At 42.7% G+C, this 288,358-nt stretch overlaps 3 protein-coding genes, 1 long non-coding RNA gene and 1 pseudogene across 22 annotated transcripts; 4 read left to right on the forward strand and 1 right to left on the reverse strand.

The window, feature by feature from the left end:
- Window positions 1-2,698: 2,698 nt before the first annotated feature.
- On the forward strand, window positions 2,699-34,073 carry LOC109877938 (zinc finger and BTB domain-containing protein 7C). Of its 2 annotated transcripts, none has more exons than XM_031803171.1 (3): window positions 2,699-2,905; window positions 28,392-29,776; window positions 31,546-34,073. In XM_031803171.1, exons 2-3 carry the CDS (start codon window positions 28,413-28,415, stop codon window positions 32,225-32,227), a joined length of 2,046 nt encoding a protein of 681 aa, XP_031659031.1. In that variant the 5' UTR covers window positions 2,699-2,905; window positions 28,392-28,412; the 3' UTR covers window positions 32,228-34,073. The 2 variants fall into 2 exon arrangements, with proteins under 2 accessions (XP_031659031.1, XP_020325760.1); XM_020470171.2 differs by lacking the exon at window positions 2,699-2,905 and adding an exon at window positions 19,235-19,694.
- Window positions 34,074-58,624: 24,551 nt separating this feature from the next.
- Window positions 58,625-59,353, forward strand: LOC116352841 (uncharacterized). The gene is made up of 3 exons (XR_004205032.1): window positions 58,625-58,898; window positions 59,050-59,149; window positions 59,337-59,353. It is a non-coding gene; the product is annotated as an uncharacterized LOC116352841 (long non-coding RNA).
- A 1,765-nt stretch (window positions 59,354-61,118) lies between these two features.
- LOC116352915 (zona pellucida sperm-binding protein 2-like) lies at window positions 61,119-67,904 on the forward strand (annotated as a pseudogene).
- Window positions 67,905-84,679: 16,775 nt separating this feature from the next.
- On the reverse strand, window positions 84,680-197,526 carry LOC109877945 (mitogen-activated protein kinase 10). 16 transcript variants are annotated; one of them, XM_031803008.1, is made up of 15 exons: window positions 197,374-197,526; window positions 197,222-197,263; window positions 170,800-170,898; window positions 157,463-157,632; window positions 132,834-132,963; window positions 132,381-132,439; window positions 130,650-130,788; window positions 130,077-130,242; window positions 128,055-128,126; window positions 118,538-118,720; window positions 107,607-107,731; window positions 97,308-97,334; window positions 96,067-96,130; window positions 95,519-95,625; window positions 84,680-87,960 (listed from the first exon to the last, which is right to left on the reverse strand). In XM_031803008.1, exons 4-14 carry the CDS (start codon window positions 157,582-157,584, stop codon window positions 95,531-95,533), a joined length of 1,182 nt encoding a protein of 393 aa, XP_031658868.1. In that variant the 5' UTR covers window positions 157,585-157,632; window positions 170,800-170,898; window positions 197,222-197,263; window positions 197,374-197,526; the 3' UTR covers window positions 84,680-87,960; window positions 95,519-95,530. The 16 variants fall into 16 exon arrangements, with proteins under 16 accessions (XP_031658868.1, XP_020325776.1, XP_020325775.1 ...); XM_031803005.1 differs by having other exon boundaries at window positions 87,488-87,960; window positions 95,548-95,625; XM_031803002.1 differs by having other exon boundaries at window positions 87,488-87,960; window positions 95,548-95,625; window positions 170,827-170,898; window positions 197,374-197,491.
- A 36,403-nt stretch (window positions 197,527-233,929) lies between these two features.
- Window positions 233,930-269,450, forward strand: LOC109877940 (kelch-like protein 8). Of its 3 annotated transcripts, none has more exons than XM_031802830.1 (10): window positions 233,930-234,044; window positions 242,051-242,279; window positions 242,636-243,184; window positions 243,435-243,621; window positions 243,882-244,025; window positions 258,555-258,666; window positions 258,786-258,954; window positions 261,488-261,647; window positions 264,026-264,227; window positions 264,477-269,450. In XM_031802830.1, exons 2-10 carry the CDS (start codon window positions 242,073-242,075, stop codon window positions 264,598-264,600), a joined length of 1,854 nt encoding a protein of 617 aa, XP_031658690.1. In that variant the 5' UTR covers window positions 233,930-234,044; window positions 242,051-242,072; the 3' UTR covers window positions 264,601-269,450. The 3 variants fall into 3 exon arrangements, with proteins under 3 accessions (XP_031658690.1, XP_020325764.1, XP_031658689.1); XM_020470175.2 differs by lacking the exon at window positions 233,930-234,044 and adding an exon at window positions 234,361-234,462; XM_031802829.1 differs by lacking the exon at window positions 233,930-234,044 and adding an exon at window positions 236,882-236,967.
- Window positions 269,451-288,358: the final 18,908 nt, after the last annotated feature.

Here is a 288,358-nt window from a genome sequence, read left to right on the forward strand (position 1 = left end):
CCACCATGTCCAACAAACAAATGATCTGTTGGCATTTATAAAATTGTACCGAAACTTCCTGTTTCCATCACAGCTGATTTTTTTTTTGTATAGGGTATGGCTCGCATAAAAACGTGATTTTCTTGTGTTTTATAAACAGTTTACAATATTTCCACACAATAAGGTTGGACTAATACATTTGAAAATGTGAGAATACTGATAATGCCCTTTTTCTCCCCAATTTTGTAATATCCAATTGCAATCTTGCCTCATCGCTGGAACACGGGAGCGGCAACAGTCGAGTTATGCGTCCTCTCAAACATGACCCGCCAAGCCGTGCTTCTTAACACCTGCCAGCTGCACCAATGTGTAGGAGGAAACACTGTTCAACTCACGACGGAAGTCAACCTGGTGGTGTTGGAGGGCCAGTAGGAGACACTCTTTCCTCTGGTCTAAAAAATATCCCAATGCCCCAGGGCAGTGACTGCCCTGTGTAGGGTGCCGTCTTTCGGATGGGACGTTAAACGGGTGTGCTGACTCTCTGAGGTCATTAAAGATCCCATGGCACTTATCGTAAGAGTAGGGGTGGAATCCCCAGTGTCCTGGCTAAATTCCCAATCTGGCCCTCAAACTATCAGGGTCACCTAATAATCCCCAGTTTACAATTGGCTCATTCATCCCCCTCCTCTCCCCTGTAACTATTCCCCAGGTCGTTGCTGCAAATGAGAACGTGTTCTCAGTCAACTTACCTGGTAAAATAACGGATAAATAAAATACAATAAATAAATAAAACCTGCAGGCACCCGGCCCGCCACAAGGAGTCGCTAGAGCGGACCCCCCTGGTCAAAACCTCTCCTAACCCGGATGATTCTGGGCCAATTGTGCACCGCCCAATGCGACTCCCGGTCGAGGCCAAACCACTCCGCCAATAAGTTCGTTTTCAGTTTTCTCCTCCCCACTAAGGCCAGGCTCAGACACATTCTTGCTTGAGAAATTTCTCTTTGCTAAAAGCTTGTATCTTTTTTTTTTACCATTTTAAATAAAAACAGTCACAGTAAGGTCTTAATTGATACTCAGAAATGATTTGATATTGAGATAAAAACGGCTGCATTGGACCTTTTAACAGGGCGTTGGTCACCACGAATCGCCAGAACAGCTTCAATACACCTTGCATAGATTCTACAAGTGTCTGTAACTCTATTGAGGGAAGCGACACCAGACTTCCACGAGAAATTCCATAATTTGGTGTTTTGTTGATGGTGGTGGAAAACAATGTTTCAGGCGCTGCTCCAGAATCTCCCATGAGTGGCCTCCCGAGTGGTGCAGCAGTCTAAGGTACTGCATCGCAGTGCTAGAGGCGGTACTACAGATCCGGGTTCGATCCCGTGCTGTGTCGCCATGAGGCGGCGTACAATTGGCCCAGCTTCGTCCTGGTTAGGGGAGGGTTTGGCGGACTAGGATGTCCTTGTCCAATCACACTCTGGGGTCCGGGTGCATGCACTTTGATCACCGGCTGTACTGTGTTTCCTCCGACACATTGGTGTATCTGGCTTCCAGCAGTGTGTCAAGAAGCAGTGAGGCTTGGCGGGGTTGTGTTTCGGAGGACCTTTACCTCTCCTGAGTCTGTACAGGAGTTGCAGCGATGGGACATGACTGTAACTACCAATTGGATATCAGGAAAAAGAGGTAAAAATATATATATATATATATATAAATAATATCTCCATGAGTGATTAATACGGTTGAGATCAGCTGACTGAAACACACACACACACACACACACACACACACCCTTTAAACCCCCTATACACTTTTGAGACCCTTAATTAACTCAGGAACTACACCTGTGTGGAATCACCTGGTTCAATATACTTTCTATCCCTCATTTACTCAAGAGTTTCCTTTATTTTGGCAGTTACCTGTATGTATACAATAGGTCTATAGTTGGCATTGACATCACTGATCACACATTATTATGTTCTCATTATGTTTCTATAGAGCCTTCACAATGACGTGTGTGTTCTTACGTGCTACCAGGCAGGTACCAACCCACACCCAACACACACACACACACACACACACACACACACACACACACACACACACACACACACACACACACACACACACACACACACACACACACACACACACACACACACACACACACACACACACACACACTCTCAGATAGCCCACCACACCACAGCACACACCTTGACCCAACACACTGAGGTAGATAGCCCACTTATCACATTCTCTGTTCTTTACTTTTGTAATTACATTACTTATTACCTGGTGGCAAAGGTATTGTCTTGAGGCCTTGCCATCTCTGTTAAGAGGTTAATGCCCCAGCCCCAGCATCAATTCCAACAGCCAAACCCAAGCTCAGTCCCAGTTCTAGACCCAGTCCAAGATGATACTGAATAAGGCCAATTCACAGTCCCAGTTCCATAGCCCAAATCCCAAACCAAAAACCAGTTATAGCCCCAGCCCCAGCCCAAGCCCCATGTAGGTAATGTGTGAGCCCTAGCTAAGGAGCAGGTTAGTTACCAAGTTTTGCCTGTGAGTGTGTCACTCCCCTCAGCACAGCACAGGTGGACATGTGGGGTATGCTGCCAAATACTTTTGCTTTAGAGGGAGGGAGGGGTGTTGGTTGTTGGGTGGGTGTGTACACTTTTGTTTTGTCTTTTTATGTAACAGTTTGGTGGTAAGGTTAATTTTCCTCTCCCTGCCGAAGCTGACACACCTTCAGTGCAAATTTGAGCTCTTCTGTTGTCTCTTACTCACTCTCTCTCGATATATATCTCTCTCTCACTTTTGCATGCCTGCCACAGAGGACAGAACTCTGCTTCCTGACAGACAGGGACCGAGAGTAGAGTGAGAAGAAGAAACTGAAATACAAAACACCTGTCTGTGTTAAAAGGTCAGTAACTCTATTTCTGTTTTTTTTCTTCTCATTTCAGTCTTGTGTTTTTTTTTAAATTAGTTCTCACAGAATCATTAGTAAAGATTTCTAGTGGAGAGATGGTAGGGCTATTCAATATTCATATATCATGCATGGTATACCCTCAGGGTTAGTTACATACTGTACATTATAGGGTCTGCAGTGCATACAGACTCATCTACTATGTGCTTTGCCTCAGTATCAAGTCACTAATCCTTTCCTACACACTGACAGAGTGAGTGCATTTCAATCAGTTCAACATGCTTTCAAATGTTTCCAAAGTGTGACTTTCTAGTAAAAGGAGAGGCTGGGAGAGACTTGGACAACTTTGCTAAAAAAGTCTCACTGTATTTAGGAAGTCATTCAAATGATGAGGACTTTTTGAATAGATTGCAATGCACTAAATCTGGCACTGTGTGTGTTATTTATGTAATGACTTAATAATTACACAATTGAATCATGCACATGAATGTCTTTTTGTGTAACATGATAACCCGGCACAACATTTCCTTATTGTCGTTACACTTCCCCAAGAGCATCAGCAACGTAATACTTGAATGGTTTTAAGAATATGTAACACACTGCGTTAAGACAATGACAGGATACCAATTTGGAATTATTTATTCAAAATGTTATTTCAAGAAAACATTCTATACAGTTGGAGTTTTGTGTCCATGACAGATTTGATATAAAAGAAAACTCTCATTGCCCAGAAACAGATAGAATCCAACCTGCTCACAATTGTCAAGGCCAGAGATATCTATCTATGTTTATATAAGGTGTGAATCAAAAGTGGACCATCACACTCTCCCAAAAGCAGCGAGTGGGTGGGTGGGTGCTTGCGTGCAGTCTTTTGTTATGGCATACTGGATACTTTTACACTGGCTTGTTCACAAACATTTTGGGAATAGCCTCCCTCCCTCTATTTGTACAGCTATAGTGTGGTGTGTGGGAATGCAACAGGCAGTACAACACAATGCCCAGGCATTCAGTATCTAGACTCTAGAGTGAGTGCGGTGCCAACATCACACATGGTAACGGCACTGCCTCTTTCTCTCATTCTCCCCTGGTGCTGTGACTCAAAATCACAATATTTTTACTATCATGTCAAGTCTCTTCATGTTCAGTCGGTTAGTGTTACTGCAGGACTCGACATTAATCCTTGTCCTATTGCCCGGGGCAAGTAAAAAACTATCACGCAGAAAATCACAATATCACACAATTAGGCTTCTCCGATCAGAATTGGATCAGAATTGGATCAAAGTGTCCTCCGGATGCAATGTTTTTGTCACTATCCTCCCAATCTCTGCACAGCACATCAGAGTATAATTATTGTAGGCCTGCATTGACAGGCACAAGGGATCTTTCAATCATGCAGTCGCAAGATGCGTTATTGGATCAAAGCGAGCCGCATTTGCACATTTGTTGATAACAATTTCTAGGACGTTGTTTGCCCAGTTATATAAAATGTTTGGTCAGCAATGAAAATCATGGAAAAGTAATGTACTCATGTATAACCGCAAATGGCCAACACTCAGTTGATACAGGTGCACAGTTGATGAAACCAATGCTGCATACTCCAGTTGTAAAACTGTCTTTCAAACACTCAAAATTGGCTAGGACACTCATCTATTCAATAGTTACAAAGTAAAAAAATATTCTTAAAGTAGCCTAATTTACAAGTAACACTTATGCTGTCATAACCTTACAAATAGATAAACATATTAGTTAGCTACTTCGTCCACCTTAGCCATTTGTTCCCTGGTTCATTGAATGAGGGAATTATTTCATAAAGACAATAAAAAAGTATTTGGTTGTAATTATAATGTTGCAGAGCAACCAACACTCATCCAGAAGATTCCAGGAGAGCTACTGGGTGTGCAGGCTTTTGCTCCAGACCTGCTCGAACACACCACATTGTAAAAAAAAATCTGCTGCACAAACAGGACCTTGAAAAGTTGACTCTGCTGTGTTTGAGCAGAGTTGTGTAACAAGCCTGCACACCCAGTAGCTGTCCAGATTAAGGTTTGACAGAACATACTGGTTTTTTAGAGTAGCCTATCAGTGCAGTATTTTACTTTATAGGGGGTTAAGTGCCTTGCTCAAGGTCAGAATGTCAGGAGATACAATACATGGGATCAGAGACCAGCAGCCTTCCATAGTCAATACCAGTGATAATAATGAAGGTTATTTTGTGAAGTTGTCCTTGCATCTTACAACACAATTTTCAGTCACAGTGACTTTAGCTTTCGGACAAGTAAACAATCTGTCCTACTTGTCTAAAGGACAAGTGGCTGAAACAGCTTGCGTCAAGCCCTGTACTGTAAATGGCACATAATAGTTGCATGGTAGAATACGAGTAATGCAGTATGGGAAGAGAGACGGGCTCCCGTAGGCCTACCACTGTCCCATCTCTGCACTGTGTGAGTGTGTGATCGTGAGCGTATGTGTGAGTACCATCCTCCTCCTCCACTATAGCGTGGACACAGATTGTGTGTGTGTGTGTGTGTGTGTGTGTGTGTGTGTGTGTGTGTGTGTGTGTGTGTGTGTGTGTGTGTGTGTGTGTGTGTGTGTGTGTGTGTGTGTGTGTGTGTGTGTGTGTGTGTGTGTGTGTGAGTAAACAGCCATCACAGAGCAGAGCAGCTGAATAGAGGGTGGGAGGAGGCTTGTAAGAGGGTATCGTGGGTGGGAGGCCTGATCCGTGCCAAAAAAGCAAGTTTGGGGGATTTGTGTACTTTGTGTTACTCACGAACAAACGCCTTTCTTAAACCTTCAGGTATGCACTCAGGTCTTCAGGTCTCTCCTTCTTTCTTTCTCTTTCCCTTCCCCCTCTCTCTCCTTCTTTCTTTCTCTTTCCCTTCCCCCTCTCTCTCCTTCTTTCTTTCTCTTTCATTTCCCTTTCTCTCCTTCTTTCTTTCTATTTCCTTTCCCCCCCTCTCTCTCTTTCTCTCTCTCTACTAATCAATAACTTGAGATTGTCCTCAACTAACCCTGTCTTTTCCCCAATGATAAATGTATCTAAGATTGTACTTGGTAATAGACAACTGTGAACCAAGACTGTCGTTATAGTATAGTAAAAATAATCGTATTGGCTTTAGATCGGTATTGACATATACAGTAAACTACTTATAATAATTTTAACTGCAGTAGAATTTCAAACTCCAAATATATATGACATGACATCTAAAGATCTTCTTAAATGTCTCCTTTATTGTCTTGAAACACAAAGCATTCTGTATCTGACGTGATAGTGATACTGTACGTCCTTGAGAGTTAGTTATGTAGGTGTTTCCTGTGAGGCCAACCGAGCTCATCAAAAATAGTCCTTGTAACCACTGGCAACCCCTTGAGCAGAGCTCACTTTCCACCTCTCCTAGCTTTCCTCCCTCCACTAAATTACACAAATACCTTCACAGGCACGACTCAGACGATCAAGCAAAATTAACTCAAAGTGAATTAACAAGACAACAACAGATGTAGAATGTTAAGATTAGAGACATTTATTTATTTATCTTTTTGTCCAGGGACAGAACAGAAACAGAAAATTAGACCACATTAATTTCGTAATGTCTTTCAAAGATCTGGGTTGAAGAAGTGGGTCCACCCACCTGTGTGATGCGGGTAGGGGATGGCAGTTTAAAGAATACATGAGTGTGTGGGTTAGCATTACTCTGTAGCGTGCTGTACTTCGGATGGCTGCATTGATCCACCCACCCAACCCAGACGCACAGCAGCTTGTGTGGTTCATGAAAGCACATTACTGTACATTCCCATGCTCAGAGAGGACATGGTCACAGTCTGAAGATAGATACAGTAATGTACAAGACGATCCAGTAGACTCACACCCAACATGTACAGTAACTGATAGACCAAAAGCAACTGAAGGCATACTGTATGTGTGAATGCTTGTTTTAGAGTGTATGTGTGTGTGCGGGGGGGGGGGGGGGCTATGTGCGTGTGTGTGTTCATGCTTGTACATGCATGGATGTCTGTGTGTATGTGTGTGTGTAAATCTGTGCAGCTGTGTATTCATATTCTTTTGTCCGTCTGTCTATGTCTTTCTTTCTGTATGTGTGTACCTGTCTCTGTGTGTATGTTCCGTTGTTGTGTGTGTGCCTTGGTGTGACAGCCATCTGTCTCCCTTGCCCTGCAGCCTGGCTGCTTTTAATTAGGAGGTGCCAGAGAGCCCGAGGGCAGACAGAGGTTCTCCCTACTCTCCTGTCCCTCCTCTCCTCTCCTCTCCTCTCCTCTCCTCTCCTCTCCTCTCCTCTCCTCTCCTCTCCTCTCCTCTCCTCTCCTCTCCTCTCCTCTCCTCTCCTCTCCTCTCCTCTCCTCTCCTCTCCTCTCCTCTCCCTCCATGCCTCAGCATTGCCTCCCCCACGTTATCTCTAACAGCGCCGGGAAATGTCCTCACAACACATACACACACGCATACACGCACCCAAGCTCACAGACACACACAGTGTAAACACACACACACACTTGTACATAAACGCTTTTATGCAACTGCGACCACCTGTGAAATAATCCAGCCAAGGTAGTGCCACCTCTTTCTGGCTGGCTATGCTTTATCATGGTTGTGAATAGATGCTGTCTTACAGAATGTCTCTCAAGAGCATGTACAGTCTGTATGTACGTGCCAGTGCCTCCCCTCTGGCAGAAGCCTCCGTCCAGATTAGGATGTTCAGAAACAGACAAAACAAGAGGAATTCAGAGCAGAAATAGATACATTATGTCAGCAGAAAAAGCTCTGAACCTCAACTCACCCTGAATAGTGGGCTGCTCGGAGGTGAGCTGTATATTGACCTTGTTGAAGTGTGTGTGTGTGTCTGTGTCCTTGGAGATGTTTTTTAAGGAGGTCTGCCTGGCTGGTGGAAGATGAGAGTGGGTCTATCTACAATGGGCATAATAGCTGGCAGAGCTGAAATGTGGGGGTACCTCCACTGCCTCGGCAACTGCCTGCAGCTTCTTTCCAACAGCAACCTTGTCCTTCAGACAACAAGAGGCATAGGGTGAAGAGTGGGGGTTGTGGCAGGTGGGTGGATTGGATGGGGAATGGTAAAATGACTAGACTCTGAGTTAGTCTACTCTTACCCACAAAACAGCACAGACCCCTACAAGTCAGCAGAAACATACCGTTTTTGAATTACCTTATTGGTCTAAAGGCCTTATCTCCCTTGAATTCAGTTAATGTTGTTGATGATCGAGATCGAGAAAGCCCTGTTTGCCTAACTAACTTTAGACTGTGCCTTTCTGCCAGCCCCTCCTCATGGGTAAGAGATATGGAGCGATGAGTGATGAGTTCTCTGGCTGAGCTGTCATGCTGTGAACTCAGCGGGTGGCAGCAAACAGGTACACCAGTGCCCAACACTTACTCAGACCCAGTCTCCTGCCTCCTGCTCCTGAGCTGAGTGAGAACAGACTGCACAACGAACCCTGTAAGACAAGTCAAACTGAGATAGACCAGTAGTTAATAACCCCTTACAGCATGGGAACTGTCTAGTGATAGAATTGCAGAGAAGTTGACATTTGATAACATTATGTATGTAATATGGAAATCCAACACTTCTGATGGTACAATGTTCAGTCTTTCCAGGATTCCGCAATTCTTTGATTGCAAATTGTCTTTTGCGAAATTGACAATTCCCCTCATATTATGCGAGGGCTTACAAATTTCACCAATCACTGCACTATTTCTACATAAAACAGTCAAATCATCGCAATATTATATTACAATGATCCATCACCGCAGTACAAAAAGAGGACTCACAATTTCAACCAATCACTGCACATTTACCCAATAATATGGTTCAATCAAGTCACATGCATACAACCTTTTTTCCCCTTCAGTGCATTTTTGCAATTTTTTACATATCTGTAAAATATTTAAGTTCTCAGATTTTAAATGAATAGATTTTAGATGTGTATTAAAATGGGGTTTGCCACGAAACACTATACACTGAGTGTACCAAACATTAAGAATACTTGCTCTTTCCATGACTGACCAGGTGAATCCAAGTGAAAGCTATGATCCCTTATTGATGTCACTTGTTAAATCCACTTCAATCAGTGTAGATGAAGGTTAAAGAAGGATTTTTAAGCCTTGAGACTATTGAGACATGGATTATGTACAGCATGTCTGCCATTCAGAGGGTGAATGGACAATACAAATATTTAAATGCCTTTGAACGGGCTATGGTAGTAGGTGCCAGGCTCACCAGTTGGTGTCAAGAACTGCAACGCCGCTGGGTTTTTCACACTCAACAGTTTCCCATGTGTATCAAGAATGGTCCATCACTCAAAGGACATCCAGCCAACTTGCCATAACTGTGGGAAGAGTCCATGCCCCGATGAATTGAGGCTGTTCTGAGGGCCTCAAAGCGTAGAAAGGTGTTCTTAACGTGGAAATTACAGCATTTTAACTACTTTGCAGATATGAAACGAACAGACAATCATAATATCAGTAAAAATTATCAAATTCTCAGTTTATGCTACAAAACCAACTTTTTGAAAAATAGGTTCCAATTGACTCATTCCATGACGTACACTAAGGAATTGATGGCAGAATAGATGGAGGCAGTTCAATGCATGATTAATATAATTCACCAATACATTTCACAGTAGTCCCAAAAATATTGCTATCAGGTTGTAAATCACAGCCGGCCTCGTATGTTGTTTGCTGACTCCATTCGGGATGCACTGTTTCAGTTTCCGTGACTCAATATTTTAGACAAAAACAGATGCATGTAACTAAGGATAGGAATGTAAATGCAATCAAATTTGCAAGGGCAATGATCACAAGTCAGTCATAATGTGGCTGCTAGGAGGAATCATGTCATGTCATTGGAGGAGTTGGTGAGTGAATTACTTTTTCCCCTCATATAGATTATCGGTGCACTGCTATAGATGTAGGTGTCATTTGGTTAGCTAGCGAGAACTTGAACATCTGCTATCCAGTTAACATATCGCAAATTCACTCTGACTATGTGTGCAAAGCGAAGGGTGGCTACTTTGAAAAATCTCAAATATATTTTGATTTGTTTAATGCCTTTTTGTTCACTACATGATTCCATATGTGTTATTTCATAGCATTGATGTCTTCACTATTATTCTACAATGTCGAAAATAATAAAAAATAATGAAAAACCCTTGAATGAGTAGGTGTGTCTAAACCTTTGACTTGTACTGTATATTGATGTCACAGATGATTCCTTTGAATAGTTCGTTATTATAAAATGTATTATTTGTCACATTTGTCTGTGTAAAATCTTGCAGTGCTACTTTTTTATCTGAGAGTGAGGCGGATATACACTACAGTTCAAAAGTCTGGGGTGACTTAGAAATGTCCTTGTTTTTGAAAGAAAAGCACATTTTTTGTCCATTAAAATAACATAAAATTGATCAGAAATACAGTGTAGACATGTTGTAAATGACTATTGTAGCTGGAAACAGCTGATATTTTATGGAATATTTACATAGGCGTACATTATCAGCAACCATCACTCCTGTCACACCTTGATCTGTTTCACCTGTCTTTGTGATTGTCTCCACCCCCCTTCAGGTGTCGCCCATCTTCTCCATAATCCCCTGTGTATATATACTTGTGTTCTCTGTTTGTCTGTTGCCAGTTCGTCTTGTTTGTCAAGCTTACCGGTGTTTGTCCTGTCAGCTCCTGGTTTTTCCCAGCCTGTCTTTTTCTTGCCCTCTAAACCCTCTTCAGCCCTCCTTCTACCCCTTGGATCACTCCAAGATAGCCTACCTCATCACTCTGATGTCCGGGAGGGCTCTCACCTGGGCCACCACTATGTGGGAACAACAGCCGGCCATATGCGCTAGTCTGGAGGGGTTTGTGGGAGAAGTGAGGAGGGTCTTTGAAGCCCCGTTCTCAGGGCGTGAGGCCGCCCGGAAGCTAATCCAGCATCGGCAGGACTCTCTCAGTGTAGCTGTGGTGGTGGAGAGTGCTTGGAATCAAGAGGCGCTGTTCGATATGTTCCTGCACAGCGCCTAAGAGGAGGTCAAGGACCAGCTTGCAGTCCGGGAGTTACCTACGTAGCTCGATCCCCTCATCGCTTTGGCCATCCGTATCGATGGACGAATACGGGAATGACGGAGGGAGAGGAAATTGGATTTCGCTCGCACACCCAGGGATCCCATCTTGCCTCCGAGTCAACGCAGAAGCTCCCGACGGTCTCATTGCCGAGAGGATCCGAGGCTTCCAGACCTCCCCCGAGGGCTGCCGAAGACTTCCGAGACACCGCTTCCTGAGCCTATGCCACTAGGCAGAGTTGGGCTGTCGCCAGCAGAATGGCAATACAGGATTGTCATGAAGAGTTGTCTGTATTGCGGGACTCTTGGTCATTTCATGTCCTCTTGTCCTTTAAAGAAGCCAGGCTCACCGGTAGGATCAAGGAATCTGGTGGGCCATATGGAGAACGTTCCTGCTTCCCCTGCTCGCACCCCTTTTCGTGCCATTCTGCTGTGGAGAGACCAGTCCAAATCTCTCCGGTTTCTCATTGAATCTGGTCCTGACGAGAGTTTTTTGGATGCCACCCTGGCATCCGAGCTGAACATCCACACTCACCCACTGCACCATTCCCATCCACCTACGGGTGTCAGGGAACCACAGCGAGGCTATCCAGTTCCTGCCCATCAAGTCCCCTCTGATTCCCATTGTATTGGGATTCTCCTGGCTCCAACGACACAATTCCCTCATTAACTGGTTTATTGGTGCCATTATGGGATGGAGCCCGTTCTGCCACGCCCATTGAATGAAGTCAGCACAACCTGACCCAGGATGTATTCCTGGAAGGTGCCCGTGACCTCTCCGCCATTCCTGCGGAGCACCAGAACCTCCGGGAGGTGTTCAGCAAGGCCCGGGCCGTGTCGCTTCCGCTACACCGACCCTATGACTGCAGGATTTACATTCTCCCTAGCTCCACGCCACCCCGGGTACGTCTGTACTCTCTATCGGGACTGGAGACCAAGGCTATGGAAACCTACATTGGGGACTCCCTAGCTACTGGATTCATCCATCCCTATTCCTCTCCCGCTGGCTTCTTCTTCATGGAGAAAAAGGACAAGACCCTGCGCCCGTGTATTGACTACCGGAGACTCAGCGAAATTACGGTTAAGAACGGTTAAGGAGTGTCCAGTGTACCCGCTACAACTCATCTCCTCGGCCTTCGAGCCGCTCCAGGGGGCCACTGTGTTTTCCAAGTTGGATCTACGGAATGCCTACCACCTGGTGCGGATACGAGAGGGGGACGAGTGGAAGACTGCCTTCAACACAGCCAGTGGCCACTACGAGTATCTGGTCATGCCCGTTGGCCTCACCATGCCCCTGCTATGTTAAAAGCTCTGGTGAAGGATGTTCTCTGTGACATGTTGAACCGGTTCGTCAGCTGTTTGTGAAGGCGGAGAAGTGTGAGTTCTATCGCTCCACCATCCTCTTTCTGGGTTACATCATCTCTGATGGGAGTGTCCAGATGGATCCCGGGAAGGTGAGAGCTGTGATGGATTAGCCTCAGCCTACGTCCAGGGTGCAGCTGTCCAGGGTGCAGCAGGGTGAAACTGGCGAACCCCAGGAAACTGGGGACCAGACAGTAACCCCGCTTATCCGGGGTTACTGTGCCCCTGTCAGCACTCACCTCACCCAAGGTTCCATTCACGTAGTCCCCAGTTGCTGACTGGGGATTCCAGGATCTCAAACATTGTTTCACCACAGCTCCCATCCTGGTTCATCCGGACCCATCTCATCAGTTCGTGATGGAGGCCGATGCGTCGGACTTCGGAGTGGGGGCTGTCCTGTTCCAGCATTCTGCCCTTGACCTCAAGCTACATCCCTGTGACTTCGCCTCTATGCCATGCCATGGAAAGGAACTACGACATGGGGAATCGGGAGCTTCTCGCGGTGAAGAAAGCGTTGAAGGAATGGAGGCACTGGCTGGAGAGGGCAGAACATCCATTCATCGTGTGGACTGACCACAAGAACCTGGAGTATTTCTGCACTGCCAAGCGCCTCAACTCAAGGCAAGCCAGATGGGACCCTGCTGTTCACATGGTTCAACTTCACCCTCTCGTACCGGCCGGGATCCAAGAATGTCAAACCAGATGCCCTGTCCCACTGTTATAGCCCCACATCTACTACCCCTAAACCCAAGACCATCCTTCACACCTCATGCCTCAGCTGGGGGATAGGGAAGCAGGTCCATGAGGTGCAGCATTGATAACCGCATGTTCATTCCTGACACTGACCGCTCCGACGTCCTGGAGTGGGCCCACTCTTCCAGGCTGGTCTGCCACCAGGGCACCCGTCAGACCCTGGCCTTTGTTCGACAACGCTTTTGGTGGCCTACCATAGTCCCGGATGTGTCCTCATTCGACGCCGCTTGCTCAGTTTGTGCACAGAACAAGACTCCTCAGCAAGCTCCGGCTGGTCTTCTCCAACCTGTCCCCCACCATACCTGGTCCCACATCTCCCTGGACTTTGTCACGGGTCTTCCCCCATCTGATGGCAACACTGCCATCTTGACCATGATGGATTGGTTCTCCAAAGCTGCCCACTTCATTCCTCCCCCCAAACTACCCTCTGTCAAGGAGACGGCCCACCTCAAGGTCTTCCGGATTCATAGACTGCCCATAGACCCTCATTGGGTCATCAGCTCTCCTCAAGACCACCTCCAGGTATTGATGACAAGCAGATCACCATCGGACCCCGGCTTCCCGGTATCGTCTCGGGCAGAATGTAAGGCTGTCCACCCGGGATCTGCTCCTCCGGGAGTAGTCTCGTAAACTGTCCCTTCGGTTAATCGGCCCTTTCCCCACCTCCAAGGTCATTAGCCCCTCTGCTGGCCTTCTAGGCAGAGTTGCAAAGAAAAATACATATCTCAGACTGGCCAATAAAAACAAAAGATTAAGAAAAAGAACACAGACACTGCACAGAGGAACTCTGTCTGGAAGGCCAGCATCCCGGAGTTGCCTCTTAACTGTTGACATTGAGACTGGTGTTTTGCGGGTACTATTTAATGAAGCTGCCAGTTGACGACTTGTGAGGCATCTGTTTCTCAAACAAGACACTCTAACATACTTGTCCCCTTCCTCAGTTGTGCACCGGGGCCTCCCATTCCTCTTTCTATTCTGGTTCAAGCCAGTTTGTGCTGTTCTGTGAAGGGAGTAGTACTCAGCGTTGTACGCGATCTTCACTTTCTTGGCAATTTCTCGCATGGAATAGCCTTCATTTCTCAGAACAAGAATAGACTGACAAGTTTCAGAAGAAACTACTTTGTTTCTGGACATTCTGGCCTGTAATCGAACCCACAAATGTTGATGCTCCAGATACTCAACTAGTCTAAAGAAGGCCAGTTTTATTAGAAAATGGTTTTCTAATGATCAATTAGCCTTTTAAAATGCTAAACTTGGATTAGCTAACACAACGTGCCTTGGTAGTTTTAAACAAAACTGCTTTGAAACAAAAGTATACACCTCACACATGGTTATGGGCTTAAAAAGAAGGAGACACCTGTACCATTTCAGGCATAGAGTTGAAATCTATTGCATCCCAATATTACACTTTATACACATCACAGAACACTGAAATCTAACAATACTGTCTGACATAGAAACACCGTATTTTCATCGTTAAATTTAAAAAATTATAATATTGAAATTATGAAAAATATTATTAACATTCCACCCATGATGTCAAATAGGGCGCTTTTGGTCATTGACTGCAAGAAAGGGTTACGACACAGGGGCCGGCCTGCGTTGGTGGAATCAGAAAAGTCTGGGCCTTTTGGGTAAAACACTGGGCTTACATCCTTTACGGAAATAAACCGTTTTAGTGTTAAAGGCCCAATGCAGTCAAAAACGGGATTTTTCTGTGTTTTATATATTTCCACACTATGAGTTTGGAATAATACTGTGAAATTGTTAAAATTAGGATAATGCACTTTTAATGTAAGAGCTGTTTGCAAAGACAGTCTGAAATGTCTGCCTGTTTTGCTGGAATGGAATTTTGGACTTTCCATCGTGACAGCACCATACAGTAAATTAGTTAATAGACCAATAAGAAGAGACATTATTTGATATTGAAATATAAACAGCTGCATTGGACCTTTTAACATTTTTCTAAAGTAAGTGATTAAGTATTGGAATTATTTGTCTTTAAAATCTACAGTTAACATCGGAAGTTTACATACACTTAGGTTGGAGTCATTAAAATGCATTTTTCAACCACTCCACAAATTTCTTGTTAACATACTATAGTTTTGGCAAGTCGGTTAGGACATCTACTTTGTGCATGAGACAAGTCATTTTTCCAACAATTGTTTACAGACAGATTATTTCACTTATAATTCATTGTATCACAATTCCAGGGGGCCAGATACACTAAGTTGACTGTGCAATTTAACAGCTTGGAAAATTCCAGAAAATGATGTCATGGCTTTAGAAGATTCTGATAGGCTAATTGACATAATTTTAGTCAATTGGAGGTGTACCTGTGGATGTATTTCAAGGCCTTTCAAGGCCTACTCAGTGCCTCTTTGCTTGACATCATGGTAAAATCAGAAGAAATCAGCCAAGACCTCAGAAAAATTCATTGTAGACCTCCACAGGTCTGGTTCATCCTTAGGAGCAATTTCCAAACGCCTGAAGGTCCCACAATCATCTTTACAAACAATAGTACACAAGTGTAAACACCATGGGACCACACAGCCGTCACACACTCAGGAAGGAGACATGTTCTGTCTCCTAGAGATTAACGTACTTTGGTGCAAAAAGTGCAAATCAATCCCAAACAACAGCAAAGGACCTTGTGAAGATGCTGATATACAAAAGTATATATATCTACAGTAAAACGAGTCCTATATCGACATGACCTGAAAGGCCGCTCAGCAAGGAAGAAGCCACTGCTCCAAAACCGCCATAATAAAGCCAGACTACGGTTCGCAACTGCACAAGGGGACAAAGATCGTACTTTTTGGAGAAATGTCCTTTGGGCTGATTAATAAAAAAAAATGTTTGGTAGAGAAAGGGGGAGGCTTGCAAGCCGAAGAACACCATCCCAAAAATGAAGCATGGGGTGGCAGCATCATGTTGTGGGGGTGCTTTGCTGCAGGAGGGACTGGTGCACTTCACAAAATAAATGGCTTCATGAGAAAGGAAAATTATGTGGATATATTGAAGCAACATCTCAAGACATCAATAAGGAAGTTAAAGATTGGTCGCAAATGGGTCTTTCAAATGGGCAATGACCCCAAGCATACTTCCAAAGTTGAGGCAAAATGTCAAGGTATTGGAGTGGTCATCACAAAGTCCTGACCTCAATCCTATAGAAATTGTGTGGGCAGAACTGAAAAAGTGTGTTCGAGCAAGGAGGCCTACAAACCTGACTCAGTTACACCAGCTCTGTCAGGAGGAATGGGCCAAAATACACCCAACTTATTGTGGGAAGCTTGTGGAAGGCTACCCAAAATGTTTGACCCAAGTTAAACCATTTAAAGGCAATGGTACCAAATACTAATTGAGTGTATGTAAACTTCTGACCCACTGGGAATGTGATGAAAGAAATAAAAGCTTAAATAAATAATTCTCTACTATTATGCTTACATTTCACATTCTTTAAATAAAGTGGTGATCCTAACTGACCTAAGACAGGGAATTTTTACTAGTATTAAATGTCAGGAATTGTGAAAAACTGAGTTTAAATGTATTTGCCTAGGGTGTATGTAAACTTCCGACTTCACCTGTACATACAGCATGATTATTGCACTTATACATTGTGCCTATATACCTATACATTTACAGTATATTACAGTGAAACCTGCATAGAGTTTCTATGACAACAGCAGACAAAGCATTTAGATAAGGATTGTAGCCAGTGTCTGAGTTTTAGGGATTATTCCCATTTTGCGTTATCATGGTGATGTGGCCAGTGACACTTTGCTTCTTGAAAGTCCAATATCTTAAAAACTTTACTGTTAACATGCAAAACGTATTGGAATTGAGTGGATTTTCTTCGTAACAAAAGGTAAACAAATAAGTTTCCTTTACAGAACTTCTACACATTTTGCCATGATTTATGCCATGTTATTATGTATCTGAGTGAGAGTGATTAACAAAATCAAATGGGGGCACTCTGGAGGTCAAGGTGTGCCAGGTCGGCAAGGTCAGGGAGTGATGGCTGCCGGGTCGAAGAGTTCGTGGTGCCGGGTCTGCGTGCCGGGTCGGTAATTCTGCCATGATTAGGTTACAACAAGTTTCGATAGCTGGCTAGACTAACTACACTAATTTACCAATCTAAAAATGTTTAGCCTACATGAGCTAATTGAGTGAATGTCAGCGAGTGTCATTTAACAAGAGTATGTTGCTGATGCACGACCAAGTTTCGAAATTACACCTTGTGTATTCTACTATTCTAACTCTCAACAATAAGTTGACTGAGTAGAAATACATGCAAAAATACAGAGGTCCGGACCTGTGTCATCATATGTAGCTACGGACCTGCCTGAATAGGTTGTGATTGTTGCTTGTCTAGCCGGCTGGCTGGCCTGCTAACATTTAGTGGCTTCCCTGTTTATATATACCAACCTCCATCTCAGTATACTTAAATTCTCGCCAACTACGAAACACTGCAACCACCAAGAATAATGCTGTGGTCTCGCTACATACTCCCTAGGGGATGTTGGCCTATAAGCATGAGTACAAGTCTATCATACTACAGAATGTGAAGAAACTTGTGAGCAGCCAAATACTAACATAACACATGCTTACTTCTACAATAACACAACCATTCACTTTAAACATGTCAGAACCATCTAGGTTTTGGCAAGAGCATTTTATAGAAGTTTATTTGATTTAACCAATACAGGCTTGTTTAATAAGATTTACTCTGCTATGCCAAATACCACATTTGAACATTTTCTGTGACTTCTAAGAACTGACCCAGTGCAAACTACTATTATGCTGAGCATTACAAAATAAGCAATAGTGTTGATGTCATGTAGGAAATCCGTAGTGTCCCAATGGGCCAGACTGTCAGTAACAGAAGCTATCCTGTGAAAGTGTCCTGTCATGTGAGTCGGGAAACATTGGGAGAGGATGAGAGATTTACATTGTTCTGTTAGTACTGGCTGTGATGCCATAGACACTGAGTTCATTATTATAAGACCTAGAAAAAACTGCTTTCATTGTCTTAAAGCTTAAAGTTCATAGGAGAGCCCACCCTTCTGAGCGAATGGTTGGTTTTTTCTCAGTGCCTCTAGCTCTCTCTCGCTCTCTCTCTCTCTCTCACCCGCCTATCAAAGTCCACATGCCAGACTGATCATTTCCTTTTCTAAATTGAAGAGGAGGGCGGCCACATCTTTTCTCTGTTTCTCCTTTCTGTTCTATGTAAACACCCTGGTCTAAAGAGGCTGTCTTCGACCTCTACAGACAGTGGGAGCTGTATAATATACTCCCACTGCTGTGATCACTGACTCAAACAGAAGAATCTGTCACCTCTCCTCTCTGATCCTTCAAACCTTCTAACTTCAGTTTGAATCACATACAGGAAGTCAAACAAGAGGTCAAATAATTGATTAGATATACAATTCAAATGGTTTGTTTTTATTTTGGATTTAGTCTTGTACAAATGTATCTCTATTTTTATAAAAATAAAATAGAATATTATTACAAATTGTAAAAACCATCCAAGACATTCAGGTGAAGGATGCAGCAACATTTGACTAGACATGAATCAACAGGAAACAGACAGGTTGTTAAAGAATAGAATGGAGAGCTGCTCCAGATTATAAACTCAGATTAGCAGTCTGTCTCCCAGCCCACACTGATCTCAGACTGAGTTTGTGGTAAAAACGGAGCTACAAGTAAGCAATATCCTTTAAGTGTGTGAAAGAATCGAATGGCAGACATTTGTCCGAGTTGAAATTTAGGCCATTGAAGGGCTACAATACTGTACTGTATCATGTCCAATTCGACCAAATAAAACATTTAGTTTTAATCTTAAATCTTAAAGTTTATCAACAGCAACGTTGTCGCTTCATCGCTGATCTCTCCTCGGTTGAATTCTTAAGTGGCTAGTTTGAAGTCTTTAAAAAAAATAATACATATTTTCGTTTTTTCTTCTTTCTTTTTGATCCTCTCTCTCCCTAAACAAGCCTTAGCAGCTTCACCCCACTCCCTCCATCCCTCCATACTGAAATGTACTGTAACAAAACAAAAATGTCATTTTGTCTGACCTAAATCAGAGGGTGTCTGAGCCATGAGCTTATTACATAGTGTGCTTAACTTGTGTTGTGGAGGAGGGCTGGGGTATTATTATCTTTTAGCTACCCACCCTGCTATAAAACCCGACATCTCCACATTGCAGTAGTGCTGCTCTGCTCTCCCTCCCTACTGTGAATCTGACAAGCCTGCCTTCTCTCGCTCAACTCCACTATTGCTTTGCTCACCAGCCTGTTTAAGCCTGACAGGGACACCCACACTTCTCTCCGCTCCGATGTTCTACCGTTCCACTCTACTAGCAGTTCCTTATCTTTGTATTGGTGTTGGAAGTGTGGATATTCCCTGTTTTTGTGAATGGGCATCCGATGCGAGGTAGTTGTGACTGTGAATGTACTGACTGACCAACCGACTGACTGACTGACTGAAGGACGGACTGACTGTCATCTCTGGGTACTCTACTCTGAAGAAACAATGTGGCAGGTCACTGGACATCACTGGTAGACTTGGAATAATAAACAAAAAAGGAAAGGAAGTAATTAAGAAGGTAGGCCATGATTATGAGGATTATAGTTTGGAATTCTGAAAATTCTTCATCTTTATATGTGTCATTTTATGTGAGTGTGTCTGCTTAGTGCTTGCAGTGTATCAGTCTAACTGTGCTACAGTACATGTGCACAGTGCACAGTGCACCTGTTCAGTGTGTATGTGTTTGTGTACTCTGACAGGGACTTAGCTCTGTGTGTGGATATGGTAATTTGATGACTCGGAATTATTTGGAAAGCACTATGAGACGCAGTCTCAAGAAAATGCAGTGCTCTTATTACTGATTCCGCAGTAATTCATGAAACATTACTAGTTCTCTTATTACTGATTCTGAAGTAATTCATGAAACAAAAATACATGTTTTTTGAACTAAAGTTAAAGTTGGGAGTGTTGACAGATTGAGAACCTGTGGTATAGAAGACTATTGTTTGTGACACTTGTTGTTTATTATCTCATGAAACTCTTGCCTCATCTGCTTACAAAATATAAGGATTAGGCTTGTTTGTTTCACAATGGTTGCTTGTTGTCTAGTTAAAACATTTTGGGGGTACGAATAGACGTTCGAGTAAAATTAGCTGTATAGATTCGTTTTACAGAGTAGCAAATATGAAAATGAAAATATATTTTGTAAGAAAAATGTCTCTATCCGCCTCATCTGCTATCTGGTTGACTTTTACTGATACTTATTATTATTATTATTAATTTGTCATAAATATCTAAAACTATGAGATGAGGAGAGGTGGTGAGCTTGATAAAAGTGGTTGTCAAGAAGACACCAACAATTCTCCCAAACTATAAAGTCTGCTGGGGATCATCAACAATTTAATTCAAAACATCAGTGGTCTAAATTAAACTCATGAATTAAAACAGAACAGCCCGTAATCATAAGAATATAAATTCATGTCTGTTTATTATAGATATATAATGTATCTATAAATTAATAATAGCCAGCCAATTAACTAATTATGAACCCTTTATAAAGATAACCTTATTGTAAAGTGTTATTGGAATGGAATCATAATGGAATGTTCCGAAATGGAATCAATAAACCAAAGGTTGACCTCTGAGACCTAATAAACCACAAAAACAATACCTGTACTGTCTAAGCTAGATAATGGTGTGAACCTTCAGGCTCCCCTGGAGACCCGATAATAAACTGCTGTACGATTGGCTTATAGGTAATAATTTGTCTCCCACAATAATTCACTACTTTTAAATCTTGGTCTATTAAATGTAATCACTCACTGTTACAGGTGTACTTTTCCCCTATTATAATGAACAAGACAGTAGTTAGAAATGATTTTCCTCTACATTCTGTGTAACAGATTGAAATGGCATGTGATCACAATTTAGGCTTGTATAAAGATACCAGGGCCATTTTCTTTAACATGTGGCAAAGTAATGGCATTCATCATTACCTTTAACAATCGATGGGTATACTGTATCATTAATTTAATGATGAAAAGATCTGTACATATCACAGTGTGGGTCTTTAGAGCCACGCTATGGGTGTTATGACAAGCATCTAATTCTAAACAACAGGCTGTAGAATAATAGCCAATTTTATAGTCAGTGTAGTTTTTTCTAAACTAGTGTTCCCCCCAGACAGTGGAGCTATTTCTATCCATAACGACTCATTTTAAATAACAGGCTGTACGTTTGGCTCTGAATGCCAATTGTATAGTGTAGCTTATAGTCCAGATCAGTATTTCCCCAGACAGTGGCCCTTGGTGGGCCTGGGTTCATTAATCAGAAGTGGTGGTGTGGGGGTTGGAGACAGAGAGAGAGAGAGCTGTGTTACTGTTAGCCCCCTAGTTAGCCACTGTCTGGCCCCTGGCAGCCTCTAAGGATGACACTGCCTACCACAGGACTGGAGGCAAGCAAGGACACAGTGTTGGTTGTGGTGACACAGAGTTGGGGTGGGCAAGTGGTAGTGGGCAATAGTCACTCACTGTGAGGGGTCGGAGAAGAGGAGCTGTGGACAGGCCAACCTGCTCTCTCATTGTGCCATTTATCCTTCTGCAGTGTATTAACCTCTAGGGTACGTAGGATGGTAACGTCACACCTGACCAACATCCAGTGAAATTGCAGAGCGCCAAATTCAAGAACAGAAATACTGATTATAAAAATTCAGTGTTACATACAAGTGTTACACATGGGTTTAAAGATGGACTTCTTGTGAATCCAACCACGGTGTTAGATTTTTTTTTAAACGAATGACTTACCTTTGCTGATCTTCATATGGTTACACTCAGAAGACATTCATTTACTCAATAAATGTTTGTTTTATTCGATAAAGTCTCTCTTTATATCCAAAAACCTCCGTTTTGTTCGCCCGTTATCTTCAGTAATCCACAGTCTCAAACGCAGTCACAACAGGCAGACAAAAAATCCTAATTGTATCCGTAAAGTTCAAAGAAACATGTCAATCGATGTTATTATTCAATCCTCAGGTTGTTTTTAGCCTAAATAATCAATAATATTTCAACCGGACAATAACGTTGTCAATATAAAAGGTAAACAAGAAAGGCGCGCTCTCGGGATTGCGCATGAAAAAGCTCTGTGACACTTTAGGGACTGCTCTTACTCCCTCATTTTTCAGAATACAAGCCTGAAACCATTTCTAAAGACTGTTGACATCTAGTGGAAGGCATAGGAACTGCAATTTGAGTCCTAAGTCAATGGATACTTTAATGGCATTGAATAGAAAACTGGACTTTTCTTAGGTTTTCGTCTGCCAAATCAGTTCTGTTATACTCACAGACATTATTTTAACAGTTTTGGAAACGTTAGAGTGTTTTCTATCCACATCTACCAATTATGCATATCCTAGCTTTTGGGCCTAGAGTAGCAGGCAGTTTACTTTGGGCACGCTTTTCATCCGGAGGGGAAAATAGTGCCCCCTACCCTAGAGAAGTTTTAAGGCTTGTTCTTCCTGCTCACTATCAAATATATACCGTACTATTAGGATATGAATTTAATAAAGTAAAAATAAATGTTTTAATCCAAAACAATAGTGACAGTCTTTTGTACATAATTGTTTCTAATAGGTGCATTATCTGGGACTCTTTAACAAAGCAAAGTGGAACAGCTTTGATGTGGTCTATGGGGTCTATTTAGCATTAACACAGGATCAAAGGTGTCTTTCCATGGGCTGACAGACAGAACAGGGAGAGACTGCCAGAGCAAATCACAAAAAATAAGGGGTTATCAGGCCCTTTGACAAAGGTTTACAAGTGGAGTCCCCACCCTGACTGTTTTGAGGGGAGGGGGAGAGGGAAAGGGTGATGAAACAGTGATCCATCCAGGACCTTGCTTTGGATAAGCAGTGCCCTCCTCCCCTCTCTGTCCATGTGGCACATCCTCCTCAGATCCTCTCCAGTACATAGTAATTAGCCCTGGTGTGAGAGAGAGAGAGAGAGAGAGAGAGAGAGAGAGAGAGAGAGAGAGAGAGAGAGAGAGAGAGAGAGAGAGAGAGAGAGAGAGAGAGAGAGAGAGAGAGAGAGAGAGAGAGAGACGTGCTGGCTGCTGCCTAGCCTGCAGCACATGATCCCAGGGTGTGGGAGATAGCTACATCCCAAATGGCATCCTATTCCTTAGCACTACTTTTGACCTGGGCCCATAGGGCTCTGGTCAAAAGCAGTGCACTATATAGGGAATAGGGGGCCATTTATGATACTTCTGGAGACCTAACATGGACTCCCTCCTGGCCCTCCCTGGCCCCTCTCTTGTTCTAAGCTCCGCACCAATTGTTTGACTTGGCTGGGTTTTCAGGGATGGGCTCCTAGTCCTTCACAGCGTTAATGTTTGTGCAACCTATTAGGGAACTTTTGGGCTCTCTATATCTCTTGCCCTCTCCTTCTCTGTCTCCACCCCCCCCCCTCTCTCTCTCTCTCTCGCTCTCTCTCATCAGGTATTTATTTAAATTATTTCTGAAAAGTAAAACTGACAAAAAAAACATTTTTATATGTACAAAACGGCATTTGGAGAATTTCTTTGAAGAATCAACAACAAGTGGGACACAATCATGAAGTGGAACGACATTTATTGGATATTTCAAACTTTTGTAACAAATCAAAAACTGAAAAATTGGGCGTGCAAAATTATTCAGCCCCCTTAAGTTAATACTTTGTAGCGCCACCTTTTGCTGCGATTACAGCTGTAAGTCGCTTGGGGTATTTCTCTATCAGTTTTGCACATCAGTTTTCCCATTCCTCCTTGCAAAACAGCTCGAGCTCAGTGAGGTTGGATGGAGAGCATTTGTGAACAGCAGTTTTCAGTTCTTTCCACAGATTCTCGATTGGATTCAGGTCTGGACTTTGACTTAGCCATTCTAACACCTGGATATGTTTATTTTTTAACCATTCCATTGTAGATTTTGCTTTATGTTTTGGATCATTGTCTTGTTGGAAGACAAATCTCCGTCCCAGTCTCAGGTCTTTTGCAGTCTCCATCAGGTTTTCTTCCAGAATGGTCCTGTATTTGGCTCCATCCATCTTCTCATCAATTTTAACCATCTTCCCTGTCCCTGCTGAAGAAAAGCAGGCCCAAACCATGATGCTGTCACCACCATGTTTGACAGTGGGGATGTTGTGTTCAGGGTGACGAGCTGTGTTGCTTTTACGCCAAACATAACGTTTTGCATTGTTGCCAAAAAGTTCAATTTTGGTTTCATCTGACCAGAGCACCTTCTTCCACATGTTTGGTGTGTCTCCCAGGTGGCTTGTGGTAAACTTTAAACGACACTTTTTATGGATATCTTTAAGAAATGGCTTTCTTCTTGCCACTCTTCCATAAAGGCCGGATTTGTGCAATATACGACTGATTGTTGTCCTATGGACAGAGTCTCCCACCTCAGCTGTAGATCTCTGCAGTTCATCCAGAGTGATCATGGGCCTCTTGGCTGCATCTCTGATCAGTCTTCTCCTTGTATGAGCTGAAAGTTTAGAGGGACGGCCAGGTCTTGGTAGATTTGCAGTGGTCTGATACTCCTTCCATTTCAATATTATCGCTTGCACAGTGCTCCTTGGGATGTTTAAAGCTTGGGAAATCTTTTTGTATCCAAATCCGGCTTTAAACTTCTTCACAACAGTATCTCAGACCTGCCTGGTGTGTTCCTTGTTCTTCATGATGCTCTCTGCGCTTTTAACGGACCTCTGAGACTATCACAGTGCAGGTACATTTATACGGAGACTTGATTACACACAGGTGGATTGTATTTATCATCATTAGTCATTTAGGTCAACATTGGATCATTCAGAGATCCTCACTGAACTTCTGGAGAGAGTTTGCTGCACTGAAAGTAAAGGGGCTGAATAATTTTGCACGCCCAATTTTTCAGTTTTTGATTTGTTAACTATTTGTTAACTTGCTCACTATCAAATATATACCGTACTATTAGGATATGAATTTAATAAAGTAAAAATAAATGTTTTAATCCAAAACAATAGTGACAGTCTTTTGTACATAATTGTTTCTAATAGGTGCATTATCTGGGACTCTTTAACAAAGCAAAGTGGAACAGCTTTGATGTGGTCTATGGGGTCTATTTAGCATTAACACAGGATCAAAGGTGTCTTTCCATGGGCTGACAGACAGAACAGGGAGAGACTGCCAGAGCAAATCACAAAAAATAAGGGGTTATCAGGCCCTTTGACAAAGGTTTACAAGTGGAGTCCCCACCCTGACTGTTTTGAGGGGAGGGGGAGAGGGAAAGGGTGATGAAACAGTGATCCATCCAGGACCTTGCTTTGGATAAGCAGTGCCCTCCTCCCCTCTCTGTCCATGTGGCACATCCTCCTCAGATCCTCTCCAGTACATAGTAATTAGCCCTGGTGTGAGAGAGAGAGAGAGAGAGAGAGAGAGAGAGAGAGAGAGAGAGAGAGAGAGAGAGAGAGAGAGAGAGAGAGAGAGAGAGAGAGAGAGAGAGAGAGAGAGAGACGTGCTGGCTGCTGCCTAGCCTGCAGCACATGATCCCAGGGTGTGGGAGATAGCTACATCCCAAATGGCATCCTATTCCTTAGCACTACTTTTGACCTGGGCCCATAGGGCTCTGGTCAAAAGCAGTGCACTATATAGGGAATAGGGGGCCATTTATGATACTTCTGGAGACCTAACATGGACTCCCTCCTGGCCCTCCCTGGCCCCTCTCTTGTTCTAAGCTCCGCACCAATTGTTTGACTTGGCTGGGTTTTCAGGGATGGGCTCCTAGTCCTTCACAGCGTTAATGTTTGTGCAACCTATTAGGGAACTTTTGGGCTCTCTATATCTCTTGCCCTCTCCTTCTCTGTCTCCACCCCCCCCCCTCTCTCTCTCTCTCTCGCTCTCTCTCATCAGGTATTTATTTAAATTATTTCTGAAAAGTAAAACTGACAAAAAAAACATTTTTATATGTACAAAACGGCATTTGGAGAATTTCTTTGAAGAATCAACAACAAGTGGGACACAATCATGAAGTGGAACGACATTTATTGGATATTTCAAACTTTTGTAACAAATCAAAAACTGAAAAATTGGGCGTGCAAAATTATTCAGCCCCCTTAAGTTAATACTTTGTAGCGCCACCTTTTGCTGCGATTACAGCTGTAAGTCGCTTGGGGTATTTCTCTATCAGTTTTGCACATCAGTTTTCCCATTCCTCCTTGCAAAACAGCTCGAGCTCAGTGAGGTTGGATGGAGAGCATTTGTGAACAGCAGTTTTCAGTTCTTTCCACAGATTCTCGATTGGATTCAGGTCTGGACTTTGACTTAGCCATTCTAACACCTGGATATGTTTATTTTTTAACCATTCCATTGTAGATTTTGCTTTATGTTTTGGATCATTGTCTTGTTGGAAGACAAATCTCCGTCCCAGTCTCAGGTCTTTTGCAGTCTCCATCAGGTTTTCTTCCAGAATGGTCCTGTATTTGGCTCCATCCATCTTCTCATCAATTTTAACCATCTTCCCTGTCCCTGCTGAAGAAAAGCAGGCCCAAACCATGATGCTGTCACCACCATGTTTGACAGTGGGGATGTTGTGTTCAGGGTGACGAGCTGTGTTGCTTTTACGCCAAACATAACGTTTTGCATTGTTGCCAAAAAGTTCAATTTTGGTTTCATCTGACCAGAGCACCTTCTTCCACATGTTTGGTGTGTCTCCCAGGTGGCTTGTGGTAAACTTTAAACGACACTTTTTATGGATATCTTTAAGAAATGGCTTTCTTCTTGCCACTCTTCCATAAAGGCCGGATTTGTGCAATATACGACTGATTGTTGTCCTATGGACAGAGTCTCCCACCTCAGCTGTAGATCTCTGCAGTTCATCCAGAGTGATCATGGGCCTCTTGGCTGCATCTCTGATCAGTCTTCTCCTTGTATGAGCTGAAAGTTTAGAGGGACGGCCAGGTCTTGGTAGATTTGCAGTGGTCTGATACTCCTTCCATTTCAATATTATCGCTTGCACAGTGCTCCTTGGGATGTTTAAAGCTTGGGAAATCTTTTTGTATCCAAATCCGGCTTTAAACTTCTTCACAACAGTATCTCAGACCTGCCTGGTGTGTTCCTTGTTCTTCATGATGCTCTCTGCGCTTTTAACGGACCTCTGAGACTATCACAGTGCAGGTACATTTATACGGAGACTTGATTACACACAGGTGGATTGTATTTATCATCATTAGTCATTTAGGTCAACATTGGATCATTCAGAGATCCTCACTGAACTTCTGGAGAGAGTTTGCTGCACTGAAAGTAAAGGGGCTGAATAATTTTGCACGCCCAATTTTTCAGTTTTTGATTTGTTAAAAAAGTTTGAAATATCCAATAATTGTCGTTCCACTTCATGATTGTGTCCCACTTGTTGTTGATTCTTCACAAAAAAATACAGTTTTATATCTTTATGTTTGAAGCCTGAAATGTGGCAAAAGGTCGCAAAGTTCAAGGGGGCCGAATACTTTCGCAAGGCACTGTATCTTCCACTGTGTATAGATACTGTTTCTGTATGATAATCATAGAAACTGTTCCCTAGCAACAAGATTGAGAATATTACATGTTTAATTGGTAACTGATCAGCACAATTAGCATAATAAAAAAAGATCTTCCCCCCGGCTTAGACAGGACTTAGACTGCAGATGGATATTATTAACTCATAGCTTATTTACTCTGGTTTTATACTGTAACGTAACAGAAGCTGTGGACGATTTGGATCCAGTCAACAATGTGGTTGTGGTAAGAAGCCATCTGAAAGTATCTATCCACATTCCGTGCAGAACCCGCTGAGGAGCGGACAGCTACAAGTTTTAACTCTATTCATAGACAGGACATGAATGGGCGAGAAAACGGCCCAAAACATTTTTAGCACTCACCGTAAACATCTTAGAGAATTAACACGTTTTCACAAGATCCTCCACAGGATAGCATTCAACACTTCACTCTAATCTAAAGAATATTCATCTTTCATCAACTATGGTCTGTGCAGCTCTGCAAAGTGATTTTGTTGTATCACTAATTTATAAATGAACTTGCCTGGTGAAGGAATGGTTTAATCAAATTAAATGTCTACCTCCATAGAAATAACACTTGCTTGGCACTGTGCTTCTGATTATTTTGGGATCTAGGCTGGGTAAAGCAGTTTGTGACAACTGTTTGATGTTAAAAGGGCTTAAGCAATTCATTTGATTGAAAATAAATGATATTGTGTTTCTCTCCATGTGTTGTAAATAAGTAAGCGAAGGAGAGGAGAGGGATGGCCCACACAGAGGATGACCTGATCGGGATTCCGTTCCCCAACCACAGCAGTGACGTTCTGTGCTGCCTCAACGAGCAGCGCCGCTCCGGGTTACTCTGTGATGTAGTCCTCGTTGTACAAGACCATGAGTACCGTACCCACCGCTCGGTCCTTGCCGCCTGCAGCCAGTACTTCAAAAAGCTCTTCACCGTGGCCTCTGACGGAAGGGACCAGCATGGGGTGTTTGAGATAGACTTTGTGGCCCCCGAGTCGCTGTCTGCAATCTTGGAGTTTGCTTACACATCCACGCTGACGGTGACGGCGTCCAACGTAAAGGAGATCCTTGGAGCGGCTCAGATGCTGGAAATTCCCTGCATCATCAACGTGTGTCTGGAGATTATGGACTCTGGTGAGGGAGGAGGTGGAGGTGGAGGAGGAGAGGAGGAAGAGGAGGAGGATGTAGAAGAAGAGGAGGAAGATGATGAAGAGGATGATAAAGACATGGAGGAGGATGATGAGTCAAGGAAGGACGAGCAGGAGGATAACGAAGAGGATAATGCCAGTGAGAGGTCAATGAGGTCGTCAGAGAGTCAGGACCAGGTCGGGTCAGAGAGAGGAGCAGCTCCCAGTCCACCCAATACCTCCCAGTACCAGCAGCAGTACGAGCTGCAGCAGAATGAGAGGAAGTGTCGGGACACAGACTCTCAGTGTGAGAAACCCCGGCAGGAGCATGAGAGCATGGAGAGCCGAGCCCTCAAAGACTTTTCCATTGAATCCCTGCTACAGGAAGGGCTATACCCTAAAATGCCATCAGTCCTGGACAGGAGGGCTAACTTTTCCCCTCTGCTCCCCGGCTTCTACCCTCCCATGTGGGCCGCAGATTTCCCAGGTTTCCCCCAAAAGGTTCTAGACCCCAACCACCATGCCCAGACTCCCCGCCCCTCCTACCCCCCCCAGCTGGACAACAGACCCCTAGACCTAGTTGTGAAAAGAGAGATCATCAAAGAGGAGCTAAAGGAGGAAGTCCCGCCCAGCATGCTGCATGGGGACTTCCTGAAAAACTTCCTGAATTCCGGCCTATCAGGGATGGGAGTTGAGATGGGGGTGGTACGGTCCGAGGGGTCTCACCTCCATCTGGGCCAGATAAAGGACGAGGCAGACTTCCGCTCCTACATGGGCTTCCTGAGCACGTCAAGCCACCTGGGGGCGCTGTTCCCTCCCTGGCAGCTGGAGGAAGAGCGGAAGATGAAGCCTAAAGCCTCCCAGCAGTGTCCTATATGTAACAAGGTGATCCAGGGGGCAGGGAAACTACCCAGACACATGAGGACCCACACAGGAGAGAAACCATACATGTGCACCATCTGTGAGGTGCGATTCACCAGGTATGACAAATTCTTATACACTGTGTCTAATTATCCATACTTGTGTTTGAAATTGTAGCTTTCTGGGTTAAGAAAATAAAACGATGTATAGTATACATACAGTGACTTCAGAAAGTATCCATACCCCTTGACTTTGTTCTTACAAACTCAACATTGATTACATTTATTTAATCTATCTACACAATAATGACAGTGAAACCATGTTTTTAGAAATGGTTGCATTTATTGATAATGAAATACAGAAATATATCATTTACATAAGTATTCACACCCATGAGTCAATACATGTTAGAATGATCAAAAGTCAAAACTGTAACTTAGCCACTTAGGAACATTCACTGTCTTCTTGTTAAGCAACTCCAATGTAGATTTGGCCTTGTGTTTAGGTTTAGTGCCTTGTTGCGAACAGGACCTTTTTGAATATTGTTTTTGCTGGAGAGAATTCCTTCTTTTCACGCTGTCAATTAGATTAGTATTGTGGAGTAACTACAACATTGTTGATCCATCCTCAGTTTTCTCCTATCACAGCCATTAACTTCACCATTGGCCTCATAGTGAAATCCTTGCGTGGTTTCCTTCCTCTCTGGCAACTGAGTTAGGAAGGACAAGTGTATCTTAAAAACTTCACCATGCTCAAAGGGATATTCAATGTCTGTTTTTATCATTATCTTTACCCATCTACCAATAGCGGCATTGGAAAACACTCCCTGGTCTTTGTGATTGAATCTGTGTTTGAAATGTACTGCTTGACTGAGGGATACAGAGATGAGGCAGTCATAAAACAATCATGTTAAACAATATTTTCTGAAGGCACTGTATGTGAATCTTTGAAAATTCAATATGCTTTAAATGCCAGGGTTTCATACTCATTTCGGATTTTCATCTAGTAGAATTCATTGCATGCGATTGAGGAAGAGAATCGTCTTTCAGACCCACGTGTTTGACTGCAGCTGATAATGAGATAAGAGGACGGGCTGTATCAAAATGAACGAATGGTGGGAAATTCCGCATCAGATGATGCATTCTCAGTATGAGTCTAGTATGTTGATACTTGTTGCTTACTGCTTAAGTATGAAGTGTGATTAATACACAGTATTATTTCAGTAGGTTGTAGGCAAGACAGATTTTGGACACTGCACTTTCCTTGCACAGTAATAGGTCTTATTAGTCCTATACAGAATGTGGATGTGTAAAACAAAGTGCTTCCCAATCATCTTTTAATCAATGTTACTTGTATATACACCCTTAGATAAAAGGCTTTCAAAAGTGTTCTTCGGGTGTCCCCATAGGAGCACCCTTTTTGGGTCCAGGTAGAACCCTTGTGGGTTCTACGTGGAACCCTCTATGGAAAGGGTTCTATAAGGAACCCCAAAAAGTTCTACCTAAAACCAAAAGGGTTCTACCTGGAACCAAAAATAGTTATTCAGCCAAAGGACCCTTTTTGTTTTAGATAGCACCTTTTTTATAAGAGTGTAGCAATCATGTTGACACCGGCGTTTGAGATCTTTTAAGGGCAATGTTATTATGGTAAGGGAACAATGTGTTTTTGTGGTTCAGGCTAATTATTTTCATCCTCTCATCTGAATACCACTTGAGATTCGAGACCTAAAAGGTGGAAACTGGAAACCCCCTTTAATGGTTTCTCATTTCCTGCCACTGTTATGGCACGATAGTTTCACCTTCCATCCAGTACCCCAAAGTATACCTATGCTTTCATCTCTCTTACATTTTTCAAAACACAGAATATAACTCATTTTTTGTCTTTCCAGGCAAGACAAACTGAAGATCCACATGCGAAAGCACACAGGCGAGCGCCCCTATATCTGTCTTCACTGTAACTCCAAGTTTGTCCATAACTATGACCTAAAGAACCACCTGCGTATCCACACAGGGGTGCGGCCCTACCAGTGTGAGCACTGCTACAAGAGCTTCACACGTTCAGACCACCTACACCGCCACATCAAGAGGCAGAGCTGCCGCATCTCACGCCCTCGACGGGGCCGCAAGCCGGCCTCTTGGCGCTCAGTCAACAACTTCCTGCAGGGCCCTCCGTGCTCGGCCAATCACCACGAGGGCGGCAAGACGCTGACTGAGAGGTCGGGCGGATGCCGGCTTCTGCCCTCCCATGGGGGAGTTAGAGGTCAAAGTCTGAGCCTTGGGGAGAGAGAAAGACGGGACCTGGGTCTGGGTGGTAAGAACCTGAGTTATAAGGACTTGGACAGTGACAGCAGAGAGAGCAGAGAGAGCAGGGAGAGTCGGGAGGCTCGGCACCGGTCAGACAGGAAGCAAGTGGTGGATGAGGTAGAGATGGAGAGACAGAGGGGCGTGTTCACCTTTGCCCTGGCAGGGCCTGGGGAGGAAGTCCTTACCCACCCTCCATTTTACATCCCTGACCCCTGGACCATGAGACTGGAGAACCACACCCCTAATATCCCTGAGCCGGCAAACTAAACATTTTCCAACTGACACTTCCAAATGATAGCTAAATGACACTTCATTTCAGAGTTCTAAGAATCACACAGAACAGAGAGAGTTCTCTGTCTGGTAGATTTCCCACCTGCTGTTTAGAGATTTAAGGGGAGTGATTTCTGGGAACATAGGTATATAGCAAACATGGTAAATACTTGGAAAACAGTTGATGTTAAACATCTCAGATCAAAATCTTTTGAGCTGCCATCTTTACAATCGCAAGGATTTTGATAAAAACTTTTAATTTGGAGAAGTAAAACGGGACGAATACATTTTATATGTTCCAAAAGTACTAAATTGAAAAACATTATACTCTCAGGACATGACATAACTGTTTATTTTTGGATTATTAATGTAAACGTGGAATTCATAGTGTAATTAATTAAACCTTTTTTTAACTAGGCAAGTCAGTTAAAAACAAATTCTTATTTTCAATGGTGGCCTAGGAACAGTGGGTTAACTGCCTGTTCAGGGGCAGAAAGACAGATTTGTACCTTGGGGGTTTGAACTTACAACCTTCTGGTTACTAGTCCAATGCTCTAACCACTAGGCTACCCTGCTACCCCACTAGGCTACCCTACCCTAACATATGGCAATACGTTGTTTCCTAAATTCCCAGTCTATAAATGAATAAACTGATAAGCTACAAACTACGGATTCCAAATGTACCCAAAGTTCCAGACTTTGGGTACAGTGCTAATTAACAGGGTAGTCTAAGCCACCGAAGAACATTCAAAACCAAGAGAGAAGAGAAATTATTCACTTGACAAAAAAAATCTACATTGAATACTTGTTTTTACCCTTGTAATGCATTGTTCTCAGATTTTGTCTGCACTATTGTAAATATATACAAATGTTTTAAAGAATTTGACCATAGTTATGTTGATTATTGTTGTATTATATTTGTTGTTGTTTTTTATAGTTGATAACCCCTCCAAAGATGTGGAGTTTGATATTGCACAAACTTGAATAAGCCTTGTGTTACATTGCATACAGTATGTTCTGTGTTTCTTCTAAAGACCATGTTGTGTAAATAATTTGTGAAACAGATAGATTATTGCTTTAGCTATGTCACCTGCTGGTGATTTGATTGCTGCAGTAAGACATTTAAAAAGGGTTTCTACCCTATTTTCATATACAGTTTGTTTTCTGATCTGTGTGTAAATGTTGTTATTCACAATTATTTGAATTGAAATGGGAAACTATTTTCTTGGTATTTATGCATATTTAAATTAGCCTTGGCTATATTTTGCAAATATGTTGTTTTATAAAGACACTAAATGTTGTACTCCTGTGGGTCTGGGAGTTTAAATTCTGGTTTTGTGTGTGTGTGTGTGTGTGTGTGTGTGTGTGTGTGTGTGTGTGTGTGTGTGTGTGTGTGTGTGTGTGTGTGTGTGTGTGTGTGTGTGTGTGTGTGTGTGTGTGTGTGTGCCCAGTGAGTGTGAGAGAGCGCGCTTTTGGTGCAAATCTTTTATAACTGGAATTATGGTTTGGATGCCATTTTAGAGAACGACACTCAACATCCTCAATCATCTATTGAGCTATAGCTTGTATTCAAACATCAATATTATAATCACTGTCTTCATAAAAGCATACACAACACCTCGACATTGCTATCACAATAAACTGGTGATGATAATATCACCATGAAACATCAAATAAATTGGATGCCTTGACATTGTAAAGATTTGACACAAATGTATACCTTTCCAAATAAATAGGGCTATGGAATTTTGACATATAAAGAATGTTATTTGATTGTTGGATACAAATATACTTGCATTAAACGTTTATAATGCTGTAAAACAGTATTATGTTGAACACTTTAGTTAATGTTCTTTACAGCTGGTCTTCTTCATCTGAATTTATTTGACTGTGCAAATAGAAGTTCATCCCTTATATTTATTTATTTTTTATTTCACCGTTATTTAACCAGGTAGGCTAGTTGAGAACAAGTTCTCATTTACAACTGCGACCTGGCCAAGATAAAGCAAAGCAGTGTGAACAGACAACAACACAGAGTTACACATGGAGTAAAACAATAAACAAGTCAATAACACAGAATAAAAAATAAATAACAAATAAATAAATAAAAATACCATCAAGATCTCATTGTCTCACTGCAAAATGAGATGTTTGTCCAAGTTTCTCCAAATGTTGATGTGTTCGTTGACACCGCACTGCCTGTCACTGTCCTAGAAAAACCCAAGCCTACTTGATGGTAATAGTGCTCACCATTGAGTTGGAAAGGCAAGTCTTAATAAATGCCTAAAGTGAACCTTGGAGTTTATATGTTTTAATCCTATCCCATCTTATCCTTAATTTAACCAATCGGAATGGATGCCTGACTTGTTAACCAATTAGAATGAATGCCTGAATTCTTAACCTATCGGAATTAATGCCTGAAGTTAATTAATCCTATCCCAAAACTGAATCCTTAATTTAACCAAACAGAATCAATGCCCGGGTTGTTAATCAATCAGAATGAATGCGTGAAGTTAACCCTAGAGTTGTTTCTGTAGCCCAACCCTTAACCCTTAAGCAGCAGAGTCCTGTTTTATAGACCTGGGTTCCATCCCAGCTTTTTGCCCCTAGTGGAAGGTTTTGCAGGGAGTTTCCTTATGTCTTGAGGATCTTCAAAAACATCACATTTCGACTTGAATCTGGAGTGATCTCACTGGATATGCATGTAACTTGCCTGTGACTCCCTATAGAGGTCTGTGCAGGACTGATTAAAAGCCAATTTATGATTGATCCAAAAATGTGGCCAGAGGCTTTGTGATGCAATTGTGGAGCCTCCGCCGGCATGCAGAACCAAATCAACCTCCATCCCTGTGCGCCTCTAACTTTATTAGAGGAGCTGCATGGTCAATCCAACATCTGCATTGGCAGTGCAGCATTTACGGTGATACGGGCTCTGCAGAAGTTATGGCATTCATACTTATTGCGCTTTGCAGAGCAGCGCAGAGCTGTTGATCTGAGCTGTTGTGAAGGAAGTGAGTTTGTGTTTATACAGGACCTCCCACCCCCACCTACATGTCAATGTGGGGGTTTACGGAGCCCTATGCATTGTTACAACATTTGGGAGGCTGTCACATATACTCCCTCTTCGGCCTCTCCGTCATCAGGCTGCTGATTATCCCGCGCACCTGCGCCTCATGATCCTCCCTGTATCTGTCACTCCCCTTGGTTCTTTCCTCAGGTGTTATTGACTCTGTTTTCAAGTCGCGCGTTGTTTGTATTTCGTGTTCATTGTTTCTTTTATTTATTAAAACAGTCACTCCCTGAACTTGCTTCCCGACTCTCAGCGCACTCATTACAGAAGCGCACCGCAATGCAGTACGGCGCTCAATTTGGCCTCTTCACTGACCACATTTGCGGATCAAGCATACATTGGCTTTAACAATGCAGAGGGCTCCATATAGCTCCATTATTGGTTTGAAAGTAGGTTGGGACTGTACCTCCTCTTCAAACACATCACTTCCTTGACAACTTCCTTCTCAATAGCTGTTCTGCTCATCTAAGGTCAAGAAGTATGAAAATCCTGATGTCTGTGGAGGCTGCTTTGCAGTAAATGCTGTATGGCCACTTCAGATTGACTTAATTCATCGCTCCGCCCACAACAGCAGCAGGCCCACACCCACTGGCTTTCTGTCCGACTCCTAACTGCTACCGCAAGGACTGGTCCAGGACCCAACCACAGTTCCGCAATGTTATTTTAGGCATATGTGACACAGCTCACTTGGCAGCCATTGTCGCAGCCATTTTGCGGCCTATAGGCAATATTAAAATGCGCAAAAATAACCTAAGAAACGGGTTACATTACCATAGATTCTCACGTGTCCCATTATAGACACAGTTTGAAGAGAGCTGAGTTGTAGACTTGCATTTTCTCTTTAGCTACCTTTTAGGAGTGGGCTGATTTTCATACGGAGACAAATATGGGTGATCAATATTTATTCATAGGCAATGTAGTAAACTAAACGCCTAATAATATTTATGAAGAAAAATGTGTTGGAAAGATAACTGCCCTGTTATCTTCATAGGCTATAGACTCTATTTAATTCAGACCTGATCTCACAGTATGGCCACATAGTGCAGGTACATTCGGGACACTTAAATTAGTATGATATGTTATGTTTGGTATAGTTACATATGACAGATGGTTACTTAAGGCAAAAACGAAAGTAGGGTGGTTGGTCAGGGTGAATTGGTGGGCTACTGAACTTGAAGCAACAAGAATGATGAGAGAGGACACTTGCACTTTCTTTTGAGCTACATTTTGCTCATAGGATATAGCCTACCGTTTAGGAGGATGATTTGCAGGCAGAGACAAATAAATGGGTAACCAATATTGAATGAAAATGAAAAGGGCCTTTTACTTTGCAACGTTTATCTTATTTTTGTGCACCTCGAATCACGTTGGTTGAGCGCCCTCCTTTTCTTTCCATTGTCAATATTCATTTACAGCCACTGTAGTAAACTATAGTCCAATTCAGTGTTGTATTGCTGCCTGGAGAAGTGGGAATACTAAAAAAAATCTGAAATATTTCCAAACTTCTGGCTAAGGAAATGTGCCGTGTGAGAAACAGTGACAAACACTCTGAATTACCAAAAATTGTAAATCCCATATTGGTCTTTCACATCAGGCCAACCCGAGCTATACTGTGCAAGTAGGCTAATAGTAGGCCTACCATTGAAACAGATACATGTGAAAATACTTTTCTAATTTTCTACAGATTTTCACTTTCAAAGTCACACTTTTTTCAAAATGTGATGTTCAAAAATCAGTGTTTCCCAATCTTGATCCTCGAGTACCCCCAACAGTACACATTTTTATTGTAACCCTGGACAAGCACACCTGAGTCAACTTGTCAACGAATCAACTAGCCTTCAATGAACTGAATGAGGTGTGGTTGTCCAGGGCTACAGTACATTCAGAAAGTATTCAGACCCCTTCACCTTTTCCACATTTTGTTACGTTACAGACTTATTCTACAATTGATTAAATAGATCAATCTACACACAAAACCCCATAATGACAAAGCAAAAACAGGCTTTTAAATTTTTTTCCCAAAAGATTATACATAAAAAACATAAATAGTTTATTTACATAAGCATTCAGACCCTCTGTAGCACATGCGTTGGTGTATGAAAATGAAATAGCAACTGTAGTGATGCAAATAATCATGTTATCATTCTGACAGGTAGGCATAGGCTACTTTATAGCTATTGTAGTTAACATTTAATAGAGAAGGTTTTTAGGAAAGCCTTTTCCATCTACCAGAAGAAGGTTAGGCCTATCATTGGTATTGCTAGATTTGTTCTATTCCTTAATTGTTTGAAACCTGGATGTTTTACTTCATATTATGGAGGCAAGTCTTACCTTACTTGAAACTAGTCTATAGCCAAAATCCTGTACCTCCACTAAACTACTTTGGTATGATCAGTGGGGATTAAGAAGTGAGTATACGCAATGCCCAGAAAAAAATAAGTGGATAGGCTATAGGCCTAGGTTGTATGCCTGCGTATACCCTCCACTACACCACTGGTCTAATCATATTTAATAACATTTCCTTATAAAGATAACTGCCAAGTGATTCTCTGCCCATGCATAGGCTATTTCATTGAGACCACACATATAGGCAACATAGCGCACGTGATCTCGCAAACCCAGTTGGAAGAGGAGAGGTAGGCTGAAGAAGCTAATTCTGAGAGTGTGTGAATAATGAGACAACGATGTGCATATAATACAATAGGTAGGCTAACACATAGAAATCAGAAAGATCTTTCCAAATAATCTCCAGGACAACAAAAATATGTTCATCCCAAAGTCGTCTGTTTGAACACCCACTCCCAACAGCAGCATGAGAAAAAATATATAAAATAAAGAATGGCCTTGGAGCTGGAGGTTCTGCATACTTCCCTGTCATGAAGCAGTGGGTCATAATTTATCTTTCCTCAATTCCTCACAGTCTCTCTCCTTGCCTCCTCAAAACGTATTGGAGAAGAAGGTCAGAGCGAGGGATCTTGGACCTTTTGGCAAAGAGATAGGGTGTGTGGAATCGAAATAGCCACATTGAAAAAGAGCAGGAAGAGCCACGTTTTTTATTAAAAAACCATTTTGGTTCAGGTGAAAATGTATGAAATAAAACTACTTTTGGCAATCAGTTACAGTCCACTGTCTGGTATTGTCTTCCTGGTGGACAAGCACGAAGTTGGGAGGCTAGCAATGTTTTTACAGACACAGACATTTTCCTCTCACTGTCTTGACTTTATTAATCTGTATCTCTCCACTGCCGTCTACTGGGTGAATGACTATACTACAGTTTCAATGCACAGGTTTGTCGCACATAACCTCTCCACTGTGATGCAGTTTTGCCCCTTTAGAGGGTGTTATAATATCACTCCCTGATTAGAGTTGAACAAATTCAGTGGAACTGGCTTCAAGGTCCAGAGTTGAGTTTGAGGGTCATAGTGATGCAAAGAAAAAGTCAAATGAAAAAAGTTGTCAATTGACTAACAATAATGTATGAATAAGCAATATCAGAACTTGAAGTTCATTTTCTGTTGTCCCACTGTTGTCCCACTAAAGACCCATGAAGACATGGGTCTTTACATTGACAGTCCCATCTTTAAAACATTTTATGGGGAACCACATGTATGTCAGTGTCTTATATTTAAGTTGCCGTTGCAGAAACGTGGTCCCAAAGGAGACTTCTGTATTTTCACTACGAAACTAAACAGGTACCATAGGAATGCCAGTACGGTACATGTTGCTGTGAGGCTGTCTGAACCTAGAGCACAAAAACCATATGTGCAGTAGATTGCTATTTTGAGCAGGGAGAGTCTGTGTTAGCCTTGAGGCCGGTTCCCAGTCATGATCATGGCACCTATTTCCTTATTATGATTTACAGTGAGAGAATAAAGATCCTAAAGTATACTGAACAAAATGTAAATGCAACATGTAAAGTGTTGGTCCCATGTTTCATGAGCTGAAATAAAAGATCCCCAAAAATGTCCATACAAACAATAAGCTTATTTCTCTCAAATTTGTTTACGTCACTGTTAGTGAGCATTTCTCCTTTTCCAAGATAATCCATCCATCTGACAGGTGTGGCATATCAAGAAGCTGATTAAACAGCAGGATTATAATCATCATTACACAGCTGCACCTTGTGCTGGGGACAATAAAAGGCCACTCTAAAATGTGCAGTTTTGTCACACACCTCAATGCCACAGATGTCTCAAGTTTTGAGGGAGCGTGCAATTGGCATGCTGACTGCAGGAATGTTGACCAAAGTTGTTGCCATAGAATTTAATGTTGATTTTTCTAACTTAAGCTGCCTCCAAAGTTGTTTTAGAGAATTTGGCAGTACATTCAGCCGGTCTCACAACCGCAGACCACGTGTAACCACACCACCCCAGGACCTCCACATCTGACTTCTTCACCTGCGAGATCGTCTGAGACCAGCCACCCAGACATTTGATGAATCTGTGGGTTTGCACAACCAAATAATTTCGGCACAAACTGTCAGAAACGGTCTCAGCGTGCTCATCGTCGTCACCAGGATCTTGACCTGACTGCAGTTCGGCATCATAACCAACTTCAGTGGGAAAATGCTCACATTCGATGGCCACTGGCACGCTGGAGAAGTGTGCTCTTTATGGATGAATCCCGGTTTCAACTGTACCAGGCAGATGGCAGACAGTGTGTATGGCGTTGTGTGTGCAAGCGGTTTGCTGATGTCAACATTGTGAACAGAGTGCCTCATTGTGGCAGCGGGGTTGTGGTATCTGCATTTTATCGATGGCAATTTGAATGCACAGAGATACCGTGACGAGATCCTGAAGCCCATTGTCGTGCCATTCTTCCACCACCATCGCTCATGTTTCAGCATGATAATGCACGGCCCCATGTCAAAAGGATTTGTACACAATTTCTGGAAGCTGAAAATGCCTCATTATTTCCATTGCCTGCATACTCAGATGTCACCCATCGAGCATGTTTGGAATGCTCTGGATCGACGTGTACGGCAGCGTTGTTCCAGTTCCTGCCAATATCCACACCAGATATTGACGGGTTTTCTAATCCATGCCCCTACTTTTTGTAAGGTATCTGGGACCAGCATATGCATATCTGTCTATTCCCAGTCATGTGAAATCGGTAGATTAGGGTCTAATGAATTTCCTTATATATGCATGTATATTTTTGTTCTGTGTAGCTGTGACAGGGGTGGGCTATCCTACACAGTGAATCTCAGAAAAATTAAAAAGTTATACTTTTTAGAGAAAACTATACTAAATATTTTCAAGTAATCAAATACCTGATTAAAGCACAGTGTTTTGCAATCCTCTAGGGTAGCATCATGGTGTAGCCAGAACACAGCTATTTTCTGTCCTACTCTGGCTACATTGACTTCAATACAAAACCTAGAAGGCTTGTGCTCCTCACTCGCTTCCATAATTATGACAACTTCCGGAGGACGTCTTCCAACCAATCAAAGCTTTTACAGTATGAACTGATATGTGGTTCAGCCAATCAAAGGATCAGAGAATTATCCTAGTACTATGCATGTGTGATTTAGAAGCTTGGTGAGTTTGTTGGATAGCTTGAGATTGAAATTGTGAATACTGACTGGGCACAAACTGGTTGAATAAACGTTGTTTCAAAGTAATTTTTCAACGAATTGTGACTTGGAATCTATGTGGAAAAGTCTTCAACTTTTGTTTTGAGGGTGAAATGTCAATTTGTACCTTTGAAACAATGTGAGATCTTCAACATTATAGCCACTTCAAGAGAAAATACCATAGGTTGGGCAGCACCTCCTAATGGAGAGTTAATATATCTACAGCTATCCATTTGGTCTCCTTTCCATGATTTTAACCATGCCCAGCTTTGATATTTGTCACTGACTACCACAAATGTTCTGTCATGAGAATGATTATTGATAGATCTCTTAAAAACTAAATATATTCAACGTTGCTATCGAAGTCATTCCAAAGGGTAGGTTTAACAGAGCAAATGAAATGTCATAAATCATCAATTATATTATTAAGGCCTATATAGCATTTATGAAGTCATCAACAGATATTGTTTTAAATTCAGCTAAAAATAGACAATACATATAGGTGTAGGGTTTCAAGTTTTGGTTGATTTCTATTTGAAGTTAGTGTTGGATGTTGGATTCACGTCTCCATCTCTCTAAAAAAAAATAAAAAAAATAGGATTACATAACGTTTGATTTGATTTAGTCCTATTCCTTAGATTTTTTTGGTTGAGATGGAGATGTGAATCCGACATATTAATAGTTAACTTGAAGATTAAATTCGAAATCAACCAAAGCTTGAAACTCTAGGCCCATGTGTATTGTCTATTTTTAGTTGAACCCTGGGTTGAATTAAAACAATAGCTGTTGATGACTTTGCAAATGCTATTTATGTAACGGCGTTCTTCGTTTGTCGAAAGAGAGTCGGACCGAAATGCAGCGTGGTGGTTACTCATGTCTTTAATGAAGAAAAGGTGACGATACATGAAATAACTAATAAATACGAAAATAACAAACGGAACGTGAAACCTAATTACAGCCTATCTGGTGAAACTACACAGAGACAGGAACAATCACCCACGAAATACAAAGTGAAACTCAGGCTACCTAAATACGGTTCCCAATCAGAGGCAACGAGAATCACCTGACTCCAGATTGAGAACCGCCTCAGGCAGCCAAGCCTAACTAGACACACCCCTAAACATAGCAATCCCAAATCCTATAAAACCCCAATACGAAACCAAACACATAAACCCATGTCACACCCTGGCCTGACCAAAATATAACGAACAACTCCCTGTAAGCCCCCCCCCAATACATTTTTGGGGCCGACTCTCAGGCTTCCATCCGCGTCGCCGTGCTGCCTCTTCATACCAGCGCCTCGCCGCTTTAGCCGCCTCTAGTTCTTCCTTGGGACGGCGATATTCTCCAGGCTGAGCCCAGGGTCCTTTTCCGTCCAGTTCCTCCTCCCATGTCCAATTCTCCAAGTGATGCAGCCTCTCCCACTGCAACTGCTCTTCACGATTAACAAGGAGAGTTGGCTCAGGTCTGACACCTGACTCATCCACTCTCCCTCTGAGCCCCCCCCCCAAAAAATTTGGGGGCTGCTTTTCGGGTTCCCTTGCCAACCGTGTTCCCTCGTATCGCCGGCTCTTATCTCCGGCTGCCTCTGCTCTCCTCAGTGCCTCCACCTGTTCCCATGGGAGGCGATCTCTTCCAACCAGTATCTCCTCCCAAGTGTAACAACCTTTGCCATCCAATACGTCTTCCCATGTCCATTCCTCCTTTCGCTTTTCCTGCCTGTTACCACGCTGCTCGGTCCGTGTGTGGTGGGTGATTCTGTAACGGCGTTCTTCGTTTGTCGAAAGAGAGTCGGACCGAAATGCAGCGTGGTGGTTACTCATGTCTTTAATGAAGAAAAGGTGACGATACATGAAATAACTAATAAATACGAAAACAACAAACGGAACGTGAAACCTAATTACAGCCTATCTTTTTTTTTTTATAAAAAATAATTTATTATCTTCAATACCATTCATTCTTTACAACTCATAATTTTCATACATACTCAAATAATGGTATTTTAATTTAACTAATTTAACTAAACATAAACCCCAAACAAAACCTCAGGGGAGCATCTTCCCTCCCGTCACCCTACAAAATACCTTTCCCTATCTCCCCATCCCTAATCTATCCCCTTACAAATCTAAATGACACCCAGCCCTAAACCCCCCTTCCACCTCTCCCGAGCAGCATGCTGCCCCCACTTCCTCTCCTCCCTCTTCATCCTCCCCCTCAAATCTCCTTCCACCCTCCTCACTATCCCTTCCACCCCCCAATCTCTCCCTGTCTTCACCATGTTCTGCCTGGCTTCCCACAGCCCCCGTTTAAAGAGACTCATGAGAAGCCAGAGCAGAAACCTGTCCCTATCCGTCCCTCTCGCTCTCCCTACACCTCTCTCTAACCTGGCCCACGTCAATACAAAATCCCCCCTTACCAAACCTAACAACACCCGTGCCCTAGACCATACTACTCCGGCAAAGGCACAGTCCCAAAAGACATGGCGCACAGTCTCCTCCCTGCCACAAGAGGATCTTGGACAGGTGGGGGATTGCACCAAACTATACCGGTACATGATGGAACGTACCGGCAAGCACCTATGGAGGCTCAACCAATTCAGGTCCTTGAGCCTGTTGTCCAGACCCCGCGTCTGCACTCCCTCCCAGACCACTTCCGAGATGCCCACTACAGGCACCGGACTCCCTGCCTTTCTGGCCTCCTCGTACAGGTGCCTGTGATCTAAACCTACTCGGGCAACTTCAACCTCAGGGTGCGCACGCAGCCACTTGGCCGCATGACCAAAGTGCCACGGCAGCTGTTCTGCCCGAGGACCCGTGTTAGACCACACCATTATGCTTCTCGCCTGATATGAGAAGAACACCCGCAGGAGGTAACCGGATGGGTGTATCACTGGATGAGCAAGCTCCGTTAACAAGAAAGAAACAAAAATTGTGTCCAGCTTGAGGGGGAAATGTGGTACCCCCCTACCTCCCTCCCCGATGGGACAGATCATGCGCGCCCTGGCGACCCACTCGCACCTGCCACTCCACATGAACTGAAACACAAGCCTCACTAGAGGCCTCCTCAGACAAGCCGGCAATGGGTAGATGTACGCCAAATACAAAAGAGACGGCAACACATCCACCTTTAGGACCAGGACTTTGCCCATAAAAGACAAATACCTAGCCTTCCACATTGCTAGCTTCCTCTGTACCACTGCGATACGCATGTTCCAGTTCAGCGTCGCTGAGCCGGAGGTCTCAAAATGGACCCCGAGAATCCTCAGGGCCCCCTCACAGAGAGATAACCCCCCGGGCACATCCGTTCTACCGCGCCATCTACCGAAAAACTTGACGGAAGACTTTGCATGGTTCAGAACCGCTCCCGACGCTCGGGTGAAATCCCCAAAGATGGCAAGGGACCTTGTCAGGCACGAGTCCTTGCACAGCAGCAAGGAAGTGTCGTCGGCGTACTGCGTCATCTTAACACGCAGCCCACCACTTCCAGGGATCAACAAGCCTTCCACCCCTGTGTCTGCCCTAATGGCAGCCCCCAGAGGCTCCATGTACAGAACGAAGAGGAGAGCCGAGAGTGGGCACCCCTGCCTGACCCCAGACGAGAGGTCAAAAACGTCACCCAAGTGACTATTTACACTAACTCGGCACCCCGCTCCGACATATAATGTACGAATCCATCCTATGAACTTCTCCCCAAATCCTAATCGACCTAACACTCTGAATAAAAAGGATCTATTCACGCGATCAAAGGCTTTCGCCTGATCTAGCGCTGCTACCATTAAAGGCAGTCCTCTATCTTCAACCCAAGCGATAGAGTCCCTGATTAACTGTAGGTTCCATCTAATAGAGCGGCCCTCTACCCCGCACGTCTGATCCTCATGAACGACGTAGGGAAGGGCTGTGCGCAACCGGTCTGCTAAAACCTTTACAAGTAGCTTGTAATCTACGCACAGCATGGTCAATGGCCGCCAGTTGCCAAGGTCTGTTACTTCCCCCTTCTTATATAAAAGTGACAGCACACCAACAGCCATTGATCCCCCCGGGACCCCCGTCTCAAGGATGGCCTTCAAGACTTCGAGGACCACTGGTCCAAGTATACCCCAAAACTTGAGATAAAACTCAGCCGGCAGCCCATCCATCCCAGGCACCTTCCCTTTTCCCATCCTCCTAAGAGCGCTCTCAACCTCTTCTAGTGAAATCTGGGCCTCCATCACTTCTCTAATGTCCTCCGGCAACCGCCTGGACAAGTGTTCTAAAAACACATTTCCCTGCTCTACATCTATTTCCCTTTCCTTAAATAAACCTTGGAAATGATCAGTTGTCACCCTGACCATATCCTCTGGTTCTCTAACTATACTACCATTTTCTTCCCTAATGCCATGCATTACCTTCCTACTCTGTCTGGCCCTAACCGACTTAAAGAACATAGCGGAACAAGTCTCATTGTGTTCTAGAAAGCCACTATGCGCACGCTCCAGGAAAGCTCGAGCCTTCCGCTCCTGCAACTCCCTGAGCTGCGCCTTTAGGGTAGCGGATCTCTCCCAGTCAAACGACCCGCCGAGGTTGCCTGCCTCATACTCGAGTTCAATTAACCTTTGGATACGATCCACCTCCCTCCTCTCCTCCCTTTTTTCCCTCTTGCAATACCCTATTATAAAAGCCCTAATCCTCACCTTAACTAATTCCCACCACTCTAACACCCCCTCGCACATGGACCGGAGGCCTTCAAGCCTCCAAAAGAAATCATAAAACCTGTCAACAAAAGCCTGCTCCTCCAGCACATCCCGATCTAACTTCCAGTACCCCCTACCAAAGAGGCAGACTGGAGACCCCACCTGCAGGAGCACCCCGTCGTGATCCGAAAAGAAAACAGGCAACAGCCGCCCAGACAACTTACCCAAAGACCTGGGTACAAAAATATAGTCGAGCCTCCGCTCAACCCCCCTGGAGTTGCGCCATGTAGGACCGGCCATTTTCGGAGTAGTGTGCAGACCACCATCAACCAGACCATGGCAAGCCATTAGCCTGGTAATGGCGCCTGCACTGCTATCCCCCCCTATTCCTAAATCTGTATTAAAATCCCCCCCTATCACTAATTTCCTATTTGTGACACACAGGGGCGTCAGACAGTCCACCATCTCCCTCCTGTCTGCCACCACCTGTGGCCCATACACCACCACTAATCTAAATTTACAATCCCTTATCGTGACATCCACCCCTATAACCCTCCCCTGCATTACCACAAAAGAATCCTCCACTTTTACCTCCCTGTGCCCACACAAAATCCCTACCCCCGATGAGTGCACCCCCCCAATACCCCAAACCGACTCCCCCTTGTCCCACTCCCTCTTAAACCTACTAACATCCCCTCCATCCCTCAGGTGAACCTCCTGTAAAAAACAAAAATCAAACCCCACACCCTCCAAATAACTAAAAACCGCCCTCCTCTTAACAAAATCCCTTAAACCCCTTACATTTAAAGTAACAAAAGTAAAATTAGACCCCATGAAAGAATCAAATAAAAACATGTAATACACTCAAATTCTAAACCCAGACAGAAAAAAACAAAAACAGGAGACTCACCCGATGCTCCCCTGCTCCATATCTACCGGTGAAAACACCATCCGTACTCCCGACATCCCCCCCACTTCCTCCATCTCACCAACCCAGGATGCAGGAATAGTGTTTGGCTCCGGGGTGCCCTGCACCCTGGGTCTACCCCCACAATCCTCCCCCTCCCCAGTGCTGCAGCTGGATTGGAAAAAAAATCGGGGAGGCTGAGTCCCCAAACAAAAAACTCCCCACCTCCTCCTGTACCCAGTCCTGAGTCTTGTTAGGTGTGTCCCCACCCAACAGAAGTTGAGGGCCTGGGGAAACCAGCAGCAACCCAGAGGTTTCTCCCACCCCCATCACTCTCTTGGCCATCCCCTCCCTCTCACTGTCGGCCAATCGCACCCTCCTCTTCATTCTCTTCTTTGGTGATGGCGGTAGTGGAGAGATACCACCCCCCCCCCCCCCACCAGCTCCTCCACCATACCCCTCATCTCTTCCACCAGGGCACTTTCCCCCCAGTCCACTTGCTCTTCCACCGTCTCCTTCTCCAACACTCCTCCCTCGCTTTCTTCTCTCTCATGCTCCTCCACTCGGTTGCCTTCTTCCGCCGCTTTTCCTGGTTCTCCTACTCCCGTGCCTTCCGTTTCCTTCTCTCTTCCATCCGCCGCTTCTTGCTCCTCCTCCTTCCTTGCGGCCTTCCCCTCTGGACCTGTACTCTGGTCATGAGGCTTGCTTCCTTCCCCCCCTCTTCTTCCCCCATCCCCCGCTCCTGCTCCCCCCCCAGCCGCAGACGCATATGACCTCTGACGAGCCGGGCACCCCCGCCACAGGTGTGCTGACGAGCCACACCCGTGGCACGCCTTAGGCTTGTCACAATCCTTCGCCTCGTGTTCCTCAGATCCACAAAATCTGCATTTTCTTGTGCTGCACGAGGCGAATATGTGGCCGTAGGCCATACAGCGCCTGCAAAATGGGGGCTGACGTGTATAAAACAACGTCCCCCTGTCAGCCCCTAGGGAGAACATAGCAGGAGGATGGAGGTAGCCACCATGTCCCTTTGGGTCCTCTCTGAGGAGGGCCTGGAAGCCTCTCCTCCCATTCCAAAACCCAAGGGAGTCTTTGAGGTGCCTTGCTGAGGAGACGTTATCCATGTATCTCCCCAGAAAGGCCCTCACCTCTTCATCCTTAACGTATGGGTTGTAAATGTTGACCGTTACAACCCTAAAGTTATTCTTCGCCAGGCTTGTTATTTCATAGTGGCTCATCGGCCTCTCGCCTCCCACTGCTCTTGCCCTTCTCAGGATATCATCGTGTTTCTCCTCTGTATATAGTGCCACGTCGTATGCTCCCTCCAACGAGTTGCCTTGGAAACAAAACACGTCCTTCACCGTCAGCTTTAGAATCCCCATCAATATTATCCTTCCAAAAGTTTCCCGTCCTAAAGGCTCCAACTCCTTTTCCTTCCAAGCAAAACGAATCGTATTGGCCAGCCCAATCCCAGGGACCGACCGTGTTGATGTATTTAGCACCATCTCCGCAAGGAGAATGGCGCTCGTTCTCTTCTCTTCCAAAACAATGAAAAAAGAAAATCCAAAGTGACTGAGGCTATCTGGTGCAAACTAACACAGAGACAGGAACAATCACCCACGAAATACAAAGTGAAACTCAGGCTACCTAAATACGGTTCCCAATCAGAGGCAACAAGAATCACCTGACTCCAGATTGAGAACCGCCTCAGGCAGCCAAGCCTAACTAGACACACCCCTAAACATAGCAATCCCAAATCCTATAAAACCCCAATACGAAACCAAACACATAAACCCATGTCACACCCTGGCCTGACCAAAATATATAACGAAAACACAAAACACTATGACCAAGGCGTGACAATTTAGGCTTAAATAGTATCATTGATGATATATGACTTAGAAAATATGGCTACATTTAATTTGCTCTGCTAAACCTAGCCTTTGGAATTATTTTGATAGCAACAGTGAATATATTTAGTTAGTAAGAGATCTCTCACGATACCACATTGGTAGTAGTCAGTGATAAATATCAGAGCTAGGCTTGCTTAAAACTCTGTAGATAGATCAACTATCCAGTAGGAGGTGTTGCCCAGCCTATTGTTTTAAACCCAGCCTTTTAAACCCAGCCTATTAAACCCTCAAAACAACAGTTTATGTTGATGGATTATTTTCAAATCCAATGTAATTCTCCTCGTAGATTCCATGTCACAGTACATTTAAACAATGTTGATGCAACCAGATTGTACCCAGTGGGATGTCTCACGTGCCCTCTCATGCACTGGCACATTGAATGTTTCCTTTCCAAGCACAGTGAATTTCTCTCTCATTAGTGCATGTAGAGGCAATCACATACAAAAACACAGTCACGTCACACATCAATGTGATTTTAAAACCCCTATAGGCCTGTAAGGTCCTGGGTGTCATGAGGGTGAAATCAGGCGCAGGAAAGCAGAGTTCAATAAAGTGCTTTTTTAATGCACACATGGTGAACTACGGTCCCCCCACTTACGGGTGCTCAAACCAAATGCCCCAGACACAGGGAAACGAAAACAGTCTAGCACTAAATACACGGACATGTACATCTAATGCAAACACCAGGGTTACAATAATAAACAATAATTTAACAAAGAACCAGGCGGGCCGGCTGACTAATAAAGCCTCACTAATTATAACCAACTCAAAACAGGTGTACTCAATAAACACATAAGGAGGGGGAGAAAATAATCAGTGGCAGCTAGTAGGCCGGCGATGACGACCGCCGAGTGCCACCCGAACAGGAAGGGGAGCCACCTTCTGTCTGAGTCGTGACAAGGCCTAAACATCAGACTGTTACCATGGTTGCTCTATGCATTTTCTGCCTGACCGAAGTCGCCCCAGAAAATATGCAATAGCCTCTGCAAGCCACAATGTTGAATACAATTATATTTACACTTACTTTGCCATACTGTTGGTCCTTTTGGCGATAGGAGACAGAGATAGGGTATCCACAGGAGAGGTAGGTTCTGTCACCTGTAATTTTCAATCTCTTGACGCATTGCATGTGATACAGAATATGTAAACAGTAACCGAATGTAAACTAAATGTAGTCGACCATGCTTCGTAGAACAACCTAACAAAATGCTGAAAAAGTCAAGGGGTCTGAATACTTTCCGAAAGTACTGTACTTACGAAGAAAGGATGTTATTATGATTGTTATGTTTTTAATGACGTTTTTCTAAAATAAGCATGCACCACATTACTACAACACAGCTCAATCAAGCCTGATGGTCTTGTAAGTATAAAAGCAAAGCTCGCACTCATTTACAAAAAAAAGCATGAAAAAGGTAGCATAATGTGTAATGGCTTTTTTTAGTAAATGAGTGTGAGCTTTGCTTTTATACTTACAAGACCAGTCTTACTATGCTTTGTGAAGAATCCAATACTTTACCTTGTATGCAATACAAATCACATTACTGTGGAAACATCCTCTAAGATTATGAATTAGGCTGTTTAAGAATGTTTGAATCCTAAGCAACCTGCCTACACATAGTTTGAAATACAATACCAACCTGTGGTAGGTCAAAGCTACAGTGGGGAGAAGAAGTATTTGATACACTGCCGATTTTGCAGCTTTTCCTACTTACAAAGCTTGTAGAGGTCTGTACTTTTATCAAAGGTGCACTTCAACTGTGAGGGACGGAATCTAAAACAAAAATCCAGAAAATCCCATTGTATGATTTTTAAGTAATTAATTTGCATTTTATTGCATGACATAAGTATTTGATCACCTACCATCCAGTAAGAATTCCGGCTCTCACAGACCTGTTCGTTTTTCTTTAAGAATCCCTCCATTACCTGTATTAACTGCACCTGTTTGAACTCATTACCTGTATAAAAGACACCTGTCCACACACTCAATCAAACAGACTCCAACCTCTCCACAATGGCCAAGACCAGAGAGCTGTGTAAGGACATCAGGGATAAAATTGTAGACCTGCACAAGGCTGGGATGGGCTAAAGGACAATAGGCAATCAGCTTGGTGAGAAGGCAACAACTGTTGGCGCAGTTATTAGAAAATGGAAGAAGTTCAAGATGACGGCCAATAACCCTTGGTCTGGGACTCCATGCAAGATCTCACCTCGTGGGGCATCAATGATCTTGAGGAAGGTGAGGGATCAGCCCAGAACTACATGGCAGGACCTGGTCAATGACCTGAAGAGAGCTGCGACCACAGTCTCAAAGAAAACCATTAGTAACACACTAGGCCGTCATGGATTAAAATCTTGCAGCGCACGCAAGGTCCCCCTGCTCAAGCCAGCGCATGTCCAGGCCCGTCTGAAGTTTGCCAATGGCCATCTGGATGATCCAGAGGAGGAATGGGAGAAGGTCATGTGGTCTGATGAGACAAAAATAGAGCTTTTTGGTCTAAACTCCACTCGCCGTGTTTGGAGGAAGAAGAAGGATGAGTACAACCCCAAGAACACCATCCCAACCGTGAAGCATGGAGAAAGGAAACATAATTCTTTGGGGATGCTTTTCTGCAAAGGGGACAGGACAACTGCACCGTTTTGAGGGGAGGATGGATGGGGCCATGTATCGCGAGATCTTGGCCAACAACCTCCTTCCCTCAGTAAGAGCATTGAAGATGGGTCGTGGCTGGGTCTTCCAGCATGACAACGACCCGAAACACACAGCCAGGGCAACTAAGGAGTGGCTCCGTAAGAAGCATCTCAAGATCCTGGAGTGGCCTAGGCAGTCTCCAGACCTGAACCCAATAGAAAATCTTTGGAGGGAGCTGAAAGTCCGTATTGCCCAGCAACAGCCCCGAAACCTGAAGGATCTGGAGAAGGTCTGTATGGAGGAGTGGGCCAAAATCCCTGCTGCAGTGTGTGCAAACCTGGTCAAGAACTACAGGAAACGTATGATCTCGGTAATTGCAAGGTTTCTGTACCAAATATTAAGTTCTGCTTTTCTAATGTATCAAATAAGTTCTGCTTTTCTAATGTATCAAATACTTATGTCATGCAATAATAAAATAATAAAATAATAATAAAAAAATGCAAATTAATTACTTAAAAATCATACAATGTGATATTCTGGATTTTTGTTTTAGATTCCGTCTCTCACAGTTGAATTGTACCTATGATAAAAAATTACAGACCTCTACATGCTTTGTAACCTTCCAGCAATGTGGTTCAAAAGGACAGCGTAGCTAACAAATTGTCAGCCAACATAACGTGTAAGGTAACTTATTTGAACAGTCATTACATTGGTCGTTATGGTAAATCTGGTCTGTGAGGGGGGTGGGTTTCACATGTTCCCCTCTCATTCCTTTCCATCTTCCTCGGGTCATCATTCTGCTACCGAGTGGCTCGCTTGTGGGCGTACTGGCAGGATAGGGCAGCGTCTTCAGTTGCGCGTCAAGAACTCTGCATACAGTAGCACTTTCGTATGAAGGTGTGGTTATTCACAGGCAAATTGTTAAATGCATCTTTTGGTCAAAATCAAAAAGAATTGTTCTGAAAGCAAGGAAGTCAAAGCGGACACGTATGAAGATGGCATCTCAGGTTAGCAGCACTGGGCTGTATTGACTTATCCTAAAAAAATAACTGTTCAATCTAAAGCAGCACGTGTTCAAAATAATTGTTCTGAAAGCAATTTTCTTCCCGACACAAGGAAGTCAAAGCGGACACGTATGAAGATGGCATCTCAGGTTAGCAGCACTGGGTTGTATTGACTTATCAAAAAAAAATGACAAGTGCTGCTTTAGATTGAACGGTCATATCTCAGTTATTGTTTTCTTTACTTTGAGAGCGAGCTGAGGGGGTCGAGGGGGTCGAAAATGTAGATATTGCCAGATGTTCACTGTGTGAGGACCAGGCCGTAGAAGCTTTATTGCTTGCAAAAAGTGTCCATAACCAGAGGTAATTAAACTGTTCTGTGTTCTTTTTCTCGGTGTAATCTGTCTCGTGTGCATTAATTTAAAAACCCTTAAGATGTCAGCTGCTAATTCAGATTTACACCACATAAACATTTCCACTGGACGATCTGTTGCTGCCAAGTCATGGGTTAGTCTTGCAATAACCAAGTGGTGAGAAACACAGCCCTCTATATTTAAATGTTTCAGGTACACTTTGAAATTAGATATTGTATGTGACGCAGACACCTATTGGCACATTATCTTTTATTGTTTCTCCTCACGGGTCTGTTTTTCAGCTTAAAGTACTCTGTAGCCACGTATTGTGTGTGTGGTGTCTACGTCATCCCTCTCCCCCTAAATCCTCTAGGTTATATCAGCTGTTTTGTTGAACCCCTCCCGCATCTGAACTGGCTGACAGAGGGCACGGCCTGATCATAGGTGAGATGTCACTTGGTTGAGTCAACAGGAAGTATTATTAGAGATGCTTTACATTGAAATCCCAGAGTTAATGATCCAAGGTCAGTTTTGCATTTCACCTCCTGATTTACGATGACTGACCGTGTTAAAATAAAAAGGCTTAAGCATGCTCTCTCATCTGCAGGTATGTTTTGATGTGAGAGGAATCCAGTCCCAACAGCGCAATTGGGATGAACTGAGAGAATATTAGGGTAGCACTGTCATTTCATGAATCACATGCTCTCTCTCCTCCCACCTCATCTTCTAATGCACACCATATGTGTATTGAAGTACAGATTTGCCTACCTTTTAACTACGCATGTCCAGTAAGAACGACGGCCTAGGAACTGCCTTGTTCAGAAGCAGAAGAACAGATGTTTACCTTTTCGGCTCAGGGATTTGATCTTGCAACCTTCTGGTTACTAGTCCAACGCTCTACCCACCTGCCCGCCCAAGATTGAACTCTTATAATATTACAATTAAAATGCACTTCTTTCAATAAAGCGTTTCACATTCTCCACTGGTTGAAATACTATCCTCAGATTAATGGAGTTAGATATGCATAGGTTTTTGTCCTGTATATATGAATTACAAATCAATCATGTTTAGTCTATTGTATAGTTATAATGTGTAATCATTGATATCCCAGGAGCAGCAAACGCTGTTGAAGTGTATAATTGTAATACATACATGCAGACACCGCATCGTTTGATATGACTGAAAAAGATTGTCTCAGTCATACCTGAACCACACCTTTATTTTTCAAGGAAGAGTACATGATTGGTGAATATATTCAATGTACAGGCTACAATATGGGAATCTCATGCATGGTAATAACTAAAATACATGTGTGTGTATATAGGTCTTGCATCCTTGGCACAATAAAGGTATATTCTACCCTAGGCTTCATTAATGCCATTGACTTGAGGTTCATAGATTGGTATGAATATTAGTTCAGAACATTACGTTTTAGGGTCCATACCCAGATCGGCAACAGTTATTTTTAATCCGACACAATAAGCAAGTAAATAGTCAGCTAGCCATGTTACTTCAGCTGCATTGCAAGGCAAGCTTACAATTGCGCAGTCAATGCTTTATCCAGCTAGATTCTTTACATCCACTGTTTCACAAGACAACAGCCTGGTTTGTTGGCTCTCAGTCCTTAAAAGATGAAATACAAATTCATTCTCCTAACACTAGATAGTCTGGTAACTTGCTAAATAGCAATTTTCGTAATTTTACTTTTACAAAAAAATATAGCCATGTCTCTACATTAACACATTCCTCTCAAATTGTACATTTGCTTGACTTGTTAAAAAAAACTTCCATCTGTTTTGTCAGCAATCTTCGTTGAGCGCCACAATGCAAGGGTGGCTCGCGTCAAAATTCGTCTTTGGTCATCAAAGACCCAAATGTATAATGAGTGCACAAACTCCCCCTTGTGTTGGTCTGGAGCAATGAAGCCGCCCCGCGGTGCAAGCTCGCAACTTTTAAAGGAGTGTCTCGTCAGTCCCCACTTTTCTTTACGGTGTGTGTTTAAATCTTATCCTGATGCGGAATAGATTGCAACGTATTCATGGCTCTGTACCTTCCGTAGTTCGGACTTGGAGATTGTGAAGAGATGTCTTGTGGGAAATGCATGGGTGTCCGAGCTGTGTGCTAGTAGTTTTAAAAAACAGACAGCTCGGTACATTCAGCTTGTCAACACTTCTTACACAAACAAGTAGTGATGAAGTCAAGCTCTTCCCATTTGAGCCATGAGAGATTGACATGCATATAATTAAAGAAGAAATGTCCATATTTGGATGGAAACCAAGCTAGTGAGAGGTATCAAGGAAAGTTGTAATTTTAGTTGAAAATGACCAACACTGCATCCAACCACAGCCCTGCTGGCCTCACTTTGGCAAAACACCATCTGCTATAACATTGAGTCAGTTCATCCTACTGGACATTGGAAAGCTTTTGTTTTGACACCCATTGTTTGTCCTAGATGGTAAATTGGTGTGCAACACTTATCTCCCTCCGGTGGATTGTTCAGAGTTCCATGCTTACTACATGCGCCTTGGTTTTAAATGCAAATCAGATACAATTAAGGTATCTCCAACAGTTAGGATTGTTTTATATAGAACACTTTATTTGACATGTTAGAACAAGACATTACACCCAAAGAATGTATCCAGAATAAACATGTAAATTGCACTCCTCAAAGAGCTCTTTGACATGTCGTTGACCTGTTGAGAGAGAGCGAGAGAGAGAGAGAGAGAGAGAGAACCTATTAGTTCAGTTATGGTCTGACAGGGTCTGAAAAGCATAAAACAAGACCTACCTTTTTTCGGGTTGTCCTGATTCACACATGTGCCACCAGAGGGACTACTGGCATCACAGATGACCAAATCAAATCAAATCCAATGTATTTATATAGCCCTTTGTACATCAGCTGATATCTCAAAGTGCTTTACAGAAACCCAGCCTAAAACCCCAAACAGCAAGCAATGCAGGTGTAGAAGCACGGTGGCTAGGAAAAACTCCCTAGAAAGGCCAAAATATAGGAAGAAACCTAGAGAGGAACCAGGTTATGAGTGGTGGCCAGTCCTCTTCTGGCTGTGCCCGGGTGGAGATCACAGTGGTTGTAGAGGGTGCAACAGGACAGCACCTCAAATGAACAGTTTAGGGTTCCATAGCCGCAAGCAGCAGCAAGTCCGGGTGGACTGGGGACAGCAAGGACTCATCCTGGCAGGTAGTCCTGAGGCATGGTCCAAGGGCTCAGGTCCTCCGAGAGAAAGAAGGAGAGAAAGAGAGAGCAGACTTAAATTCACACAAGACACCGGATAAGACAGGAAAAGTACTCCAGATATAACATACTGACCCTAGCCCCCACCCACTTTGCCAAAACTCTAGATAATATTCTGCTGATGCCAGATGCCATAGCAGTCTCTTTCTGATGTAAAGCAGAGGGTCACTGAGCATGTGGTGCATGTGATGGGAGACTTCATCTTGCAAACAACACAGCAACGCCTCCATGCTGTGCCCTTTTGGCCCTTAGGCACATCCATGCCTGCACAAATATATTTGGGCAGATGAACACTTGTGGCAGGAGCAGAAGGGACAGGGCTTGGTGCAGTGGTGCTGTAGCCAGCAAGCTCCTTGATGAGTTGCTCTCTGAAGGCTTTCTGTGAGAGGAAGGGCTTTCCACAGCTCTTAGCCATTTCCTTGTGTAGGATGAATGCATTCACCACAGCAATGTCGATGAAATGATAGAAGAAGGTCTTGTACCATTTCATTGTCTTATGTAGAACATTGTATTAGCCTATCAGCGCATCTGATAGGTCTACACCTCCCATGCTCTTGTTGTAGTCCTTTACTGCAGTTGGAATGTTTTTTTTTTTGGTGGTCCATACCCCGGCACCGTCCTTCACACGCCTGACAACATGATCCCCATTGAAGGACTTGTGGATTGTTGTGCACATCACCACCTCTCTGGTATCCATCCACTTTACAAAAAGCAGGCCATCTTCACGGATCCATAGCATGGTCCCCCGCTCAGCCCGCTTCGGCATGTCGTTCACCTTCGGAAAGCCCACCCTGTTGGTACGAATGGTGCCACAAGCCCCCACATCCAGCTTCCTTAGGTCTGCAAACAGGGTATGGCTTGTGTAGAAGTTATCCACAAACAGTTTGTAGCCCTTCCCTAGTAGTTGAAAATCCAATAACTCCATTACAGAGTCATAGCTAAGTCCCTTACCGGTAGCAAAACTGTTCTTCCCCTCATAGACAAAGAAATTGCATGTGTAGGCACACACAGAATCAGCCAACACAAACAGCTTGTAACCCAATTTGGTTGGTTTGTTTCTCATGTATTGTTTGAGGCTACCATTCTCTCATCGATTGACACGTTCTGGGCTGGCTGAAAGTATGTCTTGCAGGCCTCAACAATGCTGTGGTAGAGGTTTGATTTTGCACAGTCTACCAAATGTTGCTGTGCCTCTCTTCTTCTGATTCTCTTCATCAACCTTTGGGTCACTGATATGAAGCGCCTGTGAGAGAACCAGAAACCTTTTTCAGGACATAACAGTCATGAGGGAAAGACAGTTGGTAGAGAGATTACGTTTTCCAGTAGTCCTTCAGGCTTTTCAGCCTCACCAGCCCCATGTAGATGACCAGTGAAAAGTAGCAGAAAAAGTCTGACATGGATATGGGCTTCCATGCTACCTTTTTGCCTGCTTTCTTCTTCTCCCCATACTTATTCGTGTTAGACACAGATTGTGTGAAAAACAGCTGAAAAAGCTGAAGGGGGGTGTAAGATGTGGTCGGGTTCACCTGAGGTCCTGGCTTCCTTTTCGGCCTAAAAGTTGGTTGGGGTGGCTCCACATCATCTTCTAGGACGGTGTGCCAACGCCCTTCTGTCCCTCTGTTAGCGGGTGGCACACTTCCCCTCCTCCGCTTCTTTGTCAGTGCCTTCACACCTCTAGATGGCCCGGGAGGTGTGGAGCCAGAGACAGCAGGGGTGCAGCTGGATGAACCAGCTTCAGAGGGGGATGGACAAGTTGACAAAGGTGGCTCCCAGTCAGAGTCAGTGCCACTGTGAAAGAAAATGTTCAGTTAGAATAGTTTCACATATGAGCTCTGTATCAACAGGTATAATAAACACATATATATATATGTGTTGATACAGAGCTGCATTTGCAACCCATGATGTAGCAACGTCCATTTTATTTAACCTTTGCCATGGAGTCATGCTGAGACCAGGCTCTTTTACAGATGAGCCCTGTATACACAAAGATACAAGTCAATATTTGCATCACTAGATGGAAAAATGAAATCATTGAAAACAAACACTTTCTTCAGTAAAAAGGTCCTCAATAAGCCTGAGTTGCCGTAGAGATGGTAATTCATACAATTTTAGCGCATGGAGGTTATTCGAAGTACGGTGCCAGAAACATTGAAGCAGTTTTACTGAACTCTGTGGATCTCAAAAGGATCTCCATTGTTAGCCACCCCTGGGTCTGGTATCTTACCACTAAAGTTAAAGATGACGCAAGGTACAGCAGAAGTTTATGGAGGGCTTTCAGAGGGCCAGCCAACTTTCTGATACAGACTGCAGTGAAGTGAACTACTGAGCTATTCTGGTGTAGTGTGGCTTCAATACAGTGGCAGCTGCATTCATATAGCCACAGTCTATAACTTGCAACAATGTCACCTGAATTCTTATTTTTTTGCTATATATATATATATATATATATATATATATATATATATAATGAAAGGCTTTTTTTCCTTCCCCCTTCACTTTAGGATGATATGATGTTCAGCTTGGTCATGCAGTTCAGGCTGCCAGGAAACCACATGACTGAAGACCCTGTGTATAGAGTGGGGAAAACCTGTAGTTACACCCCCTGGACCTCCCGAGAGATTCTGTGCGACCGCAACTACATGGAGGCAAGTGAGCAGAGCTTGCCCCAATGGACATGTTTACAGTCAAGCTTGTCGTACTGCCTTTAGAAATGATCTGTCTAGAGCTACAACTGTCCAGTGTTTCATTTCTTCTGCGACACAATGTAGAGGTCTTGTCTCTCTGTCTCAATTCTACTGGCCTCTTCAAAATGCACATAGGACAACATTAGAGGTGAGGAATCTTGGCCTATTCTCAATGCATTTAAGGAGGCGAGTGGACAGATTGAGAACTGGCCCTTGATTTCCTATTGTATGGGAGGGAGAAAATAATGTCCTTTCTTCTCTAGGTGTCTGTCAGAAGGACTCTTCCAGACATCCAAACCGTCCCCGAACAGCCCACTGGGGGCTCGAAAGCAAGGAGCGCCAACTTCCGGAGAGGAGCTGAGGTAGCCATGTTTCTGTAATTTCACTACATGACAGGATGGCGCTAAACAAAATGTGCGTGTGTTGGCAATTTTGTTCAATTCATATTTCCATATCCTGAGACTTCAGGATACAAAATGACAGTCGTCTTTAGTCCTAGCAAGAAGGTCATGAATGTGGATGAGGTCCAAAGAAAGGGCTATGCAATAGCCAACACTCCCACACGGCTGGTGTTAAGAAGCCCTCATAATGCACAGGAGACATACCTCCAGAATGTAAGCTGACTTTCTCCACTTCCTCCATGAACTGGGTCATGTTCAGTAGAGCAAACATTTGGCAATGGTGGCCCTACCTGAACTCTGCAACATATTGTTAATACGGTTTGCCCTACTGAACACGGCCCTGGTGTGGTTGCCCCCTGAACAGGTAGCTGGGGTTCCGATGCGGGTGCTCTCAACCTCAACCTTCTTTGAGCAGAAGTGGCTGGTTACTCGAATAGATGCCATGGCTGTTTGTCCAACACCAGGTTGAGTGTGAAATTATTTAAGATCCTTTAAACACAGTTCTTAATTTGCTCTAGACAAGACTTTCATTTGTGTTATGTAGTGTTCAGTTGGGAAAATGTTTTGGTTAACCTTTTCCAAATACTGGCATATTTGTTTTCAGTTGCAAAATGTTCTGTTATGATGTGCACTTGGCTTGTTTCACTGCAGAGGCAGTGGCCTTTACTCCAGAAGTGATCACCTGGTACATGCCCAAGCACAGACCCACTTTTCTCCTCTGATGCCTTCACCATGTTGGAGGTGTACATGGAAATTGACGCTAAGAGGCTGGACACTGAGGAAATGGCTGCCAGAAACTACTCGGTTTTAGTCACAGAGGATCATATTATTGTTGAAATTCTGGTGGGGGCGGTTGGCGGCTATTTCAAGGTCAGCGTTGGATGAGTAAAATGTTTCATTTCTAAATCTAATTTGTAGAGCCTTTTTTTACTGCAGTTGTCAGTGCTTTGCAGTAACCCTTTGCCATCTCTCATGGGTAAACTCCTAGAAACGTTGTCTTGTTTAATGTTTCTTATTGAGCAATTGTCTGCTTAATCAGGCTAATATACAATGGATTACAAAATTGTGTGAATGTTGCATAAAATGACACTTAAACGTACTCTACCGCTTGTCTTTGCAGTTTGTCCTTTAGCTGCTTGAAATTTGAGACCAAACATCCAAACTAAAGTATTGTTTACCTGCCTTTTTTTGGGAGCCGGTAGCTTTGCCACTGTCAACTGAATGCAAGCAACACTCTGCTGCTGTTTACATATTGTGCAAGTGCTTACTTTGCGTGTCAGTTGCTTTGAAAATGCACACAGCCAGAAATGCAAGTTGACAACCATATACCTACCAGCTCTCTAAAGTCTGGTAAACAATACTTTCCTTTGGATATTTTGTCTTAAATTACAAGCAGCTAAAAGACAATTATTCTACCGCTTGTATTTAACTTTCTGGCTTATAAGGAACATTGACCTGTTTTTGCTCTCCAATTGTGTATTACAGCCTGACTGCATCACTCATCTCCCTTACAGAGCCATATTCAGGATGACCAGTACTTTGTCACTTACACCATTGAGCCCATGCTTGAGTTGCTGTGGATCGAGGAGGTCGCACACGAGGACACCAGCTACAAAGTCCTCTTCCCTATCACAACACCTCCGATGGCCAGGCCTCCACAAGTTCGCAACTGTGAGTCTGGTTTAGTTAAATAGTGCCTATGGTAATTTGGGATGCCTGGGTTGTTCATTAGGCACAAAACAGAAGAAAATGTACTGAAACGGGGAGGCAATACCCGGTCCAATAACAAATGTTAATTTTCAACTTCCATTGTACCGCATTTCACAATGTTTTTCCTTTGTTTGCCAATGAACACACGCCCTTAGACACAGTTCCTGAGCAGGCAGTGTTTGTGCTTGAGTTGGGGACCTTCAACCTTGATGTGGAGCTGCTGAACATCACCTTTCCCACCATGGTGCTAACTGTTGCAGAGTGCAACGCCAGAGGCTTCAATGTTCAGGAGCAGAGATCCCTGGACAACACCTTGAAGACCTTCAGGATGGAGGTGCCCTTCTCAGACCCGGTGGTCTTTAAGGTGTGTTTCTGTTAAATGCAAAGCCACACTCAGTGATTTGTACATGCCCTAATAAGTGTGCCACCAACAAAATATAATGGCACAAATGAACTTTGTATTCCTCATTTATTCAAGTGTTTCCATTATTTTGGCAGTTGTATGCATTCACTTGCCAATAGTGCTTGATTTAGAGGAATGAGGGCAACATTACTTTAAGTATATAGTTTGTTTTAATAGTCCCCATATGTACTTAGTTGTCAGTTGATGTTGAATAAGGTTCTGTTACAACAACGCTATCAATTGACCAATGCTTTTAACTTCACTACAGAGAAGGGCGGAACAAGGTGTCACAACCTTCACTCTTCAGCTGATCTACGGCCTGGTCATCTTTCCAGAGTACGCTCCTTTCTCTCACCCTGCCATTGTGGACGCTGTACTGCTGGACATTGGACATTGGTCTCTGGACTACGCCTAACTACTGTTGAATGTTTTCCCCTTGTTAATGATTGCCCTGAAAGGAAATTGGCAGCGAAAGCCCAACTAGCATACTGTAGGTTTTTCCTATGCGCTCTCTCTACAAAGAAAATGTTAAGCTTTAGAGTATTTGGACCCAGTTGTCCTGTTCCTGATTTGCCAGGATCGTGTTTATTCAGGCCCACTGTTGCAAAACAAGGGTTTCTTCTTGGATAAGTTCAAGTAGTACCTTCCTGTTTTTTGTGCTTAAGGAACACAACCCTTTTTGTCCTTGTAGTGCCACCCTCAGTCACTGGCAAATGTGATCAGGAGAACTTCCATATCACTGGACTACAGGAACCAAGAGCCCTCTTCCGTGGTCTTGGTTGGCAAGCGGCTGCTTAACCATGAGCTTGCTCAACAGTATTTAACAGAGGGCGATGCAGACTTCACATCACGTTGCCCTTCTCTTCGCCGGACGCCGTTTTTGAGGTACGACGCTCTCCCAAAACATGTTAACCTAAATTGCTGCAGCTACCCTCGCTTTCCTTACATTGTATACATGCATACAATATTGGACTAATGAACTCTCCCATTGGTTCCCAGTCGGTTCACTCGTCCTCTGTCAGGAGCAGACTGGATGTGGCTCTGTTGAATACTTACAACAACATGACCATCAAATACTTTTCCCTGGCTTGCAGCTTCCTCAAAACGCTGACTGGTTGGTTCTCAAACAATTACTTCCGATAAATAGTCGATTACCAAACCTGGGTTCCTTGCATATACTGTGAATCTAATAGTAGTGCCAGATGGGCATGGTTTGCACTTTTGGTGCTATTCCATTGGTTCTACTATGCTCGGCAAGCTCAATTAAGTGTAACAAATACAGAACCCAGGTCTGATGGCTACCTGTCTTTTGCTCCCCCCACCTCCAAGAGTGTTTCTCTAATGGAACGATGACTGTGCTGGCGGTGAAGGTGGAGTCTGCTCCCGGTCTGAACCCCGGTCAGCTGACCCTGAGCGACCCCTCCTGTGGTCCCACCTACAGCAACGATCGCTTCGCCTACTTCCACTTACTGTGAACTCCTGTGGCACCACCAGGAAGGTAAAATCACTATTACCCTGAGGTGATGGGTACTGTGTATTTACGGATTGTTTGCTTCTGCAGGCTGTAATAAGCAATTCCCCTCTACTACATAGTTTATCAACAATGTCATGCTGTATGAGAACGAAATCTCCTTGCCAGATGAACTTGAGGTGAAGCTGAATGCCACGACGTCTTCAGAGGAGGAATATCAGTAAGTGTATTACGCATCACAATTGTAGCTTTTATAGGGTGTTCTTTTCCTTACCAATTGCTCAATACTTTGTATACAGGGAAAATGTGCCTCTACTACCAGTGTGCCCACTCCACTGCTTGAAGTTGCCTACATCCCTCTTTAGGTTAAAGATTTCCTGCTACTACGTGGCCAACATCACTCGCACATTGGCCTTCCTCACCAGGCCGCGTGACAACGAGCCTTTGCCAAGACTGGGATGGGTCGACTAATGGTCAGAATGAGACTCGCTCAAGGTAACCGTGCACAAATTCAGAATTTCAACTTGACCTCTAGCCTCTAAAGGAATCTTGGAAGGTCTCCTTTACAAAACCATTCCCCCAAAAATGTAAGCCTTATGATATTACTCTTGCGTTCTGAGATCTACAGGTGTGGCTATGGAGTAACGGTGAGGAGCTGATTTGTGGGGGGGGGTGGGGGTAGTGTTGGCCATAAATGGCTTGTGTTATCGGGGCACAACAGGATATGATAAACAAGCGTTTCTGAACACTACCCCCGGTTGTCTTGTTCTGTGTTCCAGACGCCTCGTATAACACGTTCCACCAGGAGGAGGACTATCCAGTGGTGAGGTACCTGAGGCAGCCTCTGCACTTTGAGGTGGAGCTGACCACGTCCTCTGACCTCAAGGTAGCGCTGGTGCTTGACCACTGCTGGGCCACCCTCAACGAGGACCGCGACTCCCGACCCAGGTGGAATCTCATCATGAGTGGGTAACATGTTTTTGGGCCTAAACAAGTGTGTTCCTGAGTAATTAGCAACCTATCATGCTTGGCAGGCCTTTTACTTTGGCTACTGTGGCTATGCCCCCATCCATAGGTCCTGAGTGGTCACAATGCTTAAAAATGATGTGAGGTGTGTGCGGTCTGTCACCAGATCTCCACCCAATTGAACCCTTATGGGAGATTCTGGCGCGTTGGATCACATGCTTGTTATCACTGAGTGGTCCCTGCAGCGTACCATTGGAATGGAACGTATGCTGCAACAAACGACTCTAAACCGCGTTGTCTGAAAAGCATCTAAACAATGTTTTGTACTGATGAGAAATAAAGGTCTTCAACTTTATTCCACCTTTGCTTGTAAAATATATATAAATGTTATCATCTAGTCTAAATAACAGGTTTACTTGTGTTACGATGTGATGCGGTACAAGGGAGCCATGTAAATCTAGTTAAAAAAATATGGCATGCCGTTCACTGCGCCCGTTGCCTGATCTCAACTTAGTTTGGCTACTTCAGCATGTGACAAATCGTTGTACTTGTTACGGCGTACACATGACAAGTAGTTTACAGGTAACTAATCAAAAATCACATTGTTGTCACCTCCCCAAATACAACCGTAGCACGAAAGTTAAACAGAGTTGCAAGATATAGCTCAATCCATTTTTTTGGGGGGGGGTTAAGTCCTTGGGGAAGGTATTGTGGAGAGGATGGGGCATTTATCAACAATAAATGGAGGGGGCAGACAGTTTTTCTAAGCTAAATACCCCTGGAAAGGGGGGTCTGATCTGGCAACCCTGAGGTACCGTAGTTTACACTCTGATGCCATGTTCAAATCAACTAACAACTTCAGTGCATTCAAGACAATGGGGTACTCCAGTTGAGATCACCAGAAGTCTGACAGACGCTTACGTGATAACCGGACTGCATTGTATGGCGTTAGCATAAGCTCATGTTCAGTACCACCTTCAAAAGTGTAATGGACACGTATAAAACAATCTAGGCAATAAGAAAGCATGAATAAAACACTAAGTACATGATACTTACGGTACGCTACAGTGGAAACAACACTTTATGCAGAAAATGAGGCACTTTGATAGGAATGCACGCATGTCCAGTTATTTGTAAGGAAGGCAATAAATGTGCAAGGCCTGTATACTTGCTCTGGGGAAGTGCTTGTGCTTTCTTTTGAAGGAAAGTTTGTCCGGCTCATTAAATTCTCAAATAGAAATGGTCTGCAACAGTGAAATTAGCTACTTTTGTGAATGAATGAGGCAAAATTAGAAGGTGAAACGGCCTATAGAAAATTAGCAGGTAGGGTGCCTCATGTTGAGGTCAGTGCGGGTTAACTGTCCACATTTTGGAACAGGGAGTGCATTCTGACATCACGCCATGAAATCAACTCCCACTGGGGCGACTGAAGATATTTGGAACTAGCGTGTGAAAAGGTTGCTGTTACCTACACCTTTTTACTCAATGTTATCCTTTTGGTTTGCTTACAGAAATCAAGAGCGGGTGGCAAGCTTGGCTTGCCTTTCCGATTGGTTTTATACAACTGCTCTTAACACTGACTGAGTACTTGTTGGTTTTGGTTTTGATTCAGGCACAAGAGACCTCTATGTTTAGTGCAATATCTGTTTTAAACACAAAAGGATGGTTCACAACGCCTGTGCAGCATGGATGTTTGAAACTGAATAGGATCAGTTGACAGATCCCCAGAAGTTGATGCCGCTTTCAATGGAATTTCCTGTCCTAGAGGAATGCGCTAATTGGGAGTTGCTAAACATGAACAAATACAAATACTACATTTCTGATTTGGGTGAGCACTTTGCCACAGATGGACACCGCTGGCCTAATTTTTATCTCAATTTAAATTGGGTAACTATTGAAAGATGACTTATTTTTCCTACATTGTAATGGGCTACATTGACTTTGCAAATTACACTTTATTTTCAGTATCTGGATGAATGTTACACCAAGCAGTGTAGTGCAGCAACTTTATTGGTCAAAACCATTGATTTGGGGGATAGGGTTTGCAAAATGCTGTCAAATCACGCAATTTTATCTTTTTTATGAAATGGTCGCAAAAACCTGAATTTGGCCATGTGGACAAGGCTCATCACGGGAGTAACTTTGCAGCTGTTAATTAAACATTCAAAATGTCACAGCAGTTTAATAAAACAGGCTGAAAATGTTTTGTATATCATAGGACAAGACACCACATTCACAGGGCTGTGCACGAAATGGGCAGTTCAGATGTGTCACTTCAACTGCAGCTATATCGTTGTGCAAAATCTTGACCATCAGTCAGCTCAAGTGGCTTTGTACTGGTGTGGGCATTTGTCTAATGTTAAGTCTTCAGATTTCACAAGTCCCTTTTTGCTAATATCTGGCAGTTAAACAGTATGATAAAACCTCCCAAAGATGGAAAAAAAGAAAGTAGGCCTAAACTGTCAATGCGTAGGTTACTTTGTATAGTAGAGCTGCGCCCTTCACAGAAGTCCTCCACGTGTGAATCCGATGCCATGGGTGTAGAATTTATTTTGTGTGACCAATTTTTCAGATAGTGGAAGATTTGCTCTGGTGCATTGCATGATATTCTTAATTAAAACTAAGTACTTATTTTGAAAAATATGATTGCCTTGTTGGGGTCATCGACTGTCTATTCGGCAACTTTGGTTAAACCACGGTCAATTGATCAATATTCAAGTCGCCTGTAGTCTGACCATTCTGGATCATTTAGAATTTTAAGAACCATTTAGAGGGACAGCTCACCTCATGTCAATGTAATTGAATATACGTTTGACATCCGTCATTTAACAAGCCATTGCAGTAGACCAAAAGTAATATTGTTGACGGAAAATAAAGTGCATTTTTTTCTTCAAATAGGCAGCCCAATTTCTGTTAAAATAAAATGTACTAAATCATATTCATCCAGGTCTGATGGGCCAAAAGATCAGTTAATTCAAGGTCATGTCACGACAGTGGTTATCTGAGGACTGTTGCATTGTTAGCCGACTCTAAATGAATCATGTTAGGAAGTGCCGGAAGCGGTTTTAAAGAGTTACCGTCTCCTGACTTAGATTTCTACCGTCTAGAGTTTATTACATTGATAAAGTCAACTTAACCATTACATCGTACCCTCCTTGCAGCTGCAAAAACCCCAGCCTTATGATTCAGTACTATACAAATTGGTTTAATTTAATTACTAGCTAACAGCACAGGCTAAACACACAGGTCCCTAGCGGACTGACACAATATGACGGCTTTTTACAAGTTGTCCCCCCCCCCCGTTCCATAAGGGACACTTATCGTGTATACATTTTCGAACACACGAACCAAGTAGGTGGTTGGGTCTGCTCTCTGATTGGCTACATAAGATCACAATGTCGTTGGTTGTTCGTGGCTCCAATGACTAGTCTTGAACAGAACTACAGGATGGATTTACCTTTCATTCGTTCTGGAAGATGGGCTAATCAACCCTGTCGCTGATTCCTCAGTGGTTGATGGTTTGGATATAGTAGCAGAATGTACCCACTTATGTTTGCTTTTCTAGGTACTTGTGAGTTTAGGAAAGTTCCAAACGTGTAGCTTGCGCCTCACGTTTTTCTGGTCTAAATGTTCATTTCTGTTACCAATCCTTTTATGCACTGTTACCGCCTGGGACGGTTCTGTCAGTCTGACCTGCTCTCTGATGTCCCTCGTGGCATGGCTACTTACTATGCACGTTTTCTAGGAGTTTCTCTAACACGTTCAAAAGTGAATACTGGAACAATATTTCTAACATAAGACTGGTCAGATTAGCTATAGAAAATGAATGTCATATTGGTTTTTATTTTTTAAATTTTTTTACTAGAAAAGTGCTCACTCTACAGGTTGGAAGTCTCGCCTTTACATTGTATGAAATATGGTTTTTCAAGACAAAGGTGATTGTTGGTGGGAGAAGCCTGTTAACAAAGACATTCCTTTAGTTCATACTGGAGGGGGAGAAAGAACCCTCTTCTGCTGTAAATTGATCTGATCCTCACAGGACAGTCATGACACAACCACAAGACTTTGTACACAAGGCGGTTGGGGTTTGCAGCATTTTCTTGTGCCTAACTTAGTCCCTCTCTCCACTGGCAGCTGTGAGAACCCCGAGGATCCATACCGTGTGGTCTTCCACCCGGTGGTAGCTGACACCAGGGTCCACTTCCCCCCTCATGTCAAACGCTTTGAGGTCTATGTTTACCTTCGCCGAGGATGTGGTTGAGCCGAGTGGCCAGGTAACAACGTTCACCCAACAATCTTTATTGGTTAATTTTGTGAGTTGCAATCATCCCTTAAAAAAAAAAAACTGACACCAAATCTTTGATTCCTAGGTCTTTGTCCATTGTGATGTGGTCATCTGTGATGGCAGTAGTCCCTCTGGCAGCCCCTGTAGTGGACAATGTGTGAATCCGGACAACCTGAAAAGAGGTAGGTCTTTTATGCTTTTCAGACCCTGGCAGACCATAACTGAACTAATAGGTTCTCTCTCTCTCTCTCACTCAACAGGTCAACGACATGTCAAAGACCTCTTTGAGGAGCGTCATTTATATGTTTCTTCTGGATACATTCTTTGGGTGTAATGTCTTGTTCTAACATGTCAAATAAAGTGTTCTATATAAAACAATCCTAACCGTTGGAGCTACCTTAATTGTATCTGATTTGCATTTAAAACCAAGGCGCATGTCGTGGGCTTGTCTGCCGTGTATCAATCAACCCTTTTGTAAGCATGGACCTGGAATTTCCCGTCTAGGACAAACAATGATTGATCTCAAAGTGTGCTTCGGAGCTCTGCGAGATTTCTGTGATTTTCTGAAATAACACACTCACTAAACCCTCCGTAAATAAGTCAGTTCTTAACGTAAAGACTTAACTCAAAATTCTATAATTGCCTACCCCAAGGAGGCTATGTGGTCACTTTCAGCTTCCTGTGTAAACCAGAAGTGCCTTAAAATGGTGTCATAGGTGCTGTTTCGAAGGGTTAAAAAGGTCAGATCTTTTCAAAACTTCATATGTGTGATTAGTCAACTCTCATGAACTGTAAGTCAGTCATTTCTCCCAACAGATGTCAAAAAAGCTCTCACACACACACAGCAAGGATGGAGTGACAAAGTGCGGTGCTTAAAGACAGAGCCTGCAATGGCATTTCCATATTCTCTAGGCCGTGCCGAGTTCAACGAGATGCCCCGCTTGACCGTAGCTCGCTCTGAGTGCAGCGACTGTGAAAAAAAGTAGGCCCAAAATTAAGCCTGGCCCTAAATGTCATTTGCTTTTGGGTGACAGTGAGAGAACCGTTCGGGTGAGAAGCACAATTCGACCTGAGGTCCTCCCGATCTGTGCAAGCCTAAGCCTTGACCGTGTGGCATTAACCCTTAACAGTAAAACCGGGTTTTTTGATCTCACAGATTACTGACATCTCTCCCCATAGGAATACATTGCCTGCTCCTCTAAAGTCAACCTGAAGCCTGTGGGTTATGAATGCCTTATGAACCTGTCTTCGATGACAGCCCATCAGGACACTGAGGTCTACCTGTGTCGATTCTAAGCTTCCTGAAGCAACCGGAAGTGGTTAAAATCACCCTAAATGTGGTTTTCCATACCCAACCAGCAGTTTGATGAATTCAACACTGTAAATCGGTCAGTTCTTAACTTAAACACTTAACTCAGGATTCTATAAAGGCATACCCCAATGAGGATATGTTTACTTATAGCTTCCTGTGCCAACCGGAAGTGCCATAATTGGTGTCACGGGCTGTTTTGAAGGGTTAAAAAAGTCAGATCTTTCCAAAGATCATAAAATTTCTAAGAAACTAAATCACACACACACACAGCTTGGAAGGAGGGACGTATTGTGGTGCGTAGAGACAGACAGTGCCTGCAATAGTTAGCTTTGTTCGAGCTAAAAAAGAACCGTCAGACCTAGAGTTCTGAAACTTTAGAAATCTGTTCTAGACCTCAGGTCGATAGTGCGTGGTGAGTTACTTGGCTCTAGAAGGTTCTCGGACCGAGAAACAGCCTCGTACATTTGCAATAACTTCAATTATTTTTTGCATCACGAAAATGACAACATTTAGAAATGTCCCAGAGTCGCAAGACTAGGTCCATTACGACCGCCTTGGCCCATATAGACAGACCCCAACGTTTATGTCCGATTGCTCATTCGAGGACCCCGTAGCAAGGCATGGAAAAAAGTGGTTTTCAGAACCAATTAGAGTCTTGCTCGGGCACCAAATGACCTATCGAACCGAAACTTGGGATTCGGGGTCGCCTCACTTAGGCCTACACATACTGTCAGGACTGGATCCGCAGCTAGAACGTAACTGTGTTTTACGTTTTTATTATGGTTTGAACAAAAGGCGTGAATTTTTTGGCCAGCTCTGAAGTATGTAATAATTGGCTACTAAACGAGTTGGAAAAAGTGGGTTTGGTGTCAGTTTGGTGTCAGAATGATATCTAATTGACTGATGGACAGTGACTTGCTGGTGACTATTGTCCATTTGCAATATGTTTAAACAGTGAGGTACCATCACCAAAGTGACATTCTGAAATCAACCTTAACGAGCGATGGAGAGGAACCAGAATCACTGCCCAGCCATCCAGAGTTCATCGGGCCAGTAAATTTTGCATTTCTGCAGGATTTTTGAACATTACAAATTCGTGATGGTAAATGCCCATTGAAACATATTGCAAATGCACGTGCATTTTTTATTTTATTTTTATTTTACCTTTATTTAACTAGGCAAGTCAGTTAAGAACAAATTCTTATTTTCAATGACGGCCTAGGAACAGTGGGTTAACTGCCTGTTCAGGGGCAGAACGACAGATTTGTACCTTGTCAGCTCAGGGGTTTGCAACCTTCCGGTTACTAGTCCAACGCTCTAACCACTAGGCTACCCTGCCGCCCCGGCATATGATTCAATAGTGAAGAAAACATCACCAAATTGACATAATGAAATCAACACAAGGAGCGATGGAAAGGAACAACTATTTTTGAGCATGTCAAATTCGTGATGGTACATGGCAAATGGACATAACATCCTGATTTGGCATTTTCAAATTTCATATTGCATTTGGATATTTCTTATGGCATTTGGCCAAAAAAAAGTGACTTTTGACTTCCTATGAAATCATATTGAAAATGGACAAAACATATGCCTTATTGCACAAGTAAAAAAATTAAATAAAAATTATGATAATAAAAGTTGACAAAAGTATATTCTACAATTCTTACACATGATTAATTGACAACTGAAAGAATTTCGAAAAACGGTCCAGAAAGCACTTTTTTAAGGGGCTGATAAGTTTTTGAAAAAAAGTTCACATTTTCGACTTTTGACCTCTTATGAAATCATATTGCAAATGGACAAAACATATGCCTTATTCACAAGTAAAAAATAAATATAAAAAATTATGATAATAAAATATGACTAAATTATGTTGATACAGTTCTTATACTTGTGTAATTGACACAAAATCTAAAGAATTTTGAAAAATGGTCCAGAAAGCACTTTTTTAAGAGTGTGTGAAGTTTTTTCAAGATTTCTGCTATTTTTTTTACTTTTGACTTCCTATGAAATCATATTGCAAATGGCCTTATGCACAAGTAAAAAAATAAAAAAATAAATATGATAATAAAATTGGACAAAGGTATATTCATACAGTTCTTACACATGTGTAATTGACCAAAAAATCGAAAGAATTTCGAAAAACGGTCCAGAAAGCACTTTTTTAAGGGTTTCTAGGTTTTATATTTTTTTTTCACTTTTTCAAAATGTTGCTTTTGGATGTTGACTTGTGTTGCATTTGCAATATGAAAAACCATGGTGGAGCACGCTCGCCACCTGTTGGATTTTTAAAGTGCTGGCATTTGCCATATGGCATTTGCAATCAACTTTGAACGAAACGACGCCGAATTGAGTGGTATTGGACACCGTTTATATGGTTTGTCCAGTGCCAATATACTTCCCATTCATTTTTGTCCATTTCAGGGGGGTGTTCCCTTACTATTTGGATGCCTCCATCTAGTTCCCAAGAGCAACAGATCGGTAAGTGAACTTTGCTTTCGAACTTTGTAATCATCTGTAAAGTTGTTTTATATGCAATCATGCTAGCTAGATATATATTTTGTTAACCTCTAGCGACGAGCAATCCCGTATCCGGGAGCGTAATCATAGCCTCAAGCGCATTACCATAATGGGACTTTTCCTATTCATGAAAATCGCAAATTAAATGAAATAAATATATTCAAACACAAGCTTAGCCTTTTGTTAACAACACTGTCATCTCAGATTTTCTAAATATGTGTTACAGCCAACGCTAGACAGGCATTTGTGTAAGTTTATCATGGCATAATGCTATGCTAGCTAACATTTTCACAAAAATAAGAAAAGCAACCAAATTAAATCATTTACCTTTGAAGAACTTCGGATGCTTTCACTCAGGAGACTCCCAGTTAGATAGCAAATGTTCCTTTTTTCCCAAAATATTATTTTTGTAGGCAAAATAGCTCCCGTTTGTTCATCATGCTTGGCTGAGAAATCGACCGGAAAATGCTACCATTACAACGCCAAACTTTTTAAAAAATGAACTCCATAATATCGGCAGAAACATGGCAAACGTTGTTTAGGATCCATCCTCATGTATTCGATAATATATCCGTCGAGGCAGTTGGTTTCTCATAAGAAACGATTGGAAAAATGGCTACCTCAGTATTTTACGCAATGTTTTCTCCGGGAGACACCATGCGACCACTCGCCCTATATGGTCTCTTACAGCCATTCTCCAATGGAAATGCCTAAAAAGACGTCACAATGCTGTAGACACCTTGGGGAAAACGTGTAAAATGTAAGTTGACTCCTAGCTCCTTCACAGTCATATAAGGAGTCATTGGCATGAGGCGGTTTCAAAAAATGCGGCACTTCCTGATTGGATTTTTATCTGGGTTTCGCCTGTAACATCAGTTCTGTGGCACTCACAGACAATATATTTGCAGTTTTGGAAACGTCAGTGTTTTCTTTCCAAAGCTGTCAATTATATGCATAGTCGAGCATCTTTTCGTGACAAAATATCTTGTTTAAAACGGGAACGTTTTTCATCCAAAAATTAAAAGAGTGCCCCCTATATCCAACTAGTTTAAAAGCCTGTATCGCTAGCTAGCTAGATGGTTAATGTGGTGTACAGTAAGGAACATTACCATTACAGTATTACTGAATGACAACTATTTAGCCTTGTCACTACTAGTTGGTAAGTTGGTTGATATGGGGTGCAGTAGGCTACAGTACAACATTATTATTAAATGATAACAACGTAGCCTTGCCACTAGCTAGTAGTTGGTTGACGGGGTGGGGTACAGTACGCTACAATACAGCGACAATAGCCTTCCTACTCTTCTGTTATTCGTTGGGTCTGGAAATTGTTAAATTAGCTAATATTATAGAAAGATCACACATTCATGCAGCTGTGGTGCAGCTGTACCATTATATTTATCCATACCATAGCTGCTGCAATGGATATGCCTTTTACTTGAGAGCTCTGACCTCTTTGCCAGGTATGATGTTATTGATGTTATTTTTGACCTGGTAAAATAATTGAACGGTTGTGTGCACTGTCACTAGATAGAATTGTGTGGTTCGGTGGCATATAAAAAAATAAAAAAATAGACATACAGTATATCATCAGCAATTCTCAATCAGATGAGATACACACCAACCCAAACGGAATTTCATTCATTCATAAATGTGGGCACTAATTATTGTTAATATTCCAATTCTCTAGGCCCTCCATTGCCAAACCTGAAGCCCCCTGTCCCCAGCAGGAAAGACCAGGAAAAAGTGTTGGCTTAAGGTACAACTTCCTATTGAGGAAATGTAAGATATCATATTTAGATTTAGAGTTATTGACATGAATAGAAGCATATACAAGAACTCTATCAAATGTATTTATAAAGTCCCTTTTACATCAGCAGTTGTCACAAAGTGCTTTTACCGATACCCAACCTAAAACCCCAACGAGCAAGCAATGCATGTGTAGGAGCAAAGTGGCTAGGAAAAACTCCCTAAGAAAGGCAGGAACCTAGGAAGAAACTTAGAGGAACCAGTCTTTGAGGGGTGGCCAATCCTCTTCTGGCTGTGCTGATGAAGATTATAAAAGAGTACAGCCATTTAGGCTAGATCGTTCTTCAAGATGTGAAGAACTTTCATAGATGACCAGTAGTGTTAAATAATAATCAGTGGTTATAGAGGGTGCAATAGTTCAGCACCTTAGGAGTAAATGCCAGTTGGCTCTTCATAGCTGAGCATTTAGAGGTTGAGACGTGTAGGTCCGGTAGAAGGAGACAGGATCAAACAGCAGGTCTGGGACAAGGTGGCACCTCCGGTGAGCCCTGAGCAGGTCAGGGTTCCAATAGCTGCAGACAGAAACAGCAGAGACTGGATCAGCAGCAAGACCGGGTAGACTGGGGACAGGGACAGCCAGGAGTCGTCAGGCCAGGTAGTCCTGAGGCATGGTCCTAGAGCTCATGTCCTGCATCCTTTATTTAACTTGAGTGTAGACAAAGCCTAGATTTGTAACTCCTCATGATTTAGCCTATTTTTCTGTACACTGTACACTGTTGACAGTAATTTTTTCCAAAGCCAATCACTGAATGTCCTACTAGAAGGATTTGATCAGGTTGACACTTCTAAGTCATCTTGTCATTCTTCCAAGATGGCATAGCAGTTGAGACGTCTTTTTGTCCTCGTCTTGTCGTGTCCCGTATATATATATATTTACAACTTTTTTTTCACATACATTTTTTTGTTTTCCATAAACTCATCTTCAGAACACTCTCCTGCAATCCGCTTCACCATTTTATATTTATATAAAAAAAAGAATTATTTACCTCAGATCTGTAAACCTCCAAGAGGCTAGCCAGAAACTAGCCAGAAGCTAGCCGGGAGCTAGCCGGGAGCTAGCCGGGAGCTAGCCGGGAGCTAGCCAGAAGCTAGCCAGAAGCTGGTCCAGAAGCTAGTTCAGAAGCTAGTTAGCTTCTTTACTGGCTAATCGTTAGTACTCAGCTAACCATGGTTTGTGGTCATCGGCTGTCCTTTGGCTCGAGAATCTATCGCCAGTTTTGTATGGCGCCCATCTGCGGCCTGCTAGCCGTTGGCTGTCTTATCGGCTGCTATCTGAATAGACAATCGGACAATTTTTATTTTATTTGTATTTATTTATTTTTCTTCTTGGGCCTCTATAACTATATCTATTGTTTTTACTTTTGTTGTTGTTGTGTGATTTGGATTAGTCCCCTCTACCACACGGAAACCCACTAATCTACTGACGGAACGCAAGAGGTGGCTAATAACAGACCTCCACCCTTATTCTACTCCTCCTATGTTCCTCTGGCGATGTAGAGGTGAATCCAGGCCCTGCAGTGCCTAGCTCCACTCCTATTCCCCAGGCGCTCTCTTTTGACGACTTCTGTAACCGTAATAGCCTTGGTTTCATGCATGTTAACATTAGAAGCCTCCTCCCTAAGTTTGTTCTATTCACTGCTTTAGCACACTCTGCCAACCCGGATGTTCTAGCTGTGTCTGAATCCTGGCTTAGGAAGACCACCAAAAACTCAGACATTTTAATTCCAAACTACAACATTTTCAGACAAGATAGAACTGCCAAAGGGGGCGGTGTTGCAATCTACTGCAAAGATAGCCTGCAGAGTTCTGTCCTACTATCCAGGTCTGTACCCAAACAATTTGAACTTCTACTTTTAAAAATCCACCTCTCTAAAAACAAGTCTCTCACCGTTGCCGCCTGCTATAGACCACCCTCTGCCCCCAGCTGTGCTCTGGACACCATATGTGAACTGATTGCCCCCCATCTATCTTCAGAGTTCGTGCTGCTAGGCGACCTAAACTGGAACATGCTTAACACCCCAGCCATCCTACAATCTAAACTTGATGCCCTCAATCTCACACAAATAATCAATGAACCTACCAGGTACCTCCCCAAAACCTTAAACACGGGCACCCTCATAGATATCATCCTAACCAACTTCCCCTCTAAATACACCTCTGCTGTCTTCAACCAAGATCTCAGCGATCACTGCCTCATTGCCTGCATCCGTAATGGGTCAGCGGTCAAACGACCTCCACTCATCACTGTAAAACGCTCCCTGAAACACTTCTGCGAGCAGGCCTTTCTAATCGACCTGGCCGGGGTATCCTGGAAGGATATTGATCTCATCCCGTCAGTAGAGGATGCCTGGATATTTTTTTTAAATGCCTTCCTAACCATCTTAAATAAACATGCCCCATTTAAGAAATTTTGAACCAGGAACAGATATAGCCCTTGGTTCTCCCCAGACCTGACTGCCCTTAACCAACACAAAAACATCCTATGGCGTTCTGCATTAGCATTGAACAGCCCCCGTGATATGCAGCTGTTCAGGGAAGCTAGAAATCATTATACACAGGCAGTTAGAAAAGCCAAGGCTAGCTTTTTCAAGCAGAAATTTGCTTCCTGCAACACTAACTCAAAAAAGTTCTGGGACACTGTAAAGTCCATGGAGAATAAGAACACCTCCTCCCAGCTGCCCACTGCACTGAAGATAGGAAACACTGTCACCACTGATAAATCCACCATAATTGAGAATTTCAATAAGCATTTTTCTACGGCTGGCCATGCTTTCCACCTGGCTACTCCTACCCCGGACAACAGCACTGCACCCCCAACAGCAACTCGCCCAAGCCTTCCCCATTTCTCCTTCTCCCAAATCCATTCAGCTGATGTTCTGAAAGAGCTGCAAAATTTCAATAAGCATTTTTCTACGGCTGGCCATGCTTTCCACCTGGCTACTCCTACCCCGGACAACAGCACTGCACCCCCAACAGCAACTCGCCCAAGCCTTCCCCATTTCTCCTTCTCCCAAATCCATTCAGCTGATGTTCTGAAAGAGCTGCAAAATCTGGACCCCTACAAATCAGCCGGGCTAGACAATCTGGACCCTTTCTTTCTAAAATTATCTGCCGAAATTGTTGCCACCCCTATTACTAGCCTGTTCAACCTCTCTTTCGTGTCGTCTGAGATTCCCAAAGATTGGAAAGCAGCTGCGGTCATCCCCCTCTTCAAAGGGGGGGACACTCTTGACCCAAACTGCTACAGACCTATATCTATCCTACCGTGCCTTTCTAAGGTCTTCGAAAGCCAAGTCAACAAACAGATTACCGACCATTTCGAATCTCACCATACCTTCTCTGCTATGCAATCCGGTTTCAGAGCTGGTCATGGGTGCACCTCAGCCACGCTCAAGGTCCTAAACGATATCTTAACCGCCATCGATAAGAAACATTACTGTGCAGCCGTATTCATTGATCTGGCCAAGGCTTTCGACTCTGTCAATCACCATATCCTCATCGGCAGACTCGACAGCCTTGGTTTCTCAAATGATTGCCTCGCCTGGTTCACCAACTACTTCTCTGATAGAGTTCAGTGTGTCAAATCGGAGGGTCTGCTGTCCGGACCTCTGGCAGTCTCTTTGGGGGTGCCACAGGGTTCAATTCTTGGACCGACTCTCTTCTCTGTATACATCAATGAGGTCGCTCTTGCTGCTGGTGAGTCCCTGATCCACCTCTACGCAGACGACACCATTCTGTATACTTCCGGCCCTTCTTTGGACACTGTGTTAACAACCCTCCAGGCAAGCTTCAATGCCATACAACACTCCTTCCGTGGCCTCCAATTGCTCTTAAATACAAGTAAAACTAAATGCATGCTCTTCAACCGATCGCTACCTGCACCTACCCGCCTGTCCAACATCACTACTCTGGACGGCTCTGACTTAGAATACGTGGACAACTACAAATACTTAGGTGTCTGGTTAGACTGTAAACTCTCCTTCCAGACCCATATCAAACATCTCTAATCCAAAGTTAAATCTAGAATTGGCTTCCTATTTCGCAACAAAGCATCCTTCACTCATGCTGCCAAACATACCCTTGTAAAACTGACCATCCTACCAATCCTCGACTTTGGCGATGTCATTTACAAAATAGCCTCCAATACCCTACTCAACAAATTGGATGCAGTCTATCACAGTGCAATCCATTTTATCACCAAAGCCCCATATACTACCCACCATTGCGACCTGTACGCTCTCGTTGGCTGGCCCTCGCTTCATACTCGTCGCCAAACCCACTGGCTCCATGTCATCTACAAGACCCTGCTAGGTAAAGTCCCCCCTTATCTCAGCTCGCTGGTCACCATAGCATCTCCCACCTGTAGCACACGCTCCAGCAGGTATATCTCTCTAGTCACCCCCAAAACCAATTCTTTCTTTGGCCGCCTCTCCTTCCAGTTCTCTGCTGCCAATGACTGGAACGAACTACAAAAATCTCTGAAACTGGAAACACTTATCTCCCTCACTAGCTTTAAGCACCAACTGTCAGAGCAGCTCACAGATTACTGCACCTGTACATAGCCCACCTATAATTTAGCCCAAACAACTACCTCTTTCCCTACTGTATTTAATTAATTAATTAATTTTGCTCCTTTGCACCCCATTATTTTTTATTTCTACTTTGCACATTCTTCCATTGCAAATCTACCATTCCAGTGTTTTACTTGCTATATTGTATTTACTTTGCCACCATGGCCTTTTTTTGCCTTTATCTCCCTTATCTCACCTCATTTGCTCACATTGTATTTAGACTTGTTTATACTGTATTATTGACTGTATGTTTGTTTTACTCCATGTATGTGTCGAACTGCTTTGCTTTATCTTGGCCAGGTCGCAATTGTAAATGAGAACTTGTTCTCAACTTGCCTACCTGGTTAAATAAAGGTGAAATAAAAAATTTAAAAAAATAATAATGTCATAATAACACAGAACACACACACACACATTATTTTTATCATCAATTTCTCTCAGTCAACCATTGGTCATTTGTGCTATGTGCTGTGCTTGTTAAATGTCCTTCCCTATAGGCATGCTGAAAGTAAAAAGTTTACTAAGGGTTGATTACAGGCTGCTTGGTCAGCTATTTGAGCCAGTAAAGGGGGCTTTTGTCACAGATCCCTCTGGAACTTTCATTGTGCACACCTGGCCCCTATTCCCAATGATTGTATTTGTAAAAATGTGACCTTTGTTCACCATGGTGGAGTCGATTATTGTTCCCATGTCCGATGGTGGTGTGAGTACCTATGCGTTGGTGCAGCTGTTATGCTAAGTGCTATATATACTGTGTATTATGGGTATCGTCCCGTGTCGGTCAACAAGATTTACCCTCGCTCTTTTGTTTGGGTACAGCCCAGTGTTTTTGTATACATGTTTGTTTTGGATGTATTCCTGCGCCTGTCTCCAAAATCCTTTATACCAGCATGAAAGCTTTACTATTCTTAAGTAGAGGAATGACTTTTGCTTCGCTCCAGGCCTGAGGGCACACACTTTCCAAATCAAATCAAATGTTATTTGTTACATACACGTGTTTAGCAGATGTTATTTCAGGTGTAGCAGAGTGCTTGTGCTTCAACTTTTGCCAAGAGTGTGCAAAGCTGTCATCAAGGGAAAGGGTGGCTACTTTGAAGAATATCAAATATAAAATATATTTTGATTTGTTTAACACCTTTTTGGTTACTACAGGATTCCATATATGTTATTTCATAGTTTAGATGTCTTCACTATTATTCTACAATGTAGAAAATAGTAAAAGTAAGAAAAAGCCTTGAATGAGAAGGTGTCCAAACTTTTGACTGGTACAGTTCAGCTTTGCAGCACGATTGAAATTTAAAGGCCCCAGAGACCGCATTCAAGGCGGAGACCGCATTCAAGGTACTAAGTGTTGCATATGCAGTCTCAGTCAGAAATTACCTTTACGTTTCTATTGCACAATCTGTAACGCTTCAGCAATACAGATTGAATAGAGCCCTATCACTCCTCGCTTGGCCACATGTTAATGGACTAAACACTCCCAACACTCCTAGGTTGGTTCTATGAAGGATAACTGTTAAAGGAATTAAATTGCTCTATGTTTTAATAGCCAATTAAAATTAAACACTCTGTCAATTCATAAGGATTTGTAAGACCCTTATTCTATAATAATGGACAGAGCCCAGTCTTAAAGTCAATCAGCAGAGTTTATTTCACGAGAGTAGTGAACACGATACAGCTTACCACAGGTTATAAACTGAAAATGACGTCATTAGTTCCAGTATCAACCCGTCTCTTCTCCCACCCTGGTACAAAGGCAGTATCTCAAGCCTTCCCACATCGTCTCCCTACCAATTTAATATAATTTATGGCTGAGCCAAGGTCTTCCGGTGTAGATAAGCATTCTAGCCAGTCTGAAGATTTAGTTAATCAATTTCTACCAAGGAACAGGCAGTCATTGTTCTAATCCTTGATTATATTTACACACATATTCAGTACTAGGATTAAGAAAGAAAATTCATACATATACAGTAACATAATAGTATTCTGATTAGTACATATACAGTAACATAATAGTATTCTGATTAGTACATCCTGATTGAAATGTATACATAATTAGTCATTATAGATAAAAATTCCCTTAACAATAACAAAGGTTGAAAAGGCTGTGGCGGTATGCCATTTTGTCAGCCTGTTATTGTCATGCAAAAGACTTCTGGTCTCACAGGAATTGACCGTTAATTAACATAACCACGTTCTCTAGGCCTCCAAGCATACAAGTAGCATACAAGCCACTGATGCATGCCTTTGGAACATCTACTTTAAAAAAAGTTTAATAAATCAATTGAATAAACACCATCACCATAAAACCATTATTTATTTTAGGCAGGTCTAAAGAAAAATATATATTTCAGAGGAACAGAATATGAGTTGGCCTACTGCATGTTATCTGGCTATGCGCCAGGCCATAGGCTTAATCATTTAGCAAATACGATATGCTTAAGTCCCGTGCCATTCTTTTATATTATATGATTTTAAAGTAAGAAGAATATAACTGAACTTAACTGAATAAAATAGAGAGGATAATTTTCCATTCCGGAGCAAGAGTACGCATTTGAATTGGCTATACTGAGTATGTGAAACAGGTCCTATATGCTAGATTTAGAGTTATTTGGCAACTTTAGCCATGAATGATACAAACTATAGAATGCCTTAGAAATCAAAAGATATATGGGCTGCATGATTCATCTATCGGCTATTGATGATTTGGGAAAGTTGCAAATAAAGCTTGTGCTCTGTTCCTTGTCTCAGGTTGCACACACTGTTCTCTCATCAAGTGATCATATGTTCACCCATCAGACTTTTCTCAATTTAATCTTGTCTTTAAGTCAAATCTTATTGGTCACATACACGTGTTTAGCAGATTTTATTGCGGGTGTAGCGAAATGCTTGTGTGTCTAGCTCCGACAGCGCAATAATATCTAACAAGTAATTTCTAACAATTTCACAACATATACAGAATACACACAAATCTAAGTAAAGGAATGGAATTAAGAATATATAAATATATGGACGAGCAATGTCAGAGGGGCATGGACTAAGATACAGTAGAATAGTATGGAATACAGCATATATGTACATATGAGATGAGAAATGCAAGATATGTAAACATTATTAAAGTGAGTAGTGATCCATTTATTAAAGTGGCCAGTCTATGTATATAGGCAACAGCCTCTAATGTGCTCGTGATGACTATTTAACAGTCTGATGGCCTTGATGTTTTTCAGTCGCTCGGCCCCAGCTTTGATGCACCTGTACTGACCTCGCCTTCTGGATGATAGCGGGGTGAACAGGCAGTGGCTTGGGTGGTTGTTGTCCTTGATTACATTTTTGGCTTTCCTATGACATCAGGTGCTGTAGGTGTCCTGGAGGGAAGGTAGTTTGCCCCCTGTGGCGCGTTGGGCAGACCGCACCACCCTCTGGATAGCCCTGCAGTTGCGGAGGCTGCAGTTGTACCAGGCGGTAATACAGCCCGACAGGATGCTCCCAATTGTGCATCTATAAAAGTTTGAGGGTTTTAGGTGCCAAGCCACATTTCTTCAGCCTCTTATGGTTGAAGAGGCGCTGTTGCGGGTGGACTGTGTGTGTGGACCAACTTGAAGCTTTCCACCTTCTCCACTGCAGTCCCGTCGATGTGGATAGGGGGGTGCTCCCTCTGCTGTTTCCTGAAGTCCACAATCATCTCCTTTGTTTTGTTGACATTGAGTGAGAGGTCATTTTCCTGGCACCACACTCCCAGAGCCCTTAGCCTACAGGGAGGAGCTGAGGGCTCTGGGAGTGTGGAATATTCCTAGCTATCACCTCCTCCCTGTAGGGCTCTTGGAGTGTGGTGCCAGGAAAATAACCTCAACGTCAACAAAACAAAGGATGATTGTGGACTTCAGGAAACCACCATTAAGTTTTTCACTCATGTCAGGGCTACTCCTGTTACTCCTGTTATTTCGCTGACCAAACTCTGTATGCCATGGGCTCTCCAACCCTGTTCCTGCAGCTACCCAGTGCTTAATTTGGGAAACCAAGTGAAATCTGTATGGGAACATCGATAGTAACATGTTTTCACAACTAAACATATTTCATTAAACTGTTGACAGACCCACTGGAGAAACGAATGGAGAGAGGGGATGAGAAATGCAAAATGGGGAGATATTATGTTGCTAAAGGTAATGTGTCAGGCTATTAATTAATAAAAAATGCCCTTTTTCTAGGCTACTCAAAATTTAGGCTAGACCAATTTGTTTGTTTTTCTGCTGTTTCATTGTGTTTTTTTTGTGGATGTTTCAAAACCTGTTTTCCACTCAGTTTCAACCTGTTGTTGAACTTCTTTCATATATGGACGAGCAATGTCAGAGGGGCATGGACTAAGATGATGTTTTGATGATGTCAGAGTGGTTAGAGGGACAATAGTGCCCTGAGCACCAGGCCATTAGAAATCTGATGATTGTTAGCAAGCTGGGTACTACTAACGCTAACGCATGTGCAGAGAAGATTACCGTGACTCATGTAGAATTTCACTGCAGTCATGACTCAGGATAAGGTCTCCGCAACAACACTGGGTGCTATTTGGGCCATACCAAACTCAACAAGAAACTTTGTTGTCATGCCAACTCCACCCTGTTTCTAAGGGAGATATGGGAGATGAACAGGAGGCAGCACTGTAAGGCCAATGACAATAGTGTGCACACACACAGATTCTCAACATAAAAAAAGCACACTCATTCCCAAGTTCAAAGTTAGTTTATTTTCAATCATATACATTTTTTTTTACATACACTGTGCTTTTAAAATGTTAAGTGTTTTAAACAGGTTTCAGTTATTTTTCTCTTTTGAACCATTTCCTTTGTTTGTTTTATTTGATTGGAATTGCTAGCCTTTGGAGCTTGAGATCGATCGTCAGCGTGAACAAGAGAAATTATTTTCAAAGTATAATGTCAACTAAATGGTTCACTAACTTACATCAGAAAAAGAGAAGAAATGGGAAAAAATCTGAAACGCCCTGATTCAGATTAACCAAATCATCTGTTTAGATTTCAATTTCACATAACAACTCTCAAAATCTACTATAATCTGTTCTGTTCCTAACATTATTAGCTATTCACAACATCAGCCCCTTGGTTTAACTATAATAATTGTTTCTTGCGCTGTTATAGTATGATCATCGAGAAGTAATAATGGACACCTGCATTGTTGTTTCAATGACTAGGATAGACTCATTTGAAATTAGTCAAAGACATTTTGGATGAATGTTATGCCAGATATCTTATGGCATAAATACAACGGTTTGAGCAATGCAGACAGGCCTCGTTGACAATTAATTAACTGTAAAGGCAAAATAAATTTTTTACATTTAATTTAGTCAAAGCTTTTGTGTGGTAGGTCTTTCACAAACACTTTCAGTTCAAATTACAGAAATTATCATTCTGTATTGATACCCCATCCCAAACCATAATGTCCCAACCAAGTCTAATTCTAGTTTTAATGTGACTGTACACAAATACACTGTATATACCCCTCATCATATTTCCAATGACATACTCTACCACGATACTGTTACATGTACATAACAAGAACACACAACAGTTTAAAGAAAACCCTTACATTGACTCCTCTGCCCTGAGGGTCCTCATAACGTAGTGTACAAAGTTAAGGCCCAAAACATCTGAGAACATTGTTAAAATAACGCCCTTTGTCCACATGCCTTTTCCCATTAAATTCAGCTGACAAAATGCTGATTTATTGGAAGTCATAGGTATAGTAGGAAACCACATCATTTACATTGATTTCTGACACCTACAGTACATACTGATGTGCTGGCTGTCCAAAAGAAGCTGTTCGAATAAAATAGGCCCACTTCCAGCACTTTAGAACATGTACTTTTCTGATTTAATGTGGCATTTCGTTTCCTGACACAAGAACAAGCCAGTTGATCAGAATATATCATGGAGTATCAGAAATTGCCATCTGTCTAGACAGAAAACTACTTTGAAGTCAGATTTTGCAGTAAACAAATGGTGTAGATACAGCATTTTGACTTTGTAGAGCAGTATGGTGGAAATGAGTTAATACTACACACAAATCAGACAGAAGCTTGATGTGCTGTTGTACATTTTCCACTGGATGTTTTTAAATATAAGAACCCACACGTTTGTCATTATTATTACTGAAGTGAAGCGGGTCCTTGTTTTGAAAGACTGAATCTCTCAATAACAACTAAAACTGTACAGGGACGATCATTAAATGCAAAAATGTTTATTTGTTGTGAACTTTTTATCCTACGCATCCAATAACAAAAACATCTTCAAATTTCTTCAGATAATATACCTGGCCATTTCAACAGATCAAAGATTTTTGACCAAATTTGTAGTTACTGAGTTTTGCCTTTGTAGGGCAAGCATAAACAAGTGGTAAGAAAATGGTTGTTAATTGATCTAAAATACTATATACATTAAAGTTCTACCCTGTTCTAAAACATTTCTTAGAGCCTGTGAACGGGAAGCCGAGCCCTATCCTGGATACATCTCAGAACCCCCGTTTAGCACTTTATTAGGTCTTTAAAGTGTATGCGTAGCTCTTTGAAGTGTACTGTACTGTATACAGTACTTACAAGTAATTGCCCACTTATTTACAGTATGGAGACATTAGAAATAAGGGTGTAATTCTAATTGAAATGTGACTATCAATATTACTTCTATAGGTTTTTTAAATTATGACATACTATCTATTTACAGTATTTTTTTGCTAATGCACTGGCTTGCAACAAACATGCAGGAATGCCTTAACAATTTGAATGTCATAATAACAAGACAAATGCACACAATGAAACATTGCTGCTATCCCAACCAATCTCCCAATGTTTCCGTAAACTGTGCTTAATCTAGAAGTGTAGTAGATTAAACTACTACGTATGGATCTCATGCTTATATACAGTATACAAACAAAAGTAAAACTGATTATTTCATCCCTTTATTGAAATGTAAGGACACTGATCAAATAAGACATTTACAGATACAAAACAAAACCATACAAATTAGGAGGTATTCTGCTCAGTTGCTAGGTAACTATATAGGTCAGAAGAACATTTATATGATGATGACTTTCTGATAACAAGTCCATTGTGTTTTAAAAAGTAGGTTTAAATTCTACATTATTTAGTTATTCAAAGATGCAACAATAACATGGTAATGGTCGTAGTATAGTTCCAATAGGGAGGACATGGGCATCGGTCAGTAGTGGTGACTATGTGCATCTACAGTATGAGCAGACAATGGGTGTGACATCATGCGGAATCAGATTGAACAGGACACGCTAGACACTCGGGTTTCAACATTTCTGGTAACTTTCCAAAAAATGTCCAGGTTTTCCAGAAAATCCTGGTTGGACAAGGGAATAATCAGTGAGGGAATCTTCCAACTGGGAATCCTCCAACTGATATTTACGGAAAAACCCAGAATTTTGGTAAAGTTACCATAAATATTGCAATCCTAACAGACACCAACTTCAGATTCTACTTCAAATAATACCTAAATTCAGCATCTCAGTAATGGGGTCCATCAATCTTTAGCTTAATTTCAGTGCACACATAGTTGTAAACGGCATCATTCCAAACAAGGCACTTCCCATTATTCTGATTCAGTCAATGAAAATAATAAATAAATCAATAATCAATAAACTTCCAGTCAAAAATTATATTTAACATTACTGGTTTTATAGGTAGTCGATATATCATCGGATTCCCTTTTGACAAAATATGGCATTAAGGTAGTACTCATTCAATGTAAATTAAAATGGATGCAATTTGAGGAACAAAACTAAAAACTAAACTATGAGGTAACCCCCCCCCCCCAAACTGTTCTGTGCTTCCGACAGTAATACACATATAAGGCGACTGTCTCCTGAACTACTCTCATTTACACCACAGTAGTGACACAGAAACAGAGTGAGTGACCTTCCTGGTTGTGGTTAGGTGACATTGGGAATGACATGCAAGGCTGTGGGTGGGACTGTCCACAGACTGTGGAGTGGTGCAGGGATGCAGTCAGAAGAGATTTCATTTCACAAAAACACAAACCAACTACGAGAACTTAAGGTTCCAGCTCAGCAACAGGGTTTGGGTGAATTTACATTTCAATTCAGTAAATTCTAGTTCTTATTCCAATTTTCCTAGTCTAGTGGTTAGAGCGTTGGACTAGTAACCGAAAGGTTGCAAGATCGAATCCCCGAGCTGACAAGGTAAAAATCTATCGTTCTGCCCTTGAACAAGGCAGTTAACCCACTGTTCCTAGGCCGTCATTGAAAATAAGAATTTGTTCTTAACTGACTTGCCTAGTTAAATAAAGGTAAAATGAGAAATGTGGAATTGGAATTTCAGTTGACATTCAGACTGAATTGAATTGAACCCAAACCTGCTCAGCCCTGCTCCTGCAGAAGATCACACACTGTATGTATATTTATATATTCATCATCAACCGAAGCTCCCCATCCACAGGTTTCGTCACCAATATGGTTGAAAAGAAGTTCAATTACGTTAAATGGTATTATAAACAAAAGTATTTATAGTTGTAATTTATCATATAATTAGTGTTAGCTTTTGTAATCATGCAGCAGGACTAAAAGGCAAGGGGTCAAACTAAGGTGAAAGGTTAGGGGTCAAATGTCAGGGGTCAAGGTGGTGATGTCATGTGGCAAGGTGTGCTATAGAAGAACATCCAGTACTGCCTGCCTGCCTGTCTGTCTGTCTGTCTGTATGTGTCTCACAGCTGTACAGAATTACATATTTACAAAGGGCGGGGGTGCTATGCAGTGTCGAGCACTAGCACTAACACCTGCGGGAAATAATCACATGAAAACACACCAATCTGTCACCCACACAAGAGACAAACCCAAGGACCAAACCTAGAGGTTATTAAAACATAGCAATACAGTCACATAGGGGAAAGTGAATGGAGATTTATACACTGCTCAAAATAATAAAGGGAACACTTAAACAACGCAATGTAACTCAAAGTGGCATTTCTTTGGGAGGCCGCACAGCCCTCCATGTGCTCGCCAGAGGTAGCCTGACTGCCATTAGGTACCGAGATGAGATCCTCAGACCCCTTGTGAGACCATATGCTGGTGTGGTTGGCCCTGGGTTCCTTCTAATGCAAGACCATGCTTGACCTCATGTGGCTGGAGTGTGTCAGCAGTTCCTGCAAGAGGAAGGCATTGATGCTATGGACTGGCCCGCCCGTTCCCCAGACCTGAATCCAATTGAGCACATCTGGGACATCATGTCTCGCTCCATCCACCAACGCCACGTTGCACCACAGACTGTACAGGAGTTGGAGGATGCTTTAGTCCAGGTCTGGGAAGAGATCCCTCAGGAGACCATCCGCCACCTCATCAGGAGCATGCCCAGGCGTTGTAGGGAGGTCATACAGGCACGTGGAGGCCACACACACTACTGAGCCTCATTTTGACTTGTTTTAAGGACATTACATCAAAGTTGGATCAGCTTGTAGTGTGGTTTTCCACCTTAATTTTGAGTGTGACTCCAAATTCAGAGCTCCATGGGTTGATAAATTAGATTTCTATTGATAATTTTTGTGTGATTTTGTTGTCATCACATTCAACTATGTAAAGAAAAAAGTATTTAATAAGAAATTTGTCATTCATTCATATCTAGGATGTGTTATTTTAGTGTTACCTTTATTTTTTGAGCAGTGTATATTGCTGTACAGTAATGTATGAAAAGGGCCCGACTGAAGCACAGGCGCCTGCAAGGAATTTGGGTTACCAGCAGCCAGTCAATTTACACTTCACAGAAAGCTGACTGTCTCAGTATTTTTATTTTATTTTAATGGTGCCATATTGTTTTTGCGGGGGTGGGGTGTATAAGTAAAGTAACAAGTTCATATTTCATAGTTTTTTCTTTTTGAATGAAAATGCAAGCTTAACATTCACAATCATTATTCTTTACGTTTTCTTAAATCCCTTTTAATATGATACTTTTTTTATTTTTAATAATCTTTTGGTGGGTTGGTTGGTTGTTTGGACATTGCGTTTCACCTTCTGAAGAACATTGGGTTGCGCAGGCAGGCTGCTAGTCACCTGCAACACCCCAGGGGTCCTGCGGAGGTCTCCAGGCTGCTGTCAGTGTCTGAGGCCAGGGTCTGGTCGGTGGACATGGAGGAGATATCGTTGACGGAGGGGGAAGGGAGGCTCTCACCACTGCTGTTCACGGCTGCACCTGTGCTGAGGGAATCAACAGACAGCCGGGTTACAACGAACTAAGAGCCCCACAGACCAGGGTTGGGGTCATTTCCATTTAAATTCCAGTCAATTAAGGATGTACACTGAAATTCAAATTCCAATTTACTTCAGTGCTTTTCAATTAGAAAAATGTGGAATTGGAATTCCGTTTGCCTTCTGAATTGACTGGATTTTTAATGGAATTGACCCCAGCCCTGCCACAGACACTACTGGACATTCTCAGTCATTCACAACCCTTATTGTGACACATAACCCCACACAGAAACTGGACACTCGGTCACAACACAACCAAATAGTACACCCAGAACCCCACATACAAACACATCACAGTGTGTCACCAGACAGGTGAGAGCGAGTTAAGGCTGGGGTACTCTGTCGGCTCTCTCCTTAAATACAATAATATCACATTAGTGTAATAATCAAATCAAATCAAATTTATTTATATAGCCCTTCGTACATCAGCTGATATCTCAAAGTGCTGTACAGAAACCCAGCCTAAAACCCCAAACAGCAAGCAATGCAGGTGTAGAAGCACGGTGGCTAGGAAAAACTCCCTAGAAAGGCCAAAACCTAGGAAGAAACCTAGAGGAACCAGGCTATGTGGGGTGGCCAGTCCTCTTCTGGCTGTGCCGGGTGGAGATTATAACAGAACATGGCCAAGATGTTCAAATGTTCATAAATGACCAGCATGGTCGAATAATAATAAGGCAGAACAGTTGAAACTGGAGCAGCAGCACGGCCAGGTGGACTGGGGACAGCAAGGAGTCATCATGTTAGGTAGTCCTGGGGCATGGTCCTAGGGCTCAGGTCCTCCGAGAGAGAGAAAGAAAGAGAGAAGGAGAGAATTGGAGAACGCACACTTAGATTCACACAGGACACCGAATAGGACAGGAGAAGTACTCCAGATATAACAAACTGACCCTAGCCCCCTGACACATAAACTACTGCAGCATAAATACTGGAGGCTGAGACAGGAGGGGTCAGGAGACACTGTGGCCCCATCTGAGGACACCCCCAGACAGGGCCAAACAGGAAGGATATAACCCCACCCACTTTGCCAAAGCACAGCCCCCACACCACTACAGGGATAACTTCAACCACCAACTTACCATCCTGAAACAAGGCTGAGTATAGCCCACAAAGATCTCCGCCATGGCACAACCCAAGGGGGGGCGCCAACCCAGACAGGATGACCACATCAGTGAATCAACCCACTCAGGTGATGCACCCCTTCCAGGGACGGCATGAGAGAGCCCCAGTAAGCCAGTGACTCAGCCCCTATAATAGGGTTAGAGGCAGAGAATCCCAGTGGAAAGAGGGGAACCGGCCAGGCAGAGACAGCAAGGGCGGTTCGTTGCTCCAGAGCCTTTCCGTTCACCTTCCCACTCCTGGGCCAGACTACACTCAATCATATGACCCACTGATAATAAGAATGTAATACTTTTATGTTAAAAGATGTAGTTCCCTATCTACCTACCTGTCTTTGGAAACATTACAGACCAGGGTGACATTTCAGCATTCATGTGCAACTTTTTACCACTAGATGGTGATGAATTTCTGCAAACATACAGACATGCTTAGGCTACAGGACAGTATAGTACAGTACAGTATTTTAATGCACTGTAGGTACACAGTATGGATAGTAGCCAGACCATTTCTAATACAATATAAATATATTTGAGGCAAATGTCTTTCAATAGGCAGTCCTGTTTGTCTTATGTTTCATCTTGTAAGCAAGAGTTGGGTGAGTGGACAGTTATGCTTTTAAGATGAATAAACGTTTGCCGGTGTTCTGGCTTGTTAGGATGTTTAACCAAGGGTTACATTTATACAAATGTTGAATTATACTGGGTTGGTTTTCCAATCATAAAAAAAAAATAGATTTTTTTAAAGTCATCCCAAGTGGATGGGGTTGGTCACGGGGGATATATGCCTCCTTTTTTTTAATATATATTTTTTATTATCCTTCAAATATGCATATTGCATAAGATACATAAGGTAACCGAGGTGGTTCCCTACAGAATCCCTTCCCTATGTGTAAACTTGATTGTGTTCACCCTAGATAGAGCTCTACTGAGGTTCGGTTTAACATGGTAGTATTTTGCTCTAGTCTAGGAGAGGTAGATGCAGCCTTCCAACAGAGGTAAGGCCAGCATGGGGGTCCAAGGTTTTCTTCTGGGTATTTTGTTGTTTTTAGCAGTTTTTTACATTTTATTTATACACTGCTCAAAAAAATAAAGGGAACACTAAAATAACACATCCTAGATCTGAATGAATGAAATATTCTTATTAAATACTTTTTTCTTTACATAGTTGAATGTGCTGACAACAAAATCACACGAAAAATTATCAATGGAAATCAAATTTATCAACCCATGGAGGTCTAGATTTGGAATCACACTCAAAATTAAAGTGGAAAACCACACTACAGGCTGATCCAACTTTGATGTAATGTCCTTAAAACAAGTCAAAATGAGGCTCAGTAGTGTGTGTGGCCTCCACGTGCCTGTATGACCTCCCTACAACGCCTGGGCATGCTCCTGATGAGGTGGCGGATGGTCTCCTGAGGGATCTCTTCCCAGACCTGGACTAAAGCATCCTCCAACTCCTGTACAGTCTGTGGTGCAACGTGGCATTGGTGGATGGAGCGAGACATGATGTCCCAGATGTGCTCAATTGGATTCAGGTCTGGGGCAGGCCAGTCCATAGCATCAATGCCTTACTCTTGCAGGAACTGCTGACACACTCCAGCCACATGAGGTCTAGCATTGTCTTGCATTAGAAGGAACCCAGGGCCAACCACACCAGCATATGGTCTCACAAGGGGTCTGAGGATCTCATCTCGGTACCTAATGGCAGTCAGGCTACCTCTGGCGAGCACATGGAGGGCTGTGCGGCCCCCCAAAGAAATGCCACCCCACACCATGACTGACCCACCGCCAAACCGGTCATGCTGGAGGATGTTGCAGGCAGCAGAACGTTCTCCACGGCGTCTCCAGACTGTCACATGTGCTCATTGTGAACCTGCTTTCATCTGTGAAGAGCACAGGGCACCAGTGGCGAATTTGCCAATCTTGGTGTTCTCTGGCAAATGCCAAACGTCCTGCACGGTGTTGGGCTGTAAGCACAACCCCCACCTGTGGACGTCGGGCCCTCAAACCACCCTCATGGAGTCTGTTTCTGACCGTTTGAGCAGACACATGCACATTTGTGGCCTGCTGGAGGTCATTTTGCAGGGCTCTGGCAGTGTTCCTCCTGCTCCTCCTTGCACAAAGGCGGAAGTAGCGGTCCTGCTGCTGGGTTGTTGGCCTCTTCCACGTCTCCTGATGTACTGGCCTGTCTCCTGGTAGCACTTCCATGCTCTGGACACTACGCTGACAGACACAGCAAACCTTCTTGCCACAGCTCGCATTGATGAGCTGCACTACCTGAGCCACTTGTGTGGGTTGTAGACTCCGTCTCATGCTACCACAAGAGTGAAAGCACCGCCAGCATTCCAAAGTGACCAAAACATCAGCCAGGAAGCATAGGAACTGAGAAGTGGTCTGTGGTCACCACCTGCAGAACCACTCCTCTATTGGGGGTGTCTTGCTAAATGCCTATAATTTCCAACTGTTGTCTATTCCATTTGCACAACAGCATGTGAAATCAGTGTTGCTTCCCAAGTGGACAGTTTGATTTCACAGAAGTGTGATTGACTTGTTACATTGTGTTGTTTAAGTGTTCCCTTTATTTTTTTGAGCAGTGTATTATAGTGATGGGGAAATACTTTAACACACAGGTTGTTCTGGCTAACCTCTATGGTCCTAATTGGGATGACGCTCAATTTTTCTCAGACCTCATTGCAACACTTCCTGACCTTAACTCTCATCATTTGATACTGAGTGGAGATTTCAATTGTGTATTACATCCAAGTCTAGGCAGATCTAGACCAAAGCCCAACAATGTAATTTTAAAATCGGGTGCAGTAATCAAATAATTTCTAGAATCCTATAATTTGTCTTATCCATGAAGCAGGAGCAATCCCACTGCTAAACAGTACTCCTTTTTTTATCCAGTCCACCACTCATACACTACGATTGACTTTTTCCTGCTGGATAATATAATTATTCCTTTTGTAACTAATAGCCAATATCACAGCATTGTTTTCTCAGACCATAGCCCTGTCCAGCTAGATATCCGCTTTCCGGACAGTACTGCATCACAACGCGCATGGCGACTTGACCCACTACTACTATACTGTAGTGCCTTTAAAAAATACATATCAACTCACATTGATGTCTTTTTACAGATCAACTCCACTCCTGACGTGTCTCACTCTACTGTGTGGGAGTCGTTAAAAGCAAATTATTTCATACACAGCGTATGACAATAAACAGCGCACTAAACACTTATCGGAGCCATGTCAACTCATTCTAGATGTGGACAACAGATATGCCTCTTCTCCGATTCCTGAACTCTACAAAGAGACTGCTACACCAATCGGAATTTGACAATCTTTCCACTGAACAAACGGAGCAGCTTCTGTTTAAGTCGAGGCAGATATTTTATGAACACGGAGAGAAAGCTGGCAAGTTGTTATCTCACCAGCTTCAACAATCGGCTGCTAGCAGCACCATACCTGAAATGTGTGTTGCAGCTGATTTAACTTCTACCAATCCCAAATAAATCAACAATCAATTTAAGCAATTCTACTCTGCTCTTTACTCGTCAGTGGCTCTTCCTGACACATCTCGTATGCATGCATTTCTAGACAATCTGGATGAACAAACTAACATGGATGCCTCAATAAGTGATGATGAAGCTACTCTGGCAATCCAATCCATGCAGAGCAGTAAAGCTCCTGGGCCTGATGGCTTCCCTATTGAATTTTATAAAGCATTCTCCTCTAAACTATCCCCTAGGCTCAGCTCAATATACAATGAAATCCTTTCTAGTCAGAAACTGCCCCAGACATTTACCCAGGAGACCCATTCTGTTTTTCTTAAAAAGGACAAGAACCCCCTAGACTGTGGCTCATACCGCCCCATAAGCCTTTTGTGCTGCGATTATAAAATTCTCACTAAGGTCCGCTCATGCCGTTTAAAGACAGCGATGCTTAATATAATTAACTCTGACCAAACCGGATTTTTCTCAGGTAGGCAATCTTTCTATAATATGCGGTGGATATTTAAAGTTCTTTATTCTGCCCACTCAACTCGACAGCCAGAGGTCGTCATCTCTCTTTATGCTGAGAAGGCTTTCGACCGGGTTGAGTGGGAATATCTATTTACAGTACTAGAGAGATTTGGGTTTGGCCCGTCATTCCTTTCCTGGATTAAGATTTTGTACTCGTCCCCAGTGGCTTCTGTTCGCACCAAGAATTTTACCTCAAGCTACTTCCCTCTCCCACAGGGTTACGAATGGATTAATTTGAAATGACTCGTTCAGACATCTTATTGTAATTTGCAGAACTCAAGAGGTCCTCATTAATCTTTCCTTTAGAGGATTAGATAGAGCCATTTGCTCTGAAGTTAAATGAAATAGCCCTATCTATAATTTCTTGTAGATTAAAATCTGATTGAGCTCGTTCTGTTTTCCCGGGCTGGAATTGACACCAGCATAACATGGTATGGCAGAATGGGTAACCCCTTGCCCCTTATGACATGGTTGTCTAAAAACATTAGCAGAAAACAAATAGATGAGGGGCCCCAGGACCGAGTTTGGGAAACTGACCAAGTTAAAGAGCAGAATTTTAAACTAAAGATACAAATATTCAAGCAAGTAGGAACACAAAAGGTGTTTGGTTCTTGTAAAAGCCCTATGCTCCCATAGCGATAGAACAGTTTTATTTCTTTGTATGCTCCTATCTTCCCGGAGCAGACATTTAAGCTTCCTGTTGAATCTGTGGCGTTAAACTATCGTAGGTAGCTAGCAAATCTCAAGTCTTTGTCCTAGACAAAGCATCAGACTGCGAAGAATGAGAAAGATGACCAGATACAAAAGATCTGCTCTACCTGCACTTGTGTGGCTCACTTGGTAAAGCATGACACTTGCAACACCAGAGTTGTGTGTTCGATTCCCAATGGGGGACAAGTATGAAAATCTATGCACTCAAGTCGCTCTGTATCTGTCTACTAAAATGTAAATGTAACAAGCCAGTTAAGAGAAAAAGTGAGTTTGCTAAGGCTTGCTAAAACGATCCCTCTTGGTCCAGAGCATGCCAATGGTGCGGTGATATGTAGGCAGACCATTAATCTCCTGTTTGTGTCTGAGGCAGGTGATTAAAGAACAGTGGAATACATTTAATCTGACCTCCAATAAAACAGGGAGGCAAAATCACCATTTATGGGTTCATACATAGATTTGATCCAATAACAGAATAACATGCTTTAGAGCCTGCTACTGCTGTGAAATATTGCCATCTGGGGCTCTTCAGCTGCACTGTCTGTCCTCAGCACTAGGAATACCCATCTGCTTAATTGCAGAGTTCTAGAGAGGAAGGGAGACAGAGAGAGGTAGAGAGACAGAGAGATGAGGGACAGTGAAGGGAGAGAGCTACAGTATCACACTGCGTATTAAATCAATCTCAAGGTAGCAGTTTAGCCTTATCACTGTCCAAGAGCCCATAACAGGCATATAAGGGGTTCCCTCTGTAGATCCCAAGCCATCCAGAAAACATTCTCTGCAGAAATTTGCTGCAGAGAACGACCAAGGCAAGTTGTTTTCCTCTCTCAGCAACACTAGACTCTGGATGGACGCCATAATAATGTTACCAATACTGTGCCATCATGATTCCACACTGCTCCACAGTGGCCATACAGGTGAATGACACGCAGCTGCCGCTTTGGTAAACACTCCAATATTTTTTTTTTTTACTGAAAATGAGATGAGTTCTAGTGCTATCTAGAAGAGTATGGACCAAGGACCCCAGCCTTAAATCATGATATGTGACAGTGCATACACAGATGTAAAGAAATTTCAGAGAGTAGGTGGATAGCAACCTTTTTAATCAATCCACATTAACACTGCTCTGTTAATCAATATAGAGTGGAGTCACAGATATCTTTCTTAACACTTAATTGCATACAGTAATACCATTCAAATAAAGATGAAACACAAAACATGCAAGTTTGGTCAAAAATGACCAAATCTACAGTTTAGATCAGGAGTGGGCAATTCCAGTCCCGAGGGCCTGATTGGTGTCACAGTTTTGCCCCAGCTAACACACCTGACTCTAATAATCACCTAATCATGATCTTCAGTTTAGAATGCAATTGAAAATCAACTGTGTTGGATAGGGATGGAGAAAAAGTGTGACACTAATCACACCCTCTAGTACTGGAGTTGCCCACCCCTGGTTTAGATGGATACTTTTACATACAGATATAATTACTCATCTACAAATTCCTACAGATATAACACTTATGTAGCCTATCAATTATATTTGTCTCGGGAAAACAAGATGGGAGACAAAGACGCATGGGTCAACGCACAGATGGATTTCTGTTACAAGAAGACCCCAGTGATTATACAGTATTATTAAATCAACTTACAGAGGGACTAGGTTATGCACTGAGAGTACCTGAGGGAGAGGGTTGTCCCTTCACCACCCCGTTCTTCGTCCTCTCCTCAAAGTTCATCACCTCTTTGTAGATTAGTTCTGAAAAGAGAGAGAGAGAGAGCATGAGAGAGAGAAAGGAGAGGGAGAGACCGAAAGAAAAGGGGAGGAAAAAACATTCAAATACCAGCACAGAAATCTATTCTCTGCTTTAGCTGTCTCTTGTTGTAAGTCTAATTACCATGGGAAGGCTGGCTACAAGGTCATTGGAAATGTTAATATACAAAGTTAGTAAACAGAAACAAATAGAAAACAGATAGGAATACTTAATTGTTGACAAGCTTCTACAGTACGTAGAAGAGAATAGAGAAAAGCAGTGAATGTAAGTTGGGAATTGTCTCCCTAGAGACCACAAACGTTACAACTTACAGCTTTTAGCTTTTTTAGCCTTTATTCAGAGATCCTACCTTATTCAGAGATACTCCCAAAAGAGGCATCCATAGCAATAGAATTAGTAACTATAAAGGAATATGACATGTTTACCTTTCCATTCATCGATAGAGTGTTCTCTCTCATCCAGCTGTTTGTCGTAGATAGCAGGAGGAGGCTGGAGGGAGAAAGATAAATCGACTGTTTGCTGAACCTGGTTTTAGCAATGGCTAACAGATTGGTGATATCTAAGAACTGCCAGTATCATGACAGCATTTAAATTATCCCTTGAAAAGAATACAATTTAAAGTTTCAACTATACATTAAATGACACAAGCTCTAAATATGTGCAACACTAGCCATCTTTACAAAATATGTAGTGGCCGCAGGCACGCACGCACGCACGCATCCACACAATGCATGAGAGTTCTGTAAATCAGCAGAGGGGACATAATATACACTCTCAGCATCAGTTGCATGAGGTGTTTGAACAGCCAAACCCATTCACTGCACAGAACAAGTGTAAAGGACAAGTAAAAGTAGAACAGAGATCATGATGAGAACAAAGAATGGTAAGATACAGAGGTGGGTTGGGATGACAATAGGCTACCAAATTGAGATGAAGAATGAAAGAAACGGAAGATATTTCTTACAATCATTTCCAATGCCTCTTTCATGACAATGAATCTCTGAACAACTAAGACAATCTGCTCTAGTTTTCCTTTATGATTAGATGATTGACAGGAAGAAGGACAACACCTCCTCTGGGGATGTAGTAGTAATAATAATAATAATATTTAACTTGTAGAGCCTACAGACCAGGCCCTTCAAATATTTCCATTTGAATATGTTGTTGTCTAACATCCTATAGGCATGCCAGCCTATATTGCTTTCCATTAGTGAGGAGAAAGCCACACAGACACAGCACATATACATTCTGCCATGTAATCTATGTAAGAGTTGTTCTAACAACTTAAAAGAAGTGTTATAATGCACCATAAAATGTAATATAACTCATTATAAATTCCCTTAGAAGTCATTATGTATGTGCCTCATAGAACATGTTACCGAGGGGTTTCTTTGGATGGTGCAACTTTGGTCATGTTATATTTGTAAAGCTCTATATATGCTGTACAGTATGTATATGCTGTCCTATATACTGTACACTTACAACCAAAAAGGTAGCACCATTTTTCTAAGAGGTCATTGAAAAATAGCTGAAGATTGGGTTTTGGACAGCCGCCCCAAAATATATGTAGTACAGTTTTATACAGTCATATCTGGTCATATCATGTTTGCAATGCTCTAGATGTTGTATGATATATTTCTCTGGAGGTAGTATAGTTTTTATTTACCATTGATATTTGGACGAGATCCCTGGCCTTCATCAGCATGAAATGACAATAGAGAGGGGGGAAAAAAACAGTACAACATTGGTTTCAGGGAAATGGTAATGCCATAGATGGCCAATATAATATATATACAGTATATATACTGTATTTCACATCTATACATCCTCATATATGCTACATCAACTAACATCGTCATGTAGGGTATCACTTTTTGGTGATATTTGCTATGATAAACTAAAATGTATGTTTTAACAAAATAATGAGGCATGCTACAAATGAAATATATACATTAACATAGTCATAATACTTTAATATTCCTATTTTCAAAGAAAGATATTATAGTGAAGTAGTGTGATTCGCTGAATCCAAGATGGCGTAGCAGTCAGACGTCTTGTCGTGTCGTGTTCTTGTATATATCGTTTTTTTTACATATTTTTCTTCGCATATCTTTTAAAACATTTTGCTAAATCTCAACTTCTAAATACTCTCCTGCAACCCGCCTCACCCAATGTAGCGCGGATCTGCTTTTTTTTCTAAAGTATTTATATTTACTTCGGATCCGGAACCCCCCTCAACTGAAGCTAGCCAGCTAACTACCAGCTATCAGCAAACCATTGCTAGCGTTCTTCAGCTAACCGGTCATCAGCTAACCTCTCGCCAGTTCGAACAACGCGACTCTAACCAGAGCATAACGGACCTATTATTTTTTATCCCCGGATTCCCACCGCAAACGGATCATTTTCAGCTGGATCTTCACAACTAGCTAACTAGCTAACCGCAACCCCGGATGATTACTCCTGGCTAGCGTTTCCACCAACTTAGCCAGTTTTTTTAACCTGGATAATACTCGCCAGTCTACCTTCCCTGCCCCATCCACCGCTGCCCCCTGGACACTGATCACTTGGCTACATAGCTGATGCATGCTGGACTGTCCATTAATTACGGTACTCCATTCTACTTGTTTATGTTTTATCTCTCGGCCCCAGCCGCACTCAGGCTCTGTGTGTAGTTAATCCGACCCTCCCTGCCTAGTCAACGCCATTTTACCTGCTGTTGTTGTGCTAGCTGATTAGCTGTTGTCTTACCTACTGTTTTAGCTAGCTCTCCCAATTCAACACCTGTGATTACTGTATGCCTCGCTGTATGTCTCTCTCAAATGTCAACATGCCTTGTATACTGTTGTTCAGGTTAGTTATCATTGTTTTAGTTTACAATGGAGCCCTAGTTCCACCCTTCATACCCCTGATACCTCCTTTGTCCCACCTCCCACACATGCGGTGAGCTCACCCATTACAACCAGCATGTCCAGTGATACAACCTCTCTCATCATCACCCAGTGCCTGGGCTTACCTCCGCTGTACCCGCACCCCACCATACCCCTGTCTGCGCATTATGCCCTGAATATATTCTACCATGCCCAGAAATCTGCTCCTTTTATTCTCTGTCCCCAACGCTCTAGGTGACCAGTTTTGATAGCCTTTAGCCGCACCCTCATTCTACTCCTCCTCTGTTCCGCGGGTGATGTGGAGGTAAACCCAGGCTCTGCATGTCCCCAGGCACCCTCATTTGTTGACTTCTGTAATCGAAAAAGCCTTGGTTTCATGCATGTCAACATCAGAAGCCTCCTCCCTAAGTTTGTTTTACTCACTGCTTTAGCACACTCTGCTAACCCTGATGTCCTTGCCGTGTTTGAATCCTGGCTCAGGAAGGCCACAAAAAATTCGGAGATTTCCATACCCAACTATAACATTTTCCATCAAGATAGAACTGCCAAAGGGGGAGGAGTTGCAGTCTACTGCAGAGATAGCCTGCAAAGTAATGTCATACTTTCCAGGTCCATACCCAAACAGTTCGAACTACTCATTTTGAAAATTACTCTCTCCAGAAATAAGTCTCTCACTGTTGCCGCCTGCTACCGACCCCCCTCAGCTCCCAGCTGTGCCCTGGACACCATTTGTGAATTGATCGCCCCCCATCTAGCTTCAGAGTTTGTTCTGTTAGGTGACCTAAACTGGGATATGCTTAACACCCCGGCAGTCCTACAATCTAAGCTAGATGCCCTCAATCTCACACAAATCATCAAGGAACCCACCAGGTACAACCCTAAATCTGTAAACAAGGGCACCCTCATAGACGTCATCCTGACCAACTGGCCCTCCAAATACACCTCCGCTGTCTTCAACCAGGATCTCAGCGATCACTGCCCCATTGCCTGTATCCACTACGGAGCCGCAGTCAAACGACCACCCCTCATCACTGTCAAATGCTCCATAAAACACTTCTGTGAGCAGGCCTTTCTAATCGACCTGGCCCGGGTATCCTGGAAGGACATTGACCTCATCCCGTCAGTTGAGGATGCCTGGTCATTCTTTAAAAGTAACTTCCTCACCATTTTAGATAAGCATGCTCCGTTCAAAAAATGCAGAACTAAGAACAGATATAGCCCTTGGTTCACTCCAGACCTGACTGCCCTCGACCAGCACAAAAACATCCTGTGGCGGACTGCAATAGCATCGAATAGTCCCCGCGATATGCAACTGTTCAGGGAAGTCAGGAACCAATACACGCAGTCAGTCAGGAAAGCTAAGGCCAGCTTCTTCAGGCAGAAATTTGCATCCTGTAGCTCCAACTCCAAAAAGTTCTGGGACACTGTGAAATCCATGGTGAACAAGAGCACCTCCTCCCAGCTGCCCACTGCACTGAGGCTAGGTAACACGGTCACCACCGATAAATCCATGATTATCGAAAACTTCAACAAGCATTTCTCAACGGCTGGCAATGCCTTCCGCCTGGCTACTCCAACCTCGGCCAACAGTTCCGCCCAAGCCTCTCCAGGTTCTCCTTTACCCAAATCCAGATAGCAGATGTTCTGAAAGGGCTGCAAAACCTGGACCCGTACAAATCAGCTGGGCTTGACAATCTGGACCCTCTATTTCTGAAACTATCCACCGCCATTCTCGCAACCCCTATTACCAGCCTGTTCAACCTCTCTTTCATATCGTCTGAGATCCCCAAGGATTGGAAAGCTGCCGCAGTCATCCCCCTCTTCAAAGGGGGAGACACCCTGGACCCAAACTGTTACAGACCTATATCCATCCTGCCCTGCCTATCTAAGGTCTTCGAAAGCCAAGTCAACAAACAGGTCACTGAACATCTCGAATCCCACCGTACCTTCTCCGCTGTGCAATCTGATTTCCGAGCCGGTCACGGGTGCACCTCAGCCACTCTCAAGGTACTAAACGATATCATAACCGCCATCGATAAAAGACAGGACTGTGCAGCCGTCTTCATCGACCTTGCCAAGGCTTTCGACTCTGTCAATCACCATATTCTTATCGGCAGACTCAGTAGCCTTGGTTTTTCGGATGACTGCCTTGCCTGGTTCACCAATTACTTTGCAGACAGAGTTCAGTATGTCAAATCGGAGGGCATGCTGTCCGGTCCTCTGGCAGTCTCCATGGGGGTGCCACAGGGTTCAATCCTCGGGCCGACTCTTTTCTCTGTATATATCAATGATGTTGCTCTTGCTGCGGGCGATTCCCTGATCCACCTCTACGCAGACGACACCATTCTATATACTTCCGGCCCGTCCTTGGACACTGTGCTATTTAACCTCCAAACGAGCTTCAATGCCATACAACACTCCTTCCGTGGCCTCCAACTGCTCTTAAACGCTAGTAAAACCAAATGCATGCTTTTCAACCGTTCGCTGCCTGCACCCGCACGCCTGACCAGCATCACCACCCTGGATGGTTCCGACCTTGAATATGTGGACATCTATAAGTACCTAGGTGTCTGGCTAGACTGTAAACTCTCCTTCCAGACTCATATCAAACATCGAAAATCGATCGAAAATCAAGTCAAGAGTCGGCTTTCTATTCCGCAACAAAGCCTCCTTCACTCACGCCGCCAAACTTACCCTAGTAAAACTGACTCTCCTACCGATCCTCGACTTCGGCGATGTCATCTACAAAATTGCTTCCAACACTCTACTCAGCAATCTGGATGCAGTTTATCACAGTGCCATCCGTTTTGTCACTAAAGCACCTTATACCACCCACCACTGCGACTTGTATGCTCTAGTCGGCTGGCCCTCGCTACATATTCGTCGCCAGACCCACTGGCTCCAGGTCATCTACAAGTCCATGCTAGGTAAAGCTCCGCCTTATCTCAGTTCACTGGTCACGATGGCAACACCCATCCGTAGCACACGCTCCAGCAGGTGTATCTCACTGATCATCCCTAAAGCCAACACCTCATTTGGCCGCCTTTCGTTCCAGTTCTCTGCTGCCTGTGACTGGAATGAATTGCAAAAATCGCTGAAGTTGGAGACTTTTATCTCCCTCACCAACTTCAAACATCTGCTATCTGAGCAGCTAACCGATCGCTGCAGCTGTACATAGTCTTTCGGTAAATAGCCCACCCATTTTTACCTACCTCATCCCCATACTGTTTTAATTTATTTACTTTTCTGCTCTTTTGCACACCAATATCTCTACCTGTACATGACCATCTGATCATTTATCACTCCAGTGTTAATCTGCAAAATTGTAATTATTCGCCTACCTCCTCATGCCTTTTGCACACAATGTATATAGACTCCCCTTTTTTTCTACTGTGTTATTGACTTGTTAACTGTTTACTCCATGTGTAACTCTGTGTTGTCTGTTCACACTGCTATGCTTTATCTTGGCCAGGTCGCAGTTGCAAATGAGAACTTGTTCTCAACTAGCCTACCTGGTTAAATAAAGGTGAAATAAAAAAATAAAAAATAAAATAAACAGTGCATGTCAAAGCAAAAACCAAGCCATGAGGTAGAAGGAATTGTCCATAGAGCTCCGAGACAGGGACAGATCTGGGGATGGGTAACAAAACATTTATGCAGCATTGAAGGTCCCCGAAGAACACAGTGGCCTCCATCATTCTTAAATGGAAGAACTTTGGAACCACCAAGAGTTGGGCCTTAGTCAGGAAGGTGACCAAGAACCTGATGGTCACTCTGACAGATCTCCAGAGTTCCTCTGTGGAGATGGGAGAACCTTCCAGAAGGAAAGCACTCCACCAATCAAGCCTTTATGGTAGAGTGGCTAGACGGAAGCCACTCCTCAGTAAAAGGCACATGACAGCCCGGCTGAGGTTTGCCAAAAGGCACCTAAAGGACTCTCAGACCATGAGAAACAAGATTTTCTGGTCTGGTGAAACCCAAGCATCACTTCTGGAGGAAACCTGGCACCATCCCTACAGTGAATCATGGTGGTGACAGCATCATGCTGTGCTGTGGGGATGGTTTGCAGCGACATGGACTGGGAGACTAGTCAGGATCGAGGGAAAGATGAATGGAGCAATGTGCAGAGAGATCCTTGATGAACATCTGATCCAGACTGCTCAGGACCTCAGACTGGGGCGAAATTTCACCTTCCAACATGACAACGACCCTAAGCACACAGCCAAGAAAACACAGGAGTGGCTTCAGGACAAGTCTCTGAATGTCCGAGAATGGACCAGGCAGAGCCCGGACTTGAAACCAATCGAACATCTCTGATGAGACCAGAAAATAGCTGTGCAGCGACACTCCCCAATCCAACCTGACAGAGCTTGAGAGGATCTGCAGAGAAGAATGGGAGAAACTTCCCAAATACAGGTGTGCCAAAGTTGTAGCGTCATACCCAAGAAGACTCGAGGCTGTAATCGCTGCCAAAGGTGCTTCAACAAAGTACTGAGTAAAGGGTCTGAATATTTATGTAAATGTGATGTATATATATTTTTTTTTTCACCTTTATTTAACCAGGTAGGCAAGTTGAGAACAAGTTTTTATTTACAATTGCGACCTGGCCAAGATAAAGCAAAGCAGTTCAACACATACAACAACACAGAGTTACACATGGAGTAAAACAAACATACAGTCAATAAATAATACCGTAGAAAAATAAGTCTATATACAATGTGAGCAAGTGAGGTGAGATAAGGGAGGTAAAGGCAAAAAAGGCCATGGTGGTGAAGTAAATACAATATAACAAGTAAAACACTGGAATGGTTGATTTGCAGTGGAAGAATGTGCAAAGTAGAGATAGAAATAATGGGGTGCAAAGGAGAAAAATAAAATAAATAAATACAGTAGGGAAAGAGGTAGTTGTTTGGGCTAAATTATAGATGGGCTATGTACAGGTGCAGTAATCTGTGAGCTGCTCCGACAGCTGGTGCTTAAAGGTAGTGAGGGAGATAAGTGTTTCCAGTTTCAGAGATTTTTGTAGTTCGTTCCAGTCATTGGCAGCAGAGAACTGGAAGGAGAGGCGGCCAAAGGAAGAATTGGTTTGGGGGGTGACCAGAGAGATATACCTGCTGGAGTGCATGCTACAGGTGGGTGCAGCTATGGTGACCAGCGAGCTGAGATAAGGGGGGACTTTACCTAGCAGGGTCTTGTAGATGACCTGGAGCCAGTGGATTTTGCGACGAGTATGAAGCGAGGGCCAGCCAACGAGAGCGTACAGGTCGCAGTGGTGGGTAGTATATGGGGCTTTGGTGACAAAACGGATGGCACTGTGATAGACTGCATCCAATTTATTGAGTAGGGTATTGGAGGCTATTTTGTAAATGAGTGTTGCAAAATAGGAAGCCAATTCTAGATTTAACTTTGGATTGGAGATGTTTGATGTGAGTCTGGAAGGAGAGTTTACAGTCTAACCAGACACCTAGGTATTTGTAGTTGTCCACATATTCTAAGTCAGAGCCGTCCAGAGTAGTGATGTTGGACAGGCGGGCAGGTGCCGGCAGCGATCGGTTGAAGAGCATGCATTTAGTTTTACTTGTATTTAAGAGCAATTGGAGGCCACGGAAGGAGAGTTGTATGGCATTGAAGCTCGCCTGGAGGGTTGTTAACAGTGTCCAAAGAAGAGCCAGAAGTATACAGAATGGTGTCGTCTGCTTAGAGGTGGATCAGAGATTCACCAGCAGCAAGAACGACATCATTGATGTATACAGAGAAGAGAGTCGGTCCAAGAATTGAACCCTGTGGCACCCCCATAGAGACTGCCAGAGGCCCGGACAACAGACCCTCCAATTTGACACACTGAACTCTATCAGAGAAGTAGTTGGTGAACTAGGCGAGGCAATCATTTGAGAAACCAAGGCTGTCGAGTCTGCCGATGAGGATGTGGTGATTGACAGTGTCGAAATATCCATTTTTATTTTCAATACATTTGCAAAAAAATCTAAACCTGTTTTTGCTTTGTCATTATGGGGTATTGTGTGTAGATTGATGAGGGGGCAACATGATTTAATACATTTTAGAATAAGGCTGTAATGTAACAAAATGTGGAAAAAGTCAAGGAGTCTGAATACTTTTTGAATGCACTGTACTACATTTCATTATTGGGAACATATATACATGTGCTTATCATCCACCATGCCAGTCCTATGTACTGTATGTTTCACTGTATTACAGTTCAGGGAAAGCCATTCCTACTGTATTGCATTATGCATAGGCAAATAGGCCTACTTTGTGTGTGATGCATCTAAATAATTCATCAAGCAAGAGACAGCCTGCATATGGATTTTTCCCAATCTCACTATCATCTCGTAATGACAAAGGTCTTTAAGAGGGAATGACTATACTTAATACATAAGCACATAACCAGTAGACCTCAATAAATGCCTGCTATTATGCCTATTACGTTCCAGTAAGATCTGTCCTTATCACACAACTACCATCAATCACAACCCTTGGAGGAGAATGTAGTGTATTCTCCAAAAGTATCGACACTGTGTGTATGTGTCCTATTTGAGGAATAATGCACATTCCAGCAGGCAAAACAATCAGTTTAGCCTGCTGGGATGTATCTACAGTACATGATGGTCAGTAACATGCGAACATGTTTCTATGATTACACAATACCAGATAAGCCTAAGTGGGTCGGAGATGGCCATTAAAGAAATATTATGAGACGTGAAAAAAAAGAAGAAAAACAAGGAACTCTCTCTGGACAGTTCCCATAGAAACCATTATGAGAGGGGAACTTAACATACAAAGAAAGCTGTCCATTTACCTACATTATATACACTGCTCAAAAAAATAAAGGGAACACTAAATAACACATCCTAGATCTAAATGAATGAAATATTCTTATTTAACACTTTTTCTTTACATAGTTGAATGTGCTGACAACAAAATCACACAAAAATGATCAATGGAAATCAAATTTATCAACCCATGGAGGTCTGGATTTGGAGTCACACTCAAAATTAAAGTGGAAAACCACACTACAGGCTAATCCAACTTTGATGTAATGTCCTTAAAACAAGTCAAAATGAGGCTCTGTAGTGTGTGTGGCCTCCACGTGCCTGTATGACCTCCCTACAACGCCTGGGCATGCTCCTGATGAGGTGGCGGATGGTCTCCTGAGGGATCTCCTCCCAGACCTGGACTAAAGCATCCGCCAACTCCTGGACAGTCTGTGGTGCAACGTGGCGTTGGTGGATGGAGCGAGTCATGATGTGCTCAATTGGATTCAGGTCTGGGAAACGGGCGGGCCAGTCCATAGCATCAATGCCTTCCTCTTGCAGGAACTGCTGACACACTCCAGCCACATGAGGTCTAGCATTGTCTTGTATTAGGAGGAACCCAGGGCCAACCGCACCAGCATATGGTCTCACAAGGGGTCTGAGGATCTCATCTCGGTACCTAATGGCAGTCAGGCTACCTCTGGCGAGCACATGGAGGGCTGTGCGGCCCCCCAAAGAAATGCCAACCCACACCATGACTGACCCACCGCCAAACCGGTCAAACCCCACCTGTGGACGTCGGGTCCTCATACCACCCTCATGGAGTCTGTTTCTGACCGTTTGAGCAGACACATGCACATTTGTGGCCTGCTGGAGGTCATTTTGGAGGGCTCTGGCAGTGCTCCTCCTGCTACTCCTTGCACAAAGGCGGAGGTAGCGGTCCTGCTGCTGGGTTGTTGCCCTCCTACGGCCTCCTCCACATCTCCTGATGTACTGGCCTGTCTCCTGGTAGCGCCTCCATGCTCTGGACACTACGCTGACAGACACAGCAAACCTTCTTGCCACAGCTCGCATTGATGTGCCATCCTGGATGAGTTGCACTACCTGAGCCACTTATGTGGGTTGTAGACTCTGTCTCATGCTACCACTAGAGTGAAAAGCACCACCAGCATTCAAAAGTGACCAAAACATCAGCCAGGAAGCATAGGAACTGAGAAGTGGTCTGTGGTCACCACCTGCAGAACCACTCCTTTATTGGGGGTGTCTTGCTAATTGCCTATAATTTCCACCTGTTGTCTATTCCATTTGAACAACAGCATTAGAAAATATTTTAAATCAGTGTTGCTTCCTAAGTGGACAGTTTGATTTCACAGAAGTGTGATTGACTTGGAGTTACATTGTGTTGTTTCAGTGTTCCCTTTATTTTTTTGAGCAGCTCTAATACAAACAAGGCAAATGGAAACAGGCTTAACTAAATAGGCACTGAGCTATAGGATTGAGCAAGGGCTACTAATCTTGGGCTCCCGAGTGGCGCAGCGGTCTAAGGCACTGCATGTCAGTGCTAGAGGTATCACTACAGACCTTGGTTTGATTCCAGGCTGTATCACAACAGGCCGTGATTGGGAGTCCCATAGGGCGGCGCACAATTGGCCCAGCATTGTCCGGGTTAGGGTTTGGCCCGGGGTAGGCCATCATTGTAAATAAGAATTTGCTCTTAACTGACTTGCCTAGTTAAATGAAGGTTAAATAAAAAAATATATAATAATCTATAAGGCTGCCACTCTCATCCTGGCTACCCAGCTAGCACATTTGGTGCCTTGGGAATGTGGGAATGTATGTTTTTGGTTTCACATTGGTTATGGGAACAAAGCCATACCTTAACTGACAGGTAAAACAGATTTTTTTTTTTATGTTCTGAAAACAGAAGTGAACATTTTGACTTCCTGGGAACGTTTATTTTTAGGTTGCAGGGATGTTCTGAGAATGATTTACTCTGGTTAATTGATTATTTTCCTGTTCAATTTTATTAATTGAATAACTTCCTTAAAACCTTTATTTAATCAAGGCAAAGGGTGGCTACTTTGAAGAATCTAAAATCTAAAATATATTTAGATTTGTTTAACACTTTTGTGGTTACTACATGATGTGTGGTATTTCATAGTTTTGTAGAAAATAGTAAAAATAATGAAAGATCCTGGAATGAGTAGGTGTGTCCAAACTTTTGACTGGTACTGTATGTGCTAGCTGGGACTCATCCACATAGAATGACGTCATTCTAATTCCTTCATTGCTTTTCCTACTCACCGCCTCCACCTCGGCTGGGTCGTACCAAACGTTGATGTAGGGGTGCTGTAAGGCTTCGTCCACTTGTATCCGCTTGGCTGGATCAATAATCAACATCTTAGACAACAGATCTCTGGCCTGGCTAGCTGTGGAGACAGAAATAGAAGCAGATTCAGGTTCCATACAGGGTTCGGAGTCAAGGGAAAGGACATGAGAGAGGAAGAAAATCAATCAGCAATAACACACTGTATCAAACAGTCTGCATCTGAAATGGCACCTTATACTATGTAGTGCACTAAATTCGAATAGGGCTCTGATCAAAAGAGGTATGCGATATAGGGAATAGGGTGCCATTTCAGACACAGCCAAGGTGTGAGACAATAGTTTACAGTGCCTTTAAGATTCTCCCTCTGTTTCCATAGCACCACAGTCAAGGCTTAAAGGGGAATGGAAACACTTTAGGAAGTAAATCTAAGCAGAGATGTATTCAATCCACTAATACTAAACGCGCATTTAACATAAAAAACATCTCTATATTCAGTATTTTGATCGTCAACAAGGTTTATTTGTGCTATGGTCAGCGCCCTTTTTTAATTGCCATAATAACGACTGACGCCAGTGCGTCACTGGCAGGAATCAGCAAATTGTCTGTGGTATTGAGTCTTCGCGCGGAGAGTCAATCGAAGAGAGTAAGGTTAGGTGCAGACAACGAAGATGGCAACAACAAGTAGTAATTCAAACATGAACTGTATAGCGCCAGGCTGTATGAATTGGCAACAAAAAAATCCCTTGGTAAATTACCATCCTGCCCAAGGACCCACAACTTTTGAAGAAGTGGCTCCATGTCCTGAAGAGGAAGGACGTGCCAGCTTGAGCTAGAAGGATCTGCAGACAGCACTTTGCGGAGGCAGACTTCGCGATGAAGGGCACTTTCGATGTAGCAACCGGGAGTTTCCAATTGGAAAGGAGTCATAGGCCTACGTTGAAGCCCTCTGCTTGCGCCTCCATTTGACATTTTGAGGGTTATGGTACAGTGGTTACCGACAGACCATCATCAACATCGCTGACTTTGGAGTCAAGCAAAAGTGACTGAATGGAGGAGTCAATGCGAGTCAATGCAACGGAGCCTGAGGTAACGTTAATGTTAACCGGTCATGACTGTTGTTGACTAGGCTAGCGTTAGACACTGGACAACTTTGTTGCAACTCTAGTTGAAGGTAACTAGCTAATTGCGTCTGAAGTGTTTTGTGTAACACCCCCCAGCAAATAACGTTAGCAAGCAACTCAACTGCAACTAATATTGCAAGTTATTAGGTAGTTACTGTAGCTAATGTAGCTTCCACCTCAGATTGTCTAGTACTGTAATACATTTTGTTGACAGATTTGTTTTTGTAATGTTTTGTTAGCTCCTCCTCATTTAGCTAGACTGAAAATAAATGTCCCTGTATTTGCTGTGTGTGTGTGTGTGTGTGTGTGTGTGTGTGTGGTGACAAAGCATACAAGACAGGAAGCTTGTTAATGCCAACTGATATATTTGGGTTGAGTTGTCTTAGGATGACATCTTCTTCCCTGAAAATGTTTTCATCCTGGAGGAGACTGTGCAGGTTAGTACAGCATGCCAAACTGACCCCTAGGTGCCAGAGTATTCCTCTGCTGCAGTGGAGAAGAGGTCCACCATCACTGAAGAGCTTGGAGCCCAGAAGGATTGCGCTCACAACCATCAGTATACAACCGAGTCCTGCCCCTATCGGCCACAGATGGAGCTGACGGAGAGTGAGATCAGTGAAGACCAGAACTCAGAGCGAATTCAAAAATACACATCGGAATGGAATTGTTTTTCCACATCAACGGATGTGCTACCTTGTCCCAGTTCTGCTGTTTCGGTTCTCTCTCTCAACCTGTGAATACTCAGCTATGAAAAGCCAATTGACATTTATGATTTTGATGTAAAAAGGGCTTTTACAAAATACATTTGAGTGATTGATTGTTTGCTGTGCTGGATGCTGTCTGAGTAATGGCACATTTTATAGTATATGTAACATATTTTGGTATCTATTTAATCTGCATCTTAACTTCTTAAATGGCAATCAGCAGTAGAAACAATTACACAGTGTCTCCCTGCTCCTCTTTCGGTAAAAAGCTGAGGGATGGGGCTGGAGAAATGAAACCACTTTCAAATTCATAGACAGAGCTATAGATGCAAGGACTATGATCTGTACCCAGTTCGCTTTGGATACAGGCCTCTGCTAAATGGCATATATTATAGTCTACTTTGATTCTGCCAAGTAGCTGCCCAGTGTAGTTACCATTCCTTTATTTTAAAAATTTTTTACCCCCTATTTCGTAGTATCCAATTATTAGTAGTTACTATCTTGTCTCATCGCTACAACTCCCGTACGGGCTCGGGAGAGACGAAGGTCGAAAGTTATGCATCCTCTGCAACACAACCCAACCAAGCCGCACTGCTTCTTTAACACAGCGAGCATCCAACCCGGAAGCCAGCCGCACCAATGTGTTGGAGGAAACACCTGGCGACCTTGGTTAGTGTGCACTGCGCCCGGCCCGCCACAGGAGTCGCTGGTGCACGATGAGACAAGGATATCCCTACCGGCCAAACCCTCCCTAGTACAGCGCTAGCTGTGCCACCAGAGACTTTGGGTTCATGCCCAGGCTCTGTCGCAGACCGCCACGACTGGGAGGTCCGTGGGGCGATGCACAATGGCCAGCCTCCCAATGGCCAATTGTGCACGGATGACGGCGCTGGCTGGGGTGATTGATCTCACAACCTATGCATTTTTCTCTTCAATACTCTCCAATCACCACATCTAAAAGTGTGGCTACAGAGGCCTTGATGGTGTCCACAAAAATAGTAGTGACCACCCCATCAAACACATCCTCAGGCTGTGTACATGTAGGGTGTGTCGGGGGTCTTGCCAGGGGGGAGTAGAATGGTGTGCTGCGAGGCATAGAGTCCTTAGGGTCTGGCACCCATGATGTATCGGAGTCGTGGTATGTTGTATGAATATCCATGGTATATGCTGAAATGAAGAACCGGAGGATTTATGGGCACTCCTTTTATTGTTGAACCAGTTCTTTGGTATCAGGGCGTGGTTAACGCAGCCACATACTTAGTTTTCTTCGGGGGCTGACCCTTCTGAGGATGTCCCTTCTTGGGATTCCTTTGAATCTAAATCCTCAGGATTCGTATATATTATGCACTCCCTTAGCCCAACAATGCTCTGCCGCTGTTGGCTCTGTACAAAGAGCGTCCATCAACTAACATTTTCAATTCTATTAGTTCCCAACTTTTAAAAGGAATAAAAAAAACTAATAACCAAATATTTTGGTTGCGGACTTCCTCGTTGCTGATATAGATCTCCACACACCCACATGGAAGTCCAATCTTTCTTTGTATTTTCACCCTGTGAAATACTCTCTCTGAGGTTGATTCACTGTTGTGGTCATCCTGTCTGGGTTGGCGCCCCCCCCCCCTTGGGTTGTGCCGTGGCGGAGATCTTTGTGGGCTATACTCAGCCTTGTCTCAGGATGGTAAGTTGGTGGTTGAAGATATCCCTCTAGTGGTGTGGGGGCTGTGCTTTGGCAAAGTGGGTGGGGTTATATCCTTCCTGTTTGGCCCTGTCCGGGGGTGTCCTCGGATGGGGCCACAGTGTCTCCTGACCCCTCCTGTCTCAGCCTCCAGTATTTATGCTGCAGTAGTTTATGTGTCGGGGGGCTGGGGTCAGTTTGTTATATCTGGAGTACTTCTCCTGTCCTATTCGGTGTCCTGTGTGAATCTAAGTGTGCGTTCTCTAATTCTCTCCTTCTCTCTTTCTTTCTCTCTCTCGGAGGACCTGAGCCCTAGGACCATGCCCCAGGACTACCTGACATGATGACTCCTTGCTGTCCCCAGTCCACCTGGCCATGCTGCTGTTCCAGTTTCAACTGACCTGAGCCCTAGGACCATGCCCCAGGACTACCTGACATGATGACTCCTTGCTGTCCCCAGTCTACCTGGCCATGCTGCTGCTCCAGTTTCAACTTCCACCTGACTGTGCTGCTGCTCTAGTTTCAACTGTTCTGCCTTATTATTATTCGACCATGCTGGTCATTTATGAACATTGAACATCTTGACCATGTTCTGTTATAATCTCCACCCGGCACAGCCAGAAGAGGACTGGCCACCCCACATAGCCTGGTTCCTCTCTAGGTTTCTTCCTAGGTATTGGCCTTTCTAGGGAGTTTTTCCTAGCCACTGTGCTTCTCCACCTGCATTGCTTGCTGTTTGGGGTTTTAGGCTGGGTTTCTGTACAGCACTTTGAGATATCAGCTGATGTACGAAGGGCTATATAAATAAATTTGATTTGATTTGATTTGATTTGATTTGAGGAGTCAGGGGCACTTTCCCAACGGGTCTGGTACCCCGTGAACACGCTAAAGCCCTTTGTGATAACTCTCAGTTTGGGACACACCACCTTGCGAAAAACCTGCCAGTCTTCAAGTCTGGTCTGTATTTTCTTCTCCTTCGGCTACGGTATAGAGTTTCACTCTACAGGCATGGTAATCAAACTGATAACCCCATTGCTGTACATTAGACATCATCACTTGATCTTTCAGCGACGTTGCAGGCGGTATTTGGGTTCTATTGTTCTGGGTCTTATTTATAATGCATTCCTGCTTCATAGACAACAGCCCTAAGGGCAATAAAATAGGGGGTGTGGGGCCATCCTCTTTGAAATGATTCAACCCCCCCCCCCCCAGTTCAACGAGGTCCCTACACATCAATCATCATGACAACTTCAAAGGAATAGATGCAATATATGCATAAATTAACACACTCTAACATGTGACAACAGGAACAGGTTGCACTTATATGGGCATAACCAAGTGATTACTTCCCGCCAGGATGCCCTGACAGGATGCCCATATTTGGGCACGCCCTAGAGCACATGATAACTTCCCGCCAGGATGTCCTGACCGGATGTCCTGAGCATATTTGGGCATGCACACGTTATCCGGACATAGGGTGCCGTCTACTGTATTCCGGACATAGGGTGCCATCTACTGTATACTGCGTGCCGTCTTCTGTATTCTCTCTCACCTCATCCAATTATCCCTTGTGCCCATAGGGTGAACTGGCAATAAACTGCTAGCCTGTATGCTCTGCAAACAAAATCATTAGAAATACCGAAACTAAATCACAATGTGTAATGGAGCACGCCCCATTATTGGTTAGAATGAGATTTCATGAATCATGATGCTGTCTGCAATTCGAACTCCGGTCGTCTAATCTAAAAGGTAAATGTCATTCCATTGCGCTGAACAGCACTGGGGATAAACATCATTATAGGATACTGATTGTATATAAAGAGCACCTATCCGATACTGATATTAACCTTAAACAATTTATAACCAAGCAACGTTTCACCAATTATTTAAAATCAAATCAAATTTTATTTGTCACATACACATGGTTAGCAGATGTTAATGCGAGTGTAGCGAAATGCTTGTGCTTCTAGTTCCGACAATGCAGTAATAACCAACAAGTAATCTAACTAACAAAACAACTGTCTTATACACAGTGTAAGGGGATAAAGAATATGTACATAAGGATATATGAATGAGTGATGGTACAGAGCAGCATAGGCAAGATACAGTAGATGGTATCGAGTACAGTATATGCATATGAGATGAGTATGTAAACAAAGTGGCATAGTTAAAGTGGCTAGTGATACATGTATTACATAAGGATGCAGTCGATGATATAGAGCACAGTATATACGTATGCATATGAGATGAATAATGTAGGGTAAGTAACATTATATAAGGTAGCATTGTTTAAAGTGGCTAGTGATATATTTACATCATTTCCCATCAATTCTCATTATTAAAGTGGCTGGAGTTGAGTCAGTGTGTTGGCAGCAGCCACTCAATGTTAGTGGTGGCTGTTTAACAGTCTGATGGCCTTGAGATAGAAGCTGTTTTTCAGTCTCTCGGTCCCAGATTTGATGCACCTGTACTGACCTCGCCTTCTGGATGATAGCGGGGTGAACAGGCAGTGGCTCGGGTGGTTGATGTCCTTGATGATCTTTATGGCCTTCCTGTAACATCGGGTGGTGTAGGTGTCCTGGAGGGCAGGTAGTTTGCCCCCGGTGATGCGTTGTGCAGACCTCACTACCCTCTGGAGAGCCTTACGGTTGTGGGCGGAGCAGTTGCCGGACCAGGCGGTGATACAGCCCGCCAGGATGCTCTTGATTGTGCATCTGTAGAAGTTTGTGAGTGCTTTTGGTGACAAGCCGAATTTCTTCAGCCTCCTGAGGTTGAAGAGGCGCTGCTGCGCCTTCTTCACGATGCTGTCTGTGTGAGTGGACCAATTCAGTTTGTCTGTGATGTGTATGCCGAGGAACTTAAAACTTGCTACCCTCTCCACTACTGTTCCATCGATGTGGATAGGGGGGTGTTCCCTCTGCTGTTTCCTGAAGTCCACAATCATCTCCTTAGTTTTGTTGACGTTGAGTGTGAGGTTATTTTCCTGACATTTAACTGGCATATCGGCTGCTGACTGGTTGAGTAACCTCTTCTGCGAGGAAGTCCTTCATAAGAATTAGTGACACGTCCAATAAATACATTGCCATCCAGACAGCCATCCAGAACCTCTGACTGGATGTAATACAGCCACCTTCCGTTGGGATTTTGTAGAGAAATGGTGGGGATACAGCACAACACACACACTTCTACTCTAGCCATTATCTGGCAGCATCCCCACTCACACCTGTTTGTGTTTGGTTACGCAGACCCTCTAGCTGAGGTGTTTCAGGCGGCATATCTGTGTTGTTACTACTACGAGAATTAAGTATTTGTTCTGGGGCACGATTGGCTCAAACATGAACGGCTTCAGTAGGTTTATTGGTTCCCTAACTAACATGATTTAATTCTCTGTAATAAACTCATTCCCAGACTTGGAGCTACTTGGTAAATTCAGCCATTTTTGGGAGTTCCAGCCTCCACTGACCGCTATGTACACAATGCTCTTTTCACACTTTCATGCTGACCTGAACCGTAATGTGCTGGCTCAGATATGTTATTTTAATTTTGTCTATGGTGGATGCGTAACCAGGCCAGCTGGGCTAAGTAGTGTAAAAAATGTTTACCATAATTTTTGTAACACAGTTGGTGTAACACAGTAGCTCTAAAACAGTGTCTAACACACTCCCTCTCAAATACAATCGCTCTAACTCTTACGCTTCCTTACATCTCTACTGTGTCTCTGGCTGTGACAGTGTCCATTACAGCCTCTATGACTCAGTGGGTGATTCCTCTTATCGCCCCTTTCCTGTGCCATGTATCTGCAGAGATCAGGCAGGCAGCAGGAGGAATATAGAGTGATTCCTGTGAATTTCCTTCCCAAACATACAACATTAGCAGCAGCACAAGGCAACAACAACACACCAGAGCAGCAGATTTAATTATACTGTATTTAGGGAATCTGTCTTCCTTTGATATATCCTTCTAGGATATTCTCTGGTAGCCTAACGTAGGAATTACATTAGGAATTATTTGTATTATTTAAAATGTTAAAAAATGTAGAAGTATTTTTTATATAATATATTTTTTATAATTGTTTTCAATCATTGGTATGTAATACCATTGACATGACCACCAGACTACCCTCCACGTCTACCCAAGAACACCCCATCCTCTTCATCCCAAAACCTCAATGTGGTTGACACACAAAAACAAACAAGCAATTACTCTAACTACAAAAGCGCATAAAATAAAAACACCACAAAAAAAATATATAATACAAAAATAATAATATTATATATAATATAATTATAATATTATATATAATTATAATATTATATATAATATAACTGTCGATCAGGAGCACATTTCCTTTGTCTATGAAATCAGGCCCATCTCTCATGACGTGTTATGTGGTCCCACTTATCAGTAAAATCTTGTGACCTCCCAGTTTCTTTGAAATTAATCATCCTAATGTAACGGCGTTCTTCGTTTGTTGAGAGAGAGTCGGACCGAAATGCAGCGTGGTGGTTACTCATGTTTTTAATGAAAAAAGTGACGGTACATGAAATAACGAATAAATACAAAAACAACAAACGGAACGTGAAACTTATTACAGCCTATCTGGTGAACACTACACAGAGACAGGAACAATCACCCACGAAAGACAAAGCGAAACTCAGGCTACCTAAATACGGTTCCCAATCAGAGGCAACAAGAATCACCTGACTCTGATCGAGAACCGCCTCAGGCAGCCAAGCCTACACTCGACACACCCCTAATCAACCACAATCCCAATGCCTACAAAACCCAATACGAATACAACACGTAAACCCCTGTCACACCCTGGCCTGACCAAATATATAACGAAAACACAAAACACTAAGACCAAGGCGTGACACCTAATGTATAAAAGTGTTTGACAGTTATTTGAAGTTTAAAAAAGGAAAGCTTTCCCCAGCAGAATTAAGAGATGGTATATCATGTTGCTTCTATCCCTTAAGTCACCCAATATAACTGTTGGTGGCGATATAACAAAATTGTTTAGAACAGGGAGTAACCACTGTTTTACTTTTACCCAAAAGTTAGCAACTATGGGCCTCCCGAGTGGCACAGCGGTCTTAGGCACTGCATCACAGTGTTGTGGTGTCACTACAGCCTGGAGTTTGATCCGGATGTGACCGGGAGACCCATAGGGGGGCGCACAATTGGCCCAGTGTCGTCCGGGATTAGGGGAGGGTTTGGCCGGATGGTTTTCCTTGGCTCATCAGGCTCTAGCGTCTCCTTGTGCAAGCTGACCTCAATTGTCAGTTGAACAGTGTTTCCTCATTGGTGCAGCTGGCTTCCAGGTTAAGCGAGCGGGTGTTAAGGAGCAACGCAGCTTGGCGGGTCATGTTTCGGAGGACGCATGGCTCGATTGTAAATGGATCGCAATTGGATATCACAAAATTGGGTAGAAAAGGGGGTTAAAATTACAAACAAAACAAATGTTCATGTAAAAAAAAGGAATAATAAAGTTATGGGGCGATAACAGATTTGTATCAAATCCTCCACACCACTAAAATGGCACAAATGGGATTCTTTGATGCATCATCATCTTGTTAGTAGGCAGATATTTTTACAATATCTTCAACTGAAGATGGAGTGTAATGTTGTTTTATAAATAAAACCAAAAACCTGTTGTTTTCAAGGGATGGGAGTATCAAACTGCTCTTCCTAGAAAGAGTGGAATCTGTGTGTCAAGGCAACCAAAATGAAAATGGTATGGCTTCATTGATTTTAACTATAGTTTCCCATCTGTGAGATTTAATATGAGGTCTACAAACAAACAGTTTCTCTTTTCTTTCCCTTAACTTTTTCCCCCATTCTGTTGAAATTGCTGCCAGTAACTGATTGTAATTATAATTTGTACATACACTCAGTTGACAGTTTATTAGGTAAACCACCCCGTTCACAAAAATGGATCGCTCCTACAGACAGTGAGTCATGTGGCCGTGGCTTGCGATATCAAGCAGGCAGACAGGCATCAAGGCATTCAGTTAATGTTCGATTGAATGTTAAAATGGGCAAAACGAGTGACCTAAGCGACTGAGCGTGGTATGATCGTCAGTGCCAGGCACGCCGGATCCAGTATCTCAGAAACTTCCTCCTGGCCTTTTCACACACAACAGCAAATAGGGTTTAAAGAGGATGGTGCGACAAACAAAATGGTGGGCAAACACATCTTGATGTGGATGGTGGGCAAGACGGATGGTGGGCAAAAACATCTTGTTGGTTAGAGAGGTCGAAGGAGAATGATAAGAATCGTACAAGCTAACAAGCGGGTCACATACAGACAAATAACAGCGCAGTACAACAGTGGTGTGCAGAACTGCATCTCGGAATGCAAAACTCGTCGATCTACTCCTAGAATTTAAAAACAAGAAGAAGCGGCTCCAGTGGGCATGCAATCACCAACACTGGACAATTGAGGAGTGGAAAAACATTGCCTGGTCTGAGTCCCATTTCCTGTGGCATCATGCTGATGACAGTGTCGGGATTTGGCATAAACAGCATGAGTCCATGGACCACCCAACCTGCCTGGTGTCAACGGTATAGACTGGTGGCGGTGGTTTAGGGACTGTTTGTCTGGAACACGTTAGGTCCCTTGATACCAAGTGAGCAACAATTGAATGCCACAGTGTATTTGAACATTGTTGCTGATCAAAACATTGTTGCTGACCATAGAGCATCGAACGGGCTGTTTTCAGCATGAATGTACCGTGGTCCAATCTGCAGCAACTGCATGATGTAATTGCGTCAACATGAACCAACATTCCTGTGGAACGTCTTCGACACACTGTAGAATCCATGCCTCAAAGAACTCAGGCTGTTCTGGGGGGTCCGACCCGGTACTAGATGGTTGTACCTAATAAACTGCCTATTCCTATACATTGTGCACAGTGCTTGATATTAAAATTAAAATGATATCATTTTTAAATAAAATAAAATGTTCCATCATCTGCATATAAGGACATTTTGGTTTCAAGCACAATAAAGTGAGTGGTCTCCAGTTTTTGAGGTGTACATGGCTTTTATATAGACCATTTGCCTCCTGCTACAATAGTAATGTAATCATCCCACCTCTTTGGGTGGTTGATAGTTACCCGTTGAAATGAAAAATGTAAGCAGGCGGGAAAAGTTCATTTAATTTCTGTAAAAAAAATATTAAAAATGTTAAAAATCAATTGGTATAACATCAAAAGCAGGAGATTTGCCTGAATTCATCTAACCAATTTAAGTGAAGCTATATTACTTCAATTAGGCTGGCACCTCGTGAGCCACATTGCCTCAAACTACACAACCTCCACACACATACTCTAAGGGCTGTAAGCATAGAATGAGAAATACCAGAATTATTAGGCTATAGAATACTTTATTGTCTCACTTACCTTTGAGTTTGTTGTGCTCTGAGTCTGCAGGGAAGAGGCAGTCGGGGAAGAGCTTGGGAAAGGTGAGGCCTGTGTATTTGGGTCTGTTCTCTACATAGTTACGGACAGTGGGCTGCAGCTTCTTCATAAACTCTGGTGAGGGTGTGCCCAGCTGCTCAATCACTTTATTCCATTGGTCGATATCTGATAGGGGGTGGGGTTAAGAAAAACACACAACAAACCTGGACAGGACAGCACTCTGGCTGTCTCAAATAAAAAACATATAGGCTTTAATATATAGCACTAACCAATTGAAGGGGACAATTGCATAGGCCTACAATAGTCCTACAAGCAGATGCGTAAGAGCCACATTGGGACATATCACTAAATGGAGGCACATGAGCAAAGTGTAACAGTAACAGACAACTTTTCTAAAATCTGCCATTTCTTAAACAAGTTCTCTCTTCCATATTTAATTAGTTCAATCATAGTAAACAAACAGATTTCTTCCTATTCTGACAGTCAAACAGATGTTGATCAACATTGTGCAGTTGCGGTATGGACTGTGAGTGGGTTCACAAACGAACAAGTCCTTGTAAATCCTATGAATCACTGCAAAAAGGTGTCAACTTGTAGGGAGGGATTTCCAATGGAATGGAGTTTGCCAATTGTGCAATATGTGTTGTGCATGGTCCCTGACAAATAAACAAATTAAATAGATAATAAAATATCTACATTGTCGACAATAAACACTAGTATAGTACCTCAGTATAATATCTATACTGACGCAAAACTCTCCAGATGTACGTGTCAGAACAATGTATAGAGAGTCCTGTCTGAATGTACTATTGGTCAGAGACTTCACCCCCCTCTCCTCATCTCATCTGCAATGGTAATTCCACTGCTTTAGTCTGCTATAAGAAAGACCCTATTAATACTAAAGCTTTTGTTATTACGTTATAGCCCTCCCCATTTCCCATAGCCTTAAAGGGGTTCCAAATGGCAGCCTATTCCCTATATAGTGCATTACTTTTGACCAGGGCCCCTATATATGTAAGGACACACGCTGGAGACGAGAAGCAGGTACAGAGAATGAACATTTAATGGAAAACGGACTTCAAACATTACAAGAACAGAGTCTGGACGGGGGGGGGAACAAAATTGACATTACGACAATAACGCTGACACGTGGAACAAAACTGAGGAACAGACATGTATAGAGGGGTCAATCAACAACGTGAAGGAGTCCAGGTGAGTCCAATGAGCGCAGATGTGCCTAATGATGGTGTCAGGAGTGCGTAATGGAGGGCAGCCTAGTGCCCGAGGGGAAGCGGGAGCAGGCGTGAGAATATAGGGAATAGGATGCCATTTGGGACATTGTCACAGTGCTAGTGAGCGGAGCCAACACTTCACTGGTGGGAATGATTTCCTCTTTGGTTTCCTAGCCCTTTAAATGATTTAAACTGTTTCCTAATGCTGGGTTAAATACGTTGCAAGCACATTTGTGTTTAATGTGGGTTTTAAAACTAGCAGATAGCAGATTGAAACAGCTCCTAGTTCTCTCTCTCATTTATAACCATTGCTTTATAATATGCAGATTATTGTACTGGTACTGTACAAAGTTCCAAATGCCAATTGGTGTGATTTTGTGTTAGATTGCTGTTTTTAATGCTGTTTTTATTGGGAGAGCTCGATTTCCATGTAATTTATTACAAATGGCAAATCAACTTGAAACTTGATTTGAATTATCAGCACTATTTTGGGATAGGAACAGAGGGGGAACGGATGGTGTGTGTGTTTGTGTGTGAGGGTGGCCAGGCTGAGGGGGTCTATGTCTTTTTTCTCTCCATCTCCCACAGGTGGGTGCCAGTTCAAAGAGAGTGCCAGCAAGCCAGGACAAACAGAAACACATGACCTCATCCTGCTGGAACGCCGCTTTCATTTCCTCTTTGTCTACATCATACTTTGGCAATCACATTTACACAATGTAGGAAAGGGAGTCCAATCTACACAATGCAGTGAGAGGAGCCTTGGCTTTCATTCCTTAAAATGATTCTACATGGATGTTAAGCTGTCTAATTTGATTAAAAAAATTGTTCCATAAAAGTTCCAGATAGATAAATATGTTAATTTGTGTTGAATTAAAAATAAAGTATTGTTTTTTATACATGAGTATCCCTCATCATGAATTTAGGCTATTTTCTAAATGTTCAGATTTTATGATGGTGTTCAAACTGCTCATCTCGATGACAGACCTGATATATTGTATAGGCTAGAAGAAGGCCAGAAGTATGTACGTGTAGCTAATGTGAAATCACTAGCTAGTTAGCTGTGGTAAACTAGTAGCACAGCCAATGTGTTGATGTATTGATTCGAGTTACAGTCTACAGAAGGAGGCAAGGATACCTCTCAAAATGTGCTATATAGAACTGCTTTAAGGGCCATGTATGACGCTAGCCATTTAATCCTATACAGTATTTGGTTCTTCTTGCAGTGTACAGTATAGTGTTGATGACAGTACCAGAAGGAGACAAGGAGGCAAGGATACGGTCGGTGCCTGGGAACAGCACTGCTCCTCTTATCACCTCTGCAAAGATGCAGCCCACAGACCACATGTCCACTGCAGCCAGACAGAGTCCCATACCAGTCACCCAGCATACATGCAGGTACATACATGACACATGTCACACAAACTCCATCAACCACACACTGCACGCAGACATGCAAAAAAAATCCACGTCTTTGTGAGTCCTGTCTGTCATGTAATTGCAAACATGTTATGTTTTGTTTACCACAGCAATGGCTCTTAAACTTAACACTGCTGTCTTTGTCAGTTATTATCTAGCGGTGGTCACCAACCGGTCGATCGCGAGACATTCCTAGTCGATCACCAAATATTTCTTTAGAAAAGCCAATGATACATTTATTTATTTATTTGTGTTTTGCGCTGTTGGCGGTAGATGCACCTGATTCAGAAGCGTTGCGAACTGGGTAGGCGAGGGGTTCACATTTGGGACCATTTCATTTGTCTTAAAAGACCAACTCTGCCTACCTGGTGGACCGGGAGATCTGTGGCTAAATAATGTGTGCCTACTGTGCTGGCCAATCCAATAGCTCAAATCACTGTAACTACAGGTTCCAAGACTCTGGCCACAGCAAAGTTTGATACTAGCCTACCTGAGACTTCATAACTTCATAACTTTTAAAACCATGTCCAGAGAGAGAATGTCAAAGAATACAGCAAAGAGCTGCTGTTTTTATGAGTGAGTTCACAAGTTTTTATTAAGCACTGTGAACACAGTTTCTTTTTATATATATATATTTTATTTTAGCATTTTCCAATTAAGAACATTCAAAACAAAAGTGAAAAGATATTAGACAACACTAGGACAAAGTGACAGTAACAGACGAGCGTAAACAAAAATATATATATATTATAATTATATATATATATATATATAATTTGTATATATACAAACATAATTGCATCAGGGGAAAAGTTGAACTTGGACAATTTTGTGATGAGAATCTCATGGTTAACAGTATCAAAAGCCTTCCTTAGGTCCAGAAACACAGCCCCAACAGCACCCCCTTTGTCCATCTTGGACTTCACATTTTCCAGAAGAAAGCAGTTGGCCGTTTCTGTGGAGTGTTTCGCTCTGAAGCCAAACTGCATGGAGTGTAATGTGAAGGGGCTGTTGTTGAGGTGGGCAATCAGTTGTTCTGCTACACACTTTTCAACAACCTTTGACACCACAGGTAGTATACTAATGGGCCTGTAGTTACTCACGTCAGCAGGGTCGCCTGATTTAAAGATGGCCGTTATTATGGTCGACTTCCATACCCTTGGAAACACACCGAGACCAATAGATGTGTTGGTGACCTTAGTAATGGGGCCAATGAGTGACTCTTTGTAGTTTTTAAGAAAGGTAGAGTCCATCCCAAACACATCTTTGGCTTTAGAGTTCTTTAGTGAGCTAATCACCTTGTTCACCTTTGACTCAGAAACCTCCCTTATGATGAAGACAGGTTGAGTGTCATTCACTAGCACTGAGCCCAAGAAACAAGTGGAGGGGTTCTGTGTCAGTACCCTGACAGAGTCAATAAAGTAGGAATTGAAGGCTATTGCTATTTCGACTGCATCCTGTGAAAGATTGTTATTCACCATGATTTCTAGTCTTTTTGCAGTGTTACTATGGTCTTTCCCTGTTAACTTTTTTAGATTCTCCCATATCAATTTAGAATTTCCCTTTGCTTCACCAATTATGTTAATAAAAAAGTTTGCCTTGGCCTGTCTGATTTCTTTCATCACCTTATTTCTCAACATGGTAAACCTACGTCTGTCATGCTCTAATTTAGATTTTAGGGCTAATTTTAGAGCATAATCTCGTTCTTTCATCAATTTCCAGATTTCTCCATTTAGCCAAGGAAGAGTGCTCTTTTGGCCAGGTTTGGATTTGATTTTCTTTAGGAAGCCATTTATTGTAGTCTGGATTGTGGATAGAAAAACCTGACTATCAGCTTCCACGTCTGTATAGGACAAGAGATCATTCCAGTTTATTCCCTTAATTGCTTTTTCAAAATTATTTAATTCACTCTTAGGTATTCTGAGTTGATCCTGCTTTCTAACAGTAGAGAGGTTAAACCTGCTCTTAGACAGCTTTCTGGCTATAAGTGTCAGATTATGATCAGACAGCCCAGTAACCATATTGAATGATTTAGTCACTCTCTCTGGTTTATTACTGAACACCAAATCAATCTGTGTTTTAGAGCAACAAGTCACCCTGGTTGGCCCTTTAACTAGCTGTGTAAGGTCAAGGTATTAGTGATCCGTTTGAGGGTTTTCCTACAACACTTGTCTTCATAATTAATGTTAAAATCTCCCATTAAGATGACCTCTTTCCCAAAATCACATTCCCTAAGCATGGTATTAAACTGATCAAAAAACACACTTTTGGTGGAAGGTGGCCTATACATTCCAATGAGGGTAAAAGACATTTGGGGAGACAGTGTAAAGTTCAGGCCGATACATTCTAGTTCATTATCACATGACCACTCAATTTGCTTACATTGGATATGTTCTTTAATGTAAATCATCACACCCCCTCCTCTTCCCTCAATCCTGTCTCTCCTGAAAACATTGTAGCCAGGCACAACCAAAGCTGCACATGGAGAGTGTTTATGGAGCCATGTCTCTGAGAGGCAGAGAAAGTCAAGGTTGGAGTCTGTGAGTAGATGTTGAATTTGATCACTTTTTGGAATGACACTACGAATGTTCAAGTGCCCCCCTAGTAGTGCCCCCCTAGTAGTCCCATTCATCATTATTACAAACATAAAACATGATTCTCCCTACTTCCGCTCGCGCTGCAATGAATGAGTAGCAAAGTGTATCGATAGCCGTGCATTTTTATTATTAGCAGCTCGTCTTGTCTATTTTAATATCGATGAATATTTTACTTTCTCTGGTCATAGGAACAACATGAATTTTTGCATGAGGCAGATGCGGTGCAACTCGAGTTTCTCCAGGTGGAAGACGGTGTCCCCTCTGTCTGGTCAGTCTCAACAGAGGAAAGGAAGGAGAGAACAGGGACCGTGAGAGGTGGACCCTCTGCTGCTCTCTCTCTCCCTTTGCTGAGACTAATGCCGTGTTCAAAACAACTGGGAACTGGGAAATCTCCCCGACATCTGCCTTCAGAGCGTTTAAGACAACTGGGAACTGGGAATTATGTTTTCGAACGATCATCCAACTCGGAATTCAAAGTCAGAAATTCATCTTTCTGAAGCGCAGACTTTCTTGACCTGAAGACCACTGACGTCATGATTTGAGCTCGTTTTTAAAAATTTTTGTTCCAGTTTATGCTCAGCTGTGCCTCGCAATTGCTACACCAACTGATCTATTTTGCTATCATAGCTTTAGTTTTGAAATATATTATTGTCGGGGGAAACAATATTGGCAGGCCAGGCATATAACCAATATGCTATGATAATATATTCGGCCTATTGCACAAACCTCATTCCTAAAGAGCTGTTTTTATTAGGTTCATGTTACAAAATGTAATCATGTAAAAAAAAGTCTGAGCAATAGATCTTGCTTTTTGACTGTGAAAGTGATCTTGACTCAGAAGAGGTTGGTGACCACTGATCTAGCAAGAGTATGTGAGTAACGCCACACTGTCCTTGCAGGGCTTTTCTTAAAGCACAAATCATGCAGAAGAGGACTGTAGGTTCTTGTAACTTCCAGATTCCACTCTGCTGGCGTCTTGATTGGCATTGACTATCATGTTAGGATGAAGACATATTGGCCCTTATAGTGCATTCTGGATTGCAGCATGAATACAGGTTTCTGAAGGGGCTCAACTCAATTCACTGTTGGTGAATAAATTAATACTATGATTATTACTTATGACTGATTGTCTAAGAGCCACCAAATATCCTTGTTTTGTCCTGGCATACACCCTGATAGATGCACGCACGCACGCACATACACATACACATACACACACACACACACCCTCAAAGCTAGAATGCTAATTATTGCTAATTATCGGCATGCATGTTGCTCTCCCATTAGCTCCAGGGGGCCATCCCTGCCATGCTGGGATATGTAACCTGGGGGGCATGGTGTATGGTGTCTGACCCCACAACACACTCCAGGCAGATGCACACGGCGCCAGAAATATTCCAATAAATATTCAGAGTGAGGGATGTCTCATTCTGCCAAAGGGGTGCCGAAATAAAATTGGTTAAATACAGGATGGATTCCCATAGAAATATAATGAGTCATTCCATGATGGATCTATGGCTTTGTCATCACATACTTCAAGTAATTCATTTATATAAACAGGACTTGGAGAAAAAAAAATATGTATTTTTTTTAGGGGTTACTGAATTTATGGTGAATTAATGAAAAGGTGATATATTATTATTAAATATATTATTTGAGCTATTAGAGGTGTTATGAAGCCAGCCAGTACAGTAGCAAGATTGGTTAGAGACAATAGAGCTATGTGGAAACCATTGTACCTAACAGAGGAGTACAGGCCACGTATTGATTTTATTCACCTTCAGAGAGTCTGAGAGTCATTGGGATTTATTTTCGTCTGCCATTAACGCACGCCCTTTGGCAATTTTGACTTGTCAAAGCCAGGTGCCAGGGTTGGTAATTTACTTGTCTTATATCAGCTTACTTGTGCTGAGGAGGGAGGGGTGGAAATCATTTAGTTGTGTCCTTAAAAACGTGCACCAATGTGCAAATTTCAAGCAGCGCTACTGGTGATATACCAAAACCTGTTCTTAGCTGTAACTCAATTGGTTATGGCATCGATTTTGCCAGCGGAGTAGCCTGATCAATGATTATATGCTAATGTTTTATTAAAATATCACCAGCAGCAAAACAGTCAAAACAGTTTTTCTTTATATTGGACATTATATTTGTCCATGCAGCTTCTGTGAAAAGTTTGGACTATTTATGCCCATTGAATGAAAGTTGTCAGTGACTGTAGGGAATCTGTTTAGGCACATTAAGTTATTATTGTTTTTTGTTTGCAATTTATTGTTTAAAAAAAAATGTTTTTCCCTTCCTTTGTAATTTTGTTCACAAAATGGATCTTCCACTTTCGTCTGTTGGACACAACTGTCAAATCGCGGGAATAGTGGAGCAGGTTGAGAGTTTCAAGTTCCTTGGTGTCCACATCACCAACAAACTAACATGGTCCAAGCACATCAAGACAGTCGTGAAGAGGGCATGACAAAACCTATTCAGGAGACTGAAAATATTTAGCATGGGTCCTAAGATCCTAAAAAGGTTCTCCAGCTGCACCATCGAGAGCATGGTTGCATCATTCCCTGGTATGTCAACTGCTCGGCCTCCGACCGCAAGGCACTAAAAGGGTAGTGCGTACGGCCCAGTACATTACTGGGGCCAAGCTTCCTGCCATCCAGGATCTCTATACCAGGCTGTGTCAGAAGAAGGCCCTAAAAATAGTCAGACTCCAAGCCACCCTAGTCATAAGACTGTTCTGCGCTAGGATGTACCATTGCATTAGGTTTGTTAAAATAGAGCTGATAGTAATAATCTAAAAAATAAATAGATTTGTCTGTATTTATTTTTCTAAATGTTGTATCAGTAGAAAGAGTGCACAGCATGTATTGAATATGTATATATATTTTTTCCAACAAGTCAGTTTGTCCAAAAAGTTCATTTCTGCCCTGATAGAGCAGCCCCGGTCAACTGTAAGTGCTGTCATTGTGAATTGAAAACATCAAGGAGCAACAACAACTCAGCCGCAAAGTGGTAGGCCACAAGCTCACAGAATGGTACCGCCAAGTGCTGAAGCACATAGAACGTAAAAATCTGTCCTCGGTTGCATCACTCACTACCGAGTTCCAAAGCTTGCCGCCATTGAACTACAGAGCAGTGGAAACACGTTCTTTGGAGTGATGAATCACGCTTCATCTGGCAGTCTGACAAATATGATTTTGTCGGATGCCAGGAGAACGCTACCTGCCCCAATGCCTAGTGCCAACTGTACATTTTGGTGGAGGAGGAATAATGGTCTAGGGCTGTTTTTCATGGTTCAGGTGGGCTGTTTTTCATGGTTCAGGCCCCTTAGTTCCAGTGTTGGGAAATCTTAGCACTACAGCATACAATGACAATCTAGACGATTCTGTGCTTACAACTTTGTGGCAACAGTTTAGGGAAGGCCCTTTCCTGTTTCAGCATGACAAATCAAATCAAATGTATTTATATAGTCCTTCGTACATCAGCTGATATCTCAAAGTGCTGTACAGAAACCCAGCCTAAAACCCCAAACAGCAAGCAATGCAGGTGTAGAAGCACGACAATGCCCCTGTGCACAAAGCGAGGTCCATACAGAAATGGTTTGTCGAGATCGGTGTGGAAGAACTTGACTGGCCTGCACAGAGCCCTAACCTCAATCCCATTGAACACCTTTGGGATGAATTGGAACACCGACTGCAAGCCAGGCCTAATCACCCAACATCAGTGCCCGACCTCACTAATGCATTTGTGGCTGAATGGAAGCAAGTCCCTGCAGCAATGTAACGAAATTTAGTGGAGCCTTCCCAAAAGAATGGTGGCTTTTATAGCAGCAAAGAGGGGACCAACTCCATATTAATGGAGATGTTCTACGAGCAGGTGTCCACATACTTTTGGTCATGCAGTGTAAAATCCAAACATGATTGCAAACACCACATGCACAACTCTTGTTGAAACAAGACGTCATGTTATTGTATATATTGTATATAAACTGTTGCTCATGGTAGCGCACTCCAAGAACAACAAAGACACCTTCCCTGTAAGCTAACACAATGTAAACGGAACGAGTGAAATTATAATATGCAGTACGATTTATGTAACTTTTTTTGAACCATTTCTGTGAGGTCGTACTTTATCGGAGCTCCCGTTTATTAAAAATGATACGGAGTGTTCACAGCTGTCTTTGCGAGGGGGAAAATGGCACCCTTATTCTTTGAACTAGCTCGACGGCCATTATTTACATTATCTGAATAAGGATACAGTCACGGCCAGGGAACAGGATTTTGTGACGCACCATTTCTCCCATAATGCACCCCACCGACCATATATCCACTGCAGGTACAGAGAGAGAGTGAGAGATAAGTCAGAGGTTAGCATTAGAAAAGAAAACATAGGCTCTTTCTCAGTTCCTTTATCCTCGATCCCTTGCATCCTTTCTCCTCTCTTCTTTCTCAAAACGAATTAGAGGTGAAGATTCAAGGTCCCTGTTAGGAATATTATGAATAAATGACTAAACAATAGACTCATTTTAAATAGAACTGCAACTAAGTAAACTTATACTCTGTTTTATTATATCTGTTTAACAATATGAGTTCATAAGAAGGGATTATGTGACACGGACAAGGAGTAATTAAAGTTAATGAACACCATTTCAACTAGACAGGGGAGGAATGGGTTGTGGCTAATGTAAGCAGATAGGGTCGTTAACATATGGTTGAACTGACGAAACTTAGCTCTGGGGTGTTTTAGATAAGGCAGTGAGTGCATTCCTAGGTTTTCTGTTAATTAGAGCTGTCAGCTAAGTGGTGATCGATAATGGTGAGGGTTCAAGAGTTAATTCAGTTTGGTTGTGTGACCTGTGAGTGTGTTAGTGACTTGGAATGAACTCTTAAACTCACTTAATTCTAGGTCGGGAGGAGGGGATTCATTCTAGAAGCAATGAAATTATGTCATGTTATTGTATATAAACTGTTGATCGTGGTAACGTGGCAGCGCGCTCCGAGAATAAATTCTGTTACCTGTTATTGATAAGACTGGTCTCCGTCTATTTTATGCAAACAAGAATCTTACAAATTCTCAAAAAATAGATTAAGGGAATTCAATTAATGAAAACATATTGGAATAATTAAATTACAGTAACAGTCCCTCCCCTTGGACCTTCAAGTTCTCCTCCGATGCGTTTTGAGAATGAGGTGAGGATATGATAGAGGGTGCAAGGAATCGAGGAATGAGGAATTAAGAAAGAACCCTTGTCGGTAGAGAGCTATCGGAAAAAAAGTAATTTGAATGTGGCGGTTGATTATTCAGACTGAGAAATAATTAGTGTGAGAGAAGAGAGGTAGCATGCAGACAAATGACTATTCCACTAATAAAGAGAAGCAGTTAGAGTCTCCAGGGGCTTTGCTGGTGGCAGGAAATCCATGGTCTGCTCTCTCTGCCTACGTCTAGTCTAGTTTTATATTTACCCAGGTAAGTTGACTGAGAACATATTCTCATTTACAGCAACGACCTGGGAAATAGTTACAACCTGGGAAATAGTTACAGGGGACAGGATGAATAAGCCAATTGGAAGCTGGGGATGATTAGGTGGCCATGATGGTCAGATTGGGAAATTAGGCAGGACACCAGTGTTAACACCCTTACGATAAGTGCCATGGGATCTTTAGTGACCACAGAGAGTCAGGACTCTCGTTCAACATCCCATCCGAAAGACAGCACCCTACACAGGGCAATGTCCCCAATCACTGCAGCATTTTTTTTTAAACAGAGAAAAGAGTTCCTTCTACTGGCCCTCCAAAACCCCTTCCAGGGATCGACCAGTACCAACCCTGTTTAGCTTCAGAGGCAAGCCAGCAATGGGATGCAGGGTGGTATGCTGTGAACCATACAGCTATTCAGTAATCACCAAGGTCACCAGTTATATACAGAGCTATAAAGGTTTATTTACACATTCATTTACTCAATCCATTCAATGGAGGCTAGAGTTATCTAATTTCCAAAAGGGTACTTGGATTCGAAACACAGTGCATAAAATTAGGTGTTCAAGGCACACACTTCAGTAATAGATAAGGTGACAAAGAAGAAGATATGCTTATGTTCTGTGTCCCCAGAGGTGTCAGTGAGTTATGGGTGTTAATTGACCCCAACCCTGGCTGTTAGTGCAAGTGCATGTTACAATGTTAGAATGCCCCCAGCAGATTTGTGTTACAGTATTAGAACACACTCAACCAGTAGCATGTTACAATGTTAGAACACCAGAACACATTTTCAAACCTGTCTTACCGTTCTCTTTGTACCCCATGCCCAGGATGACCTCTGGAGCTCTGTAGTACCGTGTCACCACGTACGGGGTCATCATGAAGCTTGTGCCTGCAGTCCTTGCCAGGCCAAAGTCCAGGATCTTCAGCGTACAATCAGACTTCACCACTATATTGCTAGGTTTCAGGTCCTTCAGACGGAAAGCAACATCAAAGAGATGAGGATTATTGAGGTAAAAGTTTAACGGGTGATGCTAGCGACTACAGTATTTTTATTTTAAATGTCGACAGATGGCGTTTCACAGCAGACAAAACCGGTTGTAATGACGTAACTTCCACCAGCGCTGCCCACTGGGTTATGAGCAGTGCAAGGTTGAGCATGAGTAATGTTTACTATATCCAGAACATCCTAGTACATAATATCAATGACTAGGGTTACTGCTGGAGACCTGACTGAAAATTTGATTAATTATATTTCTAGGTTGGAGGACGTCTCACCATGTGTATGATGCCAGCGGAGTGCAAGTGTTTGATGCCACACACACATGGGTACAGTACACGTAAAGGCACACGCACTCACACACACAGGCCTTCTCACCCTGTGTATAATTCCTGCTGAGTGCAGGTGTTTGATGCCACACAGCATCTGGTAGAGCAGGTAGGACATTCTCTCATGGTCTAGCTCCATCTGAATCACCTGGCATAGGTTGGCATCCATCAGCTCCATCACCAGGTACCTGGGATGGTGATACATACAGTTATAATATGTTTTCATAACTGGTAATGCACTGAGGCTGAGACTGGCTTTCTGGACACAGATTAAGACTAAAAAGCATGTTCAATGGAGAATATGGCTGTAGTAAAATAATCTCCAGAATGTCACTGTCATCTTTGCTTCAGAAAACCCTCAACACCAGAGAGAGACAGGTAGGTTAAATAAAACATACTTATGATTCCCACTCTCCTCCCTACCACATCTCTTCTCTCCTTCCTCCTTTATTCCTCCTTTACATCTATTCTCAACACAATGGACACCACACTGCAGAACATCAATGGGAATCTACATACTCTTTCTCAAAAATGTACATACTTAAAACCTCTCTTGGGTAGGGGGCAGTATTTTCACCTCTGGATGAAAAGTGTTCTCAAAGTACACTGCCTGTTTCTCAGGCCCAGAAGCTAGGATAAGCATATAATTGGTAGATTTGGATAGAAAACAAATGTCTGAGTATAACAGAACAGATTTGGCAGGCAAAACCCAGAGGACAAACCATCCAGGGGGGAAAAATTGAGGTCATAGGATTTTCCAATTGGTTTCTATGGGATACCCTTATTATTAGGAACCTGGTTGCAGTTCCTATGGCTTCCACTAGATGTCCACAGTCTTTAGAAATTGTTCTATGTTTTTTTGAGAAATGAAGAAGTAGTCCTATTCATTGTAAGTGTCACTCCAGGTGGACTCTACTGTTTTGGTGCGCGTGAACTGGACATAAAGGACATTATCGAACAAAAGGACCATTTGTGATGTTTCTGGGACATTTTGGAGTGGCAACAGAAGAAGATCTTCAACGGTAAGGTTATGTCGCTATTTCTGACTTTTGTGGAGCACCTGCCTGGTTGAAATATGATTTTCATTTCTTTGTATGCGGGGCGCTATCCTCAGATAATCGCATGGTTTGCTTTCACCATAAAGCCTTTTTGAAATCTGACACAGTGGCTGGATTAACAAGACGTTAAGCTATATTTTGGTGTATAACACATGTATTTTCAAGAATGTAAAATATTTTAATTTGGTATTTTTGAATTTCGCGCTCTGCAATTTCACCAGATGTTGGTGGGACGGTGCCCATAAGAAGTAAAACAATGTTTTTACTGTACATAGAAAAGCCCATACTTATTTAAATTGCTGTAATACATTTTTAATTTCAAGCACATACTTTGTTTAATTTTGTGTAGTTTTGGATTGAAAACAAACTCCATTCCTCAGAGACACACCATTCCTTGCACTACCTTGCGCTGACAAGCATGCTTCCTTCCATTCACTGTAGTATCAGCAATCTACACATTCATGAATCATCCAGTACAAAAAGACAGAGCCTGAGGCTTCAAATTATACTACACTAATATCACTTTCACTGACATCACTCTTAGTGGTTATTTTCTCAGACTGAGAATAATTTAACAAGAGTCTTGAACGTACATAATATAATCTTGCTCATCTGAAATCAGACTTAAGTCTGATGAAACTAGAAATGTAATTGGCCTACATAAAGTAAATATAATCTCACGATTATTCCTTTTTCCTCTGAATATTGTTTTCTGTACTTACACATCCTGAAAGTCTTCTAGTGATTTCTGTGGTGTGAAAACATTTAATAAACTGATGATCTGAAAAAGAAAGACAACAGAGAAAAAAACTGGGTCAACATTCAGTATCAGGTTAACCAAGTCCATCTACAGTAACAACAATAACAGCACATTGCTGATTTCTTTTGCCATATTGAAAACTGGATATAGGGACAGAGAGAGAGAGAGAGAGACAGACAGACAGACATCTGCTCTGTGAGGATTATATCCATGGAAAAACAAAAAAATCTGTCTGTCTGTATCAATTCCCATCATACACATTGCCCCAGGCAGGCAAGAAATGTATTCTGGTCACTGACTCACTTTACAGGGAGGGGATTCACTCTATCAGCACCACAGAACGGGCCAATAAAAGACCACAAAACACCAGCTAGACTATCATCTTGTTATTTGTTTAACCATAGAGACATCTCACATTTTTGTGATTGACACATTTCATGAGCACCAGTTCCCTGTATGCCCTCTTGGCATGGGTCTGGTTCTGAAAGGGTCTGCTGAGCTTCTTGATGGCCACGTTTCTGTCAAGGACTGCATCGTACCCGGCACTGCAGAAAACACAGGACAAAAACATTGAATTAGAACCACAGGAATGTACCAGTCAACTTACTGTCGTGTGGGGGGCTTTGTCCATTCTAGTCATTATGTTTCTATATGACAAAACAGGAAGTGAGTCAGAGACAGCACATGGCAGACAAATGAGAATGATAAGTGAAGTCCTGTGAAAGATCGAAGGGTTTGCTATTGATCAAGATCGGTGGTCCTGGGCTCTTCCAGGGCCTTTCTGTCTGTTCTGACCATGATCATAAACTAGCCTAGTCCCTGATCTGGTTCTGATCTGGTTCTGCTGTATAGCCAACTTCTATGGTAGTTGTCATGCCAAACAGCATAAACAGATGTGGGACCAGGCTAGGGTGTAACCATCTGAAGCCATGTGTGCTGATATTCGAATTACATAGCATACCTGTAGATTGACTTTAATGCAGACTTCTGATGCCAGAGAAAATCCACCAGAACCACCAGTGTAGACATATCCTTTTGGGCCCTGGTCAAAAGCAGTGCACTATATACAGTGCCTTCGGAAAGTATTCAGACCCCTTGACTTTTCCCACATTTTGTTACGTTACAGCCCTACTCTACAATGGATTAAACAAAAATCCTCAGCAATCTAGACACAATATCCCATAAAGACAAAGCGAAAACAGACATTTTTGGTAATAAAAAACAGAAATACCTTACTTACATAAGTATTCAGGGCCTTCGCTATGAGACTCTAAATTGAGCTCAGGTGCAACCCAATGGTTGCATCCCAATGGTTCCACAGAGTTCCTCTGTGGAGATGGGAGAACCTTCCAGAAGGACAACCATCTTTGCAGCACTCCACCAATCAGACCTTTATGGTAGTGGCCATAAAGGTTGTCCTTCCTTTACTCCTCAGTAAAAGGCACATGACAGCACGCTTAGAGTTTGCAAAAAGGCACACCTAAAGACTCTCAGACCATGAGAAACAAGATTCTCTGGTCTGATGAAACCAATATTGAACTCTTTGGCCTGAATGCCAAGCGTCACTTCTGGAGGAAAGCTGGCACCATCCCTACGGTGAAGCATGGTGGTGGCAGTCTCATGCTGCGGGGATGTTTTTCAGTGGCAGGGACTGGGAGACTAGTCAGGATCGAGGGACAGATGAACAGAGAAAAGTACAGAGGGATCCTTGATGAAAACCTGCTCCAGAGAGCACAGGACCTCAGACTGGAGTGAAGGTTCACCTTCCAACAGGACAACGACACTAAGCACACAGCCAAGACAACGCAGGAGTGGCTTCGGGACAAGTCTCTGAATGTCCTTGAGTGGCCCAGTCAGAGCCCGGACTTGAACCCGATCTAACATATTTGGAGAGACCTGAAAATAGCTGTGCAGCAAAGCCCCCCATCCAACCTGACAGAGCTTGAGAGGATCTGCAGAGAAGAATGGGAGAAACTCTGCAAATACAGGTGTGCCAAGCTTATACCCAAGAAGACTCGAGGCTGTAATCGCTGCCAAACGTGCGTCAACACAGGACTGAGTAATGGGTCTGAATACTTATGTAAATGTGATATTTCAGTTGTATATTTTTTTTATACAATTGCAAAAATATCTAAAACCTGTTTTAGCTTTGTCATTATGGGGTATTGTGTGTGGATTTAATGAGAAAAAAAGAAATTTCATCCTAGAATAAGGCTGTAACGTAATATAGAGTACCCTTTCAAGCATTTTTCATTATTTTTACTATGTTCTACATTGTAAAATAATAGTGAAGACATCGAAACTATGCAATAACGCATAAGGAATAATGTAGTAACTAAAAAAGTGTTAAAAACAACCCCCCCCCCCATCATTTCCAATCAACCATATATTTTGGGGGTAAATATATATATCTATATACATACATACTGTCACGATCGTTGTAATAACATTCGGACCAAGGCGCAGCAAAATAGAGAATTAAAAGGCTCTCTATGGTCAGGTCGTGACACATACTGTACATACACACACACCCACCCATATACAGTTGAAGTCGGAAGTTTACATACACCTTAGCCAAATACATTTAAACTCAGTTTTTCACAATTCCTGACATTTAATCCTAGTAAAAATTCCCTGTCTTAGGTCAGTTAGGATCACCACTATATTTTAAGAATGAGAAATGTTAGAATAATAGTATAGAGAATTACTTATTTCAGCTTTTATTCGTTCATCACATTCCCAGTGGGTCAGAAGTTTACATACACTCAATTAGTATTTGGTAGCATTGCCTTTACACTATTTGACTTGGGTCAAACGCTTCGGGTAGCCTTCCACAAGCTTCCCACAATAAGTTGGGTGAATTTTTTGGCCCATTCCTCCTGACAGAGCTGGTGTGCCTGGGTCAGGTCTGTAGGCCTCCTTGCTCGCACACGCTTTTTCAGTTCTGCCCACAAGTGTTCTATATGATTGAGGTCAGCGCTTTGAATTTGTTGTCCTTAAGCCACAACTTTGGAAGTATGCTTGGGGTCCTTGTCCATTTGAAAGACCCATTTGCGACCAAGCTTTACCTTCCTGTCTGATATCTTGAGATGTTGCACCAGTCCCTCCTGCAGCAAAGCACCCCCACAACAGGATGCTGCCACCCCTGTGCTTCACGGTTGGGATGGTGATCTTCGGCTTGCAAGCCTCCCCCTTTTTCCTCCAAACATAACGAGGGTCATTATGGCCAAACAGTTCTATTTTTGTTTCATCAGACCAGAGGACATTTCTCCAAAAAGTACGATAAAAAAAAGTACATTAATCTCTAGGAGACAGAACTCATCACCTTCCTGAGCGGTATTTTATTTATTTATTTTATTTTTATTTTACCTTTATTTAACCAGGTAGGCAAGTTGAGAACAAGTTCTCATTTACAATTGCGACCTGGCCAAGATAAAGCAAAGCAGTTCGACAGATAAAACGACACAGAGTTACACATGGAGTAAAAACAAACATACAGTCAATAATGCAGTATAAACAAGTCTATATACAATGTGAGGTGAGAAGGGAGGTAAAGGCAAAAAAGGCCATGATGGCAAAGTAAATACAATATAGCAAGTAAAATACTGGAATGGTAGTTTTGCAATGGAAGAATGTGCAAAGTAGAAATAAAAAATAATGGGGTGCAAAGGAGCAAAATAAATAAATAAATTAAAATTAAATACAGTTGGGAAAGAGGTAGTTGTTTGGGCTAAATTATAGGTGGGCTATGTACAGGTGCAGTAATCTGTGAGCTGCTCTGACAGTTGGTGCTTAAAGCTAGTGAGGGAGATAAGTGTTTCCAGTTTCAGAGATTTTTGTAGTTCGTTCCAGTCATTGGCAGCAGAGAACTGGAAGGAGAGGCGGCCAAAGAAAGAATTGGTTTTGGGGGTGACTAGAGAGATATACCTGCTGGAGCGTGTGCTACAGGTGGGAGATGCTATGGTGACCAGCGAGCTGAGATAAGGGGGGACTTTACCTAGCAGGGTCTTGTAGATGACATGGAGCCAGTGGGTTTGGCGACGAGTATGAAGCGAGGGCCAGCCAACGAGAGCGTACAGGTCGCAATGGTGGGTAGTATATGGGGCTTTGGTGATAAAACGGATTGCACTGTGATAGACTGCATCCAATTTGTTGAGTAGGGTATTGGAGGCTATTTTGTAAATGACATCGCCAAAGTCGAGGATTGGTAGGATGGTCAGTTTTACAAGGGTATGTTTGGCAGCATGAGTGAAGGATGCTTTGTTGCGAAATAGGAAGCCAATTCTAGATTTAACTTTGGATTGGAGATGTTTGATATGGGTCTGGAAGGAGAGTTTACAGTCTAACCAGACACCTAAGTATTTGTAGTTGTCCACGTATTCTAAGTCAGAGCCGTCCAGAGTAGTGATGTTGGACAGGCGGGTAGGTGCAGGTAGCGATCGGTTGAAGAGCATGCATTTAGTTTTACTTGTATTTAAGAGCAATTGGAGGCCACGGAAGGAGAGTTGTATGGCATTGAAGCTTGCCTGGAGGGTTGTTAACACAGTGTCCAAAGAAGGGCCGGAAGTATACAGAATGGTGTCGTCTGCGTAGAGGTGGATCAGGGACTCACCAGCAGCAAGAGCGACCTCATTGATGTATACAGAGAAGAGAGTCGGTCCAAGAATTGAACCCTGTGGCACCCCCATAGAGACTGCCAGAGGTCCGGACAGCAGACCCTCCGATTTGACACACTGAACTCTATCAGAGAAGTAGTTGGTGAACCAGGCGAGGCAATCATTTGAGAAACCAAGGCTGTCGAGTCTGCCGATGAGGATATGGTGATTGACAGAGTCGAAAGCCTTAGCCAGATCAATGAATACGGCTGCACAGTAATGTTTCTTATCGATGGCGGTTAAGATATCGTTTAAGACCTTGAGCGTGGCTGAGGTGCACCCATGACCAGCTCTGAAACCGGATTGCATAGCAGAGAAGGTATGGTGAGATTCGAAATGGTCGGTAATCTGTTTGTTGACTTGGCTTTCGAAGACCTTAGAAAGGCACGGTAGGATAGATATAGGTCTGTAGCAGTTTGGGTCAAGAGTGTCCCCCCCTTTGAAGAGGGGGATGACCGCAGCTGCTTTCCAATCTTTGGGAATCTCAGACGACACGAAAGAGAGGTTGAACAGGCTAGTAATAGGGGTGGCAACAATTTCGGCAGATAATTTTAGGAAGAAAGGGTCCAGATTGTCTAGCCCGGCTGATTTGTAGGGGTCCAGATTTTGCAGCTCTTTCAGAACATCAGCTGAATAGATTTGGGAGAAGGAGAAATGGGGAAGGCTTGGGCGAGTTGCTGTTGGGGGTGCAGTGCTGTTGTCCGGGTAGGAGTAGCCAGGTGGAAAGCATGGCCAGCCGTAGAAAAATGCTTATTGAAATTCTCAATTATGGTGGATTTATCAGTGGTGACAGTGTTTCCTATCTTCAGTGCAGTGGGCAGCTGGGAGGAGGTGTTCTTATTCTCCATGGACTTTACAGTGTCCCAGAACTTTTTTGAGTTAGTGTTGCAGGAAGCAAATTTCTGCTTGAAAAAGCTAGCCTTGGCTTTTCTAACTGCCTGTGTATAATGATTTCTAGCTTCCCTGAACAGCTGCATATCACGGGGGCTGTTCGATGCTAATGCAGAACGCCATAGGATGTTTTTGTGTTGGTTAAGGGCAGTCAGGTCTGGGGAGAACCAAGGGCTATATCTGTTCCTGGTTCTAAATTTCTTAAATGGGGCATGTTTATTTAAGATGGTTAGGAAGGCATTTTAAAAAAATATCCAGGCATCCTCTACTGACGGGATGAGATCAATATCCTTCCAGGATACCCCGGCCAGGTCGATTAGAAAGGCCTGCTCGCAGAAGTGTTTCAGGGAGCGTTTTACAGTGATGAGTGGAGGTCGTTTGACCGCTGACCCATTACGGATGCAGGCAATGAGGCAGTGATCGCTGAGATCTTGGTTGAAGACAGCAGAGGTGTATTTAGAGGGGAAGTTGGTTAGGATGATATCTATGAGGGTGCCCGTGTTTAAGGTTTTGGGGAGGTACCTGGTAGGTTCATTGATTATTTGTGTGAGATTGAGGGCATCAAGTTTAGATTGTAGGATGGCTGGGGTGTTAAGCATGTTCCAGTTTAGGTCGCCTAGCAGCACGAACTCTGAAGATAGATGGGGGGCAATCAGTTCACATATGGTGTCCAGAGCACAGCTGGGGGCAGAGGGTGGTCTATAGCAGGCGGCAACGGTGAGAGACTTGTTTTTAGAGAGGTGGATTTTTAAAAGTAGAAGTTCGAATTGTTTGGGTACAGACCTGGATAGTAGGACAGAACTCTGCAGGCTATCTTTGCAGTAGATTGCAACACCGCCCCCTTTGGCAGTTCTATCTTGTCTGAAAATGTTGTAGTTTGGAATTAAAATGTCTGAGTTTTTGGTGGTCTTCCTAAGCCAGGATTCAGACACAGCTAGAACATCCGGGTTGGCAGAGTGTGCTAAAGCAGTGAATAGAACAAACTTAGGGAGGAGGCTTCTAATGTTAACATGCATGAAACCAAGGCTATTACGGTTACAGAAGTCGTCAAAAGAGAGCGCCTGGGGAATAGGAGTGGAGCTAGGCACTGCAGGGCCTGGATTCACCTCTACATCGCCAGAGGAACATAGGAGGAGTAGAATAAGGGTACGGCTAAAAGCTATGAGAATTGGTCGTCTAGAACGTCTGGAACATAGAGTAAAAGGAGGTTTCTGGGGGCGATAAAATAGCATCAAGGTATAATGTACAGACAAATGTATGGTAGGATGTGAATACAGTGGAGGTAAACCTAGGTATTGAGTGATGAAGAGAGAGATATTGTCTCTAGAAACATCGTTGAAACCAGGAGATGTCATTGCATGTGTGGGTGGTGGAACTAATAGGTTGGATAAGGTATAGTGAGCAGGACTATAGGCTCTACAGTGAAATAAGCCAATAAACACTAACCAGAACAGAAATGGACAAGACATATTGACATTAAGGAGAGGCATGCTTAGTCGAGTGATCAAAAGGGTCCGGTGAGTGGAGAGGTTGGTTGGTGATTTAGACAGCTAGCCAGGGCATCGGTAGCAAGCTAGCATAGGATGGAGGTCTGTTGTTAGCCACCTCCTGCGCTCCGTCAGTAGATTAGTGGGGTTCCGTGTGGTAGAGGGGATCAATCCAAATCACACAACAACAACAAAAATAAAAACAATAGATATAGTTATAGAGGCCCAAGAAAAAAACATAATAATAATAATAAAAAATAAATAAAAAATTGTCCGATTGTCTATTCAGATAGCAGCCGGTAAGACAGCTAACGGTTAGCAGGCCGCAGATGGGCGTTCAGGTAACGTCGCGACGGAGGAGCCAGCCGAATAACCCCTTCGGGTAGATAACGTCGGCAGTCCAGTTGTGAAGGCCCGGTGGGGCTCCGCGAAGGCAGCAAAACGGGTCCGGATAGGCGACTGCAGCCCAGGTGCGATTGATGGAACTCAGGAGTGATTGACGGAGCTTGCTAGCTCCGGAACAATTGATGTTTGCTCCGGAATCGACGAAGGCCGATAGTCACACGGATAGCAGCTAGCTAGCTGTGAGATCCGGGCATGAATGTCCAGAGAGCAGTCAAAATCCAGGGACATGGAGAGAAAAATTGGTCCGGTATGCTCCGCTCCGAGCCGCGCTGCGCCGTACAGAACTGGCGATAGACTTTCGAGCCAAAGGATAGCCGATGACCACAAACCGTGGTTAGCTGAACACCAACGACTTACCAGTAAAGGAGCCAACTAGCTTCTGAACTAGCTTCTGGATTAGCTTCTGGCTAGTTGCAGGCTAGCTTCTTGGAGTTTCTGGCTAGCTTCTTGGAGGATTACAGATCTGAGGTAAATAATACTTTTTTATAAATATACATTGGTGAGGCGGGTTGCAGGAGAGTGTTTTGAAGATGAGTTGATGGAGAATAAAAATAAAATGTATGTGAAAAAGTTGTAAATATATATATATATACAGGACACGACAAGACGAGGACAAAAGACGTCTGAACTGCTATGCCACCTGCTGCATGGTCCCATGGTGTTTATACTTGGGTACTATTGTTTGTACAGATGAACGTGGTACCTTCAGGCATTTGGAAATTGCTCCCAAGGATGAACCAGACTTGTGGAGGTCTACAATTTTTTTTCTGAGGTCTTGGCTGATTTCTTTTGATTTTCCCATGATGTCAAGGAAAGAGTCACCGAGTTTGAAGGTAGGCCTTGAAATACATCCACAGGTATTTTGTGCAATTTTCCAAGCTGTTTAAATGCACAGTCAACTTAGTGTATATAAACTTCTGACCCACTGGAATTGTGATACAGTGAATTATAAGTGAAATAATCTGTCTGTAAACAATTGTTGGAAAAATGACTTATGTCATGCACAAAGTAGATGTCCTAACCTACTTGCCAGAACTATAGTTTGTTAACAAGACATTTGTGGAGTGGTTGAAAATGAGTTTTATGTAAAGTTCTGACTTCAACTGTATACACAAGGTGCTTTAGCAAACAAACAGCAGAGACCTGAAGACACCATACAACCTGGAACTGAGCTTGCTAGGACAGACCAGATACAACTTCAATTAGCACTGAGGTGTGAAGTGAGAGGTGTCGATGCCTTTGGGCCCAACAAGTGGCAGCAGACTTTGAAGCCATCCACTGACATTTTCTACAAGAAATCCAGAAATTAAAGATTCTCCCAAGTGGGTGTGACACCTACTCCCATTGCCTGCTGCACTGCTGCTTGGATTCCACCTGGCGATCTGTTCACCGCCTGCCCTAGCCTGTCTCCCAGTCTGGTACAGGTAACTTCACCACACTCCCCCCTCTCTCCTGAGCTTTCGCTCACGTCCAGCACACACGCACTATTGGGGCGAGTGACTCTGGCTAACCCCAAGTCGTTATTTTTCTTTTTCTTGTGCATTTTGCCATTTGCCTCATGACTCCTGCATGCCTTATTGACTTCGAACTTTCTTTACCAAGCCGTGGGACAGACTGTTTGTTCCCACACTCGGGACTCTGACTCTCTATTGGTTACACAGACTTTTGGCCTCCCATCCTATTCTAACCACCTTTCGCTGGCTTTGTATTCATGTTACCTGATGAAAATGCTGTACAATATGATCTTGTTGCCATCTAATGCACATTCAGATGTCATAAATCAGCACTGCCAAGCTCTCCCTGTCCTAAGCCGTGCTTTGATTGTATGACTGTTGATGATATCTGGAAATATGCATGTACACCCTGGCACATGTACTGTTTTAGCACCAATTCTGACTCTGCTCTGATATCTGCTTCACTGATTTCTGCTCTCGTAAAAGCCTGGGTCTTCTGCATGTTAATACTAGAAGATTATTACCTAAAATGGATCAATTGAAAGTGTGGGTTCACAGCTCCAATCTAGATGTGTTAGTCATTACTGAGAGGTGGTTAAGGAAGAGTGTTTTGAATACTGATGTTAACCTTTCTGGTTATAACCTTTTTCGGCAAGACAGATCTTCCAAAGGTGGGGGAGTGGCTATCTTTACCAAGGATCACCTTCAGTGCTCGGTTGTCTCCACCATGTATGTCCCCAAACAATTTGATTTGCTGGTTTTAAACATAAACTTCAAATGGCTCTTTGTTGACTGTTGCTGGGTGCTATCATCCTCCATCAGCACCGGCCTGTACCCTACCTGCCCAAAGCTCTCTCCTGGCCCCTTACACCAAGTCTGAATTTGTCCTGCTAGGTGACCTAAACTGGGACATGCTTAAACTACCTGACCAAGTCCTAAAGCAATAGAGCTTCCTAAAGCTTTCTCAGATTATTACCAATCCCACAAGGTATGACTCCAAACACCCAGAAAAGGCTACTCTCCTAAAAGTTATCCTCACAAATAATCCTGATAGGTCTGGTGTTTTCTGTAATGACCTGTTCAGTGAAACTATCTGTTCTGATTTGTCATAGAGGCTTGCTAAAAATCTTTAATGAGCAAGCCTTCCTTCATGAACTGACCGCTGTAAAATGGTACAGAATCAGCTGTCGAAGACCTTGGACCTTCTTCGTGTTCAGGCAAATGAGAAATAAGTGCACTCAAGATATCCGGAAGGCCAAAGTTAGTTACTTTAAGGAGCAGTTCTCTCTCTGTGGGTCTAACCCCAAGAAGTTCTGGAAAACGGTTAAAGACCTGGAGAATAAACCCTCCTCCTCACATCTGTCGATGTCCCTTAATGTTGATGATGTGGTTGTTACAGACAGGAAGCACATAGATGAGCTCTTTACATCACCAACTCTTTAAGTCAGGATTCCCATTTGACTCAGCCATGCCTCCTTGCCCGTCCAACATTTCCTCATCTCCCATCCCTTCTAATTCAACTATCCCTGATGCTTCTCCCTCTTTTTCCCCTGCCCCGCTAGAAAGTTCCTCCCTGCAGGCAGTCACTGAGTCCGAGGTGACAAAGGAGCTCCTGAAACTTGACCCCAAAAAAACATCTGGGACATGTTTAGACCCTTTCTTCTTTAAGGTTGCTGCCCCTATCATCGCCAAGCCTCTCTCTGAACCTTTTAACAAGCCTCTCCTTTCTGGGGAGGTTCCCATTGCTTGGAAGGCAGCTATGGTTCATCCTTTATTTTAAGGGGGAGATCAAGCTGACCCTAACTGTTATAGGCGTATTTCTATTTTGCCCTGTTTATCAAAAGTGTTGGAAAAACTTGTCAATAATCAACTGACTGGCTTTTTTATAGTATTCTCTCTGGTATGCAATCTGGTTTCCGCTCAGGTTATGAATGTGTCACTGCAACCTTAAAAGGTCCTCAATGATGTCACCATTGCCCTTGATTCTAAGCAATGTTGTGCTGCTATTTTATTGACTTGGCCAAAGCTTTTGATACGGTAGACCATTTCATTCTTGTGGGCCGGCTAACGAGTATTGGTGTCTCTGAGGGGTCTTTGGCCTGGTTTGCTAACTACCTCTCTCAAAGAGTGCAGTGTATAAAGACAGAAAATCTGATGTCTCAGCCACTGCCTGTCACTAAGGGAGTACTCCAAGGGTCAATCCTAGGCCCCACGCTTTTCTCAATTTACATCAACAACATAGCTCAGGCAGTAGGAAGCTCTCTCATCCATTTATATGCAGATGATACAGTCTTATACTCAGCTGGTCCCTCCCCGGATTTTGTGTTAAATGCTCTACAACAAAGCTTTCTTAGTGTCCAACAAGCTTCCTCTACCCTTAACCTTGTTCTGAACACCTCCAAAACAAAGGTCATGTGGTTTGGTAAGAGGAATGCCCCTTTCCCCACTGGTGTGATTACTACCTCTGAGGGTTTAGAGCTTGAGGTAGTCACCTCATACAAGTACTTTGGAGTATGGTTAGATAGTACACTGTCCTTCTCTCAGCACATATCAAAGCTGCAGGCTAAAGCTAAATCTAGACTTGGTTTCTTCTATCGTAATTGCTCCTCTTTCACCCCAGCTACCAAACTAACCCTGATTCAGATGCCCATCCTACCCTTGCTAGATTACAGAGACATCATTTATAGATAGTCAAGTAAGGGTTCTCCCTCGAACGGCTAGGATGTTATTTACCATTCGGCCATCAGATTGGCCACTAATGCTCCTTATAGGACACATCACTGCACTCTATACTCCTCTGTAAACTGGTCATCTCTGTATACCCGTTGCAAGACCCAGTGGTTGATGCTTATTTATAAAACCCTCTTAGGCCTCACTCCCCCTTATCTGAGATATCTACTGCAGCCCTCATCCTCCACATTCAACGAGCTGCAACAAACACTCAAACTGGACAGTTTTATCTCAATCTCTTCATTCAAAGACTCAATCATGCGTGATGTATTGTTGTCTCTACCTTCTTGCCCTTTGTGCTGTTGTCTGTACCCAATAATGTTTGTACCATGTTTTGTGCTGCTACCATGTTGTGTTGTCATGTGTTGCTGCCTTGCTATGTTGTTGTCTTAGGTCTCTCTTTATGTAGTGTTGTATCTCTTGTCGTGATCTGTGTTTTGTCCAATATTTATTTTTCATTTTTAATCCCAGCCCCCGTCCCCGCAGGAGGCCTTTTGCCTTTTGGTAGCCAGTCATCGTAAATAAGAATTTGTTCTTAACTGACTTACCTAGTTAAATAAAATAAAACATTTTAACAACCAGTTAATCCAATAAAATGACCCTTTGAATGTGATATTACAGTGCAGAACAGTGTTTTGACATTAGGCAATACACTTGCATTACTCCTTAACATTGACTGAACATCACATTTCCATCATTTCTATCCCATGTCTGATCAAAGGTGTGAGTGATCATTGAAGACATCTTCAATAATCATTGATACAAAAAATAAATGTATTGTTTAATTACAACATACTGTAGGTATTCTGTAATCAAATAAAACTAAATGAAAGAAACAATATTTAGCAGGCACTAGTTTGCATTAAGCCTGTCTTGAGCATTTGGCCATAGGTTCTCATCGACATCACAGTAAATGTGCCCATTGCTCATGTACTTAGGGAAAAACCTTTTTGGCATGGCGAACCCAAGCCTGACACAGGTCTGGAACGATGACATTGCATGTCTCATTCATGGCCTGAATGAGGGTGGTAGTCTCATGGGTATGGCAATGATACATCTTTCACCTGTACTGTAATCGTCATGTATTGTATTTTACAGTATTGTATTGTTCCTGTACGTTACTCAGTTCGTGTGGCACTAGCAACACCAGAGTTGTGGGTACGATTCCCACTGGGGTCACATACAAAAATGTGCAGACTCACTGTTGTCACTTTGGATAAAAGTGTCTGCTATGTAAATGGAATATATTGTATTATGGTATTACAGTAATTTATTGGCCAATGCAATTTTTGTAAAGCAGTGTAAACCCCACCAACTTCATACATGTTTACTGTATAGGGTATGCATTTGTTACATACACTACATCTCTGATCTTGTCAACATCAGATAAAATTTACTGTAAAGTAAAATCATAATAGTCATCATCATAATAGTACATTACAGTATACACTGAGTATACAAAACATTAAGAACACCTGCTCCTTCCATGACAGACTGACCAGATGAATCAAATCAAATCAAATGTATTTGTCACATACACATGGTTAGCAGATGTTAATGCGAGTGTAGCGAAATGCTTGTGCTACTAGTTCCGACAATGCAGTAAAAAAGTAACTAGCAAAACTACTACCTTATACACACAAGTGTAAAGGGATAAAGAATATGTACATCAAGATATGAATGAGTGATGGTACAGAACGGCATAGACAAGATGCAGTAGATGGTATCGAGTACAGTATATACATATGAGATGAGTAATGTAGGGTATGTAAACAAAGTGGCATAGTAATACTAGTGATACATGTATTACATAAAGATGCAGTAGATGATATAGAGCACAGTATATACATATACATGAGATTAATAATGTAGGGTATGCAAACATTTTATTAAGTAGCATTGTTTAAAGTGACTAGTGATATATTTTACATCAATTCCTATCAATTCCCATTATTAAAGTGGCTGGAGTTGAGTCAGTGTGTTGGCAGCAGCCACTCAATGTTAGTGGTGGCTGTATAACAGTCTGATGGCCTTGAGATAGAAGCTGTTTTTCAGTCTCTCGGTCCCTGCTTTGATGCACCTGTGCTGACCTCGCCTTCTGGATGATAGTGGGGTGAACAGGCAGTGGCTCGGGTGGTTGTTGTCCTTGATGATCTTTATGGACTTCCTGTGACATCGGGTGGTATATGTGTCCTGGAGGGCAGGTAATTTGCCCCCGGTGATGCGTTGTGCACACCTCACTACCCTTACGGTTGTGGGCGGAGCAGTTGCCGTATCAGGTGGTGATATAGCCCGACAGGATGCTCTCGATTGTGCATCTGTAGAAGTTTGTGAGTGCTTTTGGTGACAAGCCGAATTTCTTCAGCCTCCTGAGGTTGAAGAGGAGCTGCTGCGCCTTCTTCACGATGCTGTCTGTGTGGGTGGACCAATTCAGTTTGTCTGTGATGTGTACGCCGAGGAACTTAAAACTTACTACCCTCTCCACTACTGTCCCATCGATGTGGATAGGGGGGTGCTCCCTCTGCTGTTTCCTGAAGTCCACAATCATCTCCTTTGTTTTGTTGACGTTGAGTGTGAGGTTATTTTCCTGACACCACACTCCGAGGGCCCTCACCTCCTCCATGTAGGCCGTCTCGTCGTTGTTGGTAATCAAGCCTAACACGGTAGTGTCGTCCGCAAACTTGATGATTGAGTTGGAGGCGTGCATGGCCACGCAGTCGTGGGTGAACAGGGAGTACAGGAGAGGGCTCAGAACGCACCCATGTGGGGCCCCAGTGTTGAGGATCAGTGGGGTGGAGATGTTGTTACCTACCCTCACCACCTGGGGGCGGCCCGTCAGGAAGTCCAGTACCCAGTTGCACAGGGTGGGGTCGACACCCAGGGTCTCGAGCTTGATGACAAGTTAGGAGGGTACTATGGTGTTAAATGCTGAGCTGTAGTCGATGAACAGCATTCTCACATAGGTATTCCTCTTGTCCAGATGGGTTAGGGCAGTGTGCAGTGTTGTTGAGATTGCATCGTCTATGGACCTATTAGGGCGGTAAGCAAATTGGAGTGGGTCTAGGGTGTCAGGTAGGGTGGAGGTGATATGGTCCTTGACTAGTCTCTCAAAGCACTTCATGATGACGGAAGTGAGTGCTACGGGGCGGTAGTCGTTCAGTTACCTTAGCTTTCTTTGGAACAGGAACAATGGTGTCCCTCTTGAAGCATGTGGGAACAGCAGACTGGGATAAGGATTGATTGAATATGTCTGTAAACACACCAGCCAGCTGGTCTGCGCATGCTCTCAGGGCGCGGCTGGGGATGCCGTCTGGGCCTGCAGCCTTGCGAGGGTTAACACGTTTAAATGTTTTACTCACGTCGGCTGCAGTGAAGGAGAGTCCGCATGTTTTGGTTGCGGGCCCTGTCAGTGGCACTGTATTGTCCTCAAAGCGGGCAAAAAAGTTATTTAGTCAGCCTGGCAGCAAGACATCCTGGTCTGTGACAGGGCTGGTTTTCTTTGTAATCCGTGATTGACTGTAGACCCTGCCACATACATCGTGTCTGAGCCGTTGGTTTGCGACTCTACTTTGTCTCTATACTGACGCTTAGCTTCTTTGATTGCCTTGCGGAGGGAATAGCTACACTATTTGTATTCGGTCATGTTTCCGGTCACCTTGCCCTGGTTAAAAGCAGTGGTTCGCGCTTTCAGTTTCACGCGAATGCTGCCATCAATCCACGGTTTCTGGTTTGGGAATGTTTTAATCGTTGCTATGGGAACGACATCTTCAATGCACGTTCTAATGAACTCGCTCACCGAATCAGCGTATTCGTCAATGTTGTTGTTGGACGCAGTGCGGAACATATCCCAGTCCACGTGAAGGAAGCAGTCTTGGAGCGTGGAATCAGATTGGTCGGACCAGTGTTGAACAGACCTGAGCGCGGGAGCTTCTTGCTTTAGCTTCTGTCTGTAGGCAGGGAGCAACAAAATGGAGTCATGGTCAGCTTTTCCGAAAGGAGGGTGGGGGAGGGCCTTATATGCATTGCGGAAGTTAGAATAGCAATGATCCAAGGTTTTACCAGCCCTGGTTGCGCAATCGATATGTTGATACAATTTAGGGAGTCTTGTTTTCAGATTAGCCTAGTTAAAATCCCCAGCTACAATGAATGCAGCCTCAGGATATGTGGTTTCCAGTTTGCAAAGAGTCAAATAAAGTTCGTTCAGAGCCATCGATGTGTCTGCTTGGGTGGGAATATATACGGTTGTGATTATAATCGAAGAGAATTCCCTTGGTAGATAATGCAGTCGACATTTGATTGTCAGGAATTCTAAATCAGGTGAACAGAAGGACTTGAGTTCCTGTATGTTGTTGTGACCACAACACGTCTCGTTAACCATAAGGCATACGCCCCCCGCCCCTCTTCTTACCAGAAAGATGTTTGTTTCTGTCGGCGCGATGCGTGAAGAAACCAGCTGGTTGAACCGATTCCGTTAGCGTCTCTCGAGTGAGCCATGTTTCCGTGAAGCAAAGAACGTTACAGTCTCTGTTGTCCCTCTGGAATGATACCCTTGCTCGGATTTCATCAACCTTGTTGTCAAGAGACTGGACATTGGCGAGAAGTATGCTAGGGAGTGGTGCGCGATGTGCCTGTCTCCGGAGCCTGACCAGAAGACCGCTTCGTTTCCCTCTTTTACGACATCTTTGTTTTGGGACGCAGGCTGGGATCCATTCCGTTGTCCTGGGTGAAAGGCAGAACACAGGATCCGCTTCGGGAAAGTCATATTCCTGGTCGTACTGATGGTGAGTTGATGTTGCTCTTATATTCAGTAGTTATTCCCGACTGTATGTAATGAAACCTAAGATTACCTGGTGTACCAATGTAAGAAATACCACGTAAAAAATAAATAAAAAACTGCATAGTTTCCTAGGAACGCGAAGCGAGGCGGCCATCTCTGTCGGCGCCGGAAGTACATCCAGGTGAAAGCTATGATCCCTTATTGATGTCACTTGTTAAATCCACTTCAATCATTGTAAATGAAGGGGAGGAGACAGATTAAAGAGGGAATTTCAAGCCTTGAGACAAGGCTTTTGTATGTGTGGGTGAATTGGCAAGAAAAAAATATTTTAAGTGCCTTTGAATGAGGTATGGTAGTAGGTGCCAGGCACACCAGTTTGAGTGTGTCAAGAACTGCAGCGCTGCTGGGTTTTTCATACTAACAGTTTCCCGTTAGTAAGAAATCTTAATCAAAATGTATCAAGAATGGTCCACCACCCAAAGGACAGCCAGCCAACTTGAAACAACTGTGGGAAACATTGGAGTCAACATGGGCCAGTATCCCTGTGGAACACTTTCGACACCTTCCATGCCCTGACGAATTGAGGCTGTTCTGACGTCAAAAGAGGATATTAGGAAGTTGTCCCTGACGTCTTGTACACTCTGTGTATATCATACCTTATATGTTTCTAATTTACAGACATAGATTTTCATTATGTAGTTCTCAAAATCTGTAGTAGACAAACCAGTTTACCATCTATAGGTTTACCAAACGGTTTAACGATGATCAATTAAGAGCAGTCAGATTAAGAACTGCAGCGCTGCTGGGTTTTTCATACTAACAGTTTCCCGTTAGTAAGAAATCTTAATCAAAATGTATCAAGAATGGTCCACCACCCAAAGGACAGCCAGCCAACTTGAAACAACTGTGGGAAACATTGGAGTCAACATGGGCCAGTATCCCTGTGGAACACTTTCGACACCTTCCATGCCCTGACGAATTGAGGCTGTTCTGACGTCAAAAGAGGATATTAGGAAGTTGTTCCTGACGTCTTGTACACTCTGTGTATATCATACCTTATATGTTTCTAATTTACAGACATAGATTTTCATTATGTAGTTCTCAAAATCTGTAGTAGACAAACCAGTTTACCATCTATAGGTTTACCAAACGGTTTAACGATGATCAATTAAGAGCAGTCAGATTAAGTAATAGTAAATCTATTTTGACAAATGAGAAGAGAACCATTTTAAAAGTTTTGTGAGCATTGCGAAAAGCAATTACTTTATAAGAACATGTATTGTAATGAAACACTGATTAAGTTTAGTGACGAATGTACTGTATGATTGTGTGTGTTATACTTAGTGAATAAAAAATGTGCTTAGAGTTTTGCAACAAATATCTATGATGATCTGTTTTGAGTTTTGCACTATGAGTTGTGAAAATACTGGTGAAAATCGCACCAAAGCGATAAAAACAATGTTACCCTAACAGCTGACAAAACCCCCTACACATGTCTTCCTCTCCCAAGTAAAGGAGCAACAGTGGTTCTTTAAAGCCAGAGATAATATATCTTTAATGACCTACTGTACTGTCACCGTTCCCCTGGGATCATAAGAACATTAGTCACAGTTAGCCATTTCTAAGGAGGGCATCTTTGTGTCAAATGATCAGCTGAATGTCAGAAGTCACCATAATAGGAAGGAACAACCGTGCGTGTGTGTGTGTGTGTGTGCGTGTGTGTATATATGTGTAGGCTATTACACTGTGCAGTATGCGATATGCTGACTCAACAGAATCCCATCACAGCAGAAGCAAAATCTAATTTATTTCCAATCAACCAGAGCATTACATTACTATTCTGGAACCAGGCCTCCAGAGGAATAATATATGTATCTGACAGCGTTAGTATTCATCATATGAACTACCTAACAGAAATTACAGTGTGTTCATCATACGAACTAACAGCAATACACAATTCACTGAATGAGAATATTCTGTACTTTATCTTGGAATAATTTATTTACTCAGTTTTGTAAGATCTCTTTCATTTATCCTTGGATCGTCACTGGAGGCTTCGTGCCATGGATCATCACTGGAGGCTTCAGGCCATGGATCAGCCGGGTGCGTGGAGCTGGCACAACGCGTCCTGGCTGAATACCCCCTGTAGCACGGCAAGTGCGGGGAGCTGGTTCAGGCCGCACTGGGTTGTGCTGACAAACTGCGGATCCCGTGCGTAGAGCTGGCGCAGGATATCCTGGTCCGAGGAGGCGCACTGGAGACCAGGACCGCTGAGCCGGCACAATCTGTCCCGGACAGATGCTCACCTTAGCACAGCAAGTACGGAAAGCAGGCACCGAATGCACCGGGCTAAGGGTGCACACTGGAGGCACGGTGTGCAGAACCGGAAAACATGAAAACATCTGAACCGTGACGAACTCCTCATCGTAATTACAGGGAGTTGGTTCTTGTTCCCACCTTTGCTCTGCTCGCCACCCCGTGTACCACCCCGTGTGCCCCCCCATTTTTTTTGAGGCTGCCTCTCAGGCTTCCGTCGTTTCCTTGATTCCTGGTCTCGTCGCCGTTCCTCTCTCGCTGCTTCCATGGCATTACCTCCTCCCAGGTCCACGATGTCCTCCACTCCTGGGCACGCTGCTTGGTCACTTGGTGGTGGGATCTTCTGTCACGTTCGTTGAGGGAAGAATTAGACCAAGGCGCAGCGTGCATAGAATTCCACATGTTTAATAAATATGAAACTCACCAAACAAAACAAAAGAAAACGAAATGTGACATTCTGGGCTACTCACAGGCAGCTACACAAAAACAAGATCCCACAATCTAAGGTGGGAAAAAAGGGCTGCCTAAGTATGATCCCCAATCAGAGACAACGATAAACAGCTGCCTCTGATTGGGAACCATACTAGGCCAACAAAGAAATAGAAACATAGATTTTCCCACCCAAGTCACACCCGACCTAACCAAATAGGGAATAAACAAGGCTCTCTAAGGTCAGGGCTTGACAAACTAGCCCAATCCTCACATTGGCAGTCCCAGCTCTTTGCAAATGTACACAATCGCCTTGGAAAGGAGGGCACGGGAGACAGCAGGAAGTTATGTCCAGTGTCACCCTAGCGGAGGCACAAGACTAAGCAGACTAAAAAAAGCCCAGATCCCCTGATTCCAGTGGACAGACAGACCAGGGAAGAAGCGCAAGTTAAGTATTGGCTATTGTTCCTTAGACTCTAACAGAGCTGTCGTGATCCGTTTGACTCAGTGATGGAATTTGGCACACATGCTCAGGCATAGGAGTCTAGCTAACCTGTAAAGTATCCAAGATGGCGTAGCAGTCAGACGTCTTTGTCCTTCGTCTTGTCGTTTCCCATGTATATATTTTTTTCTTCGCATATCTTTTATATATTTTTCCAAACCTCAACTTCAAAATACTCTCCTGCAACCCGCCTCACCCAATGCGGTGTGGATCTGTTTATTCTAAAGTATTTTTACTTACGTCGGAACCAAAATCCCTCAACAGAAGCTAGCCAGCTCACTAGCTACTAGCCCTGCTTATCCATCACGACTGGACTACCGACGTAATCTGCCCGAGGGATTTTTTCCAACAGGCCCCTCCGCCGTGACTTCCCCCAAATGCCCATCTGCTAGCCTGCTAGTCACGGCCCACTAGCTGTCTAGAGCATATTGGACTGTTAGCTGAATAGATCCATCGGCCAATTTCTTGGGCCACTATACCTATTTTGCCAATTGGACTTGGACCCCTATGCTACTCAGAACCCTACCAATCCATCACGACTGGTCTATCGACGTCACCGCACGCCGTGGCTAAAACAGACTTTCCTCCGCCATGACGTCCCTCTAAGGCCCTTCTGCTAGCTTGCTAGCCCCGGCCTGCTAGCTGTCTGAATCGCCTTGTCTCCAGCCAGCCCAACCACTCACTGGACCCCTATGATCACTCGGCTATGCATGCCTTTCCCTAATATCAATATGCCTTGTCCATTGCTGTTCTGGTTAGTGATTGTCTTATTACACTGTAGAGCCTCTAGCCCTGCTCAATATGCCTTAACAAACCATTTAGTTCCACCTCCCACATATGCAGTGGTTTAAACGTCCCTAGAGACAATATCTCTCTCATCATTACTCCAATGTAATCATATCCTACCATACCTTTGTCTGTACATTATGCCTTGAATCTATTTTTCCGTGCCCAGAAACCTGCACTTTTTACTCTTTGTTTCGAACGCACTAGACGACCAGTTCTGATAGCCTTTAGCCGTACCCTTACCCTACTCCTTCTCTGTTCCTCTGGTGATTTAGAGGTTAATCCAGGCCCTGCAGTGCATAGCTCCACTCCTACTCCCCAGGTGCTCTCATTTGTTGATTTCTGTAACCGTAAAAGCCTTGGTTTCATGCATGGTAACATTAGAAGCCTCCTCCCTAAGTTTGTTTTATCCACTGCTTTAGCACACTCTGCAAACCCGGATGTCCTAGCCATGTCTGAATCCTGGCTACCAAAAACCCTGAAATTTTCATCCCTAACTATAACATTTTCCGACAAGATAGAACTGCAATCTTCTGCAGAGATAGCCTGCAGAGCTCTGTATTACTATCCAGGTCTGTACCCAAATAATTTGAGCTTCTACTAATAAAAATACACCTTTCCAGAAACAAGTCTCTCAATGTTGCCGCTTGCTATAGACCACCCTCTGCCCCCAGCTGTGCCCTGGACACCATATGTGAATTGATTGCCCCCCATCTATCTTCAGAGCTAGTGCTGCTAGGTCACCAACACGGGGACATGCGTAACCCACAGCCATCCTACAATCTAAGCTTGATGCCCTCAACCTCACACAAATGATCAATGAACCAAAATCCGTAATCACGGTCACCCTCATAGATATCATCCTAACCAACTTGCCCTCCAAATACTCCTCGGCTGTTTTCAACCAAGATCTAAGCAATCACTGCCTTATTGCCTGCATCCGTAATGGGTCTGCAGTCAAACAACACACCCCTCATCATTGTCAAACGCTCCCGAAAACACTTCAGCGAGCAGGCCCTTCTAATCGACCTGGCCCGGGTATCCTGGAAGGATATTGACCTCATCCCGTCAGTAGAGGATACCGGGTTATTCTTTAAAAGTGCCTTCCTCACCATCTTAAATAAGCATGCACCATTCAAATAATGTAGAACCAGGAACAGATATAGCCCTTGGTTCTCTCCAGACCTGACAGCCCTTGACTAGCACAAAAACATCTTGTGAATTTCTGCATTTGCAGAAGTTAGGAGCCAATACACACTGGCAGTTAGCTTTCCTAAGGCTAGCTTTTTCAAACAGAAATTTGCATCCTGTAGCACAAACTCAAAAAAGTTCTGGGAAACTGTAAAGTCCATGGAGAATAAGAGCACCTTCTCCCAGCTGCCCACTGCACTGAGGCTAGGAAACACTGTCCCCACCGATAAATCCACTATAATTGAGAATTTCAATAAGCATTTTTCTACAGCTGGCCATGCTTTCCACCTGGCTACCCCTACCCCGGTCAACAGCCCTGCACCCCCCACAGCAACTCACCCAAGCCTCCCCCACTTCTCCTTCACCCAAATCCAGATAGCTGATGTTCTGAAAGAGCTGCAAAATCTGGACCCCTACAAATCAGCCGGGCTAGACAATCTGGACCCTCTTTTACTAAAATGATCTGTCGAAATTGTTGCAACCCCTATTACTATCCTGTTCAACCTCTCTTTCGTATCGTCTGAGATTCCCAAAGATTGGAAAGGTGCGGCGGGCATCCCCCTCTTCAAAGGGGGAGATGCTCTAGACCCAAACTGCTACAGACCTATATCTATCCTACCCTGCCTTTCCAAGGTCTTCGAAAGCCAAGTTAACAAACAGATTACTGACCATTTCGAATCCCACCGTACCTTCTCTGCTATGCAATCTGGTTTCAGAGCTGGTCATGGGTGCACCTCAGCCATGCTCAAGGTCCTAATCGATATCATTACCGCCATCGATAAGAGACACTACTGTGCAGCTGTATTCATCGACCTGGCCAAGGCTTTCGACTCTGTCAATTAGCACATTCTTATCGGCAGACTCAACAGCCTTGGTTTCTCAAAAGATTGCTTCGCCTGGTTCACCAACTACTTCTCTGATAGAGCTCAGTGTGTCAAATCAGAGGGCCTGTTGTCTGGACTTCTGACAGTCTCTATAGGGGTGCCACAGGATTCAATTCTCGGGCCGACTTCTCTGTATACATCAATGATGTGGCTCTTGCTGCTGGTGATTCTCTGATCCACCTGTATGCAGACGACACCATTCTGTATACTTCTGGACCTTCTTTGGACACAGTGTTAAATAACGAACTAAGCTTCAATGCCATACAACTCTCCTTCCATGGCCTCCAACTGCTCTTAAATGCAAGTAAAACTAAATGCATGCTCTTCAACCAATCGCTTCCTGCACCTGCCCGCCAGTCCAGCATCACTACTCTGGACGGTTCTGACTTAGAATATGTGGACAACTAGAAATACCTAGGTGTCTGGTTAGACTGTAAACTCTCCTTCCAGACTCACATTAAGCATTAAGCATTAAGCATCTCCAATCCAAAATTAAATCTAGAATCGGCTTCCTATTTCACAACAAAGCATCCTTCACTCATGCTGCCAAATATACCCTCGTAAAATAGACCATCCTACCGATCCTTGACTTTGGCAAAGTTGTTTACAAAATAGCCTACAACACTCACACAAATTGGATGCAGTCTATCACAGTGCCATCCGTTTTGTCATCAAAGGCCCCATATACTACCCACCAATGCGACCTGTATGCTCTCGTTGGCTGGCCCTCACTTCATACTCGTCGCCAAACCCACTAGCTCCAGGTCATCTACAAGTCTCTGCTAGGTAAAGCCCCACCTTATCTTAGCTCACTGGTCACCATAGCAGCACCCACCCGTAGCACGCGCTCCAGCAGGTATATCTCACTGGTCACCCCAAAGCCAATTCTTCCTTTGGCCGCCTTTCCTTCCAGTTCTCTGCTGCCAATGACTGGAACGAACTGCAAAAATCACTGAAGCTGGAGACTCATATCTCCCTCACTAGCTTTAACCTCTCTGGGATATGTGGTAGCGTCCCACTTGGCCAAAAGCCAGAGAAAATGCAGAGCGCCAAACTCAAATAAATTCCTATAAAAATCTATTAAAAATAAATTAAAGCTACACGTGTTGTGAATCCAGCCAACATGTCAATTTTCAAAAAGGCTTTTCGGCGAAAGCAAACAATGCTATTATCTGAGGATAGCACCTCCTTAAACAAAAGAGAGAAAAACATATTTCAACCCTGCAGGTGCGACACAAAACGCAGAAATAAAAATATAAGTCATGCCTTACCCTTGACGAGCAAGTCCCTTAGAAATCTGGATTCCCAATGAAAACCCACTGAAAAGAGAGTGACCTAAAAAAAAGAATCTGAATGGTTTGTCCTCTGGGTTTGCCTGCTACTGTTATACTCACAGACATAATTCAAACAGTTTTAGAAACTTCTGAGTATTTTCTATCCAAATCTACTAATAATATGAATATCTTATCTTCTGGGGATGAGTAGCAGACAGTTGAATTTGGGCATGCTTTTCATCCAAAATTCCAAATGCTGCCCCCTATCCTAGAGAAGTTAAGCACCAGCTGTCAGAGCAGCTCACAGGTCACTGCACCTGTACATAGCCCATTTTTAAATAGCCTATCCAACTACCTCATCCCCATACTGTATGTATGTATTTATCTTGCTCCTTTGCACCCCAGTATCTCTACTTGCACATTCATCTTCTGCACATCTACCATTCCAGTGTTTAATAGCTATATTGTAATTACTTCGCCACCATGGCCTATTTATTGCCTTTCTTCCCTTATCCTACCTCATTTGCACACACTGTATATAGACTTTTTATACTGTATTATTGACTGTATGTTTGTTTATTCCATGTGCAACTGTGTTGTTGTATGTGTCGAACTGCTTTGCTTTATCTTGGCCAGGTCGCAGTTGTAAATGAGAACTTGTTCTCAACTAGCCTACCTGGTTAAATAAAGGTTAAATACATTTTAAAAATAAATACAAGTATGGTTCAGTTTGGCTGGTGGCCCTGTTGGACAAGAAAAAACATTAATGCAAGCCCATTGGCTCAAAGCGGCCATAAAGTTTGAGCTACAGTCCTGCATTCAAAAACATGGGTACATAGATGTTATGATGAGTTCTGATATTTGGCAAGCATGGTAAAATGACAGAAGTAGCTCATCCTAGGGTGCTGTGCCCTATTTGTCCTGATGGTGGTACAGTGGGCCCACAGTTTGAACCCCAGCATTGCTGCTTGCAGCTTTAATAATCAATTTGGTATTCTTCTAGAACTCTTCATTAATCAAACTCAAGGTTTTAATCTCACACATACTATACAAACACATATACAAATACACGTGCCACCTTGATACACAGTATAAATCTTTGCAAAGATCATAATGCAATGACCATACAGCCACACAACTCTATCTACTAACACATTATACATCAACCAAATATTAAGGTATACAGTTGGTTTTGCCACTATAAAATGTACATTTTCATTCACTACACTATAAAGAGTGTAAAATGAGGATTCCAGTACTCACCAGACGATTCCCTGAGCTCCAGAACCGATGGGTTTTAGATTCTGGTAACGTTTGAGAACTGTGAAGGTGGAATCTCCTACTTCCACACTGTAGAACTGGTTGTCCACTTTGCATTTGCTCATGTTGTAATGCTTGCCAATGTATGACACATCCAATTGTTTACCAAAACCCTGCAGTAAACAAACAAACAAAGGTCAGTAAGGTCACTTTTACCTCTCTGACTGGCTCTACCACCAGTTGAATTATTATATTTAAGTCATTTGTTCGTCCATTTGTTTGTGAGTTTATTCGTTCATTCAAATCAAATCAAATGTTATTAGTCACATGCGCCGAATACAACACAGTGAAATGCTTACTTACGAGCCCCTAACCGACAGTGCAGTTTCAAAAAATACAACAAATACACTATATATACAAAAGTAAATTAGTGGATTCTGCTATTTCAGCCACACCCATTGCTGACAGGTGTATAATAAAAAAAAATCGAGCACACAGCCATGCAATCTCCATAGTCAAACATTGGCCTTACTGACGAGCTCACTGACTTTCAATGTGGATGCCACCTTTCAAACAAGTCAGTTCATCAAATTTCTGCCCTGCTACCCCAGTCAACTGTAAGTTATATTATTGTGCTGTTTTGCTCAGCCGCAAAGTGGTAGGCCGCACAAGCTCACCGAACGTGTCCGCCGTGTGCTGAAGCTTGTAAAAATCGCTTGTCCTCGGTTGCAACATTCACAACCGAGTTCCAAACTGCATCTGGAAGCAACGCAGCACAATAACTGTTTGTCGGGAGCATCATGGAATGGGTTTCCATCTCCAAGTAGCCGCACACAAGCCTAAGATTACCATGTGCAATGCCATGTGTCGGCTGGAGTGGTGTAAAGCCCGCCACCATTGGACTCTGGAGCAGTGGAAACGCGTCCTCTAGAGTGATGAATCACGCTTCGCCATCTGACAGTGCGACGGATGAATCTGGGAATGGCGGAAGCAAGAATACTACCTGCCTGAATGCATAGTGCCAACTATAAAGTTTGATGGAGGAGGAATAATGGTCTGGGACTGTTTTTCATGGTGCAGGCTAAGCCCTTTAGCTCCAGTGAAGGGAAATCTTAATAATGCAACTTTGTGGCAACAGTTTGGGTAAGGCCCCCGTGCACAAAGCGAGGTCCATACAGAAATGGTTTGTCTCGAACAGTGTGGAAGAACTTGAATGGCCTGCACAGAGTCCTGACCTCAACCCCATTGAACATCTTTGGGATGAATTGGAATGCCGACTGCGAGCCAGGCCTAATCGCCCAACATCAGTGCCCGACCTCCCTAATGCTCTTGTGACTGAATGGAAGAAAGTCCCCGCAGCAGTGTTCCAACATCTAGTGGAAAGCCTTCCCAGAAGAATGGAGGCTGTTATAGCAGCAAAGTGGGAACAACTCCATATTAATGCCCATGAATTTGGAATGAGATGTTGAAAGAGCAGGTGTCCACATACTTTTGGTCAAGTAGTGTATATAATGCAATTTTAATTAATATCATGATGACTACAACATGTCTGCAACATAAAGCCATATGTTATATATTCAGACTGCATAATACAAACAAATCAATCAATCAAGCGCCTGGTGTAACTGAGTCAGGTTTGTAGGCCTCCTTGCTCGCACACGCCTTTTCAGTTCTGCCCACACATTTTCTATAGGATTGAGGTCAGGGCATTGTGATGGCAACTCCAATAACCGGACTTTGTTTTCCTTAAGCCATTTTGCCACAACTTTGGAAGTATGCTTGGGGTCAATGGAAGACCCATTTGCACCCAAGCTTTAACTTCCTGACTGATGTCTTGAGATGTTGCTTCAATATATCCACATAATTATCTTTCCTCATGATGCCATCTCTTTTGAGAAGTGCACCAGTCCCTCCTGCAGCAAAGCACCACAACATGATGCTGCCACCCCCGTGCTTCACGGTTGGGATGGTGTTCTTCGGCTTGCAAGCCTCCCCCTTTTTCCTCCAAACATAACAATGGTCATTATGGCCAAACAGTTATATTTTTGTTTCATCAGACCAGAGGACATTTCTCCAAAAAGTACAATCTTTGACCTCATGTGCAGTTGCAAACCGTGGTCTGGCTTTTTTTCTGGCGGTTTTGGAGCAGTGGCTTCTTCCTTGCTGAGCGGCCTTTCAGGTTATGTCGATATAGAACTCATTTTACTGTAGATATAGATACGTTTGTACCTGTTTCCTCCAGCATCTTCACAAGGTCCTTTGCTGTTGTTCTGAGATTGATTTGCACTTTTCGCACCAAAGAACGTTCATCTCTAGGAGACAGAACGCATCTCCTTCCTGAGCAGTATGGCGGCTGCGTGGTCCCATGGTGTTTATACTTGGGTACAGATGAACCTGGTACCTTCAGGCATTTGGAAATTGCTCCCAATGATGAACCAGACTTGTGGAGGTCTACAATTTTTTTCTGAGGTTTTGGCTGATTTCTTTTGATTTTCCCATGACGTCAAGCAGAGGCACTGAGTTTGAAGGTAGGCCTTGAAATACATCCACAGGTACTCCTCCAATTGACTCAAATTATGTCAATTAGCCTATCAGAAGCCATGACATAATTTTCTGGAATTTTCCAAGCTGTTTAACAGCACAGTCAACTTAGTGTATCTAAAGTGTACGTAAACTTTCGACTTCAACTATACATAATAAGTTGCATGGGCTCACTCCGTGTGCAATAATTGTGTTTAATCAGATTTTTTAATGACTACCTCATCTCTCTACCTCAAACATACAGATAATTGTAAGGTCCCTCAGTTGAGCACTGAATTTCAAACACAGATTCAACCACAAAGTCCAGGGAGGTTTTCCAATGCCTCGCAAAGAAGGGCACTTATTGGTAGATGGGCACACATTGAATATCCCTTTGAGCATGGTAAAGTTATTAAATATACTTTGGATGTTGTATCAATACACCCAGTCACTACAAAAAAACAGGCGCCGCTCCTAAGTCAGTCACCGGAGAGGAAGGAAACCGCTCAGGGATTTCACCATGGTGACTAAAACATTTACAGAGTTTAATGGCTGTAATAGGAGAACATTTAGGATGGACCAACAACATTGTATTTACTCCACAATACTAACCTAATTGACAAAATGAAAAGAAGGAAGCCTGTACAGAATAAAAAATATTCCAAAACATGCATCCTGTTTGCAACAAGGCACTAAAATAATATGGCAAGAAATGTGGCAAAGCAATTAACTTTTTGTCCTGAATACAAAGTGATATGTTTTGGGAAAATCCAATACATCACTGCGTACCTCTCTCCATATTTTCAAGCATAAGGTGGTTTCATCATGTTATGTGTATGCCTGTAATTGTCAAGGACTGGGGAGTTTTTCAGGATAAAAAAAAAAACTAAATATGGAGCACAGGCAAAATCATAGAGAAAAACCTGTTTCAGTTTGCTTTCCACCAGACACTGGAAGATGCCGAGTTACAGTTTGAAAATCTATGGCAAGACCTGAAAATGGTTGTCTAGCAATGATCAACAACCAATTTGACAGAGCTTGAAGATCTTTTAAGAATCATGTGCAAATAGTGTACAATCCAGGTGTGCAAAGCTCTTAGGCATTTACCCAGAAAGACTCACAGCTGTTATTACTGCCAAAGGCAATTCTAACATGTAGTGACTCAGGGTTGTGATTACTTCTGTAAAGATATTAGATATTTCTGTATTTCACTTTAAATACATTTGCAAAGTTTTCTAAAAACATGTTTAAACTTTGTCATTACGTGGTATTTGTGTGTAAATGGGTGAGATTTGTTTTTATTTCATCCATTTTGAATTCAAGCTGTTACACAACAAAATATGGAATAAGTCAAGGGGTATGAATATTTTCTGAAGGCACTGTACAACTGACTGCTGTTGTTGGCACTAATTTCCTGAATTTATATGAAGACATTCTTATTCCCTCCATTTCCTCAATCCTTTTTTCTGTATGGACATTCACAGACAACCATGAAAACAAAACATACAGTACAGTATTCTGTGGACAAAGGACTTGCATGAGAGTGGGCGTATCATCATACATAACTAGCAGGGAGACATAACCAGCAGGCAGCATAAACCGGACAGGATAGGGATGCAACATGGTGCTGTGGGTATGTCTACAGTGTAGGTCTGCATTAAACCTCCATGTGATCCCAGTGGCCGGTGTAGTCCAGCCGCTGACCCGGCACACACATACAGTGAAAACCTCCTTCCATCAGCAAGGGCATTGAAGATGAAAAGCGGCTGGGTCTTTCAGCATGACAATGATCCCAAACACACCGCCCGGGCAACGAAGGAGTGGCTTCGTAAGAAGCATTTCAAGGTCCTGGAGTGGCCTAGCCAGTCTCCAGATCTCAACCCCATGGAAAATCTTTGGAGGGAGTTGAAAGTCCGTGTTGCCCAGCAACAGCCCCAAAACATCACTTCTCTAGAGGAGATCTGCATGGAGGAATGGGCCAAAATACCAGCAACAGTGTGTGAAAACCTTGTGAAGACTTACAGCAAACGTTTGACCTCTGCCATTGCCAACAAAGGGTATATAACAATGTTTTTTTATTGAGATAAACTTTTATTAACCAAATACTTATTTTCCACCATAATTTGCAAATAAATTCATAAAAAATCCTACAATGTGATTTTCTGGATTTATTTCTCATTTTGTCTGTCATAGTTGAAGTGTACCTATGATGAAAATTACAGGCCTCTCTCATCTTTTTAAGTGGGAGAACTTGCACAATTGGTGGCTGACTAAATACTATTTTGCCCCACTGTATGCCAGAGTCAGCATGGGTTCGAATACGGCCCAAAACCCTTTGACTCATGCTCCTCCTATCTCCCCTGTCTTTCCATCATTTTACTATCTCTTCAATAAAGTAACAAAATTACAAAAGGAGTGGGACTGCTCCACTCCAAAAAAATCCATGTGATCCCTGCAAGAATTGAACCCACGGCCTTGGTATTGCCAGTGCCACGCTCTAGCCAACTGAGCCACATAGGACACACACATGACTCCGTGTGCATATCAGTACATGTCCAGTCCAATCTAGTAATTGCTTGTCCAAAGATGCGTACATAATCCAACTATATTCCATGACAAATCACGTCCGCATAATTCTGGATAAGAGAGCTGTGAACTTGCACTACAGAGATACTGTATATAGTGCTTTAATTATATTTCTATGCACAGCACCCTGTGGGCCCTGGTCAGAAATAGTGCACTACATAGGAAATAAGGTGGCAATTGGGTCACATGCAATATCTAAAGATAACTAGACTAAGGGAAGAAAATCAACAGTCAGTCCATTAAGTCCAGTTCTACCAAGAGACATGCTTTTCATCCTAGAGCCGACTAACAATTAAACTGACAAGGCTAATTTGATCGTAATTAATAAAGATTTTATATAATTGCAATATTTTATTGAAGTTAGTGAGAGGGCTCTAGACAGGTTTTATTAACTAAAGGTTACATCCCAGAGATGTATCCATCCAGTCATCGTATATTTTCGATATATTTTACACAGTTGGACGCCATTTATGATATGATGCCAGTGGTTCGAATCACAACAAATAACAAATAATCAACCCCAATCAGTTTAACATAAGAATCTTCCATTGGTTCATTATCTAGCACCACTAGCACCAGTAGTGTTACATTGTCCCATACTGTATGTGATGTAGCTAACTGTTGGATGGCATGACAACTATGATGATAACAATCTTTTACAGGGCTTCCCAAACTATTTTGGCTCACAACCCCATTTTGATATTTGAAAAATATCATGACCCCAACCATGTGAAAAAAAACGTATATAATTAACAGCCAATGTTAACTTTTTTATTTCGGGCTATGGCAGTCAATGAAAAAACATTCTAACAGTATTTATGATGGTCTTCTCAACTCACCATCACATACTTTTAATGTGTATTTTATCTCACAACCACCCATCTCGGGTGTGCTAGATGCATGTCGCGTCAGAGCTTCTCAAAATCAGGGGGCGTGGTCAAAAGTGTGAACCTCATCTCATCACCTCATCTCATATCCAACCTCGATATTTGGTTTTAATGCAGATGAGAGCACTGATGGTACTTTCAAGACAAATGGGAAATCTGATAAAGAGGTCAAATCATAACGTCAGTGATCTTCAGGTCAGAAAGTCGTTCAAGGTGAATGTCCATTCAAAACAATTTTTTACCAGTCAGAGCTATATTTCCCAGTTGTCTTGAATTCACTGATGTTTGAAGTCGGAGATTTCCGAGTTCCCAGTTATTTTGAAAGCGGCATTAATGCTCAGAGGGAGCAGGGTATTTATTCCCTTTGAGTCAGGAACCAAATTTCCCCCGTAGAGACCCGTGAATGCATTAGGTCACATGACAGCTTGATCAGCTGTCCGATTTCACTTACCAGCATGTCACCTGAGCCAGGATCCCATTCAAACGGATTGAGAAGTAGGTCCCAAAGTGCTCTTCCAAGCTTTGGTGGTGAGCAGTCATCACTCGTGTGGGACACTTACTGATGCTGTTTTCTGTTAGAATCTTGCACAGCCGAGGGAAGTTGGCATGTTTCGCTTTTGAAAGACTCTCTCTCCAATAATAATAATTTCCTCTGAATCCACTGATTCGATCACTGTTTTATGCATGTTTTCGTATTTCCCCTGCATGCTTGCGTTCAGTTCATTCAGTTTCTCAAATATATCATAGGCAAGGAGACATATTTTATTTCATTACACAGAAAGTCAACCAGGTTTATTATTTATTGTTTTACATCCATTGTGAATGACAACAGGTCCTCTCTCAATGCGAAAAATATTTCCAACACTCCCCCTCGATAACCACCCAGGTGTGAAATAAAACATTGTCATGCTCTGATCAATATCTCCATAGTTTTGTGAATAGGCGAGCGCGCAGTGGATGTGATTTATAATCAAAGTTACCTGCAGCAGTATATCTCAGAGTTCTGTGCTCAGCTCTTTCATACAATGCGTCAATATGGCAGAGGGAGACACATTCATGACTAGAGTGCAGGGCCTAAACGCCCTCCCACCATAGATGGAACCCCATCTGTGCAAAAGCCCACCATTCGATCCCATGGAATTTTTCGGCAATATAGCCTGGGCGTCTCGGCCCTCACAGCTAACGTCCAATTTGGGACTTTTTGAGTTGTTCAGTCAGAGTTCCGTCTCGATTGCTAGCAATAGCATACATTCTTTGCTTAATAGTGTTATCTGACAAAAGGTATTGATCTAAGTTTCTGTGCCTCTACTTGCCCACACATTGTTTCACCACATCAATTGCAGCTGGCAGTGGCGGACTGGCCCTCGGGACCCCCGGGACATTTCCCGGTGGACTGAGGGTCGCTTTGGCCTGCCGTGAATAGTCAACTTGACTAGCAATAATATAGCAAGCAGGAATGAGTTGAAGGAGAATCCACGCATCAGGCACGACTCTCACTCTCTCGCTGCAGTGTCCCCTCACAAGGGTGCGCGCGACGCACATAGCAACCGTCTACCTGCTTGTCTACCGATAACATTTTAGACAAGTCGCACGGCGAAATGGACGGTCAGAAAAGGAAAGGTGGAGCAGAGAGGGAGAGAATAAAAAAGAGAAAGGTCCTTGCCACAGATGGGGAGAGAGAGAGAGGATTTTTACTTATTTTTTTCAGTACCATCCCCCAAAATATATATATATTTTTTAATTTCACCTTTATTTAACCAGGTAGGCTAGTTGAGAACGAGTTCTCATTTGCAACTGCGACCTGGCCAAGATAAAGCGTAGCAATTCGACACATACAACAACACAGAGTTACACATGGAATAAACTAAACATACAGTCAATAATACAGTAGAACAAAAGAAAACAAAAAGTCTATATACAGTGAGTGCAAATGAGGTAAGTTAAGGAAATAAATAGGCCATGGTGGCGAAGTAATTACAATATAGCAATTAAACACTGGAATGGTAGATCGGCAGAAGATGAATGTGCAGGTAGAGATACTGGGGTGCAAAGGAGCAAAATAAATAAATACCAGTATGGGGATGAGGTAGGTAGATAGATGGGCTGTTTACAGATGGGCTATGTACAGGTGCAGTGATCTGTAAGCTGCTCTGACAGCTGGTGCTTAAAGCTAGTGAGGGAGATGTCTCTGAAGCTGGAGACTCACTTTTGCAATTCGTTCCAGTCATGGGCAGCAGAGAACTGGAAGGAAAGACGACCAAAGGAGGAATTAGCTTTGGGGGTGACCAGTGAGATATACCTGCTGGAGCGCGTGCTACGAGTGGGTGCTGCTATGGTGACCAGTGAGCTGAGATAAGGCGGGGCTTTACCTAGCAGAGACAAACCCCTCAATGTGTCATTCCCAATGTATTCCACTCCAAAGATGGCACAAACAGAAAATGTCTGACATACAATGAAGTAACTCACTTCTGCTCAGTATGTCTTGCATTTGCAAAACCTTCAGCCAGTGATAGTGCATTTGTCAAAGGATGCATGCAGGCCTGGAAACATGCCCATCAGAGAGTACAGGAACATGAGAGAAGCAAGACCCATAGAGAAAGTGCAGAAGCCTTTTTCCACAGAGCCAGCAAGCAGACTTCCGTCAATCATGGCAAGTTTCTTGAGCTTATATTGTTGTTAAGCAAAATCAGAATCATTAGAATGTTGATTCAGCAGACAATTGCTGTTGAAGTGAGAAAGGCAGGGATGTTATCAATACAAATGGACACAACACAGGATTTAACATCCAAAGACCAGTGTGCAGTAGTTCTGCGATATGTCACTGATGTTGTCCAAGAGAGACTGATTGCGGTCATTGACTGTGAGTCATCGACTGGAAAGTACTTAGTGGACCTTGTGAAACAGCCCCTTGAGAAGATGGACATAGATATCAAACAGTGTGTTGGTAATGCAACAGACAGAGCAGATCATATGCAGGGACAATACAGGGGCTTCTCTGCATTGCTCACAGTAGTCTCCTAACCAAGTACACATATGGTTTCACTCACAACCTTGTGCTAACTGACACCACTGGGGTTGTTGTGGCAAGTGAATCCCTTTTCTCACTACTGAATGACATTGCAGTGTTCGTTCGAGATTCCTACAAGCGCATGAAGCTATGGGAGGAAACCAGTGAGGACAGGAGACACCGACGGCTTGATGTAATTGGTGAAACAGGCTGGTGGGCCAAAGACGAGGCCTTGAGGAAAGTATTTGGAAGCTTTGCAAAGTCTGACCGTGCACTTTACACAGATGTGGACATCACTATGGAAAGAATTGAGAAGGTTGTGACCATAAAACCTGCCTTCCGAAGCAAGGCCCAAGGGTACAATGATGCTCTCCTAAAGTATGAAACCATACTTACAGCTGAGGTTTTCCTCAGGATATTTGAGCAGACATCCCCTCTCTCTAAATACTTGCAAACCAGTGGCATGGATATCGTAACAGCACAGCACTTGGTGACCGGAACAGAGGATAACCTGAGAAAGTGTGCCTGAGACTTTGAGGATGTGAAGAAGGCAGCAGACAACTTTGTTGAGTGGGACAATGGCATTCTGGAGGAGTAGCAGGACTGTGATGCCAAAGCTCAGACTGCTCTCCCAGAGAAGAGAACAAAAAACAGAAGAGAAAATCAGGTGAGTTGGCAGAAGACGAGCCCATTGCTAATGCAGACATTGATTACAAAATCAAGATCCACATGTGGTACTGGACACTGTTGTTGAAAGTATTCACCTCATTTATGCAGCAAATGCAGTGCTGTGAGACAGCCATGAAGGAGCTCAGCAAATTGAATTTGATGAACATGCCACTGTTGAGGCATTGCAGGCTGAACTGATCAGCCTTGCACAACAGTGGGAAAGACTGAAACAGTCAGCATTGGAGGAGTACAACACCAGGGCCGCCGCCACCAGTGATGAATCAGAGGAAGGCTTTGAGGATCCTGATGAAAGTGTGAAGTTGGTGAGCAGTTGTTCCACATGTAAAAACTGCCCGATATGCTGCTATCTTCTCCTGTCTCAGTACAATCTGCTCACGGATGAGTATCACATCATTGGTTTGGGCTACAAGTTCCTCCTCACTCTATCCATCACTCAGGTGACTAGTGAGAGGACCGCAGTTATGTAGCCAACCCTGAAATTCGTGAAGAACCGCCTAAGAACCTCCCTCACTCAAGAGAACCTTGAAGCATTCCTTTTGATGGCAACAGAGAAGGATATTCTTATGGGACTTGACAAAGATGACATAATTGACAAGATGGCAGAGAGCAGTGAGTTACTTTGCCGCCTACTGGTTTACTAGTGGTAATTACTTACTGGTGACTCTAAAGTAGTGATGCTATGACTCTTCCTTAACAGGCTGACATGGGTGAAAGAAAATTTGCTGTTGAGTTAAAGCTTTTGTACAGAGGCATGTTTTTTGGACTTTCATATTATACTTGCAGTTATGTAGCCGATGTTCAATTTCATTGACTCAGTGTATAGATGTGTTTACTTTTGTGCTGTTTGCTTTATGGACACCAGTGAGTGAACATTGTAATCTACATTTTTTTGTAGAGGAATGCTTTTTTGACTTTTGTATTATACTTACTTACATTGTTGTAGCTTATGTTCAAGTTCAGTGAATGTGTGTGTGTGAAGTTTTTTTGATACTTTTGATATGCTTGAATATAAAGATAATCATTTGAACATTTGAGCTAACTCTGTATATCACCTTCTCTTTAAAAAAAATGTAGGCTAATAGTTTTGTGTGTCTAGCCTTGTATGTGCTATGATTGGTGTATTCCTAGTGAGTTTTTGAGGGTGCACCCATAGCCATAGCATACCTTGAAAACTCAGTGTTCAGATGGGACTGACCAATAAGTAGCCTAAGTGTTTGCATTTTGTAATGTGCATAACTTTCTTCCCAGATGAACATAGTGGCCAAATGTATAACTAGTTCAGTACCTGTTACATCAACAAATAGGGTTAGCCTACAAAATTAGCGGTCTGGTGGTTTGCGTGAACAGGATGGCCTGGGATGGAGTCAAATTCCCAGCCTGAATTATTATTTTAGTCCGCCCCTGGCGGCCAGGAATGTAATGACTTTGAAGTCTCTGCAATAGTGTGAGGTTTCATAACGGGCCTAGCCATGTGTGGCCTTTTCCCATGATCTAAGGGCGCTCTCTGATTGAATTTCTCTTTAAGATTTGAATAATTCATTTAAATAACTCATTTAAAAACATTTTTAAGGCTAACCACATTAGAATGATGTTTAGATACAAAGACGATATTATAATATACAGTGCCTTGCGAAAGTATTCGGCCCCCTTGAACTTTGCGACCTTTTGCCACCTTTCAGGCTTCAAACATAAAGATATAAAACTGTATTTTTTTGTGAAGAATCAACAACAAGTGGGACACAATCATGAAGTGGAACGACATTTATTAGATATTTCAAACTTTTTTAACAAATCAAAAACTGAAAAATTGGGCGTGCAAAATTATTCAGCCCCTTTACTTTCAGTGCAGCAAACTCTCTCCAGAAGTTCAGTGAGGATCTCTGAATGATCCAATGTTGACCTAAATGACTAATGATGATAAATACAATCCACCTGTGTGTAATCAAGTCTCCGTATAAATGCACCTGCACTGTGATAGTCTCAGAGGTCCGTTAAAAGCGCAGAGAGCATCATGAAGAACAAGGAACACACCAGGCAGGTCCGAGATACTGTTGTGAAGAAGTTTAAAGCCCGGATTTGGAAACAAAAAGATTTCCCAAGCTTTAAACATCCCAAGGAGCACTGTGCAAGCGATAATATTGAAATGGAAGGAGTATCAGACCACTTCAAATCTATCAAGACCTGGCCGTCCTACCTAAACTTTCAGCTCATACAAGGAGAAGACTGATCAGAGATGCAGCCAAGAGGCCCATGATCACTCTGGATGAACTGCAGAGATCTACAGCTGAGGTGGGAGACTCTGTCCATAGGACAACAATCAGTCGTATATTGCACAAATCTGGCCTTTATGGAAGAGTGGCAAGAAGAAAGCCATTTCTTAAAGATATCCATAAAAAGTGTTGTTTAAAGTTTGCCACAAGCCACCTGGGAGACACACCAAACATGTGGAAGAAGGTGCTCTGGTCAGATGAAACCAAAATTGAACTTTTTGGCAACAATGCAAAACGTTATGTTTGGCGTAAAAGCAACACAGCTCATCACCCTGAACACACCATCCCCACTGTCAAACATGGTGGTGGCAGCATCATGGTTTGGGCCTGCTTTTCTTCAGCAGGGACAGGGAAGATGGTTAAAATTGATGGGAAGATGGATGGAGCCAAATACAGGACCATTCTGGAAGAAAACCTGATGGAGTCTGCAAAAGACCTGAGACTGGGACGGAGATTTGTCTTCCAACAAGACAATGATCCAAAACATAAAGCAAAATCTACAATGGAATGGTTCAAAAATAAACATATCCAGGTGTTAGAATGGCCAAGTCAAAGTCCAGACCTGAATCCAATCGAGAATCTGTGGAAAGAACTGAAAACTGCTGTTCACAAATGCTCTCCATCCAACCTCACTGAGCTCGAGCTGTTTTGCAAGGAGGAATGGGAAAAAATGTCTCTCGATGTGCAAAACTGATAGAGACATACCCCAAGCGACTTACAGCTGTAATCGCAGCAAAAGGTGGCGCAACAAAGTATTAACTTAAGGGGGCTGAATAATTTTGCACGCCCAATTTTTCAGTTTTTGATTTGTTAAAAAAGTTTGAAATATCCAATAAATGTCGTTCCACTTCATGATTGTGTCCCACTTGTTGTTGATTCTTCACAAACAAATACAGTTTTATATCTTTATGTTTGAAGCCTGAAATGTGGCAAAAGGTCGCAAAGTTCAAGGGGGCCGAATACTTTCGCAAGGAACTGTATATATATTTTTGTATGTATATTTTTTCTTCACGATTTTGGAAATTCTCCCGGGACCCCATTTTCACAATAGGTGGCCCAACATGGGGTCATGACCCCTGGTTTGGGAATCACTGATTTATTAACACTAACGCTAACACAAAGTAGTTAGCTACAGCACATACAGTATAGGACAAGGCTACAGTACCTGTTGGGTCATCATATGACACAAACACACCATTGATTTGGATAGATGGTACACTTGCCACAAAGCCTGTTTTAGCATGGGTGTCCGCGTAGAAGGCTTTCACCACCACCATTTTAAGGCAGACCTAGTCCCTCAATAGTGCTAACACTCTTTCCAGCTCTATGAAACAGACATAACACTAATGAAGAGGAAATGGAAGTGAATGAATACTGTACCTTATTTTACCTGTAAGGAACACACACCTGACAAAAGGCTATTTTCACATCTAGGACTGGTTCACCGCAGTAATAGAAGAAATGCCTGCTCATAAATACCTGCAATACACAAACAGAGGAGAGAGGAGAGGTTAGAGATTAGAGGTTCATTCATTTATTAATCCTTGTTTTACCAGTTAGGTTGCCTGAGAACACATTCTCTACAGCAACAACCTGTGGAAGGTAGAGGAGAGTGGGGGTCTTTCTAGACTCTGGCAGTGTAGCCTGGTCTCAGATCTGTGTGTACGTACGGTAGCCAACTTGTATGGGAGTTTGGGATGACAATGACTATAGTAGTTGTCAAGACACTGGGCGAAAAGGGATATCTTTACATGACACGTTTTTTTATATTCTATTAAAGACCATTTTCAATCCATAATTTGAGTTTTGTGGATATGCACCATATCCTATATCTGAATCCAGATGTGTCTTTTAGACATACAGTACCAGTCAAAGGTTTAGACACACCTACTCATTCAAGGGTTTTTCTTTATTTTCACTATTTTCTACATTGTAGAATAATAGTGAAGACATCAAAACTATGAAATAACACATATGGAATCATGTAGTATGTTGCATTTATATTTATGTTCAGTATAGATAAAAAGACAAATTATGTTACAACTTCCTCTGGTGTCCTCTTACTAATAGTGAGTGTGCAACTTCCAAACAATGTCCCCCACTCTTCCTTACTTTTCAACAAAAGTAAAGGACAGTAATGTTACAAGTAAAACCGGAAGCCCAGGTTTCAATAGGCAACTAGATATTAATGTGTCATGGAAGGAGTGTGGACATATGGCCTGGCGAAGCGGTTTTTAGGGGCTGATAATTATGAGTTTTTCACTCTGCTGGTCTCGGCAAGAAATTACGAGTCCTCATTGTCCGAGACCGAGTAAAAAAAATGCAGACACTGAGACAAAACCTAGGGACTCAATATGTGGTGTTGAGACTGGATTCAGGACTGAGACCGGTCTCAAGTCCTGCAACACTGAAAAGAAGCACAAAAAAATGAAAAGAAGCAAAACAAGAAGCACTGCAAAGAAGCACAAAAAAAGTAAATTGCAGCAGCAGACATATAAAAACAATGAATACAACAGTCTGAAACCCTGGCAATTTGACTCATGTGTACACAATGGCTGCCTGGTATTATGATGCAATGATTTCCATGGTAATGTAGAATGTTCATTCAAATTGTTAACTGATGTGGCTCATGCTACGGAATGTATTTTTAGTAAGGTCAGTTGAGTTGAATCAACAAATCACAGCACATATTGATAAGTACACTTGCTTTAACTTCCTGCTTTTACTTCCTGCTTTGCTCTTATGGATACACTCGCAATGGCCGCCAGTCCACCCATTATGTCATTGTGTAGTTAGCCGTTTTCTTTGGTAACTGTGGTATACGCGGGATAAACGCCTCCATTCTGTACATTAGCTTGGAAAATGAACTCCCTGAAGGGACTCAGCACTGCCTCGTCTACTATTTCCAAGGTAATTTACAGAACGTCTATATCCCTTACATAGTATAGTGGCTGAGCATTGGGCAGCATATTACTAAAGTAGTGATCCTTTATTTGGCCCGAATATCTCTGGCCATTCTATTCCTCCCCAGTAGGACCCTACGCTATATATACAGGTTAAATCTCTGAGGTTAGAGTACCTCATGATAAGCTGTAGACCACACTACCTACCACACTAGCACACTACCACACTGCTGTAAACCAAGAGTTTTCCTCTATATTTTTCGTAACTGTCTATTTACCACCACAAACCGATGCTGGCACTAAGACCGCACTCAACGAGCTGTATAAGGCCATAAGCAAACAAGAAAATGCTCATACAGAAGTGGCGTTCCTAGTGGACCTAGACTTTAATGCAGACAAACTTAAATCCGTTTTACCTCATTTCTACCAGCATATCACATGTGCAACCAGAGGAAAAAAACTTTAGACCAGCTTAACTCCATGCACAAAGACATATAATTCTATCCTCCTGATTTCTGCTTACAAACAAAAACTAAAGCAGGAAGTACCAGGGACTCTCTCAATAGGGAAGTGGTCAGATGACACAGAGAGCACCAGCTGTTCCGGACAACTGTGATCACGCTCTCCGTATCCGATCTCGATTGTAGCCGATGTGAGCAAGACCTTTAAACAGGTCAACATTCACAAGGCCGCAGGGCCAGACAGACTACCAGGACGTGTACTCCGAGCATGCGTGGACCAACTGGCAAGTGTCTTCACTGACATTTTCAATCTCTCCCTGATCGAGTCTGTAATACCTACATGTTTTATGCAGACTACCATAGTCCCTGTGTCCAAGAACGTGAAGGAAACCTGCCTAAAATAAGTGCTTTCAAAGGCTGGTCATGGCTCACATCAACATCATCATCCCAGAAACACTAGACCCACTCCAATTCACATCCACCCCAACAGATCTACAGATGACACCATCTCAATAGCACTACACACTGCCCTTTCCCACCTGGACAAAAGGAACACCTATGTGAGAATGCTGTTCATTGACTACAGCTCAGCGTTCAACACCACAGTGCCCACAAAGATCATCACTAAGCTAAGGACCCTGGGACCTCCCTCTGCAACTGGACCATCCTGAAGGGCCGCCCCCTGGTGGTAATGGCATCCTGACGGGCCGCCCCTAAGTGGTAAGGGTAGGCAACAACACATCTGCCACGCTGATCCTCAATACAGGGGCCCCTCAGTGGTGAGTGCTCAGTCCCCATCCTGTACTCCCTGTTCACCTACGACAGCGTGGCCAAGCACAAATCCAACACCATCATTAAGTTTGCTGACGACACAACGGTGGTAGGCCTGATCACCGACAACGATGAGACAGCCTATTGGGAAGAGATCAGAGACCTGGCAGTGTGATGCCAGGACAACAACCTCTTCCTCAACGTGAGCAAGACAAAGGAGCTGATCATGGACTACAGGAAAAGGAGGGCTGAACACACCCACATTCACATCAATGGGGCTGTAGTGGAGCAGTGTCCACATCACCAACAGACTATCATGGTACAAACACACTAAGACAGTCGTGAAGAGGGCACGACAATGCCTATTCCTCCTCAGGAGAAAATTCTACAGCTGCACCATCAAGAGCATCCTGATCAGTTGCATCACCACCTGGTATGGCAACTGCTAGGCATCCGACAGTAAGGTGCTACAGAGGGTAGTGCGTACGGCCCAGTACATCATTGCGGCCAAGCTACCTGCCATCCAGGACTTCATTACTAGGTGGTGTCAGAGAAAGGACCAGTCACCCAAGTCATAGGCTGTTCTCTCTGCTACCACACGGCAAACGGTACCGGAGCGCCAATTCTAGCTCCTTAACAGCTTCTATCCCCCAAGCCATAAGACTGCTGAACAATTATGACTCACCACCTGATTCGGTCTTATGTAGCAACATTTGAAATAGTTTTTTTTACATACAGCAATGTTGTTATCTAGTTGCGTCGTGATTGGCTCAGTGTTCTGTCACTCAAGTACAAAATCTACGGTTTGTACTGCCATAGATTTACATTAGAAGTCCCCATCCAAGAAGACTCAAGGTCATTGGCCACAGAAAAAATGACATTGTTACATTGTTTTAGTAACTGGCTTGCACAACAAACAGTCAACTTTGTTGCCTTATGTCAAAGTATTGTTGGCAAACGGAATGCGCTACTCAATGCAACATATTCTATATTGTTTCAGGATTCTTGGCTATACATTGAAGAGATACAATAGAGTCTTTCTTCAACCAATAATTTGTTTCAGTGTCATTGTCTAAAAGTCATATGCTCCATGACACCAATTATCCTACATATAAAAAAATAATGCATGACACAATTCAAGGCCTTAAAGAGGTCATTTGAATTTGAAGAGGTAGAAATAGCAAAAACACAGCTTGAATAGCTTTTGTGTTATTCACAGACACACACACTTCACTCTCTATCTTTCTTTCTTCCAGCTCTCTCTCCACGTCTCTCTCGCTCTTCCTCTATATCCCTCCCTCTGTCAGTGTGAACGATGGCGGTGTAGGATGGAAATGGAAACTTGCTGATGCTGCATTTTCCCAGAGGGCTGGAACATGAACATGGATAGTGAGTCTATTTAGCACATTCTTAAATCAACCTGAAACATAATCAAGCTGGATGCTAGGGCCGGAGCAACCCACTTTGAACATCTAGCCCTTCAGTGAGCAAGCAGCAAGCAGTGAGCAAGCAGTTCCGCACAGTCTTTGAACATAAGTAAATCACTTGCAATTATCTGTAGCAATAATATAATATTTTTACTGCTAAACATTCTGGTTTAATGTGCTACTTATAATGTAGAACTGTAGTTTGAGAAATTGTGACCTACATTTGTGAATGTCTTCACATGAGGACAATAAAGCATACTATTGAATTCCACTGAGCAATTAAACTTGTCCTCTATTCAAAGAGGACAGAAGGTACTGCAAAAATGTCTCAAGTTATTTCAAGCCCATTGTTCCAAATGAAGACGTTGTATTATATTATATTATATCATGAAGGTGGTGGTGCACATCAGGATCAGTTTCACTGTGGCTATCAGTCCAGATTAATGCTGTCTGTTAAATCCTTTGATAGCCCCTGCCTTGCTGTGTGACCCCTTAATGAGATTGCTCCCGTTACAGATGTGATGCTGCTGCTTATCATGGGAGAGGACTGGGCAGAGACTATACACACACACATAATCCCTCTCCCTATGCTGCTGCTTATCATGGGGAGGGGCTGGGCAGATATGGCTATGTCCCAAATAGCATCCCATTCCCTACATAGTGCACTATGGGCCCTGGTCAAAAGTAGTGCACTACAGTGGTTGCTTCACTAAAAGTTTTGGGATTATGCTGCGGGACTTTGAGGTAATTTGTGGTTTAGTACGGTACCTGCGTCACCACTTCATTGCACAAGGAGGAGTTAGAGCATTCATTATGCTTTTGGGTCCTACTGTGTCTCTAACTGACAATGAACTGGACGACATAAACCTAAATATAAACTGATAATTGTGCATGACTTCAGTATTATTTACTAAAACTGTTGTTGCACTAAGATTTGTATTATTTTATTTTGTTAGGATTATTTTGCTCTTACTGTAGAACTATAGGCCACTCCCGACCGGTCATATTATACAGCGCCTGAATGGCGCAACGGTCTAAAACACTGCATAGCAGTGCAAGCTGTGTTGCTACAGATGCTGGTTAAATACCTGTGCCGCCCCCGAATGGGTGACCCATGAGATGATTGTAGGTTTATCTCCCTCTAAAAAGATAAATAAATAAAAAAAACTGCCTTTATTTACAAATTAGTCACAAAGTCTCACCCCATGTTCAAGAATGGCCTTTTTCTCACTCATTTTACGTTATTTGAAAACTAAATAATCTCCAAAATATTGTTATTTTATAAACAAAGCGATTATTATTATTGTTATTATTATTAATGATGAATTTAGAATTATATAAAAGCCCATTGGATATTCTCACAGATATATCATTAACCCTGTTATTAGCAGGACAATATACAGTGGGGCAAAAAAGTATTTAGTCAGCCACCAATTGTGCAAGTTCTCCCACTTAAAAAGATGAGAGAGGCCTGTAATTTTCATCATAGGTACACTTCAACTATGACAGACAAAATGAGAGAAAAAATCCAGAAAATCACATTGTAGGATTTTTTATGAATTTATTTGCAAATTATGGTGGAAAATAAGTATTTGGTCAATAACAAAAGTTTATCTCAATACTTTGTTATATACCCTTTGTTGGCAATGACAGAGGTCAAACATTTTCTGTAAGTCTTCACAAGGTTTTCACACACTGTTGCTGGTATTTTGGCCCATTCCTCCATGCAGATCTCCTCTAGAGCAGTGATGTTTTGGGGCTGTTGCTGGGCAACACGGACTTTCAACTCCCTCCAAAGATTTTCTATGGGGTTGAGATCTGGAGACTGGCTAGACCACTCCAGGACCTCGAAATGCTTCTTACGAAGCCACTCCTTTGTTGCCCGGGCGGTGTGTTTTGGATCATTGTCATGCTGAAAGACCCAGCCACGTTTCATCTTCAATGCCCTTGCTGATGGAATGAGGTTTTCACTCAAAATCTCACGATACATGGCCCCATTCATTCTTTCTTTTACACGGATCAGTCGTCCTGGTCCCTTTGCAGAAAAACAACCCCAAAGCATGATGTTTCCACCCCAATGCTTCACAGTAGGTATGGTGTTCTTTGGATGCAACTCAGCATTCTTTGTCCTCCAAACACAACGAGTTGAGTTTTTACCGAAAAGTTAAATTTTGGTTTCATCTGACCATATGACATTCTCCCAATCTTCTTCTGAATCATCCAAATGCTCTCTAGCAAACTTCAGACAGGCCTGGACATGTACTGGCTTAAGCAGGGGGACACGTCTGGCGCTGCAGGATTTGAGGCCCTGGCGGCGTAGTGTGTTACTGATGGTAGGCTTCGTCACTTTGGTCCCATCTCTCTGCAGGTCATTCACTAGGTCTCCCCGTGTGGTTCTGGGATTTTTGCTCACCGTTCTTGTGATCATTTTGACCCCATGGGATGAGATCTTGCGTGGAGCTCCAGATCGAGGGAGATTATCAGTGGTCTTGTATGTCTTCCATTTCCTAATAATTGCTCCCACAGTTGATTTCTTCAAACCAAGCTGCTTACCTATTGCAGATTCAGTCTTCCCAGCCTGGTGCAGGTCTACAATTTTGTTTCTGGTGTCCTTTGACAGCTCTTTGGTCTTGGCCATAGTGGAGTTTGGAGTGTGACTGTTTGAGGTTGTGGACAGGTGTCTTTTATACTGATAACAAGTTCAAACAGGTGCCATTAAAACAGGTAACGAGTGGAGGACAGAGGAAGAAGAAAGTTACAGGTCTGTGAGAGCCAGAAATCTTGCTTGTTTGTAGGTGACCAAATACTTATTTTCCACCATAATTTGCAAATAAATTCATAAAAAATCCTACAATGTGATTATCTGGAATTTTTTTCTCTCATTTTGTCTGTCATAGTCATAGTCAAACTAAAACAATGTAACTTCTAATGGCAGCTTTATGCTTCGTTAATAAAATAATTATAAAAATACTCTCAAAAATACTATGATTAACACGCTTTTTCAGTTCTGCCCACAAATTTCCTATTGGATTGAGGTCAGGGCTTTGTGATGGCCACTCCAATACGTTGAAATTGTTTTCCTTGAGCCATTTTGCCACAACTTTGGAAGTATACTTGGGGTCATTGTCCATTTGGAAGACCCATTTGCGACCAAGCTTTAACTGATGTCTTGAGATGTTGCTTCAATATATCCACATCATTTTCCATCTTCATTATGCCATCTATTTTGTGAAGTGCACCAGTCCCTCCTGCAGCAAAGCACCCTCACAACATGACGCTGCCAACCCCGTGCTTCACGGTTGGGATGGTGTTCTTCAGCTTGCAAGCGTCCCCCTTTTTCCTCCAAACATAACGATTGTCATTATGGCCAAACAGTTATATTTTTGTTTCATCAGACCAGAGGACATTTCTCCAAAAAGTACAATCTTTGTCTCCATGTGCAGTTGCAAACCGTAGCCTGGCTTTTTTATGGCGGATTTGGAGCAGTGGCTTCTTCCTTGCTGAGCAGCCTTTCAGTTTATGTCGATATAGGACTCGTTTTACTGTGGCTATAGATACCTTTGTACCTTTTATTTTTTTATTTTTTTTTATTTCACCTTTATTTAACCAGGTAGGCTAGTTGAGAACAAGTTCTCATTTGCAACTGCGACCTGGCCAAGATAAAGCATAGCAGTGTGAGCATACAACAAAGAGTTACACATGGAGTAAACAATTAACAAGTCAATAACACAGTAGAAAACAAAGGGGGGGTCTATATACAATGTGTGCAAAAGGCATGAGGAGGTAGGCAAATAATTACAATTTTGCAGATTAACACTGGAGTGATAAAAGATCAGATGGTCATGTACAGGTAGAGATATTGGTGTGCAGAAGAGCAGAAAAGTAAATAAATAAAAACAGTATGGGGATGAGGTAGGTGAAAAGGGTGGGCTATTTACCAATAGACTATGTACAGCTGCAGCGATCGGTTAGCTGCTCAGATAGCTGATGTTTGAAGTTGGTGAGGGAGATAAAAGTCTCCAACTTCAGCGATTTTTGCAATTCGTTCCAGTCAGAGGCAGCAGAGTACTGGAACGAAAGGCGGCCAAATGAGGTGTTGGCTTTAGGGATGATCAGTGAGATACACCTGCTGGAGCGCGTGCTACGGATGGGTGTTGCCATCGTGACCAGTGAGCTGAGATAAGGCGGAGCTTTACCTAGCATAGACTTGTAGATGACCTGGAGCCAGTGGGTCTGGCGACGAATATGTAGCGAGGGCCAGCCGACTAGAGCATACAAGTCGCAGTGGTGGGTGGTATAAGGTGCTTTAGTGACAAAACGGATGGCACTGTGATAGACTGCATCCAGTTTGCTGAGTAGAGTGTTGGAAGCCATTTTGTAGATGACATCGCCGAAGTCGAGGATCGGTAGGATAGTCAGTTTTACTAGGGTAAGCTTGGCGGCTTGAGTGAAGGAGGCTTTGTTGCGGAATAGAAAGCCGACTCTTGATTTGATTTTCGATTGGAGATGTTTGATATGAGTCTGGAAGGAGAGTTTGCAGTCTAGCCAGACACCTAGGTACTTATAGACGTCCACATATTCTAGGTCGGAACCATCCAGGGTGGTGATGCTAGTCGGGCATGCAGGTGCAGGCAGCGACCGGTTGAAAAGCATGCATTTGGTTTTACTAGCGTTTAAGAGCAGTTGGAGGCCACGGAAGGAGTGTTGTATGGCATTGAAGCTTGTTTGGAGGTTAGATAGCACAGTGTCCAAAGACGGGCCGAAAGTATATAGAATGGTGTCGTCTGCGTAGAGGTGGATCAGGGAATCGCCCGCAGCAAGAGCAACATCATTGATATACACAGAGAAAAGAGTCGGCCCGAGAATTGAACCCTGTGGCACACCCATAGAGACTGCCAGAGGACCGGACAGCATGCCCTCCGATTTGACACACTGAACTCTGTCTGCAAAGTAATTGGTGAACCAGGCAAGGCAGTCATCCGAAAAACCGAGGCTACTGAGTCTGCCGATAAGAATATGGTGATTGACAGAGTCGAAAGCCTTGGCAAGGTCGATGAAGACGGCTGCACAGTACTGTCTTTTATCGATGGCGGTTATGATGTCGTTTAGTACCTTGAGTGTGGCTGAGGTGCACCCATGACCGGCTCGGAAACCAGATTGCACAGCGGAGAAGGTACGGTGGGATTCGAGATGGTCAGTGACCTGTTTGTTGACTTGGCTTTCGAAGACCTTAGATAGGCAGGGCAGGATGGATATAGGTCTGTAACAGTTTGGGTCCAGGGTGTCTCCCCCTTTGAAGAGGGGGATGACTGCGGCAGCTTTCCAATCCTTGGGGATCTCAGACGAGATGAAAGAGAGGTTGAACAGGCTGGTAATAGGGGTTGCGACAATGGTGGCAGATAGTTTCAGAAATAGAGGGTCCAGTTTGTCAAGCCCAGCTGATTTGTACGGGTCCAGGTTTTGCAGCTCTTTCAGAACATCTGCTATCTGGATTTGGGTAAAGGAGAACCTGGAGAGGCTTGGGCGAGGAGCTGCGGGGGGGGCGGAGCTGTTGGCAGAGGTTGAAGTAGCCAGGCGGAAGGCATGGCCAGCCGTTGAGAAATGCTTATTGAAGTTTTCGATAATCATGGATTTATCAGTGGTGACCGTGTTACCTAGCCTCAGTGCAGTGGGCAGCTGGGAGGAGGTGCTCTTGTTCTCCATGGACTTCACAGTGTCCCAGAACTTTTTGGAGTTGGAGCTACAGGATGCAAACTTCTGCCTGAAGAAGCTGGCCTTAGCTTTCCTGACTGACTGCGTGTATTGGTTCCGGACTTCCCTGAACAGTTGCATATCACGGGGACTATTCGATGCTATTGCAGTCCGCCACAGGATGTTTTTGTGCTGGTCGAGGGCAGTCAGGTCTGGGGTGAACCAAGGGCTGTATCTGTTCTTAGTTCTGCATTTTTTGAACGGAGCATGCTTATCTAAAATGGTGAGGAAGTTACTTTTAAAGAATGACCAGGCATCCTCAACTGACGGGATGAGGTCAATGTCCTTCCAGGATACCCGGGCCAGGTCGATTAGAAAGGCCTGCTCACAGAAGTGTTTTAGGGAGCGTTTGACAGTGATGAGGGGTGGTCGTTTGACTGCGGCTCCGTAGCGGATACAGGCAATGAGGCAGTGATCGCTGAGATCCTGGTTGAAGACAGCGGAGGTGTATTTGGAGGGCCAGTTGGTCAGGATGACGTCTATGAGGGTGCCCTTGTTTACAGAGTTAGGGTTGTACCTGGTGGGTTCCTTGATGATTTGTGTGAGATTGAGGGCATCTAGCTTAGATTGTAGGACTGGCGGGGTGTTAAGCATATCCCAGTTTAGGTCACCTAACAGAACAAACTCTGAAGCTAGATGGGGGGCGATCAATTCACAAATGGTGTCCAGGGCACAGCTGGGAGCTGAGGGGGGTCGGTAGCAGGCGGCAACCGTGAGAGACTTGTTTCTGGAGAGAGTAATTTTCAAAATTAGTAGTTCGAACTGTTTGGGTATGGACCTGGAAAGTATGACATTACTTTGCAGGCTATCTCTGCAGTAAACTGCAACTCCTCCCCCTTTGGCAGTTCTATCTTGACGGAAGATGTTATAGTTGGGTATGGAAATCTCTGAATTTTTGGTGGCCTTCCTGAGCCAGGATTCAGACACAGCAAGGACATCAGGGTTAGCAGAGTGTGCTAAAGCAGTGAGTAAGACAAACTTAGAGAGGAGGCTTCTGATGTTGACATGCATGAAACCAAGGCTTTTTCGAACACAGAAGTCAACAAATGAGGGTGCCTGGGGACATGCAGGGCCTGGGTTTACCTCCACATCACCCGCGGAACAGAGAAGGAGTAGTATGAGGGTGCGGCTAAAGGCTATCAAAACTGGTCGCCTAGAGCGTTGGGGACAGAGAATAAGAGGAGCAGGTTTCTGGGCATGGTAGAATATATTCAGGGCATAATGCGCAGACAGGGGTATGGTGGGGTGCGGGTACAGCGGAGGTAAGCCCAGGCACTGGGTGATGATGAGAGAGGTTGTATCTCTGGACATGCTGGTAGTAATGGGTGAGGTCACCGCATGTTACCTGTTTCCTCCAACATCTTCACATGGTCCTTTGTTGTTGTTCTGGGATTGATTTGCACTTTTCTCACCAAAGTGCGTTCATCTCTAGGAGACAGAACGCATCTCCTTCCTGAGCGGTATGATGGCTGCTTGGTTCCATGGTGTTTATACGTGAGTACTATTGTGTGTACAGATGAACGTGGTACCTTCAGGCATTTGGAAATTGCTCCCAAGGATGAACCAGACTTGTGGAGGTCTACAATTTTTTTTCTGAGGTCTTGGCTGATTTCTTTTGATTTTCCCATGATGGCAAGCAAAGAGGCACAGAGTTTGAAGCTCGGCCTTGACATACATCCACAGGTACACCTCCAATTGACTTAAATGATGTCAATTAGCCTATCAGAAGATTCTAAAGCCATGATATCATTTTCTGGAATTTTCCAAGCTGTTTAAAGGCACATTCAACTTGTGTATGTGTATGTAAACTTCTGACCCACTGGAATTGTCATAGTGAATTATAAGTGAAATAATCTGTCTGTAAACAATTGTTGGAAATATTACTTGTGTCATGCACAAAGTAGGTATCCTAACCGACTTGCCAAAACTATAGTTTATTAATAAGAAATTTGTTGAGTGGTTGAAAAATGAGTTTTAATGACTCCAGCCTAAGTGTATTTAAACTTCCAACTTCAACCTTATTATTATTCCAGTCTTTTTACCGTTCCCATTGTCAGAGTGGACATGTTGTTTACAGAGCGCACAACCAATGCTACACAAGATTTGGTTCATTTTGTTTAGTTTACGAGTTTTGTCAATTTAGTCACTGACTTTCGTTTGGAGTGCTACTGTCAATGTTGAGTAAAGACATGCACCTGATTACGCATAGACGTAGGCCTATAGACTACCTGGCCTGTGCGCAAATGTAGGCATATAAATGTGCCCATTTGGGGATCTGATAGTATTTCTGATTGGCCACTAATGAGCTGTGGAGCTTCTCAAAGTAATGTTTTCTTCACCTCAAACAGCAAGCAAATTAAATCTTTAACATCCATTGAGAATGGCAATAGTTCCTCAATGTATTTGAAAAATCATTCCAGCACTCTCCCTTTCGATAACCACTCAGCGTGAAAGGGAAAAAATACAATGCTCTGATCCAGGGGAAACGTCATAAAATAAGTCTACCTGATGAGCTCTTATCTTTTGCCAAAATAGCCTACAGCTGTGTCTGTCCCGAGTTCACTGGAAACTCTGAGGGCCCTGAATATTTCATACAATGTTGCAAGTTTGCTAGCAAGAGCTTATGGCTGGACCCGTTGATAGTTGATACAATGTTTCAAGTTCATTTCAGACAGGCATGTGTAGCCAATGTGATCCATAGGATATTTTTTTATCAGGATATTTTCTACCTGCAATGCAATGATTGTATTTGTTGGCTTTGTATGTAGTCTATTTTTATATACAGTGGGGCAAAAAAGTATTTAGTCAGCCACCAATTGTGCAAGTTCTCCCACTTAAGAAGATAAGAGAGGCCTGTAATTTTCATCATACACTTCAACTATGACAGACAAAATGAGAAAAGAATCCAGAAAATCACATTGTAGAATTTATTACAGATTTATTTGCAAATTATGGTGGAAAATAAGTATTTGGTCAATAACAAAAGTTTATCTCAATACTTTGTTATATACCCTTTGTTGGCAATGACAGAGGTCAAACGTTTTCTGTAAGTCTTCACAATATTGTGGATTGTGCTTGTGCTTAGATCTATCTGTTTATTTTTGTACATATTGTTTTATCTCCCTAGTCCTTGCCAAGCATACCCATAACATGATGCAGCCACCAAGCTTGAATTTATGAAGAGAGGTACTCAGTGATGTTTTGTCTTGGATTTGCCCTAAACATAAAGTGAATTGCTTTGCCAATTTTCTTTGCATTTGTTGCAAATAGGATGCATGTTTTGAAATGTTTTTATTCTGTACAGGCATCCTTCTTCTCACTCTGTCATTTAGGTTAGTATTGTGGAGAAATGAAAATATTGTTGATTCATCCTCAGTTTTCTCCTATCACAGCCATTAAGCTCTCTAACTGTTTTAAAGTCACCATTGGCCTCTTGATGAAATCCCTGAGGTGTTCCCTTCCTCTCTGCCAACTGAAATAGTAAGGACGTCTTTACCTTTGTAGTTTACCTTTGTAGTGACTGTGACTTCATGCACCAGCTACACTCACCGTCTAACACATTTCACTGTTGTATTTGGTGCATGTGACAAATACAATTTTATTTGGTATTTGATCTTGGAAAACTAACGTTTCAAAGGATGGGCCTAATATAGTGTATAAGAGGTCACACAATACATTTTGTAGTGATTCATATGTTGATGATGTAAAGAATATTTGCTGGTCTATGGTGTGTAATGAGGAGAAACCAGACACTGCAGTCACATTTATGAAATTTGTGTACTGCAAATAAACGTACTGCAAATAAAAAATTATGTGACTAAACTAAAGACACTATACTATGAAACACAAATAAATTATATAAAGAATGATAGTAAAATGCTTTGGAGCACCTTAAATGACATTTTGGGAAAAAAGACTAACTCGGCTCCATCATTCATTGAATCAGATGGCTCATTCATCACAAAATACACTGATATTGCCAACTACTTTAATTACTTTTCCATTGGCAAGATAAGCAAACTTAGGTATAACATGCCAGCAACAAACGCTGACACTACACATCTAAGTATTTCTGACCAAATGATGAAAGACAAGAATTGTACTTTTGAATTCCGTAAAGTCAGTGTGGAAGAGGTGAAAACAATTATTGTTGTGGGTCATCAATGACAAGCCACAGGGGTCTGACAATCTGGATGGAAAATTACTGAGGATAATAGCGGATGATATTGCCACTCCTATTTGCCACATCGTAAATTTAAGCCTAGTAGAAAGTGTGTGCCCTCAAGACTGGAGGCAAGCTAAAGTCATTCTGCTACCCAAGAATAGTAAAGCCCCCATTACTGGCTCAAATAGCCGACCAACCAACCCTTAGTAAACTTCTGGAAAATCTTGTGTTTGACCAGATATAATGCTATTTCACAGTAAACAAATTGACAACAGACTTTTAGTACACTTATAGGGAAGGACACTCAAGAAGCAAAGCACTTACACACATTTTAATTTTACCTTTATTTAACTAGGCAAGTCAGTTAAGAACAAATTCTTATTTTCAATGATGACCTAGGAACAGTGGGTTAACTGCCTTTTCAAGGGCAGAATGACAGATTTGTACATTGTCAGCTCAGAGATTTGAACTTGCAACCTTTTGGTTACTAGTCCAACGATCTAACCACTAGGCTACCCTGCTGCCCCAGATGATGATTGGCTGAGAGAAATTTTTACAGCTTCCGACATTATCAATCATAGTCATCTGCTGGAAAAACGTACCTGTTATGGCTTTACACCCCCTGCTATAATGTGGATAAAGAATTACTTGTCTAACAGAACACAAAGGGTGTTCTTTATTGGAAGCCTCAAACATAATCCAGGTAGAATCAGGAATTCCCAAGGGTATTTGTTTAGGTCCCTTAATTTTTTTTATATTTGAGTAAAGCCAGTGTGTCTATGTATGCAGATGACTCAACACTATACACACTATAGCTACTACAGCAACTGAAATGATTGCACCACTTAACATAGAGCTGCTGTTAGTTTCGGAATGGGTAGCAAAGAATAACTTATTCCTAAATATTTCAAAAACTAAAAGCATTGTATTTGGGACAAATCATTCACTAAACCCTACACCTCAAATACATCTCATAAATAATAATGTGGAATTGAAGTTGAGGTGGTCAAAACATATTGATACAACAGTAGCTAAGATGGGGAGAAGTGCCCATAATAAAGCGCTTCTCTGCCTTCTTAACAACACTATCAACAAGGCAGGTCCTACAGGCCCTAGTTTTGTCACACCTAGACTACTGTTGAGTAGTGTGGTCAGATGCCACAAAGAGGGAATAAGGAAAATTGCAGTTGGCTCAGAACAGGGTAGCATGGCTGGCCCTTAAAAGTTAAGATTAGTGACCAGATCAGACTTTCCTACTACAGTATCCTCATCATTATCTCTTCTTCAATACACACTGATGTTTGTTCCATAACATCAGATTGTATCATACGCCAAGAACCACAAATGAAAAGCAAAGCAGGCTACACCAAGACGGCCACACTTAATGCTCAATTGAATCTATCTATCAATGGCTTGAAAATTGCCATTGAGACCACTTCCATGGGGGGAATTGGAGCATACCTCAAAATCAATGTTGATGAATTGTATATGTTTATCTAAGCCCACATTACATTACTTGAAACAGCAGGATAAACATGAGAATGTTGTATAGCTTATGCTTCAAATTAAACAACTTGAATAGTAACAATATCAAATACTGTATTATTTATATTTAATCTAATTGTCTCTCCAATTAGACTTTGTAAACAATTACCGAAAGCCTATTGATGATGAAGAGGTTGAACCTACTAGCCGTATAAAGGGCACTAAGTCAAGTCCTTCTGTTCACCCGATTTAGAATTCCTCACAATCAAATGTCGACCGCATTATCTACCAAAGGAATTCTCTTCGATTATAATCACAGCCGTATATATTCCCCCCCAAGCAGACACATCGATGGCTCTGAACAAACTTTATTTGACTCTTTGCAAACTGGAATCCATATATCCTGAGGCTGCATTCATTGTAGCTGGGGATTTTAACAAGGCTAATCTGAAAACAAGACTCCCTCCGCTGATCCTCAACACTGGGGCCCCAAAAGGGTGCGTTCTGAGCCCTCTCCTGTACTCCCTGTTCACCCACGACTGTGTGGCCACGCACGCCTCCAACTCAATCATCAAGTTTGCGGACAACACAACAGTGGTAGGCTTGATTACCAACATCGACGAGACGGCCTACAGGGAGGAGGTGAGGGCCCTGGGAGTGTGGTGTCAGGAAAATAACCTCACACTCAACGTCAACAAAACTAAGGAGATGATTGTGGACTTCAGGAAACAGCAGAGGGAACACCCCCCTATCCACATCGATGGAACAGTAGTGGAGAGGGTAGTAAGTTTTAAGTTCCTCGGCGTACACATCAAAGACAAACTGAATTGGTCCACCCACACAGACAGCATCGTGAAGAAGGCACAGCAGCGCCTCTTCAACCTCAGGAGGCTGAAGGAATTCGGCTTGTCACCAAAAGCACTCACAAACTTCTACAGATGCACAATCGAGAGCATCCTGTCGGGCTGTATCACCGCCTGGTACGGCAACTGCTCCGCCCACAACTGTAAGGCTCTCCAGAGGGTAGTGAGGTCTGCACAACGCATCACCGGGGGCAAACTACCTGCCCTCCAGGACACATATACCACCCGATGTCACAGGAAGGCCATAAAGATCATCAAGGACAACAACCACCCGAGCCACTGCCTGTTCACCCCGCTATCATCCAGAAGGCGAGGTCAGTCCAGGTGCATCAAAGCTGGGACCGAGAGACTGAAAAACAGCTTTTATCTCAAGGCCATCAGACTGTTAAACAGCCACCACTAACATTGAGTGGCTGCTGCCAACACACTGACTCAACTCCAGCCACTTTAATAATGGGAATTGATGGGAAATTATGTCAAATATATCACTAGCCACTTTAAACAATGCTACCTAATATAATGTTTACATACCCCTACATTATTCATCTCATATGTATACGTATACGTATATACTGTACTGTATGTGCTCTGTTAGACAAGTCATTCTTTATCCACATTATAGCAGGGGGTGTAAAGCCATAACAGGTACGTTTTTCCAGCAGATGACTATGATTGATAATGTCGGAAGCTGCACAAATTTCTCTCAGCCAATCATCATCTGGGGCAGCAGGGTAGCCTAGTGGTTAGAGCGGTGGACTAGTAACCGGAAGGTTGCAAGTTCAAACCCCCGAGCTGACAAAGTACAAATCTGTCGTTCTGCCCCTGAACAGGCAGTTAACCCACTGTTCCTAGGCCGTCATTGAAAATAAGAATTTGTTCTTAACTGACTTGCCTAGTTAAATAAAAGGTAAAAAATAAACTCCATATCATCTACTGCATCTTTATGTAATACATGTTTCACTAGCCACTTTAACTATGCCACTTTGTTTACATACTCATCTCATATGTATATACTGTACTCAATACCATCTACTGTATCTTGCCTATGCCGCTCTGTACCATCACTCATTCATATATCTTTATGTACATGTTCTTTATCCCCTTACACTTGTGTGTATAAGGTAGTCGTTTTGGAATTGTTAGCTAGATTACTTGTTGGTTATTACTGCACTGTCGGAACTAGAAGCACAAGCATTTCGCTACACTCGCATTAACATCTGCTAACCATGTGTATGTGACAAATACAATTTGATTTGATTTGAAATAGAGAATAAGGTGTCATATGGCACGCAGTCCTACGTGGGTCTAGTGTATCTCTTAGGAGGATAGCAGCACACCAGCACACAAATAAATGAATTGATTAATTGTTAAGTTGCTCCCGGCAGCACTTCTTCCCATTCATAGTGTTCAATAATTTAGCCCACAAGGTTAGTCTTTCAAACCTTCTCTCTTAAGCCTTGTATGCATGCAATGGGCTGTTCAGTAACAACCTTTTGGCTAGTGCTTACTCTTGGATTGCACATCTTCCCTTTTTACCATGCTCAACAGCTATACAGTATTCACCAGTATCATATGCAATAGGCTGTAAAGTAACACACATTTTGGCCCATGATGCCGCCTCTTGGCATTGCACAGTATCCTCTTCAGACATATGCTATCTTTTTAGTAATATGTCATCATGTTGCCATTGACATAGGTGACATATACAGTACCAGGCAAAAGTTTGGACACACCTACTCATTCAAGGGCTTTTCTTTATTTTGACTATTTTCTACATTGAAAAATAATAGTGAAGACATCAAAACTACAGAAAAACACATGGAATCATGTAGCAACCAAAAAAAGTGTTAAATATATTTGAGATTATTCAAAGTAGCCACCCTTTGCCTTGATGACAGCCTTGCACACTCTTGGCATTCTCTCAACCAGTTAATGAGGTTGTCACCTGGAATGCATTTTAATTATTTGAATAACAGGCGTGCCTTGTTAAATGTTAAATGAATTTCTTTCCTTCTTAACCTCTTATGGCTGCATCCCTTTTTCTCAATTTCCACCTGAAGACATACCCTAATCTAACTGCCTGTAGCTCAGCCCCAGAGGCAAGGATATGCATATTCTTGGTATCATTTGAATTGAAACATTCTGAAGTTTGTGGAAATGTTAATTGAATGTAGGAGAATATAACACAGTAGATCTGGTGGAAGAAAAGAGAAAGCAAGAGCATACGTTTTCTGTTTTTTATTGTTGTAGCATCATCTTTCACATGTACTAGAATAGCCACACAGTCAGATAGGATGCTGGAGATAATTTTGATGGATAACACAAGAGGGCAACTGTAGGTGTGCAACGTTTCAGACTGAGAACTTCAGGAATGGGTGAGCTACATGACATTTAGCATGAAGTCACCCAGGTGTCCCACACAAGTTGCCCAAAGTGGCCGAATTGGTGAAATGACCTATAAATATATACAACAGTGCAAATAACAATATACAGCATATCAAAAATCAATTCTAACACACACACACACACACACACACACACAAAAAAATGTTTTAAAAAATATTAGAAAATAAATATTTTTTTTAAAACAGTACACCGTTTGGAAGTCCTCTACACAATATTTTGCTGCCTGTGCCATGTCCCATAGCAGTCTCTTTCTGATGTAAAGCAGAGGCAAACTGAGCAAGTGGTGCAGTTCATGCGACACAGAACACAACAACGCCTCCATGCTGTGCCCTTTTGGCCCTGAGGCACAGTCATGCCTGCAGTAATGAACTGTGGCATATGAACACCACTGGAGGCAGGAGTAGAGGGGGCAGAGGTAGGGCGGGCAGCTTGGCACCGGGGGCTGCCAGTCGGAGTCGCTATCTCTGTGAAAGAAAACATTAAAAAAATATTTGTATTGTATGAGCCTTTTATCATCACATAAAATAAACAGATATGTATTGTATAGAGCAGAGGGAACTGTCACTAAGATGAAGTGCTGTTCCATTCAACTCCGGCTATTGTTGTGGGCCTGCCCTCCCCTGAACAGCACCCAATACTTCATATGGAAATGGAGAGGAGTAGCAGGCGCAGTGGCCATGTGTGTGTTTGCTGTTCTACTCTATTCCATTTGAATAAAAAAAAAAATAATAAATATATCTGACATGGAAGAAATATATATATATATATATATATATATTTTCAGTGGCTTGCGAAAGTATTCGGCCCCCTTGAACTTTGCGACCTTTTGCCACATTTCAGGCTTCAAACATAAAGATATAAAACTGTATTTTTTTGTGAAGAATCAACAACAAGTGGGACACAATCATGAAGTGGAACGACATTTATTGGATATTTCAAACTTTTTTAACAAATCAAAAACTGAAAAATTGGGCGTGCAAAATTATTCAGCCCCTTTACTTTCAGTGCAGCAAACTCTCTCCAGAAGTTCAGTGAGGATCTCTGAATGATCCAATGTTGACCTAAATGACTAATGATGATAAATACAATCCACCTGTGTGTAATCAAGTCTCCGTATAAATGCACCTGCACTGTGATAGTCTCAGAGGTCTGTTAAAAGTGCAGAGAGCATCATGAAGAACAAGGAACACACCAGGCAGGTCCGAGATACTGTTGTGAAGAAGTTTAAAGCCGGATTTGGATACAAAAAGATTTCCCAAGCTTTAAACATTCAAAGGAGCACTGTGCAAGCGATAATATTGAAATGGAAGGAGTATCAGACCACTGCAAATCTACCAAGACCTGGCCGTCCCTCTAAACTTTCAGCTCATACAAGGAGAAGACTGATCAGAGATGCAGCCAAGAGGCCCATGATCACTCTGGATGAACTGCAGAGATCTACAGCTGAGGTGGGAGACTCTGTCCATAGGACAACAATCAGTCGTATATTGCACAAATCTGGCCTTTATGGAAGAGTGGCAAGAAGAAAGCCATTTCTTAAAGATATCCATAAAAAGTGTTGTTTAAAGTTTGCCACAAGCCACCTGGGAGACACACTAAACATGTGGAAGAAGGTGCTCTGGTCAGATGAAACCAAAATGGAACTTTTTGGCAACAATGCAAAACGTTATGTTTGGCGTAAAAGCAACACAGCTCATCACCCTGAACACACCATCCCCACTGTCAAACATGGTGGTGGCAGCATCATGGTTTGGGCCTGCTTTTCTTCAGCAGGGACAGGGAAGATGGTTAAAATTGATGGGAAGATGGATGGAGCCAAATACAGGACCATTCTGGAAGAAAACCTGATGGAGTCTGCAAAAGACCTCAGACTGGGACGGAGATTTGTCTTCCAACAAGACAATGATCCAAAACATAAAGCAAAATCTACAATGGAATGGTTCAAAAATAAACATATCCAGGTGTTAGAATGGCCAAGTCAAAGTCCAGACCTGAATCCAATCGAGAATCTGTGGAAAGAACTGAAAACTGCTGTTCACAAATGCTCTCCATCCAACCTCACTGAGCTCGAGCTGTTTTGCAAGGAGGAATGGGAAAAAATTTCAGTCTCTCTGTGCAAAACTGATAGAGACATACCCCAAGCGACTTACAGCTGTAATCGCAGCAAAAGGTGGCGCTACAAAGTATTAACTTAAGGGGGCTGAATAATTTTGCACGCCCAATTTTTCAGTTTTTGATTTGTTAAAAAAGTTTGAAATATCCAATAAATGTCGTTCCACTTCATGATTGTGTCCCACTTGTTGTTGATTCTTCACAAAAAAATACAGTTTTATATCTTTATGTTTGAAGCCTGAAATGTGGCAAAAGGTCGCAAAGTTCAAGGGGGCCGAATACTTTCGCAAGGCACTGTATATACTGCTCAAAAAAATTAAGGGTACACTTAAAAAATACAATGTACCTCCAAGTCAATCACACTTCTGTGAAATCAAACTGTCCACTTAGGAAGCAACACTGATTGACAATAAATTTCACATGCTGTTGTGCAAATGGAATAGACAACAAGTGGAAATTATAGGCAATTAGCAAGACACTCCCATTAAAGGAGTGGTTCTGCAGGTGGTGACCACAGACCACTTCTCAGTTCCTATGCTTCCTGGCTGATGTTTTGGTCACTTTTGAATGCTGGCGGTGCTTTCATTCTAGTGGTAGCATGAGACGGAGTCTACAACCCACACAAGTGGCTCAGGTAGTGCAGCTCATCCAGGATGGCACATCAATGCGAGCTGTGGCAAGAAGGTTTGCTGTGTCTGTCAGCGTAGTGTCCAGAGCATGGAGGCGCTACCAGGAGACAGGCCAGTACATCAGGAGACGTGGAGGAGGCCGTAGGAGGGCAACAACCCAGCAGCAGGACCGCTACCTCCGCCTTTGTGCAAGGAGGAGCAGGAGGAGCACTGCCAGAGCCCTGAAAAATGACCTCCAGCAGGCCACAAATGTGCATGTGTCTGCTCAAACGGTCAGAAACAGACTCCATGAGGGTGGTATGAGGGCCCGACATCCACAGGTGGGGGTTGTGCTTACAGCCCAACACCGTACAGGACGTTTGGCATTTGCCAGAGAACACCAAAATTGGCAAATTCGCCACTGGCGCCCTGTGCTGTTCACAGATGAAAGCATGTTCACACTGAGCACGTGACAGACGTGACAGAGTCTGGAGACGCCGTGGAGAACGTTCTGCTGCCTGCAACATCCTCCAGCATGACCGGTTTGGCGGTGGGTCAGTCATGGTGTGGGTGGCATTTCTTTGCGGGGCCGCACAGCCCTCCATGTGCTCGCCAGAGGTAGCCTGACTGCCATTAGGTACCAAGATGAGATCATCAGACCCCTTGTGAGACCATATGCTGGTGCGGTTGGCCCTGGGTTCCTCCTAATGCAAGACAATGCTAGAACTCATGTGGCTGGAGTGTGTCAGCAGTTCCTGCAAGAGGAAGGCATTGATGCTATGGACTGGCCCGCCTGTTCCCCAGACCTGAATCCAATTGAGCACATCATGTCTCGCTCCATCCACCACAGACTGTCCAGGACTTGGCGGATGCTTTTGTCCCGGTCTGGGAGGAGATCCCTCAGGAGACCATCCGCCACCTCATCAGGAGCATGCCCAGGCGTTGTAGGGAGGTCATACATTCTCTCTCTCGGAGGACCTGAGCCCTAGGACCATGCCCCAGGACTACCTGACATGATGACTCCTTGCTGTCCCCAGTCCATCTGACTGTGCTGCTGCTCCAGTTTCAACTGTTCTGCCTTATTATTATTCGACCATGCTGGTCATTTATGAACATTTGAACATCTTGGCCATGTTCTGTTATAATCTCCACCCGGCACAGCCAGAAGAGGACTGGCCACCCCACATAGCCTGGTTCCTCTCTAGGTTTCTTCCTAGGTTTTGGCCTTTCTAGGGAGTTTTTCCTAGCCACCGTGCTTCTACACCTGCATTGCTTGCTGTTTGGGGTTTTAGGCTGGGTTTCTGTACAGCACTTTGAGATATCAGCTGATGTACGAAGGGCTATATAAATACATTTGATTTGATTGATACAGGCACGTGGAGGCCACACACACTACTGAGCCTCATTTTGACTTGTTTTAAGGACATTACATCAAAGTTGGATCAGCCTGTAGTGTGGTTTTCCACTTTAATTTTGAGAGTGACTCCAAATCCAGACCTCCATGGGTTGATAAATTTGATTTCCATTGATAATTTGTGTGTGATTTTGTTGTCAGCACATTCAACTATGTAAAGAAAGATTTATTAAGAATATTTAATTCATTCAGATCTAGGATGTGTTATTTTAGTGTTCCCTTTATTTTTTTGAGCAGTGTATATATATATATATATATATATATATATATATTGTAAGTTAAATTCTTCAGTCAGTCATATCATTTAGTGTCATTACTTTAAGTCAAGAGCATTTCAGAATCTCCAAATAAAAAATGGCATAAAAGGTTAAATAAACACCTTTGTTGTTTCCCTCCTTAATTTAGAATGTGATCACTAAGTTAGGGTTAGGGTTATATACACATATATACATACACACACCCAAACAAACAAACCACACATTTCATTGCAAATTGCTAAATATATATTTATTTATTTATTTTGCACAAAAAATAATAATAATAATAATCATAAAACGGCATTAGCACTTACCCGTCCAGAAGTACGTCCTGTCCTGTCCTTGCAGAAACAGTTCCTGTTTGAATCATAACACTCAAAGATTCCTCAAACAAAAAATCTGTCTCACTTTCACTTTTTCACTTTAGACTTTGCTTCCCCTGATTTATTCGCCATGATGTCTTCAATGAAATCGCTGAAACTTTCTGAAATACTGCTGCGCGTAACAAGCGTCATGGCAACTCCTCTGATAGTCAAGGCGAGAATGGAGTTCCTTATGCGTGCATTTACAAACAAGGAATGGTGTCCAACCCAAAACCATTAAATACTGGCGTTTACGTCAGCTCATTGGCTATCTACCCAGCTAGATTTCAAGAAGATCAGTGGTCATTGGGCAAAAATACAGTCAATCAACGAAACTTCGCTAAAATTATTGGTGCGCAAGGTAGTCATTGCTCGTTGTCTTCAAATCAGTTCACTTCGGTCAATACTCCCCGCAAAAAAAACAATGATGTTTGGCTGTGTTGCAAACATCCAGAGGAATGCACTGAAACAATCCATGACTAGATAAACGATTGTTTACTGTGTGTAATTACGTCGAATGCTCCGTTAAAAAAATTATAGACATGGAATTCACAGCACAAACGGTTTACAAAATGTTTTGATTTAAAGAAAACGGCACTTCATTTAATCACTGGGACCCTCAGGAAGAGAATAGATATCAGATATCAGAATGTAAGTCATAATTTTACCTTCAGATGTGAATGTGTAAAAACTGTCATGGCGGAAAATGTTTTTGTTGTTGATTGCTCTTCTCAAACAAAAGCATGGTGTTTGTTCTCTGTAATAGCTATTTTAAATCGGAAAACATAGTTTGATTGCCAAGATTCTAATCTTTTGAAGGGTGTAAGACACTTGCATTTTTAAGAATGTTTAATGTTACGACATTGTAATTCAAGGCACACTTAACCAGCATGGCTACCAAAGCATTCTGCAGCGAAATGCCATCCCATCTGGTTTGTGTTTATTGGGACTATCATTTGTTTTTCAACAGGACAATGACCCAACACACCTCCCAGCTGTGTAAGGGCTATTTGACCAAGAAGGAGAGTGATGGAGTGCTGCATCAGATGAACTGGCCTCAACAATCACCTGACCTCAACCCAATTGACATGGTTTGGGATGAGTTGGACCACAGAGTAAAAGAAAAGCAGCCAACAAATTCTCAGCATGTCACGGCTGGCTGAAGGACTGGACCAAGGTGCAGCATGGTAAGCGTACATTTTAACTTTATTTTAAAATGACGCCGACAAAACGAAGAACAAAAAAAACAACTGTGAAGCTTTGGGCTATGTGGCCTGAACAACTACAAAGTTAACTTCCCACAAAACAGGTGGGGGAAAAGGGTACCTAAGTATGGTTCTCAATCAGAGACAACGATAGACAGCTGTCCCTGATTGAGAACCATACCAGGCCAAGACATAGAAATACAAAACATAGAAAAAAGGACATAGAATGCCCACCCTGGTCACACCCTGGCCTAACCAAAATAGAGAATAAAAAGCCTCTCTATTATGGCCAGGGCGTGACACAGCATATGTGGAAACTCCTTCAAGGGTATTGGAAAAGCATTCCAGGTGAAGCTGGTTGAGAGCAAAGCTGTCTTCAAGGCAGTGGGTGGCTATTTCGAAGAATCCAAATAATTAGTCAATAACACGTTTTTGATTACAACATGATTCCATACGTGTTATTTCATGGTTTTGATGTCTACACTATTATTCTACAATGTAGAACATAGTAAAGATAATTAAAAACCCTTGAATGAGTAGGTGTCCAAACCTTTGACTGGTACTGTAAAACTATAATGGTTGAAGGCCACTATTTTGACATATTCTAATGAGACCTTGTTTTCTCGTTGTACCAAGATCACCACAACAACTTAATGGCTATACATTATATTGACCACCTTAAAACTGATGATTGTCTCATTCACATAGCATAACACAACTCAGTAAGAAGCTTATATATATATATATAGACAACTCCAAAACAATCAGTGTGTTTTGCTGTGTTCAAATTTCAAGCACCTGTTACTGTATCAATAATGTATTCAATCTCTTGAGATTCAATCTCATGAGATCTCTCACATCTCATCATGCATTGTGCAATAATATGTCAGGTGGTCCATTCATTCATGATCTTTCTGGACTAGTTTGTTTCTGGACGAGTTTGTAAATGTGCACATTTATAACGGAGAAGCATTGATGCAAAGTCATTCTGTAGGTGATTGAGTCCATAGCCCACACAAGGTTCAGCTGACATCTGGGAGTGGGTGCATAGGCCTAACTATAAAGTCCTGGCTGAATGGTCTACAGTTTAAATTGATCAAATGTAAGTTAAATGTAGCCAGGCCCAGATCTAGCCTTAAGTCCTATCGTGATGCCTTATAAACGCTAAATAATATAGCATTCATTGATGTATTGACATATTTATATTGTAACATTGTTGATATTATATTCTCAATTGTTGATAGGCCTACATACTAACACATCAGCCTAGTGATAATGAAAGGGATGTTATGAAATGTCGGTGCATGTATAGGCAGGACCATCAATCAAGGGTAGAAAAAAACATCCCCGTGGACAACAACATTTGTGTCCTGCATCAATAACATATCAAATCAACACCTTATTAATTCCATCCCTGACCACATATTTATAACAAACACTGGACAAGTCAAATCAAAAGAGGTTTGTTATTGTCGCTGTCGCGTTCTAAGACTGAAAGAAACGCCATTAGTCGACGTCATTAACCTTAGAGCAATAATCATCACCCCATCCGTCAGCAGGTTCCCGCTGCATCAACATCACTGTTCCACCACACCACACCGAGCAAACATACCATTCCGTGCCAGCTGACGACGATCCTAGGCCGGTGACAGTTCTGTTCAAAACATTCCAACGAGAGACATTTAACGATTTAGCACGCACAGAAAAATAAAAGTGAACATGGAGATAACTAGAAAAAAATGCAGCGATGGAAGAAAAAAATACCGGTATAGCCTTGAAATTACGATTGCAATGCTGAATCACTCCCCGTTTACCGTCTTGTAAGCATTATGCTGCAAGATGCTGGCTGTACCATTGGGAACGTACCAGAAAGGAGGAGGGACAGAAAAAAGAACGGGGTTAGGGAAATAAATTGCTATGGCAACCTAAGGGAGCACATGTGACGTCATACCCAAAGCATAGCCGGGAATGGATGGGAGGGGTGTGCATGAAGGAGAGAAGCTCGCGCTTCCCTCTCTCTGATCCTGCGACGTCCTGCCAGTGCGCTCAAGATATGCGGGGAGGCGGTCAGGCGCGCTTAAGATTCCACCCTCTGGCCATATCATAGGTCTCACTCACTCATTCCACACACACACACAGCTTTCCCTTTTGAGTTTATAAACATTAAAGGATGTATTGCACACACATAAAAAATATTTTAATGGAATACTGATTTAATATATTTTTTACCAGGTAAATTGAATGAGAATACATTCACATTTACAGCAACAACCTGGGGAATAGTTACAGGGGAGAGGAATGAGCCAATTGGAAACTGAGGATGATTAGGTGGCAATGATGGTATGAGGGCAAGTTTGGGAATTTAGCCAGGACACTGGGGTTAAGACCCCTACTTTTACAATAAGTGCCATGGGATCTTTAGTGACCACAGTGAGTCAGGACACCCATTTAACGTCCCATCCGAAAGACAACACCCTACACTGGCACATGAGATATTCAATGGTGATGTAGCCTACCTACTGTCTTCCTTCCAAATGAACATTGACCAGACACATCTCACCGAGATCCCTTGAACAAGCACACATTTGCAATTCTGATAGTATTTGCAATTTTTTTTTTAACCACTAGAGGGCAAATAGTGAGCTAGAAACAGGTGACCGGGCCCAAACTGAGGAATGAAGTCCTTGATGCTAAATTACTTCCTGACTATAGTTGATGTGTTAGTGCTCATCGTTGCTATTTTTAACTGCTATGCTAAAAAGGCTTTTGTTGATCATATAGATACTTCTGAGAGACATATAGGGATATGGGCATCACACAATACAACTGGGGTCCCCAATTCACCGATGGGCCCAATTTTCCTCGAGCGGATTATCTGGGGGCTGGAACATAGATATAAGTAATTTGGACACTGCAGATTTACTGCGAGAAATCCAAACTGATCAAGTATTATTTGCACTATAACGGTGACAAACAGTGCCTACAAACTGTTAGGGCCTACATAAAGCTGTCCCTCTAGCAGAGTCCCAACAGCAGTCCCAACACCTTACCACTGCTACACCTGGCTATCAGCGGAGCATTGTCTGGCAGCGAAACAGTTAATTCAGCCTCATATACTGCCTTTTAAAAAATCCTAATGACACAAATATTAATTTCCACAAAGTTTGCTGCTTCAGTGTCTTTAGATATTTTTGTCAGATGTTACTATGGAATACTGAAGTATAATTACAAGCATTTAATAAGTGTCAAACGCTTTTATTGACAATTACATGAACGTGATGCAAAGAGTCAATATTTGCAGTGTTGACCCTTCATTTTCAAGACCTCTGCAATCCGCACTGGCATGCTATCAATTAACTTCTGGGCCACATCCTGTCTGATGGCAGCCCATTCTTGCATAATCAATGCTTGGAGTTTGTCAGAATTTGTGGGTTTTTGTTTGTCCACCCGTCTCTTGAGGATTGACCACAAATTCTCAATGGGATTAAGGTCTGGGGAATTTCCTGGCCATGGACCCCAAGTATCGATATTTTATTCCCCGAGCCACTTAGTTATCCCTTTTTCCTTATGGCAAAGTGCTCCATCATGCTGGAAAAGGCATTGTTCGTCACCAAACTGTTCCTGGATGGTTGGGAGAAGTTGCTCTCAGAGGATGTGTTGGTACCATTCTTAATTCATGGCTGTGTTCTTAGGCAAAATTGTGAGTGAGCCCACTCCCTTGGCTGAGAAATAACCCCCCACATGAATGGTCTCAGGATGCTTTACTGTTGGCATGACACATGACTGATGGTAGCGCACACCCTGTCTTCTCCGGACAAGCTTTTTTCCAGATACCCCAAACAATCGGAAAGGGGATTCATCAGAGAAAATGACTTCACCCCAGCCCTCAGCAGTCAAATCCCTGTACCTTTTGTAGAATTTCAGTCTGTCCCTGATGTTTTTCCTGGAGAGAAGTGGCTTCTTTGCTGCCCTTCTTGACACCAGGCCATCCTTCAAAAGTCTTCGCCTCACTGTGCGTGCATATGCACTCACACCTGCCTGCTGACATTCCTGAGCAAGCTCTGTACTGGTGGTGCCCTGATCCCGCAGCTGAATCGACTTTAGGAGACGGTCCTGGCACTTGCTGGACTTTCTTGGGTGCCCTGAAGCCTTCTTCACAATAATTGAACCACTTGAAGTTCTTAATGATAAATGGTTGATTTAGGTGCACTCTTACTGGCAGCAATATCCTTGCCTGTGAAGCCCTTTTTGCGCAAAGCTATGATGACGGCACGTGTTTCCTTGCAGGTAACCATGATTGACAGAGGAAGAACAATGATTCCAAGCACCACCCTCCTTTTGAAGCTTCCAGTCTGTTATTCAAACTCAATCAACATGGCAGAGTGATCTCCAGCCTTGTCCTCGTCAACACTCACACCTGTGTTAACGAGAGAATCACTGACATGATGTCAGCTGGTCCTTATGTGGCTGGGCTGAAATGCAGTGGAAATTATTTTTGGGGATTCAGTTCATTTGCATGGCAAAGAGGGACTTTGCAATTAATTGCAATTCATCTGATCACTCTTCTTAACATTCTGGAGTATATGTAAATTACCATCATACAAACTGAGGCAGCAGACTTTGTGAAAATTAATATTTGTGTCATTCTCCAAAATGTTGACCAAGACTGTATGCTACTTTTATTATTATCTTGTAAATTGTTCAGTGCCTATAATTTAGGCTGTATGTATAATGGGGCATGAAGGAAATTACCTCTACTAGATTATAGTGATAAGGAAAACAGCATACAATGTTGGCCTGTGTATTCATTTGCCTATAACTAATCAGAATTCCATTATGTTTACATAAAAAAGAGAATACTTCAAAATGAGAAGATCCTGCCATGGAAAAGACAAAGTGAAAAGGAGAGGAAATAATTCACACAGTGTAGCAGGACACTTTCACCTGTGGGGTCTTTGTAATGCTGCTTTGATAGTTATATTTTCAATAATGAATGGTTAGTTGTTATGTGACAATTAGGTTGAAAACTCTATTGTATTCTTTGGTGTAGATGGCCAAGGTAGTTGCACAGAACTTTCCCAACAACTCCTCCAAAATTGATATAGAACCTTCACAAAAACACATATGAAGCAACTATGAAAAGAAATGGCTGAGGATATACTAAAATGTCTGGTATGTAATGACATTTAATTCTAAGTAAATGCTAATTCTTTATTTTTATGTAGCTGTGTGGGACAGCCATATGTTCAGTTCATGCCTATGATTTCAGATTTCAACAAGCCAACAACTGCTTCATGTGTGCCACTGATAAAGAACCTGGATTTGGCCCAAAGACTGACTGGGTTAGTAACTTTATTTAACATGTTTATAATCTTTTGACAACAGTGACACATGTAAGACATTTTATGAAATAACACAATGGATGGCTAATTCGTCATTCTGCATTGATATTTGATATTATTTATAACGTGTTATGCTTTGTTTTGTTTTAGATTGAATGTTTTGCATGCCAACGGTAGTTGCGCGGGACATGGACCCCAATTCACCATAGTTTTTTTTAAGCCTCTTAGCCCGCCTCTGTGGGCTCTTTAGAGCGGCAACCCTCACCGCCGACCTTGGATTGGAGACCCACACAACAGGTCCCGAATGGACGGGAGATTCCGGCAGCACCGGACAGGCGGGAGACTCCGGCAGCGCCAGACAGGGGGAAGACACCGGCAGCACCGCACAGGCGAGAGACTCCAGCACCGCCGGACAGGCGGGAGACTCCGGCAGCTCCGGAGTGAAGGGCGATTCTGGCGTCGCCTGGCTGACTGACGGCTCTGGCGGCTCCTGGCTGGCTGACGGCTGTGGCGGCTCCTGGCTGGCTGACGGCTCTGGCGGCTCCTGGCTGACTGGCGGCTCCTGGCTGACTGGCGGCTCTGGCGGCTCCTGGCTGGCTGGCGGCTCTGGCGGCTCCTGACAGACTGGCAGCTCTGGCGGCTCAGGACAGACGGGAGACTTTGGCGGCTCAGGACAGACGGGAGACTCTGGAAGCGCTGGGCAGGATGAAGGCTCTGGCAGCGCTGGACAGGCGGGAGCACCTGTAGGGAGAAGACGGAAAGACAGCCTGGTGCGTGGGGCTGCCACCGTAGGGCTGGTGCGTGGAGGTGGCACCGGATAGACCGGACCGTGAAGGAGCACTGGAGCTCTTGAGCCCCGAGCCTGCCAAACCTTACCTGGTTGAATGCTCCCCGTAGCCAGGCCAGTGCATCGAGGTGGAAGAGCCCGCACTGGGCTGTGCTGGCCTGAGGAGACGCACTGGAGACCAGATGCGCAGAGCCGGCTTCATGGCACCTGGCTCGATGCCCACTCTAGCCCGGCCGATACGGGGAGCTGGGATGTAGCGCACCGGGCTAAGCACGAGTACTGGGGACACCGTGCGCTCCACCGCATAACACGGTGCCTGACCAGTACAACTCTCTCTCCGGTAAGCACGGAAAGTTGGCGCAGGTCTCCTACCTGCCTTCGCCACACTCCCCGTGTGCCCCCTCCAATAATTTTTTGGGGCTGCCTCTCGGGCTTCCAGCCGCGCCGCCGTGCTGCCTCCTCATACCACCGGCTTTCGCTGCCTCCAGCTCAGCCTTGGGGCGCCGATATTCTCCAGCCTGTGCCCATGGTCCCTTGCCGTCCAGAATCTCCTCCCATGTTCAGGAGTCTTGTGATGTTGGCCGCTGCTGCTGCTGCTGCCCATTACCACGCTGCTTGGTCCTTTTGTGGTGGGTGTTCCCCTCTTCTGAGGAGGAGAAGCAAGAAGGATCGGAGGACCAAAACGCAGTGTGGTAAGTGTCCATAATGTTTATTTTACAACATAAACTGAACACTACGAAATACAAAACAATAAACGTGAAATGAACGAAACAGTCCCGTGTGGCGACAAACACTGACACGGAAGACAAACACCCACAAACCAAAAGTGAAACCCAGGCTACCTAAGTATGATTCTCAATCAGGGACAACAATTGACAGCTGCCTCTGATTGAGAACCATACTAGGCCGAACTCAAAAACCAACATAGAAAACTCACGCCCTGATCATACTAAAACACAGACAAAAACAAAGGAACTAAGGTCAGAACGTGACAGTGAGATGAAAATTGACAAACTAAAGGGTGTGCAATGTGTAGGCCCACTGAGTGGACATTCTGAACCTTGTTTGAAGTCATTAGGTCACATGACCAAGGAGCTATTGAAATTCAAATGTAAATAAAAGTGTGTACTTTGTTTACGCTCCCTAACTAATTCAACTAGGAATGCAATAAACATTTCCACATGTTTATTAGCTTTAGAAAGCGAATTAATGTCCAAATCGTGTAAATAACACCTGTGCAATGTTGTGTGCAATTTCTCCATCATCATGACACTTATTGGAGCCTGTGGCTCAAGTGGTTTGAAAGCTATTGATGTTTGAAAGAGCGAATATACGTTGAATATCCAACTTGAAATTGTCTTTACCTCGGTTGTTGGTCAATGTGCGAATCACTCTTCCTAGCGTATTTTCAGAAGGTAGAAAGAAAGTGAACTGACGATTCGTAACGTTTGAATCAATTATATGACCAATGCATGCTACATTTTGATCGATTTGGGGTCTCGCGGACCGATGCACTTGTATCTTAAAAGCATTTGAACCACCCCTAGTACCATACCGGTTCACTTTTTATGTGTTCGGTTCTGTTTCGATTTAGCACACTTTGGGTTAGCTGTATGGATCAACTGTTTTGAGGTCTCCCGACAGCTGCTTGATCCAATAGAAAATTTGTGGGCAGAACTGAAAAAGCGTGTGTGAGCAAGGAGGCCTACAAACCTGACTCAGTTACACCAGCTCTGTCAGGAGGAATGGGCCAAAATTCACCCAACTTATTGTGGGAAGCTTGTGGAAGGCTACCCGAAACATTTGACCTAAGTTAAACTATTTAAATGCAATGCTACCAAATACGAATTGAGTGTATGTAAACTTCTGAACCACTGGGAATGTGATGAAATAAATACAAGCTGAAATAAATCATTCTCTCTATTATTCTGACATTTCACATTCTGAAAATAAATCGGTGATCCTAACTGACCTTAAACAGGGGATTTTTACCAGGATTAAATGTCAGAAATTGTGAAAACCTGAGTATAAATGTATTTGTCTAAGGTGTATGTAAACTTCTGACTTCAACTGTAATTTTTTCCTCAATCTAAGCAATAACCCATAATGACAAAGTAAATAGTTTAAAAAAAACATGTTTGCAAAAAATAAAACGGCAATATCACATTTACATACGTATTTAGACCCTTTACTTTGTACTTTGTTGAAGCACCTTTGGCAGCAATTACAGCCTTGATCTTCTTGGATAGGACATTACAAGCTTGGCACACCTGTATTTGGGTGGTTTCTCCCATTCACCTCTACAGATCCTCTCAAGCGCTGTCAGGTTGGGTGAGAAGGGTCGTGGCAGAGATATTTTCAGGTCTCTCCAGAGATGTTAGATCGGGTTCAAGTCCGGGCTCCGGCTGGGCCACTCAAGGGGGCCACTCAAGGACAGTCAGAGACTTGTCCCGAAGACATTCCTGTGTTATCTTGGCAGCGTTCTTAGGATCGTTGTCCTGTTGGAAGGTGAACTTTCGCCCCAGTCTGAGGTCCTGAGCACTCTGGAGCAGGTTTTCATCTTTCCCTTGATTTGACCTTCAATGCTGCAGATATTTTTTGGCACCCTTCCCCAGATCTGTGCCTCGACACAATCCTTTCTCAGAGCTCTACGGACAATTCCATGGCTTGGTATTTGCTCTGACATGCCCTGTCAACTGTGGGACCTTATATAGACAGGAGTGTGTTCCATATCATGTCTAATCAATTGAATTTACCACAGGTGGACTCCAATCAAGTTATAGAAACATCTCAAGGATGATCAATGGAAACAGGATGCACCTGAGCTCAAATTGGAGTCTCATAGCAAAAAGTCTGAAAACTTATGTAAATAAGGTACTTGTTTTTACTTTTAATAAATGAGCAAGCATTTCTAAAAACGTGCTTTCACTTTGTCATTATGAGGTAGTAGTTTTTAGATTGTAATCAGGAACATTTTTATTAATCCATTTTAGATTAAGGCTGCAACGAAATGTGTAAAAAAGGAAAGATTCTGAATACTTCCCGAATGCACTGTATGCTTAGTTTAATACAGAGAAAACAAACTTAAAGATACCAAAAACGATTTAGTCCACTCAATGTGTTTAAATATCATGTGGCTGTCCATGGTACTGATTTCAGTCTGTGTGTATGTGTGTGCGCACAAGTAAAACAAGAACTGTTGACTCACCCTACTTAAAACTTGTTAAGCCAATGGGTTCCCCTACAGGAACTACACCGTCCCCCCCGTTCAGCTGAAACGGGGGCGCAGGGAATGCAAAATATTCTTAGAAATATTTAACCTCCACACATTAACAAGTCCAATACCTCAAATGAAAGATAAACACCTTGTTCATCTACCAAGCGTGTCAGATTTTTTAAATGTTTTACGGCGAAAACACAGCATATATTTATGTTAGACCACTACCAAAACAAAGCAAAACGTAGCCATTTTGTACAACAAAAGATAAAATGACAAAAGCAGGATAAAACATTTTTTATTCACTAACCTCTTGAAAATCTTCATCAGATGACAGTCATATGACATGTTACACAGTACATTTATGTTTTGTTCGATAATATGCATTTTATATCCATAAATCTCGGTTTACATTGACGCCATGTTCAGAAAATTCTCCAAAATGTCCGGAGGAATTATAGAAAGCTAAGCCAGATAACAGAAATACTCATCATAAACTTTGACTAAAGTTGCATGTTCTACATATAATTAAAAAGATACACTGGTTCTTAATGCAACCGCTGTGTCACATTTTTTTTTTACGTTACGGAAAAAGTCTAACATTGCAATAATCTGAGACTGCGCTCAGACGTAACAATATTTCTCCGCTATGTTGGAGTCAACAGAAATACAAAATTACAACACAAATATTCCCTTACCTTTGATGATCTTCCATCAGAATGTAGTGCACGGAGTCCTAGTTCAACAATAAATCGTTTTGTTTCATAATGTTCAATTCTAGTGTCCATGTAGCAGCATTTGCTACCACTTTCAGCTCAAATGCCCAAAAAATGACTTCTGGTCCAGGATAATTTTGCATCAAAACTTCCAAATTACATATTACAGGTCGACGAAACTGGTCAAACTAAGTGCAGAATCAATCTTCAGGATGTTACAATCATACAGATCGAATAGCATTCCAACCGGGCCATCCATGTTCATCTGGGGCTGATTGGAACAGACGAAGCACTCCAACGCATACGCGCCTTCAAGCACCTGAATCTTTTGCGACACTTTAGCACTTTCCTTCCCATTAGGTCAAAGTTCACAGCAAATGCTCCATTACACTTTCTACTGAGGACATCTAGTGGAAGACATAGGAAGTGTTTCCAGATCCATAACTTGTTGGGAAGGGAGGGGGCGATGACATCAAAGTTGCCCCAACTTTCAGGATTTCAAAACTAGTTTGCAAGATTGCCTGCCCTGTGAGTTCTGTTATACTCACATACATAATTCAAATGGTTTTAGAAACTTCAGAGTGTTTTCTATCCAATATTAATTATAATATGCATATATTAGCAATTTAGGACAGATTTTGATGCAGTTCACTATGGGCACGCAATTCATCCAAAGGGGAAATACTGCCCCCTATCTCTAACAATATTAAGACTAGTTGAATGCCATTGGCATCCTCACCTTTCATGTTGGCAAAACGGTCTGTGGCACTGTCATAACGTACACTTTTAGTTTTTGATGTCATAGGCTACCTAGCTAAAATGCTTGCTAGCCTAACTTCCTCACATGGACAACAATGAACCAGCTAAGTTATCTAGCTAGTTACTGTGTGCCTACTAGGCTACATATTAAACTTCAAATCGGCTCAGGCCAGTTGCACCACATATTATTTTTAAAAACATGTTTTGAACTTTTCTCCCTTTTTCTCCCCAATTTAGTGGTTTCCAATTGGTAGTTACAGTCTTGTTCCATCGCTGCAACTCCCGTATGGACTCGGGAGAGGCAAAGGTCGAGAGCCATGCGTCCTCCGAAACACAACAAGTGCAAGCTCACTAGCTAAATTGCCATAAATGTTTAATGGTTTTTGACCTGTTCCCAAATTAATGTAATTGGTTCAGAGTTTGTTTTGATATTTTAACCTACGTGTCGTGATCACGTTTGGTATAGGGGGACAAAATAGATTTTTGCACGATGGCGCACGCACGCAGCTGGTTTGGGTTCAGTGTTAGACCACTGCACCACTCGAGAGGCCAACATATTAATTTATGTTTAGATTGAAATCGCAGTCATAATCATTGGCCAGCACAAATAATTCAATCAAAACCACAAGTCCCCATATCCATCCATGGCTTAAGAAAGTGATGATATAGTAAGCTTGCTACTGCAGGACAACACAAGCAGACCAATCTTATAGAAACAGAAAGGGGCCATTGCATATTTTTTATATATATATTTTTTTCTTACTTCTGTGGTAAACCTGTGCAAACATGAAACATAAACAAAACCAGGAGTTAAATTATCAGAAAATGAAATAAGCTCATATTTTAAGTATTCAAGTTGTAAACCTTTTCAAACTAACTTCTTCAAGCAAGCATTATCCAGACAGTCTGTATGTTTCTCAGTTCACCATGCAACAATTCACTGCCTCACTCTTCACAAGTTCTGTGCCAGGAACACCAGCCTATTGACAGTTTCTGGCTGCAAAGTTGGCCTGTGACCACATTGACCCCAGTGCTAAATGCTCTCTCAGAGAGCAAACTTGTGGCAGGGATGCATATGTATTTCTTTGTCAGACAACTCACTTGTGGGAAGTTGGATGCTTGAACTCGCCACCACTCGAAAGGATCAGCCTCACTGTCTGCTGCCATCAGAGTGTAGCTGTCCAGCTCTTGCTCGATGACCTGTCTCTGGGTTCTTAAGGCAGGTGCATTACTGGTTTTCATAAAGAAGCTCCAAAGGCATATCTTGGACTTCTTTGCTGATTGTGGAGCAGTGACAGCTTCTTTCTCTCTCTCTGGTTCTCTTCAAGAGAGAAGTCTCCCATGGCTGTGTTCCCTCCCTCCCGTTTTTTTGAGTTCCCAGTTGTCTTGAACACTCTGAAGTTGGAGATGTATAAGTTCCCAGGAGTTTTGAATGCCACATATGGGAAGTGCACTTCAATTACCAGTTGAGAAATCTCAATTGTAGCTCTTCTTAATTGTGGCCATCAAAACAGTTTAAGACAAGATTGCAATTAGAATTGTTGCCCAATGATTGGGCTTATACAGTAAAAGCACGTTTTGCTCCAGCAGCAATGAACAAGCGGTTTGGGGAGCTGTGGCAGCACTCGTGGTACATCGACTGGTATGTCATTAAATTAATAGGCTAAAATGCATTATTTCGCAATGGGAGTTAAAAAATTATCCCGGAACAATTGGCTGGCACCAACTTTATTTCAAATCAGATTTTTTTTAATAGTCAAAAGCCGGCTATTACCGGCTAATGGAAACCCTGGACCAGAGCCTTATGGGCCCTGGTCAAAAGTAGTGCACTATATAGGGAATAGGGTGTCATTTTGGGACACATCCAGTGTGATAAACTCCAGTTGCTGGGCAGGGGTGACAAAGGTTTACTTTTAAATCAACATTCACAAGGCCGCAGGGCCAGAAGGATTACCAGGATGTGTACACCGAACATGCACTAACCAACTGGCAAGTGTCTTCACTGTTATTTTCAACATCTCCCTGTCGGAGTCTGTAATACCAACATGTTTCAAGAGACCATAATAGAACACTAAGGTAACCTGCCTAAATGACTACCGACCCGTAGAGCTCACACCTGTAGCCATGAAATGCTTTGAAAGGCTGGTCATGGCTTATATCAACACCATTATCCCAGAATCCCTAGACCCACTCCAATTTTCACACCGCCACAACAGATCCACAGATGATGCAATCTCTATTGCACTCCACACTGCCTTTCACACCTGGAAAAAAGGAACACCTACTGTATGTGAGAATGCTATTCATTGACTACAGCTCAGCGTTCAACACCATAGTGCACTCAAAGCTCATCACTAAGCTAAAGGACCCTGGGACTAAACACCTCCCTCAGCAACTGGATCCTGGACTACCTGACAGGCCACCCCCAGGTGGTAAGGGTAGGTAACAACACAGGGGCCCCTCAGGGGTGCCTGCTCAGTTCCCTCCTGTTCTCCCTGTTCACTCATGACTGCACGGCCAGGCACGACTCCAACACCATCATTAAGTTTGCTGATGACACAACAGTAGGCCTGATCACTGACAACGATGAGACAACCTATAGTGAGGATGTCAGAGACCTGACAGTGTGGGGCAAGGACAACAACCACTCCCTCAATGTGATCAAGACAAGGGAAATTATTGTGGACTACAGGAAAAGGAGGACTGAGAATGTCCCCATTCTCATCGACGGGGCTGCAGTGGAGCAGGTTGAGAGCGTCAAGTTCCTTGGTGTCCTCATCACCAACAAACTAACATGGTCCAAGCACACCAAGACAGTCATGAATAGGGCACAACAAAACCTATTCCCCCCTCAGGAGATTGAACAGATTTGGCATGGGTCCTCAGATCCTCAAAAGGTTATACAGCTGCACCATCGGGAGCATCCTAACGGGTTGCATCACTGCTTGGTATGGCAACTGCTCGGATTCCGACCGCAAGGCACTACAGAGGGTAGAGCATCACTGGGGCCAAGCTTCCTGCCATCAGGACCTCTATACCAGGCAGTGTCAGAGGAAGACCCTAAAAATTGTCAAAGACTCCAGCCACCCTAGTCATAGACAAAATGGGTGGGCTATTTACAGATGGACTATGTACAGCTGCAGCGATCGGTTAGCTGCTCAGATAGCAGATGTTTAAAGTTGGTGAGGGAGATAAAAGTCTCCAACTTCAGCGATTTTTGCAATTCGTTCCAGTCACAGGCAGCAGAGAACTGCAAGGAAAGGCGGCCAAATGAGGTGTTGGCTTTAGGGATGATCAGTGAGATGCACCTGCTGGAGCGCGTGCTACGGGTGGGTGTTGCCATCGTGACCAGTGAACTGAGATAAGGTGGAGCTTTACCTAGCATGGACTTGTAGATGACCTGGAGCCAGTGGGTCTGGCGACGAATATGTAGCGAGGACCAGCCGACTAGAGCATACAGGTTGCAGTGGTGGGTGGTTTAAGGTGCTTTAGTAACAAAATGGATGGCACTGTGATAAACTGCATCCAGTTTGCTGAGTAGAGTATTGGAGTATTGGATACTCTAGTCACTTTAATAATTTTACCTACATGTACATATTACCTCAATTACCTCGACACCGGTGCCCACACACATTGACTCTGTACCGCTACCCTCTGTACATAGCCCCGCTATTGTTATTTTACTACTTCTCTTGAATTATTTTGTTATTATTTTATCATATTTTTGGAGGGGTATTTTCTTTAAACTGCATTGTTGGTTAAGGGCTTGTAAGCAAGCATTTCACCTGTTGTTTTCGGCGCATGTGACAAATCAAATTTGATTTGATTTTAGAATACAAAAATCCTATGAATCCTATGAAGTAAATGATAGGACAACTTTATAACTAGGAATTATTAAGAAAATTGCAATCCCACTACAGTGCTAAAACACAGATTATGTCATGAATATCAAACAAAATATCACTGGGTAAGTCTCTTAAATCTTGAAGCTTATCCAACATGAAATCCACCCTAGCACAAGACCAAAAATGCCAAAGTAGGCTACAAAAAAGTAGACCAAAATCATTCCAATCCCAATTAAAATGCAACGGCTGTTTAGCGTATTGAATGGTTGGCTTTAGGACCATCGCTCAGAGAATCTGCCAGCCTGCCTGCCTTTCTCTCACATTAAGAAAGCAGAGACCGTGCCAGTTTTTACCCCTAAACCTTAAGACTCATGAACAGGAAATGAAATGGCTACCTGGACTATTTGCATTGAGTCCCCCCCCCACCCAACCTCTTTTACAGTGCTGCTACTCTCTGTTTATCATATATGCACAGTCAATTTAACTATTGTGGTAAACGTGGGGTGTTGGGTTGAGCGTGCAGAGATTGACACTGAGACAGGGAGGCTTTTGTCAGAAAAACAACTTTACTTAGGACAGAAAATAAATATAGCAAAGAAATAACTTAGGTTTAGCTCAGTCTTCCTTCTCTCGCTTAACTGGTGTCCATCTCTCTCCCTCGGTGTGCCATCGTGCTCCTTTTATTTAGCCTCCACGGCTGGTTGGCACTTTCCTCTAATTACCTCCACTTAGCTGTCCGTGTCGGGGTGCCCAGCTCCCGTATTCCCAGCAGAGGGAACCAACATCGCCTCACGTACCTCCCCGCTATTACCATCCCTCGGTGTTGACCTCCTGGGATACCACACAATACATTCATGTACATATGTACAGTATAGGATCCAACCCTATCACAGAGTGAATAAATGTAGAGCGTTTGTAAATTTTAAGAAAAGTGACAGTTTCATCAGTACGTGCTTAAAGTCATATCACAAAGATCACAGATGACAGTGCCCACCAAATCTATGACAATAGAGAATTAATTGTAAGTACCAAAGTGTGTTATAGTGTGTTTGTCAAAATAATATCTGAAAATGTCAGTTGTTGAACATAATACTTCTATTTGAAATAGCAATTTATGATATATGCCGTTGAAGAATATTCCATGTACGAACACTACATGTAGGACGGACATAAAATATTCCCACATACAGTATACACATACATAGAGGCATTTTTCAGCTATGATTTTACCACTCAGAATCCAGAATGGATATGACAATGGGGCCAGCACAGGACGTAATACACCCTGACAACAATCTACGTCTTGATCTTCTTGATTTCTTATCCGTAAACTGCTACTGTGTGTCAAAAAAAGAGCCCCAATTAGGGGTTAGTGTACTCCAGTAAAAAAGTCTGGTTTAGATTAAAAACTACTGCCCTGTATCCCTGTTCATAGGGGCATGAGAGACTAGTCAGTGGTAGAATTTAGTTGGCACGTTATTGGCCGAAACACCCTCAGAACCACAAGATTGAGGTTACTCATGGACAGTAATTAGAAATTATATATTTTTTTTGCATTGAAGCATTGTCTTCTAACTGTCCAAGAATAGGATCCAAAGTGTTAGGAAATATTTGTACCCATAAATCCAAAGGAGGATGTCTCTCCTCATACCTCTGGCACTTTAGTCAGACTGCCAGACTGTGTAAAAACTTTATGATGGGGCCAGCAATGGAGTTCCCATTGACTAAGCACCACAGAGCCAATTGGGAGAAAATACCCAGGTCAAGGGTGCCAATTGAAAGTCAAGGAATGTGTCTGTGCCTTTTGGATTACTCTCTCTTTACAGAGAACCCCTGTGGTTCAAGTCGAGAGCTATCCTTCCTCTTTCAATCTGCTCTGCGCATGTCTGAAAGTGACAGAGCCAGCAGACAAGTTTTTCACAGTATGTCATAAAAAATTATTACACTTATGAATGTAAGTAAAATGCAAATATGTATTAGATCCAGAACAATGGAATAACTAAGACAGGAATTTGAATGCAGCATGTTCCGATTCCTCCTTCTCTTTCTGTCTAGCAGGGTCAACCAAAAACACTTGGCCTGATGGTTCATGCAGATACTGGGCAAGCAATATAGAAATGTATTGATAACTTAAATGATTTTACTATTAAATTACCCATATCACAACCCTCATAACCCTTCACAAAATGTATCTAAATCAATTTTGGAAAAAGGATTTTACTCACAATGAACTTCCAGTGGTTCTGGTTCTCATTCAAGAAACTCATGACAGCATTGTAGTTACTGAAGTTCACCTGAAAATATTTCACATACTTGCCACTAAAGCCAAAAATATTTTATCAATAGTTCATCTTTTACAATTCCACTAACAGATTGTATCAGTACCTTGGGAAGACTTTGCTTGCGTACTAAACTTCTTTCTCCATTTAGAATGACTAGGGCTGAGAAGTGATTTAGGATGTAAATCTTTGTCCCGTAACTGCAGCTTTTTGTCGTTGCTTGAAAGTACCATTTGATTGTCTGTACAAGGAGAGAAACTAAAACCACAAATGCTTTGAATGTGAAGAACATTATACGAATAATTAAGCATTTTCTAAAATACATAGATATTTCAGAGAATATTGGTTAGTTAGGATTGTTTCTCGAGATTTAAAACAAAAGTAATTACATTTGCATTTGTATTTGTCTAATATATTCTGGCTACATGCAATTTTAATGGGTCATTGTCATATACAGTTGATGTCGGAAGTTTACATACACTAAGGTTGGAGTCATTAAAACTAATTTTTCAACAACTCCACAAACTTCTTGTTAACATACCATAGTTTTGGCAAGTCGGTTAGGACATCTACTTTGTGCATGACGCAGGTCATTTTTCCAACAATTGTTAACAGACAGATTATTTCACTTATAATTCACTGTATCACAATTCCAGAGGGTCAGAAGTTTAAATAGACTATGTTGACTGTGCCTATAAAAGCTTGGAAAATTCCTGAAAATTATGTCATGGCTTTAGAAGCTTCTAATAGGCTAATTGACATCATTTGAGTCAATTGGAGGTGTACCTGTGGATGTATTTCAAGGCACACCTTCAAACTCAGTGCCTCTGCGTGACATCATGGGAAAATCAAAAGAAATCAGTCAAGACCTCAGAAAAACAATTGTAGACCTCCACAAGTCTGGTTCATCCTTGGGAGCAATTTCCAAATGCCTGCAGGTACCATGTTCATCTGTACAAACAATAGTACGCAAGTATAAACACCATGGGACCACACAGCTCAGGAAGGAGACGCGTTCTGTCTCCTTGAGATTAACGTACTTTGGTGCGAAAATTGCAAATCAATCCCAGAACAACAGCAAAGGACCTTGTGAAGATGGTGAAGGAAACAGATACAAAAGTATCAATATCCACAGTAAAACGAGTCCTATATTGACATAACCTAAAAGGCTGCTCTGCAGGAAAAGTATGTGGATATATTGAAGCAACATCTCAAGACATCAGTCAGGAAGTTAAAGCTTGTTTGCAAATGGGTCTTCCAAATTGACAATGACCCCAAGCATACTTCCAAAGTTGTGGCAAAATGGTTAAGGACAACAAAGTCAAGGTAATGGAGTGGCCATCACAAAGCCCTGACCTCAATCCAATAGAAGATTTGTGGGCAGAACTGAAAAGCATGTGCAAGCAAGGAGACCTACAAACCTGATTCAGTTATACCAGCTCTGTGGTGAATGGGCCAAAATTCACCCAACTTATTGTGGGAAGCTTGAGGAAGGCTACCTGAATCGTTTGACCCAAGTTAAACCATTTAAAGGCAATGCTACCAAATACGAATTGAGTGTATGTAAACTTCTTACCCACTGGGAGTGTGATGAAAGAAATAAAAGCTGAAATAAATCATTCTCTACTATTATTCTCACATTCTTAAAATAAAGTGGTGAACCTAACTGACCTTGGACAGGAAATTTTTACAAGGATTAAATGTCGAGAATTGTGAAAACAGAGTTTAAATGTAGTTGGCTAAGGTGTATGTAAACTTCCGACTTCAACTGTACATATCAAATAAAATTGTATTGGTCGAATACACATTTTGTGTAGTGAAATGCTTATTTCTAGCTCCAACAGTGCAGAAATACCTAACAATACAAATTACACACAAATTGCCAAAATTAAAAGAAAGGAATTAAGAAATATTAGAACTAGCTATATATACAGAACTAGTCAAATGTGTGGACATACCTACTCATTTAAGGGTTTTCCTTCGTTTTTTTGTATTTTCTATGAAACTACACATAATATGGAATCATGTAGTAACCAAAAAGTGTTAAACAAATCAAAATTGTGGAGGCCAGGTCATCTGATTCAGCACTCTATTCTTCTTCTTGGTAAAAAAATGGGATGGCGTATCGCTGTAGAATGCTGTGGGAGCCATGCTGGTTCATTTTGCCTTGAATTCTAAATAAATAATTGACAGTGTCACCAGCAAAGCACACCCATACATCACACCACCACCTTCAAGCTTCATGGTGGGAACAACACATGCAGAGATCATCCGTTCACCTACTCTGCGTCTCACAAAGACACATCGGTTGGAATCAAAAATCTCAAATTTGGACTCATCAGACAAAAAGACAGATTTCCACCAGTCTAATATACATTGATTCTGTTTCTTGGGCCAATCAAGCATCTTCTTGATATTGGTGTCCTTTAGTAGTGGTTTCTTTGCAGCAATTTGACTATGAAGGCCTGATTCAAGCAGTCTCCTCTGAACTGTTGATGTTGAGATGTCTGTTACTTGAACTCTGAAGTATTTATTTGGGCTGCAATATGAGGTGCAGTTAACTCTAACTTATCCCCTGGAGTAGAGGTAACTCTGAGTCTTCCTTTCCTATGGCTGTCCTCATGAGAGCCTGCACGGCCCGGTCTATCCGTCACCACCTCCACGCACCAGCCCTCCGGTGGCAGCCCCCCGCACCAGGCTGTCTCTCCGGCCCATCCTTACAGGGGCTCCCTCCTCTCCAGCGCTGCCGGAGCCTCCCGCCAGTCCGGCGCCGCTGCCGGAGCCTCCCGCCAGTCCGGCGCCGCTGCCGGAGCCTCCCGCCAGTCCGGCGCCGCTGCCGGAGCCTCCCGCCTGTCCGGCGCCGCTGCCGGAGCCTCCCGCCTGTCCGGCGCCGCTGCCGGAGTCTCCCGCCTGTCCGGCGCCGCTGCCGGAGTCTGAGGCGCCAGAGCCCCTCAGCCCAGAGGCGCCAGAGCTTCTGCCCCTCTGTCCAGAGCTTCTGCCCCTCTGTCCAGAGCTTCTGCCCCTCTGTCCAGAGCTTCTGCCCCTCTGTCCAGAGCTTCCGCCCCTCTGTCCCGAGCTGCCCCTCTGTCCAGTGGGGTCATTGAGAGGGGTGGCCATGGTGAGAAAGCCACGGAGGCGGACAATAAGGCGGACTAAGACAATGGTGAAGTGGGGTCCACGTCCTGCGCCAGAGCCGCCACCGCGGACAGACGCCCACCCAGACCCTCCCCTATAGGTCAAGGTTTTGCGGCCGGAGTCCGCTCCTTTGGGGGGGGGTACTGTCACGTTCTGACCTTTATTTCCTGTGTTCTGTATTTAGTTAGTATGGTCAGGGCGTGAGTTGGGTGGGCAGTCTGTTTGTTTTTCTATAATTTGGGTATTTCTATGTTTCGGTCTAGTATGGTTCTCAATTCAGAGGCAGGTGTCATTAGTTGTCTCTGATTGAGAATCATACTTAGGTAGCCTGGGTTTCACTGTGTGTTTGTGGGTGATTGTTCCTGTCTTTGTGTTTGCACCAGATGGGACTGTTTTAGGTTTTCTCACATTTGTTGTTTTTGTTAGTTATCTCATGTGTAGTTTCTTTATAAATTAAAGAATATGAATAACCACCACGCTGCGCTTTGGTCCGCCTCTCCTTCAGATGAAGAAAACCATTACACATGTGAAGCTTTATATTTAGCTATCACCTCATAAGTATGACTTTACATGCGTTGTTGTCGACTGCCTGTCAGCATTCGTCATCAACTTAACCACCCCCATAGTTCATCAGCGGACGCAGATTGGTCTGATGCAACTGTGATGGGAAAAGGCGTGATTAATGCTCACGCCTTTGCTGCCCTTCCAGACTGCAATCCTTGCAGCAACATTCCTGTAAGCTTGCGAGATCAGGCAGCTCAGCGAGGCTAGCTTTATTGTCCACTGTGTGAATTCTGGATTGACATGGAGGAGGTTCAAAAGGCCCTGCTGCCTGCTTTCTCTGTGTGACTGGATGCCAGCCTTTTTGACTATACATAGAATGATTAATCTATGCAAATACTGATGTCATTATTAGACTGGCTACTGCAGAGAGAGAGATTAGAAACTGTGCAGATCAATTTAGTCACTGGGGTCATAGGACAATTCCCAGCTTCTGCAGATTCTGAGTAGGATTACACAATTCTGGTAACTTTCCCAAAGTTACGTTTTTTTCAGAAATCCTGCATGGAGGATTCCCTTCCTGCTTATTCTTTCCTTATTTCAGGAATTCTCCAACTGGGGATGACATAGCCGGTTTGGGGCGTGTGACATAGCCGGTTTGCTATGGGTCTTCAGAAACGCTACTGTCCTTGGTCAATGAATGTGATGTCAAGTCTAGCCTTGATCTAGGCCCCTCTCTGAGCATTCATGAGAAGCTTTGTATTTTCACTTCTAGATTTAACAAGTTCACAGTTAAAGGGCTTTTATAACTCAGCTCAGAAATATGTCTGTCATTGTATGCCATTATATGCCTGTCCACTGCCTGTCCACTGCAGCGTTCTAAAAACCTTGTAAAATTCCTGGAAAATGTTTATCATACTTCACTTTCATGTACGTACCCATCAACTGCTGTAGAATACATTGTTTTACTGAGAATGGCAATAACTGAAAGTTTGAGCTGCATTTATTTAAGCAAAGACTGAAGTCAGCTGCTACTCTTTATGGTTAATGTCACACCCTGACCATAGTTTGCTTTGGATGTTTCCTGTCTTTGTGTTTGTTGCACAAGATAGGGCTGTTTCGGGTTTTCCACGTTTATTGTTTTGTATTATGTTCATGTTTAGTTTTCTTATTGAAAAACATGAACTTCAACCACGCTGCATTTTGGTCCGCCTCTCCTTCCCAGGAAGAATCCCGTTACAGTTAAACTCTTGAGTATAAACTTTCTACTCATATTGAAGATATTGTGGGCTAATACTCATGCGCATGTTTATGGAATGCTGAGTGAATGATTTGCTATGAGAACCAGATGTGATCGAAAGCATCTTATTATACAGCTACAGAACGTTCTCCCACCACCATCAAAACAACAACCACCAGCATTAAAATGCGTGCTCTGCTGGTTTCTTGGTTAGCCAATAGGAATGCCAAAGAAGGTCCACTGCAGCATTCTAAGGACCTTGTAAAATTCCTGGAAAAGGTTTCTCATACTTCCCTTTCATCTACATCAACTCAGCAAAAAAAAGAAACGTCTCTTTTTCAGGACCCTGTCTTTCAAAGACTTCATAATAATCCAAATAACTTCACAGATCTTCATTGTAAAGGGTTTAAAAACACTGTTTCCCATGCTTGTTCAATGAACCATAAACAATTAATGAACATGCACCTGTGGAACAGACAGTAGGCAATTACGGTCACAGTTGTGAAAACTTAGGACACTAGAGAGGCCTTTCTACGGACTCTGAAAAACACCAAAAGAAAGATGCCCAGACTCCCTGCTCATCTGCATGAACAAGGAGGCATGAGGACTGCAGATATGGCCAGAGCAATACATTGCAATGTCTGTACTGTGAGATGCCTAAGACAGCGCTACAGGGAGACAGGACGGACAGCTGATCATCCTCGCAGTGGCAGACCAAGTGTAACAACACCCGCACAGGATCGGTACATCTGAACATCACACCTGCGGGACAGGTACAGGATGGCAACAACAACTGCCTGAGTTACACCAGGAACGCACAATCCCTCCATCAGTGATCAGACTGTCCCCAATAGGCTGAGAGAGGCTGGACTGAGGGCGTGTAGGCCTGTTGTAAGGCAGGTCTTCACCAGACATCACCGGCAACGATGTTGCCTATGGGCACAAACCCACCGTTGCTGGACCAGACAGGACTGGCAAAAAGTGCTCTTCACTGACGAGTCACGGTTTTGTCTCACCAGGGGTGAAGGTCAGGTTTGCGTTTATCGTCAAAGCAATGAGCGTTACACCGAGGCCTGTACTCTGGAGCGGGATCGATTTATAGATGGAGGTTCCGTCATGGTCTGGGGAAGTGTGTCACAGCATCATCGAACTGAGCTCGTTGTCATTGCAGGCAATCTCAATGCTGTGCGTTATAGGGAAGACATCCTCCTCCCTCATGTGGTACCCTTTCTGCAGGCTCATCCTGACATTACCCTCCAGCATGACAATGCCACCAGCCATACTGCTCATTCTGTGTGTAATTTCCTGCAATACAGGAATGTCAGTGTTCTGCCATGGCAAGCGAAGAGCTCGCATCTCAATCCCATCGAGCACGTCTGGGACCTGTTGGATCGGAGGGTGAGGGCTAGGGCCGTTCCCCCCCCAGAAATGTCCCGGAACTTGCAGGTGCCTTGGTGGAAGTGTGGGGTAACATCTCACAGCAAGAACGACAAATCTGGTGCAGCCAATGAGGAGGAGATGCACTGCAGTTCTTAATGCAGCTGGTGTGCCACACCAGATACTGACTGTTACTTTGTTTCCCCCCCCCCTTTGTTCAGGGACACATTATTCCATTTATGTTGTAAACTTGTTCAGTTTACGTCTCAGTTGTTGAATCTTGTTATGTTCATACAAATATTTACGCATGTTAAGTTTGCTGGAAAAAAATGCAGTTGACAGTGAGAGGTTTCTTTTACTTTCTTTTTTTCTTTCCAAGACCCATCAACTGCTGTATTCACTATTCACAAAACTGTCTCTAGGCCTAATAGACTAGTTGTATTTGCATGTAGGTCTCGTGTGTATACTTGTGTTCCTGACTCTGCCCTACTTTTACCAATAGTCTCGTCAAGTTCTATCTTGTGGTGGAAATAAAGCAATTAATTGCAGGATAATTCAGCTAGAGTAGTGGCCATAGTACAACCCTGCCCCCTTAAAGTAACTGCCCAGTTTTTCCAAGTTTCAATGAAATATGACCTATAATTACTTAAAATTTGAGTGAAATAACATTTCCTCCAAAAATGTTTTAATTGTGTTAAAAAGCAGCTTTTCTGTGTTGGAATGGTGTGGGTGTATACCGGTCATATGTTTTTCTTCATGCAAGTCGACCGCTGATTGGCCAGTTTATCCTCCTCAAGATTATTACATCATATCTAATGAGGAGATAGTAAGCATTTTTTAAACTGTCTGTTTGAGATACACGTTAGAGGTGAAGTTTAAGTGTTTTTCTATTTATTTATTTATGCTTTGGCCACAATTGTAAGTATGGGACGAGTCAACCAAGATTATTTGGGTATGAGTTAACAGAATATTAACTTTTATAAAGCAAGATTTTCACTGGGCAGTTACTTTTAAAACCTGTTAAATATAATGTAAAATGTAAAATTTCTGCCTAAATTATTTATGAGGGCAATTAACAATACCTAGTAATGCTTATACTGACAAAGATAAAATATATCACCTTTTAGGTAAAAATAGTTATAAATAGCTGAGGTATAGTCACTTTTGTGGTACACAGTACAAATACAAGTACACAGTACAAATATGAAAAATGATGATTTTTCGCTATTCAACAAGTGGATTGAAAGGCTTTCTAACTATAGTAACGATCATATTATAACCTACTAACTATAATATTTCACCTCATAACTGCAAAATAAATGTGATCATACTTAGTGACAATACACAATTGGCTGCATTTCATATAACTGGGAACAGAGCATTCTATGCCCAGTGCCCTCTGAGCGATGCAGAAACGCCATTCAAATGCCTGCTGACTTCAGCTTTAAGCACCAAATGTTGTCCCTCTGTGACCAAGAGAAAGGGGTCTTGTTTCAATTCTACAATAACAAAAAATGTTGAGAGCACTAAATCCACCAGAGAACATCACGGCGAGATGATACTGTGTTTGCTGCAATCGCTAGGCTCTCCCATTTTACATGCCACATTATAAGCAGAGCTGTGATGCTCACAGGCAGAGGAAATATGATGTGTCGCTCCCTATGCAAATCATTGGTCATATTTCACTTACTGCATCTCAGATGAGAGCTGAGAAAAGCATGTGAAGCGAGACAACCAGAGCGTTCACTGAGTGCACAGAAAATGATGGTGCAATATTCACAGAGCGCTCTGTACACACACACACAAAATGTACACCAAAAGGCCTATCCCCAGGTGTAGACCTAGACCAGAAATCGTACCGGACATTTTCTAACACACCAGCCCATTTTTCCCCCTTGAGGCCCCCGCAATGGTCTACAACCTTTGTCCTCTCCTAATGAAGAAAAACATGGTCTGGTGATAATTTCTCAGTTGGTTTTATCCAGAAAAGGGGCTGTCCATGGATGCCTGACCCTTACTGGGCTCAGGGGCGGTCCTCTGATTTAGTTCAAATCAAAAGGGAATTGTATTTTCCTTCATTAAACGGTCCAAAATCATATTATACAATTTTACAAACAGTATCATACTTACTCATTCATCTTATACAACAATTAGATGTAAACCTCATATCTGAGGCTATTATATAAACAGCGTTATGGTAATATGGCCACACCGTCTCCCATGAGCTTCCCCAAGTTGTAACAAACGGACCAGTTCGTTTGTTCGTACCTCAAGTTCTGTGAGGTGGACGAAATTCCTTTGTGCTCTATGAAAATGTACTCTGCCTCTTATACTATGTGGCCATGTGGCAGAGTCTTCCTGGGAATTTACAACCTCTCTCTGACCACAGCAGCCTAGTTGAAGGCGGCAAGGGGGAGGCAGGGAGAGGGGGATGGGGCCTGCTATACCCAAAGAGGGCAACGTCATGACAATTCATACCTGCTATTGGGTAAGGTTTACTTGTGGGGTGTATGATGTTTAAAAACAAATCTTCTTCAGGCTAGGGTCCTTTTTCCTCAATAAATTGCCTGTTGCTCCGGCCCTGAAGCCAGGATATGCATATAATTGGTACCATTGGAAAGAAAACACTCTGAAGCTTATAGAAATGTTTAAAGAACGTAGGAGAAAATCCAAAGAAAAACCAACCGTAATTTTTTGGGGGAGAGCCCATGCTCTTACAATGGAAAGTACAGGGAGATAATTGTATCTAGCTCCCAGTATGCAATTCCTATGGCTTCCACTGGGTGTCAGTAGTCTTTATTCAAGGTTTCAGGCTTGTTTCTTCCAAAACGAGTAAGATGAATGAGTTTTAGTACAAGGACACCTGCTTGGAAATTTGTGTGTGCGCGCGCCATGAAGACGACAATGATCACCTGCTTAAGCATCTTCGGGATTGGGGACAGTATTCGGAAGTTTGGATGAATGAGGTGCCCAAAGTAAACTGCCTGTTACTCAGGCCCAGAAGCTAGGATATGCATATAATTGGTAGTATTGGATAGAAAACTCTCTAAAGTTTCCAAAACTAAAATAATGACTATGAGTATAACATAACTGATATGGCAGGCAAAAACTCGAGGACAATCCATCCAGGTTTTTTTTTCAGTTCACCCCTGATTACCATGGCTGTCAATGGGAAGATAAAAGGAATACCTCCCAGATTGCAGTTCCTAGGGCTTCCACTAGATGTCAACAGTCTTTAGAAAGAGTTTCAAGCTTGTTTTTTGAAAAATGAGCTAGAATTTGTAGTTTTTGTAAGTGGCTCCCATTTTGGCTGTAGTGTTTGTAGTGCATTCCGGTGAGGGTGCGCACTTCGTTATTTCTCCGGTAATAAATATACTATTGTCCGTCTTAAATTTGATTGTTTATTTACATATTAGGGTACCTGAGGATTGATTAGGAGCATTGTTTGACTTGTTTGGAAGAATGTATTGGTAACTTACGGGATTCATTTGTATGCATTACTTTTTTGGGATATAAAGAAGGACTTTATCGAACAAAACAACCATTTGTGATGTAGCTGGGACCCTTTGGTTTGCAAACCGAGGAAGATTATTTATTTATTATTTATTTTTTATTTCTGATTTTGTGATGCATCTGCTTGGTTGGAAAATGTTTGGCGTGCTCCAGTGAGGGCACGGACTTGGTTATTTATCTGCGGTAATGAATATACTATTCTCCATCTTAAATGTTGTCATTTCTTTAAATTTTAGGGTTCCTGAGGATTGTTTAGGAATGTTGTTTGACTTGTTTGGACCAAGTTTATTGGTAACGTTTGGCATTCATTTTGTATGCATTTTGAACGAGGGGAAACAGGTGGATTATTGAATGAAGCACGCCAACAACTATAAAGAAGGCCTTTTCGAACAAAACGACCATTTGTGATGTAGCTGGGACCCTTTGGATTACAAACAGAGGAAGATCTTCAAAGGTAAGTGATTTATGTTATCGCTATTTCTGACTTTCGTGATGCATCTGCTTGGTTGGAAAATGTTTTTAATGCTTTTGTATGCGGGATGCTGTCCTCAGGTAATCGCATGGTATGCTTTCGCCGTCAAGCCTTTTTGAAATCTGACAAAGCGGCTGGATTAACAAGAAGTTAAGCTTTTAACCGATGTATAACACTTGCATTTTCATGAATGTTTAATATTACGAATTTTGTATTTTTGAATTTCGCGCTCTTCAATTTCAGTGGGTGTTGTTGAGGCCGGGCGCTAGCGATACGCCATTCCCAAAGAGGCTGTTATTGGTTTCCTATTGAACATACTTTTATGAAATATTATAGTTTGATTACATTTTAGGGTATCTGAGGATTAAATAGAAATGTATTTTGGTAGATTTTTGGTTTCCTATCTTGGCATGTTGAACGAGTGGATTACTCAAATCGATGGCGCCAACTAAACAGACTTTTTGGGATATAAAGAAGGATTTTATTTTAACAAGAATTTAAGCTTTCAACCGATATAAGACACTTGTATGTACCTACATTTTTTATATCCATAATTTTTATGATTACTTATTTGAATTGCTCGTCCTCCAGTTTCACCGGAACTTGTACTGCTAGCAGGACACCTAGCCTTTAGAAGTTTTTAATCTATGGCCCTCTGACACCCCCTGATGACTAAGTTAATGTATAACATGTCCTTCTAGTCTAGGGGTGTTTCAGAAATGGCACCCGATTCCCATATAGTATACTACATTTGACCAGAACTCAGTCTCCTAGTGGGCTGTCATGGTAACAGTCTAACAACAGCCTACTGCTGGCTGGCTGTAGTGCTGTTGTAGGTTAATCAGTTTGATTTCATAATTGATATTGTGTGAAGGCAGAGAGAGAGAGGGCACAGGGCCACAGAGTAGATCCACACATACCAAATGGCTGGGTCGGGTCACATGCCTGTGCACAGAGGTCACTGTGATGTGTGAACCTTATTCAGCACTGATCTGACTCTAATCTTTGGGATCACACAGTGTGTGTGTCTCAAATTAAATCGATAACTCCATGCAAAGTGTTGACAGTAATACCAGCCCAAACTGGCTGTGACATGGATGCTAAAATCATGGCAGAGCAATTATCCTCTGTCCTAGTGTCGTTTTGGTTTTTACTGATATGTTCTGGTGCTTCAGATTTTCACATTAAACCTTCACCTTTTAAAGCTGTTCAGATTGGAATGAATTTTGACAGGACGAGAGGCTTAAAATGGTATTTTATGTGATTCAATGATTTAGTGTAACATTCAGTGGTCATGGTCGTATGACATCAATTAAAGAGTGTCTTCTCCTTACCATCAAACCAATGATGCATAATATGAGTTTACGCAAACTTTCTCAGGCATTTAACCTTGTCACCATGTCCAGATAGATATGTCTAATGTAGAACAGATATGCTTGTCTGAGTCATTTAGAATAAGGAATCAGGGCAGATCTATTTATTGCATTTCTATCTGTAACATTTCCTCATCCCTGTCTTCTGCAGACTGTATGAATGTGCAACCACAGAATTAGAATGCGATTTTTTAAAATAAATATATTTTTAAGGTATTAAGTAAAATACCTTTATTTGAATGGCACTCCCCGACGGAGGCCATGCAGACAAAAAGCACCAGAGTTATTTAATCTATGCATTATAATTATTACACTACCGTTCAAACGTTTGGGGTCACTTAGAAATGTCCTTGTTTTCCATGAAAACATACATGAAATGAGTTGCAAAATGAGTAGGAAATATAATAATTGTGTCCTTTAAACTTTGCTTTCATCAAAGAATCCTCCATTTGTAGCAACTGCAGCAATTACAGCCTTGCAGACCTTCGTCATTCTAGTTGTCAATTTGTTGATGTAATCTGAAGAGATTTCACCCTATGCTTCCTGAAGCACCTCTCACAAATTGAATTAGCTCGATGAGCACTTCTTAAGTACCATACGGTCAAGCTGCTCCCACAACAGCTCAATAGGGTTGAGATCCGGAGAATGTGCTGGCCACTCCATTATAGACAGAATACCAGCTGAGTGCTTCTTCCCTAAATAGTTCTTGCATCGTTTGGAGTTGTGCTTTGGGTCATTGTCCTGTTGTAGGTGGAAATTGGCTCCAATTAAGCGCCGTCCACAGGGTATGGCATGGCATTGCAAACTGGAGTGATAGCCTTCCTTCAAGATCCATTTTACCCTGTACAAATCTACCGCTTTACCACCACCAAAGCACCCCCAGACCATCACATTGCCTCCACCATGCTTGACAGATGGCGTCAAGCACTCCTCCAGCATCTTTTCATTTTTTCTACATCTCACAAATGTTCTTCTTTGTGATCCGAATGCCTCAAACTTGGATTTGTCTGTCCATAACACTTTTTTCCAATCTTCCTCTGTCCAGTGTCTGTGTTCTTTGCAACTCTGCCTTGAAGGCCAGCTTCCCGGAGTCGCCTCTTCACTGTTAACGTTGAGACTTGTGTTTTGCGGGTACTATTTAATGAAGGTGCCAGTTGAGGACTTGTGAGGCGTCTGTTTCTCAAACTAGACACTCTAATGTCCTCTTGCTCACTCCTCTTTCTATTCTGGTTAGAGCTGTTCTGTGAAGAGAGTAGTACACAACGTTGTACGAGATCTTCAGTTTCTTGGCAATTTCTCACATGGAATAGCCTTCATTTCTCAGAGCAAGAATAGACTGACGAGTTTCAGAAGAAAGTCTTTGTTGCTGTCCATTTTGAGCCTGTAATCGAACCCACAAATGCTGATGCTCCAGATACTCAACTAGTCTAAAGAATGCCAGTTTTATTGCTTCTTTAATCAGGACAACCGTTTTCAGCTGTGCTAACATAATTGCAAAAGGGTTTTCTAATGATCAATTAGCCTTAAACTTGGATTAGCTAACACAAAGTGCCATTAGAACACAGGAGCAACGGTTGCTCATAATGGGCCACTGTACGCCTATGTAGATATTCCATAAAAAATCAGCTGTTTCCCAGCTATAATAGTCATTTACAACGTTAACAGTGTCGACGCTGATAGATTTGATGTTAGTATAATGGACAAAAAATGTGTTTTTCTTTCAATAACAAGGACATTTCTAAGTGACCCCAAACTTTTGAATGGTAGTGTATATGTATATCCTCTTTTGTTTTTGATGACCAATTTACCCCTTTTACCAAAGAGCAACTTTTATCTACAAAGACCTACTATTGTGTACCCTAGCGGCACTTCCCTTTATTCTTTTTTCTATAAGGTTTTAAAGGTCCAATGCAGTCATTTTCATCTCAATATATTATTTCTGGGTAACAATTAAGTACCTTACTGTGATTGTTTTCAATTAAAATTGTAAAGCAATTTACAAAAATAGCTTTAAAGCAAAGAGCAATTTCTCAAGCAATAATTTTGCACCTGTTCCTATTTGTGTTTTCTTGATTTGCTTACCTATTTAAGCTTGTGAAGCGCTGGATTATTTTGTGTTCACGTTTTGAATCGGAGGTGTTATTGTGTTCTGGACCGTGTTACCCTGTGTTTTGGGTTGGTCAATGTTTTCCGCCCGGTGTTTTGGGCATGACCCTTTTGTGCCGGTATAAAGTGCATTTTTCCGTGAACCCTCTGCTCTCTGCACCTGATTCCTACCTTCCACTCCTAGTCATCCGTGACAGTATGAAACATTTTTGGGATGTTTTATTTTAGCTCATAAAACATGGGACCAACACTTTACCTGTTGTGTTCTTATTTTTGTTAAGTATAATTTAGGCAGGCCAAAACTCTTTTCAAACAGCTCTTACACTAAAAGGGCTTTATCATCATTTTCAAAATGTCACATTATTATTATAACCTCATAGACAGTTTGGCTAACAACATCACAAAAACAATGCGTGCGCCTCAATCGGCCAGAATGATGTTGTGATTTTGGATGGCCAGCAACAATGACAAGAAGCTGACGTGTGGGGAATTGTAGGTGGCTCGTTTCAGCAATTTTTATATTGTTCTTGATACCATGTCTTGTTTTGACTGATGCCACGTCTTTGCTAATATGGACATAATATGGCAATATATTTGACAGACAACAAGTGCTCATTGTGCAAATTTATTTTCAATAAACATTGTAAACAAAATATAGTTTACATGTTGTCAACAACCTAAGCCAACCCCGTCTGTTTTGCCCCACAGTTGTGCATGCGTCGGTTTTGTAACTAAACAACCAACACATCTATAGCGTGAAAATAGATCAACTTCAGCAAACTTAGCTTGTAAATATTTGTATGAACATAAATATATTCAACAACTGAAACATAAACTGAGCAAGTTCCACAGACTGGAATAATGTGTCCCTGAACAAAGGGGGGGGTCAAAATCAAAAGTAACACTACATATCTGGTGTGGTCACCAGCTGCATTAAGTATTGCAGTGCATCTCCTCCTCATGGACTGCACTAGATCTGCCAGTTCATGCTGTGAGATGTTACCCCACTCTTCCACCAAGGAACCTGCAAGTTCCCAGGCATTTCTGGGAGGGAATGGCCCTTTATTATTTTTTATTTCACTAGGCAAGTCAGTTAAGAACAAATTCTTATTTTCAATAACAGCCTAGGAACAGTGGGTTAACTGCCTGTTCAGGGGCAGAACGACAGATTTGTACCTTGTCAGCTCAGGGGTTTGAACTTGCAACCTTCCAGTTACTAGTCCAATGCTCTAACCATTAGGCTACCCTGCCTAGCCCTCACCCTCCGATCTAACAGGTCCCAGACGTGCTCAATGGGATTGAGATGAAGGCTCTTTGCTGGCCAATGCAAAACACTGACTTCCTGTCTTGCAGGAAATCACGCACAGAACGGACAGTATGGCTGGTGGCATTGTCAAGCTGGAGGGTCATGTCAGGATGAGCCTGCTGGAAGGGTACCACATGAGGGAGGAGGATGTCTTCCCTGTAACACACAGCGTTGAGATTCCCTGCAATGACAACAAGTTCAGTCCGATGATGCTATGACACATCTCCCCAGACCATGACGGAACCTCCACTTCCAAATCGATCCCGCTCCAAGGTACAGGCGTAACGTGTAGCGCTCATTCCTCGGTGTAACGCTCATTCCTTGGATGATAATCGCGAATCCGACCATCACCACCTGGTGAGACAAAACCGCAACACGTCAGTGAAGAGCATTTTTTGCCAGTCCTGTCTGGTCCAGCGACGGTGGGTTTGTGCCTATAGGCAACACTGTTGCCGGTGATGTCTGGTGAGGACCTGCCTTACAACAGGCCTGCAAGCCCTCAGTCCAGCCTCTCTCAGCCTATTGCGGACAGTCTGAGCACTGATGGAGGGATTGTGCATTCCTGGTGTAACTCGGGCAGTTGTTGTTGCCATCCTGTACCTTTCCCTCAGGTGTGATGTTCAGATGTACCGATCCTGTGCAGGTGTTGTTACATGTGGTCTGACACTGAGAGGATGATCATCTGTCTGTCCTGTCTCCCTGTAGCGCTGTCTTAGGCGTCTCACAGTACGGACATTGCAATGTATTGCCCTGGCCACATCTGCAGTCCTCATGCCTCCTTGCAGCATGACTAAGGCACATACATGAAGATGAGCAGGGAGCCTGGGCATCTTTCTTTTGGTGTTTTTTTTAGAGTCAGTAGAAAGGCCTCTTTAGTGTCCCAAGTTTTCATAACTGTGACCTTAATTGCCTACCATCTGTAAACTGTTAATGTCTTAATGACCGTTCCAATGGTGCATGTTCATTAATTGTTTATGGTTCATTGTACAAGCATGGGAAACAGTGTTTAAACCCTTTACAATGAAGATCTGTGAAGTTATTTGGATTTTTATGAATTATCTTTGAAAGACAAGGTCCTGAAAAAGGGACATTTTTTGTTGTTGCTGAGTTTATATATATATCACACAGGAAACTCAGTTCTATGCATCTATTTTCTATGTCCTTCCCATGCAGGTTGTCTGAAGGTGCAGCAGACGAGGGGCCGGTAGGAGCAGAGCAGATGCTCCAGCGACAGTGCGAGACTCCACTGTCGCTGGTTGTCCCGAGCCTCCCTCTAGCCAGGAGATGACTCTGCTGTCCCCAGCCCACCTGGCAGTGCTGCTGCTCCAGTTTCAACTGTTCTGCCTGCAGCTATGGAACACTGACATGTTCACCGGATGTGTTACCTGTCCCAGACCTGCTGTTTTCAACTCTATAAAGACAGCAGGAGCGGTAGAGATACTCTGAATGATCGGCTATGAAAAGCCAACTGACATTTACTCATAAGGTGCTGACCTGTTGCAACCTCTACAACCACTGTGATTATTATTATTTGACCCTGCTCGTCATCTATGAACATATGAACATCTTGGCCATGTTCTGTTATAATCTCCACCTGGCACAGCCAGAAGAGGAATGACCACCCCTCATAGCCTGGTTCCTCTCTAGGTTTCTTCCTAGGTTTTGGCCTTTCTAGGGAGTTTTTCCTAGCCACCGTGCTTCTACACCTGCATTGCTTGCTGTTTTGGGTATGAGGCTGGGTGTCTGTACAATACTTTGTGACATCAGCTGATGTAAGAAGGGCTTTATAAATAATTTTCATTTGATTTGCTCACATCCACTACCACACTCACTACCATACCTCAAATCTAAGGTAGCCTTCCTACCTCTCAGGTGTAGAGCTGGATCAAAGCTGTCTCCTTGAATTGTGTCTTTGTGAAACACAGCTACTGCATGATTCGATAGAACATGTTGTAGGCCTTATTTACAGCACAACATAGTACAGTATGTGTTTGTAACTCAACGTCTTCTTACTCTGTACACTGTTTTTCCCCACTGTAGAATTTATTTTGTCCTGAATTTGTGAAGATGATGAACGAGCCATGTGCTGCCTTAACTGTTCCTTCTTCAATAATGGTGAGACTCATTACATCAATGCGTTTCACACAGGCTACTCGAGCGAACTGATTAGAACTGTGGAAGTGAGGGTTATGTCAGTGGAATGGAATGGGTCCTTCCTCTCCTCTTCAGATCTTGGTTCAACCTGTATTTGCTTTTATTTGAATTATTTAGCTGTTCATACATACAGTTGAAGTTGGAAGTTTACATACACTTAGGTTGGAGTCATTAAAAATAATTTTTCAACCCCTCCACAAATTTCTTGTTAACAAACTATAGTTTTGGCAAGTCGGTTAGGACATCTACTTTGTGCATGACACAAGTAATTTTTCCAACAATTGTTTACATACAGATTATTTAACTTATAATTCACTGTATCACAATTCCAGTGGGTAAGAAGTGTACATACACTAAGTTGACTGTGCCTTTAAACAGCTTGGAAAATTCCAGAAAATGATGTCATGGCTTTAGAAGCTTCTGATACGCTTATTGACATAATTTGAGTCAATTGGAGGTGTACCTGTTGATGTATTTCAAGGCCTACCTTCAAACTCAGTGCCTCTTTGCTTGACATCATGGGAAAATCAAAATAAATCAGCCAAGACCTCAGAATAAAAGTCTGGTTCATCCTTGGGAGCAATTTCCAAACGTCTGAAGGTACCACGTTCATCTGTACAAACAATAGTACGCCAGTATAAACACCATGCTTTGCTGCAGGAGGGACTGGTGCACTTCACAAAATAGATGGCATCATGAGGGTGGAAAATTGTGGATAAATTGAAGCAACATCTCAAGACATCAGTCAGGTTAAAGCTTGGTCGCAAATGGGTCTTCCAAATGGACAATGACCCCAAGCATACTTCCAAAGTTGTGGCAAAATGGCTAAAGGACAACAAAGTCAAGATATTGGAGTGGCCATCACAAAGCCCTGACCTCAATCCAATAGAAAAGCTGTGGGCAGAACTGAAAAGCATGTGTGAGCAAGGAGGCCTACAAACCTGACTCAGTTACACCAGCTCTGTCAGGAGGAATGGGCCAAAATTCACTCAACTTATTGTGGGAAGCTAGTGGAAGGCTATCTGAAACGTTTGACCCAAGTTAAACAATTTAAAGGCAATGCTACCAAATACTAATTTAATGTACAGTGAGGGAATAAAGTATTTGATCCCCTGCTGATTTTGTATGTTCGCCCACTGACAAAGAAATTATCCATCTATAATTTTAATGGTTGTTTATTTGAAAAGTGAGAGACAGAATAACAACAAAAAAATCCAGAAAAATTTATGTCAAAAATGTTATAAATTGATTTGCATTTTAATGAGGGAAATAAGTATTTGACCCCCTCTCAATCAGAAGGATTTCTGGCTCCCAGGTGTCTTTTATACAGGTAACGTGCTGAGATTAGGAGCACACTCTTAATGGCAGTGCTCCTAATCTCAGGTTGTTACCTGTATAAAAGACACCTGTCCACAGAAGCAATCAATCAATCATATTCCAAACTCTCCACCATGGCCAAAACCAAAGAGCTCTCCAAGGATGTCAGGAACAAAATTCTAGACCTACACAAGGCTGGAATGGGCTACAAGACCATTGCCAAGCAGCTTGGTGAGAAGGTGACAACAGTTGGTGTGATTATTCTCAAATGGAAGAAACACAAAATAACTGTCAATCTCCCTCGGCCTGGGGCTTCATGCAAGATCTCACCTCGTGGAGTTGCAATGATCATGAGAATGGTGAGGAATCAGACCAGAACTACACAGGATGATCTTGTCAATGATCTCAAGGCAGCTGGGACCATAGTCACCAAGAAAACAATTGGTAACACACTACGTCGTGAAGGACTGAAGTCCTGCAGCGCCCGCAAGGTCCCCCTGCTCAAGAAAGCACATATACATGCCCGTTTGAAGTTTGCCAATGAACAACTGAATGATTCAGAGGACAACTGGGTTGTTCGATGGTTCGTTTGAGGGTATTGAGGGATTTCTATAAACGTCCGGATTAGTCTCCCGCTCCTTGAAAGCAGCAGCTCTAGCCTTCAGCTCGATGCGGATGTTGCCTGTAATCCATGGCTTCTGGTTGGGATATGTACGTACAGTCACTGTGGGGTCGACTTCATCGATGCACAAGGTGGTGTACCCCTCAATGCCATTGGATGAATCCAGGAACATATTCCAGTCTGTGCTAGCAAAACAGTCCTGTAGTGTAGCATCTGTGTCATCAGACCACTTCCGTATTGAGCGAGTCACTGAGGATATAATTATGGTCAGATTTGCCAAATGGAGGGCGGGGGAGAGCTTTGTATGCATCTCTGTGTGTGGAGTAAAGGTGGTCTAGGATTAGTTTTTCTCTGGTTGCTCATGTCACATGCTGCTAAAAATGTGGTAAAACTGATTTACGTTTGCCTGCATTTAAGACCCCGACCACTAGGAGCACCGCTTCTGGGTGAGAATTTTCATCATGGTTTATGGCCTTAGAGTTGGTTGAGAGCGGGTGCCAATTGGGACGTAGACTTTCTTTTGTGGATTCTCAAATCAACAGTCAACAAAACCTTTGTTTTAAAGGTAAATGTGATGTCAGCTGTATGAGATAAGATTCCATGGCAGCTCCATGGACACCTAGGAATGCTCACTGACTTTAATAGTATGTATATAAGCAAAATGATATAGTAAGTACACAATAATAAGGATCTTATTGCACGTCAACACATCTGCGTCATTTTTAAGAAACCTTTACTCCTCCCTTCCCTTTCCCATATTATAGGATGTTAACATTATACGGTGATCTATGAGAATGTATGAAGTGCCTGTGTTTTATAAAGTGCCATATAAATGATTATGCTGTCTACTGAGCTATAAAAAAAGAGGCGCTTATTAAAATAGGTTTGAATTGTAAGTGTAGCGGATGTGAAACGGCTAGCTAGTTAGCGGTGGTGCGCACTAAATACCGTTTCAATCGGTGATGTCACTTGCTCTGAGACCTTGAAGTAGTGGTTCCCCTTGCTCTGCAAGGGCCGTGGCTTTTGTGGAGCGATGGGTAATGATGCTTCGTGGGTGACTGTTGTTGATGTGTGCAGAGGGTCCCTGGTTCGCGCCCGGGTATGGGCGAGGGGACGATCTAAAGTTATACTGTTACATAAGGTAGGTTAGATTCAAGCCATTTACAGCCATTTTGTTGGATAATGAATCAAACAGTGAGGGCCATATTAAAGTGGTCCAGTGTAAGCATTACCTCAGGTGATGCAGGGGCTCCATTCAGAAGATGATAGAGTTGGCACTTATACCCCATGATCTGCTGGTTCTCTGTGAACGTGTCTCCTAACAATACAAGGTCATGGGCCTGCTAGGCTAACACGTCTGTCTGTTGTTTTGTCTGTTGCCCGTCTATTGCTGTAGCATCACCATGATGACAATTTCTACAGTTCATGGTATGGGTATGATGAGTCTGGGTCTGTACGTCTACACACACTCCTGTGTGGAGGCAGGCACCATCAGAATACCTTACTTTAATATTGGTAATGACCTTTTGGTTCTTTCACATTTTAATAAAAATATATATTATTTTTTGCCACCTTGATGTTTTGAATCTTCTCTCTCTTCGGTCTCACTATTACTTCTCTCTCTTTCTCTCGCTCTCATTCTCTCTCACATTTTCCATCTGACTCTTTAACCTTTTAACATTGGAGAGCGCAGTGTGATAAACTCTGTAGGTCAGAAATGGTAAGAATCGTCAAATGCATTGGAATGGAATAAAAGTTCACCAGCAGCCTATGATTAGGGCTTGAAACGAGGGCTACATAACATGTTGGAGATTTGGAGTCATACTTCTGGTCTGATGTTATTCAACATGTATTAGCTGCCATGTAGGCCTATGTATAAACATATTATTTTTTGGGCATCACTCTGATCACCTTGGTAGTCCCTGTAGCGTTGGGTGTTTTTGTGAACTACAAGTGGCCCAAAGCAGCAAGGAAGATCTTGGGGGTATGTCAAATCTGTCTACTTTTTAGTATCTTGTTATTGTCATGCTACAAATCCTCAGACACTGGTTTACTGGCATCCCTGTCTGTCTATTTCACGCTCTCTGTAGGTGGGTACTGTGGTTTGAAGTCTTCTCCTGATGGTGGTAGGAATTGAAGGGGCTGTTCTCTACCGAGGCTCATGACATACAGACACCTCCATTCATTTTATGAGTCATCTTCCTTGTGTTATACAACGAGTAGCCAGCAGTTGAAGCTCACATTTTTCTGCGTCAGTAGAGCCTCTGTCTGGGTGGAAAGTTCACTTTTGAAAGTGCCATGCTTAAATTCATTAGGATGTCTACGATGTAATTATTTAAAAACAAGACACTCTAGTTTGACACTGAGAAATATGGTAAGAATGTCTATATCTCTCTCCATTATTTCCTGAAACTTTTGCATACTTTTGTCTTGCCTAGGGCGGCAGAATGTTCAGGACTGGCCCTGTCTAGGACCTTTCTAGAATAAGTATTTACGAGCAAACTCCTCATATCAAACCAATATCCAAACTAATAAGAAATGTAATGCGGTGTATGTGTTTAATTTATAAGATGTACTTTTCTGAAGTAATAGATAACGCATGTATTATTTACTGTATCTTACAATGTTAACATGTTTCATATGATGACAACTGCGCTGTGCTGGAAGTCGACCACATCTCCCATAAAGCATTGCAAATTACAACATCTTTGCCAAAACGAATCGAATTGGTTATTTCTTCACTGCAAAAAATGCAATTGGATTGAAGTGTGCATGGATTTGTACAAACTGAGGTAACAGAAAAAATACATTTGTTTCATGTAGATTGTCTCAAGTTTCCATGTATTAAATGTGCAGCAAGGCTGGCATTAATTCGTTTCCTCCATCTTGCATTAGTGATTTGATGTCAACAAGTTCAGTATATTGTCAGCTAGCAAGCTAACGTTGGCTAACTTTCCTTGTTAGCTAGCAAAAATATACGGCAATAGCTAACTATTTTAAGTTTCCCATACTACTACGGACTTACTTGCAAAATAAGAGAGACGCAGACTTTCTGACATCTAACGTTAGACGCTTGCAACCTGTAAAGTTAGCTAGCCAATGAAGGTAACGTTTGCTAGCTAGTTTGCTCTAGCATCCTATTTACCTAGCTAGTATTAGCATGTTAGCTAGCGTAACAATAAACATAACTAGGTGAGCTTATTTGGTTAAACACATAAATATGGAGAAGGTGGATAGTTGGCTAGCTATGGTTTGGTTGGTTGCCAAAGACTAATTAGCATAGTAAGCAAGGTGTTGGTTGTCCAGAAGGTCAACTTTACCTTCTCAATGCCATTTGTCCATAAGCCCTGAGACTTGCTGTAATTGCTCTCTGGCCATGTGTCACTGAACATACGGTCATACTGTAACAGTGCTGTTTTTTACTTATTCAGTCTTCAACCTCATTCAGAGAGATATTTATTGTTCGATGGGTCATGGTAATTTTAACACATGGCAATGGGACACATCTGCTTAGTAAAATCATGGTGGATGAGACGGGGCAGCCCAATTAACCTATTGCAGAGAGACTCACATAGAGAAACATGGCTCTAAAAACTGAAGATGTCCTTTTTCAGTTCTGGAAAGTAGATTAAGTAATTAGATATGACAAAAGTAGGTTGATATGGTGGTGTGTTTGCTTTGTGTGTCTCATCATGGCTACACATGTCACTTTGCACAGTGGAAATCCCTGATTCAAAGCTGGTACACTGTCAAACAGTTGGCAATGAGCCTTGTCTCTCTCACACACACACACGGATAGAAAACCCCAACTGTTGGACTGAATTTTAATAAGGGTATGGGTGCAGTGCACTTGCTTTCAACCCTAGTCAGTTAATTTACAGTATGAGTCAAGTTTGGAACACCTGCTCATTCAAGGGCTTTTCTTTATTTTTACTATTTTGTACATTGTAGAATGAAATGAACACATGGAATCATGTCGTAACCAAAAAACTGTTAAATCTAAATATATTGTTAGATTTTAGATTTTTTTGAGTAGCCACCCTTTGCCTTGATGACAGCTTTGCACACTTGGCATTCTCTGAACCAGCTTTACCTGGAATGCTTTTCCAATAGTCTTGAAGGAGTTCCTATAAATGCTGAGCTTTTGTTGGCTGCTTTTCTTTCACTCTGCGATCCAACTCATCCCAACCCTTCTCAATTGGGTTGAGGTTGGGTGATTGTGGAGGCCAGGTCATCTGTTGCAGCACTCATCACTCTTGGTAAAATAGCCCTTACACAGCCTGGAGGTGTGTTGGGTCATTGTCCTGTTGAAAAACATATTATAGTCCCACTAAGCGCAAACCAGATGGGATGGTGTATCCCTGCAGAATGCTGTGGTAGCCATGCTGGTTAAGTGTGCCTTGAATTCTAAATAAATCACTGACAGTGTCACCAGCAAACCACCATCACACCACCTCCATGCTTCACGGTGGGAACCACACATGCAGTTTGTCTACTCTGTGTCTCACAAAGACACGGCGGTTGGAAGCAAAAATCTCACATTTTGACAGATTTCCACCGGTCTAATGTCCATTGCTTGTGTTTCTTGGCCCAAGCAAGTCTCTTCTTATTGGTGTCCTTTTTGTAGTGGTTTCTTTGCAGCAATTTGGCCATGAAGGCCTCATTCACGCAGTCTCCTCTGAACAGTTGATGTTGAGATGTCTGTTACTTGAACTCTGAAGTGTTTATTTGGGCTGTAATCTGAGGCTGGTAACTCTAATAAACTTATCCTCTGTAGCAAAGGTAACTCTTCCTTTCCAGTGGTTGTCTTCATGAGAGCCAGTTTCATCATAGCGCTTGATGGTTTTTGCGACTGCACTTGAAGAAACTTATAAAGTTCTTGACATTTTCCATATTGGCTTACCTTCATCTCTTAAAGTATTGATGGCCTGTTGTTTCTCTTTGCTTATTTGAGCTGTTCTTGACCTAATATGGACTTGGTTTTTTTACCAAATAGATCAATCCTCTGTATATCACCCTGATTGGCTCAAATGCATTAAGAAGAAAATTCCACAAATTAACTTTTAACAGGGCACACCTGTTAATTGAAATGCATTCCAGGTGACTACCTCATGAAGCTGATTGGGAGAATGCCAAGTGTGTGCAAAACTGTCATCAAGGCAAAGGGTGGCAACTCTCAAATATAAAATACTCTTTCTTTGGTTACTACATGGTTCCATTTATTTTATTATATAATGTAGAAAATAGTAAAGAAAAAAAAAAAACCTTGAAGGAGTAGGTGTCCATACTTTTGACTGGTACTGTATGTAATTTTCAATACACTCATTGCCTACAGTTTGATCAGTATATGTCTTTTAGACAGACTTAGATGGGATGGTTTCTAGATTTAATGAGTTGTCAAGGAAATAAAGAGCCTTTAAATTTGTATTTTATTTAACTAGGCAAGTCAGTTAAGAACACGTACTTTATTTATAATGACGGCTTACACCAGCCAAACCCGGATGACGCTGGGCCAATTGTGCACCGCCCTATGGGACTTCCAATCATGGCCGGTTGTGATACAGCCTTGATTCATACCAGGGTGTCTGTAGTTCTGTAGTGACACATTTAGCGCTGAGATGCAGTGCCTTAGACCACTCTGCCACTCGGGTGCCCTTTGACCACATTATCGCTGCAGTATATGTCTTCTGCCCTTTTAGAGCTCGGTAAAATACTGAGGCGGGGGGTGTTGTCACATGGAATCTATTCAGTGCTAGAAAGCTCACTAGAGGCCACATAATCTGTCAAGTGTGGGTGGAAATGTGTTCTCGTTTGTGATGCTCCATTTTCAAGCTGTGCCATATTTGTTTGGCAGGAGAGAGACCTCCACACTGGGCTGGGGCTCAATGGCATCTGTCCTACATCTCTCTATTGCCAACAGTGTCATCATACATTGAGCCTCCTGTGAGAATTAGCCTGACCTCTTTTTCCATTGAGTGTGCACTTGTGAGGGAGAGAACAGAACAGACTCAACTTGAGCATTTGGTTGGCTGTAGGCCAAATTTACTGTTCTAAAGTCCTCTACCTTCTCACAAGCTTTTTGAATTGTCCTGATAGGGCAATTCGATAGTAACAGAATTGTGCTGAGACTCAGATTGTTCACTTTTCGAATTTGTATGCCAAACAAAAACTATTGATTTCAAAGTTCAACAAACCATACAACTCCATGCACAAGGACTACTTTTAACAATTTACATTTGACAAAAACACATTTACTGGAAAAACTGTCTCACGCAAAATGTGGTAACACAATTTCTGTAAAATCTCTCTCCGACCACGTTTTCCAATTAAAGATTCAACGATGTCTGCAGAAATAATGGGGTGTCAGCCAGGATGTCAGTTAGCCGGCAATTTAGCCTGCAATTTGCCGGCTTTCGGACTGTTTAAGTAAAACTGTTGCCGGCCAAAAGTACTGGGAAGAAAGAAAATACTATTGCAAAATAATGCTTTTTATTCATTAATAGAAAACCAGTTGACTTAAATACCATGTTTATTGTTCTAATTTGCATAATTTAGTAGAGTTAAATTGGTCTGTGTATTTTTGTTAGTCATCATGTCCCATTCAAGTGCATGCAACAAGCTATTAGTGCGTCACCCACCACTACAATGTGAGCTGGAGGCAGTATGCATTTTGAGATCATTCTTAATTGTTTGAAACTTGAATGTTTTATTTCATGTTATGAGGCATGTCTTACCTTGCTTCAAAGTAGCTTGTAAGCAAAATCCAACCGTGGAAACTTTTTTTATTTCATAGACTTAATAAGAGGTGCGTGAGTATAAATTGATTCTACTGTTCTGCGTGCCAGTTATTCTTTTCATATGCACATTTTCATGGAACAGTTTCATTTCAATAATAATTGTTTTTATTTCTTAATCATTGTCATGTGGGTAATAATAAAAATCAGAATTAAAATGGTAATCTAAAAGTCTAATGCGGGATCACCAGCCTCTACCATATGGACACATCGATACACTGGTCCATTGGCAGCTAAAGAAATGAGCGCATGGAACTCGTAGCCTATAGTCCATTGCTCATTCACACTGAGGATTAGTGATTATCGAGGTGGAGCCAGAAGCATACCATCCTGCATCCCACTGCTGGCTTGCCTGGGAAGCTAAGCAGGGTTGGTCCTGGTCTGGCCCTGGATGGGAGATCAGATGCTACTGGAAGCGGTGTTGGAGGACCAGTAGGAGGAACTATATCCTCCGGTCTAAAACAAATATCCCAATCCCCCAGGGCAGTGATTGGGGACATTGACCTGTTTTGGGTGCCGTCTTTTGGATGGGATGTTAAACAGGTGTCCTGGCTCTCTGTGTGATCTTTAGTGACCATGGTTCTTATTGTAAAAGTAGGGGTGCTAACCCCGGTGTCCTGGCTAAATTCCCAATCTGGGCCTCATACCATCATGCCACCTAAACATTTATTTTTTGTATTTTTATTTATTTAACCATTTATTTTACTAGGCAAGTCAGTTAAGGACTAATTCGTATTTACAATGACGGCCTACAGTGGGTTAACTGGCTTTTTCAGGGGCAGAACAACATTTTTTTTTACCTTGTCAGCTCGGGGACTTGATCCAGCAACCTTTTGGGTTACTGGCCCAACTCTCTGTTAGGTTCTAATTCTCAGAGTAAAAACTCTGACACATTGAAAGCTCAAACCAAGTTTCTTCTTCCCAGAGGGTCAATACAGCTGCATTAGACAAAGACATGGTTCACCCATGAAAGTATACATATGCCACTTTGGGTGGAGTTTACTCTTTATCGCTAAACATTGCATCATTATTGCTAGGGAGGGGGCTGAGTGATAACGGTTCCTCCCCTTATCAGTATTGCCACGTGACCATTTTCCCTGCACTCAGCCCCTCCCAAGCTTCATTATGGCACCCCTAATGTCTCTTTTATAACTAATGATTAGGGATGCATGATATATCGGAATCGTCCGACATTAGCTAGAAATGCCAACATCGGTATCGGCCGACGTTGTCTAGTTTATTAACGCTGATGTGCAAAACCGATGTGAAAGCTGACGTGCATACCTAAACTCAGAAAAAAAGAAACATCCCTTTTTCAGGACCCTGTATTTCACAGATATTTTGTAAAAATCCAAATAACTTCACAGATCTTCATTGTAAAGGGTTTAAACCCTTTAAACGTTTAAACGTTTTTTTTGTTTTTTTCGTGTCAAAATGCAGAATTTAGCCACTTTAGCAAGTTATTATTTATCATGCTTGTTCAATGAACCATAAACAATTATTGAACATGCACCCGTTGAACGGTCGTGAAGACACTAACAACTTGCAGGCGGTAAGCAATTAAGGTCACAGTTATGAAAACTTAGGACACTAGAGAGGCCTTTCTACTGAATGAAAAACACCAAAAGAAAGATGCCCAGGGTTCCTGCTCATCTGCGTGAACGTGCCTTAGGCATGCTGCAAGGAGGTATCAGGACTGCAGATGTGGCCAGGGCAAGAAATTGCAATGTCCGTACTGAGACTCCTAAGACAGCACTACAGGGAGACAGGACACAGCTGATCATCCTCGCAGTGGCAGACCACATGGAACAACACCTGCACAGGATCGGTACATCTGAACATCACACCTGCGGGACAAGTACAGGATGGCAACAACAACTGTCTGAGTTACACCAGGAACGCACAATCCTTCCATCAGTGCTCAGACTGTCCGCAATAGGCTGAGAGAGGCTGGACTGAGGGCTTGTAGGCCTGTTGTAAGGCAGGTCTTCACCAGACCTCACCGGCAACAACGTCGCCTATGGGCACAAATCCAACTCCGCTGGACAGCACTGTCAAAAAGTGTTCTTGGCTGACGAGTCAAGTTTTTGTCTCACCAGGGGTTATGGTCTGATTTGCATTTATCGTCGAAGGATTGAGCGTTACACCGAGGCCTGTACTCTGGAGCGGGATCGATTTGGAGGTGAAGGGTACCTCATGGTCTGGGGTGTCACATCATCGGACTGAGCTCGTTGTCACTGCAGGCAATCTCAACGCTGTGCGTTCCCCAGAAATGTCCGGGAACTGGCAGGTGCCTTGGTGGAAGAGTGTGGTAACATCTCACAGCAAGAACTGGCAAATCTGGTGCAATCCATCAGGAGGAGATGCACTGCAGTACTTGCAGCAGATACTGACGGTTACTTTTGATTTCCCCCCCCCCCCCCCCCTTGTTCAGGGACACTTTATTCCATTTCTGTTCGTCACATGACTGTGGAACTTGTTCAGTTTGTCTCAGTTGTTGAATCTTATGTTCATACACAATTTAAATATTTACCAATATTAAGTTTGCTGAAAACGTAGGAAAATAGGATGTTTCTATTAACGTACAGTAGCAAGAAAAGGTACCCTTTGGAAATACCTAGATTTCTACATCAATTGGTATTAAAATTTGATCTGAACTTCATCTAGGTCACAACAATAGACAAACACAGTCTGCTTCAACTAATAACACGAATTAAACACTGAAGGTGCTGGAGGAAACGGGTACAAAATTATCTCTAGATAATATCTAATAATATCATCAACCATGTGTAGTTAACTAGTGATTATGATTGATTGTTTTCTATAAGATAAGTTTAATGCTAGCTAGTAACTTAACTTGGCTTACTGCATTCGTGTAACAGGCAGTCTCCTTGTTGAGTGCAACGAGAGAGAGGCAGGTCGTTATTGCTTTGGACTAGTTAACTTGTTGCAAGATTGGATCCCCAAGCTGACAAGGGGAAAATCTGTCGTTCTGCCCCTGAACGAGGCAACCTCTTGAAGCTAGGGGGCACTATTTTCATTTTTGGAAAAATAACGTTCCCAGAGTAAACTGCCTATTTCTCAGGACCAGATGCTAGAATATGCATATAATTGACAGCTTAGGATAGAAAACACTCTAAAGTTTCCAAAACTGTAAAAATATTGTCTGTGAGTATAACAGAACTGATATTGCAGGCGAAAGCCTAAGAAAAATCCAATCAGGAAGTGACTCATGTTTTGAAACCGTTGTGTTCCTATGCACCCCTATTGGCCATTGAAAGGTATATTAACCAGATTCCTTTTTCTACGTATTCCCTAAAGTGTCTACATCATTTTGACGTAGTTTCACGCCTTTATGTTGAAGAATGAGCGTAAACGACTACATTGCGTAAGTGGCCAGCTGAGGGCTCTATTTAATCTAATAACAATTAAACAGATAATGATTCGATAACTAGCATTCATCACATTAATGATAGTCAAGTCACGACAGTGCTCATGGGTCCTTTAACATGTAAATGACAGATTTATTATTTGATACAATATGAAAAATATTAATCTCCCATTCGTTTTGACCTCTCTTCCCTAGGTTTGGCTCCCTGTAGACGGTGATGGCCCCAGGTGATATGGTGCCGGAACATGCCAAGCAGCATAAGCTCAAGCAGGAGAAGGAGAAGCTTCAGAGCACGACCAGGCCTGATGGAGACTCTGAGCCAGATGGATCTTTTGTCTTTGAGGCCCACGAGGCATGGAAGGACTTCCACAACTCTTTGCGGCAGTTCTACGAAGTGGGGGAGCTCTGTGATGTTACACTGAAGGTAGGCAAAGTATGGCCCTGTTGTCACAATACTCTTCATACTCAGTTAGCCATATCATGGTAGGAAAAGTAAGTAAACATGAAACTGAAGTGTCATGTGTGACGACAAAGCCTTTTCATGTCTGTTTTTGTGAAGTTTAATGGAGACCAGTTAGGCCTATTGAATCGAATTAGTTTGAATCGTTGAATAGTTGCTGAAAGCCCTCGTCTCTTATTTTTTTAAAGGCTCAATTGAACCAACTGAAGCTTGTGGAATGAATAGCTCAGGGAATTAATAACTTTTGAGCTGACATTAACTTGTTTCTGCCCTTTCTCCCTCCCTCTCCCTGTCTTTCTCGCTGTTCTCACCGTGTTCAGGTGGGAAGCAGGCTGATACCATGCCACAAGCTGGTGCTGGCCTGTGTCATCCCTTACTTCAGGGCCATGTTCTTGTCTGAGATGTCAGAGACCAAACAGGACCTGATAGAGATCAAGGACTTTGACGGAGATGCCATCCACGACCTGGTGTGTTTTGCCTACTCCTCCCGCCTGACCCTGACAGTGGACAACGTGCAGCCTCTTCTCTATGCAGCCTGTATTCTGCAGGTGGAGCTGGTCGCCAGGGCCTGCTGTGAGTACATGAAGGCACACTTCCACCCCTCCAACTGTCTGGCTGTCCGCACCTTTGCCGAGAGCCACAACCGCGTCGACCTGATGGACATGGCGGACCGTTATGCTTGCGAGCACTTCCGGGAGGTGGTGAACTGTGAGGACTTCCTGTGCGTGTCGCCTCAGCACCTGAGAACCCTGCTGTCCTCCAGCGAACTGAACATCCACTCTGAGACACAGGTTTACATTGCTGCTGTCAAGTGGCTGAAGGCCAACCCCCAGCACCATGAGGCCTGGCTGGACCAGATCATGACTCAGGTCCGATAGTAGTCGCACACATCTCAGTCTTTGCATTTTAATGAATTCTCAGATGTAGGTATGCTTGTTGGTTCTTATGTGTTTCTGTGTGTACATTGACTTTGTTGTCTGTTTATGGAGTTTTTGCATTACCACTACTCCTGTGTGTGGTGTTTGAATCTGTGCTGTGTTACCCGGCTGCCCTCCAGGTGCTTCTGTGTTTTATGTCCGAGTGTATGTTAACTCTGTGGTATATATGTGTGTCCTGTAGGTGCGCCTCCCCCTGCTCCCAGTAGACTTCCTGACAGGCACGGTGGCCAAGGAGGAGATGATCAAAAGAAATCTGAGCTGCCGGGATCTGCTGGATGAGGCCAGGAACTATCACCTGCACCTCAGCAACAAGATGGTGCCTGACTTTGAGTACTCAGTCCGCACCACACCTAGGAAACATACTGCAGGTAACAGACTGGTTGCCTGTCCAACTATTAAGCAATCAGCTACGTAATAGGGTTGAGCTTGTACAATGCAGAACAATGATCAAGAAAAAGCTGGAATTCCTGCAATTCTTCATGTCACTTGTATTTATTACGAGCCTGACAAATAACAAAACCTTCGGTCTTTTGATTCCTCTGAGTGTATATTTATATGTTGAGCTGGCATTGCAGTGTTGTTTTTTTCACTGGTCCTGCTCTGACCTTTGCCCCCCAACTCTCCTCAGGTGTATTGTTCTGTGTTGGTGGCCGGGGAGGTTCTGGTGACCCGTTCCGCAGCATCGAGTGTTACTCCATCAGCAAGAACAGTTGGTTCTTCGGGCCTGAGATGAACAGCAGGAGACGCCATGTTGGAGTAATTTCTGTAGGAGGTGAGAGATGGAGGGATGAGAAAGGTGAAAGGAGAGATGGTGAATAGATGGATATAGGACTCTAGTGGCCAAAATCCCGTTTTAGCATGGGTAGCGCCATTGAGGACTTTCATCATTTTGAAGGAGTCAACAGGGTGGGACTTCCAATGGGTTAAGGAAGGATCAAATGACTCCAACTGGGTCATCAAGAGGGATCAGCCAATGAATTACACTTGTGAAGAAGAAAATTGGAGATGGCCTCAATGGCATTGTCCATGCTCTGACGCCTTAATTAGACGGATACAGTGATGCGATGTCTATGGTGTTGGGAGAACATGTATGCAGCGACTCACCGATACACATCGGTCCCCAGTTCAATTGTTTAAGATGCAAGTGCATCAGTATGCGGGAGCCAAAACCGATCTAAATGACAACCGATTACAATGTTATGAATTGCTGGTTCACTAACGTTTTTTACTCATTCTTTTTTTCTGCCTTATTCCAAAAATACTTATTTTTGAATTGAAGCGTCCTCCTTCAGCTTATTGAACTTTTATGCATGTAACTGCGTATGACATTGATCTACAAGTCAGATAACAACTGTTTGCACAGTGTGGGAGATGCAGCTGCTTGTGCCAACGAGAGGTAGGCCTACCCTATCCCTTTTTCAAATATTCGGAGGCTATGTCTGCGCGGCACTTTTAGCATTCAGATGTTTGTAAAATGGCTTTTGCAATATTAAATCATGGGCTTTATTAATTGAGGGATAACCCATGTAATTTGCTGAGTCATTGTTACCAATATGCTGTGTAGGCTACCGGAGTGGACACATCTCACATCTTGCTGATTGTACATCTAGCTGCTGATTGGTGCTTTTTGACTGCCTGATACTCCATATGAAATGTTTTTGGTAGTTCTCCTTTAAACAGTCATTTTTACATGAACAGGGTAAAGGTGTAATTTCATAACAATAACAGCAATAATTTTTGCAAGCCGTACTGTTCGGAACCGGAAAAGACAGCAGCTCTCCTCTGTAAAGTTCCAAACGGTGAAATCTGAAGCTGTATAAAAATGGTTATTTAACAGTCAAAAGTTTGGACACACCAACTCCATTCAGTTTTTTTTTACTGTTTTCTACATTGTAGAATAATTGTGAAGACAAACTAAGAAATGACATGTATAGGAATCATGTATTAACCAAAAAAGTGTTAAACAAATCAAAATATATTTGAGATTCTTCAAAGTAGCCACCCTTTGCATTGATGACAGCTTTGCAAACAATTGGCATTCTCTCAACCAGCTTCTTGAGGTAGTCACCTGGAATGCATTTCAAATAACAGGTCTGCCTTGTTAAAAGTACATTTGTGGAATTTCTTTCTTTCTTAATGAGTACACACTTTTTCATTTCCCCGCTGTATCAGACCAACAAAAAAAAACATATCAGTATGGCTCTAGTCATAATTTCTCAAGGTAAGTGTTGACATATTACTAGGTCAAAAATGTTTTATCTGCTACATGACAAGTTAATCAGTGGGTGATGAGGATTTCAGATAAAAAGTGGGGGGATGAAAATAACTTTCCCATCTACACTATTGCATCATACATGCAGGCACAGCATATGTTTTACTATTGTTACAGGCTTTGGTTTTTCAATTATGTTTTGAGGTTGGACTTTAGCACGTATGGCTTGTTATCACTTAGGGCGCACCGATTGGCATCACCTCGTTAATCATTATGTGGTTGCGTCTTTGAAGCCTATTCTTGCTTTTGACAAACCTTTCAACAGGGTTCTGGTGGATTGCATTGGTCCTTTGCCCAAAGCCAAGACGGGTGGTAACCAGTTTTTCTTAACCATTATGTGTGCTGCCACTTGTTTCCCTGAGGCCATTCCACTGAGGAAAATCACGACTCCCAGTATCGTTAAGGCCCTGGTGAAATTATTTTCAACGTTTGGACTTTGTACTCTTTGCAGCGTAGGAAGTTGTTCAGGGATCTCTTGGTTTTAGTCCGAATGAACTTGTGTTTGGACATCATGTCAGACTTTCAGCACGCTTATAGGAAAGGACATTCAACATTTACAGCACTTACACAAGTGACTGATGATTGGTTGAGAGAAATTGATGATTAAAAGATTGTGGGAGCTGTTTTGTTAGACTTCAGTGTGGCTTTTGACATTATCGAGAGTCTGCTGATGGAAAAACGTTTGTGTTATGGGTTTAGACCCCTGCTTTATTGTGGATAAAGAGCTACTTGTCTAACAGAATACAGAGGGTGTTCTTTAATGGAAGCCTCAAACATAATCCAGGTAGAATCAGGAATTCCCCAGGGCAGCTGTCTAGGCCCCTTATGTTTTTCAATCTTTACCAATGACATGCCACTGGCTTTCAGTAAAGCCAATGTCGTGACTTTACTTTCATTAATCCAATGACTGTTATTTATCGAATCAGCAAACTATTTGAACCTTTTTGGGATAGGGGGCAGCATTTTCACTTTTGGATGGATAGCATGCCCAGAGTGAACTGCCTCCTACTCTGTCCCAGATGCTAATACATGCATATTATTAGTATTGGATAGAAAACACTGAAGTTTCTAAAACTGTTTGAATGATGTCTGTGAGTATAACATAACTCATATGGCAGGTGAAAACCTGAGAAAAATCCAACCAGGAAGTGGGACATGAGGTTTGTAGTTTTTCAAAGCTTGGCCTACCGAATACACAGTGTCTATGGAGTCAAGTTGCACTTCCTACGGCTTCCACTAGATGTCAACTGTCTTTAGAAACTTGAATAAGGATTCTACTATGAAGGAGGATGAGACCTCTGAGTCAGTGAGACCTCATGAGACCTCTGAGTCAGTGGTCGTGCAGAGTGCCTTGGTCTCATGACGCGCGCTCCCGACAGAGTTACCTCTCGTTCCAGTGCTTTTCTTCAGACATAGGAATTCTCCGGTTGGAACATTATTGATGTTTTATGTTAAAAACATTGTAACGATTGATTCCATACATTGTTTGACATGTTTCTAAAGGACTGTAACGGAACTTTTTGAGTTTTTGTCTGGACGAAGTGCTTGCGCCTCATGAAGATGAATTAGTGGGCTGAACACGCTAACAACAAGTGGCTATTTGGACATAAATGATGGACTTTATGGAACAAATCAGTCATTTATTGTCGAACTGGGATTCCTGGGAGTGCCTTCTGATGAAAATCATCAAAGGTAAGTGAATATTTATAGTGTCATTTCTAACTTCTGTTGACTCCAAAATGGCGGATATTTCTCTGGCTGTTTTGGGCTCTGAGCGCCGTTCTCAGATTATGCTTTTTCCGTAACGTAAAAAAAAAATCTGACACAGCGGTTGTATTAAGGAGAAGTCTATCTTTAATTCTGTGAATAACAGTTGTATCTTTTATCAATGTTTATTATGAGTATTTCTGCAAAATCACTGAATGTTTTGGAATCAAAACATTACTGCATGTAAGGCGCCAATGTAAACCTGAGATTTTTGGATATAAATATGCACATTATCGAACAAAACATACATGCATTGTGTAACATGTCCTATGAGTGTCATCTGATAAAGATCATCAAAGGTTAGTGATTCATTTTATCTATATTTCTGCTTTTTGGCTGGAAAATGGCTGTGTTTTTTTTGACTTGGCTATGACCTAACATAATCCAATGTTGTGCTTTTGCTGTAAAGCATTTTTTTTAATCAGACATGATGGGTAAGATTAACAAGATGTTTATCTTTCATTTGCTGTATTGGACTTGTTAATGTGTGAAAGTTACATATTTCCAAAAAATATTTTTGAATTTCGCGCACTGCCTTTTCAGCAGAATGTTGTCAAGGAGTTCCACTAGCGGAATGCCTGCACTAGAAATGTTAAAATAGTAATGTAATAATTAACTCATTACGAATTTGGGGCAACACGAGAGCGGTTGTTTAGAGTTACCATCTCCTGAATTAAACTCTAAATGTCTTTACTTATTACATCCATAAAAAACGTATTAATCATATTCTGAACAGTCGTAAACTCCTGCATCTGCAAAATCCCCAGCCTTACTTATGATTCAGTACTACACAAATTGGTTTAGTTATGAACTAAATGATAACACAGAATAAACATACACATTAGGAGAAGGTCCCTGGCAGACTGACACAGCATATGGCAACTTGCTACACAACAACATGACGAGGGAGTGAGCTTAACTTCTTATGGCTGCAATCCCGTTAACGGGAGCGATATGACAACAGCCAGTCAAAGTGTAGGGCGCCATTTTCAAAACATCAAAAATCTCATAATTAAAATTCCTCAAACATACATGTATCTCATACCATTTTAAAGCTATTCTCGTATTCTCATTGTGTCCGATTTCAAATATGCTTTGCAGCAAAAGCACCACAAACGATTATGTTAGGTCACCACATAGCCACAGAAAAACACAGCCATTTTTTTCCCCAGCCGAAGAAAGGAGTTTCAAAAAGCACAAATAGAGAAAATTAATCACTAACCTTTGATCTTCATCAGATGACACTAATAGGACTTCATGTTACACAATACATGTTTTGTTTGATAAAGTTCATATTTATCACGACCAATTCTCATAGCTTTTAGCCGTACCCTTATTCTACTCCTCCTATGTTCCTCTGGCGATGTAGAGGTGAATCCAGGCCCTGCAGTGCCTAGCTCCACTCCTATTCCCCAGGCGCTCTCTTTTGACGACTTCTGTAACCGTAATAGCCTTGGTTTCATGCATGTTAACATTAGAAGCCTCCTCCCTAAGTTTGTTCTATTCACTGCTTTAGCACACTCTGCCAACCCGGATGTTCTAGCTGTGTCTGAATCCTGGCTTAGGAAGACCACCAAAAACTCAGACATTTTAATTCCAAACTACAACATTTTCAGACAAGATAGAACTGCCAAAGGGGGCGGTGTTGCAATCTACTGCAAAGATAGCCTGCAGAGTTCTGTCCTACTATCCAGGTCTGTACCCAAACAATTTGAACTTCTACTTTTAAAAATCCACCTCTCTAAAAACAAGTCTCTCACCGTTGCCGCCTGCTATAGACCACCCTCTGCCCCCAGCTGTGCTCTGGACACCATATGTGAACTGATTGCCCCCCATCTATCTTCAGAGTTCGTGCTGCTAGGCGACCTAAACTGGAACATGCTTAACACCCCAGCCATCCTACAATCTAAACTTGATGCCCTCAATCTCACACAAATAATCAATGAACCTACCAGGTACCTCCCCAAAACCTTAAACACGGGCACCCTCATAGATATCATCCTAACCAACTTCCCCTCTAAATACACCTCTGCTGTCTTCAACCAAGATCTCAGCGATCACTGCCTCATTGCCTGCATCCGTAATGGGTCAGCGGTCAAACGACCTCCACTCATCACTGTAAAACGCTCCCTGAAACACTTCTGCGAGCAGGCCTTTCTAATCGACCTGGCCGGGGTATCCTGGAAGGATATTGATCTCATCCCGTCAGTAGAGGATGCCTGGATATTTTTTTTAAATGCCTTCCTAACCATCCTAAATAAACATGCCCCATTCAAGAAATTTAGAACCAGGAACAGATATAGCCCTTGGTTCTCCCCAGACCTGACTGCCCTTAACCAACACAAAAACATCCTATGGCGTTCTGCATTAGCATCGAACAGCCCCCGTGATATGCAGCTGTTCAGGGAAGCTAGAAATCATTATACACAGGCAGTTAGAAAAGCCAAGGCTAGCTTTTTCAAGCAGAAATTTGCTTCCTGCAACACTAACTCAAAAAAGTTCTGGGACACTGTAAAGTCCATGGAGAATAAGAACACCACCTCCCAGCTGCCCACTGCACTGAAGATAGGAAACACTGTCACCACTGATAAATCCACCATAATTGAGAATTTCAATAAGCATTTTTCTACGGCTGGCCATGCTTTCCACCTGGCTACTCCTACCCCGGACAACAGCACTGCACCCCCAACAGCAACTCGCCCAAGCCTTCCCCATTTCTCCTTCTCCCAAATCCATTCAGCTGATGTTCTGAAAGAGCTGCAAAATCTGGACCCCTACAAATCAGCCGGGCTAGACAATCTGGACCCTTTCTTTCTAAAATTATCTGCCGAAATTGTTGCCACCCCTATTACTAGCCTGTTCAACCTCTCTTTCGTGTCGTCTGAGATTCCCAAAGATTGGAAAGCAGCTGCGGTCATCCCCCTCTTCAAAGGGGGGGACACTCTTGACCCAAACTGCTACAGACCTATATCTATCCTACCGTGCCTTTCTAAGGTCTTCGAAAGCCAAGTCAACAAACAGATTACCGACCATTTCGAATCTCACCATACCTTCTCTGCTATGCAATCTGGTTTCAGAGCTGGTCATGGGTGCACCTCAGCCACGCTCAAGGTCCTAAACGATATCTTAACCGCCATCGATAAGAAACATTACTGTGCAGCCGTATTCATTGATCTGGCCAAGGCTTTCGACTCTGTCAATCACCATATCCTCATCGGCAGACTCGACAGCCTTGGTTTCTCAAATGATTGCCTCGCCTGGTTCACCAACTACTTCTCTGATAGAGTTCAGTGTGTCAAATCGGAGGGTCTGCTGTCCGGACCTCTGGCAGTCTCTATGGGGGTGCCACAGGGTTCAATTCTTGGACCGACTCTCTTCTCTGTATACATCAATGAGGTCGCTCTTGCTGCTGGTGAGTCCCTGATCCACCTCTACGCAGACGACACCATTCTGTATACTTCCGGCCCTTCTCTGGACACTGTGTTAACAACCCTCCAGGCAAGCTTCAATGCCATACAACTCTCCTTCCGTGGCCTCCAATTGCTCTTGAATGCAAGTAAAACTAAATGCATGCTCTTCAACCGATCGCTGCCTGCACCTACCCGCCTGTCCAACATCACTACTCTGGACGGCTCTGACTTAGAATACGTGGACAACTACAAATACTTAGGTGTCTGGTTAGATTGTAAACTCTCCTTCCAGACCCATATCAAACATCTCCAATCCAAAGTTAAATCTAGAATTGGCTTCCTATTTCGCAACAAAGCATCCTTCACTCATGCTGCCAAACATACCCTTGTAAAACTGACCATCCTACCAATCCTCGACTTTGGCGATGTCATTTACAAAATAGCCTCCAATACCCTACTCAACAAATTGGATGCAGTCTATCACAGTGCAATCCGTTTTATCACCAAAGCCCCATATACTACCCACCATTGCGACCTGTACGCTCTCGTTGGCTGGCCCTCGCTTCATACTCGTCGCCAAACCCACTGGCTCCATGTCATCTACAAGACCCTGCTAGGTAAAGTCCCCCCTTATCTCAGCTCGCTGGTCACCATAGCATCTCCCACCTGTAGCACACGCTCCAGCAGGTATATCTCTCTAGTCACCCCCAAAACCAATTCTTTCTTTGGCCGCCTCTCCTTCCAGTTCTCTGCTGCCAATGACTGGAACGAACTACAAAAATCTCTGAAACTGGAAACACTTATCTCCCTCACTAGCTTTAAGCACCAACTGTCAGAGCAGCTCACAGATTACTGCACCTGTACATAGCCCACCTATAATTTAGCCCAAACAACTACCTCTTTCCCAACTGTATTTAATTTTAATTTATTTATTTATTTTGCTCCTTTGCACCCCATAATTTTTTTTTATTTCTACTTTGCACATTCTTCCATTGCAAAACTACCATTCCAGTATTTTACTTGCTATATTGTATTTACTTTGCCATCTTGGCCTTTTTTGCCTTTACCTCCCTTCTCACCTCATTTGCTCACATTGTATATAGACTTGTTTATACTGCATTATTGACTGTATGTTTGTTTTTACTCCATGTGTAACTCTGTGTCGTTTTATCTGTCGAACTGCTTTGCTTTATCTTGGCCAGGTCGCAATTGTAAATGAGAACTTGTTCTCAACTTGCCTACCTGGTTAAATAAAGGTAAAATAAATAAATAAATAAAAATCAAAATACGAGTTTACATTGGCGCATTACATTCACTAGTTCCAAAAACATCCAGTGATTTTGCATAGCCACATCATTCAACAGAAATACTCATCATAAATGTAGATGATAATACACATGGAATTATAGATATACCTCTCCTTAACTTCTTGGATATAGGGGGCGCTCTTTTAATTTATGGATAAAAAAACGTGCCCGTTTTAAGCACAATATTTTGTCACGAAAAGATGCTCGACTATGCATATAATTAGCAGCTTTGGAAAGAAAACACTAAGGTTTCCAAAACTGCAAAGATATTATCTGTGAGTGCCACAGAACTCATGCTACAGGCGAAACCAAGATGAAACTTCAACCAGGAAATGGGCAGAATTTTTGAAGCTCTGTTTTCCATTGTCTCCTTATATGGCTATGAATGCGCCGGGAATGAGCATGCCCTTTCTATCGTTTCTCCAAGGTGTCTGCAGCATTGTGACGTATTTGTAGGCATATCATTGGAAGATTGGCCATAAGAGACTACATTTACCAGGGGTCCGCCCGGTGTCCTTTGTCTAAATTGGTGCGTAATCTACAAGCTGCACGCAGTCATCCAGTGATTGAGAGGAGAGAGAGGAGGCTTTCAACGAACGATATATCATGAAGAGATATGTGAAAAACACCTTGAGGATTGATTCTAAACAACCTTTACCATGTTTCAGTCGATATTATGGAGTTAATTTGGAAAAAAGTTCGGCGTTTTGAAGACTGAATTTTCGTTTTTTAAACCAATAATCTTTCAGGAAAAGATAGCAAATGCTCAGTTAACTGAGTCTCCTCATTGAAAACATCTGAAGTTCTTCAAAGGTAATGATTTTATTTAAATGATTTTCTGTTTTTTGTGAAAATGTTGCCTGCTAATGCTAACGCTAAATGCTACGCTAGCAGCGCTAGCTGTTACACAAATGCTTGTTTTGCTATGGTTGAAGCATATTTTGAAAATCTAAGATGACAGTGTTGTTAACAAAAGGCTAAGCTTGAGAGCTAGCATATTAATTTCATTTCTTTTGCGATTTTCATGAATAGTTAACGTTGTGTTATGCTAATGAGCTGCGGGGATAATTACACTCCTGGATACAGGTTTTTTTTTCGTAGCTAAACGTGACGCACCAAACGGAGCAATTTCTCCTAAACAAATAATCTTTCAGGAAAAACTGTGCATTTGCTATCCAACTGAGAGTCTCCTCATTGAAAACGTCTGAAGTTCTTCAAAGGTAATGATTTTATTTGAATGATTTTCTGGTTTTTGTGAAAATGTTGCCTGCTAACGCTAAATGCTAAGCTAGCTGCGCTAGCTGTTACACAAATGCTTGTTTTGCTATGGTTGAGAAGCATATTTTGAAATTCTGAGATGACAGTGTTGTTAACAAAAGGCTAAGCTTGAGAGCTAGCATATTCATTTCATTTGCGATTTTCATAAATAGTTAACGTTGCGTTATGGTAATGAGCTTGAGGCTGTATTCACGATCCCGGATCCGGGATGGCTCGACGCAAGAAGTTAATGCAACCGCTGTGTCTGATTTTAAAAAAACTTTACGGAATAAGCCAGCCATGCAATAATCTGAGACGGCGCTCAGAAATATTTGTCACAATAGCCGCCATGTTGACGTCAACATAAGCAGGAAATTACATAAATATTCTCTTCCCTTTTGATGATCTTTTGACATCAGAAAGCACTCCAGGAATCCCAGGTCCACAATACATGTTTGTTTTGTTCGATAATGTCCGTTATTTATGTCCAAATACCTTTTGTTACCGTGTTTGGTATACATATAGACAAATGCTCATTCTGGTCAGCGTTACATCGGACAAAAACTTCAAAAAGTTATATTACAGGTCGAAGAAACATTTCAAACTAAGTTGCAGAATCAATCATTAGAATGTTTTTAACATATAGCTTCAATAAAGTTCCAACCGGAGAATTCCTTCTTGTCTTCATGAGCAATGGAACGCAAGTGGGTACCATGAGGAATAAGCGTGATCAGAAAATGGCCGCTTGATAGACACCTGATGCATTCTGCTCTCATTCACTCCCACAACACCATAGAAGTCTCATTAAAATGTATATTATTGGTTGACATCTAGTGGAACCCCAAGGCAGTGCAACATCAATATTTCAAGGGGATTTCATTGGAGACTCTGAATACATACAAAGCTCAGATTTCTCACTTCCTGTTTTGATTTCAACTCAGGATTTTGCCTGCCATATGAGTTCTGTTACACTCACAGACATCATTCAAACAGTTTTAGAAACTTTAGAGTTGTCTATCCAATACTAATAATAATATGCATATATTAGCAACTGAGACTGAGGAGCAGGCCGTTTACTTTAGGCAACTTATTCATCCAAGCTACTCAATACTGCCCCCCAGCCATAAGAAGTTAACAGAGCTGCACTTAGTTCCATAATGGGTGGCAAGGAATAAGTCGTAAATATTTCAAAAACTAAAAGCATTGTATTTGGGACATATCATTCACTAAACCTCATAAATTTGTAATAAATAATATGGAAGTTGAGCAAGTTGAGGAGTAACCCTGGATTGTAAAACTTTCAGTGTAGACATTGTTAAAAATATCTAAAGTTGTATTACAAAAGTAGTTTGAAATGTTTTGGAGGTAACTTTTGAGATATTTTGTAGTGACGCAAATTGGAAGCTGTTTTTTTCTGGCTCAAACGCGCCAAATAAATTTACATTTTGGATATATATGGACGGAATTAATCGAACAAAAGGACCACTTGTGATGTTTATGGGACCTATTGGAGTGCCCACAAAAGAAGCTCGTCAAAGGTAAGGCATGATTTATATTTTATTTCTGCATTTTGATTGGTGCATGCAGGGTCGAAATATGCTATTGTCTCTTTGTTTACGGTTGTGCTATCATCAGACAATAGCTTCTTGTGCTTTTTCCGAAAAGCCTTTTTGAAATCTGACATGTTGGCTGGATTCACAACGAGTGTAGCTTTAATTTGGTATTGTACATGTGTGATTTAATGATTTAAAAACATTTTTTTTTGGCACTCTGCATTTTTCCTGGCAATTGGCCAGGTGAGACATTTGCATCCCGCCTATCCCAGAGAGGTTAATGTTGTAAATGACTATTGTAGCTGGAAGCAGCAGATTTTTTATGTAATATCTACATAGGCGTACAGAGGCCCATTATCAGCAACCATCACTCCTGTGTTCCAATGGCACGTTGTTAGCTAATCCAAGTGTATAATTTTAAAAGGCTAATTGATCATTAGAAAACCCTTTTGCAATTATGTTAGCACAGCTGAAAACTGTTGTTCTGACTAACGAAGCAATAAAACTGGCCTTCTTTAGACTAGTTGAGTATCTGGAGCATTATCATTTGTGGGTTCAATTAGTCTCAAAATGGCCAGAAACAAAGACTTTTCTTCTGAAACTTGTCAGTCTATTCTTGTTCTGAGAAATGAAGGCCATTCCAATGCGAAAAATTGCCAAGAATCTGAAATTCTCGTACAATGCTGTGCACTTTTCCCTTCATAGAACAGCTCAAACTGGCTCTAACCAGAATAGTGGTGAATAGGAGTGGGAGGCCCCGGTGCACAACTGAGCAAGAGTACAAGTACTTTAGAGTGTCTAGTTTGAGAAACAGGCTCCTCACAAGTCCTCAACTGGCAGCTTCATTATAAATAGTACCCGCAAAACACCAGTCTCAACGTCGACAGTGAAGAGGTGAGTGGCCTTTCAGACCGCTTTTTTCCACAGTTTGTTACGTTACAGCATTATTCTAAAATGTATTACGTATTTTGTTTTCCCTGAATGTATGCACAATACACCATAATGATTTTAAAGATGTTTTGCAAATGTTAAAAAAAATAAAAACAAATGCCTTATGCAGATAAGACTCAAAATTGAGCTCAGATGCATCCTGTTTCCATTGATCGTCCTTGATATTTCTACTACTTGTTTGGAGTCTAGCTGTGGTAAATTCAATTGATTGCACATGATTTGGAAAGGCACACACTTGTCTATATAAGGTCACACAGTTGACAGTGCATGTCAGCAAAAACCAAGCCATGAGGTCGAAGGAATTGTTCCTAGAACTCCGAGACAGGATTGGGTCAATGCACAGACCTGCGGAAGGGCGCCAAAACATTCCTACAGCATTGAAGGTCCCCAAGAACACAGGAGCCTCCGTCATTCTTAAATGGAAGAGGTTTGGTACCACCAAGACTCTTCCTAGAGCTGGCCGCCCGGCTAAACTGGGCAATCGGGGGAGAAGGGCCTCGTTCTTGGTCACCTCCCTGACCCTCATAGTCACTCTGACAAAGCTCCAGAGTTCCTCTGTGGAGATGGGAGAACCTTCCAGAAGGACAACTATCTCTGCAGCACTCCACCAAATCAGGCTTTTATGGTAGAGTGGTCAGACTGAAGCCACTCCTCAGTAAAAGGCACATGACAGCCCACTTGAAGTTTGCCAAAAGGCACCTAAAGACTCTCAGGCCATGAGAAACAAGATTCTCTGGTCTGATTAAACCAATATAGATCTATTTTGCATGAATACCATGCATCACGTCTGCAGGAAACCTGGCACTATCTCTACGGTGAAGCATGGTGGTGGCAGCATGTTGTGGGGATGTTTTTCAGCGGCAGGGGCTGAGACTAGTCATGATCGAGGGAAAGATTAACAACGCAAATTACATAGACTGGGGAGAACATTCACCTTTCAACAAGACAATGACCCTAAGCAAGACAGCGCTGGAGTGGCTTCGGGTCTCAATGTCTCAACTCCAGAGCCCGGAGTTGAACCCGAAAGAATTCTCTGGAAACCTGGGAATACCTGTGCAGTGACGCTCCCCATCCAACCTGACCGAGCTTGAGAGGATCTGCAGAGAAGAATGGAAGAAACTGCACAAATACAGGTGTGCCAAGCTTGTAGCGTCATACCCAAGACGACCCGAGGCTGTGATTGCTGCCTAGTTGATTCAAAAAATTACTGAGTAAACCGCTTCTACCCCCAAGCCATAAGACTGCTGAACAACTAATCAAATGCCACCCGGACTATCTACATTGAGCCCCCCCCCCCCCCCCCCCCTTTTGTTTTTACACTGCTGCTACTCGCTGTTTATCTATGCATTGTAACTTTACAAATTACCTTGACTATCCTGTACCCCCGCACATTGACTCTGTACCCCCTATATATGTATATATATCCTTGTTATTATTTACTTTTTTCTTGTTGCTTTTTGATTAAACTTGTTTAGTCTTTAGTTTACTTAGTAAATATTTTATCAAATATATTTATTGAACTGCATTTGATTTCTAGACAAGCATGCCTTTGTCTGATCTTCCCAGTTTTAGTTTTGCTCCACCATTTTGGTTTGCTTCCTGTCTTAAGTTTGGTGTGGGTTTTTATTTTTAATCTGCCTCTTCTTAGGCAAATTTAGTGGGTGCTCACGATGGGTGTCTTTTTAGGTTCCAGTTGTTGTTGCTACTCAACTTTCAGTGGACAACCCCGTGAGTGTCTTTCAGAACCCTCCTAATACTCCACCTGTTTTTGTTGTCTGTGCCTCTTTGTACCTCCTAGCCTTTGTCCACGTGGGGACCTGGAGAATCTTCCTTGTTTTTGTATCCTTTTGGGGATTTTCAATACCCACGAGGATAGTATACAAGCGCGCACAAGCTCAGAAAATTCAGCTCAGACAGATTCCGCTCAGCTCCTGAGCTCCATCAGTATCAGATATTAATTTGGAATGGAATGTGTTTGCATCTAATCAAACCGAATCGCATCAATTTGTTCCACTAATCAAATCGCACCGAATGGTTTCAAACTAAAAATATCGTTCCTGTATTGTATCAGAGCCCATGTACAGTATCTAGATGTGTATCGAATTGTGCTTGTATGGCGAGATGCACATCCCTAGAGAATAGCCTTCATATGATGGATACATGTTGGTTCAGTTCAGGAGTGTGTTTTCTCATAGGTCTGTTTCTTCATTAGGTTTGGAGTGCATTATAGAATCTCCCAGGGATGGTCTGAGCACAGAGACTGATAGTTCAGCTTGCTTCCACTCTAAAAACCCTATTCGCTTGAAATAAACTAGCTTCAGGCTATGAACAAAACAGGAGAAAAGCATCTACAGCTCTTCTTTGGTTTCATTCCACACTAGAAGCTTTTCTTAAACACTTTCAGGGAAGTCGGATTTGTGGTATTCCAGATATAATCATTGACCAGTACCTGTCCTGGAATGTGATCAGTAAGCCTACCATCAATTCTACATCCTAAACCATAGAGGTTTCCATAGTTAGGATTGTTTCCCCTGCACAGTTGAGTTCAGTCTTATATGGAGGCATAGTCTGGTTATGAGGGTCTAGTAGTCCTAACCTAGCATTCCTTGTGTTCCTTAAGCTTGTGTTCATCTTGGTCCTCTGTAGCTAAGTTAGAGCATGATGCTTGGAACAACGGGATAATGAGTTTGTTTCCTGGGACCACCTGTATGTAAAATGTATGCAAGTATGACTAAGTTGCTTTTGATCATAAAACAATTCATTATTTACTATATCCTTCCTCAGGTAAAGTGTATGCAGTAGGGGGCCATGATGGTAGTGAACACCTGGGCAACATGGAGATGTTTGATCCTCTCACCAACAAGTGGATGATGAAAGCTTCCATGAACACTAAAAGGTATATTACAGTCTGGCAAAAGGCAAATTAAGTAGAAATGTAGTTTTACAGCCAAAAGATACCTAATTATACTCACACTCATACTACTCATACTGAACTATTTTCATTGCTGTGTGAAGGAGAGGCATAGCTCTGGCAGCTCTGGAAGGTCCTATCTACGCCATCGGTGGTCTCGATGACAACTCCTGTTTCAACGATGTAGAGAGATATGACATCGAGAGCGACCACTGGAGTGCTGTGGCACCCATGAACACGCCCAGAGGTGGAGTGGGCTCTGTGGCCTTAGGGGTGAGAACAAGACACTCTAGACACCTGGCTAGACCTGATCATATACTAAACTCAGCAAATAAAGAAACGTCCCTTTTTCAGGACCCTGTCTTTCTAAGATAATTAATACAAATACAAATAACTTCACAGATCTTCATTGTAAAGGGTTTAAACTGTTGCTCATGCTTGTTCATTGAACCATAAACAATTAATGAACATGCATCTGTGGAACGGTCGTGAAGACACTAACAGCTTACAGACAGTAAGCAATTAAGGTCACAGTTATGAAAACTTGGGACACTAGAGAGGCCTTTCTACGGACTCTGAAAAACAGCAAAATAAAGATGCCCAGGGTCCATCATCTGCGTGAACGTGCCTTAGGCATGCTGCAAGGAGGCATGAGGACTGCAGATGTGGCCAGGGCAATACATTGCAATGTCCGTACTGTGAGATGCCTAAGACAGCACTATAGGGAGACAGGACGGACAGCTGATCGTCCTCGCAGTGGCAGACCACGTGTAACAACACCTGCACCGGATCGGTACATCTGAACATCACACCTGCTGGACAGGTACAGGATGGCAACAACAACTGCCCGAGTTACACCAGGAACGCACATTCCCTACATCAGTGCTCAGACGGTCGGCAATAGGCTGGACTGAGGGCTTGTAGGCCTGTTGTAAGGCAAGTCCTCACCAGACATCACCGGCAACAAAGTCGCTTATGGGCACAATCCCACCGTTGCTGGACCAGACAGGACTGGCAAAAGTGCTCTTCACTGGCGATTTGTGGTTTTGTCTCACCAGGAGTGATGGTTGGATTTGCATTTATCGTCGAAGGAATGAGCGTTACACCGAGGCCTGTACTCTGGAGCGGAATCGATTTGGAGGTGGAGGGTCCGTCATGGTCTGGGGCGGTGTGTCACAGCATCATCAGACTGAGCTTGTTGTCATTGCAGGCAATGTCAACGCTGGGCGTTACAGGGAAGACATCCTCCTCCCTCATGTGGTACCCTTCCGGCAGGCTCATCCTGACATGACCCTCCAGCATGACAACGCCACCAGCCACACTGCTCGTTTTGTGCGTGATTTTCTGCAAGACAGGAAGTCAGTGTTCTGCCATGGCCAGCGAAGAACCCGGATCTCAATCCCATTGTGCACGTCTGGGACCTGTTGGATCGAAGGTTGTGGATTAGGGCCATTCCCCCCCCAGAAATATCCGGGAACTTGCAGGTGCCTTGGTGGAAGAGTATGGTAACATCTCACAGCAAGAACTGGCAAATCTGGTGCAGTCCATGAGTAGGAGATGCACTGCAGTACTTAATGCTGTAACAGATACTGACTGTTACTTTGATTTTGCCCCCCCCCCCCTTTGTTCAGAGACACATTATTTCATTTCTGTTCGTCACGTCTGTGGGACTTTGTCTCAGTTGTTTAATCTTGTTATGTTCATACAAATATTTACACGTTAGGTTTGATGAAAATAAACGCAGTTGACAGTGAGAGGACGTTTCTTTTTTTGCTCAGTACATTATGGATCAAGTGTTCATTAGGGCACACCATAGCAACATTTTTCAAAACATTGTGCAGCGGAAAACAAGTGTCTTTCATTCCGATAGTTCTTCCCTGTTTTGTGCCTAGTTGACACGACCCAGGTGTTACATCACATTTATACATACACTCATCACACATGACATCCTCAGATGCTTTTATAACAATTTGTTTTATCATTGACATCGAGTAAAGAGGTTTTATCCCCCGGGCTGTTAGTGATTTGAAGTCTGTGTTCGTGTGCATAATAACAGGCCATAATAACAGTTAACCCTATCAGTCCAGAGACCCCAGCAAAAATCTGCTTTTCATTTATCTGACTTTCATTTAACTGCATGTCATGCCCTTCTTACTCTATTTAGCCTCACAATGAAGAGTTTTACCATTTTCTTTTCAGGTCAACCAGGGCTCAAGTAGAACACAAAACAAGTTGACATAAACAGTTGCATTCATGAGTTTGATTGACCAATGTCAATAAACAAATAAGGTCCACCCTGATAGATGAAGGTACAGAAATTGTTTGCTCAGTGGGAAATTAATATACAACTAGTCAGTGACAAGTTTGTGGAGTTTGACAGCAACTATGTGATCTTATTACAGTATTTTAGACTATGTCCTTGGATTCCCTATGATCTTTTATGTAGATGAACCCATTACCGTCTAACGACTCTTGTGTAGCTTGTGAGCATCATTAGTTACATGAGCATGTTTGTGCATCTTTTCGTAGTTTTTAATGTGTAGCTCAAACCATTCTGACCTGGCCCCAGGTCCTTGTCTCACAAATGCCACTCTAGCTCAGCCCTAGTTAATCACACATACTAATGGATGCAGCAGAACTAGATGAATCCAATGGTACAACCCAGAAGTCTGTAGCTCAAACACACAATGTTTAAAAGGGGTTAGAAGTCCAAATCACACTGGTGTCGTGGTGGAACTCAATGGGTTAATCCTCTCCTCCACTGTCAGAGTTAGACCTTTATGTTAACACTCTCCTGTCCTGTCAGAATCACGTGTATGCTGTGGGCGGTAACGACGGTGTGGCCTCTCTATCCAGTGTGGAGAGGTTTGACCCACATCTCAACAAGTGGACAGAGGTCAGGGAGATGGGCCAGAGACGGGCAGGGAACGGAGTCGGCGAGCTGAACGGGTGTCTCTATGTAGTGGGTAAGAACACGGCTCAACACCCCTGCAATTACATTTTAGTAATCGTGGGGGGGGGGGGGACGACGACTGTGGATCTGTCTCTGTATGTACGTTAGTCACGCAATATCTGGCACCAGCTGACTCGATTTAAAATAAAAAAAATAAAAAAAAAAATATATATATATATATATATATATATATATATCATTTTTTTTTAATGAAACTTGAGTGAATGATACATCATGCAGTAGAGAGCTGGCATTTACAAAAGTACACTGATTTGCCCAAGGGGGGACGCTAAGGGTAATCGACTTGAATTCTGTACTTTGAACAAGCACTTCTCCTGTTCTGTTCAATAATTGTCACTAATTGGCCCATCTGCCTGAGAGGGCGCTGCATAATTTGTGGGGGATGACATGTTTACTGTTTAGCCAATGGTCTTATCCAGAGTGACTTACAATTAGAGGTCGACCGATTATGATTTTTCAACGCCGATACTGATTATTGGAGGACCAAAAAAGCCGATACCGATTAAATATTTATTTATTTGTAATAATGACAATTACAACAATACTGAATGAGCACTTATTTTAACTTAATACATCAAAATCAATTTAGCCTCAAATAAATAATGAAACATGTTCAATTTCGTTTAAATAATGCAAAAACAAAAGTGTTGGAGAAGAAAGTAAAAGTGCAATATGTGCCATGTAAGAAAGCTAACGTTTCAGTTCCTTGCTCAGAACATGAGAACATATGAAAGCTGGTGGTTCCTTTTAACAGGAGTCTTCAATATTCCCAGGTAAGACGTTTTAGGTTGTAATTATATTATTATATTTCCCTCTATACCATTTGTATTTCATTAACCTTTGACTATTGGATGTTCTTATAGGCACTTTAGTATTGCCAGTGTAACAGTATAGCTTCCATCCCTCTCCTTGCTCCTCCCTGGGCTCGAACCAGGAACACAACGACAACAGCCACCCTCGAAGCAGCGTTACCCATGCAGAGCAAGGGGAACAACCACTCCAAGTCTCAGAGCGAGTGACGTTTGAAATGCTATTAGCGCGCACCCCGCTAACTAGCTAGCCATTTCACATCGGTTACACCAGCTTCATCTCGGGAGTTGATAGGCTTGAAGTCATAAACAGCACAATGCTTGACGCACAACTAAGAGCTGCTGGCAAAACGCACGAAAGTGCTGTTTGAATGAATGCTTACGAGCCTGCTGCTGCCTACCACCGCCCAGTCAGATACTTGTATTCTTGTATGCTCAGTCAGATTATATGCAACGCAGGACACTCTAGATAAACTAGTAATATCATCAACCATGTGTAGTTAACTAGTGATTATGATTGATTGATTGTTTTTTATAAGTTTAATGCTAGCTAGCAACTTACCTTGGCTTACTGCATTCGCGTAACAAGCAGTCTCGAGAGGCAGGTGGTTATAGCGTTGGGCTAGTTAACAGTAAGGTTGCAAGATTGGATCCCCGAGCTGACATGGTGAAAATCTGTCGTTCTGCCCCTGAACGAGGCAGTTAACCCACCGTTCCAAGGCCGTCATTGAAAATAAGAATGTGTTCATAACTGACTTGCCTAGTCAAATAAAGATTAAATAAAGGTGTAAAAAAAGAAAATCGGCCAAATCGGTGAGAACTTGAAATCGGCCCCAATTAATCGGCCATTCCGATTAATTGGTCGACCTCTACTTACAATCCGTGCATTCAATCAAAGTAGGTAAAACGACCACATATCGATTCACCACATCATTGGAAACAAAACCTTCTTCTCATACTTCACATCATTCTACTGGCTGCTTATTGCTATGGGTCACATGTTCCCCCCCACTCGCACACCACTACACACAATAGTTGTTGGCTTGTAAACATGAAACAGGAGGGAGAAAAGTTATTGTTTTGTCAAGTTGGTTGCGAATTAAAAGCGATCCATATGGATGGGGTAATTTTATTGTGTTGCTGAATTTGAAGAATCATCTAAAGCTGTTTCAGAGCTCTGGCCTGACTTTTAGCTGACCCTAGTTTGCATGAGTCAGCATTGGTGTGTTTGGAGGAGGAAAAGCTACTGATAACCTCAGTCTATGCATTGACCTCAGTGGATGGAGTAGCTCTTTATTGAATGTCTGCAGCTTCACTGACTGCATAATGCTATTCAAGACTTAAACAAGATATCACACTGTGGATTGATATGTGACTTAGACTCTGTTATTCAAAGCAATTTACAGTGAGTGCATAGATTAGTATGTTTGTGATCCCTGTGGGAATTCAACCCACAACCTTGGCGTTTCTAGCACCACACTCTTACCAACTGAGCCAGCTTTTCAAGAGTACAACTTAGGCTTATATTTGATTCTGTCTTTCGGTCTGTCTGCGCTGTCAGGTGGTTTTGATGACAACTCCCCGCTGAGTTCTGTGGAGCGTTTTGACCCCCGTCTGAGTCGCTGGGACTACATCTCTGAGCTGACCACGCCCCGGGGCGGAGTGGGTGTGGCCACGGTTATGGGTTGCGTGTTTGCGGTCGGAGGTCACAACGGGAACATCTACCTCAACACAGTGGAAGCCTTTGACCCCCGTATGAACAGGTGAGCTGGAGCTGGATGGGAAGGGGTTCTGTTCAGGTGAGACATATGGGTTGTATCGGGTCAGCTAAATCATGCGAACCCATTTTATAAAAGAGTATCTCTGGCCTACTAGACCACCACCTGTACACTGGACACCGTTTATAGTATCCTGTTTGTTTTTTTACAGTTGAAAGGAAATTCTACATTTTATAGCAGCTAGTCTGATGTTGACGTTTATATTGATCTGTGTGTGTGTGTGTGTGTCCTCAGGTGGCAGCTGGTGGGGTCGGTGTCTCACTGTCGGGCCGGCGCAGGAGTGGCTGTCTGCTCCTCTCACATCAGCCAGATCAGAGACGTGGGCCAGGGCTCCAGCAACGTGGTGGACTGCATGTGATCCCTGAGCTGACCACACTGACCAAATTCACGAGCAGACCAACCCAACCCAAGCACTCAACCACACTGTCACTGAGCAGGAGCACTAGTGGTTGTTCCTTTAAGCACTGACTGAAGGGTTCTCCCCAAAGATTGTAAGAGGAGCGCTGCACCACCTTGTGAACTAGCTGCGCCACTTTGAGAAATAAAATACTTAACAAATAAAGTTATCATATACCGCAACTGTTTTTGCTCTAGATTGCAGGAAATGGCACTTATAGGGGTTCAAAAACCTTTATCAAGTGAAAATGGCTGATAGTTGAGCTTTAGACATCATATTAAACAGGCCTTGAATATCAACTTGTATTTTAAGAGCAACAAGTTAGTACTTACAATGCATTCGGAAAGTATTCAGACCCCTTGACTTTTTCCACATTTTGTTACATTACAGCCTTATTCTAAAATTGACTAAATAGTTTCCCCCCCTCATCAAGCTACACACCATACCCCATAATGACAAAGCAAACCATTTTTGAAAATATCACATTTACATAAGTATTCAGACCCTTTGCTCAGTACTTTATTGAAGCATCTTTGGCAGCGATTACAGCATTGAGTCTTCTTGGGTATCTTCTTGGCACACCTGTATTTGGGGAGTTTCTCCCATTCTTCTCTGCAGATACTCTCAAGCTCTATCAGGTTGGATGGGGATCGTCACTGCACAGCTATTTTCAAGTCTCCAGAGATGATCAGGTTGAAGTCCGGGCTCTGGCTGGGCCTCTCAAGGACATTCAGAGACTTGACCGTAACCACTCCTTCACTGTCTTGGCTGTGTGCTTAGGGTCATTGTCCTGTTGGAAGGTGAACCTTCGCCTCAGTCTGAAGTCCTGAGCACTCTGGAGCAGGTTTTCATCAAGGATCTCTGTACTTTTCTCTGTTCATCTTTCCCTCGATCCTGACTAGTCTCCCAGTCCCTGCCGCTGATGGTGCCAGGTTTCCTCCAGATGTGACGCTTGGCATGCTGGTCAAAGAGTTCAATCTTGCTTTCATCAGACCCGAGAATCTTGCTTCCATCTGGCCACTCTACTGTAAAGGCCTGATTTGGTAGAGTGCAGCACAGATGGGAGAACCTTCCAGAAGGATAACCATCTCCACAGAGGGACTCTGGAGCACTGTCAGAGTAACCATCGTGTACTTGGTCACCTCCCTAACCAAGGCCATTCTCCCCCGATTGCTCAGTTTGGCCGGGCGGTCAGCTCTAGGAAGAGTCTTGGTGGTTCCAAGCTTCTTCGATTTTTAGGAAAGAATGGCCACTGTTCTTGGGGACCTTCAATGCTGCAGAATGGTTTTGGTACCCTTCCCCTAGTCCTTGCCACGGACAATTCCTTCGACTTCATGGCTTGGTTTTCGCTCTGACTTGCACTGTCAATTGTGTGACCTTATATAGACCGGTGTGTGCCTTTATCAAATCAATTGAATTTACCATAGGTGGACTCCAATCAAGTTGTAGAAACATCTCAAGGATGATCAATGGAAACAGGATGCACCTGAGCTCAATTTCGAGTCTCATAGCAAAGGGTCTGAATACTTGTGTAAATAAGGTATTTTTGTTTTTATTAAATTTCTTAACCTGTTTTCGCTTTGTCATTATGGGGTATTGTGTGTAGATTGAGGTAATCAATTCATTTCATACATTTTACAATATGGCTACAACTTAACAAAATGTGGAAAAGTCAAGACCTCAATTTCACATTCATCACTGTCTAGTAGATAAACGGAGCTCTTCATAGGTTCCCAGCAGTCTCATATAAAACAGAGGGAGTGGATTGTGACGCTGTTTAGTAAAGACTCAGTAAACAACCGTGTTTAGGATAGAAATCAGTTGACATTCTTTTGATTCCAGTTAAACCACAGAGACTATGCTTTTATTTTTAGTTATTTTATTTCGGGGCTTTCGATCAGTGCCATCTGCATAGGCTCAGTGATGCTAAAACCTCTTCAGTGTTAGCATTAGCTAGCTGTAGCCTTTTTGCGTTGAAACAATCATTCCTGACAGACTGAGTCTCATTGGGATGTATAAAACTATGGAAGTCTTTTGCAGAGTTAGATTAACTTGTGCTGCAATAAAATAGGTTTTTGAAATGGCTGAGGGACTAGAGCTACCTGTACAGACAGTCTGGGGTCTTAGCAGAGTGCTACCCCTACTCTCTCTGTTCTTCTCGATGATAGCTGGGCTGTCAGTAAACAATTGTGCTTTCAGACATGTGAAGATTAATCTTCTATCTGCCAAATGGTTAATATATATTTTAATATATGGAGTTGTGTATTACGAAACCTGTGTATCTTTTGTGTTATTTACCAGGTATCTTTAATTTATTGTTGTGCACTACTTTCCTGTAATAGTCAGGGGTTTGAACATACAGTATTTTGTCCTATGGTAATTTTGATGCTATTTTCAAAATGTTTTGACAGTGTCTGCTCTTTTTTGAGGCGTTGCGTTTGAAGCTTTTTCCTCACCCTTATTTTCTTGTATATCCTCCTGGTTAAAGCATTTCAGGTAATTCTGGATTTTATTGTAAAACTGCTGTTGGTCAAAACATTGACTGAAGATTTAGATTTTTAAAGCAAAAATGTTTGAAGAGATGAAGTATACAAAACATTAAGAACACCTGATCTTTCCATGGTAGACTGACCAGGTTTATCTAGGTGAAAGCTATGAACCCGTATTGATGTCACTTGTTAAATCCACTTCAATCAGTGTAGAGATTAAGGATTTTTAAGTCTTGAGACATGGATTGTGTATGTGTGCCATTCAGAGGGTAAATGGGCAAGACAAAAGATTTGTGCCTTTGAACGGGGTTTGGTAGTATGGGGCCAGGCGCAACGGTTTGTGTCAAGAACTGCAAAGCTGCTAAGTTTTCCATGTGTGTATCAATATTGGTCCACCACCCAAAAGGATATCCAACGAATTTGACACAACTGTGGGAAGCATTGGTCAACATGGGCCATCATCCCTGTGGAATGCTTTCGACACTTTGTAAAGTCTATGCCCCCGTGAATTGAGACTGTTCTGAGGGCAAAAGGGGGGGGCTGCAACACAATATTAGGAAGGTGTTCCTAATGTTTGGTGTATTTGCTCTTGTACCCTCCATTAAGGGCATTTTGAATTGTTGCACCATTGGTTTGCTATATTCTACAATTCAACTGTATGCTGCCTCTTATCATACATTACACGAGGGGTGTATACTGACTTGCCAACCATAACATAGAATGTGAAAGATCTTGCTTTTTTTAAACATTTTTTTACTGGTTCAGCTGTACGCTGTCTCATAATTTCCTCCCCTTTTTTTACAGCTTGAATCTTAATTTACTGTTAATTTAGTTGGTATTACTATAATAAAGCTGTCAATGTATAGATTTTAATAATTTATTGCACATTTATTGAGAATGAAATACAGAAATGTCTAATTTATGTAAGTCAATTACATGTTATGAATTTGAAAGATGCATTTGTCTCCCAGTGTTGTTGGAAAGCACACTGAAGCAGGTTTTTCTCTAGGATTTTCCTGTGCTTAGCTCAAGCATACCCATTACATGAGCAAGCCACTACCATGCTTGAAAATTAAGTGGTACTCAGTGATGTGTTGTATTGGATTTGCACCAAACATTACTCTCAGGACGTTTTTAAAAAATGCCAAGTTTTTTTGCAGTTTTTTTACTTTTATTAAGCGATTAAAACAGTCAGAGTTGAATGGCTTTAGTCTCCATTGGCCTCTTGGTGAAATACCTGAGTGGTTTCCTTCCTATCCAGCAACTGAGTTAGGAAGGACGAATGTATGTTTTTAAAAATACATTATAAGGACCCATACACTGAGAAGACATTATCTGTTTTATAGGCTTACTGCAAGTAGGCTAAACACAGACAAGACAGAAAGATAAATGCGGTAAGAGACCCACTAAAGCAGCACCGCCCCCTTAAGATTTTGAGCCTGTCTTGCAGGGTTGGTCTTACAAATCCAAAGCCCCTGGATTGGTGAGCATAATATACAAGGAATTTCTCAGAGCTGCTAATGAGAACATTGATGACCTTGCACCTAGCGGTGGGAATTCCGGTGAGGTGCCCACACCCAGGTAGTGACAGTGCTGGCAACACTAGCTACAGTAACCCATGGGGCAGGGGTCATACAGTCAGAGAGGGGGCAAATTATTGTGGCCCTGATAGCACAAAATAATCAAAGAACTGCACAGAAATGCTTGGGGAAATGGTCACATCGGGAGACGTGTATGGTGTGTATCAGATCTCCATCAGCTAGGACTTGACATTGGTTAATGAAATATCCCCATTATTGCAAAATCTTGAATGACTCTCAAACTGCTACAACTGTAAATGCATTCGCACATCAAGTCCTTTCTTGAATTGGACTCAGGAATGGAACAACTTGAACATCTGAGCTTGTGGTTGTTTATGGGGAAGGGTGGGGAGTGTGTGTATTCCACATCTGTTGCTGTGGAGTAATGATGTTAAGGACAAAATAGGATGAATCACAATAACTGTTTGCCAAAATAATTGCTTGCCAAAAATGTAATTGTTGTAATGGCAATCCTGGTTACAGGTAACAATCCTTAGCATGAACTGCCTACATTATTATGCATATTTTTTTATTGTGGAAATAAATGAAGATATGCATTATTTGTATCTTATAACTGTATATAATATAATCGAGGTGAGGGCGTTGGCAAGGATTTTGGTGGTTGATCTGCTACTGTTCTGTGGGTGGAATTGTGTGCTTTTTTCAAATGATGGGTCCCAATCTTTCAAAGGCCCTAGGATCCAGGCACCTCATTTATAAAAATAAAAAAATCTTACATTTATACTTGAACTTAGTTGTAAGCTCATTTCCGACAGTGTGCTTACGTTTGATTCATAATAGATACTGAACATTAAAAAAGTTCCTTAAGCAGGTTGTAAGAAGCCCATTTGTAATTTACGTACCTGTGATATATCAATCTCAAATTAACTTAAAATTGATGGCACCTGAACGTGCCTTACAATCAGCGATTCCCCTTATAGAATGCTAACACAAATGAGGATTTAGTCAGGAATCGCCATGGACCACATGAGAAAATCAAGCTTTTTGGAAGACGAGATCACAGCGACCGTAAAGGAGATTGTGGTTAGGCAACACGTATTATTCGGTGGACAAAATAGTGGGTTGACAAACAAAGCCAAACGGGTAGCTTGGGAGTGTGTCGCCGCTGCAGTGAACGAGGTGGGGCAGCAAGACCGAGGCTGATGGGGGGGAAAAAAAGGATAGCCAAACATGACCAGCAGGAAAATCACTTACGTGAAGTCTAGACTTTTCTTAGAGATAAGATCATTTCCACTACAAAGTAAGGTTTTATAAATAACTACTGTCATATGTAAACATTCATACACATAGCTCATATATTATACAGCGCCAAGCCAAACCGCCTGACTCAAATCATCTTGCGTACCCCTGCTAAAACAGGAACCAGCTCACTCACCCAGCAATAAAACTACCCCCCCTCAGCTCTGTTGTCTTACCACCCCAGGAAACAAAGACATTCCATCGCAAGAACACATACACCCAGCCATAAAACTGACCCCTCTGTTCTCTTCTTTCACGACCCCCTCTGCTCTCCTGTATCAGATTTCCTGACACACAAATATCTCCTTGTATAAACACACATCTCACCCCCCTCTACTGGTCGGGTGCTCAGAACAAGACTCTGCTGTGCACCAATGGGGCTCCTGCTCTGGCTAGAGCAGGTCCGCCTCCAACCCTTCGGGACCAGTCAGAAGACCAACACGACAAGACTCCACCTACATATTCCATGTATAAAATCTGCTGTGACCAATGTCTAGGTCCCTTTTTCACCTGACTCACTTAATGAGTTATATGAACTAGGTCCGTGCACGTAAAACTGCAGGACAAGATATCTTTTGACTCATTAAAACTGCCTTTTGTTACAACTGAAATCCACTCTGTCCAGCGTCCGTGATTTGGTCTCGACTCTCCAGTATTTGAACATCAACACTACTTACGCATGGTTTTCTGCGTAAATCGTACTTAAGATCAAAATGGATCATAAGTCTGTTTTTATATGAGGCCCCAGAGGGACAGGGGAAGGTTTTAGCAGGTGGAATAGTGGAGAACAATCGGAGGTTTACTTAGCAGCAATGCAAATATCAAGGTACAGCTATATGGACACTCAATCATACTTTTGAATGGTAAGTTTACAAACATGTTATAATAAATAGAATTTAAACTTGTATCTCATTATGGTGAAACAGATATTGCTCATTAATCTATACGGTCCAAATAATGGTGATCCACACTTCTTTGGAAATGTTATGGTTTTCTTGAGGTGAAGGAGAGTCGGACCAAAATGCGGCGTGGTTATTCAGATACATCTTTTAATGAAGATGAAACACGATCAATACAAAAACAATAAACGTACCGTGAAAACCGAAACAGCCTAAACTGGTGCAAACTAACACAGAGACAGGAACAATCACCCACGAAACACTCAAAGAATATGGCTGCCTAAATATGGTTCCCAATCAGAGACAATGATAAACACCTGCCTCTGATTGAGAACCACTTCAGTCAACCATAGACTTTTCTAGATATCCCTACTAATTCACAATCCCAATACCTACAAAAAAAAACAAGACAAAACACACCAGATAATAAACCCATGTCACACCCTGGCCTGACCAAAATAATAAAGAAAACACAAAATACTAAGACCAGGGCGTGACAGGAAATATATACAGCACCAATCAAAAATTTGGACACCTACTTATTCCTTTATTTTTTACTATTTTCTACATTGTTGAATAATAGTGAAGACATCAAATATTCTGAAATAACAAATATGGAATCATGTAGTAACCAAAAAAGTATTAAACAAATCAAAGTAGCCACCCTTTGACTTGACAGCTTTACACACTCTTGGCATTCTCTGAACTAGCTTCATGAGGTAGTCACCTGGAATTCATTTCAATTAACAGTTGTGCCTTGTTAAAAGTGAATTTGTGGAATTTCTTTCCTTAACTTCTTATGGTATAGGGGACGGTTGCGTCCCACTTGGGCAAAAGACGGAAAATGCAGCGCAGCAATTTTTTATTTATTTCATGAAATCACACATGTAAGATACTCAATTAAATCTACACTCGTTGTGAATCCAGCCAACGTGTCATATTTTAAAAAGGCTTTTCGGCAAAAGCATAAGAAGCTATTATCTGATGCTAGCACAATAGTAAACAAAGAGGGTAGCATATTTCAACCCTGCACAAAACGCTACACAAAACGCAGAAATAAAATATAAAACATTCATTACCTTTGACGAGCGTCTTTTGTTGGCACTCCAATATGTCCCATAACATCACAATTGGTCCTTTTGTTCGATTAATTCCGTCCATATATATCCAAATGTCAATTTATAAAGCGCGTTTGATCCAGAAAAAACAGCTTCCAAAAAACACAACGTTACTACAAAATATTTCAAAAGTTGACTATGAACTTTGCCAAAATATTTCAAAATACTTTTGTAATACAACTTTAGGTATTTTTAAATAATCTATCAAATTGTAGACGGGTCGATCTGTGTTCAATACAGGAAGACAACAAACCAAGCTACTTTTCAAGTTTTGTGCAACTCTCAACAGTGTTACGCAGTTCCTAGATGGCCGTACTACTTCATTGCACAAATTAATAACCTCAACCAAATTCCAAAGACTGGTGACATCGAGTGGAAGCGGTAGGAACTGAAAACAAGTACCAAAGAAATAACGTTTCCCAATGAGAACTCACTGAACAGACAGAGACCTCAAAAAAAAAATCTGAACGGTTAGTCCTCTGGGTTTTGCTTGCTACATAAGTTCTGTTATACTCAGACACGATTCAAACAGTTTTAGAAACTTCAGAGTGTTTTCTATCCAAGTGAAAATGCTGCCGCTTATCTCAACATCAACTGTTCAGAGTAGACTGTGTGAGAAATGGTCACACTGCAATACATTTTAATAGAAAGTTAACAAAAATAGATAAGATCTTGCTAACATGGTAAGGAAAATACCTGTCTATTTGTGGAAAAAAACACCCTGATTAACTTTAGTCATATCCCAGTTGACCTATTTGCTTATGTCCTTGCCTACACCTAGCAAATTGTTTTTGAAATTATATGAGTAAAAATAATCAATTTTACTTGGAACGGTAAGCCAGACCAAATTAAATGGGCCTATTTATATAATGAATATGAATTCAGAGGGCAGAAATTATAAAAAAATTAGACCTCACTAAAAATATAAATATTAGACCTCTCACTAAAGGCTTCAGTCATACAAAAGTTGCACTTACATCTGAACTGGTTCTCTAGCACATTAGTTAAAATTGTTTAAAAGGCTAGGGCAGAATACTGCCCCCGTTGGTGAAATGCGTGCCCATAGTAAACTGACAAAAAAAAAAAAAATTGCTAATATATGCATATAATAAATATTATTGAATAGAAAACACTCTAAAGCTTCTAAAACCATTTAAATTATGTCTGTAAGTAAAGCAGAACTCTCAGGACACTCATTCTCCCAAACTCTCTCTTGTCATCCAAAAAGTTGGCCCAACTTTGACGTCATCGCCCCCACCCTTCCCAAGCACCTACAGTCCTGGGAACAGTTCCTATGCCTTCAGCGCCGTGTCCGCTTTCAATGGGGCTTCTCATTGTGTGCATCGCGCGCTCACGTTTCGGTCGCGCTCGCGCGCATTCTGCGCCTGTGGTGTCTTTCTTTCAAGATTGATTAAACGATGCGTGTGTTTCTCTTTGCCCTGAGAATTGCGGTGAAGCTATATAGCATGCTAACGCTGTGTTCTGAACCAAGTTTGACAAGTTTAGTCGACATATAATATGTAATTTCGACGTTTTGGTGCGAACTAACTTTACTTTTTGGCTGCATTTCAACCGAAATATGTCGTGTTTGATAACCGAAAGACACAGACTTCAAAACTAAAGCTGTTTTTGGTAAGTATAAACCCTTCCAGGTCTTCTGATGGAAGAACAGCAAAGGTAAGGGAACATTTATGTGTTAAATTTGGGTTTCTGTGGACTCCGAGATAGAGGAGCCAAAATGCTAATTCCTGAGCGCCGACTCACATTATAGCCTAGTGAACGAAATCTGTAAAGTTAAATAAATGTAACACAGCTGTTTTATTAAGAAGAAGTGTATCTTTCTAAGTATATGTAGAACATGTATATTTAGTCAACGTTTATGATGTGTATTTCTGTTATCTGGCAGAGTTACCATAATTTCTCCAGGCATTGTTGTAGCATTTTTTAGCCATGACCTTCTATGTAAACCGTGATTTATGGATATAATTAGCATATTATTGAAAAAAACATAAATGTACTGTATAACATGTCCTATTCCTGTCATCTGATGAAGATTTTCAAAAGGTTAGTGAATTATTTTACTTTTAATCCTGCTTTTGTGATTGCATCTATTGTTCTACAAAATGGCTATGTAAATTAGCCTATCTTTGGTGGTGGTTTGACATAAATATGTGCTATGTTTTCGCCGTAAAACATTTTAGAAATCTGACTTGGTGGCTAGATGAACAAGGTGTTTATCTTTCATTTGAGCTATTGGACTTGTTAATGTGTGGAGGTTAAATATTTCTAAGAATATTTTTTGCGTTCTGTGTGCTACTGTGTCAGTTGAGCAGTGGGGGGAGGTGCCCTAGCAGGACGTGTGGTGCCAAGTAGTTTTAAAGAATTGACTTTTTCCTCTTTATTCAGATTACAACTTCTCACTTTCGGTTATTTAAAAATGAAATCAGCTCCAAAATTAGGCTGTTTTTAAAACAAGCCATAGAAAGTTTTTGCAATTTCAGTTTAATCCACCAAAAAAGACAGAACAAATAATACAACAAATATTATGGTTAAACTCAAATACACTAATTGATCAACAACAACAAAAAATTGGGGGAAAGAATGTTTAAGGTATAATCTTTGTAAATTAAATCATAAATAGGACTGGTGGAGTTATGTCACACAGGCAGCTAACAAAAATATATGGAAATGTCTGTCTAAACAAAACTACAACCAACTAATTGCAGCATTACCAGAAAAATCGGAGAGGAAGGTAAAAGGGGAATAAAGTAAGGAACTTGTCTGTCTGCCCTGCATTAAAGACCAAAATTGGTAATAGAAGATTGTGCTAAATTAAAAAGTATACCAGTTTCATTTAAGGACTATATGTGCCATATAGATTGCAAAATAGTTGGGAAGAGATTTTTTTTATGTACCGATTCCATGGCATATGGTTTATGAGCTGATAGACCAAACGACGCCGGATTCATAACTTAGAATTTTCCTATTTAAATTATAGAAAATTCTTGCAACCAATATTATGTTATATATTGGGGATACAACCATCCCACCTCTGAAGATTTTCCTGCGAAGAGAGAATGATCAGATCATTTGATTTAGTACTCTCCATATGTAGCCTGTTTTTCATCGCAGGTTCAGGAATGGCTGAAGAATTGTAACATTTACCTGGAGCTAACTCTGCAAATAGCATTGCTGGCTGATTTGAAAAGTAATAGTCAATCGATCAATAATATAACACTTTTAGCAAATTTTTATCTTTAATTTTTGTGAAACATCACAGCACAGTGAACTTTTGTGAAACATCACAGCACAGTTGATAATATACGTGTTAAGAAATGCATGTGAGGGGTTGAGTGGAGCTGAAGAGTAAAATATACTGAGTCTGTAAAATGTATATACTGTTGATTCAGAACTTTGGTGAAACAGCACAGTTAAAAATATATGGTAAATAGAAATCAAAACTGGATGTTCTAGAAATAGATGGGAGGAGTTGAGGGTAGCTGAGTGATTGAAAACATTATTATGAGCCGTTCTCCCCTCAGGAGCATCCACTGCACTACATTTACTGAAAAATTGTTATATATAGACCCAAGATTGTTCTGCTATGGGGACAAAGGTTATATATTACTTTTTTCAGACATTGTAGTTGTTAAACCATGCCCTATAATTGATTAGTATGAATTATTAATTGGTCGTGGCTATGGGTCTATCTGTGATTGAAGTGTGTGTAGGGGCAGTGGTCACCAACTATTTTCCACACACCCATCACACATCTACCTCATATCTTCAGAGCTCCCCCTCATCGGACCATGAGGGTGTCAGACTCCGGACCCTTCATCAGCCATGATAGATTCTACGGCTGGCTCGGGTCAATTCGGCCCCACCTCCCATCAGTCCTCGAGGATTCTTCTAAACCACTCGAGGCAAAAGAAAAGCCGGACCTCCTCAGCCATTTCACCAGCTGTCGTCATAGGCAGCTCTATGGTGAGAAACTTCTCGGTTCCCTGGGAAAAAACCCTGTGCTATCCTGGAGCTCAAGTAAACGACATTACACAGCTGCTTCCTACCGTTCTATGACAGCTGCTGGGGGCTGACACTGTTGTAGTCTATGTGGGGTCAAACAACATTAGGAGAACTAGCTCGTAATATAAGGGCACAGGGCGAGACCCAGATGCAGACACGGGAGGCAGATGGTTCGAGTCTCTGATATGTATTACAATCCAAGGGGCAGGCAAGAGAATGGTTGTGGACAGGCAAAAGATCATAAGGTCAGAGTCCAGGAGGTACAGAGGGGAAGGCATGGGTTGAGGTCAAGGCAGGCAGTATGGTCAGGCAGGCAGTTGGATGCAGAACGCCTTCCAGAATCGGGACAAGAACTGAGGACCCCGATCTGAGACCATGTCGACCATGCCCCCGTCCATACCAAAAATGGATGATCAGCCCCTTCCAGCCAATGTCTACACTCCTGCAGAGCCATCTTAACAGCTAGGAGTTCCCAGTTCCCAACATCATAGTTCCTTTCTGCAGGGTTGAGTTGATGGGACATGAAGGCACAGGGATGAAGCCTTTGGTCCTGGATGGATAGCTGGGAAGCGTCAACCTCAACCACAAACTGATGAGTCGGGTCCAGATGGATGAGGATGGGGCAGTAGTGAATCGCTGCTTTAGATCCCCAAAAGCCTTGTCCGCTGCTGGAGACCATGCGAATGGTACCTTGGGAGAGGTGAGTGCAGAGAAGATGGCCGCCAGGTTGCTGTAGCCCCGAATGAAACAGCGGTAGAAATTAGCAAACCCCAGAAACCGTTGTAGCTGCACCCTGGATGTGGGTTGGGGCCAATCCACCACCACTCTCACCTTTTCCGGATCCATCTGAACATTCCCTTCAGCGATGATGTATCCAACAAAGGAGTTAGGGGAACGGTGGAACTCGCACTTCTCATCTTTTACAAACAACTGATTTTCCAGGAGGCGTTGAAGGACCTGTCAAACATGGAGAATGTGTTCCTGGGCAGAATGAGAGACAAAAACAAAACGATTCAACACGTCCAGGAGCACATCATTGACCAGGGTCTGGAAGATAGCGGGTACGTTTGTGAGTCCAAACGGCATGACCAGGTACTCAGTGTCCACTGGCAGTGTTGAAAGCAGTCTTCCACTTTTCTCCTTCACGTATCCACACAAGGTGGTAGGCATTCCGAAGGTCCAGTTTGGAAAAGATGGTAGCCCCCTGGAGATGTTCGAAAGTCGAGGAGAGGTAGAGGGTACCGATTTTTTTGATTGTAATGTCATTGAGGCCCCAGTAATCAATACATGGACACAGGGTCTTGTCTTTCTTCCCCATAAAGAAGAATCCTGAACCAGCAGGAGAGGCAGAAGGACGAACACTCCCAACAGCCAGAGAGTCCTTGATGTACTCCTCCATGGCCTTGGTCTCAGGACCAGACAGGAAATGCCGCCTGCTTCGAGGCAGTGTGGTGCCCGGGAGGAGGTCAATAGCAGAATCATAAGGATGATGTGGAGGAAGGGAGGTAGCACGAGCCTTGCTGAAAACCTCTTGGAGATCATGGTACTCTGTGGGAACGGCAGAGAGATCCGAGGCGGTACTCAAACCTGGAGGCAAACATTTTGGAGAAGGCTGCGCCGCCTTCAGGCAGTGTGAATGGCAGAACGGGCTCCAACCCAGGATTGACCCCCGTGATCCAGTTAATATCGGGGTTGTGCTTCTGGAGCCAAGAAAGTCCCAAAACAATATGAATGTGGGGAGACTCAATGAGGAGAAGTTGTATTGACTCACCGTGGTTTCCAGTTACCTGCATATTAATGAAACTGCTGTGCGTGACTCTTCCAATGGAGCGGCCATCCAGTGCCCTGGCATCCATGGGAACGGAGAGGAGTTGAGTAGGGATACTTAGTTCCGACACCAGGGTAGCGTCCATGAAACTCATCTGCCCCAGAGTCAATGAGCACCCGGAGAGACTGGTCACCCCACAGCAAGATCACATAAAAAATACATTTGGGTAATGGGAATTAGAGGGTTCCCAGTCATGCTCACCAGTGTACCCGTACCTACCAAGGATTCAGGTCTCTTCACTGGGCAGGTGACTATGTAATGCCCTACAGCACCACCATACAGACAACTATTGGAGCTTAGCCTGCGTGACCGTTTCTTAGGCACTAATCTAGCTCTTCCCAGTTGCATTTGCACCATTTTGTTGCTGAGTTGTCGTAGTACTGCTGCAAATTTACATTGTCCCAAGGCGTTGCCAGTCATAATGTAAGTAAGTTAATTTGTCCCTCTAACTCTTTTGAATACTCTACCAGTATTGGACTGTCTCTCCACAACAACACACCGGATTCCTGCCGTAATCCCTGGACCAGTACTTCTGATCTTCACAGCTAGCTTGCAGCTAGCTAGCTCACCGTGACACCCAGTACCGAAGCTATCCCTGAGGCCCACTTCCCGGCCTACTCAGCTGTTCACCCGAACCCCACTCATACACGGCTAGAGCCCGATACTCCACCGGATCCTTGCTGTAAATTCTGGACCTTGGCACCGGATCACCGCTGCTACTGATTGGCTATAGTGGCTAACGCCACTGCCACGAAGCTAGCCGTGAGCCAGGCGCATCTCCCGGCCAGCAAACTAAATTCTACAATACCTCTTTCGCCATCTGGCTTGGATTCTCTGTCGAAACGGCTCCCCGCCGCACCACCATGACTGGTCTGCCGACAAATACTCCCTCCGCTGTGCCTTCAACCGGCCTCCGTTGGAGGGCTACTAACTTTAAACGCCTTGTCGCCTGCTAGCGTAGTGGCAGGTTCCCTGTTCCATCTACTTCTTCCCCCTGGACACTATGATCACTTGGCTACATAGCCGATGCCTGCTGGACTGTCCATTAATCACGGTACTCCATTCTGTTTATTTATTTTGTCTGTCGGCCCCAGCCGCAAACTCAGGCTCTGTGTGTAGTTAATCCGACCCTCTCTGCCTAGTCATCACCATTTTACCTGCTGTTGTTGTGTTAGCTGATTAGCTGTTGTTGTCTCACCTGTTGTTTTAGCTAGCTCTCCCAATCAACACCTGCGATTACTTTATACCTCGCTGTATGTCTATCTCAAAAGTATATATATATATTTTTTACCTTTATTTAACTAGGCAAGTCAGTTAAGAACAAATTCTTATTTTCCCTAAATGACGGCCTAGGAACAGTGGGTTAACATCTATAAGTACCTAGGTGTCTGGCTAGACTGTAAACTCTCCTTCCAGACTCATATCAAACATCTCCAATCGAAAATCAAATCTAGAGTCGGCTTTCTATTCCGCAACAAAGCCTCCTTCACTCACGCCGCCAAACTTACCCTAGTAAAACTGACTATCCTACCGATCCTCGACTTTGGCGATGTCATCTACAAAATAGCTTCCAATACTCTACTCAGCAAACTGGATGCAGTTTATCACAGTGCTATCCGTTTTGTTACTAAAGCACCTTATACCACCCACCACTGCGACCTGTATGCTCTAGTCGGCTGGCCCTCGCTACATTTTTGTCGCAAGACCCACTGGCTCCAGGTCATCTACAAGTCCATGCTAGGTAAAGCTACACCTTATCTCAGTTCACTGGTCACGATGGCAACACCCACCCGTAGCACACGCTCCAGCAGGTGTATCTCACTGATCATCCCTAAAGCCAACACCTCATTTGGCCGCCTTTCCTTCCAGTTCTCTGCTGCCTGTGACTGGAACAAATTGCAAAAATCGCTGAAGTTGGAGACTTTTATTTATCTCCCTCACCAACTTTAAACTTCTGCTATCTGAGCAGCTAACCGATCGCTGCAGCTGTACATAGTCCATAGGTAAATAGCCCACCCAATTTACCTACCTCATCTCCATACTGTTTTTATTTATTTACATTTCTGCTCTTTTGCACACCAGTATCTCTACCTGCACATGACCATCTGATAATTTATCACTCCAGTGTTAATCTGCAAAATTGTAATTATTCGCTTACCACCTCATGCCTTTTGCACACAATGTATATAGACTCTTTTTTTCTACTGTGTTATTGACTTGTTTATTGTTTACTCCATGTGTAACTGTGTTGTTGTCTGTTCACACTGCTATGCTTTATCTTGGCCAGGTTTGAGTTGTAAATGAGAACTTGTTCTCAACTAGCCTACCTGGTTAAATAAAGGTGAAATAAAAAAATAAAAAAAATGATGCTGCAACCCCCGTGCTTCACGGTTGGGATGGTGTTCTTAAGCTTGCAAGCGTCCTACTTTTTCCTCCAAACATAACGATGGTTATTATGGCCAAACAGTTCTAGTTTTGTTTCATCAGACCAGAGGACATTTCTCCAAAAAGTACAATCTTTGTCCCCATGTGCATTTGCAAACCGTAGTCTGGCTTTTTTATGGCGGTTTTGGAGCAGTGACTTCTTCCTTGCTGAGCGGCCTTTCAGGTTATGTCGATGTAGGACTCATTTTACTGTGGATATATATACTTTTGCACCTGCCTTCTCCAGCATCTTCACAATGTCCTTTGTTGTTGTTCTGGGATTGATTTGCACTTTTCGCACCAAAGTACGTTCATCTCTAGGAGACAGAACGTGTCTCCTTCCTGAGCTGTATGACGGCTGCGTGGTTCCATGGTGTTTATACTTGTGTACTATTGTTTTTACAGATGAACGTGGTACTTTCAGGTGTTTGGAAATTGCTCCCAAGGATGAACCAGACTTATGTGGAGCTTGAGGTTTGAGGCAAAGCACAAACTCTTTAAGAACAACCTCAAAAACATCAAGAACAATACTTAGCCCCTTGCCAAAAAACATACATTTGCTATTAGCCATCACTGGTAGACATCACCATTGCAACATACTGATTTATGGACTGTTGAAAGCATTTTCCATGAGTGATCTTACTGGTGGTGAGGAGTTGGTAGCATCACTTCAGGTCACTATGCAGAAATCCATTTACTCTACCAGTTGGGTTAAGATGGATGGCACAGTGTACAGAGTGGGACTGTTAGTTTGCAGTAAGATGGAGCATGAAATGCCAGTCTTTTGTAAAATAACTAAGATCATTGTGGTGACTAATGTATACCTATTGCTGGACAAGTTGCATACTGATAATTTCAGTAAACATTACAATGCATTCATTGTATTTGATGGTGTTGATGACAAAGTTGTTGTCAAAGTTGATCATCTGAAATTTTATAAGCCTTTTGTCCTTCAAAGTGCTTATGGTGCTGATGAGAGCCTTTATGTTGTTCATTGTTTGACATGATTGAGTAATAGTCAGATTATTGACAACCAAAGAAAATTGCATACCTAGTTTTAGGACTTCCACTTGTGTTAAATAACAACTCTGAAAATACTCTTGTTCTCAAATAGTACATGTACTGACGCACCTGTGATGCACTGATTTAATTCTGATGTGCCCGTGATGCACTGTTTTCATTCTGATGCATCTGTGATGCACTGATTTCATTCCTATGCGCCTGTGATGCACTGATTTCATTCTGATGTGCCTGTGATGCACTGATTTCATTCTGATGTGCCTGTGATGCACTGATTTCATTCTGATGTGCCTGTGATGCACTGATTTCATTCTGATGCACCCTCTCATTGTGGCCTAAATAAATTAAACAAAACAGGGTCACTACTTTTGTAACAAATCCTTTTATTGCACCCCTTTAACTCACCTGCAACTTGCAGGCTTGATTTATGAGTGGGAGAGAACCAGACAAAATGTGTTTATTTCCTAGTGTGAATATTTAGCACTTCCTGGTGTCAATTCAGCTACAGGATGCATTCTCTTGAGTTGATCCTCAACACTGAAAGGTGTTGCTGCTTAATACTGAGGGTTTTTGAAAAAAACACTCCCATGGGTCATTTGGACAACACCTGAAGTGTTACCTTCAGAGTGTTTCAATATTAACACTGCAAAAAGTGTTAAATTAACACTGATGAGAGTGGACCTATATAAATTACCATGCATGGTTATGAATTAACACTTTCAAATTTGCTATGTAGTGTTACAGATTAGTTAAATTAATTAAACAACAGCCTACAAATATGTCTGACAACGAAATACTCGCAAGTAAATAAAAAAACTACTGAAGGGGTGCCAATAGTGTCAACGAACCACATTTATTTAAGCCTGAGTTTTCTGACAAAGAATTAAGGCCAGGGCCGTAACCAGGAATGAGTTTTAGGGGGGATGTAACCACTTGCTCCTAGTTAGTATAGTGATTAGTATTCACGCGGGAGACCGGGGTTCAATTCCCCGATGGGGAGGAAGGACTGCTTTTTTAGGCTATCTTAGGGTGTACAATGTCCCTAAGTCCACAAAGCAGAAAATATGCTTGGAATTCAAGCTTTCTGATACGATTTCCAGCCTGTGGGGTAATTTCAGTTTTGCAAGGCATTGGTTGTTCAGTGGTAGAATTCTCACATGCCACTAAGGAGGCCTGAGTTTGATTCCTGGCCAATGCAACAGCTTTTGAACATGGATTTTCGACAAGTATGCAAACCCCAAAGGAACAAATATGTGTTAGATTGCCAGGCTATACAGAAAGAAGAATTCTCAACTGCCTCTTGAAAAGTGAGTTTTCTTTCATTTACAGTTTGGACGTTTATTCATTGTCAGTAGACTTTTGTGAATTCATTGTAGATTTCCAGTGTGTGAGGTGATTTACTTTGTGCAAGGCTTTAGTTGTTAAATGCAAAACGAATATCCAACTAGTCAGTGTCAACTGTTTTGAGTTTGGCATTTGTGACAACAATGTCCTTGGATTTCCCAAAAACAACTTACCTTCTAACTACAATTGTGTGGCTTGTGAGCGGTACAGAGCAAATTACATGTACAAGTTTGTGAGAGTCTCAGCTTTCCATAGATGAGTCATAATAGTTTCTAGCTCTAACCATTCAGTCTCTACAGATGTTTCTGTTAGAAAGGTTAGCACCCAACACTCCAAATTTAGGATTAACACCCAACACACATTTTTTCACATGGCCGACCCACCGTCCTGTGCATAATAACTTGTCAGCACTATATCTACCAATTAAGTAACAATACGGTACGCCCGCTGAGGGAAGAGCCCTCATGGTCCTCCATCGCTTTTTACTATTATAGGGCAAACATGTAACCACTTGCTCCTCAAAAGGTTCTACAGCTGCACAATTGAGAGCATCCTGACGGGTTGCATCACTGCCTGGTATGGCAACTGCTCGGCCTCCGATCGCAAGGCACTACAGAGGGTAGTGTATACGGACCAGTACATCACTGGGGCCAAGCCTCCTGCAATCCAGGACCTCTATACCAGGCGGTGACATGAAGGCCCTAAAAACTGTCAATGATTCCAGCCACCCTAAAAATAGACTGTTCTCTCTGCTACCACACGAAAAGCGGTACCTGAGCACCAAGTCTAGATCCAAGAGGCTTCTAAACAGCTTCTACTCCCAAGCCATAAGACTCCTGGACATTTAATCAAATGGCTATCCAGAATATTTGCATTGCCCTCTCCCCCCCCCCCCTCTACGCTTCTGCTACTCTCTGTTATTATCTATGCATAGTCACTTTAATAACTCTACCTACATGTACATATTACCTCAATTACCTTGACTAACCGGTTCCCCCGTACATAGACTCTGTTCCGGTACTCCCTGTATTTAGCCGTGCTATTGTTATTTTATGGCTGCTCTTTTAATTATTTGTTACTTTTCTTTGTTACTTTTTTTGTATTAAAACTACATCGTTGGTTATGGGCTTCTAAGTAAGCATTTCGCTGTTATATTCGGCGCATGTGACAAATAACATTTCATTTGATTTCTAAACAACTATTTACTAAGTGTGCACTCATTCTCCGAGGCTTTTTAGTTGTTTTGGAGATGTCTGTAAAAACGTCAGGAGTTGCCGGACTGTTTTAAAATGGCTTTTTGTCCGGCATCTCGCCAACACACTGTTAGCAGCGTCTCTAGTTGCCTACTCAAATCAAATCAAATTGTATTGGTCACATGCACATGGTTAGCAGATGTTATTGCGAGTGTAGTGAAATGCTTTTAAATCCGTGCAGCAGTATCTAACAGGAATATCTAACAATTCCACAACAAAACCTTATACACACAATCTAGTAAAGAGATGGGATACGAATATATAAGTATAAAATATATGGATGAGCAGTGACAGAGCGGCTAAGATGCAATATATAGTAAAGAATAGATAGTGAAGGATACAGGAAACATTATATACATATGAGATGAGTAATGCGAGATATGTAAGCATTCTTAAAGTGGCATTATTAAAGTGACTAGTGTTCCATTTATTAAAGTGGCCAATGATATCAAGTCTGTAGGTAGGCAGCAGCCTCTCTGTGCTAGTGGTGGCTGTTTAACAATCTGATGGCCTTGAGATTGAAAAACAGCTTCTATCTCTCTGTCCCAGCTTTGATGCACCTGTATTGGCCTTCCTGTGACATCGGGTGTTGTAGGTGTCCTGGACGGCAGATAGTTTGCCCCCAGTGATGCGTTGTGAAGACCGCACCACCCTCTGGAGAGCCTTGCGATTGTGGGCGGTGCAGTTGTCGTACAAGATGGTGATAGAGCCCGACAGGATGCTCTCAATTGTGCACCTGTAAAAGTTACTGAGAGTTTTCGTGACAAGCCACATTTTTTCAGCCTCCTGAGGTTGAAGAGGCGCTGTTGCGCCTTCTTCAAACACACTATCTGTGTGAGTGGACCATTTCAGTTTCTCATGATATGTACACAGAGGAACTTAAAACTTTCCACCTGATCCACTGCTGTCCCGTCGATGTGGATGGGGGGGGGTGGTGCTCCCTTTGCTGTTTCCTGAAGTCCATGATGATCTCTTTTGTTTTGCTGACTGGAGTGAGAGGTTATTTTCCTGACACCACACTCTGAGGGCCCACAAATAGTAATGGACCACAGAGCTGAGCTTTATGGAAGAGTGGCCAGAAAATTGCATAATGAAAAGAATAAGCAAACACGTTTGGTGTTCGCCAAAAAGCATGTGGGAGACTCCCCTAAAATATGAAAGATGGTACTCTGGTTAGATTTTAGAAATTTAGCTTTTTGGCCATCAAGGAAAATGCTGTCTGGCGCAAACCCAACACCTCTCATCACCCCGGGAACACCATCCCCAGAGTGAAGCATGGTGGTGGCAGCATCAAGTTGTGGGAATGTTTTTCATCGGCAGGGACTGGGAAACTGGTCAGAATTGAAGGAATGATGGATGGTGCTAAATACAGGGATATTCTTGAGGGAAACCTGTTTGTCTTCCAGAGGTATGCGACTGGGACAGAGGTTCACCTTCCAGCAGGACAATGACCCTAAGCATACTGCTAAAGGAACACTTTAAGGGGAAACATTTAAATGTCTTGGAATGGCCTCATCAAATCCCAGACCTTAATCCAATTGAGAATCTGTGGTATGACTTAAAGATAGCAGTATACCAGCTAACCCATCCAACTTGAAGGAGCTGGAGCAGTTTTGCCACGTGGTAAAAATCCACGTGGCTAGATGTGCCAAGCTTATGGAGACATACCTCGAAACTTGCAGCTGTAATAGCTGCAAAAGGTGGCTCTACAATGTATTGACTTGGGGGTAAATAGAGTCCCTGGCGACGTAGTGTGTTACTGATGGTAGGCTTTGTTACTTTGGTCCCAGCTCTCTGCAGGTCATTCACTAGGTCCCCCCGTGTGGTTCTGGGATTTTTGCTCACCGTTCTTGTCATCATCTTGCGTGGAGCCCCAGATCGAGGGAGATTATCAGTGGTCTTGTATGTCTTCCATTTGCTAATAATTGCTCCCACAGTTGATTTCTTCAAACCAAGCTGCTTACCTATTGCAGATTCAGTCTTCCCAGCCTGGTGCAGGTCTACACTTTTCTTTCTGGTGTCCTTTGACAGCTCTTTGGTCTTGGTCATAGTGGAGTTTGGAGTGTGACTGTTTGAGGTTGTGGACAGGTGTCTCTTATACTGATAACAAGTTCAAACAGGTGCCATTAATACAGGTAACGAGTGGAGGACAGAGGAGACTCTTAAAGAAGTTACAGGTCTGTGAGAGCCAGAAATCTTGCTTGTTTGTAAGTGACCAAATACTTATTTTCCACCATAATTTACAAATAAATTCATAAAAAATCCTACAATGTGATTTTCTGGACTTTTTTTCCTCATTTTGTCTGTCATAGTTGAAGTGTACCTATGATGAAAATTACAGGCCTCTCTCATCTTTTTAAGTGGGAGAACTTGCACAATTGGTGGCTGACTAAATACTTTTTTGCCCCACTGTATGCATGCTCAAGTTTTCTGTTTTTGTCTTATTTCTTGCTTGTTTCACAATAAAAAATATTTTGCATTTTCAAAGTGGTAGGCATTTTGTGTAAATCAAATGATACAAACCCCCCAAAAATAAGGCAACAAAATAGGTATAATGCCAAGGGGAGTGAATACTTTTGCAAGCCACTGTAGGTATTCCTCTTGTCCAGATGGGATAGGGCAGTGTGATGGCGATTTCATTGTCTGTGGACCTTTTGGAGCGGCAAGCAAATTGAAATGGGTCTAGTGTGACAGGTAGGGTGGAGGTGATATGATCCTTGACTAGTCTCTCAAAACACTTCATGATGACAGAAGTGAGTGCTACGGGGCGATAGTCATTTAGTTCAGTTACCTTAGCTTTCTTGGGAATGGGAATAATGGTGGCCACCTTGAAGCATGTGGGGACAGCAGGCTGGGATAGGGATGTATGGAATATGTCCGTAAACACACCAGACAGCTGGTCTGCGCATGTTCGGAGGACAAGGCTAGGGATGCCGTCTGGGCCGGCAGCCTTGCGAGGGTTAACACGTTTAAATGTTTTACTCACGTCGGCCACGTCGGCCAGCCCACAGTCTTTGGTGGCGGGCCATGTCAGTGGCACTGTATTGTCCTCAATGGGAGCAATGAAGCTGTTTAGTTTGTCTGGGAGCAAGACATCGTGGTCCGCGACGGGGCTGGTTTTTCCTTTTGTAGTCCGTGATTGACTGTAGACCCTGCCACATACCTCTCGTGTCTGGGACTCTACTTTGTCTCTATACTGACGCTTAGCTTTATTTTTATTTTTTATTTTTATTTCACCTTTATTTAACCAGGTAGGCTAGTTGAGAACAAGTTCTCATTTGCAACTGCGACCTGGCCAAGATAAAGCATAGCAGTGTGAGCATACAACAAAGAGTTACACATGGAGTAAACAATTAACAAGTCAATAACACAGTAGAAAACGAAGGGGGGGGTCTATATACAATGTGTGCAAAAGGCATGAGGAGGTAGGCAAATAATTACAATTTTGCAGATTAACACTGGAGTGATAAAAGATCAGATGGTCATGTACAGGTAGAGATATTGGTGTGCAGAAGAGCAGAAAAGTAAATAAATAGAAACAGTACGGGGATGAGGTAGGTGAAAAGGGTGGGCTATTTACCAATAGACTATGTACAGCTGCAGCGATCGGTTAGCTGCTCAGATAGCTGATGTTTGAAGTTGGTGAGGGAGATAAAAGTCTCCAACTTCAGCGATTTTTGCAATTCGTTCCAGTCACAGGCAGCAGAGTACTGGAACGAAAGGCGGCCAAATGAGGTGTTGGCTTTAGGGATGATCAGTGAGATACACCTGCTGGAGCGCGTGCTACGGATGGGTGTTGCCATCGTGACCAGTGAGCTGAGATAAGGCGGAGCTTTACCTAGCATAGACTTGTAGATGACCTGGAGCCAGTGGGTCTGGCGACGAATATGTAGCGAGGGCCAGCCGACTAGAGCATACAAGTCGCAGTGGTGGGTAGTATAAGGTGCTTTAGTGACAAAACGGATGGCACTGTGATAGACTGCATCCAGTTTGCTGAGTAGAGTGTTGGAAGCCATTTTGTAGATGACATCGCCGAAGTCGAGGATCGGTAGGATAGTCAGTTTTACTAGGGTAAGCTTGGCGGCTTGAGTGAAGGAGGCTTTGTTGCGGAATAGAAAGCCGACTCTTGATTTGATTTTCGATTGGAGATGTTTGATATGAGTCTGGAAGGTTGTTTGATTGCCTTGCGGAGGGAATAGCTACACTGTTTGTATTCGGTCATGGTTCCGGTCACCTTGCCCTGAATAAAAGCAGTGGTTAACGCTTTCAGTTTTGTGTGAATGCTGCCATCAATCCAAGGTTTCTGGTTGGGGAATGTTTTAATTGAAGCTGTGGGTACAACATCACTGATGCACTTGCTAATAAACTCGCTCACTGAATCAGCATATTCATCAATGTTATTGTCCGACACTATGTGGACATTATCCCAGCCCACGTGATCAAAGCAATCTTGAAGCGTGGAATCCGATTGGTCGGACCAG

The sequence above is a fragment of the Oncorhynchus kisutch genome, linkage group LG23 (genome assembly GCF_002021735.2).
Source record: "Oncorhynchus kisutch isolate 150728-3 linkage group LG23, Okis_V2, whole genome shotgun sequence".
Classification (NCBI taxonomy): Eukaryota; Metazoa; Chordata; class Actinopteri; order Salmoniformes; family Salmonidae; genus Oncorhynchus; species Oncorhynchus kisutch.

Excerpts from the sequence above, each read along its gene's own strand:
- LOC109877940 (XM_031802830.1), top strand. The coding sequence starts at position 242,073 with ATGGCCCCAGGTGATATGGTGCCGGAACATGCCAAGCAGCATAAGCTC. Across the intron at positions 243,622-243,881 it reads ACCTAGGAAACATACTGCAG|GTGTATTGTTCTGTGTTGGT; the intron begins GTAACAGACTGG and ends AACTCTCCTCAG. Across the intron at positions 244,026-258,554 it reads TGGAGTAATTTCTGTAGGAG|GTAAAGTGTATGCAGTAGGG; the intron begins GTGAGAGATGGA and ends ATCCTTCCTCAG.
- LOC109877945 (XM_020470187.2), bottom strand. Across the intron at positions 118,721-121,064 it reads GCTGTTCCCAGGCACCGACC|ATATCGACCAATGGAATAAA; the intron begins GTATCCTTGCCT and ends ACCCCCTATCAG. Across the intron at positions 95,626-96,066 it reads CTCTATCGATGAATGGAAAG|AACTAATCTACAAAGAGGTG; the intron begins GTAAACATGTCA and ends CTCTCTTTTCAG.
- LOC109877938 (XM_031803171.1), top strand. The coding sequence starts at position 28,413 with ATGGCCCACACAGAGGATGACCTGATCGGGATTCCGTTCCCCAACCAC. Across the intron at positions 29,777-31,545 it reads TGTGAGGTGCGATTCACCAG|GCAAGACAAACTGAAGATCC; the intron begins GTATGACAAATT and ends TTGTCTTTCCAG.